This window comes from Pelmatolapia mariae, linkage group LG4, assembly GCF_036321145.2.
Source record: "Pelmatolapia mariae isolate MD_Pm_ZW linkage group LG4, Pm_UMD_F_2, whole genome shotgun sequence".
NCBI classification, from domain to species: domain Eukaryota; kingdom Metazoa; phylum Chordata; class Actinopteri; order Cichliformes; family Cichlidae; genus Pelmatolapia; species Pelmatolapia mariae.
Window position 1 is genome coordinate 20,051,853 of NC_086230.1, and position 280,821 is coordinate 20,332,673.

Below are 280,821 nucleotides of genomic sequence, written 5' to 3' on the forward strand. Positions count from 1 at the left end.
CTCATTTAGTGTCATTCCATAAATAGTCCCTCCACTTTTATTGTATTATTTGTTTTCACAAACTAAATTAAACATTAAACTTTAAATCTGTTATATTATAATACATTTCATTCAATCCTCTGAAATTCGGCTGCCTCCGGTTGATTTTTAGGACGAAAGTCTGTGTGGGCGTATGGACCAGTGCACCGGATGTGCCATCTACTGGTGGTGTTGTAGACTAACTTTTTTTTTTTTTTAACTCAGGGGTGGTGGCTGCTGTTTTGCTTCATAGCTTCCAGATCAGCCTACGAAAGCATGGGAATGTAGGAAGGGAAATTCACGAGTAAACTCGCGTTAAACTGCTCGATAAAGTTAGTGTAAGTTCCCCCTAAGTTGTTTCGCGTCCCAGGAGCTCGGTTGTAGCAGCACAGGTCGGCGTAAAGAGACGCTCGTTGGGACTTTTCACCAGCGAGCAATCCCGGACAAAGGAAAAGAGACTCGAGCTAACGTTAGCTGACTCCCAGGCTAACTTAGCATTCCTCTAGCCGCGGCGCAATGCAGGCCATAAAGTGTGTTGTGGTCGGAGACGGGTAAGTTCACCAAACCCAGCCGGGTATTAGTTTATATTAAAAACCTGTTTATTTTTTTACCTTTTAAAAATGTAATTGTAGCTAAAAGGCTGTCATCCGAGTAGCTGACGTTAAAACCCTTTGCAACAGATTTCCGAGCGGGTAAAGTTAGCTGCTAATCTTTTACTACCTGTTAATTTTGCCGACATGGGTACTCGCATTTGACTATTACATTTTATTGATTTATTTAGACTGCAGTTTTCATACATTAGGTTGGTGGTATGAGTAAGTATTGGTAATACAGGCTGGCCAGTGTGCAAGTGGTTGACTAATCTTTCACTCTTAGGTGAGTCAGACATCACAGGGCAGGTCGTACATCCACAGCTTAAATTCAAGTTTCGCTATTATTACTTAGGAATTTAGCTTTGGTGTGTGTCTGTGTGCCCATCATCTCGCTGCTGTATTTCAGCAAGTCACTGTTAAAGCTACAAACACAGCCCTTTTTCAGCTTCCCAAAATTTAGGGGCTTCCTCAGCAGCAGGGGATTAACACACAAGCTAAGACAGTGACATTAAGATGTGCTAACAATATGTGGGAGGTAAATGCACTCATAACCGCTTGCTCTGGGTGTGGTAGATACTGCAGCAACGAGACTCATTCAGAGCCCGTGGCTGTGTTGATTCTCTTTATTTTGCTTTGAGTGTAAGGGGAACTGTGCAGTAGACATGAGGGTAGCATGCTGAAGGGAACCAAGAAAGTTTCATATTTGGCAAATGTGCCTCTACCACTGCTCTCATGTGCTTTATCTTGCAAAAAGAAGAACTTAGAAAATCACACAATTCCATTTTCCCAGAGTATTACACCAGGGATTTTTTGTTGTTGTAAGCAGTGCCATTTACTGATCTTAACACCATTTGTAGAAATGAAATTGTAATGATTGTTGCTTATGTCAGTGTTTGTAAGATCTGAGCCCAGTCACACTTTTTTTTTTTTTTTGCCTTCTCTCAATAAATGCTGATCCAACATCTTCTCTCCTACAGAGCTGTGGGTAAGACCTGTCTGCTCATCAGCTACACCACCAATGCCTTTCCTGGAGAGTACATCCCCACAGTGTGAGTATCTGAGACTGCAGAGCAGTGAGTATTTATTTATTTATGTGAGAATAACAGTCAGTAATTGGTCTCCACCCTCCTTACACAATCAATGCATGAGCAAGCATGGCATCACGTTTTTTAAATATAGTCTTGCAGAGGAGGTTACAATCACAGCAGTTGACTGTAACTACACCAGGAATAAATGTTACAGGAAGTTAAGAAGAATCCCTGCACCTAATCTGATCCTAGACCAGCTGTGGAAAGTGTTGATCTTTATCGGCCTTAACTGTGGCACAAACTGGCTCTGCAGGCAGTTGACAAACAGGCTTTTGGTTCAGCCAGATTTTAAAAATGAGCAATCGTTTTTAAGAGAGAGCAGAAGTTGCAAAAGGGCACAATAAATCAGGGGATAGGTTGATCACCGCGTATTTCTTGTCCTTTTTTTTTTTTTTTTATCTTAGTAGTTATATTTCAACAATTTATATTAAGCCTGAAGGGCTTGGCTCATTTGCACTTCATCACTTCTGTCAGGTTCGACAACTACTCCGCCAATGTTATGGTGGATGGGAAGCCGGTGAACCTGGGCCTTTGGGATACAGCAGGACAAGAAGACTACGACAGACTCCGCCCACTTTCCTACCCACAGACGGTACAACAACCACAACAAAAACATAATCAGACAGTGTTGTGCTACAGTTCATGTATTATCCTCCATGCATAAACCAGAGTCTGATTTCTGAGAACGAATGAGGAAGTTAAAAGGAAAAAAGAAACAGAAAGAAACGCGCACACCTTTGTGAACACAGGATTCCCCTCCACCCCTTCCAGTGTTCTTAACAGGAAGTGATTGTTACAGGCTCTGATTGCTTTGTTTTCCTTGTCTTACCAGGATGTGTTTCTTATCTGCTTTTCGCTTGTGAGTCCTGCCTCGTTTGAAAACGTCCGTGCCAAGGTGAGTAATTGCTGTATGTCGGAACGAGTGAAGGCTGGAAAGGTGTCAGCTTATTTATGTTTCATTCATCCAGTTGGTGCTCTTGTAGTCTCTAAGTTTGCTTATTTTTTTTCCTGTGCTGCACAAGCCACTGTAGATTAAAAAAAAAAAAAAAAAATCAGCAAATTTAAATGAAAAATGAAGGCAAATATCTGGAAAGTAGAGATGAAACTAAGAGTTTCAGCTCAATAAAACTTTGTTCATTGTGAAACCTTTGTCCTTGCTTGCATTATACCCTTCAAGGACATATTTGGTTGTTTTTAACTCATTTAACTCATTTTGAACTGCTGGGGAAAAAAATGACACAATCCCCCATGTCTGGCAGTTATTTCATTTTGACACACTATATTAACATGATGGAGCCAAAACCACACAACAAACATAAAGTGGAGTAGGAAAAAGTTCAATTTGTTTTTGTTCTTTTACTGTAAAAATCACAAACAACACATTTCTAAAACTACAAACGTACAAATTTAGCAAACAACAGAGTAACATATCGCACACAAAATGCCACACAAATTATTCGTACTGCCCCCAAAAATAGTTCCTGTTCACCACAAGATGGAGGGGCACATCACAGGCATGACACTTGGAGAGTGTATCACTCCTCCTGTTGTCCAGCTGGAGATGGGGCTGAGTGATATTAGGAAAATCTAATATCACTATATTTTTTTGGGCTGTATCACGATACATGATATATGTCACAATATGTTTAAATAACCTTCAGAAACAGATGTTATTTTCAACCGTATATTGCCTAAAATTGCACAAGTATGCTCATTTAAATCAACAAATTCAATATTTTGTTTTCTTTTAATGCAAAAAATCTGAATGAATTGAAATGTTTTATTTTAACATATTTTTTTGTAAACATCAGTTGCACACAGACATTTTTCATAAATGACAATATTGCGACAGTAAGTCTCTGTTTGTCATCAACACTCGGCTTTTACAAACAAAAGATTATAGCTACAAAAAATACATCAAGCAATAGTTAAGAAAAAGTAAAACAATTGAAATTAAATAGGTGCTCTTTTGTGCTTGTAACGTATAGAAATTGTAAAATAAAAAATGTAGTCACCTCAAATTACAGAACAAATAGTGACTGTGAAAACAACTGACCAAGAACAGTCGCAGGTATCACAGCTGGTTTATTTAATGCTTTCTTTGGTGTGTGGAAAGATGTTGATATACCGAATTTAAAGCATTCTTAGTTTTGCAGTGGATGATTTGGAATAAATTCTTGGTCCGGTTACCTTTCATGGCAATAGTTTTACACCATGTTTTACAAATAACTGCATTTTGTTCGACATCCTCCTTGTGAAATCCAAACCCTCGCTTGTCTGAAACTTCTGCTGTCACCATATTTTTCCCTATCTGGTAGTATATGAAGTGCAGTGTGCCTGGTAGAATTTTTTCCTGTTGGAAGAGGGGGAATTAATGATGCATTCACAGCATGTGGGAGAATTAAAAACTCACACTGAATTACATGCAGATAGCTTAATTTTGCCTGGGCAATCTATACTCGATGGTTACGATAAAGCAATTTTAACCATTGTATGTGGAAAAACTTTCGATACATCCACCCCTTGGTGGAGTTAGCGTTTACTTTGCAATCTGCCTTTGGTGGCTTTTTAGCTAGCATCTGTGACATTTAGCAGTTGTTTCTGATGCACAAAACAAGAAAAAGGTGTAGACTACACACTAACTTTCAACTCCAAATGGAAACATTTCACAAACCTCTCAAATTTGCCCACTTCTTAATGCCACGTGTTGTCTTGTATTTTTTGTTGTGATTGATGTGATGCATTTTTCTGCCCATAGGAAGTGGGGCTCTTTCCTTTGAAAATCCTGTTTTACAGTTTCTTCTTGGATCAAATGTGCCGACAGCATTCAGGAAAAGCATGCCTTACATTATTTCTTATAAGTTTGCTTTTACTCGGCCTATCAACACAATTTAAAAACTGCTATATAGTTTCAAGTCCACATTTTGGAAAGGCTCAGTGAAGCTGCATCTTGTTGCTATGTTGCTTGTTGCTACACCCCCCCAACAAGGGTGTAGCAGTTCTTCAAAATCACAGCTGGGGCACTACCTCATATTTTTTTCCTTTGGATGAGCTGAATAACAAAAAACATTGGAAATCTTTTTTATTTTTTATTTTATTATTTTTTTTCTAAGGTCTTTTTTTTTTTTTTAATGATTCATTTCATATTTAGATGTTAATAATCACTGTATGTGGTGATGATTGTGCAGTTTTGTTCAGATTGGCCCATTCAGTTGAGGAGGAGAAAACAGTTATTTTGCTCCGTTTCCTGTTTACCTTTTACCCAGGTTATCTTTAAATTGTTCAGCCTTCACCAGGTTAGCGTGCCTTGGTTATTGGCATTACCCCCTTTGTGTCGCTGTACAGGAAGATGGAACGCGGTGCAATGTTCTCGGTTTCAGAAGTACATCCCTATTATTCATAAGAGACACACAAGGAAAGTTTGCTACACAGTTTGTCTACATTAGCTTAAAGTTAACACAGATAAACTAGACTCATTTCCTTTTGTGAGCAAATTAAACTAAATCATTTTATTTTCTGAGAAGAGCTTGATCTGAGCTTGAGCTTACCCTTTAGGGTAATGTGCAAGAACTTTGTGAATAAGAAGCTTTTTTTTTTCTTTTTTTAAATTTTTGATGAAGTCAGTGCAATGGCAAAGTATGTCAACTAAGCATAGCTGTCAATATGTTGTGCTATTTGTCCATCTTTAGGGTCTGTTTTTCAGCAGTGTGTTTATTGTGAGATGAAGGAGCAGATTGACGTTAATCTGTTGATTTTGATTAAAAGAATTTATAAATGTTATCCGTTAACCTTTACCTTTGAGAATTTGCTCCTTGCATTAAACGACTATATGAAAGTCAACGATCTTTGTACTCCTTGCTGGTCTAAAAATAGTTAACAGACCAATAACATGGAGGCTGGACTACAGATACATTTGCTCAACATTGTGGATATTTTTACACAAACGAGCTCAAGCAGTGTGACAAACCTCACTACATATGCCATGAGTCATATGATTACTTTTGTGCAAAGGGAATGATAAACCACAGGAAATTACTATCTGACTCTGCAGTTCCCCTCAGCTTCACACAGCAACATTGTGTTGCTTTTCTTGCCCACAGCTTTACTGTCTTGGTTCACTTTCACTTCTCTTACAGTATATGGTAAATGTGGATGCTGTGGGTAGCTGTAAACCCACTTTACACTGCCCGCTCCACACTAAACAACATAGACACGCTGGTAGCAACAAGCTGATGAAAATGACTGAGTATTTATGAGCTGAAGAGACAGTTTTTCAGGAGTTGGTGAAAAAAGAAAATGATACACTTAAATTAAAGAATTGGAAATAACCATAAGTCCACATAATGAATGTATTGCTGGTGATTTTACAACTTATTTATCTCTAGGCTTGTCATTGGATTAGGCCTTACTCTAAACACATTTATCAACTTGTCACCCTTTTTACCATCTTAAGTTCACACCAGGTCCACACTAACCGGTTTCCATTGGGAAGGGGTCTGAGCGACCAACACATTTGCTTTAATCCAAAGTCATTTTAGCTTAGCGATGCTAACCTACTGCTTTGTCCAGAGTTTTCAGAGTGGACGGGAGCGAAGTAAACCGTTTAGAATGCAAACATTAAGCCTCATTTGTGCTGATAAGAAGCAAGCCCTGGCTGTTTCACACTTCCTCTTGGTGACACACAGCTTGACAGTTGTGTTAATTCTGCCTTCCCCCTTAAATTGCACCTTTTTTTTGTGGTAATATATGTATTTGTTTATTCAAGATGTCATAAAGCCACTCTGAGTATTTTGTCATTATCTGTAGAGTGGGCTGAGTTTAACGTCTGGACACAGGCGCAGTGAGAGGGCTTAAAGTTCACTATTCAAACTCACATCATCTACAGACAGTTTGGAATCACCACTTAAGCCAATGGATGTGCCTTTTAAGTGTGGGAGGAAACCCTCGTAGGCATTATGACACCATGCAGATGCCACACAGAAATATATGAGTTTGAATGAGTAGAAAAAAAACTTTCACTTGATTAAAAATGGTAATAAGTCTGAGCTTTGATAACATAAAGTGTTAAAGATGACACTGACTGATCTGAAAATTTACACCACTAACTTGTAACTCCTGTGTCTGTGCAGTGGTATCCTGAGGTGAGACACCATTGTCCCAACACTCCAATAATCCTCGTGGGCACCAAACTGGATCTGAGAGATGACAAGGATACCATGGAGAAGCTGAAGGAGAAGAAACTCTCTCCCATTACCTATCCCCAAGGACTGGCCATGGCCAAAGAGATTGGTAATGGCTTCAGTTGTCACTGATCCTTTTCTTGTAAATGGTCATGGAAGACAGATTCAAATAATAAACCAATGCCTTTCTGTTTCCTGTCTTCAGGCTCTGTAAAGTACCTGGAGTGCTCAGCCCTGACTCAGCGTGGCCTTAAAACTGTGTTTGATGAGGCCATCCGGGCCGTCCTGTGCCCTCCACCTGTCAAAAAGAAGGGGAAGAAGTGCTCTCTGCTCTAAGACTTCCTTCACTGGAACAGTTACAGGGGAACATGACCGCTAGTGGTGAGGGTGGCTAACGACACAGGAGAAACACACCAGTATACACAAACACACACACAGACACACAAAAACAATGTATTTCAGATTCTGTCCTTCTATATGTGTAGCTGCAACAGTTATACCAACCGTTTCCATGAAAACTCCAACATAGGGTCAGGTTTAGGGTAAAAGGGTTTGGACTATTTTAGACCCTAGTTATTTCCTAACAATGTATACTGTATAGACGAGACTGAATTTCTTGAGGCCTTCTAAAATGGATTGGATGTTTTGTAGAACGGACCGTGGAATGTCTTCAACTTTTTCTTCCACTGGTTGTCCAGTTTTTTGGTTTGTTTTTTGTTTACAGTCTTGGTAGTTTGTTTGAAGTGGAAGAAATTTTGCCAAATACACTCTGCACACATGCTGTATTTTAGCCGAAAAGAAATCCTTTGTTCTGTCGTCTCAAACCTTTAAAACACAGCTGACAGTCTGCTGCTGTTTCCCTGCTGTTCATATCAACCATTTAAAAGTCAAAAACTTCACTTTCTCTTTATGAAGGCAGTCGTCACACCTTGCTATCAACAAAAACCTTGAAGTAACAATCTGTGAAATTTAATTGCCTCCATTTTTTATGTACCATAACCTCTTTGCCAGGAATTAGATTTTGGCCCAAACATGATTCATGTTCATTCATTCTTATGGATCGAATGAAGCCTGAAGCACAGAGAGAAAATTGAGACTGGGGAAAAAGGTCTGCTGACACCAACAGTGCTACGAATCCCTGAAAAATCTCCAGTATTTTATGCATTTGGCTCCAATTGGACCCGTTGTGTTTGTGGTATTTTTTTTTCTTTCCTCTTTGCAATATTCCCCCTAGAAGTGTCTCGACTGTATGGCTGCCCAGGAGTGCGAAGCTGAAAACTTGATTTTTGTATTTGGAAGAGAAATATTCAGGTGTTTTGGTGATGGGGAACAAGAGAGCCTTTAATGCTCTGTGGGCATTTATCCGAAACCTTTTTGTGCAGCACATTTGATTTATATGTTATTATTTTTATTTTTAGCATCACTACTGGCTAAGCAATGTCACTAAAAGAGCATTTATGCCTGCTAATAACAGTAACAAAGCTACTGTCGGTTATGGTGTAGTATACAGTGTACTCATCTTTTTGTTATAATCATGTGATTTGACTATTTTGTATCTTTCTTCACAGAAGTTAGACTCACTCACTGTATTGTTAAACTAACACTATGAATATCTTTTGTTTATTACCTCTGCAGTTAATGCTACTTTAATCTCCCCACAATCCTAGCTTTTTGTAATTAATGCTGATAGCATGTACATGCATCATATACTGAAAACTAAGATTAGAATTTGCTACAGTTATATTTTTTGCCTATTTACAAAATGTATTTGAACTACTAGATCAGGGGTTAAGTACATGTTGCTCATCGGTATTGTATTCAGACTCCAAGCTGTGCTTTAATTCAAGCCAATGTTGTGACTCTTTAGTTTTATGGACAAAAGCTATTGTCACTTTTTGAAAAAGCCAATAAATTCCTGTAAAACAGACTCTGCTCTGCTTGTTTTCCTTTGATCCAAAACAAAAGGGATCCAAGTGCAATTTACTCAATGGAAAATGTAGATGCGAAGATTATTGCCATACTCAGCTGGCAAAATACTTCAGTTAAAACAGCCCAGCATGTTTAATGTTTTTTTCTGTTTGTTTGTTTTTTTTAGTTCTTAGGGTTTCTATTGGGTTTTAAATATTTGCCTTTGGATATTTGCTTATTTTCACTCCAGTCCTTTCACCAGACCATTTTCACAGGACATTTTAGTAGACACTGGGATACTGGAGATTTTTAAATTTCAATTAAAATGTTGATGTGGTGTCTTTTAATGGGTTAAATCACATTTAATGCCAGGCCAGGACACTTTGTTGACTGCCTGTCTAGAAATTACAATAGTCGCAAACAGAATCACCATTCGTGAAGGTTTGATTGTATTAGATTGCTTTAGTTTTAGGTAGTTGTACGTATTAAGCTGTTAATTCCTTTAAACGGAGTTAAAATTCATCTTGTTTCTAACAGATAACAACAAATCTTTTAATATAAATAAATATCAATGCAAGTAAATAAAGAAATAACTAATTAATGTTGTAGTTGTTGTATTTTAGATCTTTCATTTGGAAAAGTTTCCCATCGGGAAAGTTTAGTTTTTAATTATTTGTTTATTAAATGATAAAAGATAAAAATTGCATAAAGTTGTAAATGTAGAGTACAGATGAGGAGCAAAGCCAGAAAACCCTATTAATAGACCTCCTGTATCAAAAGAATGATGACCAAAAATTACTTGGTTAAAACCAGGCAACAAGCGAACTGGCAAGGGATGCATGAGAAGGAAGCTCTGACTAAACATAGAGTAAACAAATACACTGTAAAATGTAATATTGTGTTTAATTAAAAATATTAAATAGGCTGAACTCAATTTTTATCAATTTGTTATTAGAACTCAATTTAAATAACTTACCAGTACTTTTTATGCAAAAACGCTGATAAACTCGATTAATTTGAGTTGTCCTAACTTAGAAAAACTAAGTAAGCTGGAAGTTTTGCTTCTCAGGGCGGAAGGATGAAAGATGTGTTTTGAAAATGCCACGTGACTACCGTCCTCCTCCCTCGCGGATCAGTCCGCATGTTCACGGTGCATTTGTTATGGAATATATTGATCAAACCTGGAGAGGCGTCAGTTCAAGATATTATTGTTGTCATTACTGTGGATCTTTACCTGATACACTGACTTGGTGAGTAAATGTTTGCTCTTATTCAAACTGATTTGTGGCATCTCTTAGTTTAGCACCAGGTTTATAATCTTGCTAGCTAGTTAGTGTTAGCCTAGCATTGCTGCTGCCGCTGGGCTCATGTTACTTAAAAATTAACACCACAGCCTTAAAAACCTTACATAAAACTATGTCGGTGAAATTTTCTGTTGATTGTTTGAAATAAATAAGTGAGATAAGAGCCCAGACAAAATTCTTTGGGAGGTGCAGCCGTTAGGGGTGGGGTAGGTGTGGGGGGTGGATAACAGAGCTCTCCGAAAACGTGGAAGCACTTTTGCAAATATGTGATATTTTGATAAATTAAGTAGATATTTGAGCATTACACAGCTACATTCTCGCCTGAAAATATCTTAAAAGGTTATTTTGTGACCCAGAAAGGGTAGTCTGGAAAAAATAGGATCGCATTTGTCGGCAGGTTGTCGGAGCCTGTGTGTACTTGTAAGCGCGGCAATGGCGGAGGAGCGCGGCTAAAAAACATTACTTTTTCTGGGTCACAAAATAAACTTTTAAGATATTTTCAGGCGAGAATGTCGCTGTGTAAATTTCAAATATCTGCTCGATTTATCAAGACATCACATATTTGCAAAAATGCTCCGACGTTTTCGGAGACGTCTATTTTTTCATGCTTTGTGGCAGCTTTAGAACATCTGTGGCATCTATTAATGTCAAATCTAGCCTTTATTTAACAACATAAGCAAACTCTATGTTACAATGATTGCACAGCCATTAAGGATCAAATCAGTTTCTGAAAAATGTTCTGTTTTTTCTCCCTCTGCTTGCTTCTTTCTGTCTTTGAGGCTCGGGACCAGCACTCCTGTTGTTGGACAGAAAGACATCAGTAAGTATTTTGGTTTTCCAATATATTAGCAACTGTCAGTGACATTTATATTAATCAGGCTGAACTTTAATCATACTTTAGATCAGCCTGTTTTACTTATTGTTTTGTTTGTGCTTTGGTTTGGGGAAGTTGTTTCTTTACTGATCTTTTCCTGTCTTCTGTTATTAGACTTGAGATATGACTGCACTATGCTGTTGCTGTGACTCCAGTTAATTCTACAAGACATGCTGTGTAAGTAAACAAACAACAACAGTTTGGTGTGCATTTCTTCAAACTTAGTTTAGAGGGTCTACACTGTATATAGTGAAGTCTGCAAGTTTTCTAACAGCAAAATTTGTTTTGTGCCCAAATCATTTTGCACATCATTAGAATGAAAGTTATTGCCCATGTTTGCATAGCCCTTTTTAAAATGATGCTTTCATGACATTATTGTGTGTTGCGTGGTGGTCATGGCTATCCAGACTGACAATTTGGGACATTGAATGTCACCTCTCCGGCGGGGAGGGAGCCTGAGATTGTCTAAATTGGAGTCTGTTTTATACCAAATGCAGAAAAAAATGTTTTAAGAAAGCAATTAAGTTCGTGTTCCAAAAAATATGATTGTTTGCTTGCAGGACAGCAGGAGAGATGAGTCCTCCATCACAGATGGTGTGGTCAGGGAAGATGGTCGCCTGCAGGTTCAAGCTCATTGCATCTCCAACCCACATCCACTGCCACTGTACTTAAGGGAAGTTAAAGACTTTCTTCTGCACCTACATTTGGATCACCTAAATCCATGACGGTCATTCAGGCAGTAACGCCTGGACTGGAAACAAGCCATCCTTAAAACATTATAACATTCCAGGTCCTGTGTTGGAATGAAAAACAAATGTGTTGTTTAAATTAGAGACTGCACTTGTGACAGAACAATAAATATTTTATTTTGATAATATAAGTAATGTAAGTACAAAACAAACTTGTGTTAGGCCTAAACTTATTTTCAGAATAATTACATCTGAGACTTTGTTTCATTGTAAGATTATAACAGTGATGGCAATATAATTGTTTGTTGTTCAGCAGAACAGTGTCCAGTATGTTGGCTGTTATACTTTGTTGTGTTTGAAAATAAAAGTTGGGCTGATTTTTACATCTTTACAAAAATTGTTGTTAATTATTTTTAATCATATTCATGGTACCACAAATTGTTTTTTCATTTAGTTGAACTTGAAATGTTTGTCAGTAGGTAAACAATTAGTATTGTCAGAAAGTCAGAAATATCAAGTTATTCTTAATACTGCAGACTTGCAATGTATAAGTTGTCCTAACAGTCATCCTAAGTAAGCTTTACTTAGTTTTTTTGAGGCAACGAGTTTCCATAATTTTTTTGAGTTCTGGGAACTATACAGCCTTGTACAGTGTACTCAAAATGAGTAAGTTGCCCTAACTTGGTCATCTTACGTAAACTTAATCCAATTTTTTTGAGTTCTGGGAACAAATGAGCTTGTACAGAGTACTCAAAATAAATAAGTTGTCCTAACTTAGTCATTTTTAGCTAAGCTTTACTCAATTTGTTTGAGGCAACGAGTTTCCATAATTTTTTTGAGTTCTGGGAACTAATTAGATTTTACAGTGTACAAGACACAAACATCAGGTCATAAAGTTAGAAATTAGCTATTTTGAACATTTCTAAAACCTTCACAGTCATACAGATTAAATTCAGCAACAACTGATGTAATTACTTTGCTTGGATGAGCCTGAATCTTTTGATTATTTGACCAAAATGCCACCTTTTAAGTTTATTATGTTGCGTGTGTAAAAACTCACATGGATTCAAACCGATTAAACCACAATATTGTTTTACTGCATCAATAAACGTATTAGAATTTTAGAGTAAATTACCAAGAAAAAGCCCGAGAGATCTTTCAAATCCTATTTTAACGCACAACCTGAAAGTCAGAGTTCAGGGGAAAATTCTCTGACGCGAAAGTCCAAAGAAATCGCACAAATTACGTCATTTCCTCATTCAGCGTGTTATTTCTTTTAAAGGACCAAGATAAACATGTATTACATTATAATACATTGTTTCAGCTGCATATATGGTTTGTTTTTAGGATGTTTCACATGCTCAGAGTTTGTCTGGGCGTCTGGCTCCAGGGCACCGGATGCACCATCTGCTGGTGGTGCAGGCTAACTTCATTTTTATTTTTTTATTTTCCCTTAGGAGTGGTGACAGCTGTTTTGCTTCATAGCTTCCAGAACAACCCACGAAGGCGTGGGAATGTAGGAAGGGATCTTCTGAATAACATCGGGTTAAACTGCTAAATAAAGTGATCCAGTTAAAGTTAAGAAATTATCCCGAATTGCGAGTCGGAATTTTAATCTGGAATTCTCCTTCAAGTCGGACTCCCCACTCGGAAAGTCGGAAAAGCAAAAAATTTGAACTGGTTTGGAGGGTTGGGTTGACAGAGGAAGATACAGAAGAGGTGCAGAGCGACGGCGACCCCTAAAGGGAAAGAAGAAAAAGAAAGTCGGACACTTCCCATCAATCCCGGCTTCAGAATCCACACCAGTGTTTTTAAGTTTTTTTGTTTTGTTCGTTTTTTGTTTTGTTCTTTTGTCGTCTAAGAAGTTGCCGTGAAGTTCGCGGTATATACGAATGCCGATTGATCCAGATACTCTGAGAAAGAACAGCACGAAGTCTTTATCCTGCAACTTTTAAATTGTTTTTTCATTTTATTTGTGGAAGTAACAGCTTCTGTTACATTAATACAATAAATTATACATACGCAATAAATTATGAAGCGATTTTAATGCTTTTTTTTTTAACTACTCCTATTTTTTCAGCCATGCGTTTGGAAATAATTTTATCTTTTTCTTTCTGTGCTCTATTTTGAATTAAAATACGTGTTTTTAAAAGCCTGCAGGTAATTGCATTCTTTTTTAACTGCATTTCAGAGCTTCTCATAGTTTTTGGAATTGAGGTTGTATTTGACGATATTGATAAAAACCCAATCAAAACAATAATTCCTGCAGTTCCTTACATTGTGACACAAAGCTTTCACTGGGTTCTCATGAAAGCTGACACTAACTCTAACCAGTACAGGTAACTATCTTCTCACACTGTATAACTTTTCATTTAATCAAAATTTTTTTATTTAAAGTAGTTTAAAATGAAAAATCATAGAGATTCATGGGAAAAAGAAAAAATCCAGTGAGGACGTCATGAGAATTAAAAAACAAAACAAAACAAAACAAAAAACCCTGCAAAATTATGAATGTGGAAAGGTAATTTTTTGCAGAATTGGTTCAGTGCATTATTATTATTATTATTATTATTATTATTATTATTATAGGTATCCACTGAAATTATTCTTTTATAAAGAAAACTACTGTAATTACAGTTCACAAATGGTAGTATTACACATATTACTATGTAATTTGAGTGGACTTTTCCGGTTTTTAGTTATTTATTTTATCAAGCCATATACAGTTCTATGAGATGCCATTAACCACATGTAGATTCAACTGGAATAGTGGATTTGTTAAATCATCTCTAAAAGTACTAAATTTGAGACTATTATACATATGATAATGTAATATGAGTGAACTTTGCTTTTATTTGTTTTTATTTTTTTCTAAAACTGTACCGATATGAGGCAAGACTCACCACATGTAGAGCCATGGTAAACCAATGACTGTACAGTACTCTACAGTCATTGGGGTAAACCTGAATAGCAGTCCAGTGAAACTAATACATCACCAGAACTATTCAATTCAATTCCATATATATAGATCCAATCCACAGCAACTGTTGTCTCAACGTGTAAGACCCTAGAATATAAATTACAAGTGTTTAATTAGAATTATTGATTATGGAAAATTATATGACATTATAACACATTATATGCAACACTACAATGTTTTTAAATGTACAGTATTATGGAAGCAATACGATAATACTGTATATAAATTGATTAGATGGAGTATTTACGGACTTTTATTTTTGTCTTGTTTTATTTTAGTTATATGCTATGACACTAACTGTGAGCTGACGTGAATGAAAATTTACTGAAATATTTCTTCATTGTCGCAATATTAAATATCCTGTTAAAACAACTTTATAATTTGTCATGTATGTCTAATACGTTATTATAATAACTTGTATTACTTATTAACCACAAGGTAAAGGTTTATTTTTGCAAATAAAATGAAAACTGATTCAAAGCTACAGGATAAAGACGTCTTTCATTGGGTTTCTGGATTTCTGGACGGCACCAGTACCGTAATATTAAGAATAGAGGAGCAGGAAAATTGAAGGTGCAGCTGGCTTGACCTCGACTTGATGAGTGCTCATCTCCAGCTCCGACCATCCGGTTAAAAGGAAAGCAGCATGATGAGCATTGATCTGGGATTAGCTGGCTCTCGGGCTAGCTGCGGCGCAATGCAGACCGTTAAATGCGTTGTCGTCGGAGACGGGTACGTTTATTTAATCGGTATTAGTTAATGTTTTAAACCTGTTTTTTACCTTTAAAGATAACATTAGCTAAAGGTTTGGGGTTTTCATGATATCGTCATTTCAAACTTGATAGTGGGGGGGATAGGCATTAATTTTCGATGCCATATCTTTTATTTATTTATTTATTTATTTTTAATTTATTTTGGAACAAAAAAAATCATAAATATGCTAAACAATTTCTGATCCTCGGCGGGGATATAAAGATACACCATTTTTATTTTCAGCATCCCAGCCTCTGATTTTTAGCACTGCATCTCCAAACAGTGTGCTCAAATGTTAAATCCACAAACTGACTTTCACTTTCAAAAGTGCTGCACTCAGTGCTGAAAGGGAAAGCGGTAGGCGACAGTGCTGGGAACACCTGATCCCGTTCCACCTCAGCTTTCATGAAGCCACTAAGCAGCGCTGTTTCAGAAGAAAAACTACAGTTTAACTTAATAAAGGAGGAGAAGCATCAGCAGAAAAATAATCAAAGCAGGAAATTTTCCTGAGAATATAGAGGAATATTTATTTATTTATTAGTTTTTAAATCGACAGCATTTTGTGCTGTTGTGGTTTTTACATTATTTTCTAGGTTGTCTCATGTAGTAACACTTTGTAGACACAAACACAGCAACGTGTAGTACTGTCTGAATGGTTCCTTTGTTTTGGTGATGGTGTTTTCAGAATGGAAAATTCTATTATGACACATTGTATGTTAGATTAAGATATTTGTAAATGTACAATATTATGTACAATACTATGGAAGCAATTTCGCACTACTTTTTGCTGGTATATCACATAAAATCCCTTTCATTTTGTCATTGTAACGTGGCAAATTGTGGAAAAGTTCAGGGTGTACAAATACTGTTTCAAGGCATTGTACATTCCAAATTATTAGATCGGTCAGGGATTTGGAAAAGTAACACAACTGGTACTGACCTGACCCCAGTCACGCAAAAGGTGCATCTCCTCAGTTCATACCTACGATTGTTGTTTTTTTTTCCTTTCCCCAATAAATGTAGCCTCTTCTCCCTTACAGAGGAGTGGGTAAGACCTGTCTGCTCACCAGCTACACCACCAATGCCTTTCCGGGAGAGGAAATCCCCTCGGTGTGAGTATCCAAAAGTGCAGTGCAGTGAACATTTATTTATTTATGCAAGACTAGCAGTCAGTAATCAGTCTCCATCCTCTTCACTTCATGATCAAGCTGGGATCATGTTGCAGAATCATGTAATGTGAGAGCTTGGCTTGTGGAAGAGGCTACAATCACAGCAGTTCACTGTAACTATCCATCCATCCATCCTCTTCTGTTTATCCTTATTAGGACTGGAGCCAATCCCAGCTGTCATAGGTCAAGAGGTGGGGTAAACCCTGGACAGGTCGAGACTGTAACTAGCCAAGAAAAATATGTGTTACAGAAAGTTATGAGGAAACTCCACCTAATCTGATTCTATTTCAGCTGTGGAAAGTGCTGAGCCTCATTACTGTAACTGTGGGATGATACACAGGCTTTTGGTTCAGTTAGATTTAAAAAATGAGTGAATATTTTTTTAGAGAGAGCAGAAGCCGCTAAAGGGCACAATAAATAAGAGCAAAGGTTGATTCCCATTTAGGTTCTGTGTCTCTTTTGTTTTTTTGTTTTTTAAATTTTAGTAGAGGTAATGTTTTAACAGTTTATATTAAACTAAGTTTAGCTCATTCACACTTCATCACTTCTGTCAGGTTCGACCACTACTCTTCCAGTGTTATGGTGGATGGGAAGCCGGTGACCCTGGCTCTCTGGGATACGGCAGGACAAGCAGTCTATGACAAACTTCGCCCACTTTCTTACTCACAGACGGTACAAAAAAAAGATCACAATGCTGTGTTAAAGTTCACTTGCAGCACTTGAGCCTTGCCTCATTTCTTTAGAGAAATGTTTCTTTTTTTGTGGTTTGGCTTTATCTTAAGCCATTTAACACTGACTCGTGAATCATTCAGGAATAAAAAAAGGCACCTAACTCAAGGGATGATCCATCGGCCATTCACCAAAGCCTCATCAGAAATTACCTCAGTTAAAGGGCGGTTGTCAAGAAACCATTCCTGACAGAACATTATTAAAGCAGTGTGGGATCCCCTTGATGGGGAATATAAGAAAAGACAGCCAATATCCAAAGACGTATGCCGTACAGTCATTCCACTTTGGAAAATAACAGTTCCAAGAAATACTAAAAGCCCCAAATTACCATGACAGTCATGTTCATAATCAGAGAATGTAAACTCCACAAGTGTATGCATGCACATTTAAATAAATTGCTGCACCAATTTTGTTGCAAAATACAAAGAGATTAGGTTCTGACTGCTTTGTTTCTTTGTCTTACCAGGACATTTTTCTTATCTGCTTTTCGCTTGTGTGTTGTACCTCGTATGAAAATGTCCGTCATAAGGTGAGTAGTGGCTGTATTATGGAAAGATTTTTGGATGGGGTTAGTCTGTTTAAGTTTTGCTAGTCCAGCTCTCAGTGTCAGTACCATGATGTTTACTCATTTTATGCCTGTTTTGTAGATGGAAACCTGATCAATAATAGAAAAATACAGTTATATTGCCTGAAGGATCCTGACATGTTAAAGAGTGGAAATTTTGGAAATGTCTCATAATGGGTGAAGTGTCTGCAGATATGGAACACTGTACCTGTCTGTTGTGGTGAAGAGAGCTGAGCATGAAAGCAAATCTGCTGATTTACTATTCTGTGTCCTTGCCTTCACCTATCGTCACAAGCTTGCGTAGTGACTGAAAGAATGAGATTGCAGATTTTAGCAGCAGAAATGAGCTTTCTTTGAAGGCTAGCCTCACCCTTAGAGATAGTGTGCAGAGTTTAGTAATTTGGGAGTGACTCAGAGTAAAGCTGCCACTCCTCTACATCGAAAGGAGTCAACTGAGGTAGTTAAGGCAATCTGACTAAGATGCCTCCAGGGTGCCTCGTGGACAAAGTCTTCCAGGGATGTACTGCCTTGGCGTAGATCCAAGACACACTGAAGAGATTGCATTTCTTGGCCGGCTTAGAAATGCCTAGGTGTTCCCCACAGATAAGCCTGAGGAGGTGGCTTTGGGGTGGGAGGTCTGGACAAGTGACAGAAAATATATGGAAGGAACTTTATCTAACTTGGAGGCAACCATTCAAATCCACACCAAGAGTCTAATTAGAATCACCAGTGTCTTTGAATGGTGGGGGGGAAGCCTCATAAGCCGAAGGAGAACATGCAGAAAGGTCCAAAATAATTAATTCATCCAAAAACAAAACAAAACAGTAGACTGGCATTGCAAACAATAATCACTTGAAGCTATTATAAAATAATGTGCTTAAGATAACAGACAGTTTTGAAAAAGGACACCCCTGTGTCTGTGCAGTGGCACCCTGAGGTGAGACATCATTGTCCCACCACTCCCATAATCCTTGTGGGCACTAAACTGGATCTGAGGGCTGAGAAGGAAACCCTGGAGGTGCTAAAGGAAAAGAAACTCTCCCCAATTTCCTATCTTCAAGGACTGGCTATGGCCAAAGAGATTGGTAATGATTCAGTTATCTCTGATAATTTAACGATTAAATGTAATTAATGGAAGATGACAGATTCCAATAATAAACTAGTGGCTTTCCATTTCCTGTCTTCAGGTTCTGTAAAGTACCTGGAGTGTTCAGCCCTGACTCAGCGTGGCCTTAAAACTGTGTTTGATGAGGCCATCCGGGCCGTCCTGTGCCCTCCACCTGTCAAAAAGAAGGGGAAGAGATGCTCTCTTCTCTAAGACTTCCTTCACTGGAACAGTTACAGGGGAACATGACTGCTAGTGGTGAGGGAGAAACACACCAGTATACACACACAAAACTTCAGTTATACCAACGCAGGGTCAGGTTTACGAGAAGAAGTTGGACTATTTTAGACCCTAATTCTTTCCTATCAATACGGTATAGAGGAGACCATGAATTTCTTGAGGCCTTCTAATATGTATTGGATGTTTTGTAAGACACACCACAGAATGCCTTCAGCTTTTTTTTTTCCACTGGTTGTCAACTGTGTGTGTGTGTGTGTGATTACAGTCAGTTGCTTAGTTTGTTTTAAGTGGAAGTAGGGCAGGGTTACAAAATGATAAATATAATTATTGCAAAATAACTTTTCCTCGTCCCCAACAGACATTCAACAGATATTTTGTCTATTTTAAGTCTAACAAAGCATCTATATGTGAGCCTCACTGCCCATTTCACTGAGAATACTGCACTTCTTGAGCCTGTCTTTTTATTTTTTATTTTTATTCAGATGTTAGATTGTTTCCCAACAATTTAAAATGGTTTATATACAAATATATGCAAAAGAAAGTATATGATACAATGTAGTTTGTTGAGATTTTCTTTAACATAAGTACATTCTTTTTTAAGTTGGAACTGACCAAAGAATCGTTTGTGTTGTTCTGAAAAAAACTTGAAAGTTTTGACTATATGTGTGTGTGTGTATCTCAAGCTTTTACAAGTAAAAAACTTCAAAACCTTTGCTCTGTCATCTCAAAGGTTTAAAACACAGCTGACCGCCTGCTGCTGTTTCCTGCTGTTCATTCAGCTCCACCATATTTAGCACCTAATAAACTTCAGTTTCCCTTTATGAAGGCAGTCGTGTCACCTTGCTGTCAACAAAGAGCTTGAAGTAACCATTTGTGAAGTTTTGTTGCCTCCACTTTTCATGTGCCATAACCTGTTTACACAGAAGTTAGACTCACTCACTGTATTGTTAATCTGACGCCAGGAATATCCGTTTTCAATTACCTCACTTTAAAAAAAAAGCCAATAAAACTTTGTATGAGCATATGACTTTAAGTGTGGAGTTAATCTTTTAGGTCCACCTTTCCTTCATGTTCTTCATTACATAAAGTTAAAAAAAAAACAATAAAAATAACTACATCACGGTTGAGGAAGAAAAACCCGAAAGGTTCATTGAGAGACTTGCCTTATCGGAGGAATAATAACACTGTTACACAGTTGAAACAAAAACAATACAAGCAAACAAAACAACAACAAAACAAATATGAGTGGAATAAACCTTGATATTGGATAGTAATTGCATTAGTAAAGTTGATAGACTTAGAGTATCTGCATTCGACCTGAGCCTGTCACTCACAGCAGAATTACAAATATTATAAATCTTATTTTAAAGCGTAGCCTGAAAGACAGAGTTCAGGGGAAATTCAAAGTTCATCGCTAAAATCACTATTCCGCGTGTTTACCTCCACTGGATGCTCTTCTTTCTCGCTGCATGTGTCCGCTCAGAGCAGCTGAGTCATGTGACCAAATGACAGCAAAACACAGACGTGCAAAGACGTTATCTGGAGCTCCTCCAAATGGGAATTTCAACTGGAATTCTCCTTAAATTCGGATTTTCCACTTGGAAAGTCCGAGAAGTCAATGCTGAATATGGAGCTGTCTGGCAGAAGGAAAAGAGGAAGACCACAGAGAAGATCCGTAGATGTAGCGAAGCAGGACATGCAGACGGTTGGGGTGACAGGAGAGGATGCAAGGTGTAGGGGCAGATGGAGACCTTTAAAGGAAACAGCCGAAAGACGAAAGTGGGAGAAGACCCACCAACCCCGACCTGTGACTCGAGGTGACAACAGTGCGTGCAAACAGTATATAACAAAACTGTAATACTTGAAGTCTCTAGTACCACCTGATGTGTACTTATGATCGAGCGGGCTCTATCCAGGAATATGTTACAACAGCAACAACAACGAAAAACATGCTTTGCGTTGTTGTTGCTCCTGATAGGCGGAGGCCTCCACCTCGCCATGGTGCAAAAAACCTGTTTTCCGAGCACTGGAACGCGGACGAGATTCCCAGCGCAGCACCAGCATCCGACTTTCAAGGTTAAAGCAAGGCAGCATGATGAGAATGAGCTGTTGTTGGCTGGCTCCCGGGCTGACAGCATTTCTCCAGCTGCTACAGCACAATGCAACCCATTAAGTGTGTTGTCGTTGGAGACGGGTGAGTTCATTTAATATAAGTAGTTAATATTGATATTTTACAGGTGGTTAGATGCTGCAATTTCAAACTCGATGCTGATACCTTATACCATGTTGATACTACGGGGGGAAATGAGTAACGAAGAGGTTTTATTATTATTATTTGTTTGTTTTGTTTTGTTTAACAAACAAATATCTGTACTTTCTACTCCGCATCTTTTCAAAACAGGCTCCTTATTTTTGGTTTGAGCCTAAACAGTAACACATTAAAGGCAATTAATCACCACGGGATGTCGCATAAAATGAGATGAATATAAGGCAAAACCGTGAAGTCAGGGGTTCAAGGTTTTTTCTAAGTTTTTTGTTTTTTGATGTCCATTAGTTACTTCAGCATCTAGCTAGCCCTACAGAAGACGAGAGAGCATAAAGGGAGTAATATTTTTTTAATTAGCAGATCATTTCAAATGCAACGTTTCTATCAGCTCAGCAAACATCAGCAAACACACAAACTTTTTATGTGCAGTTTGTCTCAAAGTGTGTTGCTAGTTAAAGGTCCGGCTGTTGTATTTCACAGGGAGAAAAGAAAGAGCTATTCACTCAGAGAAAGATTAGAAAGACATACATCAATAATATCGATACGTACTCTGTTATTGGTATTGGACTGATACTAGCGCAATAGGATCAATACTTCTTTCCTCTAAGTTCAGTGTGGAGCCCACTGGATTGTGGTTAATTATTTGTTTTATTTATGCGGTGAGACTTTTGTGTTGACTGTCATGTTTATTTTTTTGATAGCCTAAAAGACATTTAATCAACAGAAGCTGACCCAAAATGTTTTGGAGACACACGCATTTACATTCCAGGTCTAAAAAAGCAAACTGTTTCAAAATACACGAAAAACTGATTTGTTATGTTAACTAATTATTGTGGAAATAATTAGTTAACACATAATCTTAACTAATTACTTGATCATTGATCAGTGGCCGTTCACAGAGTGTTGGGGAAAACTTATAAAAGACTGAAGAAGTCACTTGGATGAGTGTCGAAACGTTTCTCCCACTGAAAACGCTACGTCCAGATGAACAGTAACAACTTTTGGTGAGTTTTTTGCCTTCTTTCAATAAATGCTAATCCAGCCTCTTCTTCATTCCAGAGCAGTGGGTAAGACCTGTCTGCTCATCAGCTACACCACCAATGCCTTTCCTGGAGAGGAAATTCCCTCTGTGTAAGTCAGTAACTGGTTTTTCATCCTCCTGCACAATCCTTATACACAATCATGCTTGGCATCGCTTGACATCGTAAGAATTATTTATATTAAAATTAGCCTTGCAGGAGTAGAATAATGAAACAATAAATCAATCAGTTTCTCTTGTTCTCCTGTTTTTTTATTTTAGTAGAGGTAATGTTTTAACAGTTTGTATTAAGCCTGAAGGTTTAGCTCCTACGCACTTCATTTTCTATCAGGTTCGACAACTACTCCACCAATGTTATGGTGGATGGGAAGTCAGTGAACCTGGGCCTTTGGGATACAGCAGGACAAGAAGACTACGACAGAATCCGCCCCCTTTCCTACCCAGAGACGGTACAACAACCACAACAAAAACACGATTACGTTCTGATGTTGTGCTATAGTTCACTTACATTATTGTGCAAAAGTCACCCCTCATTTTCTTCTATCTCACTTCTAAGTCTTCTTGAGCAATAGTTCTACAGTGTTTATTTATTTATTTAATTAAACCATTTAAGAATCGTGTATAAAAACGAACTTAAGCTGAGGGATGAACCACTGTTGTGTCGACAGATAACAGACAACGTGGCAAAGAACCGATTTTAAATTGTGTTTTCCAGCACTTTGTTACTATAAACCTGTTGCAAAAACATTATTTATTCCCATTTCTTTGGTTGAATTGACTAAAAATCTCAAACATAACAATTTAACAGACATTAAAAAAAGTATTTTTGCCCAAACAAGGTGATTTCCAAAGAGCTATTAGCTAAAGATTTGGCATAAAACTCAAAAACTCTTCTTAACAGGAAGTGGTTGTTTACAGACAGTGATTACTTGGATATTTCTGTCTTACCAGAATGTGTTTCTCATCTGCTTTTCACTCGTGATGCCTGCCTCGTATGAAAACATCCGTCATAAGGTGAGTAGTCGACATCATGTTGTTCATTCATTTCATGCCTGTGCTGCCAAACAAGCACAAGCAGCTGTAGATGGAAAACTAATCAATAAGCTCATTGGAAAAATGCAGCTATAGTTCCTGAAAGATCCTAATATGATGGAAGGTGCAAATTAGATATTGGCACCAGAAGTGAAAGAAGCATCAAGCTAAATAGCAGTGTACTGGAAAGGACATGAGCGTATGTGTGTATGTCAAACCTGGGATTCAGGAGAAACAATGCTGTTTTCATCCCTTTTGTAGAATGCTGGGCTAGCTTTTTGTGCTCTTAAGGATATGTGAGTGTGAATTTGTTCAACCAGTCAATTTCTTGTGTACCATAGCTGTCATAGCTGTCTCTGTTCATAATTTTTATGAACAGAATTTTTAGGCCGAGCCAAGTGGTAGAAGGCTTTCAATTGTAGATTTTATCTCTACTTTTTGCAGATTATGTGGTTCTGTTGGCTCCATCAGATGATGGCCTCCCGCTCGCATTGGAGTGCCTCACAGCTGAGTGTGAAGTGACAGGAATGAAAAATAGTTTCACAGACAGAAAAAGGTTGTGTGGCCATTCCGTGTCAAGGATGAGTTGTTGCCCCAGGTGGAGGAAAGTGAGAGACGGAGGGGCTTCATCTGTAGTAATATGGATGCTGTACTGGTCCGTTGTGTTGAAGAGATCCCCTCAGTGTCACGGCAACATTGTGTTGTTTTTCTTGCACACAACTTTACTTTCTCAGTTCATTTTGCAGACATAAGTTGGCAGCAACAAGCTGATGAATATAATAGAGTATTTATGAGCTACAGAGACTGAAAGTTTCTCAGTACTTAGCGGGAAAAGAAAACACTAGACTTAGACGGGAATAACCATGAGTCCAAACAAGACCAAAAAGAGGGGATTGTTGTCTACAAATCTACTGCTGGTGATTTCACAGCCTGTTTATCGCCATACTTATCATACCTTCTTAGACAACATATTATTTAGCCGGATATTAGACACATTTGTCAATGTGTCACACTTGTTTCCCACTTAGGTTTAACACCATATGCGGTATAACCACTTTCCATTGGAAAGGGTGTAAGAGACCAACATCAAACAAGACCAAGTTTTGTTTGTTTTCTATAAATTTTGAACTTGAAGATGTCAAACTTTGCCTATTCTTTAAATTATTGTAGCTTAGTAATGAACCAAATGGATAAATATTCACAAAAAAATAGGACCTCCACTAGGTTTACAAGAAACCGTCAGTTAGTCACAATCCAAAGAGCCTGTCACCGCAGGCTAAAGACAGAAAAGTCACTCGTATCACCAAGTGGGCAAATGTCACTGGCTGATGGCACAAGTCACACACCTACTCTAGGTGTGTTTGGCTGCGCAGAGGTTTCCCCCTTATAGCCAAGAGTTTTACTGGATCAGGATTTGGAGCAAAATAGTGCATTGTTTATTTGCAGTTCCATCAAAAAGTGTTTACTGAATTACATTTTCAGAGATAGTTTTGAGAGCTCTTTACAGAAGTTAGGATAACAAACACTGGAAATATGGGAAAATCTGGTTATTCTAGTTTTTGTGCACAGCATTCTTGGTTTGCATCTTTGGCAGGCTTCTCATGCAAATTGCAATTAGTTGCAGCACTGATAAAATAAAGTGTTCAAGATAACACTGAACGATCTAAAACATTATATCCCTAAATTGTAAATGTTATCTTTGTGTAGTGGTGCCATGAGGTGAAACACCATTGTCCCAACACTCCCATAATCCTCGTAGGCACCAAACTGGACCTGAGAGATGACAAGGGCACCCTGGAGAAGCTGAAGAAGAATAAAATCTCTCCAATTACTTATTCTCAAGGAGTGGCCCTGTCCAAAGAGATTGGTAATGGCTTCAGTTATGTCTGATACTTTTTTAAATGGTTAATTATAATTCATGGAAGACAGCAGATTCCAGTAATAAACCAGCTGCCTTCTTTTTCCCGTCCTTAGGTTCTGTCAAGTACCTGGAGTGCTCAGCCCTGACGCAACATGGCGTTAAAACTGTGTTTGATGAGGTCGTTCGGGCCGTCCTGTGCCCTTCACCCATCAAAAAGAAGGCAAATAAATGCTCTGTCCTCTAAGACTTCCTTCACTGGAACTGTTACAGGGGAACGTGACTGCTACTGGTGAGGGTGGCTGAAGAAATGCAAGAAAAACACCAGTACACATGCACAAAAACAATGTATTTCTGTCCTTCCATATGTGAAACTGTAACAGTTATACCAATACACTGTCACCAATACTTGCTTGCTTGATGGGACCACTTGTTGGCTGCCCCCACCCCACCAGTTACTCAGCTACCCAGTACTCACCCCTAGACTATGGTTGCCCTTCTAGTTATTTATATTAGATAACTATTATTCAAAAAGTTATTGGAATTCATCTTTTTTATGTCTTCCTCTTTACTTGTACAGTCAGTCTGAGCACTTCATTGTGTGTTATACTTCTATTACTGTGTATGTGACAAATAAAATTAAAATGTTCTTGGAGACCTGGAATTTAAACGTGCATACCTGGAAAGCGTGCTTGTGTTGATGAAACATCATTTTCACCACTCTTTGAGCTACCTGGATGTTCTTTGCCTTTCTGGAAAGACTCTGATAGTGACCTCTGACCTCTGTGCTGGGGGGTCCTGGGTGTGTATGAGGAATTTCCCTCCTCCAAAAGTTTCTTTTACTGCTTGCTCTGGGGGGAAATATCTCTTATTCCTGGTGTTTAAATAAACTGTTTCCTTTCTGTTTGTTTGTTTTGCCACAAAAGGGAATTTCTTTTCTACATGCTTCGCTGTTTGCAGTGTTTTCATTTATAGCCACAGAAAACCTCAATTTCTCATTCACTGCTGCTTGAGGCAGCTTAGTCATGTGACAACAACAAAACACAGCAGAGCAGGGAGGAGGATGAGGAGCAGTGTATGTGGGTGAGATGAGTATGTCTGTACAGACATGGCTACTGTTTGATGAAACAGCAGCAAAATGCCGAATTTAGAGTAGAAAAACAAACTTAAGTTTCAATCCTGTCACACTATCGACCCGTCCACTCATATTGGCTTTTTTAATACCTCAGAAGTGGTGGCTGCTGTTGTGCTTCGTAATTTATGAGTAAACTCATGTTAAATGCTAGATAATATTATCTAAAGTTGTAGTTTTGAAGATATCTGGAGCTCTGAGTTGGAGTTGCTACTCGGAAAGTCCGAGAAGTCAAAGGATGTCGAATATGGAGCTGTCTGGCAGGAAAAAAAGAGAAAGACCACAGAGAAGATCCACGGATGTAGCGAAGGAGGAAGTGGAGAGGATTGGGGTGACAGGTGAGCAATGTTCCCTCTAATTTTTCACGTGTCTGAGCGAACACACAAACTCCCTGAGCGATCCCTTGGACCACTGTGAGCGACATCAGACGTGTGCAATGTGGTCACGCCAGCATTGAATCCATCCAAGTTACATGGTTTATTAAGATAATCAAATTACAGCATTTACATTTATGTTAGACTACTTTTAATTAACTGCTTTAGCCCACTTACAATGAAAATGTAAAAAAAAAAATCTTGTTCATGACCTGTGTAGTATGTTAACACTATTGGAAGTAAAAATAACTTGAACTCCAATTTTGAAAACACAACTTTCTTTCTTTTTTAAAAAAAGCTCTGACTTGCATTATGAGTCTGTGGTCTGGGAGAGAGTCTGTAGCTCTCTGTCTGCAAAATACAGTATATAATGACCAATGCTGGGCAATTAATTATATAGTTACTTCTTTAAAAAAGTAACTCAGTTTGGCAAACAACAAAGTTTTTTTGCAGCTATTGTTTTTTAATGCAGCCAAGGCATTTTTAAATAAACATTTCAAACTATTTACAGAACAATCAGCTGTTCTGCATCAAATCTGATGCCACACAAATTATTTGTGCCACTCCAAAAAATAATTTCTGTCCACTATGAGATAAAGGAGAACATCAGCCTGATACCTGCAGGCCTGACAACAGCAGATGTATCACTCCTGTAACACCTGTAACATTCAGCAGTCGTCTCATTGTTCTGACACACACAACAAAACTATTGACTACACTACACACTAACTACACAAGATTTGCGCTAAACGTCTCAAATCACTCACATCTCAAAGCACCGCCGTCACTCCTAAAACTTCCCCCAGTTTCGTAACAACTAGATGTCATGTTGCCATATCATTTTTTGATTGGTCGACATGGTACTTTTTTGGACGAATAGGAAAGGTGGGAGGAGTTTGTTTTTGCTCACATGCGGAGAGCGCTTTCGAGCCTTTTTCCTTATAAAACGCCGTTTTTACCGTTTCTTCCCGCGGTAAATATAAACAACGATAGTATTCAGGAAGAAAACCAAACATTGCATATATTTTTAATCATAACTCTGGTTTTATGTGGCCTATCAACACAATTTAAAAACTGGTATAAAGTCCACACTTTTTCCGTAATTGTTCCGTCTGTCCTGCTCACATCTCCAATGGTTGTACACGTTTCATTAATGTGGCTTCACTCCACATCAGCCACGCCGCTTTGCTCGCTAAAACACCGGTGTCGGCACATAAGTACGCTGTCATAGCCTGTCAACCACGTTGATTAGCTGCGTATATACGAATGTAAATCGCATCATTGGCTGGACTATGGGATAAGGTGGAATCGTTCTAATCCCATACAGGAGCAGCCAGTCACTTACTGACTAACACTGCAAAACAGAATTGTTAAAGTATTAATTTTAATTTCAAATCAGGTTAGATTTTTTTTTGTGCGCAACACAGATTTTCTGTGCGCAGAGACGATGCCAGCAGTGCGCAATTGCGCACGTGCGCAGCTTAGAGGGAACATTGCAGGTGAGGATGCCAGCTGGAGAGGGAGATGGGTGCAGATGGTGACCTCTAAATAAAAAAAGAAAAAAGAAGAAAAGAAAATAGCCGAAGTCCCACTAACCCTGAGTTAAAAACTCAAGCTGACAACAGTGCGCGTAAAACTGTAATATGAGAAGTCTCTGCAGTAGCACAGTTGTGTATTTATGACAGTGTATTACTCATTGCCCCCCCGCCCGCGTTCCAGTGCTTTTCCGAGCACTGGAACGCGGACGACATTCCCAACCCCCAGCATCCGACTTTCGAGGTGAAAGCAAGACGGCATGATGAGAAATGAGGTCCCGGGCTGACAGCATTCCTGCAGCTCCTGCAGCGCAATGCAGGGCATTAAAAGTGTTGTTGTCGGAGACGGGTGAGTTCACTTAATGTTAGTTTATGTTTCACGCCTTTTTTTTCGTGACTCTAGCGAAATATCTAGGTCTCGATAACTAAGATAATTTAAAGTAGTGCAAATAAAATAAAATAAAAAATAAAACCTATAGTTTTAGGTTGCTGGGCTTTTGGTGAGTTGGGATTAGACATTTGATTATACTAGTCAAATGTATTGATTAAAGTACGCTGTCAGTATTTGTGTCTAGCTGCTCGCTGTACTGTACTATGGAAAAAAAGTCTTGTGACACCATTTTCATTTCTTTATATTTTGCTACCAAGACAACTTAGCAAAGAGCCCGTTTTAAGTTACATCTTAATTCACAGTTTGTTACAAAAAAAACTTGCTACATTTACGTTGATTACACTGTTTGAATGGCATAAAATAGTATTTGCCCTCAACATGGCATTTTCCAAATATTCTCAGCATGGTGTTCAGTGGGTCCTCATGTCCTTAAGAAATAGAAAAACATGAAGCAAAGATCTGACACAGGAGCTGAGAGATGCAGCTGTTTGCCAAAGCCTTACTGGAAATTATCTCATTCCAAGTGTGGCTGTAAGTCATTCTTAACAAAGTAAACTGAAAGGAAAAGCTGAGGTATGCCAAATTACCCAAGACTTTGACTGTAAATCAGTTGCAACAGGTCTTATGGAGTGACAAATGCAAGTTTTAAATTTCTGGTTCAAATAGTCATCAGTATGTACAGAAGAGGCCAAGAGAGATGTACAACAGTGAATGTCTACAGCCATCTATAAAAACATAATGGAGGCTCTGTCATGGTTTGGAGCTACGTTTTCAAGTAGTCCTGTCAAAACTGATGGAATTTTAAACACAGAAATGTACCATCAGATTTTTATCCGTCATGCAATACCACCTGGAAAACATCTGATTGGCAACAGCTGCATTTTTCAGCATGGCAATAATCCCAAGCACACTGTCAGTGCAGCTTTACCAGGATGTGATTCTTATTTGTTTTTCACTTGTTTCTCCCACCTCATATGAAAATGTCCATCACAAGGTGAGTAGTGGCTGTCATATGAAAAAATGTCATAAGGCAGCTTCTAGGTGAAAGGTCATCGCAATTAGGTTTCACTAGTCCAGCTGACTGTGTCAGTCAGACACAAATTTAATCATTAAACTCAATGAAAAAATGCAGTTATATTTCCTGATGGGTCATAACATGATCACAGGTGATTAATATGCAGATAAATCTCTAGTAAAATTTTAACTTGTCATAAAATCAAAGAAAGACAGCAAAGTGGAGAAGCTAATGTTTACCCTTTTTTTAACTTGGAAAATGTGTAATCAAAATGTTGTTCGACACAATTTTTCTTACCAGTAACCAGAAACACACACGTCTTTAGGTGTAAAATTCAAAAACTATAGTCAATTCAATTCAATTTTTTTTATACGGCACCAAATCACAACAACAACTATATGAGTATTGGTTTACACACATACACATTTGTATTAACTGCTAAAAAAATAAAAATAAAGGAACACTTTAAAAACAAATCAGATTTCAATGGGCAAAATCATTAAAGACTTTAAGTTATATATTAAGTTATCTGGACTCCAAATCAGAATTTCAACTGGAATTTCCCTCAAGCCAGAATTTCCACTTGGAAAGTCAGAGAAGTTAAAGGATTCTGAATGTGGAGCTGAGAGGCAGGAGGAAAAGAGGAAGACTGCAGAGAAGATCCACGGAAGGTGTAGAAGGAGCAACAAATGGAGACCGCTAAAAGGAGCTGCAGAAAGAAGAAGGTGGGAGAAGTCCTATCTCTCTCAACTTCAGAACCCAAGATGGACAACAGTGCATGCAAACAGTATTAAAATTTCAATACTCTCTGTAGTACCACTGCTGCTGAATATGGGCTTCAATGGTTATATTTTAAGCGCACAACTAGTGATGGATGGATGGAGGGCTCCACCTTACCATGGAGCAAAAAACCTGTTTTCCTAGCTTTGACTGTAACACTGACGACACGCCCAGCCCCAGACCCAGCATCCGACTTTCAAGGTAAAAGCAAAGAAGCATGATAAGAAATGAGCTCCTGGGCTGACAGCATTCCTCCAGCTGCAGCAGCGCAATGCAGACCATTAAGTGTGTTGTCGTCGGAGACGGGTGAGTTCACTTACTCAATATTACTTTATTTTATTTTTTACACCTGGTTTTTACCTGTAAAATGTGATGGCTGTGGCTCAGAGCAGGTAGAGCAGGTCACCGACTGATTGGGAGGTTGCTGGGTTAACCCCTGGTGCTCCAGTTTGTGTGCAAATACCCTTAGGCAAGATACAAAATCCAAGTTGCTCTCCGATGTGTCCACCTGAGTGTAAATGTTAAACTGAAAGCACAGAAAAAGGTGTTTGTATGAATGAGTGAACAAGGCTTTGAGTGCTCAGAGGCAGTGAAAAAGCGTTCTATAAGAGTCAGTCCATTTTCATTACATTAGCTAGATATTTAGGATTCTCATGCTACTACAAAAATTTTCCGTAGTAGTGCAAGAAAGACAAAAAAAACATCACTACTTTTTGGCTGCCATGCTTCTAGTGACAAGTTTTTATTTATATTCTTCATATCTGACTTTCAAGGCAATTCAGCAAAGAAAGATTTTTCTTATCCTAAGACAGGTGGGAAACTGGAAAAGGGGAGAACAAATAAAGGCGAAAAACCACACTGTCTACAACAGATGAAAAGTATCTGAAAGTCATGGCCTTAAGACAGAAAAAACAAATCCAGCAAGGAGATGGGTCTGGCCCTTCAGCTGATCAGTTACTGTTTGCCAAAGCCTCATCAGACATTATCTTTTTCGCACGGTGGCTGTCAGTAAGTCATTCTTAACAAAGGAAAACCAAAAGAAAAAGCTGAGGTACGCTAATTTACACAGGAACTGGACTGTAAATCAGTTGCAACAGGTTCAGGTCATCAAATATTGGTTTTGGGCTTGTACATTTGTGCACGTTTCAGTAAACTGTTGCTACATCCCATATTCATTTCAAACTATAAAGAAATGAGGGATTACTCAGGACTTTTGCACATTACTGTAACTGTGTTATGTTGTTAAATTAACACTGTCTATTAAAATGACTGTATAACACAACTGATAACATCTGCTCCCACATTAAAGTTACTGTGTTATGATTAGCTATAGCTGCTACTTTAATGCTAACATTTACTGATAGTTAAACAGCTAGCATTCACATGTGTACCAGACAGGGTGATACTTCTGATAACTGTTGTGTTGTGATAAGTGTTGTTCAGTGATGTGGATGTCAGCTACTGTTCATATGTTCAGCTGCCAGTGAGGGGAGGGGCTGTGTGCCTGCCTAAATAGTTTTGGCAACCTGAGTCCAGTGTAACAAAGTTGTAGGTCCATCAGTTCAGACACAGCATTGTTTGTTGTTGTTTTTTTTTGCCTTCTCTCAGTAAATGCTAATCCAGCTTCTTCTCCCCTACAGAGAAGTAGGTAAGACCTGTCTGCTCATCAGCTACACCACCAATGCCTTTCCTGGAGAGTACATCCCCACAGTGTGAGTATCTCACTTTGCAGTGCAGTGAGTATTTATTTATTTAAGCAAGATTAGCAAATAGTGATCGGTCTCCACCCTCCTTTAAAATTAGTGCATTATATGAAAATGTGGCTTGCAGAGGAGCTTACAATCACAGCAGTGGACTGTAACTAGACCAGAAATACATGTTACAGGATGTTATGAGGAAACCCTTCAGCCTATCTCATTCTGATCCTAGCTGTTACTGTAACTGTGGCATGAAGTCATTGATAAACAAGCTTCCGAGTGAGTCAAATTTAAGAGAGCAGAAGCCATAAAAGTCTACAATAAGGCAGATAAGATATCAACTTCCACTTCAGTTGTTTTTTCAGTAGTTATATTTTGACAGTCTATATAAAGCCAGAAGGGTTTGGTTTATTTGCGCTTCATCACTTCTGTCAGGTTCGACAACTACTCCGCCAATGTTTTGTTGGATGGGGAGCCGGTGGGCCTGAACCTTTGGGATACAGCAGGACAAGAAGACTATGACAGACTCCGCCCCCTTTCCTACCCAGAGACGGTACAACAACCACAAAAAGAAAGATCACACAATGTTGTGCTATACTTCACTTACATTACTGTGCAAAAGATTTGAGTCACTCCTAGGTTCTTTATATTTCACTTCCAATGAAGTAAGATGTTCCTATGATTTTTTTAAAAGTGGTTTTCAGCAGTAGTTCTCCATGCTTTCTGAAGGTCTTTAAGTTTTCCGTTGGACATTGGCAGCTTTTTCACTGATTTTCAAAATATAAAGAATTGAGGCTCTGACTGTTTTGCTTTCTTTGTCTTACCAGGATATTTTTTTCATCTGCTTTTCCCTTGTGTCTCCTGCGTCATTTGAAAATGTCCGTCATAAGGTGAGTAGTCGCTATATTATGGAAAGGTGGCTGCACAATGTCATCCTATTAAGGTTTTACTAATGAAGTACTGGACAGTGTCAGTACTGTCATATCAATATCATGACATTTACTTATATTGTGCCTGTGCTGCAAAGCAAGCACAAGCTGCTGTGGATCAAGACCTAACCATAAATTCAATGGAAAAATGTAACTATATTTCCCAAAGGATTCTAACATGATGGAAAGTAGACCCTCAACTACAAATTAATTTTATTAGTGAATAATGTGTGAATTAATTTCTATTAAGTAGTGAGTTTTCATAAAACCAGAAAAAGACAAGAAAGTGGAAAAGGGCGACAAAATATTTAGCATTTTTTTACTTTTAAAATGTGCCATCAAAATTATGTTAGGCATATTTTCTCTTAATAAACAAAGTTTTTTTTACTAAGTGTGATTACTCTGAAGTGTGACATATGCCAACTAAGCAACCCACTGCAAGCAGCCTACTAAGCAACCTTTCCAGGAGTAGCAGAATGGATCTCCACGGTGGAAATCACTGCTGAGAACACAAATGGTTGTCTCACATTTGCCAAAAAGCATCTGGATGATCCCCAAGACACACAGCATTTCATAAGAACACCATCATACCAACAGTCAAACATGGTGGTGCTAGTATTAGGGTCTGGGCTGCTTTGCTGCTTCAGGACCTGGACAACTTGTTGTAATTGATGGAACCATGAATTCCGCTTTCTACCAGAAAATCCTGAAGAATTTTTGGCCATCAGTTCATGCCCTGAGACTCAAGACGTCTTGGGTTATACAGAAGGGCGATGATCCAAAAAACACCAGTATGTCCACCTCTGTATGGCTCAAAGAAACAAAATGAAGATTTTGGAGTGACCTAGTCAAACTCCGGGTTTCAACCTGACTGAGATGCTTAGGTAACCTTAAACAGGGCTTTCATGCTTGCAAACCCTCCAGTGGGGCTGAATGAAAACAATTCGGCAGAGAAGAGTGGGTCAAAATTCCTGCTTGATTGCAGTTCTTGCTGCCAAGGATGGCACTACCAGTTATTAGGTTTAGGGGCAATTGCTTTATCACAGTTATTTTAGATAATCCAATGTGTACCAATGCCAACCTATTGCTCTGGCTTTGGATTTCAAAGGGGTCTTACTCCCTTCTTCCCCCTTTAAAACAAACTTCTTTTGTTTTTTATTTTTTAAATAATGTAGCAACTGTATGGCATTGTATGTTTGTAGCCAGGTAATAAGCATTATTTTGTAACATTTAGAGTTAAAGCCTTCAAACAACCAGTCGAACTCACATCCACACCTACAGCCAAATTAGATTCACCACTTAATCCAACATAAATGTCTTTGAATTGTAGGAGGAAACCCTCAAAAGTACAGGGAGAACATACAAACTCCATGTAGGAATGCTCCACATAATTCATTCACTAAAAATCAAAAGAATGACAATGCAAATAGGAATTAGCTGCAGCTCCAATAAAATAAAGTGTTCAAGGTGGTGCAGGCCGAGCTGGGAAGTTAAACTCATAAACATTGTCTCTTTGCAGTGGATTCGTGAGGTGAGACACCATTGCCAGAACACTCCCATAATCCTCGTGGGGACCAAAATGGATCTGAGAGATGACAAAGACGCTTTAGAGAAGCACAAGAAGGAGAAGAAGACTAATCTCTCTCCCATTAACTACCCTGATGGACTGGCCCTGTCCAAAGAGATTGGTAATGGCTTCAGTTATCTCTAATACTTTTTCTTTTAAATCATCACGGAAGACAGCAGATTCCAGTAATAAACCTGGAATCTGGCTCTCTGTTTCCTGTCTTCAGGTTCTGTCAAGTACCTGGAGTGCTCAGCTTTGACTCAACGTGGCGTTAAAACTCTGTTTGATGAGGCCATCCGGATTGCCGTGTCCCCTCCACCTATCACCAAGAAGACAAAGAAGTGCTCTCTCCTCTAAGACTTCACTGAAACAGTGTATTTCAGATTCTGTCCTTCAATGTGTGTAGCTGCATCAGTTATACAGTTGTAAGGTCAATTTTAGGAGACATTGCTTCCTAAAAGTGTATACTGATTTTTGGTAGTAGAAATTTTTCCAAATAGACTGTACACATGCTGTATTTTAGCCGAAAAGAAACTCTTTGATCTGTTGTCTCTTTAAAACACAGCTGACAGTCTGCTGCTGTTTCCTGCTCAACCACATCAAGCATTTACAAGTTAAAAACGTCACTTTCTCTCTATGAAAGCAAGCGTGTCAACAAAGAGCTTGAACTAACCATCTGTGAAGTTTCGAGTAACGTCTTTACTGGTAATTACTTTTTTGCCTTATTGGTTCATGTTAATTCACTCTCGTGGAGTAAATGAAGCCTGAAGCAGAGAGAAAATGAATGTTGTATAATCTTAGCTTTATGAAGAAAAGCTATTGTGCTTTTTTTGTTTTGTTTTTTAAAGCCAAGAAATTCCCCTAAAACAGGTTGTTTGTTTTCCTTTGAGCCAAAATGGCTGAAGTGTTGCTGACTCACTTATTCTTGTGAATCTTTCACTTATACCATACTGGAAAAATATAGATTCACCATTATTCAAGCATATTTTAATGTAAATAAAAATGTACGTTTTTCTTCCGATCACTGATATCATTAGTTAGAGCAATAAAATAAGATTAGATGTACGTTTTGGGCAACATATTAATCCACAAGAATAACACTTTAAAAAAAAATTTTGCATTATGCTTTTAGAAAAAAATCAATTAATGACACTCTCAGAATTCTCTTCATTAATATACACTCAACTGCTCATCAACACAAAATCTATCCAGACAGTCCTTACAGACAAATAAGCTCAAGACGACTTCCCTGAAGCTCAACCGGAGAATCAGAATAACCAAGAAAACTGATTTACGTTACTTTGAATGTGTGTGACATAGTTGTTTAAACCAGATTACTCTGCTTAAACTTCTTCCCTTGCAACCTGAAACCAGAAAAGCAGTACATATCAAATGGATGGACCCTGATGCTGCTGGTAGTGTGGGGGCAACTTTCTTGACACACCTGAGTACCAACACCACAGTCTACCTGAGAATTGTTGCTGACCAAGTCCACTTCTTTATGACCACAACATACCCATCTTCGATGACTGCTTCCAGCAGGATAACACAACTCGTCACAAAGCTCAAATCATCTCAAAGTGGTTTCTCAAACATGTCAGTGAGTTCACTGCACTTCAGTGCCCTCCACAGATCTCAGTCGAGTAGAGCACTTTTGGAATGTGGTAGAATGAGAGTCTCATCGTGGAGGTGCAGCCAACAGATCTGCAGCAACTGTGTGATAGTATCACATCAATATGGCTGAAATTCTCTGAGGAATGTTTGCAGTGCCTTAGTTCTACTCTGTAGATGGGCCAGTGATCATCAGTTTTATACCATCAGAGATATAAAGAAATTTTGTAAACCTTTTGACTGACCCTAATGTTTCTTTGAGGGTTAAAGTTTGAATTAGATTCGGGTTTAAGTAAGGGCTCGTCACCAATTTGTAACTGTTACAGTTGGGAATTAAAGTGGAGCACTAAATGTATTCAGCCCCACTCTTTAAAAAAAAACTCATAGGCTTGACACTTTCTGTAAAATTATATTTAAGTTTTGTTTTTTAATTTTTTTTAGAGCATGTTTTATGCCAACTTGTCCAAGTATAGAAAATGTTTGGTTGGTGCTAATAGACCATGTTTTTATCTAACTAGTCACAGAACTGGTAACTCTGAAGAAAAGAAGGATACTAAAACTACAAAAGCAGTTTAGGGGAGTTACCCTTGTACTTCATATGGCTGCAACAACTAGTTTTATCCATTGTTGGCTAGCTACACTGAAACAGGAGAATCCACCTGTCAGTGGGAGTTTTGTTAGGGTTTGTAGAACTATAAATGAGGACTGTGTTGGGGAAAGCCTCTTTGGTGCATTTGTGGCTCACTGGAGTCAGACACTGTCCCCTTTGTGTTTGATATTTCCTTGTGGGGATGGGTTGATAGACATAGCACCGCAATCAGCTGGTAGAGCAGAGCTCCACAAAATATGATCACAACTATTTTGTGCAATTTTACAGTGTAATTTAACCCCTAGTTATCACTGTTCAGTTATTCTTTTAACAAACACTTCCAAACTGTTTACAAAAGGTTACTACAAGGAAGTTTCTAAAAAATGTGGAATCAATGTATCTAGAATATCTATGACATCAATGTAGTCAAAAGATAGCAAATCTGCACGCGCACACGCATACACACAGAGTGGAGCAGTCACTTTGGGGAAAACCTAGAAGGAAAAAACAACTTTTAGCTTAAAAACAGAACTTCTAACCCAAATGATCTCAAGCTCAGTCCTGCACTGGTATTCCATACATACGCTGCGAGGTTTGAATTGGACGAGATGAATGGATGCGGAAATGAGTGAAAAACAATTCCTGAGAATTATTAGTGGGACATGAAAAATCCTGTCTGAAGCTCTCAGGAAAAGGGGCCTGTTCAAAACAATTGATAATGAGCTTGACCCTTCTAAGGGTTTGAAATACAGTTCAGTATGGGCAAAGGATGAATGCTGCACGCAAGTGATGCTGACTGACCACAAAAACAGAAGAGACAACATGAGAGAAACAGCAAACAATAAATAATGTAATCCGTTTTACTTAAAGGTGACACAGTTTCAAGCTTTGACAGGCAGGACATTCTTTGATTTTGGAAAAGTGACCTTCAAGTTTCAAACAGGATGTTGGGAAATCAAATTAATTTGTAACAAAGCATTTTGTTTCCTGAAAACACTCAGCACAGAGGCAATGATTGCCATTAGGTTGTGAACTCCATGTAGACAAGGAATCTCATATGTGATGCAAAGAAATTTAAATAAATCTTATTACAAGATAAACCAAAACTTGACAATGTCTCGTCATCATAGGTCATTAGTAGCACATTTGGCACAGAATCTGCACTTGAATACTTAAATTAGTCCATTCAGTCTTTTTATAAACACTTTTCATTCCGTTCATAAATTTCTCATCGTCCGTCAGCGCCTGACGTCAGCCTCACGAATCCACAAATCGCAACAGGGTCCCTGAAGTTGTTGGTATGCTGGAAAGAAAGAAAGCATTCATTAAAATCAGTTGAATGAATCAAGCTGAAAACTTGACTCGAGTTAGGCGGAAAACAAGTCAGACTGTTTTGGACGTTAAAGAAAAGGAACCACACTTCAAGACAGACGTAATTTTAAAGATCAAGAGTTGTTAAAACTGTTTGACAGTAACACGCACACATTAGTGACCATAAAGACTAATAATCTTATTCCATGTCAATAGACCAAATGGGGAAAAAGGAAACCTTTGGGAAAGTAAGGCAGAACATCATCATACAGTCTGTTACCACCAGACACCAAATTTTTCTAGAAAAGTAAGATTGGAAATGTCAGATGATGCCATTTGTTGGTACATCACAAAGAACTTCATCTGATTGGAGTAGTTTCGTGATAATAAAACTACACATTAAATTTAATATGAGGGGATACATTTATAAGAAGTTAACACATGAGAGTCTGTTATAAACTTAAACTCCTGTCTTTGAATTGTTTTTTCTACAGCCCTCTAAATTTGGCCTATATAAGCTATACTAGCAAATTTTTAAGCTAATTATCGCTCAACTGAATGTGACATTATTTTGAAATTCCACATTGCTGAAGTCATAGTACCAGATACTTGACCTAAAAAAAGTTTTGACAGACACAGGTCTAGTCTCCCTGGACTTTTTTTCAGAGAAATCAAAGATGGTGGGATTGGGAATTTTTCTTAAATTTAGTCCAGTTACTGAAATAAGATTGAGAGCAGCTGTATTTAATGCCTTAACAGGTGGCTAAACTGACCTACTAAGATAAAGGTAAGGAAAGGAGGTAAAAAAAAATAAATAAATAAAATCAAATGTTTGCCCATTTTCAGAAGTGATAGCATCCAGTCTTATTACCTCTCTACCAGCTCTGCGCCAACAATGTCATGAATGTGGTATTTCATATGGAATTTCACTTGTGAATTAGTCCGCCGCTCCTCGATTTCTGCCTTTAAGACTTCGCCGTATTTGGACTTCTTAACCATGCTGAGCACTGCTTTACGGCCTAACAGCAAAATGAGAACAAAGACATTAATGGGTGTCGTAACTAAAGGAAATCGCTGTTACAATTCAATCGTGTGAGATTCAACACCAACCTTTTATGAAGTACTTTGTGAATTTGCCAGAGTTGGGAATGGAAAGCCACCAGCTGCCTGCATCCCTCACAGTCAGGACCCCAGACTTAACCAGCTGCCTGTGTGTGGGGAGAAAACAGATTCTGAGTCGATCTTTATCTTTCAGAATGGCCAATTCAGAGGTTAAACATTCAATAATGCCAAGCACAAAGTTATGGAGATTGGTATAAACAGCTTTAATGCCACAGAAAATGTTATTCTCTGCTACCCCTTTAAATGAATTTCAAACTCTTTCAGCCATTGTCAGCAGTGTTGCTTTGCTTTTTATTTATCTAGGAAGTTAAATGTTAAACTATGTCTAAGATAGAAGGTTTGGGAATGATAAAGCTAAATAATAAACGCATGCAATATTTGGGTGTCTTTCATACGTTATCTCAGAGTCTGTGAAGAGAAACTCCTTCAGCATTTTGTCTTTCGTGAAGCTCAGATCTGTGCAAGCGGACACCACTTTCTCCAAGAACCTCTCCACGGTGGCTCTTGTGGTTTTGCCCTCCTCTCCCGCCAGCACTTTGGCCTTGTAGTCAGAAGTAAAAACCAACCCAAAGGCTTCTGCGTCGAACCCGAGCTGGAACATCAGCAGATCTCCTCGTTCACGCATCTTATTCTGTTACCGAGGACAGCAGCAAGTTGTATTTCACATCTGAATCTGCAGAAACGATTACATGTACATTTCTAACACTTAAAATCCACCTTACCACCTCCTTGTCCACCAAAGTCTTGTCACTGTGTATGCTGTAGAGCTGGTGCTTCAGCACAATTTGAGGCAGTGCATCATTGAAGAGCTTTCTGGGAAATAGGGTCATGAGGTACTCCAGACTGGATTTAATGTCAGCTGGTCCTTTTAAAGTGAAGAAATAACAGTGTGAACTTCAAATGAAGAGTTTTTTGATCATATTATTGTAGATTTTTCAGGAGTCACACACCCACCCTCTTCAGCAGCAGTAGCTCCAAATTGTTCTGTGCCATTTCTTCTCTTCTTCAGATTGAAAGCGTCTGAAATCAGAGCCCGTTTCCTGCTCATACCTGAAGGAGAAATTTGCACCTGTTCACTCCAAGATGCTGCTTTCCTCGCTACACAACGCAGAGCCTATTAAGAGAGCTTTAAATGGTCAATCATATCATTATTTCCTACTAATTAAGAACAATGTCCTACAGTCAAGCTCCAATCCTTTGCCAATTTCTGATGAATGAATTATAAGACATAATCTCGTATTTTCCATAAAAGTACCCTTCAGAAAACAGGTTTTGTTAGGTTAAAAACACTACACCGTTAGCCATGCTAACGCTAGCCCGTTTATCAACATTAGACCGAGCTATTTGAACTCGAAAATAATTTTCGTCCTTACCTGATGAATAAACTCAATAATAATGTGTATTTACATCACTTTATTCCCTACCAGAGCCACAAAACAGCCCAACAGCTCCAGGGAACTGCTCCAACTCTTCTTTTCACGGATATTTACAGTGTTTTTAGAGGAAGTGTCGCCGCTACCACCGAGCAGCGGATTGGATGGAAAACTGCACACGGAAGTGGCGTTAGCTTGTTGTTAGCGTGTGAGACTAGTTAGCTGTCCCGCTACAAAAACAAGGCAGCGTTTTTCTAACTCAGCTACTTCTTGGTTTTAATCGGTAAAGATGCAACAAACGTATGTTTGTTGTTCCTATGCCAAGTCTGTTATTTTATTTCCTCTGACATAATATAAACAGGGAACTTCTAACGTTAGCTTAGCAACCTTTGCTCGCTGTGCTGTAAAGAGGTAGGTTATCACTTACTTACGTCTTATTTACTAAAGTACTCTTTAGTTTTCGTAGTGGGGTCAGTAACAGCGGTATTAGGAAACCTCTGTTAATTTTAAACGTGCATTTAATTGAGAAACAGTGCAGACGCACGCCAGACATTACCTGCCTCTTTTCCATTCAACATTCAACACATAAACTGTTATAAGCACATCAGGCGGTTGTAGGTCCAGATATGCTGCATTTAAACTTAAACTAATTCATTGTTTGTGCACAATTTGTTACAGAGAGGAAATAACACATTTCTAATTTTAAATGCAGCACTGTGCAAAAGTCTTCAGCCACCCCATCATGTGTTCATATTTTGGTAGGAAAATGTGGAACCGGTGCAGCGATTTATCAAAACATGTTCAAGCATACAAGAATATAAAGTATATAAGGCAAAAACAACTTTGTACAGTTCTAACGATCTTGAAAGCCAATATTTGGTTTGACCACATTTATTCTTCAACACAGCCTGAACTCTGTTAGCAAAGCTTTCCTGTCATTTCCTTAAGCAGTCTTCAGGAATAGTTTTCCAGGCTTCTTGAAGGACATCCAAAGCTCTTCTTTGGATGTTGGATGCCTTCTTTATCAAGATGATCCCACACTGGTTCAATAATGTTGTAATAACCCTTCCACTGAAGCCATTTCTAAAGAGGTTTCAGTGAACAATAGATGGATCATCTCGCAGTTCCTCTGTCAGGTCTTTTAGGGGTTTTCTGCGAATTCTTAAGGACACTAATTTTTGCCTTAGAACATTTTTTAGGCCTGGCACTTCTTTTGAGACATGAGGAGTAGCTTAAGCCCTTGACACAATATTGTAGGTGGAATTAACTGATAGTGGGAAATGGGAATAGTATTTTTAAAAGTTAGCTAAAGAATATGCAATATATACATTAAACCTAACCTAACTTATCCCTGAAAAAAATTGCACTTAAAGAACAAAAATTCTTAGCAGTTCATTCTGACTCATAAATTCTTTCTGTCCAGCTATGGACCCCCACAGATCCAGCATCAGCTATCACAGCCATCGGTCCTCGTACAAAAGAGAAAGAGACGACAGTGGCAGAAATCCTCGTGAGAATAAACACTTCAGAACGAACACACAGCACCAGTATCGGTCTGAGTCGGCTCTGGGTCAAAACCCTTTGAGCTGCAGGACTTTAAGCACGAGAAGAGAGCTTTATGAAAGAGACTTTCCTGTTTACAAACAGCCTGTGGAAGTGGGATGTTTTTCCCTCGACTCTGAGCGTAGATTCTTCAACGACAGCAGGCAGATGAGGTACTACGTGGAGCCTGACAAGAATCCAAATTTCAACCTGAGGGACGGATACAGGGATCGCTTTATAAAAAGAGACGACAGTGTGAAGGAGAGGCTGGACCATATTCTCCGGTGGATTGTAGCCAATAAATCAAAGATTAACCCAACAGGGGCAGCAGCCTCACCTCGGTAAGTGTAGCTGTGAGGTTCCTGTTTTTATTGTATTTCTCTTCAGGTGATCAAGTAGGTCCCACAGAGAGAGAGAGAGCGATAAACATTATTGATCTCTAACCACAACAACAGTTCCAGGACACGTATTCTTTGATCAACCTCTGCTTTTTCTAGCGCTTTAGATGTCGACTTTGTGACATGGCGGGGCCACCTAACTAAGCTGCTGACCACTCCTTATGAGACAAGGGAAGGCTGGTTGTTAGCAGTCACCAGGTTCAGGGGCACATTTTACATCAGTGAGGTGGAAACGGAATCTGCTCGCAGGGAACGGGAGAACCGCACTGAGAGGCATGAAGAGATGATGTACTGGGGATACAAGTTTGAGCAATACACATGTGCAGGTAGGTGGGTTTATGTAGCAGTAAACAAGTACCTTATTTTTCCTTTTTTTGAAACTTTGGGTACTGATTAAAACTGCCTTACCCACAGCTGATGATTCACAGGCATACCTCATAATCAACTGGTTTTATATTCACAGTCCATTTGTGCCTGGAAAGCACAACATGTGAGATTTCCACTATGGGGAAAAATGCTAATGGTATAATAAAAACCCCCAAACAAAAACAGTACTGTTGCCTCACAAAAAGAAGGTCCAGGTTTGATTTCACCGGCTGTTTTTGTGTGAGCTTTGCATGCCTGTGTGGGTTCTCTCCAGGCACTCTTGTTGGGTAATTGGTGTGGAGTCTGTTTCTGTGTTAATGCTGCAATAGACTGGCAGCCTGTCCAGGTTGTACCTCACCTTTTACCATTTCACACTTGGGTTACGGTTTCTGAAACTGCTAATTTACTGGGATTTTCCCACATAACCATCTCTAGAGTTTACAGAGACTGGTCTGAAAAGAGGAAACATCCAGTCAGTGGCAGTTCTCAGGGTGAAAATTCCTCATTGGTACCAAAGATCAAAGAGAGACTGCTTGGAACTGATAGGAAGGCAAGAGTAACTCAAACAACCACTTAGTACAATCGAGGTAATCAGAAGACCACACCAGGTGCAACTCCTGTCAGCTAAGAAAAGGAAACTGAAGCTATAATTCATCCAAGCTCAACAAAACTGGACAATAGAAGACTAGAAAAATGTTGCCTGGCTGATGATTCTTGATTTGTGCTGCACTGGTAATGGCAGAATTGGGGATAAACAACAGGAAAACACAGATCCATGCTGCTTTGTGTCAGCAGTCCAGGCTGCTGGGTCCCTTACTACCAGTTGAGCAACATTTACATGACACAGCCTGAGTATTGTTGCTGATTATGTTCATCCCTTTATGACCACAGTGCCTATCTTTTGATGGCCGCTTCCAGCAGCTGTCCTTTTAAAAAGTTATCTTCATGTCTTCATGTTCGGGGCGATCGTGGCTCAAGAGTTGGGAGTTCACCTTGTAATCGGAAGGTTGCCGGTTCGAGCGCCGGCTTGGACAGTCTCGGTCGTTGTGACCTTGGGCAAGACACTTCACCCTACTGGTGGTGGTCAGAGGGCCCGGTGGCGCCAGTTTTCGGCAGCTTCGCCTCTGTCAGTGCGCCCCAGGGCGGCTGTGGCTACACTGTAGCTTGCCACCACCAGTGTGTGAATGTGTGTGTGAATGGGTGGATGTCTGGGTGTGTAAAGCGCTTTGGGTCCTTAGGGACTAGTAAAGCGCTATACAAATACAGGCCATTTACCATTTAATTGAAGAACTCGAGTAACAGCAAAGACTCGTAAATGCAGTATGATTGTTGATCTTACCATGATTAACTAAAATTACTACACTCTATAAAAATGTAACGTGATTATTATAATGCCCAACACTGACTTCAAATCATTATTTTTTCTGTACATATCTGTGTGTCCATTATATTAGATATGAAAACTAAACCTAGATCATATAGAGCACAGTGCTTTCAGTGGTAAAGTTTCACCTTTGTATGTCCTGTAGACAATACCCACAGTCTACCTGACCCTGGTGGAGTGGTTAACACCAACGAGGCCTTCTGCACTGTGGTGCAAACTCGGCTCGCTGATCACAGACTGCTGTTCTCCGGCGAGGTGGACTGTCGGGATAAAGATCCCAAAGCTCCAGCTGCTCCTGCCTGTTACGTGGAGCTGAAGACCTCTGCAGAGATCTGCACCCCCAAACAGCGCAGCAACTTCCACAGGTACAGGATAAAGTAAAGCCTCATAATTTTCATGTTATGTGGTTGGCTGGATGGTAACGCTTTTATTTTGGCGCTCCTCAGGTTCAAACTGCTTAAGTGGTGGGCCCAGTCTTTTCTCCCGGGAGTCCCTAGAGTGGTGGCAGGTTTCCGAGATCAGGAAGGTGTCGTTGTTTCCGTGGAGACCTTTCACATTTCTAAGATCTCCCATCTCATCAAGGTAAAGCAATAAATAACTCGTGATTTAAAAACATCTGGCAGCACACCATGAGCACACTTCATGAGCCTTCTGTACATCTTTTAAACAGAACGAGTACAACTGCTGGAAGCCGACAGTATGCATGAACTTTTGCTGCGATTTCCTGTCTTTTGTGAAGCGTGTAGTTACCGAAGACAATCCTAGGTGAGCTATAACAACACTTTTAAAATATTCTGGTTTGGGGTAAATAGATGTTAATCTCTTTCTGTTGTCATTTCAGAGTGGTGTACCTGTTCTCCTGGGATCCCTACAAAGATGTCACCTACTCTGCCCACAGAGACTCTCAGTATTGCTTCCTGCCACACTGGTATGTTGAGGAGATGACGAGAAGTGAAGACTCCCAATATGAGCCTAAAGCATAATTTATACTTCTGCACTGAAGTCTGAAAGCCTGGAGTTGATTCATTCCCTTCCAGTCAATTAGAAGAGGAGGAAACAGGCCAATCACAGTTGTTTTGAGGAAGGGAGGTGCACGTCAGCATAGGTTATTGTAACGTAAGATTTAACCCTACCTATGGCTCTGATAAACTGAATTGCAGAAGTATAAAATCCACCTGAGGCATGGTCACAAATGCATCATTATCCTGATCTGGACATTTAACGTGGCAAACATTTGCATGAGCTCACCAATCACTACTCATCAGTCTTCTGGGGGGATTCTTTTATTTTTTTAAAGCAGCGATGAACTACATTTTATCTGGCATGTAATGATCTAAACAAAACACAATTAAAGAAATCAATATTGTTTCTCAATCTTTTTTATTCCCTGGTTATAACAATAATTTAAAACCCACAAACAGTGTTATGTTTATTTAAACAAAATTAGAAAATCTGTGTTTTGTTTTGTTGTTGTTGTTGTAAATGAGTCAAGATGATATCAAATAAGAACTCGATGTAAACAAAGTTCATTTTGTAAAATATAAAAAGCAAAATTGTAAAGCTTTAATAAAAAAACAAACAGTTGGAGCTGTTTTTCCTAACTGGCAGAGGAGCTGAAATCTGGTAAATGTGTCACTTGGCTAGAGTATTGATAGAACAACAAAAGGTCTAAAGGCTGCGGTGTTAAAGGGAAGCGCCTCTCTTGGTTATAACCAAGACGTAAAGAGAGAAAAACCAGTTTAACAACAGCAGCAGGAGGAGTGGATCAACTGTCAACTGGCATCAAGTTGAAAGGCAGCATTAACTGTCATTTACCACATCAGAGAGAGAAAGTACTGTGACAAATACTGTGAATCACTGCGATCCCCTACTTGCAGGGAACTGATAGAAATAATGGAAGACACCTGTGTGAAAGAAAAAGAGCGCACGTCGAACACTGCGATATTGAAAACAGTAGAAAAAACTCAGTGCATCAAGTGTTTGTGTAGATCAACAGTCACTGAATAACTTACAAACGAGTGACAAAAAAAAGAATTAAACCATCGACAAGCATAAAAATGAAAAAGTGCCAAAACCTGCAGCTCTTTAGAGTGAGACTGGCTTCAAAAGAGTCAAAACCCTGTAACCTTTGATGTTAAAATGCCCAGCTTTACAACAAAAATAAACGTGTTTACAACCTGATACAGTTTCTTTTTGTCTTTATAACCTGTTAGCTCCAGTCATAACTCCACATGGTTGCTTTCTTATATAAACTTTACAAAAGCTCAAAAGTAAAAGATGTGGCTACGCTGACTTACAGGTACGTGCCGACACAGACGTCTGCTCAGCTTAACCAGCTTTTGTAGCATTGGTGTCTTTTGTCGTGTAATAATCTCACCAGTAGTAAACTATCAAAGAAGCTTGTGTTCCAGTCTTGCCACCAAGTCATCCATAAATAGTCACTTCTGGCTCATAAACCCTCCAAAACTTGATAACAACAACATTTTAGCAGCCAAAACCCTAAAATGCAGAGTACAAAGCTAATCAGTGGTTGATAGTGGCTCCATCCATCTTTTATATTCAGTCTATGGGGGAAACAAACCTCTAATTCCTGCAGTGAGGAAATATTATACTCTGAGTGGTTTCATGAACACACAACAGTAAGAATCAGAAGCTACAGCTTTTGCAGTCACAAGATCACAAAACAAGCTAATTTGAGAGAAATTTGTGTGTAGGTGTTAGTTGGTGTACTCCACCACCACCAACATAATGAGGGTGTGTCTTTTGGAAGAATACTGTTTATCCCTTTAAAGGTCCAAAGACTTGAAGAATACATGCTGAGATGCACTGAAGCTGTGGATGCACAACTAAGATTTTAGCTTGTTTTTTTCCTTTAATTTGTCACCCGTCTGTATGTCAGTTCATATAGTTTTTTTTCATAATGCATTACGTTCAGAGGCACTTGGTACCTACAACTACTGCAGCACATATTCACTGTGCTTTTCCCTCAATTTATATTAAATTAATTTCATGAGGTTTCCATCTTGCAGGATTTCACAACTGGATAAATTCACAGTTAAAAACTTAAGTGTATGTAAAGAATGGTCAGGTGGTTTAGATTAAGGCAGCAGTAAACTTATCATCACGTGCAATAAAGCTCAAATGTTAAGATAAAAGTCTTAAATTGAAATACACTTTTTCAAATTCATATGAAAATGTAAATGTAAAGACAAATATCATTCATCTCCTATAGTGAAATATGAAACAACAGCAGACTCATGACAAAAACTGGGACCAGGGGAAAGCAGCTAGTCTGGCCCATTGATTTGAACCAGTAATTTCTTAAAGAGCATGTATATTTCCATGAGAGCTGTATCAGTCTTTCAGTGCAGTCAACATCTCTCAGAAAGAGGCCAAACAGGTGTATTTGTGTGTTCTTTTGCCTAAACTGTTTTTGTTTTTTTTAAATCATCACCTAAGAGAGTTTTATTTTTTAACAGTAGAAAGTTCAGCTCTTTGAAAGGTGTTCTTTTCAAACAGTTACTCAATATAGGACCTGTTTAACTCACCTCACACTAGAAGATATTATACAGCAAACCGAACTAATAAATGATGTCTGTATGTTTTCCTTTGTCACATAAACTCAGTTAACTTTAGTCCCTGCAGGACCATGCTGAACCGAGAGAAATGCACCAGTGGAGAGGATGTGTTTGCACAGATGTTCGCAGTTAAAGGTTAACAATAGCAATAATTAAACCCCTCTCTGGTTATGTTATATAATTTGGGGATGGAATAGGAATGTGGGGCTCCCAAGGCACCATTGTGGGCTCATATTATCGTGCCTATGCGACGGAAACAATTCATAATGTTAGTAACAGCATCAGCAGGCTTTAAAACCTACTGAGGATGAGTGCACTGATGGTTTGCTGTGTTCAGGTAGCCGTCTTCAGTGCTTCAGTTTCTTGTTCATGCCCATGATTCTGAAGGTCACTGCAGCGATCTTCTCATACACAACAAACATGAGGGCAGCCGTCAGTACCGTCTGTAGCAGCTTGGCCTCCAGGCCTTTGTACAAACCGAGGGCGCCGTGCTTCCTGCGATAAACACGGGTATACAACTATGACCACTGCTACATATTCACACATGTGCTTGTTGTGAGTCGAGTGAGTAGATAGTGTAATTTTAGAGATGCTGCACTCACTTGATCCGGTCCATGAGCAGGAACAAAATGTTAGAAAGGCTCCCCATCACACCACCACCCTTGGCGTCACTTTTATACTGGCCAAACTGATAAAAAAGCATAAAACAAGTGATGCATGTGTAGTAAAGATTCAATATCATTTACCAGTCATGCATATTGGCTATGAGTGTTTGACGGTAATAACCATATAAAGACGGTCTGGTTTCTTTAAATTTTTCTATAAATACACACTCACCGGCCACTTTGTTAAACCGGTTCATCTGCTGATCAATAGAAATATCTAATCATCCAATCACATTGCAGCAACCCAGCTAATTTAGTGATATAGTGAAGTTGCTGCTGAGCATCAGAATGGGAAAGAAATGTGATTTAAATGAATGAAGCATGGATTTTAGTACCCGGCGTTCTTATCTACTGGGACCGGATCTGAAATGTTTCCCCTAATAAAGTTTCTGGGGAGTGTACACAAAATTAAGTCAAATTTACAGAATGTTGTGTCCCAGACTCAGCCAGGAGTTCCACTTTAGTTTTTAGTTTTTGAGGAAACATAATTTTGTCCCGTGTAAGACTGTTAAAAGGGAGTTTTTCCTTCCCACTGTCGCCAAAGTGCTTGCTCATAGGGGGTCATATGATATGATTGTTGGGTTTTTCTCTGTATTTAATATTGTGCTATCTACTGTACAATATAAAGCGCCTTGAGGCGACTTTTGTTGTGATTTGGCGCTATATAAATAAAATTGAATTGAATTGAATTGATAGATGGCTTTTGGCACACATAAAATTACAGATACAATTTGTAGTTGTTTTTGTCTGTTCACTGAATTTTCTGTCATTGCAAAAATGTTGAACTTCATCAGCCTAATCTTTGAAAAACAGAATACATGAATGACATTTTCTGTATTAGAGTATTTACCCTCAGTATGGCCTGAACTGTTTGCAGAGGATACGTGGCAGTGGTAGCGATGGCCTTGGCAATGGCGCCAATGAGAAAAATCTTTGCTGAGGATATCTGTGGTAAAAGATGAAATTTCACAGGTCAGATGACTGATCGCTAAACAGGGTCCCTCCTGATCACAGCCCTTCAGCTATGTAATGACAGGATGCTGACTGATTAGCTTCAATAATGCAATATTGTATACATAACTTGCTCTCTTCTTACCTTCCTCCCTCCTCTGCCTGCCTTCCTCTTCATGGCCTCATAAATCATGAACTGCACAGCAGGGTTGAGTACGAGGACGAGAGAGGGCAAAGTGCCGTTCCACAGAGTTCCCACCCCCTCGTTGGCTATGATCTGTGAGAAAGCATCTGAAAGAGAAGCAGTGAGGTTTGAAAATCACACAGACACAAGACAAGCACGTCAGAAGTTTTGACCTGTTTAACAGATATGAAGCACGCACCAAATATGCCTCTATAGTGAGTCTGGTGGAGGTCTTCGTTTCTGAACTTTACCCCCTGCATCTTCAGTCGAGTGTTGACCACCCACATGGGAGTGGTCAGGATCACATTCACCACTCCTACATGAACAAGAGATATTCAAGTTTCTTGAATCCACAAACCAGAGGATAATATCACCATCTTTTGCATACAGTCTGTGGGATACATACATGCAAACGTTTCACACACAAATCCAGGATTCATCCATTCAATCCAGACATCTGTCACACAGTCACTCCCTCCATTTTTGAAAAGTTTGCCTTTTGTGCTACAGGCTTCTCTATTAATTGGACACCTTGGATCCATTTAAGTCTGTCAGACAATTTCCATCAGGTCAGTACTTACCTGACACAATTCCAATGAGCAAGTCTTTCCCAGGACTGGACTGGCCTGGACCAGATGCAATCAGCTTCTTCAGCGAGTTAAACGTGTAGAAGTAGACAAAATTGGAGCAGCAAAGGCTGGAGATAACTGGGAACCAACCTCTGTACAGTGACAGACTGGGAGAGGTAGTGAAGAGGCATTTGAGTAGTGAGTTTTCAGTCATGTGGCCAAAACATCATCCTAAACCATGGATTAGATTACAGCTGCAGCTACCAATTATTTTCATTAACTGTTTATGTCTGTGATTACCTTGTTTTGGTTCATAACATTTGGTTAAATTATAAATGTGGTCAAATAAGAGTAAAACAAGGCTTAACTTGTGTAATTTCTAACCAGAAGCCTAAGTGATTTTAAATTCCCAAACTATACGTACAAGCCTTCTTCCTTTGCTATCTCAGCCAGAATGACTGGAGTTGAGTTCGACTTTCTCTTCTCATCCACTGAAAAACAAACACAAATATGCCAGAAATCATGTAATGAGTCTCTGGACAATGATTTGACACACAAAGATCAGTTTAACTGCGTTATCTCAGCTTGTGGAATGTAAAAGAGTGGAAGCAGAAAGGCATGACACCTTTTTATGTCTTATATAGAGCTGAACATGAGCGTGCTTTGCAATTAAAAAAAGACACGTGAAACAACATAAACAGAAATGGATTGTTTATGAGGTAAAATAAAAAACTACATTTATCAGTGCGCTACTCTTTGGGATGCAGTTACGGTTGCTCTATAATGACCCCAGCGTTAAACTCTTTCAACTCTGCAGCTTATCAGGTAACCTCTGTCCAAGATGATAAAGCCCCTCAGCTCACCCTGGAGTCTGCTTTTGGCCGTGTCCAGAGGAAAGAAGACGGTCATAGCTGTCACACTCCCCTAAAAAGACAACGCACTGCAACATTAACATCCATACTGACACCTGAAAACACAACATCTAACACCATTGTTCAGCTTAAAGTGGTTTCTTCAACACCATGCTATCCTGCTATTAGAAAGATAATACCCCAACCCCCATAAAAAAATAAATAAATAAGAAACAAAGCTACTCACCATTGCACCTGCCACAGCATGAACCAGCGTCTCATAGGATAGGAGGCCGACAGCCGAGCCACCGTTGTCGGACATCTCTGCAGGCTCTCCCCGGTCCAACCACACAAGCTAAACACCGGGAAGTAACTGCCGTGAACCCGATGGAAGATGTCCGGGTTTTCCGAACAGTGGAAACGTTTTAAACAATAATTATTCACAACTTCATGTTATAGGAAGCTGAAAAGCGACAAGAAACAGAAACCAAAGAAGAGAGAGGAAAACTGTCAGATTGGGTTCACTCTCTTCTGGTCGGGGGGATAGTTCCTCCCAAGATGCCGCTGATTGGACAGTTTCTTCTTCTTCTTTTGTTGACTCTTCTGCCGGTTCTGTTTCTTCTTCTTCTGTTTTTGGTAAACCATTAACTTTAGCATATAATTTATTAGCCACCTACTGGACTGGAAGGAGAAGTGGTGCAAAAACTATATGGGATTTTACAGCCCTTATTTGCGGCAGGTCACCACAGCATGTGTGATTTTCCAGATTTTTTCTGACACACCCCCAAAGGGACAGACTTAGATATCATAATCATCTAGATATGACAACACACGATCTAAGAGACTTACATTAATGCTTTTTTAGTACACTTATGTAAAATACATATACTCAAATGCTGGACTGTATCTGGGCTTGTACGCATACACTTCTGTTTCATGTTACTTCACATCAACAGTTTCTCCAATTCATTTCATGGAGACATTTCTCTTTTTAATGCTAAGCTCTAAGGATGAGCTCCCATGATGAATATAACATCTTGTAATAAAACTATCCTGCAATATTATTTTGAACCTAAACAAATAGCAAAATTAGAACATGTGACTAATCAGCCGTTTTTTAAAAAGTAAAGAAAACAATTGAATTGCATGTATAAAAAAAATGAACGTGTACCTTGATTAAATATATTCATCTTGCTAAAACAGTTTACAAACAAAACAATAAATGAATTTATCAAGAAAATAGATTAACACATGATTTAAATAATCACAAGCTGTTTGCAATAATTAATAATAAAAAATACTTTATTTTTCCTGTTTTTTTATTACATTTGATACTTTAAGTATAGTGTGTTATTTTTACTTTTGCTGTAATTAATGACCCAATCAAGCATGTCTGCCAAGATTTTAACAATATCTAATTAGATTAGATGGATAAATAGATATATAAATAGAATAGAGCAATACTTTGTTAATAATAGCTTTACTCATGTATTATACTTAACCTCCTAGGACCTGGCGTCCACATATGTGGACATCACATTTTGGGTTATATAGACCAAAATACTGAATTTTGCTCTGCAAAGGCCTGATATCCACTTCTGAGGACATTATACTGCTACTGTTCTATCAAAATTTTAAACGAATATCCTCATATGTGGCTCTTATTTTTCTTAAAGACAAAAATAAGGTAAAAAAAAAAATCTGGTAATTCTTTTTACATTCATCGGGCCCCAATATGCCCAAATATCAAAGAGAAATTAAAAATGCATGCTGAGGTTAAGACAGTTTTTAGGTATAAACGCTTTAAGTTAAAAAGTTGAATGTTCCAAGTTTTAAGTTGATTCAAGGTAACAGAGGGAGTTGATGTCGCTTTTTACTCTTTTAAATACTTTTCTACAAATTACAGAATAAAAATGTATCATAAAAAACATCAGCTTACAAATGTTGATGAAAAATTTAGAGTTCTAACAAGCTAAAACCTGAAACTAGAAACAACAGATAATGTTCCATTTTCATTTTACTGGTCATTCTAATCCACAACAATATATTATTCTTTCATAAAGATTGTTTTTGTCTTCAAACCTGTGAAGAAACAGTGATTACAGCAGAAACTCCTGCTGTGTGTGAACACACGTTTTCTGGGTGAAATCGCAGTAAGGGATTTTTTATAGTGTTGAGGAAATGGGGCGGCTCACAGCAGTGAAGCGAACTTTGCTTTTGTTTTATGGCCCCGAGCTGCTGGTGCGTTGACGCCCAGTCATTGCTTTGTTTGCTTGGGTCTGCAGTCGCTTCTGCTCATCTGACGTTAGCCAGGGGGGGCGCAGAGAAACCTAGATTTTTATTTTTCTCCAAGCTTTTCCCTTCTTACCAGAGATGTCTAGGTACCACAAAGCAGCGATTGATGGATACGTGGAACTCTTGAAGGAGGCCACGGTGAAGGACCTGAACACGCCGGATGAGGATGGCATGACTCCCACCATACTGGCTGCTTTTCATGGACATATCAGTGCTCTTCAGCTCATATGCAGCAGAAAGTAAGCTTTCCATCGCCTGTCCTTCATCTCACATCTTACACTGAGACAAAAACACAGAACTACCTGAGAATATGAGTTCTCTTCAAGTGTTTTCTTCAGGCTGTGTAATTTTTCTGTCATTTATAAAGAAAACATGCAGTTAGACATAAATCTTTACATTTAAATACATTATATTTTATAAAACCAAATAAGATTAAGATCTACAGTGGAACCAGGAACAGTGCTCACAGAGCAATGGTTGACCAGCATGAAATAAAGTGTGTTTTATGCTTTCTCATACGTACTTTGTTTGTTTTTGGCACTTCATCTGGATTTTTTCCACAGCTATTGTTCACTCCATTTTAATGAGCTAAGACTTGATTTCCCATTAGCTGAGCCAAAAGTTTAACCAGCCCAATCCCTCCCACAAAAACAAAAGAGCTGTTCATCCAGGCCGTGCCACCACCACCACCACTACTCCACATGTACCTCCGTCCCTCTTTCACTACAACCAAGACCATACAAAATCTGGCACAGTGCTCTTACAGACTTTTGAGATTCAGAGAATACATAAGATTTATTTAATTTTATTTATATTTCAATGGGCATAAAGCGTGTCTTGTCTACGTGGCCAGGATTATCTAAACCATTTCCTCTTTGGTCATTACGCAGCATGAACTGGGATTTATGACAAGGTGTAGCAGTCACACAGCAATCAAAACTTGACAGGGGGGCAGCAGTAAAAGGACTTTAATTCTTAATAGCTCACCAATTAACTTCACCCATCTTTAATTTGTCATATGCTAGATTTGGATGTGGATCTATTCTCTGTTTTAATTTTATTTCCTGGACTGATCCTGGACTGACATTTTTTAAATGTCATTTTTTATCATTTTATTATTTTCCTTAAATTCATGACAAACTACTATGCATGGAGTTTGGTATAAATCAGGAATACAGAATAGCCAAATAATGAAAATATCATCACTAATGATAAAAAATCTTGTGTGTGTTCGTGTTGTACAGAGGAGATCCCAACAGGAGTGACATCTGGGGAAACACACCCCTGCACCATGCAGCAGCTAACGGCCACATGCACATCCTCAGCTTCCTGGTCAACTTCGGCGCCAACCTTTTTGCTCTGGACAATGAATTCCACACGCCAATGGATGTCGCCGCTTCACGCGACCACATGGAGTGCGTGCGCTTCCTCGACGCTGCTGCAGCAAAGCAGACCAATCAAAATCCAAAAAAGGTTGCCAATCTGAAGAAAGAGGCCGAAAAAGAGGCAGAGAAACGCGTGAAACTCTGCGAGAAGGTGAAGAAAAAACACAAGAGCAAAATGGATAGAATGCAGCGTGGAAGCAACTCCGGCTCCTTTTCAGATGCAGGAACCGCATCGTCACTGTCAAACGATGGCACCATCACGGGCGTCAATGAACAGTTTTCCAAGCTCATCACTGACGATAAAGTTGGCTCTATTAAAGGCACACTCCTGAAGAAGTTTGGGAAGAAGGACAAAGGCACGCTGCAGAGGTCAGAAGGAAGTGGGAACGTTATTTTCCTCAAACCAGAGAGCGGATCTGAGAACCCAGAGTTTGTGGACGTCTTCAACGAGCAGGACGAGAACATGTTAGAAGAAATGGACAGCTTCGGAGATGACGACGATGATGGAGGCCAAGTGAAACAATCCATCTTCAATCGGCCCGGCCTTGGAGGCCTGATGTTCAGGAAGAAGATGGGGCTAGACTCTGACGACATCCCCAGCAGTGCCAATGAAAGCCTTGGTTACCTCGTTCAAAGCGAGCCGTTTGAGGCAGACGAAGACACCTCTGGCTTGATGACGGGTGACAACGCACTGCCGTGGGAACAGGAAGATCTGGGACTGGATGATGATGAAGATGAGGAAACCTCTCCTTTGGATGTGTTCCTGTCCTCTATCTCCTTGCCAGATTTTACGCCCGCATTCAACAGAGAGCACCTTGACTTGGAGGCACTCATGCTTTGCTCTGACGAAGACCTCAAAGGGATCCGCATCCAGCTCGGACCCAGGAAGAAGATCTTGGAAGCTGTTGCTCGCAGAAGAAAGGCCCTGGAAAATGCAGGCATCATGAAGGACAGCTCCTTGTGATCTGAAACAAAAACTGTTATTTATCCTCCAAATTTAAAATAAGCCTTTTGTCAGTTCGATTTCTGTATAAAACAAACACGATTCAGCAAACTAGTGTCCTAGAAAAATTCCAACATTTCTAATGGATTGAACTTTATTGATCATATTATGACAATATGTTCTGTGTATACCTGTTATATCAAGTTAAAAGTGGCATGGCAGCATCAACCAACACTATCAATAATATCTTATACGTCTGGTTTTAAAACAAGAGAAGAAAAGGATAATTATGGGGGGAAAAAAATAAAGAATAATAAATAATAAAGTGTTGGTATTGACCTGCTGGCTGACTTTCTCCACATATGAGGTGATATGCCACACACACAGATGATTTGCTTGTGCAGCTGTATGTTTTATTGTAATCATGTCGACCTCAGATAACACACCTGTTAAATAAACAAAAGGCGCATGCGCGATAGTCTCTCCAGTTTAATATTTCCAAATGGATTAAAAAATTTCCCTGACAGGAACAACAGCTGCTACGAACACAACAAAAAAGAGAGGAAAACAAGCACAGGAGCCACTAAATGACTCACAGCAAACACAAGCAGGCAGGCTAAAACTGGTGAACTAGTAAACACAATGGAGTGACCTGAATAGAATAGAATAGAATAGAATAGAATAGTCCTTTAATTGTCCCACAAGGGGAAATTTGGTTGTAACAGCAGCACAGAAAAAAACAAAAACAAAAAAACCCACATATACAAACAGACCAGGACACAGGACATTGAACAGAAACACACACAATTTTTTACATATTTACATCATGGATAATAGTTACCAAAACAGAGTACTGTACAGTTATCAAAGTTAAAGTACAGATAAGTGGCAAACCCAGGTTGTAGTGTGCAAACGGAGCAGGATACTGAAAGATGTTTAAATAGTTAAGAATATTTAAAATAATTAGAAAAGTACAGATTGTGTATTGTACCTGTGCATTAAAAAGTAGACATGTAACTTACAATAAGTTAGTATATATAAATTGAGAAAAAGTAATGTGCAAGTTATAAAAGTAGTATTTGTTCGGCTGATTAGTGCAAGTTACAGCGCTGATGTAAACATCTATGTTTGTTGGGAGCAGTTTTGATTGTACAGTCTGACAGCTGCAGGGAGGAAGGACCTCCGGAAACGCTCCTTCATGCATCTAAGATGCAGCAGTCTGTCACTGCTGACCAGTGAGTGTGTATACAAAGAGCACTGATTAAAGTACATGAAATATTTAGGAGGAGGTGAAAAAAGGGACACACACACACACACACACACACACACACGCACACACACACACACACACACACACACGAAAATGACGTGATATTATTCACGAGAGATGATTTTGACATGTTTCACAGATTGTAGGCCAGTAAGTCATTTGCAACAGTTTGCTTACACTTTTTTAGAAAATACCGGAAATCATCTTTTTTGGCAAACGATCAGATTTTGCTCTGCAATATCAAAACAAAAAAGTAGGGAAAAATTGTGTGTCACTCTTTGATGAACAAACAAAGCAGGAAGTACATGGGGGTGAACCCTCTTACGTTTGCCGGGGGTGTGTGGGCGTGGCTTGCAGCGAGAGGCGTTTAATGTTGCTCAGGACTGCCGGAAGCTGGTTTGGTTGGTATGTGGGAGAGCGAGTAGTCCTCCGCAGCAGTCACGACTATGTGTAACAGGTGAGTTGTTTTGGTCTCTCCGCTGCTGAGTGATTAATCTCACCTGTGTGTGGATCGCATATCTGTTCTTGAGCTGTCTGAGTAGTCTGGCTCGGCACAAAGCCGCTTCTTTTGGCCGCTGCCTCACAGCTAAGCCTCATTAGTGAGACAATCTCGGGTCCTCTCTCCCCGCCTTGCTTTGCAGCCTTCTGCGACTTTCACGCATTTCACTTTCAAATGAGTGCTTTGCGAGGCTGATTTGCGTTGACAGCTATGTCTCAACCCGTTTTCTGATTGTCTGAGTTTGCGTCCAAGAGTGCTAACTGTGATATTTTGCCTCCCAGGCTTGGGTTGCAATGGCAGACATGGCTGAAATAATCTCCGTCAGCGCCGGTTTGCTCCTGCCTTCCTCTATCAACGTCACCGTTAAGGTCCACGAGGAAGCCAGCCCGACTGCTGCCGTTGTCCCTGCTCCCCAGAGCAGCGAGGACTACCTGTTTGTGGAGACCAGGCACCCCAACACAGTCCTGCAGGGCCTCAACAGCCTGCGGCTCAACAACGCCTTCTGCGATGTGACTCTGTGCTGCGGAGGACAGGAGTTCCCCTGCCACCGCATAGTGCTGGCATCTTTCAGCTCCTACTTCCAGGTAAACGCACTTTTCCTCACAGGTATGTCCGTACTGAAAAGGACTCCACCTTTAGAATCATGTGTTTTCCTTCTCCATCCTTCTCTATCCTTAGGCAATGTTTTCCGCTGACCTCATAGAGTCCAAGCAGGAGCGTGTTGCCATCAATGGTGTTGAGCCTCAGATGATTGGCATGCTGGTGAGCTACGCCTACACATCAGAGGTTTACATTTCCAAAGCCAACGTGCAGGTAATGAATCTTCTCACGCCTCTTCAATGCCGTCATTCGTGAAGCGCGTGCGTGCTTAGAAAGTGATCTGTGTCCAGGCGCTGCTGGCAGCAGCCAACCTGCTGGATGTGATGGCGGTCCGAGAGGCCTGCTGTCGCTTCATGGAGCGTCAGATGGACGAGATGAACTGCGTGGGGATTCACTGCTTTGCTGAGGCGCATTCCTGTAAGGTGCTGGAGAAACGCAGCATGGACTACATCCTTGAGCACTTCAGCACAGTCTGTCAGCAGGTGAGGGTGTGATGGAAACCCAGAGTAGGGAGTCATGAAGGAGGTAATCTTGTATCACCTACTGTTAATGCAAAGCTGTGCCCTCACATAAATAATCAAACTCTTGGTGCTTCCTGTCTTCCTCCAGGAGGAGTTTCTGTCTCTGTGTGTGGACAAGCTGACGGAAATCCTTGCCAGCGACCTCCTCAACGTGCCCAAAGAGGAGACTGTGTTCGAGGCCGCCATGTTGTGGTTGAATAAATGTTCCTCTCGCAAACAGAGCTTTGAAAAGGTCAGGTTCACTCATGTTTACATGGGCTTATAGAGTACTCTGTGCCTTATTTTACCTGGGCAGGAGAGTTTTTAGCAGGTAATTTCAGGCTTATATTTAAAAATAAAAAGGGGGGGGTATGATACATTTTTGCTGTTTGGTGCTATCCTGTTATCAGGAGAGCCATACTCCATGAATGAAAATCCATGACCACAGCAGCTGCTCATGAGTACCACCCATCAGGTCCCTTTCCATTTTGGTTCCTCAAAGGTCCTGGAGCACATCCGCCTGCCTCTCATCAGCCCCTATTACCTCCATGATGTGATTGAGTCTCTGGATGTGGTGAAGGAGAGCCAGGTCTGCCAGAGGCTCATCTCTGAGGCCAAGGACTATCTGCTGCTTAAGGACCGGCGTGGAGAGCTCTACTGCCCAAGAGCGAGGCCTCGCAGGTCCACTGGTAAAAATAAAAAACACTCACGTCTGAATCAAAGAGCTAATTTTTAGCATTGCACTATTTTCTGTCAGCCTGGTGATTTGTTAGTGTGTATCTGTCTCCCCGTCCTCATACTCCGCAAGGTGTTAAGAATGCTCGGCTAATCAACGGACAGACGACTATTTTGGATTCCAGGTTTTTAGATGTTTGCTGGTTTTCCCGGTTTGTGTTATCAAACTGTGGACCAAACAGTTTTAGCCTAATCCAGATGTAAATCTAGAGAATAGTGGAAGTTGAACATTAAATGGCTCGCTGCTCCACGCACTCTTATGTTGTACCATACATGCTGCTTTTTTCTTTTACATTAACATATGTGGCTCACTCCTCTCTTCCTCTACTCCTGTTGCCACGGAAACAGGAACCGCTGAAGTGATAGTCACAGTTGGCGGGGAGGACGACAAGGTGGTGCTGCGCAGCGTCGAGAGCTTCGATCCTGTGACGAGCCAGTGGAAGAACCTGGCATGCCTGCCCTTCGCCGTGAGCAAACACGGGCTGGTGGTCTCAGGTGAGGGGGTCAGTAAAACTCAGCCTGGTGGGTTAAGACACTCTCCAAAATGCACAGATAAGCTTAAGTGCTGAAAATGTCTACTTCTGCTTATCCAATCACCTTTCTTCCCTGTCCTCGCCCGTAGATTCAACCCTGTATTTGGCAGGTGGAGAGTTTCCCGACGGCTCAGCCAGCAGAGAGATGTGGCGCTACGACCCCTGCTTTGACTCCTGGATGGAAATGGCACCCATGAATGTAGCTCGCTCGGAGTTAGGTGAGGAAGTCTTGGTAATTACAGCTTCTGTCTTTCAGCCACGTTACCCTATTTTGCTTCTCAAGAAATCTATAAACCATCCTAACTTTGTTTGATTCTAGTAGCTCCAAAAGGAGTCTTTTGATTGTTATAATCCTATTTTAAAAAAAGAGAATCCAGACATTTCCATAGCAGATAGTAGAAAAATGGGTCCCTTTCTGCCATTTAATTGTTTTTTTTGCTGTTTGGTGTTGAGAAGCAGGAAAGTGCTTTGATATAAGTGCCTTTGTGTAGTATGAATGGCAATAGTAGACGTGTTTATCAATAGAAAAGCTGTAAAACTTATGACAACACAGCTTTAAGTTCAAAATCGACACACTCATTCCCATTTTTTTTCAAAGCCTTCCAGTGGCCCCCATTGTAGTCTTTGCTGGGCCAATTCTGTCCTTTGGGCCTAATGTTTGGCACCACTACCTTACATGATGCACAGTTCAAAATCTTTATCTTAAACTGACCCTTAATGAGCTGTCTTACCTCCTTTCCTCTCCCTCTGACCCAGCTTTTATCTGATTGGCTGCCCCTCCCAAACATAAGGATTGAGGTGGTCATAGCTGTGCCCTTATGATCTATGCGCCTCCAAAAGTGGAAAATAAGTCTAAAACTAAGCATTAAATGTACTTTAATATCGCTAATAGTGATGTCTTCTACATATACTGACTTTATTAACTCAAATGTTGATCTACGTTAATGAGCATCTGTCATTGTAATGGTATATGAATAGGACAGAAAACATGAAAATTAGACCGGGGCATGAGATATCCAACTGTAAACTGAAGGACGGTTTTTAATAGCAACCATGTTTATTTATCCGCTGTGCCTTCTCCCCACAGGCCTGGTGATGCTTGATGGCTTTGTGTACGCAGTGGGAGGGTGGGAGGGACGCTCACGTCTGGACTCAGTGGAGTGCTACAACCCCCACACCAACTCCTGGCAGTTTACAGAGTCTGTGAAGATGGCAGTCACAAGTCCAGCAGTGGTGGCTCTGGACGGCCTGCTCTACGTTACTGGTAGGAAACGCAGGTTGTTACACATGCAGGGTTTTTTTTTTTTTCTTGTTCATTTTGATTCTATGTAGTGTATTTATTCACTCGGGATGTGTCACGGCAGGTGGTGCGGTCCTAGAGGATGGTGACGGCACAGATCTGGCACAGGTGTACAACCCTAAAACGGCAGTATGGACAGAGGTCGCCCCCATGCAGATCGCCCGCTCTGGATCAGCTGCTTGTACTCTTAAAGGAAAGATTTACGTCATAGGTAACAAACTTATCATCCAGCCCATTAAGTGTGCTTTGTTCTGGTTCCTAAAAGTGCAGTCATGTCTGTAAATCCTTTTTTTGTAGGCGGATGGCATGCCTCGACAGAGAACACAGATAAAGTGGAGTGTTACAATCCAAAGACCAACCAGTGGACAATGTGTGCCCCCATGAAGGAACGACGCTATCGGCCCGGCGCTGCTGTCGTGGATGGCAAAATCTACGTCTTGGGAGGAGAAGAGGGCTGGGACAGGTGAGGAGCTTTCTAGAAAAGACATTGCCTGTAAATTTCGTGTTTTCCAGGCGATTGCAGAGCTCACATTTATTTGAAATATTAGGAAAAGGGGGGTTAGATTCCTGTGGATTAAACACAGGAGAGGTCAATGAGGTTATCTAAAGCTGATCCCGCTCTGCGTGCAGATATCACGACACTATCGAGAGGTATTGTGACGAGACGGACACGTGGGAGATTGTTGGGGAGATGCCTACCAGCCGCAGCTGGCTCAGCTGCGTCTCTCTCCGGCTTAGAAAGGACATCCAAGTGAGCAGCAGTCCCGGGACGCCCAGTGAAAACTGAGGGAGGACGACAAATGGGAAATCTCCTGTGGTTTTGTTTGTTATTCTTTTTTTAAATTGCACTCTCCTTGGAGATTATGCGCTACAAGACTCAAAGCTGCGAAGACTGGCGTGCTGAGGAGTGATGCCTGGAACTGGCACTGAGCTGCTTGAGCTGTTTCTGGGACCTGTTTGGTGACAGCCTGTGGAATATTTCTTAATCACTTTGGGGTCCTTCCTTTTGTGGCTTGGCAGCAGAGGTGCAGTGATTTGACATAAATGATCTGATGTCCGTAGTCTAAACTCGCTCTGTATGATGTGAACATTTTTTTTGTTGTTGTTTTTATTGTCCGAGCACCACAATCTGGATGTTTTCCCAGCCAATGGGATTATTTTTGTATTATGTGACTGTATTTATTGGAGGTTGATAAGATGAGAATGGTCCTCTTAAAAAGCTCTGTGGGCCAAAGAGTCAGTTATGAATGTTTTTGAAGGTTACCTGTGTGGGCAGGGCAAAGGTGTATATGTGAGTGTTTTTTGTAATTACACATTGAACTTCTTAGTGATTGTCTTTACTACCTGTTATATGTTGAGTATATTTTTGTAATGTGCGTCATGCATACTGGTGAATTAAAGTGAAAATGACTTGTAATAAAGATATTTACTTCTTTACTGTGAATGCCGGTGGGTTAGTTTTTTCTTTTTACAAATAAAGCCTGAAAACACTCAAAAGTATTGATGAATGCACTCCTGCTACATTGACATTTTTAAAGAGTATTAAATACCCAAGATCAGAATCAGCTTTATTGATTAAGTACATGTAGACAGCAGATGATACTGTCAACATGATGCAGACAATAACATGTATTTCATATTTATGGCTTAGAGTGTGAAGATGTTGGAATAAATCATGGAATAAATAAGGAATGGATGACAATCTCATAGCAGCAGTAGATACAGTCAGCATGTTTAATGCTGTGTTTTGTTTTTAAAATTAAGATTTGTTTGTTTAATATTACAATCTTGAAATCTTTCAGTTGTACAGAGGACTTTGAGGCTCTTGATGTGTTTCTTGTCTATAGAATTGATTTTACCAGTCAAATTTCTTTTTGGTTTTCTTCTTTCTTTCCTTTCTGGTTCAGGCTTCTTGTCACCGCTTGCTCCGCTTCACCTGGACACAAACGTGTTTCCTTCTATAGAGAAATGGGGGCGTGGCTGCATGCAGATTGAACATTGTTGGTTCAAAATGAGTCTGACTTCCTAACATACGCACGGCGGTGTGTACGTTTTATAGTCATATAATTATAATTAATTTTACGCACATTTTGTTTTTTTGCGCACGGCGAAAAAAGTTTCCACGAACATTTAAAGACGGGCTCGTGCTGCCTACGTGCGATCTCCACACAGCCACACCCACATTTATCTATTTAAGGAAACACGTTCACCTCCAGGTGAAGCGGAGAAACACCGACCGCAAGAAAAAGAAGAAAATGGGTGGAGGACAAGAAGCGCATGATCTTTTAGAACGAGATGATAAAAACAACAACAACAAAATAATAAAAATCCAGATACCCCATAAAATCTGGGGATAATGCGAAGACATTTAGACTAAAAGTGTTTACAGGTAGCAACGATGGAAGTCAGCGTTAACGAAAGAATAATTTAAGACGAAATCGGGAATGTTTTTCTGTTGTAAGATGAAAGCCAAAACCATGGTGTAACTAAAACTGTAAATAATGACTAAATGGCAATAATAATATTAATAATAATATTATTATTATTAATAGTAACCTTTTAATTAACATTGTTTGGAGGGCTGATATCAAAGGCAAGATTTAGGAAAAGCAGCATTACAGTAAAAATGCACCAAAATGTACCAAGCTGGCAAAGACTAAGTATTTTTCCTCTGCATTTTAAATACATTTTCTTAGGTGGCCAAGTTCACAAAATCATTTCAGTTAGTTTAATAGCTTTTTAAATAGTCTATTTTTCTCTTTTCTTTGGTTGTTTTACATCGACGTTTAGTTTTTAGCTTAGTTTTAGTTTGCTGTAGTAGACTTTGTGACATCCACACCACCTTTTTGGTACATTAACTTTAGTACCATGTAAAATTGTATCTATGCTTTTCCAAGTTACAGGCTTTCCCTGATTTCCTGGGGCTGAGAAGTTTTTCCAGCATTTCTGAGCATCATAACTTCTGAAGTAGGAAGCAGGAATATTTTCCAGTCTAAAAAACCGACAGTCTCGTGTTTACATAAAAGACCAGCAACAATTTTATTGTGTGTGGTGAAACCGATGCTTCATTAGCTAAATTTATCTCATTAAAATGCCTGGAGGCTGTGTGCATCTGAAAAACATTTTAAAGAGGCAAATAAAGTTGAAATATGTGGGGTCCACTATCCAGAGTGATGGACAGTGCAAAAAAGAGAGGTAGGCAGGATGGAGTGGGACAGAAGGATAGCAGCAAACGTGAAAGGAAAGGTTTACAGGATGGTTAGTGAGACCTGCTATTATGTCACAAAAAGATAGAAGGTGAGTGACTGTAATTAACAGGTAGTCAGTACATCTGAGGGACAGCTCAGGTCGAGCACTTTGGAAATAAATCGTCCAGAGGAGGGTGTGTGGATATACTGGACAAAGGATGCTGAAGAACGAGCTGCCAAGCAGGATGAGAAAGGGGAGGAATGATGTTTATTATTATTTGCTGATGTTGTTAATGAGCCACAAGGCGAACAGTTTTCACTAGCTCAAGGAAACTTGAAACACGCTGTCATACTTTTATTTTGAAAGCTTTAGCGACTACACGGCGCAGTGAGTTGTGGGTAAGACGTCAGTCCGCCGCCATATCTGTCTTTCTGTACCGGCTGAAGGAGAGAGTGAGGAGTCATGAGAGGAATACAGTCTCTGAACACTATCTCCGTGAGTCCTGTGTTGTGTTGGTGCGATCTGAGCGGTGTCATCCACCGGATCTGCTCCCTGCTCGCCCCGGTCTAAAAAAACCGAACCTTCGCTGTAGCAGTTAGCCTGCTAGCCGGTTAGCTCTCCAAGTTTACCTACCGTAAAACGGTTTCTGTCTCGAGTTAGGGTCAACGTTCTCATTTCATCATTCACACGTACTGAAAACAATAAAATAAACATCAAGTGTGCAGTTAAAAATATAAATACAATTTGAAAAGCGTGTGGGCTCGCCTTAGCTTAGCTGTTTCATGTCGCCTTTTGCATTGCTGTGGTAAGCTGGATGTAACCTGAAGGTCATCCCTGAATTCCAGTCCACCAGCGTCTCTTTTGAGCGAACCAGGCCCCCTATTTGGTCATAAATTCGGTGTTATCCAGTTATGATGCTAGTGCATTCCCACATTAGTCCCAGACTTTGCTGCCGGGACATAAATGTGCACAGGTCACGTCAGGTCAAGCTGCTCTCAGTCTGCACACACAGGTGCTGTTTTGATTTTGTGGTCCTATTAAGACGCCTGGTTTTAGAGGGTCTAGATCATACTTTTGGGCATTTCTGCAAGCAAAATTACTCAAAAGTGTAAAAATAATATTAGATGATTGCAGTATTAGATTATATTAGGTTGTTGTCTAAAGACTTTCCTAAAGCAGCTCCATGTGAGATAGAAAGGGGGTGACTTCCCTAGCTGGTGATATTTGTGTAATCTGTGTGTCTCTTGTATGTGTTAGCAGCTATTATGTAACATTAGAGGTCATGTTACTCTTTGTTGGATTAAGATTCCGCCAATCTAGTGTTTACACACAGTTTAAAGCAGCACAATATATACAGGCTTGTGGCTATAATTCAGTAATAACTTCCTGTTCTTATTTTAGCTGCTAATGAAGTCATTGTCTTTAATTATGGTGTCATCTTCGTCCTGCAGAAACGTTGCTATGCAGCTGCCAGGAGGAGCGGTAGTCTGGCTGAACCCCTCTCAGGTCTGAAACCCTCCAAAGGCGCACCTCTTCCTCCCCAGGATGCCCAGGTAGGTGCTGCTCTCGAATCGAACAAAACACAATGGAAATCTAACTCACAGCTGGTTGTCGTGATCTTTTCTTCCGAAAAAACACTTCTGCTGTGTTTTGTGAGCTTTTGCAGTATTTTCCTAATTGCTGGTGTCATCTTAAGTTGCAGTGCCTTTGACCTCTGAGTCCACTGTAGCATTAGTTTTGTTTCTGTGTGAAAGTTTTGTGTTTTGTATAACATTTTTTCTTTCCTCCTTCAGGTGTCCAAGCTCCCAAACGGCCTGGTGATAGCTTCACTGGAAAACTACTCCCCCGTGTCAAGTGTTGGTGTGTTTGTGAAAGCTGGGAGTCGCTATGAGACTGTGGAGAACCAGGGTGTCTCCCATGTGTTACGACTGGCAGCGAACCTGGTAAACTGTGAATGAGCTTGTAAGCGTGTGATAGCTAAATTAATTATTCCTGAGGTTATTTTTACCATGATAAGAAGCAAATGACTGCACTTCTTTTTATCAGCACCTCTACTTTCAGCCTGACAGCCTATGCTGCTTACTTATCTTATTTTTGCTTTTGTAGACTACAAAGGGAGCGTCTGCCTTCAAGATCTGTCGCAGTGTGGAAGCAATCGGGGGCAGCCTGAGGTCAGTGAGCACACTTCATGCACATGCACACACTGACCGTCGCTGCTTTTGTTGCTCAAAATTATGCAGCGGATCACACTGAATCAGCTGTGTTGTCATCTCTATCCATGCAGCGTGACATCGTCAAGAGAGACAATGGTCTACACTGCCGACTGTTTGAGAGATGACATGTAAGTGCTCCCATATTAATGTCAAGTTATTTTTTTCTCTTCTCTATTTTTATTAAAACATCAAGCTGTGTTGACACTTCGCTGTCCTATTTGTGTCCAGAGATTCGTTAATGGAGTTTCTGGTCAATGTGACTACAGCTCAGGAGTTTCGGCCATGGGAGGTGGACGAACTGACGCCCAGAGTGAAAGTTGACAACGCTCTGGCTCAGCAGTGTCCTCAGATAGGTGTGTAACAGAAGCAATAGTTCATCTCCTGATTGCCTGTATTTTTACTGAGGAAATTGTATTATCAGATGTGAAAGTGATTTTTAATTTCTAAAGAAGATCCTTGGTGATATTATTTGGTTATAATTATGTAAAACATCAAAAATCTTCTCGCTAAGCTGCTGTAGACCTCAAGGCTACATAATGTTTTTGCTCTGAGTTTTGTGGCCAATACTTAACGTGAGCTGTTGGGATTGAGGTATTTTTGGGTTTTTTTGTGCCATTTCAGTCAGATCTGTAGCCTCATTGAGCAGTAAACATTCCAGTCCCTCTCATATTAATGTAGATATATTCTGCATGGTTTCTGACATACTTTAATACTTGTGCAAAAGTTGTTTAATTAACTTGATCTCTGAAAAAAGTCCTATGCATTATTGCTGTTTTTGTTTGTTTGTTTTTTAGATGCAGCAGTTTTTGATTATCCATATTTAAAGTTTTCATTGTGTCCTGTTTTATTTTCTCCTGCAGGTGTAATTGAGAAGTTGCATGAAGCAGCATACAAAAACACCCTGTCCAACTCTCTGTACTGCCCTGACTACATGGTTGGCCGTGTCTCCTCTCAACAGGTAAGGATATGCGTTACTTCTTTTTTTTATCTTAAGGGTCTTAAAGGGTCTATTCAGTTAGCAAAATAGTACTTTTTGTGATGCACTTAAACACCTGTCCTCCTCCTTATCCTTCCCTGTAGCTTAAGTCATTTGTTGAGGACCATTTCACCACTGGCAGAATGGCTCTAGTAGGACTAGGTGAGTGTTGTCCAGCCTTGATTGCTTCATCACAGCTGCCCCCCTTCTTCATTTGGCTTTCCTAATAGGTAGTTAGCAATCTCCAGCCTAAGCAGTCTTGCTTACGTGTGTGCTTACGCTTGTCTTAAATCTCAATGAGATAGTGAGTCACTGCTGACATGTCAAAACTCTGTTCCACCTCACTCATTTACGCATGTTAATCTCATTTACCCATTTAGGTGTAAACCACTCGGTCCTGAGGCAAGTGGGTGAGGGGCTCTTGAGTGCCCGCAGTGGGGTTGGGGCCCCTGTGGCTAAATCTGTGTACCGTGGAGGTAGCTTGTGTTTTAAAAATAGCAACATTAAATTGTTTTGCAATCCACCGCTGCCTTGTTCTCATGAGGAAATATTGTGTGTTAGGTGAGCTGCGAGTGCAGAACAAGGATGAGCTTGTCCACGCTCTGATTGCCAGTGAAGGTGCTGTGACAGGTAGTGCCGAGGCTAATGCTTTCAGTGTGCTGCAAAGGATCCTGGGAGCTGGTCCGCATGTAAAGAGGGGCTCCAGCATCACCAGCAAACTGAGCCAGGGGATCGCCAAAGCTACCACACAGCCCTTTGATGTGAGTTGAAACAGGACAGCGACATTGGTTTTTGTAGCCGTAACAGTTCAAGTCCATTTTTAGTGAATCTTTCTGAGATCTGTTCCCCCGATTTAACGCAGAAATCTGTCAAAAAAGCCAAAAACTGGCGCATGATGCTTTCTATCAGTCTGGAACTGACAGACAAAGAAAAGGCTTCAGTGGTCAAGTCTTTTCCTTTGATGGAGTCTCTCGGGGAAACTTCTCCAGAAATCTGCTGAAAGAATGATTTGCCTCAACTGGAGTATTTAGAATAGTTTTATTTTTTAGGATGCTTGGCTGTTCTTGTTATAAATGCACAGTTTCTCACTCTACATCAGATAACCTCTGGTTGTCTTTCAGGCCACTGCCTTCAACGTCTCGTACTCCGACTCCGGCCTGTTTGGGGTCTATACCATTGCACAAGCTGCCTCTGCAGGAGAGGTAGTTGCCAAGTTTTCTGTGTCTAAGTTGATTTAAAAAATTTGCAGAAATGCCAGAATCGCCACCGCTTATTCTCTCTGTGCAGGTGATCAAAGCCGCCATTGCACAGGTGAGGGGTGTGGCCGAGGGAGGCGTGTCTGAGGCTGACATCACCAGAGCAAAGTAAGATCATACAAAGATGACGCAGGTGGAGTTCTAACTGGTCTGTTGCTCACTCCTGTCTGTGTTTGACACCTCTGTGCAGGAACCAGCTGAAAGCGGAGTACTTGATGTCGATGGAGAGCTCAGAGGGCCTGCTTGAGGAGATTGGTGCTCAGGCTCTCACCGCTGGAGTGTACCAGGCCCCTGACGCTGTCCTCAAGGCTATAGATGCCGTCACCCAGAATGATGTGGTTAAGGTATGTGCTTTCAGTGAGATTTTAATAGCATGACTTAACAAACAGCTGCAGAAGAACAAGCAAACTCCTGTGTTAGAAGTGATTATTGCAGTCTAGAGTACAGTTGTGGTCAGACGTTTACATCAACTCATTAAGGGAATGAATGTCATGGTAATTTTGGGCTTTTAATGATTTCTTTGAACTGGGTGGAATGTTTGTAAAGCATACATCTTTGCATACATTACATCTATATATCATCCTAAAGACTTTAAAAATACTTACATATACAAATACTTGCATATACCCCTATTAATATTTGGTAAATGTCCCTTAGCAAGTTGCACCTCAACCAGTTGCTTTTCATCATTAACAAGCTTCTGGTATGATTCTGTGGGGATAGTTGACCACTCTTCCTTGGTTCCTTAGACTTTTCCATTATTCTGAGTATTGGTCAGTCCAGTGAGTGCTGTTAAACAAATCCTTTCTATGTTGGCAAAGAGAAACTACCAGCTGTAGTCAGTCTCTCTCATTAGTTCACTAACGAGAAGTTAATAGGCGTTATCAAATGAAAAGGCATTGTAGAACCTTCAGCACCACTTATTAAAAGTTATTTTAAGTAAGTATTTGAGGTTATATACATACTTTTGACCCTGTGTGGATTAGAGAAAATCCAGAATAAATTGAAATAGTCATTAAAGTACACTGTACAATCATTCCACCCTGAAAAAGTTTTAAAAAGTCATTAAAAATGACCATGACATCCATGGCCCTGTAAATTTCTGACCACACTTATATGCATGTGGTTTTTAGATTCAGCACATGTCAAATTTAAACCCATTTGCTGGATTTTATATCTGATGTTGTGTCATTGTTACATTACTGGGTTGCAGTGGAAGTGTGGAGTGGGCAGCAGTCTTACCTTTATGTACCCCATCTGTAGTATAGCGTGGGTTGGAGTCATAAATCATCCAGTAAAGGCTCTCTAGTTTGTTCTTGACCAAATAAAACAACAGTTCATTAAGAAGTGATGCGATAGATCATGTTGACGGTGCGTTTTACTAAAGGGCTTTTGGGATTATACAGATCATTACAGAGTAAATATTCTTTTAGTTTCACATTTGAACCTCATTTCAAATATAGTAAGAAACACTGTAGTTCCTCTGAGCACTGGTGGCAGTCTCAGTTTGAAAATATATCCCTGAAGACTATACTAACAAAAACAAAAAGTTATTAAATTATGCGTGCAGGCTATTTATTCATATGTTTAAACTTGCATTTGTGTTTAGTCGCTGCGTGGGGTTCTGTGTAGTGTCGGAGCTGCAGCAGGGCTTCAGTGGACTATAAATACTGGGATATATTTGGAAATATTGCCCGTCAGTGAATTTGCTCTCTGTTTTCTTTACAGGCTGCAAAGAAATTTGTGGATGGCAAGAAGACCATGTCAGCTAGTGGACACCTCATTAATACACCATTTGTGGATGAAGTATGAAAATGCACATAAGAATAATAAGAACAGTTGATTTTTCTTTCTGCTTGGGCATGCTGTGCCTGGATGTTGCCTCCTGCAGCAGTTCATTGGATGTCACCTGTCATTTGTAGTTTATCCTGCAGTATGTGTGAGCACCAACAGAGAGAGCTGCAGAATTATAACATCTGTTGGGGGGGAAGAGGATGGATTCATCAGTGTAACTGTATATCTGTGTAAATTAAAACAATTACAGTAAAACACTTGGGTTGTTGCTTGATTTTGCATTTTTGAATGACAAGTTTCTGGCATGTGTGCCGTGCACAAGTGCGGTCTTCTGCATGAGATTGATGAGTCCACACCATCATCTTGAAGAGTGCTTGGTTTTGGATGACGTTAGCACTATGTGCCAACACTGGCAGCAAAAAGCTGTTATTTTAGGTAATGAGCACTTTTAGCACCAAGAGGTTTTGTTTCATTCATCAGCCAGTGGGGGGACCCAAAAGCACACAAACATAAGTTGATGTTTGAGGGTTATCTTGTAGATCGTCAGTAAAAGAGCTAATACCATACTGGCAATAAACTGGGTTTCATTTAAAACATAGAAGCCCTCTACAGTAAAGGCCTAAGCCATCTCTACTTCCTGAGATGACTGAGGTTATTTAACATCTGCCAGCTCTCATCATGCATTTAACATTTTTCTGTAATTTAACAAATGCATTACTTTATGCCCCCCGTGTATTCTGTAAGGTGCCTATTAATGTGCAGACTGACTTGTATCTGTCAGATGACTAGTTGCACACAAGATGTGGAGTTTGTGCAAAAAAGTAGCAGAAAGTTGTAATTATTTAGTGGAATATGTGATATTTAAATGGGAAACTTCCTTCTGGGCATGTTGTCCCTGCACACTCTAAGATAACTTATACTTTCCATTCAGTAAATGACTATGAAATCAAAAAGGAAAAAGAAAAAGACGAATAATTTCTGCACTTAAATATTGAACATTTAGAAAAGTGAGTCTAAGTCTAACAGCAGTTATATAGTATTAATACCAATGCTGGTATTGGATTGATATTAGCATGACAGGATCGATACTCTTAAGTTCACAAGGTCTTTTAGGCCAATTAAAATGTGAAAAATTAGCAGATGTTGTGTGCAGTTATAACTATTAAAACACTGAAATTTCTCAAATGAAAACCAATGAGTAGTTTATTATGAAAGACCGTGTTTTTTCTCTTATTATTAGTCATTATTAAGACAAAAGTGTTTTATACGATTACTCGATTTGTGTTAAATATGTTATTTTTAGAAATGAAAAAAACAAAACAAAACCCTTATGTTCTTTTGTGTTGACTGTCAGGTATATTTTATTTATAGCCTTTGGGGCAATTAAGAGAAGTTGAGCCACTTTGGAGACCTGCACAATTACATTCCAGGTCTCAAAAAACAAAAAACAGTTTCAAAATAAATGAAAAGCTGAAAGGTGTTAACTAATTATTGTGGAAAATAAAAATCAGTGATTTAGTAATTACTAAAATATGTTCACAGTTTGCAAACAAATGATTCCTCTCATACATCATAAGCTGCCTATTGTAGGCTAAAAGTATCAGTATCGGTATCGGTAATACTCGCTCTGTGTTTACTTGGTATCGGGTCCATGCCAGCATTTGCAGGATCGCACAGCACTATTTTCAGGACAAAAGACCCCCAGTCTTCACTCAGTATCGCGAGATACCTCCCCACCGAACGTGAAGACACCGAGGTGTGTGTATGTGTGTGTGTTTGTGACGCTGCGTGGGGGTGTCCGCCTGATGTCATTAAGCAGGAGGGGAGGTTGAGCTAGCGGTGGGCATACGGGTGGAAAGCATAACAATAACGTCCAGGCTAGGACTCGCAGTGTTGCTTTTGGATTGAAATACGCAGCGTTTTAAACTCCGGGCTTCCCATCACCGTGGTCCGGAGCAGGAGAACACAGGAGTCGGGTAGAGGCTGGCAGGCTAACGGACCGAAAGCACCAGATGCTATTCCAGCGGAGAAGGAGAACGGGGTCCCAGCAGCAGCAGAGGGTGATGGGTTCTCGTTTCCCTGACGGGTAACAACAAACCTGAGCTAAAGACAGAAATAAACGCGGATATTGCCACGTGAGGGGAGCTTTCTTCTGTTCTCCGGCACCAACGTTTGTGTGACATTGTTCCTGAAATGCTAGCGCAGTTGCGGTTTCGGCCGTCGAGCAGCCTCTGGGCCGCAGCTCGGCACACCGAGCCCGAATCTGGGAAATAGCTAGCTAGCTGCCTGCTAGCCGCAGCTGTACCCCGATGCTGCTGCTGCTGCGGCTGCAGCTGTTAAAACGGATCCAAAAAACAACTCAAGCTGTTTGGGGGCTCGGTGCTGATTAAATTATCGTTTTACATTAGTGAGCTACAGCAAGCACTTGAGATGTGATGCTTTTGTGCCTCGTATTTGAGCCTTTTGTAGCTGGAGGCTTTCGCTTGGCTGACGCGAAGGAGCTAATGTTGCTGCAAAATGCACAGCAGAACCACAACAGCAGGCTCCTGTTGAAGGGGGCGAGGTTGGACTGATAACGGCCACGGTGTCTCTCAGCACCCCCGGAGTCACATTTTGGACATTTTCCCACGTCATTCACAGCTTTCTCGGCTGGCGACATGGATAAACTAACGATCATTTCAGGGTGTCTGTTTCTGGCAGCAGATATCTTTGCAATAGCCAGCATTGCAAACCCGGACTGGATCAACACCGGTGAATCAGCAGGTAAACAAGGCTGGCCATTTAAAGCACTTTTGTGGGAGTGTGTGCGTGTTCTGTCTTTACATTGCAGCAGTGAGTGCCATGAGGTGATCTAAAGAGAGAAATATCCCATTGTGTGTGCAAGGGTTTCATCTGCAGCAGCATCTTTTGTCTTTCACAGCAGCAGCAGCATTGTTTGTAAAGCTGATCGGTTTCACAATTGATTAATCAGCACTTTGGACCTCCGACATAGACTTGTCACTACTTGTTGTTTTCAATCAATAATTGAGCCTATATAGTGTCATAAACATGTCTATCATGAGACCTAGGGATGCTCCTGTGTACATCAATATCTACCTTGTTGACAGATGAGCTGATGTTTGCATAGCAGTGGCTTATATTTAGTCATTTTTGTAGTGAATGTTTCCTTTTTTATGACAAAAAGGAGAAATAAATAACAGAAAAACATTTTTTTAACAATAGTGTGTCACATTGATTTCCAAGCATAAACCCCCCCTGCAAACAATTACATGAAATTCACAAAGAAAGTGCAAGATCCTCATATTTGAAAAGCTAGAGCCGAGACTGTTTCTTTAGGAAAGCTGTAGAACAGCTGGCTGATGAAATGGTGAGCTGAGTGTGTTTTTAAAGTAATTTATCAAGGAAGAAAAGACAAATTATTGCTTGAACCACCTTCTAAAATCAGCCAAGGATTCCTTTTTTTGATCTCAGCATCTATAAACTCAGCATCTTTAGATTTAAAAAAAAAAAAAAAAATCCAATCATGTTATTGCTTACATATTACTTTCAGACATTAAGAAGATTCATGAAGCACTAAAAGTAATCCTGAGTTAATGCAGTTGACTTGACTTTTGAAGCGACCTCCGTGTGATCAGTCCCATAGCCAGCATGTTTATTTGTGGCGCTCCGGCTGATTTGGGATGGAAGCACGTGCTGTTCGGGCCGTTGACAGACAGCTGCTACTCTTTGTTCCCTCTGCAGGATGACAGCTTAGTAACTGGGTCACGGAGGGTTCATCACCCACCAGTACACATGCACACTGCTTGGTGGAATAACTAATCTGCAAAAAAAAAGTCTTAATAGGATGCTGATGAAATGAGGACGTTGTCTACAGTGACTTCAATTTGATCGAGCTGCGTAATTGGTCTCCAGTGCAGTTTAGTTCTGGACACTTTGTCTCAGTTCATCTAAACTTAGCACACTGCAGCCACAAGAAGTGTGCGTGGTGACTGCACGCTGAGATCTTCACTTCTGTACCTGCATGTGCTGAAAGTTGAGCCATTGCTATGTTTGAAGTGGGGAGATTGTGATGAGTGTGGGCATTGTTATTGGGGTGGATGTTGTACAGTGATCAGGTTCCCTGTTGCTGTCACTCTTCTCACTTCCTTTCACAGGTATCACATTTCTCTTTGATGACTGAGATGTGGCCACTCTTGGATGGTTTTATGTGGCATGTGGGTGATAAACCACTCGTGTTCATCTTTTTCACACCTTTTAATTGTTTTTTCTCTTGTCATTTTAATAATATATGAAGCATTTGAAATGCATAATAGGAGCTTGACGTAGGTTTACAATGAGTGTTAGTCAACGTTATGTAATGTCTTTTCAGTAGTTTCCAACAGATTTGAATTCTTTGTGAGGGTAGCACAGTTTTGTGAGTGTTTCAATGGAGGAGGGACAAGCACACTAAACAGTTCTGTTTATTAGGGCTCCTTGATTATGGTAAAGGTATGATAATCATAATCTGAAGTATTTTGTTCAATGTTGGGATTGCAGTTATTTACCATCATATAGGCATTGGAAAAATGTAGCTTTAATCTGTTTATCCACTTCAGGGTTGTGAGTGGGCTGGATTCTGTCTCAGCTGTCCATAGCGTGACAGGCAGGAATGCACCCTGGACAGGTCGCCAGTCTGTTGCAGGGCACTCATGCTCACATTTAATTCAGAATCATCAATTAACCTAACCCATGCATGTCTTTGGACTGTGGGAGGAAGTCAGAGTGGCTGGAGAGAACCGCCAACCAGACTGGATTCAATACCAGGAACTTCTGGCTGTGATGTAACCTTGCTGACTACTACACCGCTGTGCTGCCTGCAATTTCCTTAGTCTTTTAATTATATTTCAACGAAACTAAAAATTCTACTTAAAGGCAAAGTGAGCATGTGATTGCAAAACAGTGTCATTTTCCTTAGAATTTAATTTGATTAAATGCACAGCCTTACAGTGGATTTATGTCTCTGTTCCTAAATCTGTAATGCCCACTTGCATAGGCTATTTTGTAGGTTCTATATAGATTCATTTCAGATGTGTGTATTAAGCTTTACTTGGATTGGATTGGTTGGATTTAGCAGCTTTAGCAACTTAAGTTTAGAATTTGTTTATAACAAACCAAAATGTGGTTCTGTTAATATACTTTTCAACACCTTAAGGATGCTTATAACCAATATGTAGTTCAGTTTTAGTTTTATGCATACATATAATTGAAGGCACTTTATATGGTAAGGTACCCTTGTAAGATATTAGAGAGGGGACAATCAGGTGATCCCCTATGACTAGCAATTTGGCAACAGTGGGGAGGAAGAACCCCCTTTTAACAGGGAGACACATTCAGCAGAACCAGGCTCAGGAAGGGGGAACCATTTGCTGTTATCTATTGGGGTACAGAGAATAATACCAATAGAACCAATTGCTGTAGTCATGTAAATCCTGATATTATGATTTAGAATGAGACAGTTATTCATGACCACAATGGTATTAGAATTAACTGCACATCACTGTATCAAAGTGCATTATTCCAACTCTTTCACTATACCAACTACAAAAATGAACACCCATCCATGCCGGCACTTTCAGTGTATGTGGGAAAACTGAACATGCTTGTCATCATAGACACAAATCAAACCCCTTTTAGCCCAGTGGTTCTCAGACTTCTTCTGCAGGCCCTCCCCTCTCAAAGGTTAAAAAAAAAATTGTTCAAACTACTCTTTCCCATCCTTACAGTGAACCAATATAAACACACGCTTGCATTGCACATATAAAATTCCAGTGTGTGAAATTACTGAAAAAATGAATGCAGAACAAATTGTATTGTAAAAGTGGTGTTTTACCTAGTTTGGCTTCATTCTCGCCCACACAAACTAGGGATCATCATTTTTCATTGATTTTTCTCTGGGAACTATTTGACTATCCATCATTAACATCCTTCCAGGCACCAGTTAAAAAATATTTTAGGCAGAAAATGGTCTCATGAAATTTTTTTTATTTTTATATATAACTTGAGTGTTTGAAAAGCTCTGTGGTCTTTCAGCACGTATGAGATATGCAGCATTACTTTTTGTGGTTTTCCTATCATTTCCTATCACTTTTGGTGTTCATTAATTTGCCTTAGGGCTACTTGTCACGCCTTAAGCAAACTTGTCCATGCCTTGCTAGCAGTGCAGAGCTTTCTTTAACATCAGTGCCTCACACTGATCCCTATTTATAACTATGGGACCTCCCAGGAGTCTAAACCATTGCCTTCCTATTTTCAAAAAAAAAAAAAAACTGGACAAACTAAATATTTTTGGACAGCACTACTATGCAAATGAGACGAAAATGTAAGAGATCTTCTAGTAGCTTCACACAGCCATAACCTTTTATTTATGTATTTTAAAAAAAGGCATTAAGTAATTCCTGAGTTTATCAATGTATTGTGAGCTGTTGCCATTAATTGGTCAACCTCAAACAATACCTTGTGGTATTATTTGAATCTATTAAGGAGTGAGAGTCCCTGATAACTCCTCACATTCCAGCCAGCTGTGCCCTTCAGCTTTGTTGTTGTCTTATCGAAAAGCTCAGTGCTTCCCTTAAAGGACCTCGGCTCACCATCTTTGCACACGAGTGTATTTGTACTTGGAGCACTGAGAAACGGGCGCATTGACCTTTCTCAAGACATATGGATGTTTTGCCTCCTTCAGCCGTTTGAAGGCATGACGAATAAGCAACTTAGCATGTCCTCAGAAAATCATTTGGCACCGATTGCCTCTTCTTGTTATTGCAGTTGGGTTTGGTTCACGTAAAGACTAACCCCTGTAAAAGTGCCCAGTACGAGGGTGACCACTGTTCTCCCTCAGCACTGCAGACGGAGAGAGTGGATCCATGACTTTGTCCTCACCTCAGTGTGATATTCACAGGCCGTAACAGCTGAGGCTGATTTCCTGCAACGAGCATCAAGACAAAGCCATTGTTATAGCAGTGTCAGACACAAACTGTGACTCTCAAGAGCTCCGCCAACGGCTGCCCTCCTGCAGATACTCGTCACTACAGTGGATGTCTTTCTCTTGAGCCTGAGTAACCTCTGAAAGAGTGTGTGGAACTCGCACTTAAAAATGCATAACACCTCTGTGGTTCAGTATGCCAGATCCGAAGCCGTTGATGACATGCATACCATCGTTTTTAACTTTAATTTCAGTCTCAAACCTTAAAGGCAACCTCTTCACAAAATCAATTTTATACAAGTGCTCTTGTCAGTAGAGCCCACCAACACTTACCGTTCCAACAAAACTCTATCCTGAGATTACTTTGGATGTGTTTTATTGCATGCAGTGATCTACTGAATGAGCTGAAATAAACAAAAAGTCCTGTTGATGTGCTCAGAAGGCGGTAGTAATGACTTATCAAGACTCTTCAAGTAAGTTCCTGACACATGCATTTTACATTTTTATCATCTTCTCATCACTTATTGTAAATAACTTACCCACTACAGGAATTTTCCATTTAAGCATGAGATGTTTATATTACCCCTAAGTGCCTGCTAGTCAGTATCACTTATGTAATAATAAACAGACAAATTTATTTTCTACTGCATCAGCTCTAATATGCTTCTGTGGGTTTTGATTGCGCTCGAAAATCTAAATGGACTGTGTTTAGAGTAGTTGATGATGGTTTAAAGTGGACTGATTTCAGCAACTTGCAAAAAAAAAACCCATGAAAAAAAGATTGTAAAACCACAAACAATTACATAACACTGAAAGGCTACAGCAACGTTTGGCAAAATTACAGTATAGTGAGTCAAGTGCTGAAGAACTGCTGCTGTAGTTCTGACAATACCTAAAATAGATGAAATGGGAGACTATTAAATCGTGTTATTTTAGGTGTCTCTTTTCAAAGGACAAGGGCACACAGTGTCATTGATACAGAGCAACTGAAACCGGTCTGTCCCATTATCCAGTTACAGGGCTGCAGTGCCAGCAGATTTGACCTGCAGTTTACCTGAAATGTTGGAAGGACACAAACACAGCTGCAGAGGTGGGAGATCTGACCATGTTCACCACCTTCAGGCACCGAATGTGTAGTCTTGAGGCATATAACTGAAGGCGATACATTTTTTGCAAACAAGGATCTACATGGCTACTTATTCTTTTATAATTTAATGACCTGCTTCCTGGAGAAATTGACATGGTAACTTATTAACAATTAAAGTGTATATATAGGATGCGGCAGCTGCAGTTCTTGTTCAAGTGACTTGTTTCACAAAACTTTACATAAACTTTTTTTTGATGATGACAGCTGAGTTGTGCTGCAAAGCAGCAGCACCCTATAAATTACATCACAGCCCTGATCAGTTCACGGCCTTTAAGCTATGTCCATACAGGAAGTGATTCACAGTAACATGGAGGACCATTAAACATCTTTAAGAAACTACATGCAACTGCAAAAAACCCTCCCAAAACGCTAGCAATATGAAGTGAGCAATTAAAGTGACTACTAGTGACAGTGCAGAATACCGGTGATTTACATGTGACCTTGTACTAAATACGTTAGAGGGTTACCTTGGCGACCAGAGTCTGCAGTATCCAACTGTCACCTTGGCATCGCTCCCTTTGTGCACACAGCTTTTCTTTCTCCCCAAAGAAGAACTACGTTGTCTCTTACGCTATAACCTTCCACTTAATCTGACATGCACCTACCTAATCTAACTACACACTGGGTTGCCGCAGCCCACAACGACTGAATGATGTGGAAGGTAACTGCAGGAGGTTAAAAGGGGGTTTCCAGTTGAGTTGTAAGTCATGACGTACATTTCCTGCAGAAGTCTAAATCATGGAAAAATACGCCAAATTAAAAGTAAAAGGTGCGTCTTTTGATATGTGGTGGTTGCAGCAGTAAGACGCAACTTTTGCTTTTGCTTTTTTTAGGGCTGCCACGATTACGTCGACTATCAAAATCGTCGACGACTAATTTAATAGTCGACGCGTTGTTTGAAGCTTTGTAAGATCCCAAAAGACGCAGGAATAGTAGCAGGATTTAAGAGTGTAATAGCGGACCGAAACAGAAGATGGCAGCACTGCATGTACAAGGATGCCAGCTGCCGTTAAACCCCGAAGAAGAAGAAGCAGTGTCCGGTATCGTAGCTGTGTCCAAATTCAGGAACTGTATCCTCCTGTGCCCGCATTTGTAGGCCGATTACGTTACAGCGACACGACGAAGACTGTCCAAATTCGAAGACTCCGACAAATGCGGCCGACAAATGTGTCCTTCATTTCCCCAGATTTGAAGGATGGGTCGGGTGTATACTTCGTGGCCCAAACTATCCCAGAATTCATATCGCGGCCCAGCTCAGTTTCCAACAATGGCGGCAGCTAGTTAGTTTTGATATTACTCTTATTATTCTTTCTGGGTCACAAAATAAACGTTTAACATATTTTCAGGCGAGAATGTAGCTGTGTAAACTTCAAATATCTCCTCAGTTTATCAAGACATCACATATTTTCAAAAGTGCTCCAACGTTTTCGGAGACGTCTGTTACCCACCAGCTCGATAGCTAGCCGGGGTTCAAGGCTCACTAGAGCCGGTGAGAACACCGGACTCCTGGCAAATCGTTTTCAAACCCACCACCGTCTTTCGCTACTCAGGTTAAACATGATATATAAGTCACTTAGATAACTTAAAAATGTTATTGTTTGGCTTTTTTCAGTATTTTATTTGTTCTTGAGTAAATCGGTTTGTCTGATTTACTCACAAAAATAATTGGTGACTAGTCGACTATCAAAATAATTGTTTGTGGCAGCCCTAGCTTTTTTCAGCTTTGCTACAGCTTGGAGAGTGTCTGGGGACAAGTCACCGTAATTGCAAACTATGGGCGGCAGCGGCCAAAGCAATCCAAAGAGGTTTTTGGTGCAGCACTGTATACTTTCTTGCAACCAGTTTCACCTGCCGACGACAACAACCAGCAGGTGTTTTCCTAGCAACTGGTAGTTATCAGGGAGTCACTGATTGGTCTCTGGGGCCTTGGGTCCTTCTTGTTTTCTGGTTAAAAGCCAAAATGATTCCAAATAATAAAAACACACTAGCAGTCACTTATTGGTGGGCTGATGGTGTCCTTTTTATATTAGTGAGTGTTTAGTAAATGTTTTATTTTTTTTTTTTAATTATTTAAATTCTTTTAAATTTACTCTGGATGGTAAGGTTTGTGCATTTAGCATACAGTCATTGTTGACTGTGGTAGTGAGGAAGGTCTTCACGAAAACTCTGCTTTGTCAGGCTGGTGTTTAAGTTTTGGGGATTTATGTAATTTACTCTAATCTTTCTTTCTTTCTTTCTTTCCTTTTTTTTTTCTTCTTTTTTTTTTGCAGCTAGGAGCATCGTTTTATATTTTGAGAAGTGTTTTTCTCTTTGTTTACGCTTTCGGTCATACGTTTTCATTCATGTCGGTGTTTGTATCCCATTTGTCGTCGGTTTGCCTTGGTTTACATGTGCGTTTGGGCCGCACACAGCTGTGCTCCACTGCCCCTGCATGTAAGTGGGCACTGGAAAAGCCTCCAGCAGCAGAAGCAGCAGCTGTTGACTGCCTTGACTTGCCTATTTGACGCCCACCACAGTTCAGAGGCCTGTTTGACTCATCCCTCCAGAGCTTACAAACATCAGCTCCCCCTGTGCTCTACTAATGACAGCATCATCATGCTGAAGATGAGCAGACACGGCGCTCATTTCCTCTCATTTGGCCCGAGACATGGTGAGAGGAGTGTTTTGATCATAGCGAGCACAGAGCTGACTGCAGGGTAACAGGGCGTGATGGGAGCGTGAATGTGAGCAGGGGATCAAATGGAGAATTGGCCCATTATTTTCTGCTAATGAAAGAGGGCAAAAACCACGTGAGAATTGTTGGCGTTTTATTTATGCCTGTTTCTAGCAGGGCGAGGATGTGTTCACGTTACAGCTTGTGAATGTTTGCTCCATCTTGTATTCACTTTTAATTGAAGCATGTAGTGTGACTCATGAATTCAAGCCTCTGTTTCCTGTCTGGATGTAATCATCTTCTGGTTCCGGTGGGCTCTCAAGTCAGAGCCCACCGGACTGTCTTGCTGTGATGTGCTTAGTCAGCCGAAAGAAACGCACATGCACTCGCTATGTGGCACAAAAACTACAGCTGCTCAGGCTTCGTTCTTAGACTGCGATCTCTCTGCTCAGCATTATTTATTCCCTCCCAGCAGAACTGTGACTTTTTGGCACCGGTTTTAAAGAAAGTTTAATGTGACTTTACCTTCCTATAGCACCTTCAAGTTGTTTAATCCTCACTCTGACCTGTTCTTATCTTGCCATTGCAGGATTTTATACACATGGACTTACTTGGGTAGATAGCTGCTTCTTCTTCTTTTCTTTTTTTTTTTTGTTGTAATTATTACTATGTCATCTTTCAGTTTTAGTAGTGGACGATCCCCCTTTGCTCTTATTTTGAAAGTTTAGCCTCTGCTAGCCAGTCCTGGCCATTATAGTTAATATGTTCAGAATATGAGATGCACTCAGATCTCCTGTTCCACCATCTTGGACTCCATCTGTAGACAGTAGTCCTTGTTCTGTACAGGAGAATTATTGGGAACTAACAAGAACCTTGAGCAAGTGGAGAACAGTTCATGTGCTGCTCCACAGAGGAGAACAAGGACTCTTTTTTTTTTTTTTTTTTTTTTTTTAAATGCATTTATTTATTTTTTGACCTGCTGTCTAGGTCATGTGGGAAACATTGCTTTGGCTGAAAAGAGCCTTGGGTCTGATTAGTGGTTTCCACAGCTGCCAAAGCTGAACTGCTGTGTCACATTTCTTTTAACATCAAACACACACAAAAAAACACAAAACCTTCGAGGTGAAGTTGCAGATATGCTGACTGTAACAACCAAGAAACGTTGTTTGTAGAATTTCTTGATGCATGCTCAGTCAGGTAACTTCATCTGGACGTAGCATCCAGAAGATCAGAATCTGGATGCTATGTCCAGATGAACAGAATCAACCTTTTGGGGTTGTTTGTAGAACTTTTTGACATGGACTAAATCAACTAGTTTTACAACCACAAGATTGATTGAAGTTGATGTACTCAGCATCACAATATAGGGCACGTAGCCCCACGCTGCAGCAGGTTAGTTTTTCGCTGAACCCAGATCAGCTCTTGACTTCAAAAGGAGGCCTAGTGTACTTATTTCCAGCTCCATTTTCCATAAGCTCTGTTAGCAAAGCTTTGCATTGTTCACAACTCACAGCGATCCTTATTTGTCTTGGTGCCGCTCGTCAGTTGATCCACCTGAAATTTGCAGCGGTTTCTTGTTGGTGTGTTTGGACAAAGTTTGAGGTAGAACATCATGTGGTAGCTTCAGAAAAAAGCTGCGCAACACGTTGTTGTTGTTGCTTTATAACCGTTAAAGTTTAACTAGAACAGTTTGTGCGCCTGTTTTTTGAATTGTTTACCTGTGTCCATGTACCATAGCGTGCCTGGCTGCTGTAGGGCAGAAATTCCACAGAGAGCTTGTGAAACAGCAGGAGGCCAGAGGATCCAGGGGAAATGGTCGTAAACCGGTGCCATTAAGATGTGCTATCAAACGTTGGCCTAATGCTCTGCTGTTCCCAGCACCAGTCCTCACTCACCTTCTGTTCTTTAATTTGTTCAAGGTTACGCTATAATACTGGGCTGACTTGAGGAATAGACTGTTGAGTAAGCTGTGAGCCATTCAGGTGCCAGTTTTGTCATAAACCACGACCTCCTGCTTTTTTTTCTTCTTCTTCTTTTCGCTGTTATTACGTAAGTGTTCTGCACAGTGAGAACTAAATTGCCAAAGCAATAAGGCAGACTGCGGGGTAAAATTGAAGGCAGAAAACATCCTTTTTACTTTGGTGGAGTGAAGCATATGTTTCATCGGTGGTGTTCCAGTGTGGATATCTCTCTCTCTGGAGCTGTGAGTTTTATAATGCAACACTTAAAGACTCCAGAGGCGTTTCTTTTGAGCCACTGGCATTGTTTGTGTGGGCTGGGCTGTGTTTGGTTGTTGGCGTAAAAGCTATGCTTTCGTTTGCTGTTAAAAAGGGTACAGGATTTCCTTTGGACAGCCTGCAGAGCTTACTACGCCCCCAAGGTCAACAAGAGCACTTCTTTCACACAGGCTGTTTGGATTCAAGCACTTCATATATTTAATATGTACCAAGGTTATAAAATGTCTAGATTTGGGTGCCAGACGAACAAAGTGCCACACTTGACCTTCTGAAATTCCAGCTTGCATACTTGTCTCATGCTCGCATCCGCCCACCTGCCGAGCCACTGTTGAACTTTTATGATGTCGCCCACACAGCCTTGCCGTTTCACTGAATGGGGTTATTTTGTGGTCAGTGTTTACCACTGCTTTATTTTTCTTTTCTCAGATTATGTCCTAAAACAGCAGAGAAAATTATCGTAGTATTATTCTGAGCATACTTTTCACCACCAGAGCTTCAGCTAACAATTACTTAACTTTCTTTTAGCAGTTTTACATATACAAATGGTGTTTTTATTTACTCTTTTGAGATTTGGCCTACAGTGGTGATCTGAAGTTCACGGTCACTTTTTGGAGGAAGTTTTATAAAGACATGAACGAGAGACACGGCACACAAATAATCCTGAAGAAAAATCTGTGGCAGAACTCTGAGCCAGACAACCACCGAACTGGGAAACCCATACTGAGGCATTTGTATTTATTTTAGTAAAGATGTAGGGAACTGTGATTATTGTATTGTTGACTTACTGTAGCCACAATGAGCTAGGAACACTGATCGGGGCTTGGGAGGTAGAGTGTGTCATCTACTAATCGGAAGGCCAGTTGTTTGATTTCAGGCACCTCCAGTCCACACGTGAAAGTGTTCTTGGGCAACACTCTTAACCCAAAAAACATGAAGTGTGAGTGTGTGCATGATTGTTTTAAATCCCTTTAAGGCACTGATTAAAGTGCTTTATCAGTTCATTTGTTAAAAAGCCAAAAAAAGTAAACCACAGAATTATTTTGTCCATGTTGCATAAGGTTAAATCTCAGTGTTTGCTGTTTTTTGCGGGAAAAAATTGATTATTTTCACCAAAACAGTCATCTTTTCCAGAAACCCAACTCACAGAAAAACCCACCCAAAGCTGTTTGGGTGACTTAAATCTAAAGAAGTCTCAGTGTTGTCTGTTATTTGTAAAGGTGTTGGCGGACAAAGAGTGCTCACAGGGAAGAACAAATATTATTTCACTTCCTTTTGAAGTACTTTTTCCTGGCGCATAATTGGTCTTTAGGGGGGTGACTACACATGAAAGCATGGTTGGTCCACATAGCTGCAATAACTCTGGGCTACCTTATTTTGCAAAATTTCTGTTACTTCTGGCCATTTAATAAACAAATATGTATTTTATGCTTGAGTAAATGAAACCCTTCTGATTTTTTTTCTTCCTTAGGGCAAAGCCAAAACCTCTCTCGGAGGTTTCTTTGGGTATTTTTTTTTCTTTTTTGGTGGATGCTCGTAAAACCCTGCTTGTCTGATTTCTGATGAGCTGTCAGCTTTCTAAACACATCCCCGTTCAGCTATTTACACATGGAAGAAATTACATGACAGCTCATCACATTATGCCAGTGTGCACTATCCTCTGATGAAACCCCACCCTGAATCCCCTCCACCCCACAAGTCTTTCCAGATAGACACTACTTAGCCCTGCAGTCTGTCGTCTGCCCTGAACCTGTGATCAGCAAAGACCTGAGCAGTGTGACGCTGTTCTGCTTACTCAGGTAGAAAATCCCCTCGAGGATGTGCTTTTAATTGAATGGTGTCTCCAAAGTGGCTGTACTGCTGGAGCATGATCCCGCTCTGAGTACTGGCCTTCACACTCTGGCAGAGGTTTGCTAATGACTCAGCCTGAGGAGCTAATCCATTTGTCTCCCATGCCTGATCAAAGATGGATAGGTACTGTGGAACATTAGGCAATGTCATGTTTCTGATAGCAGATGTGCACTACTTAAAGTCTCTGGGCTCTAATTGCGTGTAGAAGATGAAAGATGGAGAGGGTGTATTTAAAGAGTAGGTATGTTTTCAGAGATATTAAGTCTTTAAAAAAACTTATTCATATTCGACACAGTGGGTAGCTCTGTATGTTTGATTTTTTTTTTCTCATATTTTTGCACTGAATGCCCTTCCAATGCAACCCCAAAGGGATTTCTGTCTCTTCCCAGGGAAAACTGGGGATCTTTTGCTTGTTTGCCGATTGTGTGATATTGAGTGTTTTAAAGCGGCTCAAAATCTGTCTGATATTATTGCAGTTTCTTACAGCGTGTCTGCGATTAGCAACAAACCTGTGTGGGATACATCCAGTAATTGGCTGGATTGATTTAGTCTTCACCCTCTCTGCTTGAGTGTGAAAATGCAAGAAAAAAAATGTTGGCCACTGAAATAATTGGGCCCACCAGTGTGAAGAAAGTTAGTCCTTGTTTCATTTTCGTGGGTGAATTAGTGACATTTTAAGGATTTATGGGTTTTTTTGTTTTGTTTTTTCCTCTCATCGTCCCTTGACCTGTTCCTTGTTCACTGTGTTCTCAGTTTACCTGCGTCACATTTTCCTCTGCAGTCTTAGTCAGTGATGGGGGCACTTACAGTATTTGTTACTGCTTTACTGAGTACTGTCTTTACTTTCTTTTTTCTCAACTTTTTCACCTGTGGTTTCGGTCCTTCTTCTTACTGGGACTTCTAGAGGCACAGTTACTGGAGATCTATGCTTCAGCATTAAATTTACACCCTAACTGCCAGTACTGTGCAATACTACAAATTTTGATGTTGATCCATTACCAGCACGGCCAACATTGCCGATACAGATACCAATACTGATACTCCTATATGTAGGGGGGAGCAGTGTGTCATGATTAATGAGATGAATTGTCATCAATTTGCAAATTCTGAGTATATTTTAATGATTACTACATCAAAAATAATTTTTACTTTCCACAATAATTAGTTAATACAACAAAACACCTTTCGGCTTTTCATGTATTTTGAAACAGTTGATCCTCTTGCACTAGTATCGATCCAATACCGATACCAGCATTGGCACTATCGATATTTGCATCAATCCACCCACCTCTACTAACCTCAAACCTCTCTGAAACCCTATGCTGTAAATGTAAATAAATGCCGGTTTGATGTATCATCCACTTCTATAGCTTATATCATAGCCTCTATGAAGATTCACCACAGAAGTCTGAATTAGGACTTAGTGGGTCTGTGAGGTCAGGTTTCCAGATCATTTATCATTTATTGCTGTATGTGAATGACAGTAGCTGTGATTTCCTGTTGGCTTATTTACAGATTACACCCTCTTTATGCTGGAAGTGGGAAATGAAGTCTCCAGTGTGTCTCTGTCTCCCTCGTAACTGCAGCTCTGCTGTGCGAGTGATTAGCTGTGCAGCCGAAACCTTTCCCCCTCCCATAGATTTGTAATATATTTTTGGATTCGTTAAGAGTCCTGATGCAGATCATCTGAAAACGGCAAATACTTTTGTTTCATTTTATTTATTTATTTGTGTGAGAAGGGCGACTTAAAATGTCTGCTTCACTGACCCTCGTCGTCTTTCTGCAGGAGCCCTCACAGTCGGACTGGTCCGGCAATGTCAAACGATTCACGGACGAGACCGGACTTGCATCCCACCAAGGCTGCCCCCAGAGTGGGTCACCACACTTTTCTTCATCATTATGGGCATCATCTCCCTTACAGTCACCTGCGGACTGCTGGTGGCATCACACTGGCGCAGAGAAGCCACCAAATATGCCCGCTGGATCGCCTTCACTGGCAGTAAGTGAACATTTTCCCTGAAACTGATGAGACGACCTTTAGAAATTCCTTCACCACACCACGTCAGTATATTTATGTATCTGTGCAGAGCAGTGAATAATAAAATAGGAAGAGGTTAGGTTGAATCGATGTGGAAATTTGGTTTTAGCCCAGTTTTGCACTTCCTCATTTACATGTGCGATAATGTGTGTGGCAGCAGAAACACCCGAGGCTACGCACAGGATATCAGTCAGTTTGTGTTTTTCAGAGTGATGCGAGGACGTTCGTGTGGGCGTGTGTGTGTTTTGTTGCATTTGCACATTTATGAGAATTATTATATTTTTTTATTTTGTTGCATTCTTGTCGATTATGCTTTCTCCCTGAAGCCGATATTGAGTAATGCAGTTTGTCTGGTACCTGAGTGGGTGGCTTATGTGCCATAGCAATTCTCTAGTGTATTTATTTATTTTTAAATCTCCCTCTTTGCCTTGAAATCGCGGCTCCTCTTTTTTCCCCCCCAGATATGATTTTTGTAAAGGTACGCTTCCACCACTCGATAAGAACTTCCATCTCGCGTACTGACTGTGGCTGGGCTGGTTTCGTAAGGCCGTGTAGGAGGGTGGCGTTTGATTGGTCAGACAAAGACAAACCTCAACGTACTCGTACAGATGCAGCAGTGGTATGTGAAGTCACAATGCCCTGCAAAAATTGTTTGAAAGCCTGTGTATTTTTCTCTCTCTCCATAAGCATTGAAGTTTCTTTTGCCTGCCTGGCCGATTGCAGATTCATATTTTTTATTTTTACTTTTTTTTCCTGATCATGTGATGAATCACCGCTTTTCAGAATCCCGATTTTTTTCCCCGCTGCACAAACTGCCTGTCCACTAATCACAAAACAGTGTTACATGCTAAAATGAAAGCAGTCGAGTCATTGTTTAACGACTGTACTCAAAGGAAAGTAAGAGCGTTGCCATGGCAATTGTGAGCAGTTGTTACCCCCCACCACCACCATCCTCCTCCCTTCCCATGTACAGCTTCTGCTGGGCATATTAGACAAGAGGTATATTTTTAGTTCAGCTTTAAAGCATGAAAACGATTACCAGCAAGGAAATAAATGAGGAAAAAAAGGTTGGAGGAGGAAAAGACTTGTGATCTATTTGAGAGATGAAGCTACGCCTGTGGCAACAGAGGGAGAAGTGATAGAAAAGCATCACTTTTTCTATTTTTAGTACCCCCATTAGTTGGCACTTTAGAGACTGATGGTCTACCTGGGATTCTCTTGTAACTCTTGAGCGGGTAAGGTGGATGAAAAGGAGAGAAAAGTGCCTGATGTTGCTGAATTTTTGCTGCGATGTCTAAAATATTTCATGTGGTTGAGAGAACGGGGGGGTTAAGTGAGAAAAAAACTGGTGTGATGGTAAAGATGGCAAGCTGAGCGAGTAATCTTGTTTTTAGACATAAAGTGAGAGGTTGTTGCCCATGTTTGGATGCAAATGGAAAGAGGGGAATAAAGTGAAGCTGGTAGCAAGAAGGCAGGGCTGGTTCATTTTGGGCAAAACAGGTGATGAAGGTTGAGAGGAGGTGGGCAGTGTGTAGTGTTACTGGCTCCAGGCCATCAGGACTTGAATGGACAGCTTTGTGTAACTGGCACAGGCCCGCCTCTGTGTATCGTTGTGTGCACACCAGCAGCGTTTTCCCCCAAAGTATGAAGGTCATCTGTGGGGGTGGAGTGGATGTAGAGTTATAGAAAATGTCATTGTGAAGATTCGTTAACAGTAACTGCAAACCATTCGCTAATTAATGAAGTTACAAAATGAACAAAGCAGCCTTTTCTCTCTCTTTAGATACTATTTACAGCTTCTTCTTTTTTTTTTACCACTTTAAACAGAATCATTCTTCTAGATTTAACACTGAACTGGTTTCCATGGATGTCAACTTTATTAAATAGCCTATTGATCCTTTTTTTATTGTGTTTGTTTTGCAAGAGAAGCCACCCAGATCCTGCAAATTTTGAGATAAAAATCTATGATCCATCCTGAGAAAAGTGAGTCAAGGCATCAATGTCGTGTTTCAAATATATGAGTTGAGGAAATCTTGTGTTCATTCTTAAAGGGGGTTAAACTGCTGCTTATGGTCCTTCTCTGGGTATTTGCACACTTATGTGATTCAGGTTTATGAGTTGCAATGTCAGAGCTGAATTGTGTTGTGTCTAACTGATTAAAACGTAATCTGTGACTACTGATGGTGCACAATAAGAGATACTGTTTAAAGACCTGAATGGAAAAAAAACAACAAAAAACATTAGCACTCAGGAGAGTCAGAGACTACCAGCAACATAAACCAGTGGTGCTCACACTGGTGGTATGCCTGCTGGTGGAGCACTGAACCATTTCTGATGTGGACGCATGTTTCCACGGGTAAACTGCAGAGCACAAGAAGTTATTAGAATCTGATTGCTGAAGGAAGAACCACCAAACAAGCTTAATGGAATCAAAATTCAGGTTTGATTTATTCAGACAGTCCTATCTGAAAAACTAGCATGTGCTTATACACCATATACAACAGTTCAACTGAAACATTTCACAGAAAGAGCTACCAAATGATCCTTTTAGAGCCCTAAAGATGCACTATATTGCCAAAATTATTCTCTCATCTGTCTTCACACACATATGAACTTGAGAGACCAAGTCTTGTTATGCCGAAACATTACGAGTTCCTTTCACTGGAAGTAAGGGGCTGAGCCCAACTCCTGGAAAGACAACCACACAACATAATCCCCCCTCCACCAAAGTTTACACTTGGCACAAAGCAGTGAGACTCATCCATCAGGCGGCGTCCTATCATGGTACCATGCTGGAATATAAGAGACACTCGTTCTCTCAGGAATGTTTGTTGAAGCAGTCTGTGTGCCTAGCTTCTTCATTTTATAGACATGTGGCCATGGAACTGATTTGAACACCTGAATTCAATGATTTTAATGAGTGAGTGAATGCTTATGGAAATATAGAGTATATGCTGTGCATGAAATCTTCGTTATCTGCTGTTTGGTTGGCTCAACTCATGCTGCCTGCTTCTAAATGACCTCTAACTTATCTTTGCAGTATCTTGTTATTTAAATCTGTCACATTTATGATGCAAAGAGTCATCTGAACAGTTAATGAGCAACATCGGTCTCTTTAGTGATGCACTAACAAGCAAGTGCAGCTCTCATAGTTGCTGTTAGTGGTTACTGCTGCAGATTAGACCTCTATATTAGATCGTCTGGATTTATTAAAAGTGCTACAGCACTGAAAACCGTGACACTTCTCCCCAGATGTAGGGAAAACGCTGCACCGGTGAATTCACAGAAATAATATAAATATGTTAAAATAATGTTCTGAATAGTATTTAAAAAAATCAAATCAGCATCCTATAGAAAAGAAAATGTATGCATAAGCAAGTTGAACAAGGGAGCAGAATAACTACTTGTAGCATGAGTAATGTGGTAACTGTTACTCTTTACAAGTATTTGTATTAATGATTAAACCATAAATTATTTTTCTAAAGCTCTGTTGCCATAAGAAAGAAAAACTGCATATTTTGTCATTTGAGCAGGTTTCTGCTAATTGGAAGCGTGGTGGTTCGATCTCTGTCTCTTCCTGTCTTATGTGTTAAAGTATCCTTGTGCAAGCTTCTAGGATGCATCCATTGACGTGTGTGTTTGTGTGACTGTTAAGTTAAAAGCATTTAGGCATAGAAAGGGGTTTATATATGAGTGAGTATGTGTAAATGGGCGAATGAGCCTTGTGGAAAGAAAGTGCTTTGAAAGCTCAAGTATTGTGCATTTACTATTTTAGAAAAGGTGTATAAATGATTAAGTAGCTGATGGATGTTTTTAGATGAATTTTCTGTCAATCAACTAAAGAATTAATCGGATAATTGCTGCAGCTCTCTTGTTTGAGTGCAAAGAATGACTGCTTCTGTGAAGGCTCCATATGTCACTGGTTGAAACACTTAAGAGAAGCGTCTGACCGTGAAGTGCACTTTGCTCAAGTTTTCAGGTATAATGCTGAGTCGTGTATTTTTGGCTGCCTTTTAGCTCGCCTCACGAATAAACACATGTCCGGAGTAATGAGCGGGCATGAATCTAAACTCGAATTGTGATGCAAGTTTACTCTGCTGGGATCTTTTGTGCTCGCTAACAGACGGGAGGCAAGCAAACCGGTAGGTTTATGAGTAAAACCTCATCAGATGATGCAGGAATTTTTATTTGTGAGGAAAAACGGCTAATAGGAGCACAACACTGTAAAACCGGTTTATTAGTTAGTAAAATAGCTGCGTGAATGTCACACTCGGTTAATCTTGTTTAGATTAAATGCAGGCGCAGTTACAGCTTGGTTGCCAACCCATAAATATTCCTAGTTTTATTATATTTTGGGGGTAATGTTGCAAACAGATAGCACGACTCACTTATTGGATTTGTATATCTTTGCCTTAAGGGAATAAAGCGTATAAAACTTTAAACTGTTTGAAATTTAAATTGCAGGAGAATCTAAAAACAGACTCTTTGCTTTATTTTAACAGTTTATAGTCAGTCTATGTTATTTTATGCATATTCTACATCCTAGTAAAACCTTTAATCTGTGAATTGCAGGAATTAAGTCTCAGATTTTTCTTTTTCAGGAAACTGTAGAGTGAAACATTAAACTTTGTTAGTAGGTTTGTCCAAAAAAATTTGAGACTCAGATACTAAAATTAACATTAAGAAACTCATTTGCAACAATATCGATACTAACTTTGCTGTCGTGCCTCCTCCACTTGACGCAAAGCACACAGCTCCCTCCCTTGCTAACAGCTGAAGTAGTTGACGTTCATAACACTGAACAATACTTCAGGAGGAATTTAAAGAGGCCAGTAAAGCTCATGCTAACATTAGCGATTTAACTATTAGCAGTTACCCGATAGCCACATTAGCCAATTGTTATTAACATTCGGCTAGTGGACTGCAGCTCATGGATGGAAGAGTCCTAGTGGTGTAGTCTTGGTGGTGTCACAGACACATGGGGAAGCGGCCGGGTTGCTGACTGTGCAGATCTGCGCCGAAGCCGTAGATGAACTGAGGAGAGAGTCCAGAGTGTGGAGAACAAAGCCGAGCAAATAGAGTGAAATCCAGAGCAGAGTGGTCACGCGGGTTTATAGCCCGAAAAGCAGAGCGGAGGATGTGACGAGCTGCAGACCGAGGTGGATCAGGGTGAACCGTGGATGAGAAAAAGGCTGCAGTCAGATGTGGACGGGATGATAAACTTTTCTACTTTTTCTACTTTAAAATAATTTATTAAAATGTGTTTCTTATTTTTGCTGTAGCGAAGTGTCAGGTCAGTTTTAACATGCATCCAGTGACTGATACAGTCTACCACCTCTTTATTTTAACATAACTAATACTATACTTTATCCAAAGATCCTTTTTAACTTTACCAAAATACGTCTTGTGCAATAATTTAATGATATAGATGCGTTAGGTATGTGTTTATTAGTAAGTTCTAAAATATATTTTACCTCCACCATCTGAAATGAAATTATCTAAATCATTTCTAAAATGAATAAAACCTCCAAACCTAATTTTAATTAGTTACTTTAAAACTAAATCTACTATACTTCTATACCCCGTGGTATAGAAAATGATACTGAATATTTTTCTGGGTATTTGTATCGAGTATGAAATTCTAGTTCTGTGACAACGCTGCTTGTAACCCAGTCATCTTTAAAAGGACTGACGATCAGTCCTTTTTAAAAGCAAACGTTGCTGGGCAGCTATCTTGGTGTTGCCTCCAGGCAGTTATTTTAAAGCCCTTCTAAACTTTAATTTTTAAAGCTCACAAGGATGAAACTGCATGTATTATTATTTGTAATTAAAGCATTATGTTTTGGGGCATTTTCCCCTTTTATTTATTTGGACAGTGAAGCTTTTTTAAATAGGAAAGTGCGGCTAGAGCTTTGGGGAAAACACACAGCAAAGATCCCTGGGTCAGAATTGAACCCAAACCGCTACATTGAGCCTCCGTGACACATGGTCACCTGCTTAACCAGGTGAGCGAAACTGCCACCACTTATCTACATCTTTGTGACAGTAATGAGTTGATACGCTTGTCACCACACAATTAATGCTGTCTTGAGCTTGTATTCACACATTAGTGCAAGAGCAGGACCGGCTCATATATTTCACAGTTCGGATTTCTTATTGGCTCTTCGGGGTAAACTGCCATCTTCGCCGTCTGGCATTGATTTCTATTCAGGGTGCTTTGAGCATTGCATTTCTCTCCTATAATGTCTGTCTAATCTGAAAATGGCTCTTTATGCTTTCACAACATTTCACTATGACATAACCTCAATAAGTCAACAGGGCTTCTAGAGTACGGACACACAACTTTTTCTAAACAACAAGGAAGTCACTCTGAACTGATGTAGGAAAGGACATCTAATGTAGTTTCCGTTTGCGGTGTTGCTGCTACAGGCGGTGCAGAAAGATGTGTTGATCTAAAGCAAAAAAATACACACAAATGGTGAAAAGCTCTTTGATAGATCAGTTATTTTTAATTACTTGAAGCTATTCCACAAATTCTGCACTGCCATTGATTTGGATTCAAAAGTCACAGTTTGCTTTGCTGCTTAACGTCACTGTGAGTTACATAAGTTGTCTCAACTGGACCTCGAGCTTCAGTTACAACACTTTTAAAGGAAGGAAGAGAAAAGGGAGCCTTTGCTATTGGCAACAGCTTTGTTATTCAATCATTCACCTACTTCCTGGACAGTTTAATAAAACCACACGATGGCTTCATCCCTGATCTCTGCTGTGCTTGCTCTGCAGCCGCTGACTTGCCCACTGTGTGTTGAGCAGAACATCACACTGTTTATTGAGAATGGTGCCTGTTGCAAATGCAGCGATTCCCAGCATGCGGTCAACGCGCTGAGCTAATTGATCCCACAGGGCTTGATGGTGATTGTCAGAGCTCACCAATCAGCGGAATTGGATTTGCACAAGGAAACCAGGTTAACACAGAAAAAAAACATGTCCCATGGTAGCTCAGTTCCTGTAGGGGCCTGACCTCTACATCGTGTACTCGGAAGACACACTGAGACATTAAATTCACAGAGTTCTCCGATATGTAGCTGTTTAATAATAAAAAAGGGAAAATTATCTGGTCCTTAGCAGGTCGTAGATGAAATACAATATATGTAATATTACACTCCCCCCATTTAACAAGAATTAAATGCAGTTGATTAACTGTTCATCAGCAAGTGAGAACTTTGGCTGTTTGCAGATCTGGAGCATTGAGGTGCCAACAGAAAGCCATCATTGCTGCTGATGCTGGGAGGAGTTATGAAGCCATTTTGAAACAATCTGAAGTTTATCATTGTGCACCGAGAGATAATTCACAAGTGAAAAATTTTCAAGACAGTCAACAATCTTCCCAGAAATCTCTGTCCCAGCAAGTGTCACCCCAAGGTCATACTGTGCTTCAAGTGGCTCTGTAATTATTATTATTTTTTAACCTTAGTGCTACAGCTCTACTTCATCATCATCATCCATTGGCATAGCTGCTCAGAGAAACTGCAAAAAAGAAAAAAAAAAAGGGGGGGACCCCCCAGGAGCTATATCTCGCTCTACAGGCCAGTTAGCATGCTAGATGTTAAAGTTCATGGCAGCACAATTGGGTTACCAGAAGAAATCCTTTTTCTCTAAAGAGAAGAGGGCAACACAGGTCATACAGCAGCACATTGATCCCAAATATTAAAGTAAATATACAACAGAATGGCTGAAAAAGGAAAGAAACAAGGTGTTGCAGTGACTCAGTCAAAATCCAGACCTCAACCTGATTGTTATGCTGCAGAGGGACCTGAAGAGAGCCATGCATCAACAAATGCCTGTAGAGTTCAATGAACTGAAGCATCATTGTAAAAGGAGTGGGCCAGAATTCCTCCACAATGATGTGAGATACTGATAAAGTCATTTAGAAAAGTTTTTTTTTTCTTTCTTTTTCTTTTTTTTTTCAAGCTATTGCTGCTGAAAGCGGTTTTACAAGCTCCTGAATGCTTTTAGTTTTTGTCAACTAAATGTCATCGGAAGTTGATGAAGGTGACTAAAATCTAAAGTGTAAACTTTGTCGTGTTTTACCAGGGAAATTTGCTCCACACAGTTTAGAAAGCATCTTATTTTCCTTGCCATCAAATGTGAAATGTATCTACTCATCTCTTCCTCCTAAACGTTGACATTTTGTCGCTTTTTCATTAGAAATTGGGAGGAAAGGAGTTAGCTGAACTAATTGGATCGCCTCCAAACTTGTCCCGCCTTTCTACACTTCTGATTGGATCTAGTCTCTCCAGAACATTTTCATCTCGGTTTTTATTCAGTGACGAAAGTGTCGATATTTGTGTGAAATCTAATTAATGTATTTGCTGTCTTTTGGGTCTATATTATGGTTGAGTTGCATTGTGGGTAAAGTAGTTGATGGGCTTTGATAAGAAAGAACACGTGGAGTGGAGTTTTGCTGTCCTATACCTCAGCCTCGGAAATCTTCTCTCTTTCTCAGAGAACTTTGTGTATTTGGTTTTGGTGCCTGACTAAAGGTTCAATCAGTAAATCACACCTCTCATGTAACATCTAGTGGCAGCCTCGGGAAACTACAACACCGGCAAACGTGTCATTTCCACCACAGCTTCTAACATTTGTAAATTTGGTAAATCCCTTTTCTGGATTTGACTTGACTTGCAGCGTATAAACAGAGCGGCAGTGTGCTTGTTTAGAAAGCTTAAAATGTGATTACTGATCTGCACCTTTAAGCTTGTAGAGAAATGTACTGTGTTAATCAGCCTGAGGTGGCATAAAGAGCTTGTTTATGGTTCTTGGAGGAGCATTTACTGAAACTAATGCCACATTCTGCTAGTCTGGGAAATGGTGTCAATTCATTTTGAGCTCGAGGGAAGAAGTTAATGATTTACCAACAAATAATTCACACACAAACTTTACAAACTTGAAAGCTTAAATCAAGCCCATTACTGCTGGGTGGCTTATTAGAGATTTGCTAAAACATTTAACTGTGGAAAAATGCTGCCTTCAAGTGCTGTAAGAAATATTATTTAAATATAAACGATGGCAGAATGCAAGCATAACTGGCAAAGAGGACAATTTCTGGGATATTTGAGACAAAGGTTTGGAAGAGGACGTTGGCATGGTTCTTTAGAAAATGTTGCACATTTATTATGAACATCACTTAAAGTTCAAACAAAGTTAATCAGTATTTTATCAAGATTTTGATGCTGAGCTGCACACCTGTGAACAACAAACCTCTACTGTGTGTGTGTGTGTGGCTACTAGTGCTGGGCGATATGACGATATATATCGTGTGGACGATAGAAAAGTGTCTATCGTGCCATTTGTCTTCTATCGTTTATATCGTACTAACCCAAATTTTATAAATTATTACATAAAATATATAATTATCCCTTTACAACCGGTCGGAGCAGGCACACTCCGTTTTACCTAACTATTTTTTAAATCCCTGTAGAACTGGAACCACGTAAGGTAGTGCAATATTTTTTTTTTTTTGCATGTGAAACCGGAGGAGTTGTACTTACATCTTATGCCATTAGCTTGTCCTAGGTCACGGTTTCCTTCCACATATAACTTTGCATAAGAAGCACTTGCAGCAACAAAAACATAATATTCCAAACTTGCAGCAACAAAAAGATAATATTCCAGAAACACGCTTTGCCGACATTCATAAGACTTCCTACGTTGACATATACGTCAGCGCGAACTATCGCATGTCCGCCATTTCCTGCCCGAAACCAGAAGTGACGTCATTTTCGCGAAAGGGCCTTATAAGCCTATGTTGGTGTTTTTAAAAGACATGTTTGACTTTATGCTTTTCTGTATCGTTTCTGGGATGCTTAGAACTCAAATTACACTGTTGGAAATAGTTTATTTTGATGCATTATAATATTTATTTTCATTTTTCCTGTAGTATATAAAAATTAGTGTATCTCAAAAATAAAACTATGAAGAACCTCAAAATAAATTTCTCGTGGTTGGAAACTTTTGTATTTACAGTTTTGAGGGATACACCGCTTAAATTTTTTTTAACTAGAAATATATGTAAAAAACAAAAAAACGATTTTCAATTTTTTTGTAGTTTATTGCACTACAAGTTTTTGCAATTTATGTAGTTACTATGGACTTAATGCATACATATTATTAAAATTTGGGCTATAATGGTTGTATTGATATATGGAAACTTGAAATACTCCCACAAGTGGCACTACAGCATGTAAAAACATAAAGATAAGCTCTGGCGGACTTGGTTCTATGGTAGGTCTTAAAGGGTTAAATAGCCTGTGGCAAATATATTAGTGTTGTCTTCTAACTATACATGCTCTTAACTTTATGCAAGAAAAAATAAAGTATAAAAAAAAAGATATTTTTCGCAAAGAAACTCCGTCTCGTGGTTTGCGAGCTGGTGCTGCTGTACGTGCACCCGGATTTGCGACATACTTTACGGTAACTCAAAACAAAGACTGCACCCTCGGCACTCGCTGTTTACAGACTGCGTACTTTCTAGATGACCACAGGTCAGGTCGTATATCGTGATATATATCGTTATCGTGATATAAAATAATTCATATCGTGATAAATATTTTTTCCATATCGCCCAGCACTAGTGGCTACTCTGTATAAATGCACAGCACATTAGTGGTTTCCAGCCTTTCCGTACTGTCAGTCCCCCAAGCGCTCTTCAGTAATCTCATGACCTCACAGGTTTATTGAAGACGAAGGAAAAAATATCCTTTTGTCACCTGAACTTATATTTTTTATATAAGTAAGCACTGAATCAGGGTCTGAATGTCACACCCACAAAGCAACATGCTGGTAGATTTTCCATTTAAGTAAATCTCACTGCTGCAGGTGAGCTTGCTAGCAGCAGTGAGAAGGACACTACCAAAAAAAGCAAAACTAGAGACAAATTAGTCAGGAGGGATCAGGAGAGAGCAATGGTCTGTGGCCACCACCTGCAAAACCATTCCCTCTGTGGGGGTTGTCTTGATGTTGCCTCTTCAGTGCACCTATTATTGTTACTGTGATTTGCACCAAAGAAGGCCAAGTTCAGTTTCAATTAAATTTTATATACAATGGTCCCTCGTTTATCGCGGGAGTTACGTTCTAAAAATAACCCGCAATAGATGAAATCTGCGAAGTAGTCAGGCTGTAAAACCCCTCACTACACACTTTATACACTTTTCTCCAACAGGCATGAACATTTTCACACTTTTCTCTCGTTTAAACTCTCAAAGTTCAATCCTTCGTAGAAAAATAAGTCCAGTATTATAAAATGAAACCAAAGGCACTCCCAGTTGCCTTTGACGGTGCAAAACATTTCATTGACATTGCCGTGTTTGTTGGGGAGAAAACTTACAAACATACAGCACAGCACTTCAGAGTCACACTGCTAACAATCGACGATTTATGTAAATTTAACAAGCTGAACGTATTCTGTACTGTACAGGACACACGGCACGGAGGAGATTGGCTGTAGACCACTGTCAATCAAATCAGGACGCAGAACACAATGCGCTGTAAAAAAAAATAAATAAAAAAAAAATAAGGATGCAAAATTAAACAAAACTAGAAAGCGAAAATTTCAGAAGAAATTTTAAGTGTGCCTATGCCGCTGCTAATCAGTGTAGTTTGCCATTCATACAGCTACAGAGAGCAAAACTCAGAAGAGCAGCCATTCTCCTCCATGAACTATGGTAAAAACAAACACCGCTTGCGCCTCACAGATGACAGCTTACAGTTTTGGGTAAAGATGAAGTGACTTTGTACAGCCGCGATTTGCAGACGCTGTGCACACAGGTTCATGAGCAGAAGTGCCATTGTACCACGGCAGACCCGACAATGTTTACCTGAACACGCTTTGAAGCATTACGTTATGGGCCACTTTTCACACATGGTTGCTGTACCCACACAGCCGGCTGTAGCTTTTCAACTCACAGCCCAATACACACCCAAAAAACAGCCGAGAGAGCACAGACTACGCCCGAGAGGCGTGATTGCAGGTGCCGCTCAGGTGGGTCCACCTCCCCTGCAGCGGCACTGCAGACCATGCCCCGCCACACACATCAAACACGTAAAATAAATATTTATGCACTTTTGCATTCACTTTTTGTTTTTTGTTATTTTTACACAGTGTTCTGAATGATTAACAATGGTCTACAGCCAATCTTGTGTATTGTTATACAAACTTTGGTTGTAAGATTCAGATAACTATTTAATAAAAAGAAAATATTTTATATGAGAGTAAGAAAGAAAAGTATATCTTTGTGTCTCCCTTTCCCTGTTAATGCCCTACCTGGCCCCCTGGCAAAAGCTTTGCTAGATCCGCCCCTGCACAGTTACCAGCTGTCAGCTACACAAAAACAGGAGCTTGGTGTTTATTTGTCTCTCAGAAACAGTTCATAACTTCCCTTCAACTCATTCATGTCACCTAAAGGATAAACCTGTTTCTCCATCACCAGTTCAGCTCTGATGATTCAGTAAGGACATCTCATGGTTTAGACCAGCCGCTTCTACAGCTGTGGCCCCAGCAAACATCAGCTGATACTAGAAATTAAAATCAAATGAATTCTAACAACAGCTGATCAAGCTTAAACGTGCTGCTGTTGTTTAGCGCGATAAACAAGAGCGAAAAGCCGATCGTTGATCAGTCTCACGATTGAAGTTGCAACGGGCCAGAGAATGACAGGGGAGGCTTCATAACGACAGAATAAATCGTAATATTTTCTCTGAATGTGGGACGATTCCGTTTGTACGGCAACTCTACGAACTAACCCTTATGAATAAAATAAAGTTCAACGTCAGTAACTTAGCGCGCACACAGCTATATATATATAGAAACTCCTGTGCAATTCATAACTTCTTACCTGAAATTCAGTTCACCTCACGTTCCCTGATCCACGATCTACCACCGGTCGATCGGCGGTCGCCTCGCCGCCTCGTATGTCTCGTTCCCCGCATGTTCTTTCTGACACACACCGGTGGATAGCTGCCCTCAGTTGTCGCTCCGCGTCAGTGACCACCAAACAACTCAGTTATTTTTTCCACATCGACCAGCATCTGGACAATCCACCGCCTTTCACTGTTTGCACCGTTACTAAAAAAAAAACCCTCATCGGCTCATAAAAACGAAAAATAAGTCCAGCTATGACCCTGAGTCAAAAAGACAGCCAGCTCGGGTTAGCTAGCTAGCTGTCTAGCTCTTTGCAGGCACCGAAACCATCAGAGCTAATATGGGATGTCTTGGTAACACGAGCAGATATTTGAAGTTTACATCTGGCCAATCCACCACCTTTCACTGTTTATACCATTACTAAAATGAATAAATAAATAAATCATCGGTCCATATAAACGAAAAATAAGTCCAGCTGTGACCACGAGACTTTACGAAGGACCGGGTGTGAAACGAGAGTAAGCCGCCCTCACTGTCATCCAGGCCGGCTGTAGCTTGTTAGCAAAGCCGCGCTAGCTAGCTAGCCACCTAGCCAGCTAGCCTCAGGCAGAAACGACATCGTCAGAACACTGTCGCTAATATGGGATGTTTTGACAAAACGAGCAGATATTTGAAGTTTACACACCTACATTCTCGCCTGAAAATATCTTAAAAGTTTATTTTGTGACCTAGAAACAGTATTAAGAGGAAAATAAAAACTAAGTGATGGCCGCCATTGTTTGACTCGGCAGAGGCCTGCTATGAATTGTGGGATATTGAGTTTTCCACCAAGCATTACCGTAACTTTTGAATGATTTGCGCAACCTTAAAAATTCCAATGGCTCCTGAAAGCAGCGACGCTGTGCGCACCATTGATATTGTCGTCATTACGGTAATCCAAATAAGGGTAGACAGGCCGTACTACTCCCGGCATACCACTAGAGAGAGCCAACACACCACAAATGAAGTTTGAAATTTGTTTCAGTGGGACCAAAAGATGGAGCCAACACACCACAAATGAAGTCTGTTTCTATGGCGCCAAAAGAAGAATCTTTCTAAATTTGCACTAAAATATTAATATTTAAAAAACTATAAAAGTCATGAACACAAAAAGTCATACCATACTAGTCCAGCTCCAGCCGCACAAAATGATCTAACATATGTAACCCTGTTGTCAAAACTGTTTGGCAGAGAAGTGCGGGAAAATTTTCACTAAAATATTAATATTTAAAAAACTATAATAGTCATAAACACCAAAAGTCATGGCATAGGCAGACTTAATAAATCCGACGAATAGTAATAAGTGTGCCTCTTGGCATAGGCACACTTAATAAATAAATCCCGCGAAACAGCGAGGCCGCAAAAGGTGAACCGCATTATAGCGAGGAACCACTTTAGTGCCAAATCATAGCAGCACTCGCCTCAAGGTGCTTTACATGGTAGGCTAGAGACCCTATTATAACACAAAGAAAATCCCAACAGTTAGAAGACCCCCTAAGAGCAAGCAGTCGGAGACAGTGGGAAGGAAAAACTCGCTTTTTACAGTAAGAAACCTGCAGCAGAACCAGGCTCAGAGAGGTGAGGTCATGACTGGTTGTGGATGAGGGGAGGGAGACGGGACAAAAGACACACAGTAATAGATTCACAGTGGTTTCTGATCAAGTATCTCCTTACATTTTTTTGAGCAGTGTATTAAAATGTGACAAAAGTTACAGCTCAGAATTGCCTCTCATTGCTTTTTCACTTTCTTAGTTCAGTTTCACTTTAATGATTGTAGCGTTGCGTTTACCTTGTAGTCATATATGGTGTGCTTTTAAGTGTTTTCAGTGCATGCTTCAATCTTCTGTCTATAGAAAGTTCCAGCTGCTGCTTTCATTAACACGTCTCTCTGAGTGTTTAATTTCTCAGATTTTCTGCAGTCGGCTGCTGATCATGAACTGAATGTTGAAGTTTTCGAGGTATTTTCAGCGATGTCTGCACAGTTGCCCTTTTTGTTTCCTCTTCGGAGGAAGATATAACTAAAAATAGAAATGTCTCATTTCTACAGGGGACGAAATTTGGTTTGGGCGAGCTTGGACTCAGGCTAGTGTATGCTTGTCAGACTAATGTATAATCTATGACGCACATTAACATTACATAATTGACTGCCTCTGCCTCTCATCTTTGTGAAAATGCGAGGCAGAATTATCTGCGTGCCATGGGTCTGTTTGCTTCTGAAGGGACAATTACACCATTTGAAAGGCGGTGTTGTATCTCACTAATGAACTCCCGAAAATTGAAGTCAGTTTGAGGCTATGCTTTCTGCTCAAGCTGATGAGGTTAGGCTTAATTTTCTGAATCCACTGTGGAGAACAAAGACTAGAATAAGAGCTGACACTCCTTTAGTGTCATTTATCAGTTCAGTCTGTCCCCAGAGCTTATTTTACACACAAGATTTCAGTGCATTGAGGAAAAGCTACAGATTAATTTGAGTCATCTTTTAAGGAACTAATATTTTTCCTCTCTCCCTCCCTTGCTTCCAGTGATCCTGTTCTGCATGGCGGCGCTCATCTTCCCAATAGGCTTCTATATCAACGAGGTGGGAGGCCAGCCGTACAAGCTTCCCAACAACACGGTGGTGGGCTCCTCATATGTGCTGTTTGTCCTCTCCATCTTCTTCACCATAGTGGGACTGCTGTTTGCAGGCAAAGTTTGCCTCCCGGGCTGAGGACTCCAACGCTGTCGCCTCTGGACTGACACGAGAGGCTCTGAAAATGTCATGGGATTTTAAAAAAACAAACACACATGCAAAAATGACTGAAAATCAAAAACGACTAACTCTGGCCAGAAGCCTGAAACGGGGGAAGTTTCTGCTTATGTGTCGAGGGACCGCAGCACCGTGGAGTACCCAGCGACTAAAAAGACGAATAAATGAACAAAACACTAAAAGGGGACATGGACGCAAAAGGTTGGAGGAGTGCGAGGGCAGCCGAGGCTGCTGCAGCACCCTGCCACTGTTGATTTAAAAGAAAAAAAAAAAAGAAGAAAAAAGAAAAAGAAAAATGGTGTCTCTCTGTTGTTGTTCTGTTGGAAAGGGTGCTTAATGTGCTGCTGTCATGGCAACCGCGACCACAACGCTGGCGCACATTTCTTGAGGACCACTAAAGTCACTCCTCGACTTGATTTCCGGCCACCCGCCCCACCTCGCCGCTCTCAGCACTCATCTGCGCCGTCACGACCGCTCCTGTTGCTGTTTTTGGCTTCTCTTAGCTATTTTTAGTTTTGTGTTTTTTCTGTTGTTGTACAATTTGTGTTCTTTTTTTCTACTTCTCCTTCTTCTTCCTCCCCCACCACCTTTGTCCACTGAAGTTGTTTGAGTGTTACTGAGGTTCACTGAGCTGAACCCTTGAAGGGAACCCTTCGTGGAGTGTGGGAGATTGCAAAAGCTTGGCTTTAGAGCGGGGTTTATTCTCTCCTGTCACATTTGCACAGCCCCAGGTGTGTGGGAGAGGTGAGCAGCTGCGGTCACAGCTGTCAGGGGGCCACACACGGGCTGCTGTGGATGAGAGGAAGATGCAGGTGTGCTTCCTCTTTTGTCTCCAGCCAGCTACTGCTCAGGAGCAGGTAGCCCCAAAGGGGAGGCTGACCTCCCTGGGCAGCAGAATACAAGGTCAAGCACCATTAAGGAGAATGCCACTTACTGTAAGACCTTGCATAGTGTTATTAATAGCAGCAAAGTATTAGTGAGTGTAGACAGCTCTGCTAAGCCATCAGCTAACGCCATCATGCTGATACACTCCCACAGCCAGTAACTAGAAGACTGTGAATTTACAGAATAATCATCATAAACGCACCTCGTATTTATAGTAATACACTTAATTGCGTTAAGCACAGCCACACGCCTAGTGGCCTTTTCAAAGTATTTTGTAGGGATCACTGCAGTGTTGCATTTTTTCTGCGGGTTGGGAGCTTCCCTGAGTGGAAGCCGGAAGTTATAAGTGGTGTGAAAATAACATGCGAATGCTAAAAAATCAGTGGTATTCTCCTTTAATGTTGGACAGGAAGTAAGTGAGCCAGGAGCAGTTTGTTCGCTCTTTCTTTCTTTGTGCATCAGTGAAGGGACTGCAGGTCAGGTCCATGCATAGGGGGGCTGTGCCTCGGTTTGCTGCTCGTGATGTCTGTGAATGCAACACACACATACATTAACGCACACAACTACAAAAATATATTTACCCTTCCAGGGTTTTTCCTGGCCTGCAGTGAACCTTCAGTGAGTTATTTTCCTGTAGGAAAAAAATTAAAATTAAACCTTTAATTAATAAAATAATTTGGTGATTCTGGCATAACGTCTTTTAAAGGAGCCCAAAAAGTCCTCTGTGAGGGGAAAAGCCCTGCACACAGTCTGCGCTGGTTTTATTGTAGTAATTACTTTATCAGTGTCCAGATTAATTTGCACCACTCTTTGCTCACTACAAGTTCTTAGCTGTCTTGCGGTTGTTTCTGGTCTCTTACTACAAATAGAAACTGCATAAAATACAACAAAAAGAATGCTCCTTTAACAAATATAATCAATTAGGAGGTTTGAACTATGTAAATGGGACAATATTGCAGCGCTCTGTACCATTTATACTAACAGTGAGGGTGCGACCACTCGCTACAGTAGTTGCCACTCAGACACATCCTCCTCATCAGCACTGGTATAAGAGTAAAGGTAATAATCTGTGAATTTCTGAACTTTTATACTGATACATCTTTAAAGGAAGTAAAAACCAACACAATTGTGTCTTCAGCCCTTAGGGGCAGTGGTAGCACCAGTGCAATGTTACAAAAACTGAGAAGTCCAGGACTGGAAATGTTAGCCTGCGCTAACAGATGTCACGTTATTTTTGTCGTACACGCTGGCAGAGGAAGGTTTAAAGTCACAATGATCCTCAGGCAAGTTTTGAATTTACTAGAAGGCTCTTAGTTAGGATTTAGAAGTGGACTTATCAAGATTGATTTGATATGGATAACATCCTCAGGACGTGCGAGTCTCTCTCGAAAGTTTAAAAATATATATATATATCAGCAAATGTTGAGATTGAACTGATAAGCCTGACTTCTGTCCCTCGACACAACCTCGTAGCTCACACACTTCTGGTTTAAACACGGCACCAAATTCATACAGATACAGTGTATCCATCCTATCTTCCATCGGCCTTCACAGAGCCTTTCCTTAACTAAACAAAAAAAAAAAAATGTCACAAGAGGCAGAAATTATTCGTTTTCCATCAGCACTGGGGTGTCGGCACAGGATCGTTGGAGCTACTGTTCTCACTGGGCACGTTTAGAGCTACTGCAAGAAATTCACCAGTGATTGGCAAATGCAGCCCACCGATTTGTCCAATGTGATTTTTATCTTCTTCCCACGGAAATTACCCCATCAAACCTGTCAAAATGTGAGCCAGTTCTTCAAAAATACACCAAGGCAGAGCTGGCCCCGCACCAGTGCTGTGCTGGTGGGAAAAGAGGTGTCACTGCTGAAGCTGGAACCAGCAGCCGATTAGCATTTCTGATTTATTATCGAAATAGCTGCTGATTCATTCTCCTTCAGTCATTGCAGCTCTTTCAGACATTCATAGCATACTGTAAATGTAGGGAGCATGCAAGCTGCTGACCCTAGGACCTCTCCTGGAAAGTGTGTGTGTGTGTGTGTGTGTGTGTGTGTGTGTTGAACCGATTGCAGTCGCTCACTCGCCAAGTCTTAGACTTTTTGTTTTGTATTTTCTGTTTCCTGCTCAACTTTTCTTACTCTGTCTGATGATGTATACTGCTATTCTGTACACTTTGCAGTGCCCTGTCTTGGTTGGTTCAGTATTGTGCCATGACCTACTTCTTTTTCTTTCTTTTTTTCTTTCTTTTTTTTTTTTTTTAAATAATGTACAGACACAAGAGGCAGGATTTCTGTATTAGAAAGCACTGTGCATTCAACAGTATAGGTAACAGACATAGAAGCACCACAAATGTATAAAAAAGAGAACTTCTTACCTCATTGTTTTTTGTTTTTTTGTTGGGTTTTTTTGTTTCTGCTATTATTTTCTAATGGTGGCAACATGTGTGCCCTCTAATTTGTCTCTTGCCTTGATCGGATGTCTACACGTAAAGCCTATGATCATAGGAAATTATTTATCACTGAATAAAAAGAGAAAAGTGGGTGTGTGTGACTCTGACACGGTCTCTGTGTTGTGCTTATTTAAAATGGGTGAATCTAATCGAGGAGGATGACGGGCGAAGCGGAGCAGAGCTTAATCTCATTATGTTTTTGTAGGATGTGGCCCAAATGTACTTCGCCTCTTCCTACTTCATTAAATCGAAAAAGAGCTTGTTCTCAGACACAAGTACCTGCTGTGATTTGAGAGCAGCTACCCATGATGCATCAATGAAGTGCTTTCTGAGTGCATTTTGTTAAATACTCAATGGTTTCTCGCTCTCACGCCGAGCCAGACCTCCAGCACCGCAGTGTCATAAACAAGAGGCGCACATTTCCTCTGGACCTGTGAAGATCGTGTCTCACTTTTTCTGCTCGCCCCTCAGTGACCTGGAAAGCTATTTTTATAATTATCTGAGCTTAGTCACTTTTACTCCTTCTAATTTATTAGTCCCCCCTCCTTAAAGTACTCGCACCCAGATCAAAGCAGTGGGATAAATTTCACTCAAACTGTGTCACATATTGACCTTTGTAGACTGCTCGACTGGATTATATTAGAAAAATAAATTATGGATCATAACTTTACTCCCTGCATCGTTTGATTGCAACATGACCTTAATGTCTTCACGATGCACAACTATTTAAATGCCAATGACATCACAGCAACTCGAGTACACATAGGCATGTGTACCTGGTCAAGATGATCTGCTGAAGTTCAACTTGACATAAAGTGACTCTGAATGTGGCATGGCTGTTGGTGCCAGACGTGTTTCAGGAATCTGTTGAGCTACTGATATTTTCCCTACAGAGCCACCTCAGGGTTTACAGAGACTACTCGGGCAAAGAAAAAATGTCTAGTGAGCAACGGTCCTCTGGATTGAAATGGCAGAGGTTCTGGGAGAATGGCCGGACTGGTTTGAGATGAAAGGCAATAGTTACAATACATTGAACCTTAATGCAGCAGAAGACCAAACTAAGTGCTACTCCCGTGAGCTAAGAAGAGGAAACAGGATATAACTGGCAGAGGCTCAGCAAGAATGGAAATGTTTGGTCTGATAAGTCTCGGATTTCTGGCAGAGTCGTTGGCATAAACAGCAGAAAGTATGCATCCATCCTGATCTGCTAATGTGGGAATATTTTCTCGGCACACTATGTGCACCACAGTATATCTAAGTATCATTACTGACCATGTCCAACTCTTTATGACCACAGTGTACCCATCAAACCCCAGTCCTCAAGGGTCGGTGTCCTGAAACTGGCAACTGGCAATTCAGCCATTTGATTTATGTTACTGCAGCTCATGAGGGCATGAACATGGTGCAATAAAAGTAAATTTTTCCAGATGCTTACATTTATTTAGATTTACTTGAGTAGGATTAGGGGTTGCCACCTCAGGGTAGAGTCTTGCTAATGACCTACTAATTTTATTCAGGTGTGTTGCAGCGGGGACACATTTAAAAGTTTCAGGCCTCGAGGTCTGGAGTTTGACACACCTGCTCTAATGGGTGCTTCTGAGAGGATACCACACCATGTCACAAGCTCTAATCCTCTGCAACGGATGTCTTGAAGATGTCAATTTCACTGTACACAGATCCATTGGAGCACCTTTGGGGCTTGATGGAACGGGAGAGTCACATCATGGATGTCCAGCTGACAAATCTGCATCAACTGTGTGATGCTATCATGTAAATATGGAGCAAAATCTCCATAGAGGAATGTTTCCAGCAGCTTGTTGAATCTATGTCATGAAGAATTAAAGCAGACCTGAAGGTTAAAGCAGTAGCAACCCAGTACTAGCAATAAGTAGCTAATAAAGTGGCCCTTGAGTGTATATACACAAGTAGCAGATAGATTTCTGGCTTTGATTTAGATATATCATTTTAAATGAATATCCAGCACCTGCTACAAAGGATTAAAGCTGATGGGAAAACACGAGCAGCATTGACATTCATTGGTTTTCCTAAATAGAATTTCCTTTTCATTCACTAATAATGGCACTTACTTGACAAATTCAATCTCAGGACTATTCACAATAATCTACAAATAAGCACACAACCCAGGCCCATTAAAGCAGGCTTTTCTATTCATGTTTCTCATCCATTCAGCAGGAAGAGTCTCCTTCATTTATTTCTCACTTTCTCCTTGTCGGTGCACAGCTGAAGATGAAACAGCACTGCTCCTCCCAGGACTGCACTCCCCATTAGCTTCTCTGTGACCTGCAGCGCCGAGTTCAGCTCGAGTGGTCTTTCCATTTAGGATTTCAGAAGGTCACAGCAATTCAGCTCAGTGCATGACATCAGGCCACTTTGCTCTGCTTTCTGATGACAGCTTAGGGATGTTTGTAGAAATACAAAAAATATATATTTTCTGGAAATTTGATCTCAAGTATCACGAAAATCAGTGGTGGGCAGCATTTTTGTTTTTTTTCCCCAGAGGGCCGTGCTGACTCCTATAAAGTAAGAAAAGGGCCGCAGTTTGGATAATGACATTGAAACCGAATTCAAAGGAAGGAAAATAAACAGATATTTAACAAAATTTTAATTAGCCTGCATTTTTCCACTTGTCTGATGGGACAGTTCACTGATGAAACACAGCACTGGAATCCAGTTAAATACCAGCATAGACTAACTGCAGTCATCTGCCATAAGATTAATTTAATGAATGAAGTTAATGAAGTCTGCGTGCCTTTCCCCACTTGTTTCACTTGCAAAGCTTCTCTAGTAAGGTGATCATAATGCTGGAAACCATTTAAGTCTTTCAGTGGCTGAAAGAACCAACTGCTGATGCTTTTTTGGAAATATTAAATTTATGTCAAGAACCAACAGCAGAAATCTATGAGTGCAGTCTGCTACTGTAGTGGTTTCCTACATGGCTTCAAGATCCTTTCAAATGTGTCCTGGAATGAATCTAAGCTAATTACAGATGCATAAACAATAAATAAAACTTGAGTGTTTACAGTCACGTTAGCAGGTCTGTGAGGTTGTTCTCGATCACAGCTGAGCCATGAGCTGAACGCGAACATCAGCAGAGCTAACATTGCTTAAATACTGATGTTTAGTTATGATTTTGATCATTTTAGGATGTTAGCATTCTGATTATGCTAATGATTTTGCTAATTCAGTTTACAGCTCAGTTTCTGAACTCAATTTTCTTCATTTCTTTCGTTTTATTGAATCGTTTCATATCATGTCATGTGAAATTGAACGCTTTCACTGAACCGTGTGGAGTCTTCAAATGTGAATAAACTAAGCACACGCTGTGATTTATTAGCTTGTAGGTCCACCTTTAGCAGCAACAGCTTGAATCATTTTCTGCCTGACTTTATCAGTCTCCCACATCATCGTGGAGGATTTTTGGCCCACTCATCATTAAAATGTTGCTTCAGTTCACTGAAGTTTGTCGGCATTGATTTATGCACAGATCTCTTAATGTCACAGCACAGCATTTCAATCAAGTTGGACTTTCTCTGGGTTGTTGCAACACCTTAATTCTTTTCTTTTTCACCCTTTCTGCTGGAGATTTGCCACTGTGCTTGGGATCATTAACCTTTCGTGTTACCAAATTTTAGGTAAGCTTTAGCTTTAGACAACTGAAGACTCTAGAATACTTTGATGCACAGAGGAGCTCCTGGTAGACTCAGTGACTGCAAAGTGCCCAGGTCGTGTGACTACAAAACAAATCCTAATCGTCTCCCATCCTCCACCATGCTGAACAGTCAGTATGTGTCGTTTTCCTTTCACCAGATGAGCTTATTTCCTCCTTGACATTGTGTTAAAGCACACTTGAATGCTTCAGACCAGCAAACTGCCCAAACTTCTGCTTTTATAGAGGTGCTCCCATTTGCTGATCATTAATCTGATGATCAGTTAATTAGCTGCATGTCAGTAGCAGCACCTGGCTTGGAAGCAGAAAGGGTGTATTCTTTTTTCACATCACCATATGTATAAAAAATGGAAAGAAAGAAAAGTTGGAAACCTATTATGGAAAAAGTAACGTGTATTTAAAAATGACTGAAGAAATATTCTCATTAATCTAATCTATACAAATGAAATAAACAAAGTCAGGCTATGCTTCATGTAGGTGCTTTTTTCTTTGTTTTTGCCTTCCCTCACTTCACGCATGGATAGATCACTCTGTATTTACAGAGCCAAAGTGAGGGGGGTGAGAGTAAAGCTAGCCAAGAGGACTCACAGATAAGGCTGCTTGACTCGATTTACTCTGGACCTCCTGATCGGCAGCAGATGCTTAATAGTGAGTTATTAGAGTAGAGATCAGCACTGACAGATCCAACGGCAGCACTCTCAGCCCAGATGGAGGTGAGTCGTCAGCGCTTCGTATAACTCACCAGCTAATCCACTGAAATACAATATGCACTGCTTCGCCTTTAAAGGTTAAGCACATCATTAGTTGTATCTATAAAGAATTTGTGAACAGAGCATCAGTACACGCAGTATGTGACCCAGGCTGGATTTCAACTCACTATCCAGACCTCGCTGAGGTTTAATTAAGAAAGTTTTCAGTTTCAGAGGATTGTTAAACAGCTCAGAAGAAGCCCTTAGCCCTGTAGCACATGGTGATGGATTGTTCCAATACAACTGATATGATTAGTTGATTAGTTTTTCCTGTGAAAATATTAAACTTCCTGTTGAGAGCTCAGTGTGTTTAATTGGACATTATGACGCACTTTGTAATTTTGTGTAAATGTGCATCATTTAACAAGCCAGCCATCTGCTGAACCGAGGCCACATGAGTGTCACATTTTGTGCTGTAGCTGTAGTTTTATTACATATGAAACGGCATTTTTATTGTAATGGCAGACTTTCTACTTACTGATTCAGTATTTGGAAATGAAAATCATCTATCAGGAAGCTTGAAATGCTCCAGTCTGCTTTCAAACATGGCTAACAAGAGCTTTTCAGCCCGTGAAGCAGGTTTACCTCACCGAATCCTTGAGTCCTGATTCCTGTTCACTGCAGCACACACAGTGATAAGTGCATTATCATGACATAAGTTGTGTGGGTGGAGGAAGCGGTGAGAAAAGTCTCAGCGGATATTTTGCTGCGGCACGTACTCCTTTATTTTATATCCCCTATTTGCAAATGTGTGCATGCATGCTCCTTTCATGGATGTCCGTGCGCTCATGGGTGTGTGTGACAGATTACAGTGACAGCACGATGCCAAGTGCACTTAGATGGAAATATGATCACCATCTGCTCACGAGAGACTGTTCCAGCTCCACCTGTGGAGAACAGTTGCCTTATGATGAAAATGTCATGTGTTTGTCTGGCTGCTGTGTTACGTAAGGTGCATTTTTGTTTTTTAAAAAAGCAGTAAAAACAAAAAAAAAGCTTTATGAAGCAACTACTTGAATATTACTGCTAAACGTATCCATCCCTTTATGATCGCAGTGCACCCACTCATTGGAGAAATTCCCTAAACCTTAATGGGGGTGACCCATTTGATTGTACAAAGAAGTTCAATCATTTAGTTTATGAAAAAGCTACTTTTAGGCGCCCTTGATCTATGACATCAGTAAACAGTGACATCTCAGTCACTAATTTTAGGTCTTACTGAATACACATTATGGCCATTTTCTAAATTACAGTCCTTATTAGAGTCACAAAAGCACAATAAAGCATGATGTGCTTTACGGCAGTCCTAAAGCACATGACTCGCTGCCTCATGGCGTCTGGTGTTCCTCTGTTTCTCAGTCAGATTCATATATTTTGTCTGTGAGAATGACAACTATCTACTTTATGAGTCTGCAGTGTCCCTGTTTTCTCAGTCAGATCCAGCACATGCTCGTAGTTGGTTGTTGGTTTGAGTGATATTTTCTCTGCACACTTTGCAACGATGTGCAGCCGACAAATCTCCAGCAACTGTGTGATGCTATCATGTCAATATGAATCAAAATCTTAAGACAAAAGGTGATCCAACCCAGTGTTATCGGCGTATACTTAATTAAGTGCCAGCTGAATCTACACAGGATGCTTCCTGCATATGAAAGTCTTGTGGGTGTAATGTAAACCTCAAGGTTTCAGGTTTCATACTGCACCCGGATCCCACCTACTGATGCTACAAAAAAAAAGAAGAAAAAAAAAAGGTTAAGCATAAATCTAAAACTGTAACGTCTAATGACTTCTGACAGCTATCTTGAAGACAACACCAGGCTCCCACAAACATGAATTTTACACTATAAAACGATCTCCCTGTCTCACACTATATCGTGAGTGAGAAATTCAATTTAGCGACTTTGTTAACGTTAATGTGCACATTTCCTAAAAGCCTATTTATAAGCAGTAACAGTGCAGCATACACATCGCTTTCACAGAGACATGCTTCTCTGAAGCCTCGGGGATGCTTTGCTGGTGCTAACCTTAGCTGCCTTCAGTACTGATTGATCTTTAAGTGGGCGATAGAGCCCAGCAGAGGATGCAGTGCTGTTTCCTCCCAGATGGATGTCTGCCTGCTGCTCGTCAGCATCCGTCATACAGCAGACCTGCTGCTGAGCCAAGAAAAACAAACAAGACAGGAAAGGCTGTGAGTGGAGGGCAGGAGAAGCATCACAGCATCGCAGCAATAGTACCTGTTCTACTGTAATGTGAACGATTGTGTTTTAACCTGTGTTATAATGAGGCAAAGAGGCTAATGAAGGCTAAAGTTAGAGTGAACTCTTAATTTGTGTGAGTGTATTTGAATGATACATTCTGATCGGCTTCTCACTTCAGTTTAGGAAACATCGGTTATGTGATGTTGGTTACAGATCCTGAAGATTTCCCATGATGCACTAAGCATTTATTTATCCACGACTCCTCTTTTCTCCCCATGCATTTGCACGCCAGTACTGCATGTCATTAACTTTTATCTTTTGTCTCCAGTGGGTTGTGTTTGTCCTTGATCACAGGAGATGTTCAGGTTCAGAGAGAGTAACATGTATTGGTGCTTCTTCACTCTGCAATACAAAACGCCTCGATGCAGCTGTTGTTAGTTGATCCAAATACCCATTTTTAACAAGTTTTCTAACCTCACAGTGATGATTTGTTTCCATCTTAATTATGAAGCCATTTTTGAAGCTTTTACTTTTACAATCGATCAAATAACTGTGTGTAATGTGAAACATCACTAACATGCTGGTAGTGATATCGTTCGTTTCAGCTCTTAGGGTTATTTGGCCTATTTCAGCTCAGCATTTAGTTTTTTTGGCCCATATTTTACAGTTTTTCTTCCCTTTCATTGTTCTCATAAGATCCATTCAAAGCCACACAGATACTTTATTAGGTACAACTTCATTCATTCATGCGTTCATATATTGTCTTCTGCATACATTGGTTGTTGAAAGTGTTCCTTTCCTGATTAGATATTTGTGTTAGTGAGCAGTTGAATAGGTGAATCTAACAAACAAAACTAAACCTTAGCCTAAAGGACAAAATTAATTCTAATTTTTTTCTGTGCAATCAAATCTAAGTATCCAGTGAGCAGCATAATCAGTTGTTGCTGCTTTAACTTCAATTTCAAATTCCCAGCCGTGCTCTAGAGCGCCAGATCGAAATCAACAGCTGCTAAGTTTAATCCCTGTGCTGTCTCTCTCTTATCTTTTTCTCTTTTTGGTCTCAGGCAGTCAGCTGGACTTTCATTGTCAGTCATTGTGAATTTGCAATGGTAAATGCAGAACAAATAAACCACCACACAATTGACACTAGGATGTAAAGGACATTTGTTGTCTTTGAACAAATCCTGCTCAGTGCATACAGACAAACACACACATATATGGAACTAAGGCAGCTGTCATAGTTCCCACAGTGCACCTGTGAGGACTTGAGTGCTGTGCGTACACCAGGATCCTTTTTCTTCTTCTTTTTTTAACACATCTTCACTGCTTACAGCACAGACAGTGTCGGGTTTTCGAAAGTTTGCAAACTGTGAGGCTTGTAGGTCTTTAGACGTTGTTCTGGGTTCTTTTGTGATCTGGATGAGTCTCTCAAACATGCTTGGAGTAATTTGGTAGGCCTGCCACTCCTCTGAAGTTCGGCATTTTCTAAGTTTTTTTTCCGTTTGTGGATAATGGCTCTTAATGGAGTCCCAAAGCCTAGAAATTGCTTTGTAACCATTTAAAATCTGATAAACAAACTCTTGGCAATACTCATCACTTCTGACACTGGTGTTCACAGTCACAGGCCAAACTCTGTTGGATATCTGTTTCACCTGCCTGCCTCCCTGCCACAATTAAAGGATTCACGGAAAACACTCCTTCTGGACTCCCGGCTTCTGGACACTCACCCGGACCGCTTCGACTTCCTTCCCCTCACGCCAGCCTCCACCTGCAAAACCTGTAAGACGCTCTAAGTTTGCTTACTCAGATTTACCTGACCGATCGCCGCCCTCACTGACATTTATCTCTCTGTGTTCCAGTACCACTGACCTTCACTGCCCAAGCCATGATCATAGTTCATAGTTCATGTTTTTGTTCTTTAGGTTTATAGCTCATGTTGCCATCTCATAGGTCACAGCTCATGTCTCAACCCTATTGTTCTCATCATAGTTCACTGTGTTAGTCTCTCACGTTTACATCATGTTCTGTAAATAAACCTCTGTTAACATTTAAACCAATGCTTCTGTTTTGTGTCTGCATTTGGGTCCATTCACCTGGTTCTGGCCACCTCTGCTGTAACAGAAACAGTAGGAGCTGAAGGAGAGTCTGCAGGTTCCACACTCGTATGGCACTGCAGACCGAACCTGCTGACCAGTTTATTGCTGCTGGGCCCCAGTGTTGATTTTCACGAGGGTATTAATGTCTTGTTTGATATGTCTCTTCGGTTATTTTAGATGAGCAAACTGTCTGTGCTTGTGGGAGAATGGTCTGTGCCACATAGGTGGGGGTTGCATTTGTGTGTATGCATGCACATCTGTTTGTCCCTCAGACTTTAAAAGCATCAAGCCTGGGTTAGAAGGAGGATGTCCCCAAAGGAGAAGGAACCTCTCTTGGCTTTCTGATAACCCTAAAGCTGGTCTGTTCTCATCATAATCTGTACACTTACCGAAAAGACCAAAAGACACAGGATTACCTGAGCAGCTGTTCCTCTGTTGGTGGAACCTGATGTTTGCCATGTGGAAGGTCAGTGGACCGATTCCTGACTCCTGCAGTGTGCCTGCCAAAGAAGCCTTGGGCAAAATGCAGGAGAATTAGAGAGGTAGATGATCAATCCAAATATTGATACTAGTGATACCAACGCTGGTATTGGTTTTGGATTGATACTAGCATGTTAGAACTGACTTTTTGTGTCTATCGTCTAAGTTCAGTGTGCAGCCCAAAGAATTGTGTTAAATAAATAATTATTTTGTAAATTAAAAAAAGGTATATCTCCAACACGCACTATGAAAATTGTCTAAAAATTCGTTTGGTCTGCCATGTCTATTTTATGTATAGCCTAGAGCATATTTAAGTAACAGAAGCTGGCCCAAAGTGCTTTAGAGATGAGCACATTTATATTCCAGCTCTCCCCAAAAAGTTTCAAACTAGATGAAAAGCTGAGGTTCAGGTTTGTGGCATTCATATATGCGCAGCTCTCTTAAGGTCCAGACGCAGCATTTCATTCTGGCTGGGGTCTGGAATTTGGGCAATGTAGGTCAAGTGTCTGGTGTTGGTCTCACATATGACTCCAGAGTACTCTGGAGTCATATGTGAGACCAACACCAGACACTTGACCTACGTTGGTCTCACATATGACTCCAGAGTACTCTGGCATACCAAGAATGTCATAGTAGACTCAGTGAGTGCAACATGCTCAGCTTCTGTGGATGCAAAACAAACATAAATCATCATCCCTCAATTATCATGCTTTTCAGCTGATATGAGGTGTGTGTGTGCGGACATGCTATGTTTGATTTTCACCAAACATTGTGCCGGGTATTATAGCCAACCATCTCCATTTTGGCCTCCTCTGTCTAAAGGACATTATTCCAGAAGTCTTGTGGTTTGTTCAGAAGCAATTTTGCAAAAGTAAATCAGATTGATGGGCAGTAACAATTGTTTCTCTGAAATCATTGTTGATGTCTTTAATCTTTGGCTCTGTGTTAATGCACAAGTGAACGCTCCCTGCTGATAATCAGTTAATCAGGTACATTTGATTAGCAGCTCCTAGCAGCTACTTAGCCTCTTAATTCCTATGAAAACAGTAAGGGTGGACTTAGTTTTTCACACTATTTTTGCATTTTGGCTTATATTTGTCATCTGAAGTTGTATTAACTAACTTTAAGACCTGCCAAGTACCAGATGATTTTTTATTAGGTCTGAAACCACCCTGTACACTTTCTGTGAACTTCTGTGTGGCATTTGAATGTTCTCCCCATGCCTGGGTGAGTTCTCTCGGGTACACTAAGTTCGAAGGTTGGTGAGATATTCACTAAAACCTAAATATGAATCTACAAGTGGCGCTGGGGAGATTACCCTGTCAGTGCATCATGGCTGAATTGCCATGATTATTGTCTGCTTCTATCCTCTCACTGTCCTTTGCCTGGAGCCATCAAGTGCATCAGGACAGCTGCTCGGCTGATTGGACTATGAAGCGGTGGACCGAAAGGTAACTTGCCAAATATCGATTCCCTTCAAGCTTCTGACCTCTAAAAGAACGGCCTTAGAGTAAAATCTGCTTGTCAGATTATGCTGTGATATGGTCTGTGCTGCTGTTCAGCCTTTCTGTGTGGGGGTTTAAAAGAAAATATGAACTCTGAATACTAGAAATAGGCTGGACTAGTCAGCTGAAGATACATTTATCCTTAAATACAGCATTTTTGTTTAACCTGTCCCAGTCATTATATTCTCTGTTTCAAAGCTGTTAGGAGATGATTTTTAGTATTTGCTCTTTTTGGTGTGAACTGAAGCGGTTCCTGGGAAAAAAAACACACAGATATTTGCTCCTCCCTCTCATTTTAGCTGTCCTTGAAGTAGAAGCACTGCCCTCATCTCTGTCCCGAGCCTCCAGCTTCATCCTCTAAAGAATTATGTGAGTGTCTATCACTTTCTCATTTTCCTTCTCCTTTATCTCTACGTCCAAAAGGCTCCGAAATCCATCAGCTATATAATTGTACCTACATTGTTGTTAACATTTTCGTTAGCTGTGATACACACTAAAAACCCCATATATATATAAATTCCAATACAAGTACTAAAAAAGTGAAATGAAGTAAAATGCATATGTTTATATAACAGTAAAAGCTTTTTTTTGTTCATAAACTTTAGTTTTTTGCAGTTTTACGGTTAAATCTGTTTTTTTTTTGTTTTTGTTTTGTTTTGTTTTGCTGGATTGCATTTCTAGCCACAATCTGCTTTATGCTCCATTTGCTTTATATTCAGCACACCTGTATTGGCCACTTTATTAAATACAGCTCCCAACTGCTTGTTAATGCAAATATCTGATGTAGACATATGCTACTGTGTGATCAATAGACCTTTCCAGAATTGAGGATTATTAGCATATTGACCCTGCCAAGCTGTTACAGAGTCTTCTGTCTTTGTGCAAAAAAAACTAAACAAAACAAAAACAGTCTGTGGAAAAGAGGAAATGAAGCACGGGCAACATCACGTGAAAGAAAATCTTTTTTAAAAAATTTAATAAAAAGAAGTATGCAGAAGATGCTAAACATAAGCCAGGCTCCACATTTCAGGATCCCATGCTATTAGAAGAATAGTAGAGTAATACAGTACTGTGCAAAAATCAAAGCCACCCCTCATTTCTTTATATTTTGCTTCCAAGGAGCCACACTTTCCTGTGAGCTTTCAAAGCGTTCTTGAGCAATATTTCTCCAGGTTTTCTGAAGGTCTTTCAGAGGTTTTCTCTGGACGTTGGCTACTTTTTCACTCATTTTTTAGTCCAGTCCTTGCACCTGAACATTTTCACAGGAATTTGTTTTTTTTTTTATTAACCCTGATCTATGAATCCCACGAGACTAAAAAAGGGACCCTGCTCTAAACTTACTCACCTTAGCAAAGCCAGGTGAGCCAGGTCGTAACAGAGTTGACTGTACTCAAATGTCCTCTACAGTTGCCAGATCTCAATCACCTTATATGGTGACACAAGAAATTCCCATCATGAATGTGCAGCTGACAAATCTACAGCAACTGCGTGATGCTGTCATGTTGATATGGACCAAAATCTCTAAAGAAGTGTCCAGTGAGCGTGTACACATGAAGTTTGATATCTGAGTTTGATTTGTTTGTCATTTTTAATGAATATACTAGACCTGCTTGGTGATTTAACCACCCAGGTGTCTTCTTAATAAGAACAAATGATTTCACTTGATTGTTTTCCTTCTGTTTTTGAGTCTCTGATGATTTACAAATAAGTACTAAATCCCTTAAAGTAACCTATTTAACTCAATGTTCCCCCAAAACCCAAACATCCTCATCATCATCATCCTCATGAAAAATTCCAGCTTTCTCAGGTTGAGTGGATTTTGACTCAGGTTTCACGTGATCACATGATCACATTATCGAAGTACAAACCCATGCAGCCCATCCAGGTAGAAGCAGTGAGTGCTCCTGGAAAAGCTCGCAATTAGACCTCAGGGGCATTTTTCTTCTCGAGAAGTATTTTAAAAGTCACAAATGAATTTTAGTCATCACAGTGAAAGAAAAAATAGCACACAGGTCTGAACAACCACTGGTACATGACTGCTCTCGCTCTCTTTTCATACAGTATAACTGCAGTGGTTTCAGTTAAATGCAGTTCTAAGAAAAACATTAAAACTATTCTTATATTCTGAGTATGCTTTAGAAAATGTGTTGTGATTTCTGACCCCACTGACAAGAATTTGTCTGGTGGTTGATGGTAATTTTCTTCCTATATGTTGAAGGCTGTGCGGGGGTCACCGAGGCACACTCCCCTCACCCTCTCTGTCATCTCTCTTCTCCTATGCCAGTGCAGTCAGCCATTACTCTGCACTCTTCCTCTCTTTATTAAACTTGGAGGTCACGTAAGGAAACTGCCAAAACTTTTTTTATTGATTGATTTTTATTAGTGACTTCTATAGCATTTCAGCATTCTGTCTCCTGGTGATCAGTGTTTGTGTGTGTGTGTGTGCGTGTGTGTGTTTAATAATGACCACAGTAGATAAAAATAACCAGACTCCCACAGTTTCTACCACTCTCCGGTGTTGGAATGCTAATTGCAGCAGAGAAACACAGATTTCCTCTTTTAGCCCAGCTTGCAGCTTGAATCTCGATCCGCCACTTTGATCCAGATTCAAATATTCCAACACCTATTGGACTCTTATGAGCGCCGGTACGCTAAAATGAGACACAGCCACTGTGAAGTCACCCACAACTCTTCTAAAGCCTGGGATGTGGCTTTTTTGGCCAGCATCATCTCAGTGCATCTATTAGCAACTGTGACATTAATTGGAGCATGTACTTTATGTGGTTATCAGAAAAAGGGAACTAGAAACTCAGATGAACGATAAACGAGCATGCGTCGCATCTGACTGAGAAAACAGGGACACTCATAAAGTAGATATTTGTCATTCTCACAGACAGCAGGCTGCCCTGAAGCACATCGTGCTTTATTGTGCTTTTGTGACTCTATTCATTTATAAAATGTCCATAATGTGTGTTCAGTAAGCCACTGACATCAGTGTTTAATGATGTCATAGATCAAGGGCGACTAAAGATAGCATTTTACATTAACTGTATGATTGGACTTCTTTGTACTTACCTAAAATATACAACTAAATATGATTTCCAAAATTTTTGCTTTACATAGTTTATCAGCGTCATTATTACATCAATAAATATCTAAAAAAAACTTATTTAAAGTAAGATGTGCCCACAATATAGAAAAAACAAGGATAGTTATTTTGTTGGCTTTGTTTTTAAGGTTTAGGTTAAACTGTCTATAAAATGAACACAATTCCACTGCTGTGATTAGAAAACTCTGCAGATGGTTGTGCAGGAAAATCCCAGTAGATCAGCAGTTTCTTAGATATTCAGACTACCAAGCACCCTTACGTGTAATTGGCTGATTATATAATTGTATTAACAAGCATTTGAACAGGTGTAGCTGATATAGGCTGGTGAGTGTGTATCCATCTTTTATATAGACTAACGACTCTTCATATTCTTTTCTCCATTACGTTTTTGGTCTTCACAGGATTATTGCTTAATAGGTCTAGCTGCAAAACTAATCTCATTGGTATTGACTGGAGTTGTACTTTGCTTAATGCAGATGTGTACATGTTACCAGCCTAACACTGAGCTGTAAACATGCTGAAGCAATGTGATAATGTTTGCATTTAGCTATAAAGTGCAGTGTCTTAGTTCAGCTCCACAGAGTGACCGCATGTGCCTAGACTCCTGCTTCCTTCTGCTTCCGTGATCCTCTGGTTCACGATCCCAAGCGCCCCTTCACGATAATCGCCCGACTCTCTAACCTCTCCACCCTGCGCAGCTTCCTTTCTCCCAGCGCCCCACTTTCCATCACACAAGTCATTGAGGGAGGTTACGCATAAAGTCACGCTAATTGATTTGGCTTAAAATCCTCTCGGTGCACTCTCTGTTCCAACAGCTTTTTCTCCCCTGTGACCTCACAGCTCCTGTTTTCTAAAATGAGCATGAAATGAAGGATTATAAAGGCTTTTTTGAAATAATAACCTTCACTTAAGGCTTTTAACAAGGATATTAAATCGCTGCTCTATTGTCTAGTAGATTGTGGGCATCATTATATGGTGGTGTGTTATTGTCTGTCACATTGTAAAAGTGCAAACGTTTTCTGCATTTCTTTGGAAAGAGAAAATGCTCTGATTTTGCCTTTGATACTTATCTCTTTAGTATTTTAGCTGTCACTCGCAAGCTCCTGCAATATATACTCCTGTGCAGCCTGACAGGTTGGGTTCCAGCATGTCGCTGAATAACAAAGGATGGCTCCTTTACCTCAGAAAACCTTCCACCCACATGACACAGTGGCTCCATCATCCAGCGGTCATATAGCTCTTCCTAAAGAGCTCATTCGGCTGCTGTCAGAGACCTGCTTCACGTGCTTCTTCCTCTAAATTCATCACTTCAGCTATTTGAATCTCATTCATTATAAATCACTGCTGATGTTTTCTCTGAAGTCCTGTTGAACAAGAACGTCATTGTGTTTTTTTGTTTTTTAAATCAATACCCAAGAAGTAAACACATCACCCATACACCGACCTCTGCCCACGTGGTCACTTCTTTTTCTACAGCAAACAGGAGAAGCTGGTTTGGGATCAGATCGTCTTCTCACAGAGTGACTTTAAGTAGTATCACTTAGTATCAAGTGGACTTAAAAAGAACAAAAACCTTTTTGGCCTTTAAGGCTCTGGGTGTATTTATAAGCTGTTGTCTGGCGCCCCCTGCTGTTTTAGAAAAACTATACGCCTGTTGATGATTTCTGGTGGATCGGTAGAGCCATCCTTTCCAAAACAAGTGCATTTGAATAATATGTGCAAGCACTTTAACTAACAGCTGTTTCAGCTTCCCCCAAACCACCTAGAGCACCACCAGCACACATTTACTTTTCATTCATTTTTATCTCTTCTTGGTGTCACAGGAGAACTCCGCACAGGCTTTGTTGCATAATTTCACTCATGTTGAATCCGGAGTTAAACCGGCAGCCTGCTTTTTAAATGGACAAACATCAAGTCACATCTGTAAAGAGTCACAGTCACACACTCTCCAGTGTGTTGTTGTGTGAGGAAAAGCAGAGATTAGCACGCTGCTGGTTATCTTTGCTCAGTTTCTAATCTAATTTATGCTGGCTAGCCTTTAGCTTTATTACATATTCATGAAGGTGTCTTGTTCACTTCTTACAAGGTGTCCAATCTACAAACATCCTAGCTTCACCAGTCATGATTTCACCTCATGACATAACTGGCATGCCACTCGTTTTTCTTTTACTGTTTTGATGTCATTAAAGTAGAGTTAGATATATACCAGAAAATATTTTTATTAGTAGCTGTCCAAGAGGGAATTTGTCTAATCTTTATGCACACACACACAAACACAGATGAACCTTTTGTCCATACATACACACTTCCTCAATAGAACTCTCATTTGAACTCGTAAATCTTAAGATTACAGTTGATTTACATTTGAATTATACTGTCACTTGCAGATTTGACACATCTCCTTCTACTTTACATCCTACCGCTGTCCCTCTGCGCGCTGCACTGGAACTTTAATGAGCTCCTCATCCTATTTCCAGTCCTCGCCGTGAACTTCACCTCAGCGGAGAGCTCGGCAAGGTTGCAGACGTGAGAGGTCTGTCTGTACCTCGGCGCTCCTTCCCCTCACTGCGGCAGCAGGTCAGACAAGGTGAAGGCTCCCTGCCGACTGTGATTCATGGCTGTGCTGGACAGACTTTAATGAGAGTAACTCAAGCCTTTTTATATCACAGAGAGTGCTGAAATAACAAATGAGCAGCTGGGGAAAGACGACATGGTCTTCGTGTTGTATGACTCGCTTTATGGTAGTGGTTAAATTTGTTTTGTTTTTGTTTTTTAATAGTAATTCTGAGCAAATGCACACCACCACAGACAATAAATCCAAGATTTATGTAACGGCAACAGGACTTCTTTGGTTCTCAGTTAAGAAGGTCACCGTGAATGGCCGTATGTAATGACTCAAACCTTTATTCACCCTTTGGCTCAGAGCGACAGGGCGCAACACCATCAGGGATAAAATATCTGGGACTCCTCATCAGATTTTATAACTTCATTTTTTTGGATGGAAGTTCAAAAACCCAAAACATAAAAAAAATAAAAATAAACGTGCTGATGACGATGAGGTAGTGCCTTAAAAATGTATTCCTCTTAACGGCCAGCAGGGGTGGAGGCTGCAGAAGTCCAGCTCTGTATAAGTCATGGGGAAAATGCCCCTCTGTGACCTCAGTAAAAACATTCCTGATGACTTTATGGTTTCAATCGATACTTTCAAGCTTTCTTGAATACAGCATGCTGTTTATTTAGGAAATTATAAAGCAGGGTAGGCGTTAGGACAGGTCTACCTCGGGATGTTCCTGAGCGTCACAATGCTGAGGTCAAGGTTTCGAAAACAGAACTTACATATTACTCAGTTTTTTTCATATGCAGCTTATTCACTAGTCTTTAATGGATGATATATGTATAATAAGAATAATAAAAGCCACAACAAACTCATTCACTCACTTCAACCACTAACAACTGTTACCCTCAGGCACAGGCCGCTGTAGGTGGTACCTCACCTACACCTGAGGGTAGCAGTCGCCTTCATTTGAACTGTTGTTGGATGACATGCATTGTGGAGGTGCTAAAAAAAGAATCATTACCAGGTCTAGTTTGCTGACGACACGACATTACTCACTGTTACCTGGATGTCAAACAAAAGGCATGGCCTCTGTCCAGCGGTCTTTTTTTAATGGCTTTTGTTACGCATCTATACCCTCATGTAAATAAATAAATAAGTTAATTTTAAAAATGGGTCCATGCTTTAACAAAATCATACAAAAAGTACCACAATCCTTTTAGTTTGTCTCCAAATTGCCCCGACACCAGACAGCTCCGGTCGTCTCGGCAGCTGCTTGAGACTTAAATAAATGAATAAATTAGTTAACTTTAGAAAATGTGTGCATGCTTCTACAAAAAGATACAAAAAGCACAGTCGAAACTCCAGTTGAACAAAATGAGGTCTGAATTAAATCAGCACATAATGCACTCTTCTTTAAAAGGCAAAGTAAGTGCACCACAATGCTCTTTACTGCAGAATTGCTCTGATATGAGACAGCTTCAGTCATTTGGCAGCTGCTTAAGACTCCTCCTCCCCACCTCTTTAATTACGTTCAGTGCATTCAACTTCCAGCTCAGGTTTGGCAGTCTGTCGGCTGTCTGCTAAATAAGAAATGAACCCTCTATTTCTGTCCTCTCCAAAAGCACAGGGCGAGGAGTGAGTGTTTTACCTGACCGGTTATCAAGTTAGAGATGTCATTCCCACATTTTCTCTTTCCCTTGTTTCAATGAAAATATTTTCTATTATTTTCTCGTAACGATCTGACTCACATAAGTAAACTCACAAAGTGTTTGAATGCTTTACTTTCACTGTAATTACATTTAATGGTTTTTGTGAGTTGCACCTGTTATTTTAAACAGTTAAAACACATTTATTCACTAACACTCAAAAATGTATTTGTTCAGACTTTATTGTGCAGCAGAAACTGAGGAACTAATGAACATTCGTCCACTGATGAATATTCATTCATAATAAAATTGCTGCCAAATGTCAGCTTGAGGAATTTCTTTTAAAAAACATAGGCATTTACTACTTTTATTTATTTATTGATTCATTTATTAATTTTCTTACCTTGTTCTAAATCCTTCCAAGTCTCTTTAATCTTGTGTGTCTTATGAAAAACCATAAGTTTATATCAGCCAGTGAGTCTAAAACATGTGCAAATAAATTCACAGTGCCTTTTATGCATCCTAGTCTTTATAATTAAGGAAATTTCTGATTGTGGGGATACAACACTAAATAATAGTTTAACCTTCCAAGTAAAGAATTGTTGGCAAAGGTCATTTGCTGATATGTAAAGCAGCTGCCCCTGCTCACCGTGTACTAGAAACAACTTCTTGCATTTATCAAGAGATAAGACTTTCCCTTTTCTTTTTGTCCTTGATATTTATGCAGACTGCTGACTTACTGCTGCAATGATGGCAGGATGAGCAAACACTCACCAGAAAATACACTTCCTGGCCACTTTCTTAGGTACACCTTGTTAGGATGGACCACTTCTGCCTTCCTTACTCTCTTAATTCTGCATGGCACAAATTAAAAGGTGCTGGAAACATCATCAAAGGTTTTGATCCTTGTTGACATGATAGCATCACAGAGTTGCTGCAGATTTATCCATGCTGTGAACTATCACATTCCAAATGTTATCCTGCTGGAAGCAGCCATCAGAAGATGGGCACAGTGAAATCTGATATAAATTACCCAAAGAATTTTCTGGCTTACTTTCTATGAGTGCCATCTCTCTCTTTTATAATGTCTCTTTTTTGGGAAAACACTATGTAGGATGTGTCAAGTCAACCAGGTAAAAAGATACAAATTAAAATTCCTTCTGTGGCACTGAGTTAAAAAGCCTGTGCAGCTTGACATCACCAGTCCACACCATTGTCACAGAAGGCAAAACAGGACAGCCTGGTTCATCTTGTGCTCTATCAGATGTTATTTCTTTTACTTTACTCGAGCTGCTCACAAATGCCTTGGAGCCTGTTTGCAAGTAGGCAAGCAAGAACACAGTTAGCAGTTACTTAGGTAGAACAGGGCATCTGCTAATTGGAAGCTTGGTAGTTCAATCTTTGGCTGCTGGAATCTGCATGTCAAATATCCTGGAACCCAAGTTGCTCTCCCATGTGCCCATTGGAGGGTGAATGTTAGATAGAAAGCACTTAGGCATAAAAAAGGTGCATGTGTGAATGGAACATGTTGTAGAAAGAGCTTTGTCTGGTCAAGTAGAGTAGAAAAGCACGATAGAAAGAACCAGTCTATTTACCACAAGACAGAAGGTGACCCTGTAGCTTTTAGATCATGAGGGGGGAATTAATTTTCCCAAGGGCCACATTAGAAACTACAAATGTTTTAGTTTTTGTTTTGGAGGACTTGCCAAGAAGACTAAATAATTTCAGCTCAACAGTAACATTTAATTTTATCTCTCTCTGACTGAAGACCTACTTATGGTTCATTTAAAAGTAGAGTGGGGGGCAGAGCCTTCAGCTCCCACTTTGGATTCGGGGGACAGACACCTCTCTAAAAGTATACTTTTATGACAAAGCTTTAAAGGGCTTCCCATGATTCACTTTGCATTTCTTCATCATTCACTTCATTTCACTCTCCTTGTGTATATAGCCACTCTGCGTTTAATCATTAGTTATTATTAAGCTCTGCATCCAAATTCCCACCAGAGGTGTTCCTCACAATTAATTATAATGTTTAAAAATAATAAGAATTATGTTTTTTGCAATCTATAATGAAAATGTTGGGTTATTATATTAAAACTTTCTATTTGTAACTAATTTAAATGTTACGGGTTTTTTTGCGTGTGTGTGTGGCAAAAAAACAAACAAAAAAAACTTCCGTGCATAAAAAACCTAAATGAGGTGCTTGCTCGTCCATCCAGTGCTTCTAGAAATGTGATCCTCGCTGCCGCGGGCCTGCGCACTGCCTGCAGACATTACGGTAGCAGATGTAAAGTGCAGGTGTGTGACAGGTGAGAAAGGTGACGCATCGAGAGGGCCCGACGGCGCGGTATAGACTGCATTATTGCATGAATCCACCAGCACGGGTACGGATGTGCGAGGAGGACAGGAGCAATCGGGTGAGTAGATGTGACATATAGAGATGACTATCAGGAAGGTATTTTTTTAAATTAAAGAGTGCACGTCATCGCTGTCGGACCTGTGTTTATTCATAGATTAGGCTCGTTTATTTTAGTGAAAAACACGTGATATTCTGCCTAATTTGGCGAAATATGATGGGTTTATTACTGACAGGCCAAAAACAAATAAAAAAAATACATATACACGCATACAGTAAAATTATGTATCATAAATTCTTCTTTCAGAATACCCCCCTCCCCACTCCCTTAAATATCCGTATGTTATATGCAGTCTATAAAACATAACGATATTATTTATGAGTGAAATGTTTGACCAGTTGTCATCTCTGACATCTTCTTTATCAAAACTCAACAAAGAGAAAAAAGTGGAGTTCAGGAGCACTGAGCTCTATTTTAAATAACCACTTGTGAAAGACTCTGAAGTGGTACAGCCATCCGAACTTGAATGATGTGAAAACAAAGGGATTATAAATGACAGGACACTTTCAGAAAGTTAAGATAAATACTCATTACCGGTCAGTTTTTAATGATTCTGAAACAATGAATATGCATTTTATTCCTCTTTAAAATCCCATCAGAGCATCCATGGAGCTGTGCAGTCCCAGCATGACTGAAAGCGGAGGCTCTCTGTGCCAGGTGAAGCAGTTTCCCTGCCAAAGCGTCCCCATTTGTCGCCTGCAGACCAACGGGCACCACGGGCACAACATCGCCCACCTCGCTCAGCAGCCGTGGGTCATCCATCCAGCCCCAGCGGTCGCCTCCGGCCCCTCTGTGGCTGTGAGAAACAGAGTAAACACCGCCACCGCTGCTACCTGCAGCAGCCCCGACTGTGTGGCCTCCAGACTGGGAGAAGAAAAGCACCGAGGTGTCCCAAAGGGGAAAGTGGTGGTGACGGGAGGAGGGGGATACTTTGGTTTCAGGCTTGGGAGACAACTGGCAAATGAAGGGTTTTCAGTGATCCTTCTGGACTTGAGTAAGCCTCCCTGTGATATTCCCAATGGAGCGACGTTCTATCAGGTATGGCTTTACTCTGTTTACCCCTCTTCTCCACACATTCCTCATAGCTTTGCCCTGAAGAACACTTAATACTATACTGCAGTGTAACAATACAGGACACCTATTGTTTGATAACATCTTATAACACATGTCAGGTCTCTACATGGTGATGAAAAGCCATTTGAAGTCCAGGTCTGAAGCCTGTTGTGTCACCCATAGCACAGGTTTGGGTTATAAAGGTATGGTTTGTTTCCACCTAACTGACACAACTTCGTGTGGAGACGGGGAAATGAATTCTAGTATTTCCTGGTGTCAGCGTGCCTCTTCGGTCCGTATGCGTCTTGGCTGGAAACAGACACGGGTGATTGATCTGTCTCGGCGCACCAGCTGCTGCCTGGGTCAAAGAGGGTGGAGGCATGATTCGGGTTTCACCTGCACTCCTCTTGGCACACTTACCTTAATTATAACTGTCCTTTCAGGGGTTAGATATTGACCATTTTACATGAAAAGCCTGAGCACTGGGTGTTAATGTTTTGCTGTTGTACATTTCAAGCAAATCAACAGTACAAGCCTACCTTCATCCTCCCAGAAGAATCTGATTAGGCATCTTTTGTGTCCTCAGAGTTATAACTAATTATCTGATTGTCTTGTTCTACTTTCTTACAGAGTGACATTCGAGATTATTCTTCCCTGTATAAAGTGTGTGAAGGGGTTGACTGCATGTTCCACACGGCGTCTTATGGCATGTCTGGCCCAGAGCAGGTGACTTCATGCCTTCCCCTGTTTTTTTTTCCAACAGCCAGTCATTCAAACAAAAGTCACGTTTCATTTATTAAACCTCCTGTGGAGGAACAGCCTTGTTTGGTATGTCACGCTTTCTGTTCAAACCATGAACACATGACAGGCTGACCTACACGACTGGTTGTTTTTCCATGCTCTCTTGATGCAAATCATAGGAGCTGCTTAAGGCTACTAGCAGCAGGAAAAATGGCACTTCAAGGTTGATCCTCAGACTAAATACAGAAAGTCAATATTTTAAAAACACATGTAACACCTGTTGTAAGTTTTAGCTGTGTAAGTCAAAAAGTGTTAAAAACTCACATGAAGTATGTACAAATAAATGTGTCCAGTGTTGCATATTAAACACAAGCTATATAATTTTTATTTTCTATTTTTCTTTTACATTATCTAATATCATACATCACTGTTTTGGTGTGTACCCCGCCTTTCAGGAGGGGGTGTCAGTGATAGGTTCCAGCCTACTGCTGCCCAAAAGCTGGACAAGTGCTTAAAAAATGTGTGGATATCCTCAATAGTTCATACGCTTATAAAGGATTCCAGCTGTGTGCTATAGCTATGAAATGAAGTGCCTGTTATACATAAGATAACTACCAAGTCCTCGAAAGAAATGAGACTATATTTTGATTTCCATAAGTTAAAATGTTGGTTTATTTTCTCAAATAATAATCTAATAACACAGAATTTCAAGGGTTTTTTTGTGCTAATCTTTAGTTATTTTCTTGGCATTTCAAGTCAGTAAGTAACCCTAATCCTAATTTATTCACTTGAAATTTTAATAACAACCCCAAATTTTGACTTGTGGATGTCTTTTTTTCAGTGGGGGAACCAACTTTCCATAAATAACAGCAAACCTCATAAACAAAGAACTTTTATAAATGAGTACTCTTCCCGTTTAGCCATTTGGCTTCTGCTTTAGAGCTCATAAACACAAAACAACATGTGACCATGAATTTCTTTTTTAAATACTGCATTGCCCACCAAACAGTTTGACTGCAAACAGTTCAGTCTGACAGCCGGATAGCTCAGCTCTTTAATGTCAGCTGATGTAGCTTCTGACTTTTTCTCTAGTTTTATTTCCAATTGCACCTGGATAAGGACAAGCATATTTAAATATGAGGCTGCTCTTGTTTTCCTTATCTAGTGGCTAGCATTGATGTATACAAATACGTAGTTCATCTTTAGTCTCCATAGCCTTGGATTACAAATCCAAATATAGAAAAGTCAGTGAGGAAAACAAAAAAATTGGACACATTTGTTTGCTGCAGACTTGTATACTTGCTCTTCTGTTGTACTTCACTCAAAATCAAATTTAATTTTTCCCATTTTTGTGTCTATTTTTTTTACTATATTTAATGCTATTTGGCTTCTATCTGCTCTCAAAGTTGATTTTCTTTTAAATCTAATATTTTGATAAGAGCCTAAGTGAGATGGATATAAAGTCATTACTGTGCAGAGGTGAAAACAAGGGCTGTATTATCTATAGAAGAGAAAAGATGTAGTCAGGAGTAACAGCCTTCCTCTTTGTCTCTGGCTTTTAGTTGAGGAAAGAGCAGGTGGAGTCCGTCAACATTGGTGGAACCAATAACGTCATAAATGGTAAGAAAATTGTCGCAGACAGAAAATAAAGCTGTCACCTCATATCTGTCGGATAGCACTCAGGTCATTCAAGTTAAATCTCACTCTTCAAGTTCATTTTCTGTTTCTGCTGGTGTACCCCAGGGTTCAGTACTGGGGCCTCTTTTATTCCTTATTTACATGCTTCCACTTGATCACATATATAAAAAATATAATATTAACCATCACTGTTACGCAGATGAGACTGAGCTGTATATTTCTTCCAAACCCAATTTCACTCTTCCATTCATCTCCCTTTGTGACTGCCTCATGAAGGTTAAATCTAGTTCACCTCCAATGTTTTCAAACTCAAGAGTAATAAAACTGAAGTTCTACTCACCGGCACAGCTTCCACATTAACCAAATCCCACAAGTTTTCCATTAATGTTGACAACTCCTCCATCCTTCCCTCCCCTCAGGTTAAGAGTCTGGGTGTCATCCCCGACAGCACTTTGCCGTTTCAGTCTCATATTAATCACATCACCCAGTTCGCCTGCTTCCACTTACGCAACATCAATCGTCTCCGTCCTTTCCTCACCTCCCATGCTGTTGCTATCCTTGTCCCTTCTTTGATTGATTATTGTAATTCTGTTCTCTTTGATCTTCCCAACAAGTCCCTTTACAAATTACAAATTCTTCAGAATTCTGCAGCCCAGATCATAACTCGCACACCCTCCAGAGAGCACATCACCTCTGTTCTTCAACAGTTTCACTGGCTGCCCATAGATTGTAGAATCACTTTCAAAATATTGCTTTTCACTTTCAAATGTATCCATATCCTGGCTCCTCCCTACTTGTATTATTTACTTAGGTTTTCATCCGCCACTCACCTTATTATTCCCTCTCCCCATGTCACTACTATGGAGAACAGAGGTTTCAGCTGCTCAGCTCCCCAACTTTGGAATTCACTTCCTCCTGATAGCAGTAATACTGGCCTGCTTCCCTTATTCAAGTCAAAATTCTAACCCCATTTTTTAATACTGCCTTAATCTCTTTAAACATTAAATCCAATTATTTTCTAATGCTGCTTTTTTATTATCCTTTTTATTGTTTGTCTTTTATACTTTGTTCGGTGACCTTGGGGTTTAGAAAGGTGCCTAGAGAGTGACATTTTATAAATGGATGCACATCTGCATAAAACATTGTGGCATATTGAGCATTATGTCAGCATTCATAGATTTGACTCTCTTTGCTGTGATCCTCTGCCTCATACAGTGTGTAAGGAGAGGAGCATCCCCAGACTGGTGTACACCAGCACCATCAACGTGGTGTTTGCAGGGAAACCGATTGTGGATGGTGATGAGGCTTCGGTGCCATATGTGCCTCTTGATGCTGTGAGTGCTACTTAAAATAACTGCATTCTCACCACCCTAACGGTAACAAACCACATCACTAATGTTCCAGCAAAACCTTTGTCACACCAATAATAGCTCTGCAATTCGACTAAATACATGTTTGCCAGCAATTTTCTGCACTTTAGAGGGAAATAATAAGGTTGTATTTATGTTTCTGTTGCAGCATATTGACCACTACTCCAGAACTAAAGCGATTGCGGAGCAGATGGTCATCGCAGCCAACGGGGGCTCCCTCAAAGGTTGTGAAATTGATAGCTGTGCCTAATCGCTGAATTACATGGAAAAGGCACATTGAGAGAAAATTGCAACCCGGCTTTTGCTTTCTGTGTTTAAAAAAAAAACAAAAAACAACAAAAATGTGTGTTTGAAAGAGTGAGAGAAAATAGACAGAGGCAACAGTTTCCATGGAGACTCAGTGTGCAATTCGATCATACAACAGTGATTGTGCTTTAAACTCGGCACTGGCCAGAACAGTCTCATTAGTGCAGCAGTCACTTGACATTGATGTCTTAAACACACATGTAAAGTATATATTTGAGTGTATATAATGGCTCATTTTCTCATACAGTATTGTTGCTTTTTACACTGTGATTTATAAAGCCTTTCCTACCCTGCTTTAGTGAAACCTGCACGCCAACAGTGAGCACCAACATGCAATTAAGCTTAAAAGCATGCATGTCTCATTATCTACTGCAGCTGGTCATGTGTTTGTGTACGTAATAATAATAATAATAATAATAATAATAATAATAATAATAATAATAATAATAGTAATAGTAATAATAACAGGATGCCTGTACCGATGTCAGGAACAACCTAAAAGTCACTGAGATGCTAAGACTGGGTCTGCAAACTTGAGACGCGTTCTCTAAAAATAATGATTCGTTGAGATTGGAAAATAAGTTTTGAATCCTTATTAATGAGAAGAGAGAGAGAAAAAACCCTTCTGCCCTCCAGCCTACTCCATTCCTAATACTGGCAATCAGGTCCAATCATGAGACCAACCACAAAAAATGAACGTAATCAAACACAAACACCATTTAAACATCTCAATGAACAGCATACACATCTTTGTCTTCTTAAATTCATACGTGACTCCTACAAAGCCATTTTTAAGTAAATCTGCTTCACTGCACCTGCTCCACCTGATTGAGTCTATATGTTAGACTTATTTAAGAACACTTCACAGGCTTATTTAATGTCCAGTCATAGTTGTTGTTTCTCCATGCTCTCCTTTTAATCGTTTTCTTTCCATTCACCTGCCACAGCTTCTCACTGGTTCTGCTGGAGGTTTATTCTTGTTAAATGGGAGTTTTTAATCCCACTCTTACCATGTCCTGGCTTAAATTCGAGGGAAAGTAGGTTCTTTATATTGCAAAATTCCTTTAATTGGCATGATATAAATAAAGTGAATGATATAAACATAAAAGAAATTCAAATTTATCTTGCAGAAGTTTTCTTCTTCTTTGCTTCTTCCTTATTATTGTTGTTGTTGTTGTTGTTATTGTTTGCCTTAAATCTGTGTCAGTTAATCATACAACATATAAAACTATCTTGATACATTATAAGGATCATATAAATAGATATAAATAAGCACAAGTCTTAATGCAGCCCTTTTCCTTGTTTCTGAGTATTTTAAGTACTTGTAACATTGGTATTTTAATGCATGTACTTAGTCCACTACTTCTAGAGGAGAAAAAAAATCCCAATTAGATTTCAATAAAGAAAAGCTTTAAAATATTTATGAAGTGACATTTTGATCTTCCTTTATGAAGGTGGAGGCCTGCTGCGCACTTGCATCCTGCGGCCCTGTGGCATCTACGGACCAGAGGAGAGAAGACACCTACACAGAGTGATGGTAGGGGACTAAAGCAATGATGTCTTATAGTGATGATGAATTACTTCTGTGCTGCTACTGGAAAAAAATGTTCATCTCGCGGCGTCTGAAGCCTCGCTGGCAGAATTATTCCTGTCTGAAGAGTTTGCATTATTGATGGAGCTCTTCTGGCATCCAGTTACAGATGCCTTTTCTTCCAGTGTCTCCTCTGCGAGGCGGCAGTCGGCACAGTCTGGTGAAGGGCTGCCAGGATTACATTATGTTCTGGGTTTACTACCGGCCAAGTGGCCATAAGGGTTGACTTTTAATGTTCTGTCGGGTGCTTTTCTCTGTAACCGCTAGTCTGGAATTGATGTGAAATAAAATGTATAATATTATTAATCTGTATACATGTGGACTTAAATATTAGCAAACCCAGAGTTAGTAAAACTGACAGTAAAACACTGGGTTGAACATAAGGTTTTTGCATCAGACCGGTTTTGAATTAGACCCATCGCCTTTGTTGCAACTCTTTTCCCAGCTTTTGTGCAGATATCACCATCCAAAATGTTATTTTGACACATTTTTGGGTTTAGTGTCCATGTTTAAATCAAGAACATGATGCAAGACGAGCTTTTTGTCCCCTGCTCAGATGAACGTGGAGCGTCGGTTGTTCAGTTTCCGGTTTGGTGACCCCCGGGCTCAGATGAACTGGGTGCACGTAGATAACCTGGTGCTGGCCCACAGGCAGGCAGCTGAGGCCCTCACGCTGAAGAGGAGCTGTGTCGCTGTGAGTCCACCTCAGAAAATTTAAAGAGTAAACATGATGAGTTCCACTGCTCCGGCCTCACAGCTGCTTTGGTCATTTTTATATGTTAACTGTTCTTTTTGCAGAGTGGACAGGCCTATTTTATTAACGATGGCGTTTCAGTCAATCTGTTTGAATGGTTGATGCCTTTGGTGAGTTGATGCCTCAGTCTGTCAGCAGACTTAATGAAAAAGCTAAAACCAGCGATGCCCGTTACCTGAAGAGTAACTCTGATTCTGATAGCTACTTTTACCTCTGTTTTGAATTCAACTTTCTGCTGCAGTTTGAGAAGCTGGGCTACAGCCAGCCGTTGATAAATCTGCCAGTTTCACTCGTCTATTCAGCAGGTAGCTCTTGTCTCTTTCACTTTCACCATAGTTGAGTGAAACTTTGGTGAGCTGCTGCTAACTCTCTCTCTCTCTCTCTGTGTGTCTGTGTGTGTGTGTGTTTTTCTTCCTATTTCAAGCCATCCTGGTGGAATATCTGCACGTGGTTCTGAGACCGGTGATAACGGTGCCGCTCCTTTTCACCAGAAGTGAGGTAATTATGCAGCTTTCTTCCTCTATAAAGGGTAACTCTGATTCTAAAAGCTATTTTTAACTCAGCAAACTCAAGATGTCACTCTATACTGCAGAACGTTACAGCACCGGTGAGCTCGGTGCATATATATCTACCTTGGAGATGAAGCTACCCGCTGTCTGATGAGAACATTCATGTTTAAGTCTCTCCAACGACAGAGACTGACTACATTAGTATTTTCCGATCAGCCCCCCAGTCCTCCCCCCTCCCTCATCTGATGCTATCTCTTGCACATGAGTTATGAAAAACTAAAGTGAGCCCTTTTTTAAATTCAGCAGATAAACAAACACTTAACTTTTAATTCTGTCTTTGTATCTGTGATGCTTTTGTGTACATTTACTTGACTCAAAAACTATAAAATTAAAGGAGCCGCTTGCAGTATGACGCGTCTTAAGGCGCCTCCGTCATGGCCTGTGAGGTCCTCATGAATGTGTGATGAGACAGAAACCAAAGCTGAGCACCATGGGCCTGCATGCGCAGCTCTCTCTCTCAGGCAGCTGCTGGCCGTGGGGATCAATGGTTGCCCTGTGAATAAAACATAAACTGCTGTGGGTCAGACCAGGAAGTTTGAGGTGAAGTTTACAGGAAGTGACATTACTGCAGAGGCGGTTGCTATGGCTGGGCCACCTCTCGGCCGGTCTCAAATGATCCCGGCAACCCTCAGGTTGTGGCACGGTGTGATGCGCAGAGGAGATTTTCCTCTTCCGGGTCCGTGAAAGGACATAGGAAGACAGAATCTCAAATGTTGAATCAATCTGTCGTAAGGAGCAACTAAGCATCTGGTTTCATTCTTATATCTTATGTAGAATTTCAAATGAAGTGCCTTGAAGTAAATATTTTAAATTGTTGCCAACAGAAATGAACCATTTGGTAGAGAGGAAAACAGACATTGCATGAGGCCGAGAAGTTTTAACTGCTCAAATAAGTAGATAAATAAATAAAATAAAAAGTCTAAAAAGTTACACAAATCCAAGGAGCACAAGAATCTGAGAGAAAAGCAGGCAGATGGGCAAAACAAGATTCTGGTGCAGGATGTGAGGGACAACTGAAATTTTAAATAAAACAGGAAATAATCAAAAGACGAAACATGGTGACACAAAAACTCACATTAAACATGTATGACGAATTTTAAACTAACACCACAGCAGGAAACTGTCTTAACAAGAATCCGAAACACGACAAAAACTAAACAGGAACCACAACCGAAATCACACTTTAAATCTAAAGCTCAAAATCACCACAGCTGTAAGAGATCAAAGCAGGAATCCAAAACTCAATCTGCAAAATGTTAAAATCAGAAATAGAATTGAAAAGATTAACTAAGAATTCAAAACCCTAAAACATCACAAAACTACAAAACCATGATGAAACAGTATAATTATTTTGGCATTAATGGTCTCCCTTTGCAAAAATGCACATTTTAATATTAAAGAGCAATTTTATAATTTCTCACGAGCTATGTTCTGGACCCACTGGCATCACAAAAAGTCATGAGTCATTTCTTTATATTCTGCTTCCAGGGCGTCAAACTTTCTTGTAATGCTTTGAAGTGGTCTTGAGCAGTAGCTCTTCAAAGCATTTCAAAGCACCTTTAAAGAAAAAAGAGTGACTTTTCATTTACCAAAAGGATATGTGTACTTTGTAAGATGTGTACTTTCGCCCAGAGAAAACAATTGCATTGGTCACTTTTCAACCACATTTGAATATAGTCTCTGTCCTGGAGTGGTGCCTGTACTCCCGGAAGACAAGATGTATTCCACGTGAGACAATCAAGGAAAATTTGAAGGCTTTTCAAAATGCATAGCTACCACAGGAAAAATACTGTATATAGTCAGGATAACTGTCAGGTATAACAGGATAATTGGGACTCAGCAGTTTGGTATTAATGCGTGGATACACCACAGCTTTGAATGAGTCATGCAGGAAAACTCCAAAGACCTAAAAGGTGTGTACCGACTGAAATCATTGAAGAAAATGTGACTCATGCTGGAGAATGTAAAAAAGAAAAGGGACAGTAGAAACTCTTTTTTGTCTCACCGGTGTCTGTTTGAACTCTTCTGTCAGTCTGTGTTCACATGCCGAAACCTTAGACCCAGAGGAAAGAAGACACAGTAACTGGAGGCATCCGTCAGTCACAGGTTATCACAATGTAAAACGAAGTTTGCCAAACTGAGGCTAATGTGAGCCGTTAACCTGACAGAATGACCTTTAACTTGGACGACTCTGAGCGTGTTTAAAAAAAACAAAAAAGAAAAAAAGGAAAAAAAAGTAGCCTCATCTCTTCCGTTGCAGGTCAGGAACATCGCAGTGAGCCACACCTTTAAAATTGACAAGGCCCGCCGAGATCTGGGTTACAACCCGAAGCCCTACTCCCTCGCAGACTCTGTGGAGCAATACCTGAAGTCTCGACCGCCTCGCTCCACCTCGTCGCTTTTCAGGTTGCCCCGGACCTCCCTTTTTCTGCTGCTTCTGATGGGTTTCAGCGTGGTGATACTCATGATATGTTGCGTAATTTGTCAGAACTAAACACATTCCTTCACTGATGCTCCGCTGCACTGCAAGTCATCTGAGGCATTGCAGTTTCAAATGAGAGATGCTGCTTTTACACAGCTTCTGTTAATTGATTACAGTGTGACAATGTAAGTGGTGACTGACTGATAATAATAATTCACCAGACCCAGCTGAACGTGCTCCAAAAATAAGTCTCCAAAATGTCAGGCTATGCAGTTTCTGTGGTTCCCTTTTTCAAAGCCAGCCACTGTTTTTATGTTTCGACCTCAGTGTGTGTCTGAGTTTAACGTGAGTCTAGCAGGCGGCTGAAAAGTATTAAACCTGGGTTATGTGAATGGTATTGACTTCTCCGGAGTTTGACTTTATTGTGGTTCATTTTAAAGCAAACATTTAACTTTATATCACAAAAAGAAAATTATCTGAACTGTAATTTAATTTAATAATAATTAATAAGTATTTAAAGCATGCTTCCAATTTGTATCATAAAGTAGAGTTCAGTTATTATTGTAACTGCAAATTTTGTACACTTTTAGAAATAAAAGCATCTAGAAAAAATGCAGACACCATATTTACATATATTGCATTTGTGCAAAAGTCTTGAGTCACGCTTAATTTCTTTGGTTCAAAGACATTGTTTTGCAGTAGTTATGAGCAATTTTTTTTTCAGGCTTTCTGAAGGTTCTTCAACTTTTTACTTGCATGTTGGCTGGTTTTGCACTTATTTTCCAGTCCTTGTACCTGACCACATTCACTGACTTATTCAAGCATAAAAAAGGCAGCTAGCTCAAGCTAACTCAAGAGACGAACGAGCGTTGTGTGAACAGTATTAAACAGTATTAAATTGTATTGTCAGCATTTTGTTACTAGTAGCCTGTCATACAAAAACACATCATTTGTTAACATATCTTTAGCTGAATCTATTTAAAATGGCCAGGATAACACTGTCTGACCGACAAAAAATATTATTTGTGGACAAACAAGTTGATTAGTGAAGAGCTATTAGGGAAAAATTGACATATGGCAGCATGGAGTGCGGTCAGTCTTTAAGGAAATATGAATAAACTGGTCAAGTGGAGGAAGAAGTGGGAGGCCTAAAAAAAAATAAGCACAGCAGATGAACTGTATCTGAAAGTCTGCAAAGATCTGAAACAGGACCCGAGAGATGCATTTAGTCTTCGCTGCTATTAACTGAAGCCTCATCGGGAATGATCTTAGTGGAAGGATGGCTGTCAAAAAGCTATTCTACAGAAACAGGATAAAAAAAGACTGAGGGACGGATATCCAATCTATCGGGATCAGTATTGGTTGAAAACGCAACATTGTCATGTTTGAAGCTGCCACGTGGGGGAGCACTTGCACTGCATAAGAATGCCAAAGGTTACCTGCGGCGTTAAATTTCACCTCATCGCTTTCGACATTTAATATGTTATTTATCACATCCGGTCCAATCTACCTGTGTTCGGCCGTCCACATGCTCAACTGAGTCATGGCTAATCCAGAAAATAATACATTCTTGGCAGCGGTGGGATTCGAACCCACGCCATCGAAATGACTGGAGCCTAAATCCAGCGCCTTAGACCACTCGGCCACGCTACCACACCTTTGTCTGTCGGATACTTAGATTTAAATAACACGTCGTAAGGCCGTGTAACTTGGAATTATGCGTTCGCGTCGTTTCGTCATGTCTTTCAGAAACGTCTGCCTTTATATGCCGCGGAGAAAAACAGAATGACAAAATAAAGGAAAATGCATAAACCCACGACACACTGAAGCCCTCTGGGGGCTCTGATATGCAGCATAGGTCATTTTGCTTTCGTGATTTATGTTCAGTTCATCACTGCAAATCATCACAGTGGTCTGATGGAAATTAAAATGATAAGAATCATATGATAGGGAAGTTGCAGTCAACAGATCATACAGACAACAGACCCCTGGGCCCACATGTTTGATGGGCTCCAGCCTCTGATATTGAACAGAAAATGCAGCAGCCAGAGATATTTCATTAGCTTGCCATATGAATGATACTGAGCTATCTACACCTGTAGTCCTTCTCTTATCTTTAGGGGGTTCTTGGTGTCTGCCTGATGAGCTCCTGTTCTTCTCCACCTACATATCCTCTCATAAATATCATCTACCAAATACACTTGGATGGGATGGGTCCCCATATGACACAGACTCCCTACCCATTCAATATCTGTCTTATTCCTTCACCAGATGAAGGAATAGTGTGAAGAGAGACCCAGATCCAGAGACTAATTACTGCCCTGATGGCTCTTTGGTAGCTCATGGTGGTCCATAAACCTTAACAATGCACTTTATGTTGCTTTCATCTGTCTGTATTTTATACACTGTTGGATGTTTCAATATTAATTTTGTCTTAATCTACTTTATCTTAATCGACCAGGTAATTGCAGCTGCAACTCCTTTCTTTTTTATTTTTAATATGGAAGTTTTCAAGTAAAGTGTGAATGTTATATGCACTGTGAAGTAAACCAACTAAAGTAACTGCAGAAGGTCAGTGCACTGTCATTATTATTCTGGATCTCAAGTGTTCAGTTGGTTTTTAAGTTTCACATTCGCTGGTGTTATTTTGAGCTGGCAGAGCTCTGGGACCTTTCAGAAAGTGAGAGAACTGGGGGACTATTCAGAGGTAATCTGTGTTTATTTATGACTCATTTTTAAATGGGGAAATCAATTATATCATCTGGTGCACATAAAATGAACTTTTTTTGTTGCCCAAAACAACACTGGATTATGTTCTTGTAAAACTGGCTGACCACCCCAAAAATGGTGGAAACTACTTTGCTAATGGTGTCAATACAGTAAAAGGTCATTGTTCAAACAGTATAAATCATTTCAGGAAAAAAAGATGATGCTTCCTCCACCCACAGAGTTCATTGTTACCTACAGCAATCCAGCCATTTTTCCTCTGTATCATTTCATTTTCACTTGGTCTAGTTTTTCCACACAGACGTCTGCTGCCTGCTTATCTGATGGCTTTGTGAGGTTACCACGTGCATGTCTTGCTAAGACCTGTCCCTTAGGGCGAGCATGGTATGCAAACTTCTTGTTTGGAGGCTTAGTGGATTTGGAACTAGTGGCAAGTAGGGTAATTATGAAGCGAGACAAAGGTTGTTTAATTGTTTGCTGGGCCAGCGTACACAAGGTCTCAGTGACCTTTAAGAATGAGGGCAACTCTGAGCTTTGCAGAAAATATGCTTCACTACTGTTGTGTGTGTTGATTAGATTTTCTCTCCCACAAAAACAGCAGCATTACAGATAACTGTGTTTATTTTTTACGGTTGCTTTTATAGCAGTGTTCACTTTATTAGGTAACAGAAGTTTAAGAGAGGCAAGAAATAAGAGTCCATATGGTACATACTCCTAAGATTGTTTTTCATCTGATGATAGCTCACAATTATGCACTGAAATGGAGAACAGGTTGAAACATATCTGCTCAAAAGCTATGCAGTGATGCCATCTCTCAGATGTATGAAAAAAAAAAAAGCATGCTGCAAAACAGTCTGCACCTTTTTAAAAAAGAAAGAAAAAAAAATATATAATTTTTTTTTCTGTGCACCTCCAAACAAGAAGTTTGCATACCATGCAAAGGGACAGGTCTTAGCAAGACATACACGTGGTAACCTCACAAAGCCATCAGATAAGCAGGCAGCAGACGTCTGTGTGGAAAACCTAGACCAAGTGAAAATGAAATGATACAGAGGAAAAATGGCTGGATTGCTGTAGGTAACAATGAACTCTGTGGGTGGAGGAAGCATCATCTTTTTTTCCTGAAATGATTTACACTGTTTGAACAATGACCTTTTACTGTATTGACACCATTAGCAAAGTAGTTTCTATATCCACACACACACACACACTTTCCTGATCAACACAACTTTGCTTTCATATCATAGTAAAAAGTAAAAACATCCACATAGGAAGAAATGGTCCAAAGGGAGAAAACAACAAAAACAACATTGATTTTTTTTTTATGCTTTGTTTAATTTTGTGTTTCCACCATAGAAGAAGCACCGCATTGTACATTAAGTTTCACTTTGATTAAATTTTCTCAGAAAAATAAAGAAACAAAAAAATAAATAAACATTTAATCATCTCTAATCTTTTGTTATTAAATAAATAAAACTGAACTCAGTCATGAAAAGTGCAGAGCCCTTCTGTGTCTTTCTGGTGTTAACACACTCGTTTTCCAGTGTCCACTTACTGTACTTTTTGCTCTTAGTGTGCCACCGAACTGCCACTTGTGAGCCAACTAATGCCAACTTACAAAAACCTACTTACACTAACAATTAAACTCCTTAGACTTCAAATATTACAACATTCCAACTTCTCAGTTTACACAACTCTGACTCAACCGCCATCTTATCAAACACTGTAACACAGCGTAACACCCCTACATGTGCCTCTCTCTTCCAAACACCAAACGGCACAGTGGTCACGGGGCAGCCATTACAAAAAAAACCCAAAACTCAATACTATTGCAGGCGGACGTAATACTTTTGGATTTTGAGGTGAGGCTGCATGTGAAAATGTGCTTTTTGTTCATTGATCCAACTATAAATATTTCTCACAACAAATATACATCTGGCTACTTTTTGCCACTTAATTTTTGATAAGGACGCAACAGGCATGTCTAAGACTTTGAGGGCCTGAAAGCATTTACAGCATCTGCACCCTCTGAACAGTGTAACAGAGAGCAAGTCATATTGAGATGAACAACATTCAGGTGGAGGATTCATCATCCCTGACCGGTTGTTTGTTTCCGCTGAGGTCCTCTTTGGTCTTTTGGATGCAGGTGAAGATCTCCTTGAAGAGAGCCTTGTACTCCGGCTGCTGGCCATCTTCAAGAACCACGGACAGATCAGACAGAGCTGCAGAGCTGGACAGGCGGCGGCGAGAGCGGCCGCTGGCAAAGGGACTGCTGGATGTTTGGACGGCTTTGTGGCTGAGCTCGTCTGAGGCTTGCTGGCATCGCTGTAACAGCTCTTCGTATTTCACCTGGAAAACAAACATATTTTAGGGAAATCTTTCTTCAGTTTTCAAACAGAACAAAAAACCCCCCAAAAACTTTTACATCAAACATTCTGACATAGAAGATATTTTTTTAGGAATGCTCTGTTCCACAGATACACCACCTGCAGTGCGCTGTACTGTGCATCCACCTCATTGAGCAGAGAGATGCCCCTCTTTTTCACAGCCTCGGCTCGACGTATACATAGCTGCTCGTGACTACGGAGAATTTCATCTGGGTTTGTTGCCTTCAACACGCTGTCACTGTTGCACCTCTGTCGGCCGTATCTGCTCTGCTCCTCGACAGTTTCAGTCTTCTCCTCTGGCTCGCTTTGCTCTGGGCAGGGCTTGTCCTCCGAGGCAAAGAATACAGTGTCAGGCACCAGCAGCTCGTCAGGTTTCCTGACAAGGGTGAGAGTGAAGGGGAACACACGCATTAAAAAAAATAAAAAATAAAATTACACACTTTGGCTGAATGTCAACAACAAGATCAGAAATAGAGCTAAAATAATTTCACAGTTTGAATCTTCTCCATACATAAAATAATCAACCTTTTGGTGCAGTCGGCGCGCCACAGAAGCCGCAGCTGTTCTACTTCGGCCTCCAGCTCCTTTTGTCTGGCCTGGTAGCCTGACAGCTGGGCCAGCCGCTGTTCCAGGGTGCTGTTTTCCCTTGCTGTCAACTCCATCTCCCGCTCTGCAGCCTCCCTGCGGCTCCGCTCAGCAGTTATCTGGCTTTGAAGCGTTTGGATGGAGCGCTGGAGAGCAGCGTTCTCCTCCTCTGGGTCTGGTTGCTTTTTTCGGTCTTGAAACGAGCCATAAGGTGACCAGAGTCCATCCACAAGGTGACTGCCATTGGCTAGATACCTTAGGCAGTGATTAAAGAGCTTATTAGAGCATCACTTTGAGAGAACAAATAACAACAGCGATACTGAGGTGAGTTGTTGAGGATATCCTGAAGTGATAATTGCTGCCAGCGTTACTGAAATATTCTTTGAACTGGATCTAACATGGTTGGACTCAGACACAAACAAACTCTCTTACAATGTGAGAATGAAATTAAACTGTTTATCATGGTGAAAGTGATTTTTCATTCTTCTTAAAAGGTCCACTTTGATAGTGTAGGAAATTATAAAATATTTAAAAGACAATAATAAAAAAAACCCTTCATAATGCAAACTAGATATTGTCATATTAATTTAATTAAACATTAGGACAGGTCTGAGTCATTTTTGCTTCTAAGGTTTTTAATTTAACATCCTTTTACAACAAAGACATTTTATGACCTTACATTTCTCAACAAAATTTAATACACAAAGACTAAGAATCTGCAGAACTCCCGTTACTATTTTGACTTTTTCAATAAAACTGTGTCCTCAAAATCTAGTTCAGAGAAGCTCTGACTTGAATTACTACCATACACTTCGAGCACTTAGGCTTTATTAGCAGCAGAGAGTAAATTTCCCTGTCCTCTTGGTAGAGGTTATTTGGGTCTCTAAGCAGTCTGAGAAGAATCTTTATTGTAATTTTTAATGCATTAATATTACATAATTCTTTTCAATGTCATTTAAAATCCACTACACCTAGACCATTAAATAAATTTCTAGACAGATCGTTCAAGATTTTTAAAGGCGACAGTTCTACAAAATACACCAAATAAGTGACATAAGATGCAGCAGCCACATTAGTAAACAGTGAGGAGGATTAGCTTCCCTCCCTCATGGATTATGTCTAAAGTAAGCTCTCTGGGTGACCTGAAGATGTCAAGTCAGCATACGTGACATGAGACAGCAGCGTACTGAAGGTACCACAGCATGAGAAAACGGACCCCAGCTCTCAGTGTTGAGATGCTTTCAGCTTCCCTTTTCTTCTTTGCTTTCATGTCAAGGAAGAAAGACACTCAATCATATTTTCTTTGGTGTTGCCAGATAATTTGAGGCCATGTTTCATTTGTCATTGATCAAAGTGATAAAGAGTACCGAGACAACAGGTTACCACACCATTTCCTCTGTGAAAACAGTTCCTCTAAACATCAGCTATTAGCATTGCGTTGCTAAATGTGGGTGATGAAAATAGTACCTGTCATGGTGCAAGTCATACAGCTCTTTAAGACAGGACACGCTCTGTGCTCCAAGGCTGCGCCTCTGCTCTGCCAGCTCTCTCTTATTTCGCTCTGCTTCTGCAGTCTTTAGTTCCCCGACTTGGGCCTGCAGGTCCTCCATGAGGGTCTGAAGCGCTTCGATAGTCTCAGTTAAACTGAAGGAAAACCAAAAAAAAAAAAAAAAAAAAAAAAAAAAAAACACAACAACAACATGTTAATGTGGTATATTTTTTATTGGAAGCTGACTGGGTGGATAATTATTTAAAACACGATTTGAAAGGGTAATTCACAAATAACTGGTAGACTGACCTTTGGATCTTGTGTTGGGCCATGCGGTTGTCCTGCACCAGCCTCTGATTGCCTTGCTCCAGATCCCTGGCGGCCGTGTCTAGCTGCTCATACACTTTGGCATGCTGGTCATTCATCTGACGCAGCAGCTCCACCTGCTTGGTTAAGTACTAGTATAGAAGAGAGGCAAAATAATAATAATAATAATAATAATAATAATTTCAAGTTGGAGTAGCACCACTCCTTAAATTGTCGCAACCTAAAATCAAGGGAGAATTTAATGTTCCAAGTTCCTACTCATACCACTCAACGGGTTTCTTTACATTCTACTAGGAAAATGGGAAATACAGCTAACTAAGACAGTTAAGACCTGTTGCCACTGATTTCCCATTCAGTTCTTCCTGTTTCTCTTCTGTATGAATGGCCTTTAGACAGCCACCTTTCCACTGAGACAATTTATAATAGAGCTTTATTAAACAGCACATGGATCAACTGAAGGGTCAGATGCATCTCTCGAGGTCTGTGTGAGGTTCTTGCTTTTTCCCCCCCTCTCATTTCTTAAGATTTTCAGATTCTGTTTATCTGCTGTTAGTGCTTCTTTTAAGGCTGCCACTTCTTTTGCTAAGTTTCCTCAATTTTTTTTAAGGACATATTGCACACCATGCTGAGATGTGCCATGTTTTTGGCTAACAGTACTAACAATAGCCTTTTTCCACATAGGATACCAAAACAGTAACACCAAACTTTCCTGAGAATAAATGTGCTTAAAAAGTACATTAAAAATTCATTATTTCTTATATTTACTTCATACTAAAAGATAACCTTTTATTTTAAAAGCTGGATGGGTACAATTGATCATAAATGAACTTCAGACACAGAGTTCTCAGTACTGTAGTGTAAATGACAACACAGGCCTGTAACCTGTATTTGTCTGCTGACCAGCTTCATCAGTAGGTCAACCGATGACATCAGCATCAGCGCTTGGCTTTTCAAAATGCTACACTGGACTCGTGATAGTTTTCTTTGGCAAGCATTTCTCCAGACCTTTTGTAGTTTCGTGAAACAAAAGCACACCTCTGAGACTGGAAAGGCGGGTAGCCAGTACAATGTGGGTCAAAGAGATGTATTGGGATTACCAAAACAACCTCTATAAATCCTTACACCGAAGACGTAAACAAATTAAGGCTCTTATGTGTGCTGACCTTCTAAGTGCTGTGTCCTCCAACTCAGATCATCAGCAGTTTACGCATGCGCCGTCTTAGAACTAAAATTTGAGTCTCTCTGCTATTGGATGTTTATTATTTTTAGAATACAAAAACAAAATTTTATTGACTCTAACACAAAATCAAAACCATGACCAGTGTCCAAGTAAAACAGTGGTATTCTGTTACTGGAAAACCAGTGAAAGTCTTCAAATAATTAGGTAGACAAATGTTCTGCTCCTTGCCAAAGGCTTATTAGATCAGACTGGGTGGGATTAGCTTTTACTCCAACCTATTTTCAGCTGTGCCAATTTCACAATGACTTTCCATTCAGACAGCTTTTCACATGTCTCAGCATGGACTTTTCTCAATGAGTGACCTCTAATCATGGACTCATTCACCTAAAAATCAACCAGAAACTGCATACACTGACAGACGAAATTCTGGAGCACATATTGAGCCTCAAAAACTCAGATTAGTTCCTTCCTAAAATTTATCACCTCGATTTCCTGCAGCTGCTCCTGGTTGGTGGAGTACATCTGCTGCAGGGCCTGCTCCAAGTCATGGTTTCTGTCGAGGAGGGTTTTCCCCAGCTCTGCTGCCAAATGAAGATCTGTACAAAAAGAGTCAAGTAAAACATGTAAACACAAGATTCGGGATGGCCTCAGTGCCCAAATACAGACAGCTGAAAGAATTAGGCAAGTGTGTAAACATAGCCTCGCGCCAGTGCCACTCACAACAACAACTCATTGTCCCACACCGAGGAATCTAAGGCATGCCTTGTGACCTCTTTCCCCTACTAAATTCTCATGAGTACTGGATCTTGGCCAGCCATGTGAAGCTGGTCTTTTGTGGGACTACTAAGAGCAGGGAATAAAAATGCAATTAAATCAAGCAAAGTCAAACTTTAAATGCCACTAACAGAGATGGCAAAATTAACACATTTTTCATTCAAGAAGGACAGGAAATTGTGTTTGAAAAGGGTCTGGCAGAAGCTGAAGTACTGATGCAACCTCTTTACTTAAGTAAAAGCAAAAAAGCACAGAGGCTGAAGTGTACTCAAAGTATAAATTTAATAAGTAGCTACTCAAAGGACATTTATACTTTCCATTTTTGTGCAAAGCTCATGTACTTTTGACACGTTTTTGTGTTCACTGCACACATTTTATATACATCCTTTTATTTCTACATCTTCTAGGTTAAGCGTGTGCAGTCAGCACCAACAGTGCGTACACCAGCAGGATTATAAAGTAGCATTTTGCGGGGAACAAACGTAAAATAAACAAGTGAACTACCTAATAATCTTAAATCCTACTCTGAAGCCCATAAAGTTGGTGGAGGAGATGAAGCGGCATACATTTCTTCCTAAATCTCTTCGTGTAAATGCTAAGCATTTTTGTTGTTATCCATGCCCACTGAGGAATGCTACAGGAAGTCATTCTTCCCGCCTGCTGCCAGTGAAGGCTGCAAATTTTCCTACAAGTTCATCTATTCAATCATGATACTAAACGATTAACAATTCTCAGTTAGCAGTTGTTGTTTGTTTTAGCCCTGGGATAGACTGGACACCTGTCCAGGGTGTGCCTCTGCCCTGTGCAACCCCTGAAATTGAACAAGCATAAGAGACTGGACAGATGGATGGATGGATGTGATAAAATATACTTGTAAGATGTGGAGCATGATTTTCCTCATCCCAAAAGGAAAATACACTTTATTTTAGGATATAAAATACAAATCAACTTTAATTGGTTGGTCAGTCATCTATTTTCAACTATCTGCCCATTTCACATCACTAAATTATAACCTAACTCTGGTTGCATTCATATAACAATACACTGTAAACAACACATTCACAAATCTGCCACACCACACACATAATTATGTTCAGTGTCACATCTTCCTCTTCCTTACTCCTTGTTATTCACAGTGATGTTGGTTAGATGATCTGTGTGGCTCGCTTAGAAGCACAGACAGGGGTCATGTTAGTCTGAAAACAATAAACACAGGGGGACCGGTGATAACCTCAGGAAATCCTGGCTCTGTAGGAGACCTCATGTGGATTGCATGACTTTTGTGGGTCTGTGCCACAAGGACTTCAACTTCAATTTAATCTGTGAGCTCTTATTTAGGGGCTTTTGTCACCGTTTTTCCTGAGGCTCTTACAACTAACATTAGTGATAAAAACACTTCAGCTAACTGTAAAATTATTTCAAGTATATTTTTGAACTAAAGCTAAAACTAGAAATAAAATGTACATAAAATGCCTTTAGTGTTAGTGTTGGTCAATTTGAAGTGATCAACAAGCATGAGGAGGCCCTGATGCAGAAGTTTATTGAGACATCCTCATGGCTGTGAGTCAGTTTTACAATGAGTTGTGTTTACATTACTAATACCTATTCTGGATGTGTTAAATATTACCTCTATCAACTATTTTAACACTTAACCTAGCATAAAAATAGCATAACTAAATAAAAACTTAACTTTAATAAGCAAACTCACTCTGGAGACTAACTGAAACTTAACTAAAAATATAGGTACAATAGGCAGACAGTAGCAGCAACGCTCATTATTTTACTCAGTTAAAATAAAACATAAAACGGGAGTAACACAACCTGCCCACACAGACACAGTCAGAGTTAGGGTGCGACCTCAGGGCTGAGCGGCTCTTACCGTGTTCGAGCTCTTGCTGGTTGTACCAAGACTCTCCATTCTTCTCAAATTCTTCCTCCAAAATCATGTCGGTTAGCATTTTCAAACCGAGGGGTGACCCAAAACTCCACCGGACAGAAGCCCCACACACTTGAGTTCAACGGCTAGAAGCTGACCGCAGTCCACCGCCTCGAGTGGTCAAACGTAACTCACATCCTCCCCGGTGTGTGACAGAGGCTTTAAAGTCTGTTGTCTACAGCAACGTGGCAAATCACCCCAGCATCCGGCAGGAGGCAGAAATAGCATATACGAAATTTAATCGATTAATTAAAAAACGCACTGAACACATTTTACTTGTTTTTTATCCTTATGCACAGTTAAATAAAGTTACAGTAAGGAATGACAGTTAAATATTTTAAAATCAGGTTTCACTGTCGTAACGTCCCACGTTGCCTGACGGAGATTTGTATTGACGAATTACGAAGCAGTAAATATAAGGAAGGAACTTTTTATGCCCAATCAGATCGTGTTTCTTATCCTGAAGTCCCGCCCGTCGGTGACTCTCAAAACAGCTTCGTTGGGGTAGATTTTCTGGTTTTTACAATGCTTGGGTAAATATTTAGCAAGTGTTACTTCCTAACAAGTGTACATTCATGGGAATTAGTGAACAGGAACAAAATCCGTCTCATCAGCAGACTCTTTTTTTTTTGCCCTGTGGAATTTTGCTATTCTTACAGCAGTATCATTAGCAATGCTAAACAGCAGTAGCGTAAAAAAGGTGCAGCAGGTGACAACAACTCCTCCTCGCTCCTTGCTCGTTTAAAGACACAGGTAACTTGGTTAAGCTCTCGTGGCCGTGAAGGTGAAACCTGTCTCGAGCGTTTCCAGACCGGAACAATGAATGTCTTCCGACACCTGATAAACTTTGGGGTGAACCCTGCAGCGCTGGCTTATGCCATGACCACTCTGGGGTCTAGCATGATAAACAATATTTTCAGCTTCTACTATGTGAAACTCTTCCTGAATAGGTACAAGATATCCGAAGGAGCGTTTCACCAATCACAAGTGAGTATGTTGATCTGTCCTTCTTGACCAATACCCTGTGAGTTGCACAGTTGTAGAGTACAATTTAAAGAGCCGGTTGCTTAAAATAAAAAACAACTGGCTTCTGAATTCTTCAAAGCATCAAAAAGAAAAGATTACCCATAAGAATTTCTTTGGGTTTCTATGGAATTTCTATTTTCATAAAATCACTTCAGTATCTGTGAAATTCTCAGCCAGTTGCAGTCAAGAGGGCTAATAATATAAGCCGATGTTGATGTCGATGTCTAGCATGCATGCCCAGGAATGACTTCTTTTAGTAACCTAACGATTACTGATTATGATTGAATAGTAATTGTAGTTTCTCTCTACCACTATTAAAATGATTTGCTTGATGGCACTCAGTGGCAGAACAATGAACCCAGAACAATGGGAAAGTCCAGAGAGCTCAGTGAATATTTAAGCAGGAAAACTGCTGATTTACACAGGATGGGAAGGTCCCTTGGAAACATTTCTAAACAAATGCAAATTTCAAGATCATCAGTTTAAACAAGTTATTCAAATGCAATTTGCAGAGGTCTAGAAGAACACCCCAACTGTCACTCTCAGATGATAGGAAATGGGTTATGATGTTCAGGAAAAACTCGAAAACCACCAAAGCTGAAGGCTACTGTGAACTGGAAACTGCTGGAGCACCAGCGTCACTGTCCAGAGTGAAGTGAGTTTTACATCGCCATGGACTGCGAGTGTGTCAACTGAGATAGAAAGCCCCTGCTCCAAAGTCTGCATCATCATGTTAGACTGAAATCTGCAGCTGCTCACATTGACAAGCCAAAAAAAGATTTAATCCTAACCTGGTCAAACAAGGCAAAAAAATTGAGTTATTTGGACACAGTAGCAAGGAATTTTTGGAGAAGTAAAGTTGAGATTTTCAATCTTAAGAATGCTCCATCAGCTTTGGACATGATGGTGGTAGCATTATGCTGTGAGGCAGTTTTGCGCCCAGTGGTACTGATATATTGCACAAAATGGGTGGAATAATGAAAAAGGAGGACTACCAGGAGTCACAAAGACAAGGATCGGCTTGACTTTGATATGGACCAAGGGATAGATGTGGAAAATGCAAGGGACGGCATAGGTTTTGGGCTTAACTCTATTTTCAAAAGTTTTACAGCTTTTCCTGATGATAAAAACCTCCAACATTGTCATTCATAATACAAGTTCATAAGTGATTAACCAATGGATAAACAATTAAATGGCAGTAAAGTTCCTGTGTTATTTATTTATTTTAAAGTTTACTTTTTTTTTTTAAATTTCTGACAGATTTCCTTGTTGTTTTTTTTATTAATACTTTTACATGCTTCCTATCCACAGGTGGTGTACATGGTGTGGAATGCAGTTAATGACCCTCTCTTTGGTTACCTGCAAGATAACTCCAGGGTACCCTGCTGCTCTCAGCGACGTCTCTCCATCCTGTACGGCGCTCCCCTCTACTCGCTAGCTTTTCTTTTAGCCTGGTTCCCGTGGCGTTCCTACGCCCCTGGCGACTGGTTGAGTGGTTTACACTTGACAGTAGCGCTGTGTGCTTTCGATGGCATGCTAACTTTTGTGCTGCTGGCACAATGTGCCTTGTTTGCAGAAATTTCCAGCCATCATCAGAACAGACTTAGACTCATAAAGTACAACCAGGTAGGCCCTTCATCCTGACGTCTATTCTCGCTATGTACCTAAGCACGTCATTCTTTTCATATCCCTTCTTATTTATTTCCCAGGTGGCTTCTCTCATTGGCTCATCCAGTGTCCTCTTCTGTGGTGTGGTTTCCAACAACATGGAAGACTTATTGGCCTTTCAGGCATTCACTGTGCTGATTGCTATCCTGAGCTGTGGCTGCATGCTCTACACAGGCCTCCACAGCGAGAGCCGCTTTGACAATAAAGCATCTCAATCAGATGCTCTCACGTCTGTTGATCAGACTTCGCATCCATCGGCATGCTCCTTCTCCACGTTGAAAACGTTGACATGGCAAATCCTGACCAACAGGGACTTTCAGCTATTTGTACTAATGAACTTCTTCCAGGTGTTCATGCTGGCCTTCTTTAATAATTTTACCATGATATTTACTGAGCACCTGATTCCTCCAGATGTGCTTCCATCATTGGCAAAGAGCATAATGTATGGAGCAGGATTCATCTGTCCACAGGTATCGTCCCACAGTGTTAGTGTTTTAGTTTTTTTCCCCATAAAGATTAGAATAAATGCTTTAAAATACCACACTGATTGCTTTAGTCCATTAAAGTCACATGTCCTGAACAGTGAGGTACAAAGATCATTTTCAGTTGATATTTACTGCTGCCTGCACTGATAAAGGAATTGGTAAGCTCCGACACATATGATTCTCATGCTTTGGAAAATTTGAAATCCGTTCTCAGGCGGTACCAGTTTTCAGTTCTCAATTTGGAACAAGGTTGAAATACGGGGAATATAGACAATGTTAAATGGACAGTTTTTGTAGTATTTTGGGCAGAAATATTTGTAATAACTATCACATAGTTCATAAATAGAGCTATTCGGCTGCCCACTCTCCACCTCGCTCAAATGTCAGAGGTCTAAATAAACACCTGAAAGCACCGAAAAGAAAAGGGTTTTAAAATACTTGCAGCTTTTTAATCATCTGCTTTGCCTAACCCAATGTTTTGTTCCTAACTGTCCTCGTTTTAGCTTTTAGTACTGAGCTCTCAGAGTCTGCTGCATAGGCTTGGCTACTACAGGATCATCCTCTTCATCTTCTATGTGGAGGCTGGAATGGCAGCTGTCATGCTAGCAATTGGTCCTCAGCACTACTATTTCATGGCATTTTTCCTCACCATTAACATGTAAGAAGTTACTGCTGGGCTTGTTTGTCTGGATATGTAATTTTTTATTTTTTTTTTACTATACTGCATTGATTTTATTTCTTTTCGGTTTCTATGTTTTATACAGGGTTATAATTCAGGCCTCCTTCAGTCTTTTTGGGTTGCCTTTGGCTGACATTATTGACACTGACCTGCAGAAATACAAGCGCAGGTAAGAAACACAGTCGGCAGTTTGGACACCACTGTCCTTTATGTCATACCGACAAAGCCAAAATTTTAATAAGGCGAGACATTTACCTTGTGCACTATTTCTGTCAGTTATATGTAACAAAGAACAGCTGAGTTTGATGGGAATATTATTAGTATTTATTTAGTATTTATTCAGAGATGGACCAAACTGGTGGGCCTGCAGACTAACCCTGCCATCCCCTTGACTTGTGTCACTATCGTGACTATAAATATGAACGTCAGCACAAATGACTAATTCAGTCATTACTCAGATTCAAATATAAACCACTTCATTAACTCTGGCTGCTACAGCATTGTTTTAAAACCTCGTGATTTTACTACATAAACTAGGAAAATATGCAATATTATTTCATTTAAGCACTAACATGCAATGAAACAAGTTTATGATTTAATGTGTGATGATGCGTTTTCTTCTCTTCCTCGCCTCCTGTAGTTCCCCTCTCTCTTCCATGGTGTTTGGAACAAATGCACTGTTCACAAAGCCAGCTCAGTCTCTTGCTCCTATGATAGTGTTAAATATCCTGAACCAGTTTGGGTATGAACAGCTGAAGGATGTCACAAAGGATTCAGATCCAAGGTACAGAGAGTTTCTTGCTACTTGTTGACTTAATGGATGCAAATGTTTTTGAAGCTGGTTTTAAGATTATACCCATAAATCTATGACATGTGTCCTAAGTCTGTCTGTTAATACTTTATGTCATAACTTGCTGTACAATAAACACTAAAAACCTGAGGAAAAAATAAGAGGGCCTTAGTTGCTGCAGCTGCTGATACCTATGCTTAATGTAGTACGTTTTCCAAAGCGTTCAGTTACTATTCAGCTTTAAGCCTGGGGCCGTTTATCCCATTATAGTATAAATAACCTGTTTTTCTATTGAAATGTAGATAATCCATCAGTAAACAGTTCCTGTATAAAACAATAGCACCATGTAACAACAATCTAACTTTGACCAATAAACTGTAATGACACTGATGGATTTAAAGTGTGTTTTAGATTTTAAACAAATGCAGAATAAGAAGCTAATCTAAAAAGTTAAAACTGTAAAGTAGTAAAATAAACCATCAAAAATCCACCACTGTGATCCCTTATAATTTCAGATAATCTAGATAGAGGCACATTTAAATTGAAGGAGAACAACATTTTTTTTCTATGGTTGCTATTTAGTTTTATTATGCAGAAAATCGAGTTTATAGTCAACTGAATAAACACCAGTTTCAAGAGACAGCCTCTCTGATTTGGCCTTTTTATTTCTAAGGTCACTGTTTATATAATTTTCTAAAATCTGAACAACTGAAACATTTGTTTTCCATCTACAATGTGTTTTTTCTTGGGCTCTCCTACAGTTGCTTTGTATGGGTCACAGTTTCAATTAATTGTTATATATCTTATCGCAGGCCCTCACTTGATCCACTGTGTGGAACTAAAAATAAGAGTCCCTTTAGACCACCTTTCTTCTAAGTGGCAACCCTCGTAAACATAACATTTAACCAGTGGGTGGTTAAATTGTGCTCATAGCCATGAGCACGATTGGCCATATTAGGGATAGTGTTTCTCATTGACATCGTTCAGAGCCAAGACCTTGTCATAAACTGTTTAGAGGAGTCTGAAGAGTGTTTTTGGCTCACAGCAATTCCTTGCACATAAACTGACTCTTGAAATATCTCAAATCTATTTGGTTTTGTACGTCCACTGATTCCTCTTTACACCATTTATAATCTTGTTTTTCATAGTGACATTAAAACGAGTCACAGTCAACATGCACAGGCATGCTTTTGCAGTTTCCGTAATTAGCATTGTGACAGTCAGGATGATTCAGCTGTAAATAAATGTAACTACACCAACACTTGTTTGTCCTTGTTTTTAGTGCCTTGGAGAGCCTCCACAGAGCCATGTTCTACTTGGTTTGCTTGGTGCCCATGTGTGTCGCTGCTCTGCAAGTCCTGGCTTGGAGGCCGTTTTCCATTCGCAACAGTCACACAGTTGACTCAAAGTATATTGATGGCTAATATCAGTATTCTCAGTATTAAAAGAACCTGGCTTAATTGCCTGTAGTTGGGATCTGGGGACACTTTTAATGACTAATCTGTAAATGGGTAATGTAAAATGAGTATTTTTGTATATTTAAATGAGTGAATATATTGATATATATTGAAATTTTAACAGGGAACAACTGTAAATCTTTAAGTACCTTAAAATCAAACAAATCAAGGGGCTTTAAATATTTGAAGTGGAAAGAAGTAATGTTTTAAATGCAGTTTTCATCTGGGTACAAATATATCTATATTTTATCCCACTTACTTTGATTTAAAAGTGGTATTTTACTTCCCATTCTTAAACATTTACTGGTTGTTGGGTTGGGCGGGGCACAAATTCAGCATTATAATAGTTTATTAGTTTATAATTAGTTTGTGAGATATATTTTAATGACAAAATCCCACCAACTGTTCAGCTACACTTATCAGCATCCTACATTATAAGGTGGATGTTCTGAAGGGCAAAAGGTTCTGAGTAAACAATGAACTTAACTAGAGTAACTTTACTCATGCAAACATTGAAGTTGGATGTTAGATCGCTGCTTTAGCAATGAGAACAAATAGTCGAGACATTCTGGATCCTCAAAGAGTCAACTGAAACACAAACTCAAGCATCTACTTGAAGAGAAGTATTTAGTTAACAGCTTCGCATCTCTGGAACAAAAAACTGGTCGTGTGGTTATTTCTTGAAGACTTCATCATTTAAGTGTCGACTTTGATTTTTTTTGATCATTTTGTGCACAAAAAATATTTTGTTTCATTTTTTTGTCTGTTTATGATGCTTTTATATATGATCTATATAATAGAGAGGGAGAAAAAGGTAAAAACACTCCATTTAGCTTTTCAAAGATGCAGACACATAAAGTGGCCACATAACATCAGAAATCATTGTCACTTAAAATCAAGTCTCACAAGCTCTGGCATCAACAGTGATGATCGATGAAAGGTATTCATCAAGAACAAATAATTACATTTTGTCTGTTAATGAAATGCCTTATTTTACCCTATGAAAAAGACAGTTAGTGTCCCAAACCTGACGGTTAATAACCTCTTTGCAGATTTACAAAAAAAACCAAAAAAACATGATTCAAGTGGCTCGCATCACCTGTATTTGATAGTTTACAGTAGAGAGAAGCCCAAATGGGGCAGTTTATGCAGACTTTGAATGAAGGATGTTTCGGTAAATGGTGAAAACTAATCTAAGGATTATATTCCAGTGTATGAATGGACATTCTAATGTAAAATGCATTGAGATTTAGGGGATAGGATATGCCTCACAGCTGGCTCAGAATGGTAAACACTGCCTTAATGTGAATTAATAAAAAAGTTTACTGTGATTTCTCTAAAGAGAAACAATGCCCTCTCTTTTCCATTGATAACATAAGCTGTATTTGACATACAGACGTGTTGTATTTTGTTCTATGTTTTGGTATCAGATTCTATAAATGTGTTGTTTCTAATTAAAAATGGTAAATAAAATCTATCCGTGGTACATTTATGTTTTTGATTAGATTTTAAGAATATTTTAAAGAAATTCTTGGTCAATAATGTAACAAACATTAACCCTTTATTGACCATGGGCCCACCGGCGGGCCCATTTTACAGGTAAATTTGAAGGGCCGGTCAATAAAGGGTTAAGCGCTATCAAAAAAGTGCCACGACTTCTTTAATGAGAAATGGCTTTATCATTTTATGTCAGTTCACTGTCAGTAATCGTCGTGATTAATGATTCGTGCAATAAAAGGTGTAACATTTTGCTTTTTGTAGAAGTGAAATTCAGATGTAATTCCTCTAATGTGGATCGTCTGATTATCCCCCTTTTGTGTTGCAGAAAGTCCTGAAAATAAAATCCTTGGAAAAAGTTGTTATGAGCAACAAGGAAGCTGTGGAAGCGCGGTGGAGACCAACAGAACATCGAATGCTTTGTGAGAGGCGGGCTGTGTAAGAGCCTTAACGTTTAGAGAGGAAATAGTCGCCTGGTCCACGCTGGTTTTGTAGTTTTCATGTCTCATTTCATGAGAAAAGATAAGCAACAAGCACAAATGACTTGCAGACTTGCTTGTTTCCTCAGACTCAACAGCATCATCCAGCTGGTGTTTAATGGCTTTACAATTTCCTTTCCGTCAAGATGATGGAGGTCTGAATTCATCAATTCCTTGAATGAAGCTTAGACATTTTGATAGATGTCATCAGAAGAATGCTGCAGGTCGTTGCTCGAGGCCTGAAACGATATTAAAACTTGGTCAAAAACAGTTAAATTGAATTTTCTACAGACATCCTGCGGCAGAAGTTACACAATCTGTCTGTTTGACTAAATCTAACCTCAATATGCTGCAACAACAACATTTACCTCAGCTTCAGAAGAGCTTCTGCTTGCTGTTTGGTTGTTTTTCTCCATGTTTCTCTTCTTGTGCATTTCTTTCAGCACGTCCTGGAACTGTACTTTTTTATTTGCGTTTTTCTATAAGGGAAAAGATGAGTAAAAATTTATTATAAAGCCCTTTTTTTGGAGGGGGGAGTTAGGATTTTTTTTTCTGCCTTGGTATTTACAGAGGGTTTAGTTCGTTCCTGTTCCTCTTTTTTTTTTTTTTTTGCATCTGTGGGCTTTTCCCTATTTAGAAAACAATGGACTCATCAAACATAAGTTAAACAGAAGAGAGAGACCTTGTCGTTTTTGGATGTCTTTCTGCAGATGTTCATATTGCAGCCATACTAGAACAGAAAGGGAAAGGTTAATTTCACGTCAGCACAAACTGACTTTCAGTCCGGCTTGCACAATAGATCACATTAAAATAAATGTGTCTGTGATTCACCTTCTTTAGAATGATGAGCGTCACTATAGCCAAGCTGTAGACGGCCAAAAGGACAAATGATACCGACAAGATTTTTCCCATCACTATTTTAGCATTTTCTAAAAAAAAAAGAAAGAAAGAAAGAAAGAAAGTGAAGGCGTCATCCTCATTTTAATGACTGTAAAATGAGTTTTCTCTCTAAACAGTCCTTACCTCTCACTACAAGAGTTGCTCCCTCCCCTACAAACGGTGTGCAGCACCCACTACGGTTTGCTGCAGCACAGAAGTACATCCCACTGTCACTCGCTTTAAGTGAATTAATTTGAAAAGACGCTTCTCCTTGGTACTTTTTACTCATATGAAGCGGTAGAGAGACGTTCTCTTTGAACAAGTAAAATTCTACTGAACAGCTGGAAATGACTGTACAACTGAAAACAGCTTCTTCCCCTATTTCCTTCCAGATTATATTGTTTGACTGTGATATGTAGACATGACATGTATCCTTGCCAGCTGCAATAAACAGGCAAAAGAGAATCAATATGAATCACACCCAGCCTTTTACATATATATCCTAGAGGAATTATTTACAGACGGCAAAGATATGAAAATGATCTTACCTGTGACCAACAGGTGGGCGAGCAGGAGAGAAAGCCAAAACAACCGGTCCATGTCTGCCGCTTGAAAGACTCTGAATGATCTCATGATTCCTTGTATCAGGCGTTTTTTTTTTTAAATGGCTGACAACATGGGAAGTGGTAGACTGAACTTCCTCAAGTCTACTAGTTCCTTCTTATTTTCCTGTATTGTGCAGCTCTACAGTACAATTAATGGATTTGTATAAATTCAAAGCGTTTATTGTGTTTATGGTAACATGATATTATGAACTATTGTACTACTAGTATTTACTGTTTAAAGTGTAAGTACATTTAACTCTTGATTTCACGCTCTTAAATGAAGGATTGCAAGGTTTGGTGTCACTGGCGATGGGAAATCACAAATAGCCCCGTCACCCGTTATTACACAACATGGGCAACATTTTTGCATGTAGACACAAATGTCAACTCATGCTGTGCACACGTGATGGCTCAATCTAGGAACGGTAGAACAATAGTTTGAATTATTGAGAATGTGTAGAGAAGTGGTGACAGGACTCCAGCAGTAATAATATCATGCAGGGTTATGCGGAAAGTAAATAACTCAGTGCAAGTCAATAAAGCTGAATGTGTAGTTTTGGTTTGGAGAAATATGTATGAAGCAATCGTGCTCACACAAGAGAGTAAATTCTATGAATTTTGTTTTCGCTTTTTCTCCACATTTTGTTATTTATGCATCTACACTGCCTTGAAAGAGGATTTACCACATTCCTGACTTCTTAGCTTTTTTGCATATTTGTCACATTTCACGTTTCATAATAATCAAACACAATCTGAGTAAAAACAGAATGAAGTTTTTAAATGATTCTTTTCATTTATCAAGGGAAAAAAGTTATCCAAACCTACTCAGCCCTGCCTAAAAAATTGCCCCACTAACCTAATTATGAGGTTGTGCCCACTTTGACAGCAAGTACTGCCAGACACTCATGCCACTTCCCTCGTAAATCATTACTTAACTGTGATTAACCATATTTTTGGCCTGACAACTGCCAGACCTGCTGACTCAAGAAATACGTATCTGGCACAGTAAAGTGGGGTAGAAAAATCCGAAAAAGTGAGCACATCATGCCACAATCTAAAGAAATTTAAGAACAGGTGAGGAACAGTCATAGACATGTATCAGTCTGGAAAGAGTTAAAAAACCGTTTCTGAGGCTTTGGGGCTCCAGTGAACCACCTGGTGAGAACTGTTATTAACAAATGGAGAAAACTTGGAACACTGGTGAGCTTACCAGGAGCCAAAATTACTCCAAAAGCGCATTGAGGATTAATTCATAAGGTCACAAAAGAATCCAGAATGACATCTAGGGAACTGAAGGCTTCATTTGGCTCAGTTAAGTCATGAACTCTGACGTTCATGATTCAACAATAGGAAAGAGACCGGGCAAAAATGGCCTCCATGGGAGGATTCCATGGAGAAAACCACTGATGACTAAAAAGATCACAAAGCCTGGTCTTACATATGCCAGAAAAAAACATTTTGATGAGAGCATTTCATAAAAAGAAAATCATATCAACAGCCAGTTCTTGCTGCCAAGGATGGCACAGCCAGTTATTAGGTTTATGGGGTTTACAAGTCTGTGATGACCCTCCTCATTCAACCAGGGCTCATGTTCTCAGCGTCGTGCTTGTTGTGGGCGGGTCCTCTCCTGCTGTCACTCATTCTGTGGTCCAATGCAAATCTGTCTATGTGTTTTGTCCCGCCCCCTTCCACGTCGACCTGCACTCTCGCCATATTTTCAAGCCCGTGAATCCCGGTGTGTTGTGCCTCCAAGTTGAGCAGAAGAATCCTTCGCACCAGGCAACATCAAGCGTGACCCGTTTCAAAGTCCACGTTAGTTTCTCAGCTGTGTCTCTGTTATTTTTCTTTTCGCAGCTATGAACATCTTCAGGCTCACAGGAGATCTTTCTCATCTGGCTGCTATCATCATCCTGCTACTCAAAATATGGAAAAGCAGGTCGTGTGCAGGTGAGCACCGGATATAGCTTTAATATAAATGCTACAGTGAGGTTTTCTAATGTCACTAGTTCCGTTTCACTTGTGTTAATCGATAAAAAATCTGATCTTTTAAGGCAGCAACCTCTAAGCTACCTACCTAGCAATGCTAACGTTTCCTCTTCATTCATTTGAAGCAGCGGCTAATAGCTGCTGAATGGGCTAACTGATGATAGCAGCTAAAACTGTTGCCTGCATCTCCATCACAAGCTACTACTGAATTTGCTGCAGTTCGACAGTGAAATATTAAAGTTGGTGGAAAATATAACGCAAACACATCAAAGTAACGGTTGACTTTGAAGGAATTCCTTTTGTACGTTAACCGTTCTCCGAGCTGTGGATTGAGTGCGGTCAGTTGGGTTCCTACTGCTTACTGGACAATTAAGCACATTAATGGAACCTTTAACAAATATATTTAGAACAACTTTTTGCAGTTTCTTCTTCTACGTTTCAGCACCACCCCCTCCACCTCACATCCATTTACTCCTGCTCGGATAGTTTGTATAAGTGTGAGGGACTCGATTTTTTTGGTCTGGCTTCTGACGTGGCGTTGTAGAAAGCGCTACGGAAGTAGCAAACCTGCTAAAAAGAGTTTGTACAAAGTTTTACTTATTTAAAAATGCATTTTATGCTTATAGACTCGCATACAAATTTAGGCATTAATAATAATAATAATAATAATAATAATAACTAACAACATGGGTAGCAGTGATGCAGTCTATGATTATCTAAAGTCACAACGGGAAGGGGGGCAGTTTTGTGTCCCACTTTCGATAAAGATTTGTGATTGATTAAAAGTTGACGCATGCGTTTTGGGTGAAAAGCTAAAACCTGAAGAATATGTAGCTTTGTGTTAAATCTGGAGGTACTGGAAGTTTTGTGTCGTTAAAGGAATAAATAAAATATTGATTGATTTATTAAAAGGTATAGGTCTTAACAGTCACTTACACTGCTCCTTATGGAGATTTCAAATGAAACGAAACCAAGAGAAAATCTAACTTGTGTTGAGGAAGAGATGACTCAAAGTGAATCTGAGAGGCTGTTAATTGAACTGGTCTGTCATTAAAATTGAAAGACAGTGAATATGCACTCAGCCTGACATCAACATACAGTGAACATACAAATAATTCGTTTTTTTTCTGAATATACATACTCTTAACATATAACATCCTCTGATCTGAGGTCATTGATTTTAATGACCAATAATTTTGAATATTGTCTACTTGGTGGAAACTGGTTGAAAAAACACGGCTGTTTATAAAGAGTGTCTCCTATTATTTATTTATTTATTTATTTATTTATTTATTTATTTTCCCACGTTGCCTGTCTCTTTCCACTGCCACCAGTAGATCAGGGCACACGATGACCGACCCAAAATACCCTTAAAAAGTGTGATATCAGTTAAGAATATAAAGAACATGGATCAAAGCATTTGACATTGTTCAGGAAAGATTGTTATAGATTCCAAAAAGACACTCCGAACAGGCCAAACTCAGACATGCCACAGAGAGTGAAGATGGCACTTGCTGAAAACCCCCGATGTTTATCAGGAAGAATGTTTGAGATTCTCCAGGAATCTCAAACAGTAGTTGAGATTCCTGGAGAATTAGGACCTGATTGTGGTTTTGAGGTGGTGCATCATGTTCTTGCATCATGTGTACCCTGTATCATGGCAAGATACAGGGTACACTTTGGACAGGACATGAAGTCTGATAACAGTTTTACTCATGCTCACAGATATGAACAATTCACAGCCACTTAAAAAAAAAAAAATCTAATCTCCATGTATTTGGAATACGTGGGAAAAACTGGAGTCCCATGGGCAAATCAGGACAGGCTGACATCACTCATTATTCCATTAACCCTTTAAAATCAATTCAAATGAAAAGAAATGGTCTTGTTTTTTGAACTCTTGAGACTTTGGAGTTTCATCTTATTTCCAGCAGATGTCACTGTTCAATAAAGAAAAAACATAATTTGTGTTTTGCCCAGGCTGTTTGCGAAGCTTTGTGTGAACTGCTGAGGTATATGTCAGCCTAAACTGTGTTTCTGCTTGATATTTTTCTTAAAGGCATCTCTGGAAAGAGCCAAATTCTGTTTGCTCTCGTGTTCACCACACGTTACTTGGATCTGTTCACCTCTTTCATCTCCCTGTATAACACATGCATGAAGGTAAGACACCGCCAACCACACAGCCCTGACTTTCACATAGGTTTCACTGTTTCTCCCAGAACACTTCGGTGACAGGCTGTTCTTTGTTGTTTACCAGGTGATCTACATCGGTTGCGCATATGCCACCGTATACCTAATCTACGCGAAGTTCAGGGCCACCTACGATGGAAACCACGACAGTTTCAGAGTGGAGTTCCTGGTGGTTCCTGTCGGGGGTCTTTCTGTTCTCATTAACCATGACTTCTCTCCCCTGGAGGTGAGTTCAAACTGCTGTATCGCAGTCAAAGTGTGAGGCACATGATCTATTCCAAACTAGACACTTTGGGAGTAAATGTAAAATTGTGTTCCTGAATATGTAAATATCTTCTTCAGATCCTGTGGACGTTCTCCATCTACCTGGAGTCGGTGGCAATTCTGCCTCAGCTCTTCATGATCAGCAAGACCGGGGAGGCTGAGACGATCACCACCCACTACCTGTTCTGCCTGGGGCTGTATCGGGCCCTTTACCTCTTCAACTGGATCTGGCGTTTCTACTTTGAGGGCTTCTTTGACATGATTGCCATAGTGGCTGGTGTGGTCCAGACTGTCCTCTACTGTGACTTCTTCTATCTTTATGTCACCAAAGGTGGGTTTAAGCATCGATGTTATTCAGATATTGGCTAATTTGTTATTATTTATATAGACGTGAAATATGTGGGGACACTTTAGTTGATGTAGTTGCTCCTTGTGCCCTCTCTGGCCCTGAAATCATTCCTTAAATTGATGAAAGTGATGAGTGTAAACATCCAGTGTCTTGTTCCCTGGAAAAACTTCATCCTAGAGTTCAGCCTACGCTAATCTGATGTTTCAGCAGCGCAAGTTTCCTGAAAGAAAATTCTCCAAAGTTATGGCTGTTTAAGACAAAATTCCCTCCTTATGTTACTGTAAATCAAGTGTCCCGGGAAAGGCATAAAGGAGATGTTGTGCAATGATTTGGAAATTCCCAGCTGGTTTGATGGTTGTTAGCATCAACTGAACTTTTATTTTATTATTATTTAATATTCTTTCTATTTTACAGAGCCAAATTATAGTGCTTTGAAAACCCACCCATGCATTTCCTTCGGCTTATCTAATTCAGGGTCATGGGGGTGACTGGAGCAAATCCCAGCTGGCACAAATCAAAAGGCAGGATACAGCCCAAGCAGCTCGCCAGTCTGTCGAAGGGCTTTCAGAGCCATTAACACCAATTCACTGTTTAAACAGCGTTATTAGAGAAAACTGCTGCATTTGTGGAGACACTCGTTTGTCACTACAGAGATCTTTGGAAACTCAAATTTGATGTTTTTTGTAAGTTTGTTAGATTTTAACTCAACTTAGTTGATATTTTTTAAGTTCCTTTTTTAAATGGATCTCATTTTGTTGGTTGTTAGTTGTTACTTGTAGCTTGTTGATTGCGGCAACTTGGATTATTTTTTTATCATCCTCATCTGGAACTTTCAGTTGCTCCCTTATTTTTGACCTTTTAAGAGGTCATCACAGCGGATGGATCCACATGTTTGATTTGGCACATTGGATGCCTTTCTTGACGCAATCCCAATCTCATTTAATCAGGCTTGTCCCATAGCTTGTGACCCCTGATGCTGGGTTTTGTGTCCTTTCCCAGAAATAAACCAGGGCTCTCATTTAAGGCAAATGTGTTAAGCATCCATATAAAAAATGATTAGCAAGTGGATTGAACATGAGAAATATGTGTTTTTTCATTCATCAACACGTCAAAGGAACTTTTATTCTCTGCTCGGGGGACATAGTTCTTGGAACAGTTTAACTCAAAAGAGCCCGAGGGTGTTCTTAACTGCTGTGAAAAAGCTTGACGTCACCCAGAAAATCTCTGGCTTTTCCTGAAAACTCACGCTTGTATTCATCAAATGTGACGGCTGCGCAAAAGTACACACTTGGATGTACTTGTCCTTTTGCTCCCACACACTGGGGGCTCACACATCTTTCTGTTTGCTGTTTAAAGGATTTTTCTAATCATCAATTAACCTTTTAACATGAAAGCTTGTATCAGGTAACGCCACACTGTTTGAATACAAAAGAGAGAGTTGCTAGAAATGAAAATGACTCCTTTTTAAAATTAATGTTTAATTTGTAGCATTAGTGATCAGTTCATCTTTAAAAGACAGCTTTCCCAAAGCCTTTAAGCCACAGAGAGGGAACACAGACTGAGGAATGGCCCACTTTTAAGTGATCCTACATGTGTAGTGTCAGTGCATAGTGGAATAAATAAAGTGTGGCTGCAGGAATAAAGATGGCTCTCACCTGATGACTGTCTAACTTTATATCCCTCAGTGTTGAAAGGCAAGAAGCTGAGCCTGCCAGCGTAAAAAAGCATGGAAGGAGACGGCGGCTCCGAGCAGACTCAGGGGGTGTGGAGAGGAAGTCATGGATTCTCATGACCTGTAGTAAAGGACGCCTGAGACAGAGAGCCAACTATCGGGGGAAAAAACACTAGTCTTCTTGATGATTACTGATGGAACTGGTAAATGCCAACAAACACCAGAGCTGAACAAAGATCAGTCCAGATCAACTATTGGATTTCTGTGTTCAGCATCTTGCCTTAAGCTTTTTTTCATTGCTGTTCAAATAGGAGAAAAGGATTTGGTTTATTTTGGGGTTTTTTGTTTGTTTTTTTTGCTACATGTGAGGTGTATGCGCTTCTTTTTTTTTTTTTTTTAAAGTTTTTTAAATTTTCTTTCTTTTTTTTTCCTTTTTTTTTTTTTTTTTTTTTTTTTTTAAACAAAAACATCATCCATGGTGGTCGACTTTGATAAGTACCTTGTTTGACTTGGTAATGAAATGCACAAAATGTACAGTCTTATTAAAGCGTGAGATAAAGAGTGATGTATCAGAGTGCCTGATAAAGTTCTCACAGTTTCTCACAGTATTTTTTTTTATTCTTTTTACTTTTGCATTTTTTTAAGGTATGCATATCCTCTAATACATGTATCCACTTTTTTTTCCTGTAATGTTTAAAGAGGTCAACATAATTTCACACCAGCATGCTCATTATTTTGTAAAACATTGCTTTCTAAATGAACATTTTAACAGAATTAATAGTTTGATCTTAAATTCAAGAAGTAACCCATGAAATGAATGACTTTAATGCCAGCGATCATTTTATCGCAGGTATCAGTATTTTCCCAATGGTGGCTGTCTCGAATAAGGATGCTTGGTAACGGTTTTTCTTCTGCTAACTGTTCTTTGTTATATAGCTTCACCCAGTCTTGAATAAATGCTGCATCACATTTATAGATGTCGACAGAGCACAAACTCTCACCGCACCCCGGCAACAAACTCATGAACGCCTTCCGGTGGCGACGCGCCAGTTACGTGGATCCTGAAATGTTGGGAATGGGGACAAAACTAACCGCCACTTTTCCCACACTGGGGATGCTTCCCTGTTTATCCTCCAGCACATTGTCACATCTCAGTTGTTACCTGTATGGCTCAGTTATTAAGAAGGTGCGATGGTCACCAACGGGTGCATTGCTAAAAAGGCCTCTCGTTTCTTTTTATAGTAGCGTTCCTAAATAATTGATTCATTTTATTCATTTTTTTTTTTTTTTGCATGTTATCACCTCCATTAAAGATTTTATGAGAATCATATCTAGTGTGTGTCTGTGTGTGAGTGATTTTTATTTTTCCTTTTTCCAATCAAAATTGTAATGTCTTTTGTTAAATATATAATCGGCAAAGGTACGAATGATGATAACCAGAGAAAGAAAAAATAGGTCCAGAAGGAGGCAAGAGGAAAGAAATGAAGGAAGAAAGGTAGATGAACTGCCCGAGATAAAAAATAAAGACTTAAGGTCCTCCACACCTTTGGCTTTGGACAGTTCAAGATGAGCAACAGAAGTTTCTGGCTTGTGACTGTCAACCATCAAGTGTTTCTGAGCCTCATGTAATTTTAATTTATTAAGTCATTTAAAATGAAACTGGGACACTCCAGGAATTTCCAATACAATGTGATAAAAGGTGCAAATTTTACCTAAGACGCAAAGGGTACCATTTGGGCCAGCCTTAAGTCTTTGTGGAGTCACATATGTCCTGTGTATAAAATGAAAAGGTTTTAGTTGATGATTGTTTAAGCATGTTCCAAACACCAACCCAGTCAAAATTAGGGCTATTGCACAAAGTAATTCATATACTTGCTACAGAGTGAATAGAATTGCTTAAAAAACAACCAAACAAAATACAGCATGTGAGGGAAAGTTAAGCAGCATTTACTTGCAATAAAATTCCAGCATATACAGTTTAAACAAAATGGGATTTGTCAGGATTTCCGTATCACTCACTCACTCTTACTTTTCATATATTTGAATTGAAGATACTGTCGATCACACGTGGTGTGTTCAGCCTCAGCCTGGACTTTCTCATCCTTGTCCCAGTAACTCTTCCAAGAACAACCCGGGAGCAGGTTTTCCAGGTTTTGGAGATGGTACTGGAAGCATGGTTGCAATGTACCAGAGCCCTTTCTATGCTGTTTGTACTGAAAGAAGGTTGGTGTGGGAGCTTGTTTCTGCCACTGGAAAAATATTTTTTTTGCCACCCATAATTCAAAATCTTCAGTTTATTGTTTTGAAAGGTTTTTTTTCAAAACAATAAACGGTGGTTGAAGCATCCATAGAGTTGGTGTAAACCATGCTGCTTCCCTCCGTTTAATTTCTACTTCTGTCTACAACATAGCCTTTGCAAGTAGCAGACACCATTTCCAGCAGTTATACCTGAGTGGCTGTATCCTCAAATGTGATACAGCCTAGGGAGGAATGGTCCAAAATGCCTCTCCATCACTTCAGCTTTCATAGAAAACACTGGAGGAACACTAACATAGTTTGAGCTACTCCCTTCCCCTGAGGGCAGACAAAATGAATCCACACTCGATTTGGCACAGATTTTACACAAGATGCCCTTCCTGACGCAAACCTCCCATTTACGCAGGCTCGTGACCCCTCCTGAGGCTGCATTTATGTCTTTTCCCAGAAACAAACCAGGGATCAAACAACTAATGAACATCATTATCGCTAAATTTGACAAGAGTTCACTTACTCCAGCTAAAGCCAGATAAACCCGAGATGTGACTTGGATGAAGCAAAGACCATATGGTTTTTGATAATAAGAGAAATAAAGTACAGAAATGTTGATAGAATAGTGAAACATACCATATAGTGTGCACTGGGTTCAATTTACCCCAACAATGTTTCATTTGTGTTCAGTCATCAGATGCACAATATGCAGTATGGATAAACATCTTCTCAGTACATGGAGTTCGGCCTCATTATGATTGATATCACACCAATAAACAGCTGTGTACAGTAAATAACTACAACTGCATGTTCTACACAACATTTGTCACCATTCTTTATTTTTTGGAGCGACCCATCAGAATATTTTCACCCCTGTTTGGACAGAAGATTCCTCTTCACACGTAACAGCAAACAAACACATGACAGTCATTTTGGTGCATTTCACTTAACATCAAGTAGCTGTACACTGCAGCCGAACACACAAACATATCGGCATTTCCATTCTAACAAAATGTTCATCTGTAATGAAGTAGTGCATGACCTTTTCTGGGGGGGATAAAGTAACACTGCAAGTGCATGAGTTCCTCCTTTTCTCTAGTTCTTGAAATGAGCCTCATATAAAGCCTCCCTCACTGGTCAATGAGCCCTCACACTGAATGTTTTTTGAGAGTTTTTAAAACTGGACGCTACAAATAAGGGATGGATAAATAACACAGGAACACTACTACACAGCTGTAAGTCTTCACACAATCAAAGGAGTGGCCATTAAAAGAGTGCACGTTTAAAACGCCTCGTCATCAGCTTCACTCTTCAGATCGGAAAGCTGCCTGCGTCTTTGGCATTTGATTAAAACAAGGCTACTTGACTTAGCAAATGAGGTAGGTTCAATATTAGCTATTCCATGGGTCTCTCTCTTTCTCCACTACAGTGAGACTATTGAAATAATAACAATATTAGGCTTAAGACATACAATAACAATTAGATCTGCTACAACAGCAGATTTCAAACAAAACACTATAGTGCACGTTCAGGAGTCTGTATCACTGCATCGCAAGCTCCCGGATTCAGCAGGGCTGACTTAAAACTTCAGGCAGGCAGAAGAAGAAAAACTAGTTGGCCTTCGAGTCCGTCTCTGTTGAAGTTTCCCACTCAGTCTTCTCTCCCTCGATTACACCTTTCTGTTATCGAAGAGAAAAACAGATTAATTCCACTAAGAAAATAAACATTTCCAATGCAAGCTACAAACTTTTTAACATTAACCGATGATATGAAAATATATGCCTGTTTATGTCTAAAAAGGACCTGCCATGTTCCTTATGCTCCTTATTTTCTGTTACATATTACTAGCGCAGGGTTGGACCCCCGCTTGCCTTCAGAGCTGCCTTAATTCTTCATGGCACAGATTCAACGAGGTGGTGGAAATATTCCTCAGATTTTGGTCCATTATCAAGAAGCTGAAGAAATGTACCTAATAAAGTGACGACTGAATGTATACAGTTCATATTTAATAAGTCAAAAGTTTCACATAATCTGCAAGTAACACCTGTGAGCCAGTAGCTCATCTCTCAGGCAGCCAATCAGAAGAGAGTTGTCTTTAAGGGAGCTAAAAGGTTGTTTCAGACAGTGAATGAAAGTGCAATGAATGTCAGAGCTACTCTAGTAGAGCTCATGAATAATAACATTGAACTTAAAATGAGTACAATAGATCCCCTTTAATTTACAACACAAACTTTGTTCCAAACAAGGCAACTAAACTCATGCTTAATTGTCAGTACGTTACCTTTGTCAGATGTGGGTAATAACGGTTCAACAGGCTGAAAGTGGTGACATACAAAACATTGACAACGGCCGAGGCCACGATGGCGAAGAGGGCGATACCAGAGAGCACCCAGAGCAGAGCCAACCCTCCGACAAACAACAGGAATGCTGAGAGAGCAAACACAGGTGACAGGTTTGTGACTACCAGGTGGTGTGGTGTCATAAAATACTACAGCGCAAGGGTGAGCGCACCTACCCTCACAGAAAACAAAACCCACTGCAGATATCATCATGGTCACAACAGCAAAAGTGACAAAGAGTCCAACAGGCACTGCAGACATAGCGCAGAACATCAGAGCTGTGAGAGCTACAAACGAGTGGCTGCTGAGGTACCGTCCAAGTCTCGTATTCAGCAACCGTGCTACCTGTAAGAGATCAGGTTTCAGTGCAGCTGCAAGACAAACCATCAGCTGATGCACACAAATTAGTGAAAACATAAAAGACTTTGACAAGTGAAGGTGTGAAGTTTTGGGTTACCCTGGGGTCATCTTTTAAGTGTTTCACCAAGGCCGTCCATCTTTTCTTCAGCTGCTCAAAGTCAGCCCCACTCTCACTGCTGCTGCTCTCCATCTCCACACAGGTCTGAAGTGACTGAGAAGGAGGAAAAACAGACACAGTCAATCTGGCTGCTTAAATCCCAACACTTAGCTTCCTATTTAAAAGTTACTCCAACAGCTCAACACATCCTCAGTTCAGCCCCAGTAACAATAAAAACTAGCTCAGAAACAAAATCTGTGATAAAGCTAACAACTGTTGTGAACTTCTGTTGCCGTTCACCGGACGAAAGTAACTTTCATTACACACTTTTTAAAACATATAACACAAGTTCTGCTGTGAGGTACAAACCTTAAACTGAGTCTCGGCAACTCACAACATGAGAGAGAAATCACGAATGTCCCGTGGCTGCTTAAAACACGTCCACGGAAACAACACACCCTTTTTAAAACACACATCTCCTTTCTTCTCGTCCCTCCTCCTCCTTCTTCCTCTTCACAGAAACAGAAAGGGTTCTCGAGGTTAACGCTGCTACCTAGTGGTGGCCTCAGGTATTGCAGCTCTAGGTGGCTAGCAAGAGCAACGGAGCAAAGAAAATTAAAAATACTATAATCTACAATAAAAGTAACCTAGTCCCTATGGGCTCAAAATATGGTCATAAATATTTTGTACTTGTAAATCAGTTTTGTACTTGTAAATCAGGATTTGTATGTGTAAAAAAGATTTGTGTGTGCGTAAAAAAGATTTGTATGTGTAAAAAAGATTTGTGTGTGCGTAAAAAAGATTTGTACGTGTAAAAAAGATTTGTATGTGTAAAAAAGATTTGTGTGTGCGTAAAAAAGATTTGTGTGTGGACTTAGCCAAAAAAACCCTGCAAGTTACACGTACGAATTTTGACCCTATTTTTCTTCCTTTCATCTGATTGGTCAATGTCATGTCAATCACAAATGTAATAATCCAATCAGAGAACAGATGGGTTTGGCTGTCGGAGGGGCACTTTTTTGAACTGCAGGTCCTTGAAGGGTAATACAGTTTGAAGCTGGAGGATCTCTATATAAATATCCGATAGCAGCTAGGTCCGCTAATTTTCAGCAGCTGTTGAAAGGATAAAGTTGTGGTATGTCAGTGGTTAGAAATACCATTATTACTTTAGGATTAGTTTAACACAAAGTCAGGGCTGACCCGGGACCATTGCTGTGAGTCACAGTGCGCAGCATAAAAGTCCTTTCACATCAGACGCAGGATGTGCTGCTAATGCTAACTGCTAACTAAAAGTAAAGGATCCAGAATTTGTTGCGCTGGCTGCTGAGCTCTGTGGGTTTTTGCAGCAGCTCTACCTGTACTAGATGCACCTGCTCCTTGTCATTTCTGTCTCTGATTTTATGTCCTCTACAAGAGTTTCGTTTTTTTTGCTAGTTCTTCAAATGTTCAATAAAAACATGTATGCTAATTCATAAGGAAGAAAGCTTTGTAATTAAGACTGTCATTTCCAAAACACTGCCCGCCCCCCGCGGTCCGCAGCGCTGTTGAAAAGGCTGTGGAAGTCCCTGTATTAAGCACGTAGACCTGTGACACAAAAATCACCAAACTCAGACGACCACAGACTGTTTTCCTTCGTGGTGATGAAGGAAAACGCTGGGTTGGCATGTAAAAGGGCATTTATTCCCTTCAAAGACCTGCAGTTCAAAAAAAGCGCCCCTCCGACAGCCAAACCCATCTGTTCTCTGATTGGATTGTTACATTTGTGATTGACATGACATTGACCAATCAGATGAAAGGAAGAAAAATAGGGTCAAAATTCATACGTGTAACTTGCAGGGTTTTTTTTGGCTAAGTCCACACACAAATCTTTTTTACACATACAAATCTTTTTTACGCACACACAAATCTTTTTTACACATACAAATCTTTTTTACGCACACACAAATCTTTTTTACACATACAAATCTTTTTTACACACACACAAATTCTTTTTACACATACAAATCCTGATTTACAAGTACAAAACTGATTTACAAGTACAAAATATTTATGACCACATTTTGAGCCCATACTAGTCCCATACTGAAGGCTTTGTCGTGTGAGGGAACAAAAAAAATAAAAATATGCAATTTTTATAGAGCAGTGACAAAATAATACAAAATGAATTTTAATTTTTTTTTCTTCCCCACCCTGCACTTTCATTTGTTTTGGAGAAAACAAATGACTGATGGCCACAAAAAGTTGATTCTGTTCATCGTTTTCAGTGGGAGAAACGTTGCAGCGTCACTCATCCAAGGGACTTCTTCACTTGGATTCCTTTTTGGGATTTCCTTACCTGAATAGTCATTCACACATAAATCAAGACACTTTGTGACTGATGATATCACTCTGTGACTCTACCGCAGAATAAAATCTGGATGCAAGGATGCAGGAATCAAACATCTGGAGTGACCAAATATTTGCACTGCCCTCTAAAACCTTTTATAAAAGATTGAAATCAATTTAAATAAATGAGAAAATAATAGATTTAACTTCCAAAATAATAAACCAGCAGCAACTCCAAAATAAGCATGGCTAGTCATGTGTATTTATTTATTTCCTAATATTAGGAAAATATTTTTTTTCCACAAGGAAACTTATACAGATAGATAACCATAAGGCAGTAGAATTAAGTATATAGTAATAAAATGTCTATAATGAAGACAAACTCATGTATATTTACTGTCCTCTAGTGGTAAAAATGATACCCTGCAACACCATAACATCACTGATCCAGTCATTTCTGTTTAAATGTAAAAACAAATAATAACTTGATAATAACATGTAATACTTTCATTGCTAATGCATTAATAATGATGTGGCGCTTACGATCACTGCTTCACGTTATATTGATGCTACCTCTTATTTTGCCATTAACTGATTATTGGAACACTGAAGTTTCTTCCCAGGTTGTTCTCCTGTTCCTTTTCAGCGGTGACATTTCCTTTACCCTCAAATGTATTTCCACCTGCACAGCTGCGTGTCTTCCCCTCCTCCTCAGACATATTATTCACTGTCATTAAATGAAGCAGTCAGTAATTATGATGGATGCCGGTGCCAGCCTTCTCTGCTTCGGCTTAATTGTGCCATAAAACACAAATGGACTTAATTGAGTTGGTCACGAGGTCACGAACGATCAAATGATTTGTTCTTGCCGTTTTGTTTTTATTGTCACGGGAGTAAAACGGAAATCAGAGAGGAATAAACGTGCATTTCTGGAAGTGTGCTTCAGTAGAAAGCAAACACAAGCAGGTGACATCATTATCAGAGGTTATCAGCACCTCTGATGTGGAGTAACCTCAGCAAACGGTACCTTTTGAACATGCCCTCATATTGACTGCCGAGGCTTTGCAGCAGGTGCTTTATTATCAGCAGTTCCCCTGAGATCCTGCAGGGGGGGTTCCTATTTCACTTCGAGTCTGTCGGGCTGAAATGGCCCTTTAAAAATAATGACCACACTGTTTAGCTCTCAGCTCTGTGCTGCTATTAGATGGCAACAGTAAGATTTCTCTGTGAAGACTGATCGGAATATCAAATGACTGAGCTTCACCTCCGCCGCTGATTACTTCCTCGGTAAAAGATAGCAGATATTACCACAGGTGCCCACAAATTACGTTAAGTCCCTCGAGTTTTGGACGGCATTAAATTTTTGTGAGCACATAACTGCCAGGCATGGGCGAGCGAAACGGCAGGGCGATCTGTTCTGAATTACACCAAAGAGAGACACCCCTGGGACCAGTGATGACAACTTATTTGGAGCCTTTATAGCTGCTGGCCATACTAATTAATCACGCTGTTTGGTATTGTGTACAGGGGGAAGGTTCGGTGGGAGAGAAAAAAACCCCAGCATCCACCTCTCCAGACTGCTAAACACCGTGAACTCAGTGAACCAAGGCTTTTCAGGAGGTACACAGGAGTTACACAAGAGGAGATTGTGTATGCAGTTTGTGCATCTGCACCCAAACAACAAGGGATTCCCAATAACTCAGCCCTGCACCCTTCACCCCCACCCTCTGCAATATCCTTGAGTTTCAGGCTTTCATTTTTATGGCTCTTTCCCATCAGATTACACATTTCATAGTGGGAAACTCTGCAGGCTGGCTGCTGCACTGCATTCCACATAACTTCTAACTGCCAACCACTGCATGCTTCATTAACAAGACCCTGCCTGTCTGCTGGTTGTTCATCAGGATGCCCCTGTTGAACTGCATTAAGCTTCATCTTCTGCCAAAGCTGTGAAACATCTCGCAGGGAGACCAACCTCAAATCTCAGTCATCTGTCAAACACTCAGTAATCAATACATCATTAAGAAACAAATGACACCTTTGAAGCAATTGACAGCCTATTTTTTGCAAATCTTTAATATTGTTTTGTAGTTGAAGTCAGTTTAAACAAAGCGCCCCCCTTAGATTACAATTATTCAGTAACAAGCAACAGGTGAGAACTCAAACAATATTATTCTATTTACTTTTCTCTTTGGATTATCTTTTGTCCCCGAGCCTGAAATTGTGCACTGCTGCGCTACATGCCATCATACAGTGTTTTGTAGTAATGCATTATTTAGGAGGAAACATGTTGAAATCAATCAAATCACCACGGCAGTGCAGCATTCATTTTTCATCACTTAGAGCTGCAGTGGGCAACAAACCTTCAAGCAGCTGCCACCTCTCTGTTTTATGTCCCCTTTCACCAGTACATTATGCTACTCACCTGACCTGCTCGGATCAGTCCTCACTTACCATCTAGATTAAAAAAAAATCTAGTCTTAAATCGGAGCCAGAGGATGTGTAGAGGTTTAATCACCTTCAAAGTACATGGTCATTACACAATGCTAGACGGTAATTATGGGCTTTCTTTGCTCATTAGGCCAAAAACACGTTGTCTAAGTCTGCAAAATTAAAGGCACTTTGTTCAGGAGTGCTTTTTTAAAAATATATTACACTTGGTTCAAGCAGTGTGTCTTTTCAGTTTCTTATAAAACCCGTGTACTGATTTTTTATAAGGCTGAAACTACCACTGATGCTGAAATAATAAATGCCAAGCAGAACTAATTAGGGGGTTTCCCTACTGTGACCAAAGTGACTGAAGTGAATTGCCATGCATTTCTAAAACGAACCCTCTTTCACATCTCATTTAAGATCTTTAAGTAAAATAAACCACTAAAATTTGATTTAAATTAAGCAAAATCATATTATCACTTTGGCTGTGCGCTAGCTTTAATTGATATATGCTCTGCGCTGGTCAAAATAAGACATCTAAATGCAACAGAGCTGTTCTGTGGCTCTGGAGAAACAGTGAATGACATGTGTGACGAGCAGCCTGCTCTCCCTTGAGCGTAGATGAAAACTGAATGTTGTTAATATGTCCCATATACATGTGGCTCGGAGATATATTTGGCTGTCTGAGAGCAAATTGACTGCACGATATGTCTACTGGCATGTGTCAGGCTGCTCAACAGATTGCAACCAAAATGTGATTGATGGGCTGTCAGCAAATTCCAATTTGCATTCACTGATTGTAAAAACTAATCACTGTTAGAGGAGGAGCGATGAAGAACCATGAAATAGTTGGAAATCTCCAGTGGTGTCCTGTTAACTGGTGCATGTCCAGCATTTTTTAAAAAAATATCATTTGTTTGCTGATGTCTGTCCCTTCGCTGACACACTGCAGTCAGTGCCTTCTGTGCATTATGAGAAAATGCGAGGGACCCGCTGCTTTTATTCGTCTCTGTTCGGCTTGTCCCATTCAATACCCACGCCGCTCTCTCACACTTCCTCACTTTGTTCGCCTCTCTTTGAAGTTGCACAGGAGTGTTCGTCCAACAGCTGGCCGCAGGAGAACAAAATGTCTTTGGAGTCTGCCCTGTGTCAAATAGGATAGCCCTCATTGTCAGTGGTTGTCATTTTGCCAGATGAAGGGGGTTGTTTGTGCTTCCTGTCCTCCGACTGGGCAGAGTGAGAGGCTCAAAGGGAGCTCCCTGGAGGGTGGTAAAGGGCGCTGCAGAGGATGAAGTCAGAGCCCTCATCAGCCTCTTAAAGCTGACCAACAGAAGTAGCAGCACCACTGCACCCTCCCTCAAGAGGGGACATGGGAGGAGATAATGACGTGTACTTGATTAAAGCTCTCCATTCGTGGCAATAAAGGTAGTATTTTTAAAAGAAAAATGACAGCAGCAGCCCCGAAGCTCACCAGATATGCTGAATCCATAGCCTGAATAATGGACTAAGATTTCCTAACCTACTGGTTTCTTGAATACCATTTTAAAGGCTAAACTGGTGCATTTTAGCTATTGCCATTGTGGGTTTTTCTGTAAGCTAGTTCTAGTAGGTTTGATTTGAGAGCTGAATCTGTCTGGATGTGCTGCACAGACGCATATACCTGGAGCGCAGATGTCTTGGACAAAATACTAGTGTTTTTTAGTCCCCACACCATGAATGTGCTGTCACGTCCTTGTCCCCATAATGCAGTAGACACACACACACACACGCACGCACACACACACACACACACACACACAAAGGTTTAGGTCAGTGACCTCTGTGATTTAGCTGGCTGGCCTGGTAGACGTCTACATCCTCCTGTGGTGAATACATGCACCAATAAAAGGCCGTGCAACACCAACACTGCAAAACTTTAAGGGTTAATACAATTTAAATGGATGTTTAACTTAAATAACAAACAGAACAAAAGAGAAAAAGGCATACATTCATAATGTTGTCATGAAGGGGGGAAGAAGATAAAGAGGCCAAAACAGCTTCTCATTTGTACCAAGTTGCATCATCTGTAAAACCTGAACTTTTTCTGTGAGACTTTAGAATTCTTTCTTCTACCAGTCTGTGGTAACACATGCCATCTACTTTGCTGTTGTCTGGTGTTGGTGGTGGCAGTGGGGAGATGCCAGAAGGATCAACAAACTGATTGACAATGGTGGAAGCATCACTGGCCAGAATCTGGAGGTGTTTCAGTCAGCGAGGGACAGGAGACCCCTCAGAACAGGAAACTGAGATAGCAGTTTGCACAGGCTCGCTAAAAATCGCCAGCTATCAATCCAGTAAGATACATTTGGATGTGATGGAATGGGAGCTTCACATCATGGATGAGCAGCTGAAAGATTTGCAGCAACTGTGTGATATTTAATGTCAATATGGAAAAGTTTTCATCATCGTGGTGAATCTATGCCACGAAGAATTAAGGCAGTTCTGAAGAAAAAAATAGGGCCTCCAACGTCGCACTAGCAAGGTGTACTTGATGAAGTGTACATATGAACATTTTTTCTGACCCCTGGAGGTGCTCTGTATCCAGAGAGACTTTATTGCATCCTTATAACAGAGAACTGTCTGATCCCCAGCTACTCATTTATTCAAGCATACGGTGGGAGAAGATTAATTTCATGCAGGCGAACTTTTCTCTGATCAAACCGTTGAGTTGCTTAGTACCCAGTTGCATCTGCAGTTAATCCTTACTGTGAGAAAATCAACCTAGAACAAAAACAGTGAGCTTCTTCAGAGCAGAAATTAATGAATGCCCTGACACGCATGTGGAATCAATCTTTTCATGTACCTTCTGGCAATTAAATGCCTTCCCAGACATACGAGTTAGATTTTAGGAGTCACATGTTGCCTGTTTTCTTCTGTCCTCACCATGTGCGTCTCTTTTGATAAACCCTAGCATCAGGCTTTTGATTTATCATCAAATACATCATAGACGGTAATTTAATTTGCGATACTTAATCAGTGTTTTCCCCACTTTCAATTACAATGAATCAACACTGTCACTGCAGTCTGTCACTAAACAAACTTTTCCATCAATTACATGCAAAATCTATGAGGCGTCACTGAATAACAAAGTAGAGTGAATATTATCCAAAGTCAGGTCAGTGGGTTTATGCAAGAAAAAAAACAAAAAAACAAAAAAAACCTGTGCTGCAAAATGTTGCAATGTGTTGTTTCTGCTCCTCATCACATATTCAGGTTCTTATTCAGTGTCAGTATTTTGATGGATGGCTCTCGGTGCCTTTTGCTCCTGCATTTTGATAAACTGTCTGAATTATGATTAAAGAGGGAGTTGGTTAAAAGCAGCAAGAGGATTAGTGACAGCTCGCGAGACAGGAGAGACTATATAAGAGAAGGAAGATGGGCTTGAGAGGTCACCATTAAAGAAAGGTGATGGTAGAGTAAATTACCCTCATGCATTATTTGCTTCACTTTTGTGCCAGTCCGACCTGTAGAAGAGAAGAGAAGCGGGAAGGGGAACAGTAAAGATGGGGGACAAATGAGGATGGCAACAAGGGACTGTTAAACTTCTAGACGTCCTTTTGTATTCCTCATCACTTCACAATGTCCCCCTCAGGAAGGCAGGGATAGTCTTCTGGCCATATATCAAAGCTTTACCGTCAGTGACTGGACTTGCTCATTAAACCTAACTTGATAGTTTTGAAGCAAAGGGAGGGATTTGTGCAGCACTGAAGGATTTGGACAGGAAAAAGAGATGATTTTCTCCTGTGTTTTTTTTGGAGGTTATAGCAGTGCTCCACATGGTAGAACATCCTATAATCAAACTGCAGGGCACTGGTCTGTCTGTGTTTAAACAGATCCTTTATGATGCAAACAAATTTGTCAGGTGCATGTGCATAATACCTCGCTTGCACAAATGCGCAAAGAAAAAAAAAACAAAACGCACGTCTGCTGTAAGTGTCAACTTCACAGGTGACCTTTTGTTTCTGTTAGCTGTTTGGACTTGCAGGTTGTTTGATGCTCTAAACCACCCTGAATTAAGCACTACTCCAACATCAAGGTGGCGTGGTTAGCTAGATGAAAGCAAAGGGCTTGCACGGCGGGTAATACATTCAACAGGCGCATATTCACAGCTAGAAGTGAAGCAGCTGGGGAGAAGGAGTAGGCACGATGAAAGTGGATTAGCATGGATTCATCATTCTCTATCACAGAAAAGGCATGAGTGCTTCATGAATCTACTCTGTGTTTCCTCGCAGAAGGGCTCAGCAGTTTATTGGTTGCTATAAACACAAAAGAGCATAAAAGTGTCCAATTACTTGTCTTAGCATTTAATGGTAAACATTTTTATACTGCCTTGTAATTTAAATGCATTAAATGCATTGGTTCAAATGCATTTAATTGATTATTTATTTTGACTCGCTTCATTAAAAAAAAGAAGCTGGTTGGCATGTGTGGAACTGATCTGTGAGTCTTTGGTGAACCCCACCTCCCATTTTTCTGGTTTAAGTAAGTAGATTAAAACCGCTGAGAGCTTTATGTGGCTTTAGGGCACATTTCTCTAAAGAATTAAATATTCATGACTAAATTAACAACAGTGAAAGTTAACTTCAGGGAAACAAAACTTCTTTAAAGGCCCCCTGTGGAGTTTTTTTAATAGTAGTAACTCTATAGACTGGTGCTGTTCTGCTGACTTGGTGACATTTACATGCAAAGAAAGAGGATTGCTCTCATTAAAAAAAGGCAGCATTTTAAAATTTCTAAATAGTGAAGAACTCCCACTGCCACTATTTCCTGATTCATAGGACACACAAAAAGAAATCACAACATTTTGCTGCAAAAGAGCGTCAAATTTGATTAACCCCCCCCCACTGAACTGGCTTTTAGATATGATTTTGAAAATAAAACATTTAATCCAGTGATGACTAACCACTTCACTGAAACCAAAGCGAACTAAACCTGAAAACCCCCCTGCATATTTAAAACAAAACATAACACATTTAGACATTTTTACATTTGAAGTCTTCCAGATGTTTAATAAAAAATATCTAAAAGTCTTTTTTCATAACTACAGGCATAACTGGCAATAACTTTGGAGAAGTCTTACTGTCCCACCTACAACTGTTTGTTACCGTGTCTTCTGAAGTCTCTCTCAACTGTGTCTGCACGCTCACGAGGTGTAAAGTATTGAAGCCACAATAGCATTACAACACTATACATCTATGGAGTCTATGTGAGCATCATGTTCTGTATGCCCGTGCAGAGATTAGCTGCCCACACACCCAGTGTTGTTGTGTGTTGCTAGGTTGTGTCATAGATGGTTCTAAATTATATAGTGTTGATTGCGCTTCATAGTCATAGTTCAAGCACAAAGAACATGGATTTATTTATATTTGTCAGGGTGCTGGAAACTTGACCCGGCATTTAGAGTTTAGTTTGCATTTATGATTCCTTTTGCTGCATTTTGAAGATGCTTAAAGTTCAAGTTTTTATAGTTAGTATTGACTTTATTCCTGTTTATGTCTCTGAGTTTATTTGTAATTTCTGGTTTATGTTCTCTTGTTTATTGGGTTCCCTTTGTGCCTTTGCCTTCATCTATCTGTCCCTCGCTCCCTCTCCGTTTGTGTGTCTCTCGCACCCTCGCTCTCTGGGTCCTAGTCACGTCCTTTTGTTTCATCTCCCTTTTCTGTTCCCCTCCTTGTCTTTCATTCCATGTCTCCCCTGTCTGTCATGTGCATCCATGTCGGTTTCTCCCCCAGACCCCAGTGTGAAGCCCGTTTGTCTCTGTCTACATCTCATTGTGTTTCCTGTTTTATTTTGACAATCTCTTGTCCTGTGTTCAGTTTCGCTTCCCCTGTCTCGTTATATCTATTCGTCCCAGCTGTGTCTCTATTTTGACCCTTGTGTATGTATATATTGTGTCAGTTATCCATTATCCCTTGTCAGGTCGTCTGTTAATCCTCCTTTGTGTCTTCAAGTTGTCCAAGTGCAAGTGTTCCAGGTTAGTGTTCAAGAGTTAGTTTTCCCAGTTTATGATTTATGATTAGTTTCTGGTCTAGTTGGTTTTCTCATTCGTTTACATTTTTGTAAAATTATTTGTCTTTGTCAGCTAATGGCAAATATTTGGATGATAATACTGATCATGATAACATTTAGAATTCTTCAACCAGGTGGGAGTAGAGAAAAGGATATAAAAGAATAAAAGCCAGCACACAATCATGAAAAGGTTTGTTTTAATTGGGTCCAGTTTGTCTTGTCTTGGCAAACCGTCAGGCGTCTCAGGAGGGGAAAGCGGTGCTCTACCTGCACTGTGTATAGTGCTGGCAGAGTGCTGCTGACTTCGACTGAGAAAATTGTCGGGCGGTGGAAGGAATACTTCGAGGACCTCCTTAATCCCACTGACACGTCTTCTGAGGACGAAGCAGAGTCTGGGGATGCAGAGTCTGGCCGCAGTGATGCGGCCGCAGCACCAATCAGTGATGAGCTTCCTCCGAAGGGTGGCTGGCCTCTCCCTTAGAGATAGGGTGAGAAGTTCAGCCATCCGGGAGGGGCTGAACTTCCACATCGAAAGGAGCCAGCTGAGGTGGTTCGGGCATCTGACAAGGATGACTCCTGGGTGCCTCCTGGGTGAGGTGTTCCGGGCATGTCCCACTGGGAGGAGGCCCCGGGGCAGACCCAGGACACGCTGGAGAGATTATATCTCTTGGCTGGCCTGGGAACGCCTTGGTGTTTCCCCGGATAAGCTAGAGGAGGTGGCTGGGGAGAGGGAGGTCTGGGCTTCTCTGCTTAGGCTGCTGCCCCCGCGACCCGATCCCGGATAAAGCAGAAGAAGATGGATGGATGGATGGATGGATGGACAGTTTGTCTTGTTAAACGCTCTTTTTCTTTTTGTTCCTTGTCTCTGCTTGCCTTTCTATAAAAGTTCCCACTAGTACAGACTACACCTTATCGTGACTGTGTGGGTGTGTTTTGATCAGATTTGTTTGACCTGAAAGTGTATTTGTCAAAACACTGAGATTCAAATGCTGCACAATCCAGATTACCAGATGAGCACAGCTGGATCGGCACAAACATGCATAAATCTCTCGCGTGAAACAGCTATAGCTGATAAGTTTTGCGTTCAGGTGTCTCATAAGATGACTGATACAAAAAAAATGTTTTTTAGGGCCTTTCAGGTTGGAAAAATGACCTTATTTCCTCCAGTCTGTACCATATATTCTGTACCACCTTATTCAATACATTTCCCGGAACAATTCAGCTGATTTGCTCCAGTCACTTTGTTCTCTGAATACAAACCTTTTTAAAGCTTCATCATCCCACTATATAATTTTACCACAATCAAGACATGATTTGCCACCTCCTGCAGTCAAAAAGACTCACAGGTGTGTGACACTCCTGTGACTGTAAACTGCTACTGATGTCCCTAATCGTGCTCATCTGTGTGACGAACCTCGTCAGATGAGTCACAAGACGGAGTGCTGTTGTTTGTCTTTGTGTTTCATTTAACTCTGTGCGAAGGCAGGTCCAAACACATACTTACAGCAGTTATTGCTCAGTAAGGAGGATGAGTAGAGTATTTTAGAGAGCGCCTGGAGCAGTGACAGACGCCTACATCACAGACAGATATAATAACAATATAATGCAATCCAATTTGATGTCTCTCTGAAGAAAATATCAGAAACACCCACGTTTGTGCTGTAACACCTGTGTGTTAGGAGGAAATGCAACGCAGCCCTGTACAACGTTATTAAAACCTTAAAACTGAATTTGTTTAGTACTGGTTTTTGCAAGGATGACTGTGCTGAACTGTTACTGCTGTTATGCAGACTCCTCCGCTGACCTCTCTCAATACACCTTATATTACCATAAAGGTTTGATTTAAACCTTTAAAAAGCTTTTCATGATGCGTACTGCCTAAGTGGTCATGCTTAGAGCGTTAATAGGCACTGAAAAGCTTATCTGAAGAAGCACAAACTGAAGAGGGCTTCATCAGGGTGATATGGAAAAGTACAATGCGGCACGAAATCAAAAATATTTTGCCCAGCAAATAAATGATATTCGCAAATTTTATTTGTATTATTAAATTAGGTTAGAGAGCTCCGTTATTAGTGATTGCCTTCTGCTCTGAATTCACGTTGTAAAAGTTCCCTTTAAATGTTGTAGTGTGTAGATTTTTCACTCTAATGTGAAATGATTTCTCTAACTCTGGAGGGTTTAAGGCCATTTAGAAAATTTAAGCAGGTAAAATGCTGACTACACTCACCGGCCAACTGCTTGTTAATGTAGATATTTAATGAGCGAATCAGAAGGCAGCAACTCACTGCATTTAGGCATGTAGACGCGGTCAAGATGACCAGCAAAAGGTCAAACTGAGCATTAGAATGGGGAAGAAAAGTGATTCAACTGACTTTGAATGTGCTGCCAGAAATTAATGCCAGAGGAGCTGGTCGAAGTATTTTTTGAAACTGCTGATCTACTGAGATTTTCTCACACAGCCACCTCTACGGTTTACAGAGAACGGTCCAGAAAAGAGAAGATATCCAGTGAGCAGCATTCTCTGGATGAAAATGCCTTGGTGATGCCAGAGGTCGGACTTTTTTGATAGGAAGGCAACAGTAACTCAAATAGCCACTTGTTACATCAAAGGTATGCAGAAGAACATCTCTGAATACACAGGACACCAGATCTTGAAGCAAATGAGCTTCAGCAGCAGAAGACCACATCGGGTGCTGCTCCTGTCACCTAAGAACAAGAAACCGAGACTAGAATTCACACAAGAGCAACAAAACTGGAAAATAGAAGATTGGGAAAACATTGTTTGGTTTGATAAATCTTGACTTTTGCTGCAACATTTGGATGGTAGCATCAGAATTTGGAGTCAGAGTGGTATGTAGCAGCTTTTCTGCGTCTTGCTTAGTACAAATTGAGCATTGCTGAAACACCACAGCCTACCTGAGTATTGTTGCTGACCATGTCACAGAGCTGATAACACCCCAAACTGCTTTCTTAAACATGACAGTGAGTTCACTGTACTTGAATGGCCTCCACAGTAACCACATCTGAATCTAGGAGAACCCCTTTGGGCTGTTTTGGAACAGGAGATTCACATCATGGATGTGCAGCTGACAAATCTGCAGCAACTGTGATGCTGTCATGTCATTGTGGAGCAAAATCTTAGAGGAATGTTTCCAGGACCTCCTTTAATCTGTGCAATGAAGAATTAAGGCAACCCTGAAAGCAAAAGGAGGGGTAACCCAGTGTACCTACTGTAGCACAGTGTAGCTGTTAACCAGATAGTTGTAATAAAGTATGGCACAGTGTGTAATGGACACAGTATACCAAATTAAAATAAATAAAAAAGGTAATTAATTACAAGTGAGATTTTATTCTAATAAAAAAACAAAACAAATCTATGACTATAAACACTTTTACTGCCATGACATTCATGGTCTATTTCCTTATACTGTTTAGAGGCATTTGCAATAGATTTTCCACATATGTAAAAAATACAGTAAAAGTAGAATTTCTGCCGACCTTCCAATTGGTAGATGACCCTACCAGTCACAGCCGCCCCAAAATTAAGCGAAAATATTCTATACAAAAGAAGTTTTCCCGAAAAGCAAGTTTCAAGTGAAATAATCATGAACACAGTTGAGGATTTGCCCACCATTACTCTGCTTTGAAGTACACTTGAGTACACTAAGATTTTAATATGAGATATATTTTCACTGGGTTAAAAGTCAAGCCTCTGAAGCATCAGTGCAGCATTTACTAAAACATAACCTATGATCAACAGCATATATGGTTTTCCATCAAACATTTGAACAGGTGCTTTAAATTATGTTTTTACAGCTGCCGGATTGGGTCTGCACTCCATCTTCATCCTCCTTGATCTCAGAGCTTCGTGTGGCACCATCAATCACATCAAATTACATTTAAAGTCTCACAGATTTTCAGGGAATTAGAAGCCTCACTCCTAAGTGGTTTGCATCCTGTCTCACACCTATGCCGTGAGCTTTACGTCAATGTGGGCGGCTCAAGAAAAACACTTGGATTTCTTGAAATCTCAAACCTCTGTAAATCAAAGTTCCCCCTAACTACAGCCCAGAAACTTCATCTCTCTGAGTCCCTCATTGGAGAAGAAAAAGCTTACACAGTGGAACATAAATACTGTTTTCAGGTGTAAAATCAAAACAGATCGACGAATTTTCATCATATATTTACAAGATATTTCTTTTAATGACTGAAATGTTTCTTTGAAGCCTGAACTTTTCATTGCTGATTTCATCATTAACACTGCTCTGCTCTGTTCACATGTCCCAGAGAGCCAGCACGCACAAAACCTGTTGACTGACTGAAACAGCTAAGTGGAATTCAGCCATCAAACTGTAAATGATAAAATTTGAAGTTTGACAACCCCTGATTAAAAGGATTTGCTGCTTGAAATGAGAAGAAATTGCATGAAAGTTTTCACAGTATTATGTGAACTTGAATGACAGACAGACAAGGAAATTGGATAAAATAATGTGCCAGGGTTTGATTTAATTTTTCTCAATTTGTCTTCACTCAGGCTGAAAGTTTGAATGAAATCCCTTCAATGTATGTGAGAAGCATTCTCTGAAACAACCATAGAAACTGTTGTAATGTTAAAATCATCCTTTCGTGTGTTTTTTGGATGATGCCTAATCTCTGTCTTGGATATATAGATGAACATATACACTTGATTAGATACAGCTTGCTAATTCTGGGTTGCACCAGTACTGCATTACTTTTAACAAAAGTAATGAGATTTCTTCTTTGACTGAGAATGTGTGCACAAATCCAAGCTTCAAATAAATAGGAACAAGATGTCGTTCATTTCTAATGATTGTTGCTTACAGCGTTCACAAAATGCGATTTGACGTACTGGTCATGATTATAATTCATTATCAAGGAAAATGAGAAAGAACAAAGATAGCAACTTCATAATTATTTATCATTCGATGGATATTAGCCTCATATTAATGTATTCTTTTTTAAAAGTTATTGTTATTGTTAATGCCAAGAATACAGCTGAATGCCCACGTGAGCACACGCAGCCACAATCGGCAGCATCCGACAGGCTCATCCATCTTTATTACTGCACCAACAGCCTGCTCACACTTGCCATGTGAATACACAGACTCTGTGTTGTTTCCTCGTCCTTCCATGTTTCCCTCCTTATTTCTTCATTTTTGAAGCATAAGCTTCACATGGGTATGGGTGGACAGCACATTTATCAGAAAGACAGGCTTTATCTTAGTGTACAGATGAAAAGCGCAGTCCCCTCAGATCGTAAAATTCAATCCCGTGTGGATTTATTGAGAGACCACTCGCAGGTTGTTTTCATGAAACAAACGCGCTGTTTCTTTTGTGCAGCTGCTGTTAATGTGACTGTTATGCAGGGAATGTGAAATGTGAGCATTATTTTTCTAATGAGAGAAGTGCTAATTGGCTTTTCGTGAGCTCTGTGAATTGATGATTGGTAGACTGTGAATATGAGCAAGTCAGAGATTGGTTTACTGCCTGTAGATGTAACCAGGGGGAGTTTGAAAGATGACACAATTGTGTTGCTTTGTCTTCAGTCAGAGGTGATTATGGTCTGATAAAATAACATCTTCTCCTGCTCCGTTTCTCACTTATACTGACGCTGACAGGAACAAAGTGTTGGATGACTCAGGGCGGCTGTCAGAAGACTTTAATTGGGCACGCACACACTCACTCACACACACAGCATCATCGTTTAATCACTCCAGAGGGCATGACACTGACTCACAATCACTTCCTAGAGGTTTACCTTAGCCCCCTTAGAATTTACTGATTTACATTATGAGGACTGGCTTTCCATTCTATCAATAACATATATCTACACACACACACACACACACACACACACACACACACACACACACACACACACACACACACACACACACGTGCGCGAATCCCTCCTCTCGCTGTATGAGCTTGTGAGCAACCCCCTGGACTGCTTCCGATGAGCTTCTGCTTTGTTAGTGCAGTGTAAGTAGCAACATGATAACATCTACCCAGCTCTGCAGTATTTTCTAAATGCTTTAAACCACACTGATTGTAGTTCCCATAATTTTAATGGTACACAGCTGGATTTGAAACTCTAGATTTATGCACCGTTGCACAAACCAGGGAGAAATGCTGTCCTGAATCAGTGTTACACGCTGGCTCTACCACCACAGTAAGTGATAAATGGGCTAAAATAATCAGTGCAAAGTGTTTCATATGGAAATGGGAAAAATGTGAACCGCTGTTTTAAAAGTCAGTAACTACTGTTCATCTGTTGCAGCAGAAATCGAGACTCATCAGCCCAGACAACTTTTTTGTAGCCTCAGTTTCTTCTCAGCTGATGGGAGCAGCACCATGGACCTCATCTGCTTCAAGGTTTGACATGTTGTGTGACCACCTCTGCCATCAACAAGGCATTTTCACCCATAGAACTGCCTCCGACCATTCTTTGTAAACCTTAGAGATGGTTCTGTGGGAAAATCCCATTAGAGCAGCAATTTCTGGTACTCAGAGCAGCCCACCTGGTACCAACCAATTGAACAGCTGTACCTAATAAAGTAATAAGTAAGTAATAAACCAATGGGTGTACATTCTAGCAATCATCTCAAAAGAATAGCTCTACTTAAAAGGTACTTATTATGCTTTCCTTATTTCCTCATATATTCTCTTACACTGGCCTCAGCAACCCAGTAGGCAAAAAAATGGCCAAAATCTGATATATTAACTTCAGAATTTTTACTGCTAGTTGCTGTACAGTAAGTCAGACTTTAGAGTGCTCTAAAGGCTTGAGGCAGTTTTTATAGTCTGGATCTTTATGATGCCTATTAGTTTAAAACATTTCCCCAGTTTTGCATGTTCAGCTAGAATGACTAAAAAGTCTCTGGGTTAGTGTAAGTTACACTGCAAGTAAAAGCAAATTAGAAATTTTGTTCCAATAAATCACTAAAAAGACTAAAAACACATATCCAGAAGTATTTTATTGACACAGTTTCTTAACTGTATTTATTTTGAGTATCTTAATTTAGAGTTTTAATTTGAATAGTAATGACAGTAATGGATCTGTTTTGTGTTTCAGCTTAAAACTAGTAAAAAATATGATTATGTGATTACCTAAAAAAATAATAATGTGCATTTATCAATAAAAAAACACATGATCTTTCAAGACGTATACATTTCCTGCATTAGTGCAGTTAAGCCTTTTGTGTTTCTGTTATGGATGTACATCTGTGTAGTAACGTCCTTGGTCTTGATTAATGTATGATTTTATCAGTAGACAAAAAAAAAGACACACTTCACCTTCAGCTCTGTGTCTCAACACTTAGACATACTGCTCTTTATTTATTTAATCAAAAATATGTGCCAATACTTTTCTGCATACTTTCTCACAGCACAGTAATACATAGTCCTTATACAGTCAATACATTCATTAAGAGGAGGAAAAAAGTGGATTATGCAAGCCTATAATCACTCCAATACAATCAAAAAACACAGATTTGAAATACTGCCATGGAGGAGGGTAAAAGACTGCTCGAAAAAGTCATTGTGTAGAAAATCGCTATCAGAAAAATACCAACAAAAAATGCCATAAGCGTCATGAGTACATTAATACATCATTAGAATAGTGTGCTGCATTTAATGACTGAGTATAAATACATATTCGATCTTATACATTACAGGTCCTATGGCACAAACACTTTTTAAAGCTCCTTTCTGTCTAATATAAACTTTATTTACACACACATTTGTGCACACACAATTGTGCAAACACACACACGCGCACACACACGCTGCAGAGCTGAGCAGGTAGAGAGAGACAGAGAGGAAATGGAGCAGAGAAAGATGCGTGAAAGAGAAAATACAATTTTCCCCTCTGATTGATTTATGTTTAGTTATCTTTTTAATATCTGGCTGCAGAAAATATAGATCCCGGGCACTTTCTTTTTTCTCCCCCTCATAATAGGGAATATTTCTTGGCACTGACCACCCTCACACACCAACACCTTCTCCCAGCAGCCTCACGTGGGGGAATATGGGACACCTGCATGTGACGCCCTCCCCCCCCAACAAACACACGCACACATCCATCCCTCCGTTTTGATTTCGCAGCATGTCTGCCTCTCTCCCTGGAGGCCGTGACAATGAGCCACTGGTTCTCGCATAAAATGTCACATTAACATTGGCGAAACACTGAATGGGGTTAACACGCCAAATGAATGTCATGGCAACACTGATCTGGGTTGAGCTCCGTACACTGATGCTGAGGCAAATTTTTTGAAATTGCACTTTCCTAGTGATCGCATGTTGGCCATTAGGCAACGCTGATTAGAACCGAGGCACATATTTCACGGCGTTTACATTCGATCAAGTCTGACATCCTGCTGCTGAGCGTGACTTTCAGTATCCACTGGTTTCGGCTCAAGGCCCCTAAATTTCCTAGTGAAAAAGATGGAGCGATACGCTGTGCACGAGGCATAAAAGACTCCAAGGTAATCAGTTAACAATTAATGAGGACACCTGAGAAATTAACTTTGAGCAAGTCCTTTTGCAAGCAAAGAGGGATGAGTAGGAGGAGTAAAGGAGGTGAGGAGCAGATGGCTACTCGCTCATTTGTTTGTTTTTCTGTTTGTTTGCATTCAGGAAAAAAAATCAATTTGTGTGGGAAAAAAAGAAATTGGAAACGAGAATGGACGGGCAATGTACTGAGAAGGCGGGAGGGTTGGAAGTTGGGAAATTGGGTTTACTCTGCTAAAAGAAATCTTTGATGGCAAAAGAAATTGGAAAGACTTGTATTGTATAAGCCCATAGCTGGAATTTGTACAACTGCAGCACTTGAAAATGTTTTTCAAGCAGTCCTAAGTCTTTTTAGCACAAAAGAAATGGAGGTTTTGTGCTAAAAAGACTTAGGACTTTTATCTCTCTGTGAGGAGTTCAGCCAGTTCACTGGTGGAATGAGCATTTCTTAATAAATGAGTTGGACTAAACTCATTATCTCTCATTTCCTCATCACCTATAGACACTCCAGGGCCCTATGATAGTTCAGAAATTTGATTTGGTTTATCTGTGACATCATCAATTCTTGTGAAAACATGCCCTCCCTTTCATGTAAAATGTAACCAAATGCACATCAAAGCCCAGTTTGGTGCCACCTGGGGTAAGTGGGCCCAGCAGATGTGCAAGTTAATATTCGTCAGCTATAAATGGGTGGATATGCTCAGTTTAACATAATATATACTGTTATATTGTGTTGGAAATGTGTAAGCTTATTTGACTATCAAAAAACAAACGTTACATTACTACAAAGTCTATTTGCCAGAATAATGGTAAATTTTATTTGATGCGAAAATATCTTCTTACGCCACTTTTATTGTCTCACCAAAGAAAGTTCAAGACTGATTTAATCATAAATGCACTAGAAATGCATATTTTTTAAAATAATTTTCAGAATGGGCATAGGAAAATTATATAAAAAACATTTATATTTTTTTAATGTTTACAAGTGCACTCCAACACCAGCTATAACACAACATTTAAAAACTATTTAATTCTCAACTCATTGCATAGTAATACTTGGCCATCATCCCTTCTTGTACATTTGCTTTTTTTAGTATCATTTCCAACATGCATGGAACAGCTAAGGAATACCGTGTTGTATTAGTGAAGATGGTAAATAGACTGGTTCGCATGTGGTGCCCTTATACTTCACAAGTAGAGTAGCTCTTCTTTTTTTCTATGTCTAAGTGCTTTTGTCTAACATTCACACTAAGATGAACACGTCAGGGACGACTTGGAGTTCAAGGATACATTGGCATGCAGACTGGAGCATGGCTTGCCCCACTAAATTTCTTGATTAGTAAATGACCTGCTCTGAATCTTGAGCTACCCAGATGAAAGAGTCTGTGTTAAGATTTACAATGGGTGGTAGGTGGCATAATTTAGTTAGGTGGTCCATAAGGCCTCAATGACACCTAGAGATCCTCTGGCAACCTCTGGCTGCTAGGAAAAAACATGCGTTCCCTGAATGGTTGGTAAGCGGTTGCTGGCCTTTGCAAGGTGAAATCGGTTATCAAAAGGATGATGCAACAAACACCTCTTTGTGATTCCTTTGGTCAATAGCAGGTTGCTGCAGCTGTCTGAAGTTTGCATGGAAGATGCAAAAACTTGCTAACTACTAGCCATACTTTAGTGAAACTTGGAAAAAATGCAAGTCAAACTGGATTTCACCACTGCTGGGATAGCAGCAGTTAGCCAGCGTTTGCAGACAAGTTGGTGTCATCCATAGCTAGCTAACTACAGGCAACTGTAGGGTGACCAACCGTCCTCTTTTCCCCAGACATGTCCACTTTTCACGTTCTGTCCGGGGCGTCCGGGGGGATTTTCGAGATGGATGAAAATGCCTGGGTTTTCTTAATGGCCTACAGAGGACCCATATGTGTGACGTCATCCCCGAGCTGCTGCTTTGTGAGTGGTTGTTCTGGGCTTACAGATGGGACAGATAGATGATGTTTAAAAGCTGTCAAAGCGCAAATGCATCTTTTCAGATGAATTGCAAAAGAAATTTCCCTCGTCCCGGTACTGGTAATTTTTCTCATACAGATGAGGCATCATTACTGTAGCATTATTTAATTCCAGAGGCTTTTAAGTTATTTTTTTGCACTTGTTGGCTTCTAAAAGCCTATATGACATTATTTATTTCACCATTTGTTAACACAGAGAAGGCATCGTTTAAATATGTTAAATATGTTTCTTTAAGCAAACAGTATTATTAAAGTTCTTCAGGACTGGGCCAAGTGTCCTCTTTTTTGGAAATCAAAATATGGTCACCCTAGGCAATTGAAACAATCTGTTAGCGACCAAAGGAATCTGATATACCTCTCTGTGACCAGTTTCACCTAGCGACTGCCAGCAACCACTGGTTAACTATGGAATACACATTTTTCCCCAATAACTCACTGATTCATCCCTAGGGCTGTGTGACAGGGGTTTAGCTATCGATTTCACAGACTTTTTTTTTCTGGCGACTAGTAGTTGCTGGGGGGAGGGGGTCACGGATTAGTCTCAAACTCTTCTTCTGCATCATGCAAAATACCAGCAGAGCAAATTTGCCTGCTGTCTCTCTGTGTCAGTTTCAGTCATTTAGGAGCCTATTGACGATCATAAGACACCTCAGCACGTATGCAAATCATGACACCTAGGAGTCTGGGCAAAACATTTGTATGTAATGAGTTGGGAATGAAAACAGGCTGTTTACACATTTGTCTTATTTATGTCAATTATCAGGGTACAAAGAAGAAGGGAAAGTGATCTGCAATACATATATGTATATATGTATATATATACATATATATATGTATACATATATATATATATATATATATATATATATATATATATATATATATATATATATATATATATATACATACATATATATATTAGGGGTGCAACGATACTCGTATCGATATTGAACCGTTCGATACAGTGCTTTCGGTTCGGTACGCATGTGTATCGAACAATACAAAATTTTTAATTTATTTTATCAACTTTTCTTCTGACGATGCTGTGGATCTGCGTTCGACTACTCCGCCTAGGCTGCACTGTCGAGCGCAGATCCACTGAGCGCAGCGCAAGCTAGCAAGACAGAAGCTTAGCTCATTGCAGCATGGCAAATTGAACCTCCCCCACCCTCATTCAGATCTGGCCTTTGGAACTATTTTGGTCTTCATGTGAAGTATGACCCTGAAGGTAAGCGCATCATGGACAAAAGTAAAACAGTATGTCGGATGTGCCACGCAATGCTCAATTACATGGGTGGGAACTACTGCGTTAGCGCAGTTTGCTCGTTAACGTGTTGACGCCGTCCAGCCCCACGCACGGGGCGATCCGCGGTAGCTCGTTAACGGAGATTTGCCTTGTTGTGGCGTTAATGTCATTTCAGATTAACGCTGACAGCACTAGTGGGAACACAACGAATATGACTGCACATTTACTCCGACATCATCCTAGTGCAAAGACAAGTGGAAGCAGACAAAAACAACAAGCACGCATGCTACAGACTTTACCCGTGTCATGTAGACAGCCGTTAGCACATGATTCTCCTTATGGGGACCTGATATGTTTAATATGCTGCTGAGAATATACCCCAGAAGAAGCGTATAGTATAGCTTTTATTTTGGAAAGAGCCATTTCTCTGTAATAAACTCTCTTTTCCAAAGATGAGGGATTTTTCCATGAGATATTTATTTTTTTATTACTTTGTCGTTTCAGCAACATTAAATTTAAAAACTGTACTTTTGAGTTAAAATATATATTTATAATTTTAATAAATGACAAATTAAAAAAGCATGAACATTTTTTTGTATCGAAAAAATATCGAACCGTGACACCAAAGTATCGAACCGAACCGAACCGTGAATTTTGTGTATCGTTGCACCCCTAATATATATATATATACACACACACACACACATATATATGTATATATATCTATATATCTATCTATATATATATAGATAGATATATATATATATAGATAGATAGATAGATACTTAATCACTGTGTTTTAGGATTGTTAGCAGTCAGTTTTTGCTCTAATGGCTTCTAAAGTGCAAGCAAAGAAACGACATGCAGGCAGTCACGCCCTGAAGTGTCTCAGACAGTGTCAAACAAGAGTTTGGAGGGCACGACTTTATCAGCTATGACAGACACACCTCACATTCATCAGATTTAAGGCCTTACAGAAAGAAAGACGTGAGGTGTGTCATCCCTTCCAGGCAGGTATTAACAGAAATCTGCCCTTTGGCACAGCTCCATTCTCACTAGATAGATGAACACTTCTAATGCCCCAAGGTGTCTGCAGAATGGATGTGCATTGATCTCAATGCGCTCCGTCTGTGGGCAATACAGTACAGGGTTTGTGTGTGTGTGTGTATATGTGTGTGTTCTCATTTATGGTTTGTTACCAGGCAATACTGAGACAGAGTTGATGTACGTGACTATATTTCTGTATAAATTGTTACAGAAGTGCCATTGCCCAGCAGCAGAAAGAGCAGAGCAGAGCTGTGTCACCTTGGGCTTGAGACCAAATTCACTGCTGCATCACGGGAGCAAAAAAACAAAAAAACTTTGGATGGAGGGCAAAAAAACCCCCAAACAAACAAATGGAGCAGCTTTTTCTGTCCTCTCTATCTTCCTCTCTTTCTCAGTCTCTTACAAAGATAAAGGGTTAAAGAGATGTTCAGCTACATTCATTATATTCTTCCGGTTAATGGCTAACAGTAAGTCACCGAGGACCATTAATAGTTAAAGAGGACTATCTACTTACAGCAGAAATTTCCTCATCCTAATACTGGAGAAGGGATTACTACATAAAATGACACCTTGGCACCACACCAACTCCAAGTCATATTTTTTTTTATCTTCTTTTTTTTTTTTTTGCAAAGCTACAATAACAGTCATATCTACCATCACATAAATAGTTTACCAACAATAAGCAGAGTGCCTATTCAGCCTACAACAGTCTGCGAGCTTGGACGTTGGATGACTCGATCTTCCACAGCGAGTGCCGACTTGGAGGTGACCTGCACTGCTAGGGTGAACTCAGCACACGCAAGGGAAAGTCAGGGGAGGGCTGCTCGTTTTATGAAAGCCCTACTTAACATGCCGTTGAGACTCTTCTGCGTGTTAAACTGGAAATGACAGCACTGTTTTACATTGCTTGAGAAAGAGCGTGAGGACCATGGGGCAGTGGGCACACTGTCAGTGGCTCTGCCTGAGTGAATCACCCCTCGAGGTGAGATGTTTAGTGCCCACACTCTTACTGGAACTTTGCCTTTTGGAAATGACTCCCAGCAGCAAAAGACACAGCTGTTCAAAGCTCTTCATCGGCAGCGTGCAGCAGGGCCCGCAGTAACTTTGACGCCCCACAGAGGACTTGTTTTTATAGTTTTGACAGTTTATATGTTACAAATGGTGGCTCATACTGAGTGCTAGATGGTGGTGATGTCTTTTTATCAGTCTACAGCCATCAGTTACTTACAGTAGATTTATTTTTTTTGCATGAAGGAAACCATCAACACCTATTCAGTGCTGGTCGCTGCTTTGTGAATACTTTTTTGAACATCAGAAGCCTTGCTGGTTGTTTTTCCACCTTGCTTTGCTCAAAGGTAGTTGAACCGTTTGCTCGCTAGGTGTTTTGACATTTTCAAGCCTTAAAAGATACAGGCAAAGCTGGTCACCATCGAGACAAGCCTGAATACACCCGCTGCCCCACCCCTCCAGTGATTGAGGGTAGGGGAAGCAACTCGTGGCTAAGAGCTCAAGAGGAAATGCAGATGGGCTTCCCATTTTTGTCATACTGGTACACCAGCATCTTGATGCAGTGGGAGTTGGCTGGTGAGATCCAGGGACTGCTTGTGATAGAGAAGTTGTGGCTGGCGTAGAATGGCGGCGGCTGCTTCCGGCAGTGGACCAAGGCTCGCAGCACATTGGCCGCCATGCTCCGGAAACGCTTGCTGATGAAGCAGTAGAGGAAGAAGTTGATCCCGGTGTTGAGCAGCGCTAGCATGTTTGCCAGATCCGTGAGTACGTGGAGCAGACGGCTGGCAGTTTGTGATGCCGGGGGAGACGAGTAGAAGTGGTAGAGGATCACGAGGGTGCGCGGTGCCCACAGAACAGCAAAAATGGAGGTGATCGCGAGGAGGATGGCGGTGGTCTTGCCGGTTGAATAACCACGCAGACGGAAACAGCTACGGCGTCTGCGCAGCTTACGCACAATGACGGCGTTAAGGGAGAAGAAGACCATGCAGGGTAAGAGGTACACGGTGGCACAGTGGGCCCACACAAGGACGTGCTGGGCCACCGTTCTTTTGTCGCCCTCTTCTCCTCCTCCTCCTTCTCTTCCGCCCCCTCCTCGATCACTACTACCCAGTCCAGGAAGGCTGTGCCAAAACTCAGGCCACCAGTAGTAGGGAGCTGCAGAGAGCAAGCATCCAACGTAGACGGCGAATATCACTCTGCGTGTGCGGGCTGGGTAGGAGACCGTGTGGTAGCGCAATGGGTGACAAACAGCGATGTAACGATCAATGGTAAGAGGCACGGTGATCCAGATGGAGGTGTGGATGGAGGAAAACTCCAGCACCTGAACTGCGTTATTTAATGACGGAGGCAGCGGCGCTGCCAAAATAAAATCCTCCAATATAAAGTCAACAAAAACAATGAGGAACAGAACGAGGATGTCGGCGGCGGCCAGAGCCAGGAGATAATTGTAGGAGGACTTCTGACGACGCAGCACCAGCTGGGACAGGATTACCACGGTCAGGATGTTAGCTAGGAGGAGGAGGAAGGGGGATGCGGACAGGTGATTGAAAGAAGATAGAGGAAACAGGGAAATGATGAGGAAGGAAAAAGTATGATGAGATCGGGAAAAGGTATGGGCATGGGTTAGGGCAGGGGAGGAAACAGAGAAATTGAGTGTTAGTGAGCAGATAATTGAAAGCGCTAGCAATAAACAAGACAGCAACAGAGAGGGAGCTGATAACAATAGAGAAACTGCAGACAGGTAGGTGCTAACACAAGCTCAACACAAAAAGCAGACACCAAAATTAGGAGGCTAGAAAATTTAAACTGAGCAAAAAAGAAAAAAAGTCTTTCAGCACATCAACAGCACCGCCTAAAAGCAGGTGTAAAAGCATGCTGAGTGAACTCTGTGCCCTGTGACATTTTCTTGCAGTTTCAGTCCACAGTATATGAAAATATTCAATTCTGTCATTATTCCCAGACAGTATTTTCCATGTTCAAACAGCTCCTATTCTATAAACCTTCTCTGGTTTATTGATCCCCTTCATCTACACCTGCTGTGTGATTCCAGCAGCACCTGCCTGTGCCTTTGGCCAAATTGTTATCTGCAATAAAGAGCGAAGCCACAACAAAAACAGGAGGGCAGCGTGCAGCATCGCAGCCTTGGCAATTTGCTGAGTTCACTACTATGTGCCATCCTGCTGCCGGCAATTTCGGTCCTAAAACAAAGCGCAAGGGCACCCCATCTCTCCATTTGCCTCTCTTTTCGATTTTTATTCCATGTGCCCAACAAGCTCCATAATAACTTCTCATCCAGCCTGCCAAGTTTCTCTCCCAACTGATTTATTACGCATTTGTTTTACAGGTAAATACCCAAGATGGAGTGTAAAAAGGCCTGAATGTGATTTAGCTCACAACTGCATTTAGTCTGACTGCTGTGCATCTGAGAGGCACCAGCACAGCTTTCTGGCTCTCACGTGGACCTGCACATCCCATTTCTCCAATCACTGCAAATTGCACATTGCTCCCAAGATAGTCCCATCACGTCAGCAAGGTTTATAGGCCTCACTCAAACCCTTCCCAAACTTAGAGGGCACAGCACACAAAATGCATGCTTGGCTTACACTGTAATATGAATGAAGGTAAAGACTGAGACAAAGACTAAAATCAGTGAAATGAATCATCACCGTTGCTGGTACGTTTTAAAATTGAAAACATTTCATCATGGTTGATAAAAACATGAGCCCCCGAGTGCGAGGAAGGAGGGTACTTAATTTGACAGTTCAGTACACATCGTTTAATTGATTAACTGCTCATTCCTGTTTGTCTAATAAAAACTAATTGGGGACCTATGCTTCCACTTATTTTTTGTTACTTCTGTGAGGCGGCCTCCATGTGCTGGTGTAGTGGGTGCAGTGCTTAGCCTCAAAGGTATTGATCAAAGCTGAATTTAAATGAGACCTTCTGGGATGCTACGTGTTTATCTGACATGGTCCCTGGGTCTTGGAGGAAGAATTTTGAGTGTTCTTGGATCCTTTTGTTTCGGGCATAATTCATACTCAGATTTTATCCTGTGTTAGGCTGTGTGTGTTGTTTATATCTGTATTTTATGTCTTACTAACAAAAAACCTGCCCTATGGATGGTTTTTGCCAGGCCTGTGGAACTTTTTCACGTCATTCATATATGAAAACACACATCATGTTGTTCTTTTTATCGTCACTATATCACTCTATATAGTCAGATGGAAAAATCAGCTATTTGTAAATACCAAAGAATGAATAATCTTTACAAGCTATATCTTCACTGTATAAGAAAAAGCAATTACAATGACAGGCTCTATTAGCATTACTGTTTGATAAACATTTATTTACAGATATGAATGAGAACACATGACACTTGACTAAAAATTGCTTAGCAAATTGTACAACATACATGTAATGTACAGTGGCTTGCAAAAGTATTCGGCCCCCTTGAACTTTTCCACATTTTGTCACATTACAGCCACAAACATGAATCAATTTTATTGGAATTCCACGTGAAAGACCAATACAAAGTGGTGTACACGTGAGAAGTGGAACGAAAATCATACATGATTCCAAACATTTTTTACAAACAAATAACTGAAAAGTGGGGTGTGCGTAATTATTCAGCCCCCTGAGTCAATACTTTGTAGAACCACCTTTTGCTGCAATTACAGCTACCAGTCTTTTAGGGTATGTCTCTACAAGCTTTGCACATCTAGAGACTGAAATTCTTGCCCATTCTTCTTTGCAAAACTGCTCCAGCTCAGTCAGATTAGATGGACAGCGTTTGTGAACAGCAGTTTTCAGATCTTGCCACAGATTCTCGATTGGATTTAGACACCAGACAGGTCAGGGATAAAGTTATTGAGAAATTTAAAGCAGGCTTAGGCTACAAAACGATTTCCCAAGCCTTGAACATCCCACGGAGCACTGTTCAAGCGATCATTCAGAAATGGAAGGAGTATGGCACAACTGTAAACCTACCAAGACAAGACCGTCCACCTAAACTCACAGGCCGAACAAGGAGAGCGCTGATCAGAAATGCAGCCAAGAGGCCCATGGTGACTCCGGACGAGCTGCAGAGACCTACAGCTCAGGTGGGGGAATCTGTCCATAGGACAACTATTAGTCGTGCACTGCACAAAGTTGGCCTTTATGGAAGAGTGGCAAGAAGAAAGCCATTGTTAACAGAAAACCATAAGAAGTCCCGTTTGCAGTTTGCCACAAGCCATGTGGGGGACACAGCAAACATGTGGAAGAAGGTGCTCTGGTCAGATGAGACCGAAATGGAACTTTTTGGCCAAAATGCAAAACGCTATGTGTGGCGGAAAACTAACATTGCATATCACTCTGAACACACCATCCCCACTGTCAAATATGGTGGTGGCAGCATCATGCTCTGGGGGTGCTTCTCTTCAGCAGGGACAGGGAAGCTGGCCAGAGTTGATGGGAAGATGGATGGAGCCAAATACAGGGCAATCTTGGAAGGAAACCTCTTGGAGTCTGCAAAAGACTTGAGACTGGGGCGGAGGTTCACCTTCCAGCAGGACAACGACCCTAAACATAAAGCCAGGGCAACAATGGAGTGTTTAAAACAAAACATATCGATGTGTTAGGATGGCCCAGTGAAAGTCCAGATCTAAATCCAATCGAGAATCTGTGGCAAGATCTGAAAACTGCTGTTCACAAACGCTGTCCATCTAATCTGACTGAGCTGGAGCTGTTTTGCAAAGAAGAATGGGCAAGAATTTCAGTCTCTAGATGTGCAAAGCTGGTAGAGACATACCCTAAAAGACTGGCAGCTGTAATTGTAGCAAAAGGTGATTCTACAAAGTATTGACTCAGGGGGGTGAATAATTACGCACACCCCACTTTTCAGTTATTTATTTGTAAAAAATGTTTGGAATCATGTATGATTTTCGTTCCACTTCTCACGTGTACACCACTTTGTATTGGTCTTTCACGTGGAATTCCAATAAAATTGATTCATGTTTGTGGCTGTAATGTGACAAAATGTGGAAAAGTTCAAGGGGGCCGAATACTTTTGCAAGCCACTGTAGATGTAATGGCACAGCTCATTTTGAGATCAGCTACTACACGTAATCATATGTCTATAATTAATCTCTTCATCCTGGTATTCTATGGCAAATGCCAATGGGGCAGTGAGTACAGGGCCCTCAGGCCACTCTCATGTAGTCGGTTTCTGATTGCTTGGTTAGCCTACTGGTGTGGTGGGAGACACAGCAAACCTTCTGGCAATGGCATGTATTGATGTGCCGTCCTGGTGGAGTTGGACTACCTGCATAAGCTCTGTAGGGACCAGGTATCGCCTCATGCTACCAGCAGTGACACTAACCTTAGCCAAATGCAAAACTATTGAAAAAACAGTCAGAAAAGATGACAAGGGGAAAAAATGGGAGTGGCCTCCGCTTGTAAGACTATTTGTGTTTTTTCATTCCTGTTGCTTCATTGTTGCCCCTCTACTGCACCTGTTGGTAATTTCATTAGCACCAACGCATCTGAAACTAATCCACTCTGCTAGTTGACTGACTAGGCAGATATTACAGAAGTGTACCTTAAATTTTTTTGAGCAGTGTATTTCACCATCGACAGCCTATTATGACACTGACGAATAGTGCCACAGATTAGATACAGGACTGGGAGGAGATCCCCCTAGGACCCAACCCATCATCACCTCAGAGACATGCCCAGATGTTGTGCATATACATAGATGGGTGGCTAATCTAACCCTCATAGGGATGAGGATTATGACTTTCACTGCTATGCCTGTGTTTTTAATAGACTACACAATGTATGTCAGTAAAACATTTTAGCTTGAATACTTTGTTCATCACGATACAATGTGAGCTTTAGGTTTTCTCTTGCTTTTTCTTTCAGGCACCAAATAGTGTAATTCCTTGTGATCTGTAAACTTGCTTCAACAAATCTGACTTAAACTCAATGCAAAACAAATTTGTGATATTCTTGAGGTCTTCTCAACCGGCTGAATGCATTTCTCTTGAAATATTTACTGTTTATTTCTAAGGCATTTTTCAGTATTAGTTTGCTAACAGTCATCTTCTGCTTGCTTAATTGGTGCATTGCTACCTGTGGATTTTGTTGTTGTTGTTTTTTTAAATACACCAGTGCCACCAATTACACACTAGAAGAATAGATTGCAACCATCAGTAGGGCTGCTTATCAACTAAATGGGTTTCTAAGTGAAAAATGGACTTTCTCCTAAAAACTGTGCTGCATAATGCTCAGGATACCTTTAATGGACTCTGGCTATCAACTTTCATAACCAAGGTTATTTATCTTCCTGAAACGCTGATGCTGACATTTTGAAAATAAACGTTATTTTTCCCTGAAAGCGATGATCCGTGAATTCTGTTTGCTACCACTTTATTTGAAGGGGTGTCACCCTGAGCCATGGGATGAGTCTTTTTTGATGTTTATGGTCGATGTCAGTGAGTGTTTTTAGGTCATTTATGTTATTTTAAACTAATACCAAAATGGTTTGAGACATCAGTGTTATGATAACATGACATTACCAAAGATTAGGTTACTGTACAACTGGGGTTTCATGCTTTGCTCAACCTGCACCGCTGTAGCTGAGGTCAAAGAAAACATTCAAGACACTTCAGATGAAGTCTTACCTTCTGTTCTGATAATATTCAGTGAAGGCAGCCATTTATTTAATGCATTTGAACCTTTTTTTTCCTCATAGGAACGTAAGTGCAGTGTGAAATTCAGAGACACGTTTTGAGTCACTTGTTTCCAGTTTATCCAGAGATTTCTATTTCATGCTCTATTAGTTCAATAACCTAACTAACGATAAAATACACAACACAACATTGCATTTGTGCTTTGCTGTTGCTGCATAACCCTCTTTAAGTCAAACCTGCCGGAGACGCATGAACATTACACTTTACACGACAGCTTCACAGACATCAAAGCACTCAGTGGCAGTCACTGTCCACACAGTGTGTGTGTGTGTGTGTGTTCTGTGATCCTTGTACCTCCCTCTGCAGTAATAGATCTGGGATTGGATTAAATATGGCAGCTTGAAGTCTGGTACATCACACTTCACAGCCTCTGCCACTGTCAACTGATTAGAAATTACAAAGCCAGCTCTGGATAACGACTAAAGATGTGCAGAGGATGTGCAGCAGACGACACAAACGTACATACAAATACATGTGCAGCTCCACAAATGTGCATAAAAAACACACAGATCATTAGGGAAGCACCAATTCATTAGCAATCTATCAATAACCACAAATGAGACGTCAAAGCTGCTCACAACACCCAACAACTTAACACATATCAGTCACATCACAATTGCACAGCTCACTAACCTCTCCACAGCTGAGTCGCTTTCATCTTAAATCTTGTCTGACTGTGTCATCGATTCTTTGGGTTTAAAGCTGCTTGTTGTTGTTTTTGATTTTAATATTGGTAGATCAGTCCAGATTACACAAGTCAAATCAAACAATAAGAGATGTGGTACTTAATCGTTTGCGCTATGAGGTTTATATTAACCCCAAATGAGAGACAGTATAGCGATTTTGTGTCATGTGAAGGTGTTTAAATCTTTTCCCTTTGATTTGACAAACCTTTAATAACAAAAAAAAAAACCCTTGATTTTCTTTTTATTTGACTGTTGGCAGTTGATTTGGGTAATGGAAGTCAAGTTTGGTTGGTTGCGCCCAGTTACTGAGCACAGTGTCGTTGCTGTTTGCAGGACATTAAGTCAAAGTCAGTGCACTGATTTTTAGACCAAAAAAACATTTGGATCTTGGTAATCGGCTAACTGAGTTACTGTCTGAAGGAAAAATGTCATGTCCTTCTTCTGGTTTCTTAAACGTATGGCTTTGTTATATTTTTTTGTCATTCATAGCATTTTGAATACATGTGGGTTGGGATCATTAATCAGATAAATTTTACTTTAGGTTAACAAGCCAACAATGCTCGGAGATGTCACTGGGGTCATACTGACATAAAAGTATACTTAGTGACGCCATGATTTTATTTATATGTAGGCTAATTGCTTTTTGTTTTGCTTCCTTACTCAGTGTAACATTGTCTTTTGTACTTGTCTAGTACATGACTCTTAAGTACTTTTACTTTATTATTACGGTCATCACATCATCTTTTTTCCAACTCAGAAATGGCTTTATTTGGATGAGAGGACATTAGTAATCTGCATCCATAACAGTATGAGGACTCAAAATTTCATTCACTGGTCTGTACTATACAGCAAGCTATATCACTGGTCAGATAATTTATTTAAAATGCTTCAGAAATCACTAAAATCACAAACATGGTCAACAGGTCCAGTTTAGTTACCCATACCTCAACTGACAACAGCTAACGGCTTAAGATGACCGCATTGGTAGCACTGTTAACCATCGCTGTGAGTCCATCGCTATTACAGTGGTGCTGAGGGCTTGCCAGACAGTATTTTCCTTAGCAATAGGCCTCATGACTCAGACAAAACCTCCATATCTGAGCTGATATAGGAATTGAAAAAATGGGAATTGGAAGCAAAGAAATCACTGAGTTGTTTTCAAAGTTTTTTTTTCAAGCTATATAATCTGGTAATTTCTGAGCTTTTGCGCTAATACAGTATCATTCAAATTACGAAAAAAAAATCCACTCCTGCCTTCAACCTACCACTACTGCGAGGTTACAAAAATTGAGAGGTGCATGACCTGGCAAAACAACACTGAAGTCTGGCTTGTGCTCTTGTGCTGCCATTCGTGAAGGTGACAACAGTGTGAATAATGAACTCTTTAGTCACAGCCCCCTGTCACTCCAAACAGCCACACCTGTAGTAATGTATAATGTTAATCCTGCAATTTAACCAGACAGCAGCTGGTGAGTGTTTTTAGACTAGTCAGTGTGTTCCATGCAAACTATGGGGAACAACAGGAATCTGCTACCGAGCAAAGCAATCACAAGGATGTTTTCATGAAGCAGTCAAGGAATGCACGTTTTTTTCCTTAGCGACTGGTGGTTGCCAGGGAGTCACTGACCAATCTGTAGACCTGTGTAACTGGGGCTTAAGCAATCCATTTCCTGGGGACTGTCATCAGTCACTGGGAAATGATTGGTCTTTTTTTCCCCCCTGATGCTACCAGACCTAGGGGGAATGTGGACTGGCAGCAAGCGGCACACAGGCAAGAGAGCACTGCGTAGCCAATTATAAAAAACTGTGGATTAATAGAAAGGACACCGAAGTTAGCGTCTTGCTCATTTATTTCTGGGCTACCATTCATTCACTCAACCTATACACACAGTACAAGTCACATTAAACCAAGCATTCTTCAAATAGTTACAGAATGCAAACTTTCAAAAGCAAAAAACGCAATAATTCAAAATAATTTTACTTATTCAAATACGCATAACTTAAAGAAAACACAAAACACGGCTAAAGGATAACTTAGAGCATAACTCAAATAGCTCATTTAATGTTCACACAACATTCCCACAACATTTGCGCCATATACGCCATTACTCTTGAACCTATTGTTACCAGAGCGTAAATACAACATGGCGGCAGACAACTGCGAATGCCATGCTCATCAAATCACAGGCTTTCCCCTTAACTCATGTACTCCCTACTGTCTGGTTAACATTAGAACAAACTCTACAACACATTTTCTGAATTTGCAGATTGCTTCTATCACTTGATGGGTATTTTAGGGTATTATACAGGTATTTTGGTAAACATAGTTTCTATTCTACATGTTTGGGGAACATGAACAGCGTTTTGGATCACTGAAAACTGAGTTTTCGAGAGAATTCCTGCCATGGTAATAATATACATGCGTTTATATGTGAATTGGGAAAACTGAGATTTTGTTCTGCAATGTCTAAAGTGTTCATCTCTTTTTCTGACGTCACACTGTGTGCCATGCTATTGTTTGCAGCTTTCGATTGGCAGATATTTCTTCGCAGTTTGGGTTCTATTTTTCTCTTGACAGTACTTGAGATTTTATTTTGGGGGTTTGTGTTGATGAAGATATTGTAAATAAACTCAAAAAGTCCCCATTTGAAAAAATATGTGCATTTCACTTTATTATTTTGATTTTGGATTTTCTTTTATTATTGTAGAGTCTCACAAAATAAATCCCTTAAGCCCCAAGCCTACCTGATCTCCTGCTTTTTGCCCCCGTATCAGGGGGCGTTGGGGCTTAAGAGGTTAAGGCAACTTTTGTGATTTGACCCTATATAAATAGACAGTGTTGGGGAGTAACAGAATACATGTACCAGTGTTACGTATTTAATATACAAAACATAACTAACGATACTCTGTTACATTTAAAATAATTAGAATACAGTTACTTTGTTGAAATAAATGGATTACACAGCGGTCTTTTCCTGTTTCATATGTCAGGCTATGCCCTCTCTAATTTTGGTAATTCCACACCGGTGGAAACTAATACGAGGCTTTAATGTAAGCGTCCTGTTGGTGGCATCAGTTACACAATGGACCCAGAGCCAGCACAAATTCCGACACCACTTCACATTTAAAGAAGAAAGGAATGGGCAAAATCTGACCGTGCAATGCAAACTCTGTTTGCCTGCAACTAAGCTGCTCTCAGCGTCAAAATACTCCACTTCAACCTAAAGAAACATCTGGAAGTAAGTTCTTTTTAAAAACTAATGTTAGCCTACTGCAGCTACCTTGTTTTAGTTGTGGTAGCTACCTGGGTTATGTGCCACTTCAGTATCTTCGATGTACTATTGCTGTGTGATTTATTACTATTACTGAAAGATACTCGTCACCGATCTAACATTGTTAGCTGGCGTTAGCTGGAGTTAATTCATAGACTGCAGACTGTTAGACTTGATGGATAGCATTAACAACCTGCTAGCTGCAGATAATCATGTGCACTTCTGAAAGCAGACAGAAAGAAAACATATTACTGATACAGAATTAGTTTTCTATACGAGATCGCTGCAAAAAGTGCAGCCTTACCTAATGTCCACCCTACTGTTACTCATTTTATATTGAGACTTAAAAATCTAGTTGGTATTGGTATGGCGAGTAAGCTTCAGTAATAGTAATAAATCACACAGCAATAGTACATTCATGTAGTTGTAAAAAGCGTGACAATATATTAAGTAATCCAAAGTATTCAGAATACTTTACTCACATTAAGTAACTTAACGGAATACGTTACAAGTATTCTGTAATCTGTAGTGGAATAGATTTTAAAAGTAACCTTCCCAACACTGTAAATAGATTTGAATAGAATAGAATAGTGGGGTTAGGTCAGTGGTTCCCAAACTTTTTTTGCTAGGCTCCCCTTTGTTTTACAAGGAAAATGTTCGCGCCCCCCGCCCCCTTCTCGCGCGTGCACGCGCACACGCACACGCACAAACACATCCTCCAACCACACACACCCATATTTTGCTCCATTGCGGTTTATTTCACACCTTAAACATTTAGTAAACAATTAAGCAAATACAAGTAATCTGCAATAAATTACAGGTAGTAATAAAATAAACTACTAACTCTGTTACGCTACGTCCGCACCTACACGGTACTTTTGAAAACGCAGCTGTTTCGTCCACACGTTAAAGGGCGTTTCGAATCACCGAAAACGGAGATTTTTTTAAACTCCTTTTTTGCGTTTACGTGTGGACGAGGAATACAGAGTTCGTCACGCAATGTCAAAGGTATGTGCCTTTTTTCACGTCATGCTGTGCGCCACGTTATTGTTTACATGAGATGAATTGCAGAATGGCAGATAGAGACAAAATACTGTTAATCTGACTATCTGCAGTTTTTACAGGCTTACATACACACGCAGTTACTGTCCCTCCATTTACAAAGGCAGAGGCATCACGGTGTGATTATTTTATGTGTAGTTGTTTTTTTTTCATGTGTAATAATATTCAACATTGCTATCAATACATTTTTCAAAAAATGCCTCTCTGAGCAAAATGGGTTTAAAAACATAAACAACTGTGGGATACTGTTTGTCCGTGATTTGAACAGCCCAGCGCATGCTCCCGACACACGGAAAACCAATTCTGCAGGGGAGACCTACCTTGGCACTTGTGCAGGTGAAACCAAAGGGAAGATATGCTTCACCATATTTTCTAGTCTTTGACTTAGAATGAAGTTGGTTTGGAAACATATTCAGCGATGCTTCATCTCCTGCTTTGCGTTTCTGTGGGCGCCCCGTGCTAGCAGTGTCCAAGCGTTTTGTTCCCCCCCATTTTCATTCCGCGCCCCCCCTGCAATGGCTCTGTGCCCCCCCTAGGGGGCGGGCCCCACACTTTGGGAAGGTCTGGGTTAGGTTAAGTGTGAATATGAGTGTCATTGGTTGTCTGTCTGTGATAAGGATAAGTGGAAGAGAATGGATGGATGAATTAGTTTGTCTTATTACTGCGTTTTTAGGGGAAAAGTTTATTGCTAACTTTGTGCTGTCTTCCAGATGGAGATCCATTACAAATTAAACACATAATGGACGTCACCTTCAATCCGTTGCCTCACGTTCTCTATTGTACCTCTGCCCATCCGTTTTCCTCTCTGTGTACATACTGCTGAACAGAGGGGGAGTGACATAAAATGGAAACAGTGAGATGTTGACTGTCACAGGCTGGGCATTATTCTGTTTGGGCTCCCCAGCGAGGCAGGGCACTCTACAAACAAACAAAGGGGATCTGTTGAGAGCTTGACATTTCCATTTAGCCTGAGCCACCCTGCACTGGGTTGCCTATTCATTTCAATTGACTCCTGCTCTTTCTGTCGTCTCTGGAGCGGGGGTAGATCTGCTCGGCATTCAGGTGGTATGGGGTGGCACATGCGGGGCTCGTCTCAGCAGGAACAGGGGAAGCCGAGGTGCAGAGAGGTACACCGTGCACGCACAGAAAGGCACATGCGACAGAAAAACATTCACCGTCCTTTCCTTTTTTTTTTTCTTTGTGGGAGAAAAAAATAAGCTTCTCCAGCCGAGAAGAGATTAGAATAACCTGTTGGACGGATAATCGGCTGTTCTGTGTCTGTCTACTTTTGATTGTGTGTGTTTGCACGGGTGACTACTTTGTTGATCTGTGTGCCTTTATGCATGTCTCAGCTCCCCCCGCTGCGCCCCTAATATAACGAGGGACAGGACCATTGACGTTATTTAGCAGGAAAAGGGAAGGCAGAGTGTGCTCCCTGAGGTGTGTAACGAGGCTGACTCATCCCACCACTAAAGGGACGTGTTCAGGCGGGCTGTCGACAAATGACACAGCACAGTTTAACCCCTCACAACAGCAAGTATAACATAGAGACATAGAGAGACTGACATGTTCTTGCACAACTGTCATCAAGTTTTCTCACGGGCCCCATGTAAAGCAGAAACAATATTGTAAAAAGGAAATTGTGATCTAAAAAAAGAGAAGCATTGCATCATTGCAATTAGGGATTTTTTCTCCCCTTTATAATCTTGGAGGAAATCGAGGTTAAGCTTTAGTGGCTTTTCCGAAGGCTAATAAGCATAGGGTAAAGTGTGATCTGAGGAAGGTGGCAGGTGAGTGAGCAGGGACAGAGACAAACAGACAGACAGAGAGGTATCGAGGACGGGCGGCAGGAGGAAAGGAAGCGAGGCGAGAGACGGAGAGTGGGTGAATATCAAAAGCTTGCTTCAAAGGTCACGGCACTTTGTTCCTGATGACCAGCATTTCCCTTTTGTCTATCTCTAAGTGTCAGACCGGACATGAAGGGTGGCGATTCCTTAATTTCTCCAAACCAAAAAACAGTGAAAAGCACTACAAAGCAATGAAAAGCACACAGGGAAGATAAAAAATGATGGTTTCGCAGAGGATTTTTTCTTTTTTTACAAAAGCATTCATTTGCATTCAGTATGGGATTTAAATGCAGTGACAGTCAACCTGATTCCTGACGTGTGAGGTGAGTGTTAACAGAGGATTTCAGAAGAAGCCCAAAGGAGAAATAAATTCAATAACATAAAGCTAAAAATGAGAAAAATCAGAGAAGGGGAGACGGAGATGTGTACTGAAACTGAATATTTAAGTTTAATGGGCATATTAAGAGAAAATAAGCCCTCTCCCTATGTGCTGCTAATGATATTGATGCGACTGCAGTGCTTTCCTGCCTTTTTACCTTAACAGCCATTCATTTTACAGACAGGCCACAGTGAGTCAAGGTTTGGGCACGACTGTCCTCACATCAAGGCTAAGGCTGCCGCCGGTGATGAGGTGCAGGTATTGTGCACTGCATGACAAAGACCTGCTATTAATGTTTTAAGGATTAGTAAACTAAATCAGCAATTGTAATGTACGCCTAAGGAAAATGTAGCACGTGTGATTGAGTGTGATGTGTGAAAAGAAAGAAAAGGAGCACATTTGATAATAGATGTGAGGAGGGAAGAAGGGGAAACAGATAGAAGATCAGGAGTGTTAAGCATTAAAAGTGATCTAATTAGCCATAGATTTATATGTTACTACTGTCCAAAGAATCCAAACGACTTACACACGACTTACACATATTGAGTTTGCTGTATTCTCTGCAGCCGTGACAGCATTTTGCTGCCTACTGGTCAAATAAAGTCAGTTCTGTCACTGCACATCTCTGATTTATTGCCTCAAGCAACACCTCCCTCCTCTCTAGCCTCCTCTGTTTTCCCGCGCCATCTCTGGCCCATCTCTCCCATGACAAGCTCTCTCTCTCTCTCTCTCTCTCCCCCTATCTTTCTCTGCTTTCTTAAATCAGTACTTGAAATCTGCTAATGCTTCAGGATATGCCCCACCCATTATCAAAAAACATCTTTAGAGTGATTGGATTTTTATCAACAAGTTACCAACCCACTACAGACGTCCCGTTGCTGGTGCAGATTGACAGATCAATAGCTCAAACTGAAAATCGATGGGGGTCCATCTCTTCATTATCCTAAACAGCGGCTGACACCGGCACCTTACACTGCAACATGGAGGCAGGGGTTGTTAGTGCTGAACCTTCCCAACCTTTCCCCCCCTGGGTAGATGCAAGAGTGTGAGTGGGAGGAGACACCTGAACACACTCACACTTGTGAGAGGCAGTATAACTGTGAGAAGCGGTGAGGTACCATGCAGAAATGTGAGCACACATATGTTTGTGCACAGGGGGTCAGGGAGGAATCCCATGGGAGCTTTACAGCAAGCGACTGAAAACAACACGTGATTCTCTTTTCCCACAATGTTGAAAGTAAAGCATCAAAAAGAGCATCATTTTCTGGTCTCCCACTGAAACGGCTGAAGTGCTTTTTCTTTTTACTGAGATAACAGTCTCAGTGTTCCCAAGGTCAAAAATGTGCTACATTCTTTGACAGTGTGCAGACTTGGAGTTGAATTGGTCTACCAGAACATTTATTCAGCTACTGAACATCACAACCATTTTAAGATGCTTTACTCAAGCGTGCAAAGGAGACCTGCTGTGCTAATTTCCAACTCTATATTTTTAAGTGGCATGGCACAAGTCGCAATTCAGAATAATCTTTACGTGTCTTGCGCAGACCCTTAGTTCTTATGCTGACTTTCTTCTAATTCCTTCTTACTGTAGGATTCATGCTTCAGCAGGAAATCTATGGCATAGCTCCATGGTAACTGCAAACCTCTCTGAAACCTTATACTGTAACCTATGGCATAACCTGATGAGCACCTTCCTAGAATTGTAACAGGCCAATCACAACCGCTGTTGTGATTGGCCTGTTCAGTACCGTTGACTCCTCCTGTGCATTTACTTCTTCACTGCAGTTTTTTTTTTAATGTATCCGTTAGAGAATAACAATCACCATCTCTATATAAGAATAATAATCTAATAACAATATAATATAATTAGTATATTAATAGTACTAATAGTACTACTATTACAGATACTGATATCAATAATGGTATCAGCAATACTGTCCCTGTATTTACTTGGTATCTGCTCGATACCAAAACTTGCACAGCACTGCCACTTACATAGGTTACATCGTAGGCTCTGCACCGATTCGTCGGAGAAGTCTAAATCAGGCCTAATTGGCTACCAAAATATTTGAAAACCAAGAACACTTACTGTTACATAGGTACGCAGATGCTGTGCTGTGTTGTAGACTGTCTTGTATGGAGTATAATGGGCCGATGTGTAGAATAGCTTTATCTCAACGGGGACAGTGTATCATGAGTTTACTGTATTGTGCGTTACCCCATCTTTCAAGCCCAAACACTGTGCTTGTTTTGGTAAAATTATCTTTTACGACTAATGAAATGAAGTTTTAATTGTTAATTATTGGAGGCAATAGAGTTTAATTTAATCTCCTTAGCGGCTTTGTGCCCTGCTGCATTATCTCGGGGTGCAGGCATTTCATTAACGGGTTTTGCGTGTTTAATTCGGATGCAAAAGTCTTCAGGCGAACGCAAAATGGCTTCTGTTTGCAGAAAGGGCTGATGAATCACCAGGGGAAGTAGGATTTAAAATGTGTAGGTACAGGTCAGTAAACAGCTCCATAAACAACAAATTGTGTTTGAGAAATGTTGGACTGTGCTGGCCCAGACATTAGGGGGACCCTCTCTCGAGGACCCACTTGTCACACAGCATTGTTCATTAGCTGATGGCTTCCCACTCCACAATTTGTGTCTCACCGGCGAACGCTCTGAGACATGCTGTACTTCACCTCTGTAATTCCATCATGTCAAAGGAAGAGCCAGAGAAACTACGCCTTCATTGTACTGCTTGCTATGCCACCACACGTCTGCTCTGTCTCAAGCAGTGTGCTGTAGTGAGTGGAGAACGAAAGAGAGCGGGTTAGCGATTAATTAAAAATGTGGCAATTCGTTTCAGCTCTGTCGTCTGTAGCACCCCGAGTCGGGGCTCAGAGGTGCTACTTCAGCCAGCTCGGCTGTTATTAATCTCTCCCTCTCTATTAGTGCTCTGATCTTTCTCTCCTAACTCCACTTTTCTTCTTCTTCTGGGTGTCCGCATCTTCCATTTTTTTGACTCGCTCCCAATTCATCTGCTTTTTGTTCCGCATTTTTAATTCATCATTTCACTATAGGTCACAGTAATCTTTTCCGGCCGCTCCACTTGCGTAATCCCTTTTCTTATCGCCTTCTTCCCGCCTTGCTGTGACCCCTGTCTGCCCGCCGCACTGCAGGTCAAAGTCTGTCTGCACGGATGCGATGCTGCCTCGCTAAAACCTCATTTCAGTTAACTAATGAATCACTGGCTGACGATCAAATTAACAGCCTCCTTTCCTTCCTATGTGTCTAATATGTGTGGTTCTGCGGGTCATGCTGCTACTACTCACACATGCTGCGCTCATGAAACATTCATGATTCAGCTTGAGTGGAACGAGCTGTGTCATAATGATTGAATAAGTCGAACCTGCTGCCGCAAAGTATCAGCCCGCTGCACTCAACTCAGCCATTAATTCAGACGACTATTGTAGGATTGCCTTACACTCTCAGGTTATTGTTACTCAGTGATTAAACAACCAGCTTCAATCCAATTTGTAAAGACGACTCAGCAGCAGAATCAAATACAATTTCGGGAGAAAACGACAGCTAAGTAAATTGCTTGCTCTGCCATCCAGGGGAAACAATTAAGCGAGGTTTGATCAGAAAGAACGACTTTTACTTTTACAAGACAGCAAATCTCTGGAGCGACTGCAGTCTTGGCACGCGAGAGCTTTTCACTTTGCAATGCAGATCTGTTTTGAACCAGCACAGCTTAGCTTGTTGATAACATCTCACTCCCAATCTTTATCAAGGAAAGAGGTTCGGCGTTAAAGAAGATGTGTTAATCGCGAAGATTAGCATGAATAAGGCATCAGAAGTCAGTGCTGCTGTTCACCAAAGTGAGTCCACGTCATGTCAGAACTCCCAATAAATCAGATCATAAAATTGAGGTTAATTAGTGTAACCTCTGAATTATGTTTTACGCTCTTTAATCACAGATTGAGTTCAGTTTTTGGGTAAAAGCAGACAGTCCACTGGGTCTTCACCTAATCTCTTATTAGGCTTCAGCACTTTTCCTCTTTCATCTGACCTCCAGGTTTTCTGTCTGTGTCTCTGGCTGTCTCTGTTACACACACACACACCTCACTTTGCCTCCCTGTGTGAGACTAGGTCAGTGCTCATAGATCACGCATTGGGATGGAGACAGTAAATGGGTCTGACAGTGTCTGTGAATGGACTAATCATTCAATGGTATAGACACGAGAAGGGAGTGTCATTAATTCAGGTCATAGAGAAGAGACATGTAACACACACATACAACCTCATCCCAGAGGTCAACCCATGAGTCCCACAATTTGTCATGCAAACATACATATGCCAGCTCCAGATTAATAAAGAAAGATGTCATCTCTTAGTTTGAGATCAAATGTCTGGGAAATATTGGAAGAGAGTAATTTCACTTATCAGTATGTCCCTCCCTATTATCCCTGAATCTTTCCAAGTAAGAGGCAAATACATAAGAAACTCCAAATGGACACAAGCACAGACACATACATACTTAGTGCATGTGCACACACAAGTGTTGGCCACAAGGTCAGGCTGATGAATCAACAGTATGTGAGCATTAAGTGACACTCGGGAGCAGCTGTGCACGACACACTCACTTAGTCCTGCAGGTAAGTGCACAACAAATCAAGATGCAACACTGCACGCCACCAAAGCCAGACTGTCATCAAAAAATGTGAGCAAATTAACACAGAATAAGGCATGCAGGTGTGCAGACACAAAGAATGCACTCATGTGCACGTCTCTTACCTGGTAGGCCAAGACAGAGCAGGACACTATAGTAGATGACGGGTAGTGGTCCGAGAGGGCATCCCTGGGCTGCCTCAGAGGGATTCTGCCCCGTGCTCCAGGTGCTCCCGTTTGGGGAAAAAACAGGGAAGTGGCTGTGCTCCATGGCCTCTTCCTGGTCCTCTTCCTCAGCTGAGCTCAGTGTCAAGAAGCGTGCTGGCCACAAGATCGAACCGCCTGGAAGCCGGTTTTGGGGAGAGGGTGCTCTGTCCTTGGGTGCCAATCAGCATGAGTGTGTGTACGCGTGCGTTTGGCAAGACCGCAAGGTTGAGTGAGTGAGTGAGTGAGAAGGAGGGAGGAATGGGAAGAGATGGAGGAGAGCGAGATAGGCAGCAGACGGGGGAGATGCGAGGGATGATATGTGTTAGTAGGTGACGGAAAAAGGAAGGTGGCGAGAGGAGCTGAGAGGGAGGCGTGAAGAGGTGAGTGTGAAGGTAGAAGTGGAGAGGGGAGGATGCTGCCTGAGTGTGTGAGCGAGGGGAATGAGAGCGAGTCGGGAGCGCAGCGGGGAGGAGGAGAGAGGGAGGGCAAAGAAGAGGGAAAGAGAAAGGGCAGAAAGAGAGGGAGGGAGAGACGGAGAGTGGAGGCAGCAAGCGGGATGAGGATGAGGGGAGGTGGAAGGATGCTTAAGGAGAGAAATAGGGGTTTGAGGGCAGAGAACATAAAGAGATCATAAAACTGATGGGGAGCCAGATGTGACAGACGAGAAAAGATAAATGGGGGGTTAAGTCAACTGTGGAAAAGGACATAGTGCATTTGCCCTTGTCATTGTGTTTGTTTTCTGTCAGTGTGTCTCTTCATTGCTTGGTGGCTTTCTGCAAACATTTGATTGCATATCGAGTTAGGGGACAGATCACAAGATGGGTCCATTAGTCTTTAAAATGTCTTTACATTCACAAGCCAATTTGCACATCCTGAATGTCACACAGAGTATAATTACATATGACCAGACTTGTGTGTGCATGTAGGTGTGTGTGTGTGTGTGGTGGGAAATGGGGGTTGGGATTGGCTGCACAGTCTAATTCTAATGCAGTGTGAACAGTTTGAATCTCCAGCTAAAATGTGCTAATGAACTCTAGGCTGACACTTAAAAACTCAAGTATTCCACCTTAAGACAGATTCCAATTTCTGGTTCATCAGTTGGTGTGACAGCAGGTCTGCAGCTGCCTGTTATTTTCATTTTCTATTAATCTGTCAGTTATTACAAATGATCCTCTGGTTGTTTGGTGTGTAAAATGATGTGTTTATTCCTCAGACTTCTCAGATATAGTAGACTGTTTTCTCCATCCCACTGATTGTGATGTAGCTGAAACTCTTTGCTACAGTATTAGAGATGTGTTGGACCATTTAATAAATTGCTCTTGAGTTTCAGAAAGAGAGCAGTAATGAGTAATTTCATGTAAGCTGTTCTAGGCTTAAAAAAAAGAAGAAAAAAAAAGAAACCACTGTAACGACCTGTAACTATTTTTCAAATGTTGCCATGCATGGTCACTAAAGAGGAGCCTTTGAAATACTGAGATTAAAAAGACATGGGGATTGTTGTGCTTTGTTTTCGACACATCAAATTTGTCAGAGTTGAGAATTTCAGGAGGTTAAAAAACTGGTTTGTTAGTTTAGCCTCTGATCTGCCACGCTGAAAAGGCAGAAGTAATTTTCTAAGTTATTATCAATAGTTGTTGGAGTTTTTCTAATTGCACCAGTACAAAAACCTTTTTTCTTTAAAGTGTCTCTCTTTTCCATTCAGTCTGCATTCTGCCGTTCTGCAACCGTTATTGATTACGTTTTATTCAGGTGGAAATTTTAAACAATAGCCTCGAGCTTAGGAACGCTAAAGTTCTTCGTTTAATAAAAGAAGAAGAAGAAAAAAAGACTCACAATGACCCATAATCATTCTAATGGAACAGAAAGGAGAAAACAAACAGCTCTTTAGATTCAGTGAACAATATCAGCAAATATATATTTAATTTTTTCTTCTATCAACACTTGTTAACAGAAAGCCCAGTGACTATTTTTTTTTTACTTTAATTTTAACATGTATTGTAGCCATTTACGGTACATTTTTATGATAGATTTATTTGCAGACTGAGATTTTGCATGCAAAATTCACTCATCAGTTGTGTCTTGCTAGTAGCAGCTTTGACCCTACTTTGCCTTTAGGACTGCTTTAAATCTTCATAACATCGATTCAGCAAGGTGCTGGAATCATTCCTCAGGGATTTTAGTCCATGTTCACATGATAGGTTCACACAGTTGCTGCAGATTTGTCAGGACCACATCCACCACATCCCAAAAGGTGCTTTGTTGGATTGAGATCTTGTGACTGTGGAGCTCATTTGAATACAGTGTCGTCATCATTGTGTTCAAGAAACGTGAAATTTGAGATCATTGGGGCTTATTACATGGTATGCTCTGTTGGTGGGAGTAGCCATAAGAAGATGGGTGTAGTGTGGTCATAAAGGGATGGACATGGTCAGCAACAATACTCAGGTAGGCTGTGGGGTTTAAATGATTCCCATTTGGTACTAAGAGGCCCAAAGTGCACCAAGAAAACATCCCCAACACCATTACACCACCAGCAAAATGAACTGTTGATAAACAGCAGGATGGGTCCATTATTTCATGCTGTTTCTGCCACATACAGCAGAAATGAAGACTAATCAGACCAGGCAACATTTTCCAATCTTCTGTTGTCCAGTTTTGTTCAGCCCGTGCGATCTGTAGCCTCAGTTTCCTGTTCTTAGCTGACAGGAGTGACACCCTGTGTGGTCATCTGCTGCTGTAGCTGATCAGCTAAGGTGTGCTCTTCTGCACACCTTAGTTAAAATGAGTGGTTATTTGAGCCGCTGTTGGGTTCCTTGAACGGTATAATCATTCTCCTCTGACCTGTGACATAAACAAAGCATTTTTTACCCTGAGAACTGCGGCTCACCAGATATGTTCTCTTTCGCTGACTATTCTCTGTAAACCCAAGAGATGGCTGTGTGAGAAAATCCCAGTAGATCAGCAGTTTCTGTCTGGCAACAACAAGCGTGCTACATTCAAAGTCATTTAAATCACCTTTTTCCACCTTTGTGATGCTCACTTTGAACTTCAGCAGAACATGATTGAGAGAATATGATTAGCTTTCAAGTAAAGCAGCCTAACACTTTATTCCAATATCACAACAAAGTGCTCCTCCAAAATGAGGATGCATTTGAATTAACACCTCTGTAAAGCAGCTTGAACAAAAACTAAACATTCTAACTTTTATTAGACTGGGTTGTGACTCCTTATGAATAAGGGAACAGCTGAGAGAAGTCGCTTTTTTATTAGTTTTATCCAGATGTTCCTAATAAACTGCCAACTGAGTGCAAGCAGAAGATTTACAATTACACCTGAGGGTCTTTTTTTCCCTCAGATCTCACCACCCACTGCTATATCTATAATTTCTGTGTCATTTGCCACGTTATTTCTCAGTGCATGAACCATACAAAACGTGAGCTATGAGATGGTGTCAGTGTAGCGATTACATAGCATACAGATGCATACGTATTATGATTACACTACAGGCTTTTTTAGGCTTTCAAGAGAACCTACACGTGCAGAAAGCAGGCATCAAAAAGGTTTTGGCATGATTACAGTGAAACATCAAGTCCATTTAGGGAGCTGTCAGTTGTGCCTCTGCTCTTTCTGCCCATCTTCAGCTCAATCTGGGCCTACGCTGCCTCTTTCTCAGTTCTGAAGCCAGAGAGCCACATCCTGCTCATCTCTGCTGTCTGAGCAATATACTTTAGATCATTTATAAAGTAGGACATGCGTCTGTGATAAGAAGGTGAGGGCAGATTAGATTACACAGTCTCACACAAAGAAAGAGAAGAAGAGAGAGATTTTTGTGGCAGAAAATGAACCACTTGTCGAAGGGAAGGAATCATAGCATCATCTTTATACCCGCTTGGAGCTTCATTTATGGCATTATGAGCATTTTCTACCCAGATGGGCACTAGTGTAAAGAAAAGCAAGAATTGAGCGCTAAACTGTCCAGTAATGGCTCACTCGTATTTGCTGAAAGCCACTTGAAAAGTGGAACAAAGGTGAGCGAGAGTAGAAGAGAAAGGAAAGGAATAATCATGTGCTTTTAATTATTTTCTGCAACACGTGAACAAATGAGCTGCAGGGGATGCAGGGAGGGGAGCTCCACGATTGAGTGTTAAATAAAATATAGCCAGATGACGTGAATTAATCACAGAGAGATGTGGGGGGAAACGGAAGATATCCTTCAAGAGTAGGTAGCATAGCTGTGAAAAACCCCCACAGGGTTAGAGCTGGCCTGCTTTCCAGTACTTAATACAACATCATCATTGGTCCTTGTCACACAAACTCGATTACATGTAATCTTGTGGTGCTTTGATCCAGGCGGGATTGTGTTGTGCATGTGGGTTGTTGTTTGCAGTTAGATTTAATATAGGACATCAGATACTGTCCTGTGTGCGTGTGAGGGTATTTTTTGATGTGTAATGCAGTGATATTTTTCAAAACCAAACCAGGACAGACGACGGCTGTTATACATGTTAGTTATGGAACGCGGTTGAACTTCAGCCCGACCCCATTATGCCCTGCGCTGATGCACGTGGATGAGTTCAGTGGTAGGATAGGTTTGTGCAGGTCGTTACAGGGCACGTGTGTTATTAACTCATTACATCATCATTACACGCAGTGTTTCAGGACCCCATGCTGCCAGGTCATCACTGAAACGAGCACCGGATGCACAAAAAAACAAACGAAGGTTGTTGCTAAAAAAAATGGTTGGTGATTTGTGTTCAGTGCAAACACCACAGAAATAAAAATGCTAATTCAAGTGCTGTGGTGATGTTAACAGCTATCTTATTTGTTTTATTCTTTGCAACAAGCCGAAATTTTCAGAAAAGGTGCCAATGAGTGCTTAAAGAGTGTCTACTGGTTTATAAATAGCGTGAGGCCAGGCCAGTTCAGGTGTGCCTTTTGGTTTTCTGTTAACAATACATGAAATACCAGATACTTAAATGTGCAAATGCAAAGAAAGTATTGTGCAGCATTATTGGCATTTGATCGCTTTTTCTGTGGAGCATCTGTCATCTGCTGTGAGAAGCTGGCTAATGTTAAGTACAGTGCCAAACAAGCTAAGAAAGCATCCCTACAGAGACAGTTTTGTCCTACTTCAAAAGAGCACCAGCTCTGAACCAGAAGCTCTAAGACTGTTTGTACTGTGTGTCTCATAGTGATATGCTGACATACACTATATGGTGTATAAATGGTGAATAAGACCAGTCATCTAGCCATAGGAACAAGCTTCCATACCATTGCAAATATTTAAGGAAGAATATGTAATTTGTTGTGCTCATCTCAGGTTGCATTTATCTAATTTTAAGATCTAGATATTTTTCATTATGTCCTGATATGTAAACACTTAGAAATGACAGAGGGTGTACTTTCCTTTTACCATGACTGTACATTATACAGACAAAAGTATTGGGCCACGCCATTTAATATTTGAATTCAGGTGTTTTCAGTCCCGTTATGTGTGTAAAATCATGCACCTAGCCGTGCAGTCTGCTTTTATAAACGTGTGTGAAAGAAGGGGTCGTTCTAAGACCTCACTGAATTTGAAGGTGATACTGAAATGAGATGCTACCTTTTCATCAAGTCAGTTTGTTTAATTTCTTCCCTGCAGGTATTCCACCATCAGTGGTAAGTGGTATTATTGCAAAGTGGAAATGTTTAAGAGTCCCAGCAACTCCGCCACAAAGTGCCTGATCACATAAAGTTACAGAGCGGGGTCGTGCAGTTCGTATACGTCACAAGCCATCGACTGACTCTATAACAGAGCTCCAAACCTCCTCTGACATTAACATCAGCACAAAATCTGAGCATGAGGAGCTTCATGGCATTGGTTCCTATGGCTGAGCAGCTCCTGTAGCTGTAATGTGTAGGTGTCCCAATGCTTTTTTCTGAATATCACCCATCTACAGCTGTTTGTATAATACGTATGTATAAATGACATTAAAAATAATAATTTGCCATCTTGGGCTAAATGGATATATTCAAGGCTACATGCAGACTTTGTGAGGCTAAACTTTAATTTATCCAGTGCTAAATCTGCATGCTATTGTACCCCATGCTTATTAGCAGGCACTGCTTAAGGTTAAAATCTGACATGTATGGTTGGACAGACTGAAAGAAAAGTCTGAGGATCGATAAATTCAGAAGCATCCCTTCTCTGGTCTAATGAAGTGACGAGGGAGGAGATCCAGGTTTTAGTGTTACTTTTTTAATATTGTAAACAACCATGCTTTGTAACCAGGTTTGAGCAGCAGGTGTAAACATGTCTGGGGAAGCCTATTTAGAATAATATGTTAAGTCATTTGAGTCTGGATCAAAGTGGTGGAACAGCAGGCAAATCGACATGTTGCTAGCAAGGCTTTAAAGTAAAGAAGGGAAGCCAGAAAGTGAGAGAGGAAGAGACTCCAAACAGGGAGTCCGGTGGATTTAACAACCAGGCTGTTAAATTCATCACAAAGTTGTCAAGTATCAGGTGACATTAATTATAGATGCCTTGTGCGATGAGCCGTTTGTTTAGTGTGCCTGTAAAATTGGGCCATAGACGTGAAGAGGAGTGGGTCAGCGAGGTTACACGTGAGCGCTGTGCCACCTTTTCTTTCCTGCTACCCTCCAATTTAGAGTCAGCACTCAAAAATAATAAGAGGAGTGGGAAAGAATTGGGAGCAAGAGTGAAAGAGAGTGGGAGGGTGAGAGACAACACAAGAGTGGGGATGTTGAATAAAACATAACAGAAGGAAAGAGATGGATGGATGATTGAGCAAGTTTTCCTCTACTCCTCTTTCTAAGCCAGCGCATACAGCACTGAGCACACCTGCATGCTCGCACGTATACACACCAGTAACACATCTGGTGTATGCTGCACATCCCACGTGCGCTCATACAGTATGTATACTATGCATGCGTGTCTTTAGCAATTTCACCTGACACCAGACACGCCAGGGAAATTATCAGAATCATTTGCACATCTAGCTGCAGCTCGGCACGCCCGAGCAGGCTCTCCGTTCGCTCTCGCCACCCCTGGGTGAGTCTCCCTGGTCTAAGTGGTCCAGCTTCTGCCCCTGCCCAGCACCAGGGACCAGCTGGTCTGAGCAGGCTCTTATAATACTTCTGTTATTAGACTTGGGAAATGGAGACATTTAACACTGCTGCAGCTGAGACTAAAGCCCCACGGCCCTGTCTGTAAATTACATTGCTCTCACAAACAATCGCATTGAAATAAGGCCACTGAGGAGGGACTGGCTCTGTAAAATGTAGCCTTGATGACCTAGTTTCAGCAACTACCACCACTGCCTGTGTGCGTGAGTGTGTTTGATCATCTTCACCAAGTATCGCTGATCACCAAGTTTACCATTAAATATGCAACAGCTCTAAACGCAGGCTCATAACTCTTCGTGAATTAAAGGAATGCCTTTCAAGTCCTTCTGCCGTTGTAATTTGCTGCAGCTATCAAGCATATAAGATTGGGTTTTATTGTGTACTTTACCTAAAAAAATATTCTCAGCCTCTTTGAAATCGCCTCCTCAACAGTTTCTGTCTGATCCTCCTGATCAGACACTTCTGTAGCGCCCCAATCTCGACCAGGGCTGTTTGATGTTGTCTGAGCTGATGTGTGTTTGTTTGCAGTTGGACTTCTCCTATTGATCACAGCAGATTGGACCCAGTTTTGTTTGCTCAAGCGTGCAGACATTAGAGAACCTCCTCATTCTGATCACACCGCTGAGAGAAATATGGGCCGTAACAGCAGTAATGATGGGAAAACTTTCCCTTTTGTTTTTAGTCAGTATCAAAGGGATTATGCAATAGGTCTCGGGTTTCCTTTATACTTTCCGTTTAGCATGGATATAAGCTGACAGCAGTTCAATCAAAGAAACATCACAGAACAAAGATTTACATATCTACAAATTCCTATAAATAATTCAGTAACACGTATGCTTTAATTAGTTCTATGTATTAGAAATACTAAACTCCTCTAATCTATCACTTTGGTTTGGTTTGAAGCAGGTGATTTACTTTTTTGCTTCACATCCTGCTGAGGAGTCAATCAGGAAAAGGCATGCACAAGGCATCCTTTTCAGATGTCTGAAAGACCTCAACTTGCTGCTTTCAATATGGAGGAGGAGCGGCTGTACCCCGAGTCCCTCTCGAATGGCTGACCTCCTCCTATCTCTAAGGGAGAACCCAGCCACCCTTCAAAGGAAACTCATTTTGGCCACATGTATCCACAACCTCATTCTATCGGTCACTACCCAGAGCTCGTGACTATAGAAGAGGGTCACAGGAATGTAGCTTGACCACAACAGATCTGCCCCAATCCACCTGTCAGTCATCCCCCCCTTTCTCACTTATTAAATAATATTCCCAAAATATCAACTAAGCACAAAAAAGAAAGAGCAAATCTGTCTTGTTATTTAGCTTCTGGTATCAGTCACTCAAAAACCAAACAAACCAAACAAAAAAAAGAAAAACATCCATTGTGTGGTTGTTTTGATTGACAGATGGCCCGACACAGGCAGCTGGAGCCTGCTAGGCTTCAGCTCCACTACTTTGAGTCATTCAAAATGGACCTCATCAGAGTGCGTATGTGTGCTGCTGTTGGTGTCTTCTCAAGATCCTTTGATTACTATCATTGCCTGATGTCAGGTGGAGACTGTCTAAGACACAGACGCTCCACTTCACTTTTGCAGTTCTGTGTTGTCTTAACTTCACCCCTCGACTTTGCTGTTTAGGTAGTCGAGCCCCAAAGGTTATGTCACTCATAATATCTTGATGGCAGTGAAACGTGTCTGAAATAAAGCCTTTAAAGAAATATTAACAGGCATGTGTTTTAAGTTCATCGGCACTATTCACTCTCACTTTGTCTTTTTCTCCTTTATTTTATTTTATTTTTTAAACTTGAGGCCTGTATTGTCATCTTAGTCGCCTGTGCTTCTGGTGTAGTTTTTGATGGTTTTATTCTTCAACTTCATTGCTATCGATCAGCACACCCAGGCTCTGTCTTGTCTCACAGCGCCCTCTGGTGGTTGTTTTCGGTCATCAGACTCGGTGCAAGCTGTAAACAGTGAGGGAGTGAGGGAAGGAGTGGGCAGGCGCGGATGTAATCAGAACTCGTTATTTTGGATCGACAGGCCCGATCCGTCTGCGAGGCCGCTGTGTGTCTCAGAACAACAGAGGCGAAGGAGCATCAGCCGTGCCGGCTCCTCCATTCAGTCCGGGACGGTAAGTACGGAACAGCATTGCTGCTGTGGTTGTTGTTATTGTTCGTTGAATTTCTCCTTCAGGGCTGCTGAGACACCCCGCCATGAAAACAGTGACTCTGCTACAGTGTAGCATCATGTAGGCGCCCAGCATCCTGTTTAAAAGGCGTGGATGCTGCTTTATGTCCGTATTTGTTGCAATACCAACCATGTACCTCTAGAATGAAGCATGAAAAGCCAAGACTGTACTAATAGAGTCATTAACTTGCTACCGAAAGCATATTGTTGTTTATGTTTGGCAGAGGCAGATGTTTGTTTATAAGTGCATTTTATGGGTTGGGCCCACGTTTGTCTTCAGAGCTGGTTTGATTCTTCGTGTCATAGATTCAACAAGGTGCTGGAAACATTCCTCAGATATTTTGGTCCATGTTGACATGATAGCATCACGCATTTGCTGCACATTTGTCAAATGCACATACATGATGTGAGTCGCCTCTTCCACCACATCCCAAAGGCGCTCTATTGGATTGAGATCCGGTTATTGTGGAGGCCATCAGAGTACAGTGAGTACTCATTGTCATGTTCAAGAAACCAGTTTGAGGTGATCAGAGCTTCGTGACGTGGTTTGTTATCCTGCTGGAAGCAGCCATCAGTAGATGGGTACCCCGTGGACATAAAGGGATGAGAATGGTCAGCAACAATACTTAAGTAGACTGTGGTGTTTAAATGATGCTGGGTTTGTACTTGTGGGCCCAAAGTGTGCCTATAAAATATTCCTAACACCATTACACGACCAGCAGTAGCTGTAAGCTTTGATACAAAGCAGGAGGGATCCATGCTTTCATGTTGTTTCTGGCAAATTCTCACACTACCGTCTGAATGTCGCAGAAGAATCCAGACTCAAACAACCAGGCAATGTTTGTAATGGACAAACTGTAGCCTCAGCTTCCTGTTCTTAGCCAACAGGAGTGACAAACCGCATAGTCTTCTGCAGATGTACCCAATCAGATACTTCAGAGATACTTTTCTGCATACCTTGATAACAAGTAGTTATGAGTCGCTGCGGCATTCCTATCAGCTTGCAGCAGGCTGACCATTCTCCTCTGACCTCTGGCATCAACGAGGCATTTTCTCCCAGAGACCTGCTCACCGGATGTTTTCTCTTTCTTGGACTATACTCTATAAACCCTGGAGATGGTTGTGCCTGGCTGTGAGATGTTACAAAATAAGATATGTATTTATTTTTTATTAATGCATCATCACCCAACTGTTTTCCCAATTGTAAAGATCAGACCCTAAATAAAAAGGTTTTTATTCATCCATTTCTTTAATTGTACAACACATATACTTTATATAGCATCTGGTGAGATAGATGCTAGCCATATGTGGTCCATGCTCAGAGCTCTGAGCCTCTTTTTTTTTTTTTTTTTTATAAATAACAATAATAAAAAAGCACATACAAAATAAAATATCTAACAGGAAACAAAAGAACAGAACAAAAAAGCAGAAACATTTTCATTATTAATGAAAATGAATGAAGTCCAACCAGATAGTTAGTACCACACACAGCTCCGTGACTGCAGATGTAAATATCCTTTAACCAGATTTGAAATACATTGTCATATAATGGATATCCAATCAATAATAATTAATATGATGACTCAATAATAATAGTAGCTGAATAAGGTAACTATATGCAATAGCTTCTCTGTCACAGTGAAAGGAAGGAGAAGCAGAGGTACACTGGTTCTTACATGTTTTATCTCTAATCAGTTTCTCTAGCAGGTTGGTAGTGCTGTTGTTTGCTCGCTTCAGAGAGCTCCCCAAATGAAGTGCTTAACTTTATAAAGAACCAGTGAGCCAGCTGCGGCCACTACTGCGCAATAACTGAGTGAACTACAGCTTCATAACACCCAGGCAGCGATTTTCATTCTTTCTGACTGCAGCCTTCTAAAACATTAAACAGTGCCTACTTCTTTCTCTGCTGCATGTCCTTCTACTGCTTAATGTCTTTTCCCAGAAATCCTCATGCATCAAAAACTCTGCTTGTCTCTGTGTCTTACTGTACAGCGGTCCCTGCATCACTGACACATTGCCTCAGAGCTGGGATACACTTCAGTGGCACCATGCACTTCGTGACCACATCTGCTGCGGTGCTGTGTCTGCTGGCTGGGGCATCGGTGGCCATTCACGCCCCTGAGACAGGTAAGGAGGGCAGCATGGAGTGCTAAGAAAGTCAGGTCAGTCGTTTTATGGAGCAGACGTCTTGGCGCTGGGTCAGTGAGATGCAGCTTATTTGGCTTATATTAAGTTAATGGTTAATGGTCTGTTTAGTACTTCTAAGCTATACTGAGTCTTTGATGCTATGATATCTGAGACTTTATGTGTCCCCTCAGTTTTTTTGGACAAGGAGCAGGCAACCTCCTTAATCTCCCGTCAGAAGAGAAATACACCTTCCACTCTGGAGCAGGCTTGCATGGAGAAGGTGTGCAGCTACGAGGAGGCCAGAAAGTTCTTCCAAGACACATACCGCACGGTGAGCCCACTGTTAATCCCCTCCTCATTTCCTCAAACCTCCTTTGCGCCTCTGTTTGTAAAGAGAAAGCCACTGTGCAGCTCCAGCTGTTTACTTATGCCGTGTTATTTCTTCTCCAGGATATCTTCTGGTCAGTCTACGTTGGTAAGTGCATTATTAAAAGGATTGTCCATTACTGCCTATGCATTAGCACTGCATTACAGCTTATTAACTTCTCCGTGTTCAGATGGAGATCAGTGCGCAGAGAAGCCCTGCAAGAATGGAGCCATGTGTTCAGACAGCGTTGGAGGCTTCGACTGTGTCTGTAAGTCGGGTTTCACTGGAGCCCTCTGCGAGAAAGGTGAGAAGGAGACATCAGGATTCCGTACGTGAACATCATTTTTGATTTGCTTTGCAACTTCTGCAAGCTTTCCACTTTGTTTTCGCAATGCAGACGAGACTCTGTGCACTCTGGAAAAGGACCAGGGCTGCTCTCAGTTCTGTAAACCAGGCTACATATCCTACGAATGCTCCTGCGCCCGCGGGTGGAAGCTCAACACAGACAAGAAACAGTGTGTGCCTCAAGGTACATCTGTCATGTATCGAAATTACTTTTTTCTGCATGTTCTTTGTTCAAGTTTGAAAAAAAAAAATCTGTGTTTTATGCCTGTGTCTATTATTTACTGAATAACATGGCAGATTACTAGTTGCCAGTGATTGTGGGTGGTGGAAAACCTTTGGCAGTACATCAAAAAAATACATAAAGGTTATCCATCCATCTTCTACCACTTATGCGGGTCTGCAACAAAAGCAGTCTAAGCATAAATGCACAGACCCACTCAGTGAGACACCTCCTCCAGCTCTTCCAGGATCACTAAGGCCAGCTGAGATATATATAATAAATAATCTCTCCATTGTGTTCCTCTTTGTAGGAAATAACAGAAATACTTCCCCTAGGAAGCACCACAGTAGATATACTAAGGACTTCTCGATGTGGAGTGGTAGTGGCTCCACTCTGTGGCCCTCCTGAATGACAGAGCTCCTCTTGCTGTCTCTAAGGGAGAACCCAGCCACCCTGCCGAGGAATCTCTTTTCCATTCTTTGTATCCAAAATCTCATTCTTTCTGTGACTACAAAGATTTTGTGGTCGTGTGTTCGGGCGAGAATGTAAATCAATCAACACTTAACTGTGACACTTAGCTCTCTCTTCAGATATACTCATTTTACTTTCACTGCTGAAACTGCACCAATGCATCTGTCAGTCTCCCCGCTCCACCCTTATGAACAAGACCCTGACATATTTGAACTCCCTCTCTCAGGTACCAGTTTTTCCCTGACCTGAAGTGGGAATCATGGACTAGGAGGTGCTATCTGTCATTTTTGCTGCTTCACACTTGGCTGCAAACTGCCCCAATTCAATTCAATTTTATTTATATAGCGCCAAATCACAACAAAAGTCGCCTCAAGGCGCTTTATATTGTACAGTAGATAGCACAATATTAAATACAGAGAAAAACCCAACAATCATATCATATGACCCCCTATGAGCAAGCACTTTGGCGACAGTGGGAAGGAAAAACTCCCTTTTAACAGGAAGAAACCTCCGGCAGAACCAGGCTCAGGGAGGGGCGGCCATCTGCTGCGACCGGTTGGGGTGAAAGAAGGAAAACAGGATAAAGACATGCTGTGGAAGAGAGACAGAGATTGATAACAGATATGATTCGATGCAGAGAGGTCTATTAACACATAGTGAGTGAGAAGGTGACTGGAAAGGAAAAACTCGATGCATCATGGGAATCCCCGGCAGCCTATGTCTATTGCAGCATAACTAAGGGAGGATTCAGGGTCACCTGGTCCAGCCCTAACTATATGCTTTAGCAAAAAGGAAAGTTTTAAGCCTAATCTTGAAAGTAGAGATAGTGTCTGTCTCCCGAATCCAAACTGGAAGCTGGTTCCACAGAAGAGGGGCCTGAAAACTGAAGGCTCTCCCTCCCATTCTACTTTTAAATACCCTAGGGACAACAAGTAGGCCTGCAGAGCGAGAGCGAAGTGCTCTAATAGGGTGATATGGTACTACAAGGTCATTAAGATAAGATGGGGCCTGATTATTTAAGACCTTGTAAGTGAGGAGCAGGATTTTGAATTCAATTCTGGATTTAACAGGAAGCCAATGAAGGGAAGCCAAAACAGGAGAAATATGCTCTCTCTTCCTAGTCCCTGTCAGGACTCTTGCTGCAGCATTTTGGATTAGCTGAAGACTTTTCAGCGAGTTTTTAGGACATCCTGATAATAAAGAATTACAGTAGTCCAGCCTGGAAGTAATGAAGGCATGAACTAGTTTTTCAGCATCACTCTGAGACAGGATATTTCTAATTTTAGAGATGTTGCGCAAATGGAAGAAAGCAGTCTTACATATTTGTTTAATATGTGCCTTGAAGGACATGTCCTGGTCAAAAATGACTCCAAGGTTCCTCACAGCATTACTGGAGGCCAAGGTAATGCCATCCAGAGTAAGAATCTGGTTAGATACCATATTTCTAAGATTTTCAGGGCCGAGTACAATAACCTCAGTTTTATCTGAATTAAGAAGCAGAAAGTTAGCGGCCATCCAGGTCTTTATGTCTTTAAGACATTCCTGCAGTTTAACTAATTGGTGTGTGTTACCTGGCTTCATGGATAGATAGAGCTGCGTGTCATCTGCATAGCAGTGAAAATTTATGCTATGTCTTCTAATGATGCTGCCTAGGGGAAGCATGTATAATGTAAATAGAATTGGTCCTAGCACTGAACCCTGAGGAACACCATAATAGACCTTAGTGTGTAAAGAGGACTCTTCATTTACTTGAACAAATTGGAGTCTATTAGATAGATATGATACAAACCACTGCAGCGCAGTACCTGTAATACCTACAGCATGTTCCAATCGCTCTAATAGGATATTATGATCCCAGTGCGAGATGCATGTCACCTACTAATGAAGCCAGAAGAGAGGTGATGCTGAGGCCACCAAAGGGCAAGTGGTGGAGGCCACCCTCCACCACTTGGCTGTGTTTAGAAATTCTGTGACCATTTTTACACTGCATAAAAATGAGGTCACACCAGGGTACCGCAGTCGATTTAGCATCTCTGCTTAATCCGACAATCTGTCTTTGGGTTGTGGGAAGAGGCTGGAATACTGGGGGAAAACCCACAGGGACAGTGAAAATATGCCACCTTCACACAGCCTCCAACCAACCAGGAGATCTGAACGAAGAACTTTCTTGCTGTAAGGCAAAACAATGCTGACCCATGCACCTCCATAGTACCTCATGAAGAGCTGAATTTATTACAGCACGAGGGTTAGAAGTGAAAATGGCGTTTAGAGCAGGAAAAAACAGTTTTCTCTTAGAGGGCATAGACAAGAGACCCATCTGCCCATGTTTGTTTACTTTTTCAGTCATTTTTCTAACATTGTGCTGCTTACATGATGCTGTCAAAGATATAATCAAGACACCCATCCAGCCAGCTCAGATGAAAAGAGGATTTGTGATATTTCCCCACAGACTGCTTTGTTGACTACAAAAGCTATTGCTAGATATGCCCGTCGTACTTCAAAAATAATGTAGTCAAAAAAATAATCATAATCATCTCCTTCTGTCAGTCGAGTATCCCTGCGGTAAGGTGTTCCGTCTACAACAGTTGCAAGGCAAATTGCCCAGAATCAGCACCAGTAACCCTGAAGGAATTGCCTGTCTGTCTTCAGAATGTCCGTGGCAGGTAGGAGGACACTCGTTAACAAAAAGACACAATGCTATCAGTGTATGAGTGTGCGTTTCTCAAAGGTATCAAAAGAGATGCAGGGTCTTAACTGTCGTGCTGTTTGCAGGCTGTTCTGGTGAGTTCAGAGTCAGCAGGTTTCTGTAGCGGAGTCATACTGAAGGAGAACTTTGTCCTGACTACAGCTCAGTGTGCCAACAAATACCCATCCTTCCAGGTGGTTGTTGGTGAGTAAACAAAGAGTATACAAACACTGCAAGTAGGTAGTAAATGATATGTATTGTACATTTTATAATACATAAATTAGTTTTCCATTGCCCCCCAAAAATGTAATCTAAAATAATAAAAAAATTGTACATAATATGTATACAAAATGTTTAAGTATAGATTCAAAAGGGGGGTGTTTGCATTTGTAATGATTTCCATCCTGTATGAAGGAAATCAGTAACATATCCTCCTGAGAACCAGCCAATTAGTTTATGTCCTCTGTAATGGACATTTGGTTTCGGTCTTTATATCTTTAGACTCATTTAAGCTATCCTACTAAGTCCTGATGTGTTAAATAGAGGACATCTTGGGCTTTCCATTGATATCTCATGTGTTTGGATGACCTCTTTCAGCTCCAAAGAGGAAGGACATCACAAAAAACTTAAATCCGAAGATTAATTTTCCCCTCGGTTCTCAGGAGGATAAATAATAACAGTACCATAGATGTTACTGTGTGTGGAGGGACCTATCCAAGCTTTCCTTTCAGATTCAGAAAAAATTTGTCTCTTTCTTGGTTTATGTTACATTTCCACCTGTGATGATATATTATCATTTTTTAATGGCATGAAAAAACACAGACATGGCAGCACACTGTATAGAAGCCAGCATGTGCCTTAAAATATAAATATTTAAGTGAAAAGTCTTTTCAGTCATCAGACTCAGTACAAGCTGTAAATGGTGAGGGAAAGATTGGACAGGCATGGATGTAAAAGTTTTTAGAGAAGAGTCACCACAAATTAACGATGCAAGCAGTTTTTAATGAGTACAGAAATAATGTAACATTTTAAGAAAATAGTCCAGTGAAAAAGAGTTTTCACTGGACTCTGCAGCACTAGGCTGTACTATAGGAATTGAAGGGTCTTTAGTGGCCAGATGCTACTAATAAAATGCATTTGATTAAATTTTCATCAGTGAGTGCGAGCACCTCTATAAAAGCAGAGGTTTTGGCAGTTTGCTGGTCTGGAGCACTTAGGTATTGTATGTGTTAACACAATCTGACCAGGAGCGGACGTCCCAGCAAATTTGAAGAATGCTCAGAGAAACTGCAAAAGACCCAAGAGCTACATATGAGACTCTACAGGCCTAAGTTAGTATTTTAAATATTATATTTCCAGAATAAGACTGAACATGTTAGAAGGGTTGTCAGGAGAAAGCCTGTTCTCTCTAAAAACACAATGACAGCACAGCTTAGGTTTATATCTGAAGAAAGCACAAGACTTCTGGAAACAGACTAATAAGATAAAGGTGGAGATAACTGGCCAGAATGCACAGCATTGTGTTTGGTGAAAACCAAACACAACATATCAGCACAAACACTCACAGTAAAAACAGTAAAAACTGTTTTATTATCAAAGACCGACATTTATTTAGCTTACATTGTCTGCTCAGAAGAAATAGCATTTACCTAATTAAACACAAATCCACAAATTGAAAAATTCTACCATTTTCTAATCGTTGTTAAATAAAATTACAGAATAAATCCCATCAAAAAAAGAAGTTTCCAAAATTGTCACTTTATAAATCATGAATATTACATCAGCAGATTAGTGTGTTTATTTAAATATGGTTTCTTTTTGAGGTGCTGTTTTAAAATGTAATAAAATAATTATAATCTAATAATAATAATAATAATAATAATAAAGCTATAATATAATTATTGCAACAGCTCTGCACAAGTCTAAAACTGAACTCGAGCACAGAAGTGCAGTAAATCTTGTGCTGCATGCCGGTTTTTAGATTTTTAGAACTAACATCATCGCCCTTCCTTATCTTCTGCACAGGTAAAGACAGCTCTAGCAGCAGTAATACTGAACAACAGACGCTGTATGTTAAAGTGATTCATGTCCACCCACGCTATGTGGAAGGTCGCCCTGAAAACGACCTGGCTGTGATTGAGCTCCGCGACCGCATCATCTTTAAAAGACAAATCATTGCTGCCTGTCTGCCAGAACGAGACTTTGCTGAGAGCGTTTTGATGGCAGGTGACTACACAACAGTGGTCACTGGCTGGAAGGAACCACAGCAGGGGTCTGCTTTCCAGGGCTCGCTCACTCTTAACACCCTGGTGTACAACAAGCTACCCATGTGTCTGGAAACTCACGGAAACTTGATGACCAACAAGATGGGCTGCACTGCACCTCGTGAGAACGCCGACTGCACCATGAGCTCCGGCAGCCCCCTGCTCACCCTGTACAGGGACGTGTTCTTCCTCACTGGTGTGGTGAGTCAGCCAACAGGGGCCGACTGCAGCAAAGGATACATCTTCCAGAAGGTGTCGCGCCACCTCGGCTGGCTGCGGCAAAGAATAGGTTCACGTTAGGAGCGGTAGTCAGAGAGCACACTGAGGTTATTGATCATGGAATAGGATAATACAGGTTAATAAATAATAAAACAGGGAAACTGAATATTTTCCTCCTTCTAACTTAGTCTCTTCTTTATCCTTGTCCTTGTGTACTTTAAAAATTTAAATAACTAACATAACATATATGCTGTCATCTCCGTTCCTCTTTGGTGTGTCTCGTTTATCCACAAGGTGGCTCTCTGGTTACATAAAGACAGAAGCGTTCATTACATGTATCCTACAGCTACAGCAGAAACGGTGAGAGATGTGTGAATTATTCAGCATGTGTTTTGTGATGTGGACGTACCGTTTTAATAACCTCTGAGCGCTGTACTCGTTGACATGCACCTTATAAGACTATTACTCATCACTGTTGTATGAATGTAATAAAGTGTAACACCACACCTACTGTCAGCTCTGTCATTGCGGTTATAAGAGGTTATAATTATTTCAGAACTTTACATATAATGGTAAGCTTAAGATGTGCCATAGTTTGTGGGAGATCATCAAACACAAGAACGTGGGCATTACTATTAATGACAATGTCAAATGAATATACAGGACTGTGCAAAAGTCTTGGGCTGATCCCTGTTTCTTTATTATTCTTCAGCACAGTCTGAACTCTCTTACGCATTGTTTCTTCTAATTTCTTTAAGGAGTGTTCAGGAATAGGTCTCCAGGTTTCTCGAAGAACATTCAAAGCTCTTCTTTGGATGTTGGATGCCTTTTGTTCCTCTATCTGTCAAGAAGATAGCAGTAATGTTGAGGTCCAGGTTCTGTGGAAGCCAATCCATGACTGATAGTGTTTCAGTGTATGTTTTTTCCATCCAGTTATGCTTTTTACAGCATTGGCAGTGTATTTGGGGTCATTGTCATGTTGAAAAATGAAGTTGTTCCCAATCAGATACTTTCCAGATGAATGCATGATCGTACTTTTCTGTGTTCATAATTCCATCAATTTTGACAAAATCTCCAACAAATGCAGTTCCAAACCATGACAAGAGTCTCCCATGTTTTACAGATGGCTGTAGACACTCACTGTTCTATCTCTGTCCTGACTTCCTCTGTACAAATTGACCAAAAATGTCTAATTTGGATTAATCACACCATAAGACTTGTTGCCACTCATTTACAGTCCAGTTCTCCCCACTTCCCTTTCCTAAGTATCGCTGCTGGAGAGCCATCCTTGCATTAAGACCAACTGAAGGGCCAGATCCATCTCTCAGGTCCTGTTCATGCTTGGACAACTCCTAGGTCAGTGTTAAGAAACACTCCTCTGAAAATTATCAGGTACAACATGTGTACTGAAAATCAGTGAAAAAGCAGCTAATGTCCAAAGAAAAACTTTGGAAGACCTTCAGAAAGCCTGCAGGACTGTTGCTCTGGCTCCTTGGAAGTAAAATATAAAGAAATGACGGGTGGCTCAATTGCCCATTACTCTGTAATACATCAACAACAGCAAAGAATCTAAAATTACGAGCTAATACTTAAAGTATAATTCTTCCACACCAACCACATTTCCACCACGTTTCATATTGAAGCTCTGTGATGCTGTGCTTTGAACACATCTTTACATCAGCATGCTAACACGGTAACAGCATGCTGTTTATCATGTAGAACCATGACTGACATGTTAATTCAGCATATTAGCATACTATTTGCTCATTAGCACTACCCACTCTGGCTGATGGGGGTATCATTAGTTTTGTGGCCATTTGGTTAGAAGCCAAAGTGTCATCAGGGTCATCGTCTTCATGGTCTGATGAAGAGCAGGTGTGCTCGAAGCATCACACCTTTCATGATGCAGAGAACCGGTAAAAGTGGCTTCTTGCGGTATGCGAGCTTTCAGCCCAACACCTTTTCTGTTTTTTAAACATTAAAGTTGGCAATACAGAAACGCTCAAAATAACAACCACTGCAGCCTGAATTACTTTACTTTGATCAGTGATCAGCACACTATCTCAGAAAACTACTTGACTACATTTATGAAGTCAGATCAAGACTTCTAGTTTCGTTATGAGGGATGATTTACACATTCGCTCGACAACCGAAAGGTCTCTGGATCGACTCCAGCTGGAGATGCAAATCTCTGTTGGGGTTGCATCATGAAGGGGATCTGGCGTAAAAACTCATGTCGACCTACGAGACAAGAGGAGAGCTGAAAGTATCTCATTGTTATAAAGAGGAATCATTACCTGTCTGTGTTTGTAGCGGGGAAAACAAGGCGCACACGTGGCCAGGTTGCTTGTCCATCACAGGCTGACAGACAACCACAGAGTTGTGTGTATGGTTGTCTGTCAGCCTGTGATGGACTAGTATTGCTGGCTGGTGGACCACGGCCCGTTTAGAATCACCAAATGGCCTAATGAGCTTGCCTTTGGACTTTAGTTAGGAAGCTAAAGTCCCTGGAGAGAAACCAAGCATGGGAAGGGCACAAAAACATGCATGCTCTGCAAACAACATGCAAACAACCAGATTAGCTATTTAATGCACTACTGTGCCATCCTCAGGGTAGAAGCTCCTCGGGAAGGGAGGAGTGAAGTGCAACATATTATACTGCTAAAACAGCTCCCAGTCCACACACAGAGTCACCATCTTCCACCATCCGCCATCTGCAAATAAATAAAAAATGCATAAGTCACATTAACTGTATGAAAAACAACCTGACAAGTAAAACCAAAATCAAAAGCTCAGAAAGTAGTGAGATTTCAAGACGTGATCTTCCCACAAAATAGCAGGATGTTTAGAAACTTAATTTCTCTAAGGTAAAATATATAATGGGACCGTGGGGCAAAATTAAAAGTATGTTTGAGAACAAGTACAAAGTCTTGAAGCTGACACACTTGAGGGAATCAGGGCAGTTATTTTACACGTAAACTAATTTACAGGCATGTTGGTTTGTGTTTAAATATGACGCTCTGGGGTGTGAGTTAAAGCGTTAAATTTGCAGTTTGCATAATTTACATACCACAGTAGCGGACTATTGACAATCTGACAATCTAAATGTCTAATATACCCCTTTCCCCCCACTTAGACAATATTAGCTTACCCTCGCTGTCACATACCCCTGTGTTGTCTGGCAACATTTTCCCACAGAGCCTCTCCCTCTGCAGTCTTCTCACAGCCTCCCTGGTGAACAAGGCCAGGCCCATGTCACAGAGGCAGAGAAAAGGAGAGGCAGAAGAATGGCCAAGAGAGAGGGTAGGAGACGCCACATAACAACAAAAACCTGGCCTGCCACTTTTGATTGGAAGCTTGAAAAGGACAGCTCGGAAAGCTGGGGCCCACGTTGGCTGTTGCTATGGCACTCACCTAGGAGATGGCTCCTTGCTCCCAAAAATGGCAGCGCTCCTTTTGCTGGGCCGTCCAGCGGAGATTCATGTGAGCGGAGCTCCTTCCTTCCTGAGTCTGGTCCCGCTCTCTCGTTCTGACAGTTCCGTTTATGTGATCGAGCTCACAGAGCCATTCAAAAACACACACCGAGCAAGGTGTAGGCTAAGGAGTGCAGCTCTCCTCTGAGCTGCAGAACTGTGAAATGTATCAGTTACATATTAAACAGTCACTGCATCTTACCCCGAGAATAAAACCTGAAATCTGAGCAAATGGCGAGACGAGGACGTGATGGGAATGCTGAGAGGGAGGAAGATGTTTGAGAAGTAAAGTGCTGAGGTGCAGAAATGGAGAAGGACTCAAAGATGAAGAGCAGCAGATGAAGAGATTTGCTGTGTTGATACAGAAGCGATGACTGCCATTGTGCTGATGGATTGATGGACTTAAAGTATATTAGATATGAATGAAACATTAACAGGGTTGTTATTACTTAGGGAAGCTTTCACTCTACACAAATCAAATGTTACTTTTATTGGACAGGATTGCTGTGATTATTCAGACTACACTGTGTCAGTGGTGTGTGTTTGCATCTGGCCAGGGTACTAAATCAGTAACACCCCCAAACCCAAAGAGCATTTGCATGCTGTGACCCCAAATCCTTGCTAGTGTGTGCAAGAACATGCATGTAAGTATGCATAACACATGGATGCTTTTTTGGGGTTGGGGGGTGGACATCAAATGACAGACTTTAGGAAGGATTATCTGTCTGTGTGGTGTCTGATCCACACATGGGGGGTTAGCATTATGTCTGCACACTGAAGGCAGATTGACTGTGTTAAAATCTGATGGGCTATGCATGCAATCTGTAAAGGCATCCCTGTGATCTCGTCCAATAATCCCCCACCCCAAAATCCATGTCCCCAATCTTTTCTCACTTCAGGACTTCACACATACGGAGAGCTCTCCAGTCAGATTGGGTGAAAAAAAGGAAAAGAAAAACAAAAGCTTTCCCCCTCCACCCAACCCCGCCCCTAACCTACCCCTATGCAAACTCATCCGCACGCCAAACACAGTAGCTTCTACTTCATTGGGTAATTGTGCAGAAGAGTGGAGGTAACGTGAGACCTCGAGAGGTTACAGCTAGGGCTGAAAGAAGTGTTTGAAAGAGAAAATATGAGACAGGCTGTAGACTTTTATATAACTCTGCAGCAGTCTCCCTGATATCAGCTCAGCTGTTTGTCTACAGCCACGCTAGTGCTTCTGTGAGGCTGTTTGTGCTAAATACATCAGCGTGCTCACAGTGACTATAATGAGGGTATAATGCTTATTATGTTTACCATCATGCTCGCATGCTAACCGATGCTGAACAGAAGAAATGCTACAATTATATAGTTACATATACTGGATCTCCCAAATACAAGCAGTTGAATAGGAAAAGCACTCAAAGCTGTAGATATGTGTAAGGAACCTTCGACAGTTCATACTTAGTGAAAAACTACAGAGCTGTCAACAAATTGCTGAAATATTCCTCAAAATCTAATTTAACTAACAGTCACAGTGAGCCAAAACAAGCAGTGTTATTGGGATTAAAGGGAAAGTGCCAAAAACTGGAATTCCTGCAATGGCCACATGAAGCTGGATCCAAAACTAAAAAATCATGTTAAAAATGGCCATATTTACAATAGAAATTAACATACATCCAGTTATCCAGGCATCCATCCATTTGGTTAACTTCTTATCCAATCCATGTTTATCGGTTTAACTTCAGCGGCACACTAAATGATTTTGGTCACTAGAACTAATTTTCCCAGTCACAACATTTGAATTATGGTTACATTTTAACATTTTGGAGCTGCTACAAGTTTATCTAGGCTTGTAGATATGCCTAATTAAGGATGTGATTGCCTTGATTGACAAGTGGGTGTGATTTAATTTTGTTGACAATGTTCGGTTGTACTAAAAAACATTCAAGAGGTCTGCTGTTCATTTTTTTCCAGTAAGTGTTTTGGGTTTTTTTCTTTTTTGTTCTTTTTTTCTCAGCTGTCTGAAGTAGGGCTGGGTATCGTCACTGATTTCTAGAATCGATTCGTTTCCGATTCACAAGGTCCCGAATCGATTTGATCCACGATTCGATTCAATTCGATTCGATTCGATTCAATTCGATTCAATTCGATTTGAATCTGGGAAATTTTGACAGTCAGAAATATTATGATTCAGATCAGTACATTTACATATTTTTGTATCTATAAAAAGGAAGCTGACACACGCAAGACTTTATCAAAGGTGTAAGCGTCACAGCAGATGCCTCTGTGTCAAAGTAGCTGAAGATAAAACACAGAAAAACATGAAGGTGGTTTTCCTGGCCTGGGATTTTATAAAAATATTCTGCAGTACATCAAAAACGAAAGAAAACCATTAATCAACATATGAACGTTACCTCTGAAGTTACAGAGGTTTTATTAGAGACACGGCTAAGCGTTTTGCATTTTGCATAATTTTAAAAAGTTTAAATTTGTTCAGTATTGAATGGCAGAAATTAGGTTTTCTTTTCGGAAGTATGTAAAAGGGAAAAAAAAACAGCGGCCGACAGCGCTGTAAACAACAGTAGACTTGTGCGTAACAAGCAAGCGAATAATGCAGAAAACAGATTTTTAGACGGGAAACTGTTCTTGAAGTACAGAGAGAGAGAGAGAGAGAGAGAGAGAGAGAGCTGTGCATGAAGTGTGATTTTATCGTGATGGAAGCAAAACATCAAAAGTCAGAGTGATTTCATGACGATGTTTATGTGAAGCGTAGTTTGGATCTTCTTTTGCTGCTGGTTCGGTCAGTATTGTTTGGAGAGAGATAAAACTAACAGCTTTAGAATCAGCGCAAAAAGGGCGTAAACACAAAGCGCAGACACACCGATAGATCAGAATCAGCGAGCTGTGGCTTTCAGCCCCGACCGTGTCCGTGCTGTCAGGTGAGAAAGGCGACATCACACTGATTCTGATCCGCGGGTCGCGCTGTGTGTTTACGTCTTTATGCAGAATCCGTGTACCTGCTCTCATTTACTGTCTTAGCTGTTTGGTGGTTGTTGAAATTTTTGTGAGGTTTCACCGGAGATTCTGGCATTTCGGGCAAAATAAATTTATATTAAAAAATCGATTCAGGATTTTAATGAATCGATTTCACGTTATCCAAGCCAGAATCGATTTTAATCGATAAATCGATTATAAAAACCCATCCCTAGTCTGAAGGCTTCAACATAGGGTAATGCCATAATGACAATATCCATCATTTATATACAGTCTCTAGATAAACTGTAAACTATCATAAACTAAATAGAAACACTAAGGGTCAATTAATAAACTTTTCAGTTCTTATCATTTTGCTAACATTGTCAGATATGTGGGATAAACATGGAGCACAGCTGGGGAGGATGGCAGCGTTGCAAGTTTTGTATTGTTTTCATTGTTTTCAGACTGCATGGGTCAACATGCCAAACAAGCACACTCATTTATAGAATACCTCATTCAGCAGTCATTTCCATTGTACCACATATCACACACACACACACACATTACAATATGAATTATTTTTAACATATAAGAGGTAAAATTTTTCAATCCTTTAAACTACTCACACCATCAGACCACCATCCTTTAGTCCCTGTGCTCAGCAAATTCATTGACAGCACTGATCAAAGTCCTGGCAGTTTTCTCCTCCTGCTATATTCTCTCCTTCCTCTTTTGAGCACTACTTTATTTTTTTCTACTTTTTTACTACTCTGTGTTATTTCTGATAATAAAAGATCATTAAGACACTGCAACTTTAGAACACACCTACAAAAAACCAAACAAATTAAGACAAGATCTTAATGAATTTGACAGCACTGGCAACGTTTCTATATTTGCTTTTCTTTTGTCTACTCCCATGTGCTTCCTGTAGTTGCAGGTCTTCTGAAACCAGACCCAGTCCTTGAAACAGGCTTTAAAAACAATATGTCACTTTCAGCATGTGGGCGCAGTGAGTGTGGATGATAGAGGAGGAAAGGTAAATCCTGGAGCTGCCTTTATTCCCCTGAACTCACCCTGACCTTGCAAAGGTTAAACCGTAAAGCCACTGAGAAACCCGAGGAGCTGAAAGATCTCCAAAGCTCACTGGGTGAAAACGAGCACACAAAAGTCCCTGTTGTGGTCTTTGAAGAGGTCAGATAAGAAGAGGTGTGTGTGTGTCTTTGTGCAGAGTATCCTGATATACTGTATTGTTTTAAGATGACATGACTAGTTGACATTTAGATGATCTTTGCCATTAATCCTCTTTCTTTGGGGCACGGCTACCTCAGAAGGCCATGACCTCTCAGGTTTAAGGAGGGTTTATGTCAGTGTGGTGGACAGATAGGTCTGGATTATGTGCAGAATGTACAACCTTTGGTGATGTAGTTTGCAATTTGCATAAAGTTAAGGCTATGATGAGAGCAGTATTTAAAAAATAAATAAATAAAGGAGGGGCTGAGATATCTTAATATTTATTCCAGAGTATTGGTTGAATATGAGTGATGTAATCCAACCGTTAAAAACCTGTCTTTACAAGGTGCAAAACCACGCTTCTACAGCAGGCATTCTCTTGAACGTACACATTACAGGAACACTTTTTAATCAGAGTATAGCATCAAGTCAGCTAATCTTCTGGGATATTGATCTGGTTAGTTAAGAAGCAGAGGGGGTTAGTAATCAGTTTCAGCTGCTTTGGTGTTAATGAAATTAGCAACAGGTGCACTAGAGGAGCAACAATGACACGACGCCCAAACCAAGAATGGTTTTACAGGTGGAGGCCACTGATATTTTCTCACTGCTCACGTTTTCTGGCTGTTTCTTCACTAGTATTGCATTTGGAGGTTGCACAGATAGTCCAACTCTTCCACCATGCTGCACTGATTAAGTGCCATTGTCAGAAGGTTTGCTGTGTTTCCCGGCACAGTCTCAAGAGCATGGAGCTAGGAAACATTATGTTGCCTGTAACATCGGTTTGGTGGTTGGTCGGTGATGGTCTGGGGAGGTTTATTCAGGTCGTGATGCACAGACCGCAACAGGCATTTGAAGGATGAAATCCTTGGACCCGGTGTGCAGTGGGTCCTGGGTTCCTCCTGGTGCATAATAATACCCGGTCTCATGCTGCAATAAAAGTTTGGCAAAACAGACTAGCCTGCCTCATCCTTTTTTCACTTATATTTTCATTGTTGTCTTTAAATTCAGCCCTCTGTAGGTTGATAACTTTTATATCTGTCAAACTATGTGACATCCTTTCATTCCATATCAGTACAGATATCCAGCAAGGTTTTTTATTTCCTACTGAGGTCCGATGTGTTTTCAGGGTGTTCCTGTAATGTTTTTGAGTATATTTTTTGTTAGAAGCATTCAATGTCAACTCCAAGGATTGGGTGTAGTTATACAGGTAAACCAGAGGAGCAAAACTGTAACAAAAGGACACAATATAGATCAACTTCAACATTTCACCTTCTGTTTGTTTAGAAATGATTGAATAAAACCTCACAGATATTTGTAAATATACACAATGTAAGAGTTCAGCCAAGGTTTTTTCCTCACCAGACAGCCCGCCTATCACACTTCACATCCTTTGTCCCTGTTTGATATTTTTCAGCCAGTTTAAAATAGGAAGTGAGGCTGGAAACAAAGTGTTCTTTAAAATTAGACTCTTCCCGCTAATTTTGGACACCTGCATCCTGCCATAGTTAATACATCCTGTGTGGTCATGGACTCTCATTCGGACGCTCGTCACTGGAAACAGATGCAACATATGTTCTGTATGTCAGCCACCCTGCTGTCACTGTGAGGCTTATTGTGTGCAACCCAGCGGGGCCTTGACAAGGCAAAGCAATCTCTGACCAGCATGGAGGCACTGTATCATACTGTATATGCGATATAATGAACAAACCAATAGGAATTATGACCGACACAAGGAGGATTATAACTCAGAGTCAGAGCCAAAGTTAGTCTAACTGCCTGTCAGTAATGTTATATCAGAGCACGATTGAGACTCACACTGATCCAGAGTTGCCTTGTCACCCTCTATGAATACTAAAGCAGGAATTTTCCACTGGGTGCTTTCATCTGAGCCTCACTGTAGATGTAACTGCACCTATTCTGTTACAGTCTTTGCTTAATTTATTCAGCAAGTTGTAGATCGAGATTGTGTTTGAAAAAGAGCGACTGCACAACATAACGTCAAGACAAATTACTCACACAAAGCACTCACTGTACAACATCAATCACAAACTCAAAGAGTTTCAAGGACCTACATACATAACGCAAAAGAATTAACCTAAACTCTTATAATTAGGTGCTATGGTTATTAGCTCAACTGAAAAAAAGATGATAAATAAGTAAATCAGCAATATATAAACCACAACAATTTGAGTTTATTGCATATGTGTATAACAAATATAATAAATAGACCAAAATCAGGAAATTTAGTTTTTGGTTTGAATTTCTTTGAAATGTCATGTCACATTTGACCTCTGACCTCTCCTTCAAGGTCAACATTTGGATCTGAAGGGGAATGTGACAATAATGCTATATAGAGCTATTTAAAACTATGTTTCTTACTGCTATTGTTTGTATTGTGAATATATGAGCATGCAGGGAATGATATATGGGGATTCTAAATACCACGTTACTTATGACCTCTGACCTCTTCTTCAAGGTCAAATTAGGTCAAACTTTCATAAAATGCATTTTATCTTTAAAATTTGGCGGGGATTCTAAATATTATATCATAGTTTGCATCCATATCATGTGACATTTGACCTCTGACTTCACTTTTACATTTCATATCTGCCTTTCCTTCAAACTGACCCCAAAATGTGTTATATCTTTAAAAAAGTATTGTCAAGAGAAACTACTACTTAGGACTTACTAATATTATATAATAAGCTCAAGTTATTAATGTATTCATGTTCTTATTTATCTACTTATCATACAAGTCAATTCCTATTATCTGTTACCCTTTCAGCTGCAATGCCCTAACGCAATCAGCTATCATCTAACGATAATCTTAGTGCACACAACAGGAGGTGCCTCCCTACGCTCCTTATAGTCTTCCTGTTGCTCCCAAAGACTCTCAGCAGTTCCCATATTATCTTACAGTACTCTAATGAAACTATGTTTAATTTTAGAGTGACAGACAGGTTTATCCCTTGGACTTTTTAGCCTACCACAATTAACGAATTCCTTGGGATCTCTGGTTTTGGCTTGGCAACAAGTTGCCAGAAGATTAGTCACGTACATAATTAGTCCCTGTGAGAATAAATCTAAATAGCTGCCTTTTGTGTTGAATAAATAAAAGACTTCTAGCGTGTTAATTACTTAATTTCGGAGTTGATGATAAGTTGATTTCATTCCACATATTTCTGAGGCTGACACGACAGAGGTATCAGTCTTCTCAGCACTCTCTTTTGTGTTTATGAACTCTGCGGCACAAAATGGTGGCCTAATTACCCATCCCAGCTCCACACTCAGGAATTACATGGTAATAAACCTCTTAATTGGACTATTACTCTAACCAGATAAGGTATTCACATCGGGATGTTCTTTAAAATCCATTTCTTGTGATTAACTAGGTGTGATTATATAACGATTTCCCTGCCTGTTCGCAGTTGTCCATAAAGACGATTAGAATAAATATGAAATTGATGACATGCTCGTTGTCTGCGGATACCGGAGTGAGAGGACCGTTAATCTTCTCAGTCCTTCTGTTTTGAGCTGTGACCCCCCTCCTCTTCCTCCACCCCCTCTTCCCATGCTGTCACTCTCCCAGACTGCACCTGTCAGATTAGTCTCATATCCTCAGCTGCTACTCCATATGATACGCCTCCTTACTGCCCAGAGCCTGCATGTCATTTTACTTTGCATGTATTTATGAGTCGGAGTGCATGTGAAAGGAAAAGCGAGGGGGAGAGAGACCAGCTAGAGGCCAGTCCCATGGAAAATGTACAAAATGTGAGTGTTGCTGGTTGTTGCTTCCCAGTTTCTCCCTCATGGTGCAGCAGGATTTGGCTTAGTACCATTAACATGCAGAAGCCAAAATTTAGATGAACACCGCCCCCTAAATCGCTGGATTACCTGCAATCTAATAAAACTAAACCTTTCTCTGTGAACGGATTTTGCACCAGCTCCACACTGCAAGCATTACAGTCACCTGGTCAGACGTGTTAGGCTGCATGGGGGGGGGGAGTGTTTGTAAAATGGAAATCCTTCCCCATGACTCGCATCTTGCAACACTAATAAAACAGGGAATCCAAGAGGAGGATGAGATGGTGGGAGCCAGTGGGGGTGTTCCACCAGTCCAAGCCTCCCTGGAAGATGGACTGGAGCAGCTGAGACAACAAGCATGTGATGTGAGCGAGAAATAATAATCACCACAATTTGTTACCGTCAAGATCCCCTAGATAACAAAAGGAATCCCGGAAAGTGGATCGTGTAACTGTAAAAATAAGAGTCACAAAAAAACGGTCCACGAGAACAGAAGTCGGAGAGATTTAAAAGTAGTTATTATATAGGGCTTTTCTACTCTACAAGGATCACTCGGAGCACTTCGTAAAGCATGCCTCATTCGAATTCACACTTTTTTTTTACATTTCAATCTGCTTTGATGAATAAATTGAAGAGCAACTTAGGGTTCAAATATCTTTCCCAAGGATACTTTAAGGCATGCAATCCCCCAACCTCCCAATTGGTAGATAACCCGGGATACCTAACGAGCTATAGCCATCAACCTAAATGCCATTTCATTCGTCATCCACGTTATTAAGCGTGTTTATTACTACTATTTATTACTTCTATTGGAAGACATAGAGGACATTAGCTTGAGAACTTTATTCTGAAAGGCACAGTCGGAAACGCACTGGATAAGTTGACGTTGCATTGGTGTGTTTTCTGTGAGCGCGGAACAGTGCCGCACCAGCTGGATGTGACAGAGTTGCATGTAGAGGGTCCAATCTGTGCTCACAGGCTGAAACAGTGACAGAGATCTTAGGTGGAGTGGAGTGTGCGCGTGCATGCGCTCGAGTCTCGTTGTGCAGCGAGCTAATAAAGCGTGCACGTGTCAGTGATCAATTAATCTGTCACGGTTACAGTGAACGAGGACAGAGAGGAGACGGCGGGGACTGTGGCGGCTGTGGAGAGCTGTCACTTTCTCTGTGCGCGTAGAAGGATTATCATTACGCACGTTATGCGGAGCGCAGCTTCGGTGATGCGCTGAGTCGGGAGAGGTGCAGCGGAGAGCAGCGAGAGTCAGCCCGGACATTCAGCGGCATAATCAGCGCAGTAACTGGAAGAGGGGGGATCCGTGTTGTTATGGGCATCGCAGAATTCCGACCGGCCGTCTGTTTTATTTATTCCGGTGAACACTCCGACGTTGGTGCCGAATCAAAGTCAAATATGCGCACTGCTAAACAAAGGATTTAAAGGGAAAACGATAAAGAATCTCTTAAATATTTCAACCCTTAAACCCGGTTTGTCTCATCCTCTCTCTTGTTTTTGGACTTCCATTCATGCACATTCTGCCGCTGAGGAAAACAGACACGGGCTGAATAACCGGGTACCTCTGGTGTGGAACCAGGAGCAAGAGGAATCCTCTGGTCTTATCTCATAAGGGTCCATGTGGATGGAGAGAGAATACGCAAACCCAGCGAGCGGAGCTCATTACGAAATGTGACATTTTTATTGTGTTTCCCATCAAACCTGACAACTGTGCACCCGTCTTCATCCTCGAACACCTTTAATTTACGTCGTTCAAGGTACGTGCTGCTCACCATGTCGCCTACAGATACTGATTTTTTAAGGGAAAATGGGGGGGGGGGGTTTGCACGGGGGAGTCATCCTTGTGGAAATGTGTACGCACGACATTTACTGAGGGCTGTTTGGCTGAATACCCTACAGGGAATCACTGTTTATTTGAATGCACCTGCGTCTGTACTGTATTAAGGCTGTTTTTTTTAAAGGGGGGTTTATCAGCTGAGAAGGAAGTTGCATCACTGACAGCCGTAGAAAAAAAAGGCGATGCACCAAATGCAGGTGTGGGGAGCAGAGGGCAAACATGGGTTGAGCATTTTTGCAGAAATGTATATTCATGCACGATGCTCAGCTCATACTGTCTCGAGCTTAAGGCAAATTAGGTAAAAACTAAAGAAAATGACTGTGAAGCAGTTCGACTGGTGAGACATTTGAGCTTTTTTTCTCACGAGGATAGAAACGCTGCTCTCTTTTAGTGGCAGCGACTCCATTTTCATCCCACAACACACTGGGATATTTTGGGAGTGTCAATCACTCCGCTGTGCTTTAGTTCGGAGGTTAGATGTCATTCTTTTATTTTTGGAATCACACACACATTCCCCCCACCCCCCAGGATAACAATGGCCTTACTTCTGGTCCCTCAAACAAACACACTCTTCTGGAAGCCCCCAGGGATCCTCCCATGTGGTCGTATTGTTAAGAGAGAGGGGGATGCTGAAAAAAGGAAAGGAAGAAAAGGGCATTCTCTGAATTTGTGTTTGCATTAAGCTGCTTCTTTGGCCAGCTAAAACACAGGGGTGTCCCTTTTAGTAGACTTGAACCTCTCATGCTGGCCTTGCAGACAGGACACAGTGCCCAGGATGTCTAACTTGACAAGAAATCGCACTTAAATGACCTCTTGAGCCCAATTAGAAAAAGGATCTTTGCATGGAAACTGATGCCAGTTTATGGATTACCCTCCTTATTGATCAGTAGATAGATGATACGCGAGCTCTGAGCGCAGGATCGTGTACCGAGTAAGCTCACTGGCCTGTTTTGGAGTGCTTTGTTTTCTATCATTAATCAATATTCAGCAGGGTGAAGCTGTTTATTGTCAGACTGTGAATTCATGAGTTACTTAGCATCCTCTTGGGGAAAAATAAAGCTACAGTTTGTCCTCCGGGAGGACGCCATATGTGCCGTGTTCAGATGATTGTATACGTGTATGTGTGCTTGTGTGTGTAGCTTCTCTATGTACACATGAAGCAGCTGACTGTATAAGATGGGGTATTTTTGTCACTTACATGGGAACTCCTTGCTTCTCCTTTTATATGTGCATTTGTGATCATGCACCTCCCACCCTTTCCAACATACACACACACACACACACACCCACACATGCTCCAGGCAAGAGCCTCGCTCCAATTCTTCCTCCGCATATCCGGCTGTTCCTTCTTCCTCTTGCCACTCTGATCACTATCACGCTCTCTAACCAAATCTGATCTCCCTGGGCCCCTGTGACCACCCCCACCCTCCAACCCCAGCCTCCTTCATCTCCACCCCGGGTCCCATCAAGTTATCTATAATGGATGCCGCTCATTTGTGTCACACAGAAGCAGAACACGTGACACCAGATGTCCGTGGCTCTAGTTTCAGGGTACACTTTGGGGTCTGGCATGCCTTCACATCTGACCCGTCACCTCACGCTTGTTATTATTGTCGGAGGGAGAGAGACAAGATAGTCAAGGGAGGGGAGTAAGGGTTGAGAATAAACACTGGCACTCTTAATTGCCAAGTCAATTAGCATATGGTCTCGCTGCGAGTCCAGTCACATGGTAATGAGGCCTAATTAGGGTGGCCAGGGATGTCTGAAGAGTCTTGGGAGAATACTTACACTGTCAGATTCTTCAGTATGGCACCCAGGAGCTTGGTGTGGCAAATGTATCACGTCTTTTCAGGCTCTTCTTTCAGGTTTTTTTTTATTCCTAAACCTGTTTATATATGTTGTCTTTGAGTTTTTTTCCCTAAACTTTGCATTTCCAACTTCTTCCCACTGTTTTAGCACCAACATGTACATCACAGTGCAATAACACATCACTTCCCTCATTTTTCTCTTTAAATTTCCATTGTTTTGTCTGTTGCTACCAGCTGGATTATGATCGAGCTCACAAATGTCACAAGACTATTGACAAACACAGTCAGATCAGATGATGGAATTCACTTTTGGCTATTTTATGTGAAGTAGGAGGTTGGATGCTTTCCAGCAAATCCATTCCCTCGCATTTGTTTATGATAAACCTTCATCAAAAAAATGGCGTCATGAATGGGTAACAGTTGACCGGCTACGACAAAAATCTTGTCGGAATAATGAAGAAAGCGTGCTGTACTTGCAGGATCAAAGCTGCTGTAGATGTCTCCAATCCATGCACAGGAAACTAACTCTAGGATGTCTGCTGCTGCTGCATCGCTGTGATCTCAGGTCTGTTTATTTCAGCAGCCTTGCAGGAAGTACAAAAGTTGGAAGTATAGAAATATATATTCATGCACGAGACTCAGCATATAAATTGGCCACATATTGACAGTTTTCATCATTGAATGTCTGTGACTCTGGTTAAATGCACTGCTAGAGAGGTTGTCTCTGGTCATCTTGTCAAAGTGTTCTCAAGAGAGAAAGAAGACTCTTCACTATAGGAAATAAAACCAAGTCCAGCCAAGCCAAGTTTAATTTAAAACCCTCTCAGATCCTCTAAAACTGGTTGATGAAAACAGAAAACTGGAAGGAAGAAGATGTGCGAGCCAGCCCTCTCACTCAGAACGTCTTCATCAGTAGACCATGTACAGTCTTAATATACTTTTACACTATAGCACTAGGTCCTTAGAAAGAATAGAATAAAACTAACTCTTATATTAACTGATTATAATGTACTTCATTTAATAACTGAAAAGGTTACAGGAATAAACACCTGTTATTCAAATGGTCAGTATTTTAAGTAATTTATAGATTTTTGTCAATGCACTATCCTGACTTTATTTGGTTAATTTTTTTTGCTTGTCAGCTAGTTATCATGTAGCAAAGATTTTTATATAAACAACATTATCATTATTTTAAAAAAGGCCCTGAAAGGATCTAATTGCAACCTTCATAATATTCTATAAGGATGAATCAGTGGAGAGGGACAAACACGAGTTGCTCTTTCAGACCAGGCTTTCATTCCTGAAGCCACTGCAGGCCTGGGTTCATATTATATATATATATGTATAATCCCAGCTAATAATGTAAACGTATGCAGTGTTATAAGAAAAGGTGGATAATGCTGGAGTCATTGAGCGGTGTCACCAGCAAGCAGATGCCAGGACAAGACCTGCAATTGACCCACTCACCTCAACAGCTGGATCCGTGCGTTTCCACATGTATACCTATGCATTTAAGCACTCGTACAGACGCAGATTCATCCCCATTCAGATTCAAATTCTCGGCATAAGACTCAAAAAATGACAATTACTGCAGGTTGTCAAATCGTAATAATCCCCCCAATTATCACAAGGGTAATTAGTAAGCATCTGCTCGTGAGCTACGTCTGATAATTGTTGGAGCTTGTAATTGTACAGGACAGCTTGTTTCTACCCCCCCAACCCCTATCCCCCTCCCACCCCCATCCCTGCCTATCCAGCCTGGGGCAGATCTGAATGACTGCAGTGCTGCACATTTGCACTCTCATGCTTGTATTCCTGTTGTGTTTTAACAGCAGCGCTGTAAGGAATTGCATGCTGCATTCTTTCCACAATCAGTGTTGTGTCACAATGTGTTGCCTTCTCTCACACACACACACACACACACACACACACACACACACACACACACACACACACACACACACACACACACACACACACACACACACATCCATAGTAAATGCCACCAAGCTGTATGTTACGTGAACATAATGCCTGTATGTTTATGCGAAAGCAACACATGTAACACTTCTAGATGGGAAATGAAGGGGACTAAGATGGACCTCGGGTTGCCAGCAGGCTGCTTGGCACTGAGGAAGATGAAGCCTGAGAAACAGCAGCCATGCAGCAGAACTGGCAGGAGCTGGATCCTTCCCTCAGTTACATAAGATACACAGTGAAAATAAAAGGAAAGGAAAGCAGGGGGGATGAGGAGGAGGAGGTGGAGTAGGAAGGCGCGGGGGGGCACAAGCAGAAAAGGGGAATTGATGCCAAAATGGAAGCAAGACGGTGCATTTGGGATTAGACACTGGGTAGCAAAAGAGGGGGACTAGTCGAGGTGTGTGAGGCGCATCTTTCACAGCACATCTTCAAATACAGCAAGCCGAGGCCGCTCTGGCTGCTCTGGAGGAGCGGTGGCATTGAAAATCCAACAGAATAGAGGATTTTTTTTAATGGAGGGGCAGGGCAGAGATGGCTGCGTGATGAGTGACAGAAAGAGAAACACGTCTAGAGAGAGCGAGGGGAGGGTGAGACGGCAGCTACATCCTCTGTGCTGCACAAACCAAAAGGCCAGACAGTTTCGCTTCTAAAACCACTCATGTAAAGCTGAAGTAAAAAAGGTGTCTGTAGGTGTGCGGCATATTCTGCGTAGCATTTTGCACATGCACGTCTCGCTGCTTGTGCATGTGTGCAGCCATTCTCTCTGCGCATCCTTCAGCTTTGCAGCTTAACGGTCTGCCAAGCCACTCAAAAAGCAGCCAGAGCAACCATCTGTGCGAGAGGGGGGTGACGAGATGGCGAGCGAGTCAAAAAGTCACGAGTGTGCAGGCCACAAGCTCCAGTCCCTCCGTGTCCTGTTGTGATGTGCACTTGTCTCGAGTGCAAAGCGTTAATGTCCCAGTAATTACAATGTGACAAAGGATGTGTGGAAGAAAGACAAAAAGAAGGAGGAGGAGCAGGCTGCTTGGCTTTTTGAGGATGAGCGAGTGAGGTTTTAACTCCTTGGCTGCTCTCCCTTTTGTTCCTGTAGTTTAGTGACAGAGCATAAAAAGCGGGGTGATGTTAGGAGGAAACATGAGTGTTTTTGTGCGTTAAGGCGTGCATGATAATGTCAGGTGTTTGTGTATGCACAAAAAGATCCAGCTCTGTATTTTTATGTGTGTGTGTTTTGGTGAGTCATTCCTCTGTAAGCACTGATTGATGTTAATATAGACCAATAATAACCAGCGGCTACGAGCTGCAGCAGCAAGGAAGGAAGGAAGGGATGAGACAACAGGAAATAACAAGCAGGAAATGAGGGAGCAAAGAATTTTATTAATGAGGAGGCATGAAGAAGAATTTTGGAGGGTGTAAATCTCTGAAGGATACATGAAAGGGCTCGAAACACATGAATATGCACAGCGCACATATATATGCACACATCTTTCACTGTTATGCCCTCAGGGGAGGGGAGGGGGGGGTGAGAAATAAATAATGCTATTTTGCAAACTTGTAAACAACTGCTCTCTTAAAAAATCCGTCTTAAATGTATATGAGGAAAGAAACATCAAAAGCTTGTAAATAAATGGATGGTCCAGCTATGCAGGCAGGGCGAGAAGGAAGGTCTGGAGAAGAATTATAAAGCAGTACATATTGTGTTTTTCAGTTTCTTATAGAACATTAATAATGCTTTTTTACATCTTTATGAACTTTTTTTGTGGCAAAATAGGTTTGAACATGGGTGTTATTGGTCTTTTTTAAATTATGTGTAAGGAATCTTAGCTACAGTTTATAATATCATTCAAAGATGTAGAAAATCTGGAGAAATCTCTTTCTGCAAAGGACAAGACAGAAAACTAAAACAGTGGTGACCTTTAGGGCCTCAGCCTGTACTTCATTAAATTTAAACTGCAGTACTAAAAATCACTGCATGGGCAGTAAATATATTTTCTATGTGATGTAAAACTGTACCATTAAAAAAAAAAGACCTTGACTAGTGGGTGCTGGTACAGCTCACCAGGCAAACCATATGCCATAGGGCTACTGCTCTTTTTCTCTCTGTCTGAGCTTTAGAGACAGAGAGTGTCTGTCTGTCCCCCCACGCCCACCCCCATCAAGACCTTGATTAACCACTGGCTTCTCACTGAAGAGAGACCACTTGGCTTGTTATCAGCACACAGTTCAAAAGTCAGCATCCTTGATGGTATGGAGGTGCATTAGTGCACATGTCACGGGTGACCTGCACACCTAGGAAGGCACCATTAAGACTAAGTGACATATACGTCCACCCATCCATGTCAAACCACATTCTGCATGTGTTAGAACAACACGGCTGCATGGGAGAAAAAAGAGCGCGGGCGGTTAACCTGACGCATCCTACAGTCCAGATCTGTAATGCATTGAATTCATTTGGAGCAACACAAGAACTGTTAAGCCTCAGATGATTTATTTGTATTAATACAGCATTTAAATTATTTCAAATCTCCTTGTTTTTATTGAGATTTTACAGCGTGTCCAATGTTGCGGTCTAAGCTGTGACAAACACGTGAGCGGTCAATTTGAGCTTATTTACACATCCAGCCATTATAAAGCAACTTAATCATTAGTTTAGAGTCAACCTGCTATATTTAAATCTACTGTTGAGTGTCCTTTTGTAAAGGAGAGTTAGAATGAGCTCTTGTTAGAAGTGTAAAAGTAAATGGCACCGGTAAAGTGGCAGTCAGACATCTGAACAATGAGCTGAAAGTCACTATAGAGCAGCAGAGAGCTGCAGGACTCCATGGGAATATGAGCGATGGTTTTTATTTAATGCAATGTTGTTAAAAAATATTGATTGTAGCTGGTTTCCTCTTTACTGTCATACCTTACAGGAAAGTCAGAAATGTCACAAAGACAATACGGCCCAAAGCGGGGCTACACTGCTACTGATTGACTAGACTTCCTCGTATTTTCCAAATGTCTTGAGTCTATTTCTCTCTTCTTCCAGTCTGCTCTATTTAATAACTGGTGTGTTTAAACCTAGTACTCTCCTCTATCGCCCCAACCATATGACTCATCCCAACTTACTTGATATAGAGAGACAGAGGACGTGAAGCTGGAAATATCCAGTGTTCACCATGTGGTATGCAAACACTGTCTATTCGTGGACACAGCGAGACGTTCATGGCGGACTCACACTGTGACTAAAGTTCTCTGAAATAAACAATCCAACGTGCAGCTGTAAGCATGGAGAGGACAGAAAAGAGCAGCGTGCATGAGCCAGCCTGGAAAGAATGCCCGAAAGCTTAGTGACAACAGCCTGGCAGGAAGATATGTTTGTGCGCGCGGTGTTGTGGCGCCTTTAAATACAGATCAACCTCCTATAAAACACACAGCTTGTCAGGTGAAATGACAGCGCTGATCATCCCAGCAAAGCCCACAATGAAATGAAAGATTGTGTATTTTTATGTGTGTTTGTGTGGCTGACAGTTGTGATGAATAAAGGAAAAGGGAGACTGAGACGGCATTGATTTTGCAGAGTGCTTATGTGGGTTTTTTTGTTTTTTGTTTTTCCCCTCACTGGGACACTTTTCTCAAAAGTACACAAATGTTTGTACTTGTGCTCGAGGTTCTGTTGCTGTTGTCTACAATAGATTGTCACTAGGTGCCCTTAGATGCCTGATAGTGAGCCAAACTGAGTGTACACAGTAGTTCCTTTCTCTGTTTCTCTTGTTTTTTCATAAAAATATGCATGATGCTGCAGCTCCCCTGTCAGCACTCCAAAGGCTAGTGCGCTAGATAAGACTAGACAAATCACACCCCTAAAACTCTGTTGTTGTGTAGGTAGGTTGTGTAGGGCTCTTTTTTATTTTTCATTGCATGGGAGGGTTGCTGTTTTTATTTGAAGCCATTTGCCTCAGAAATGAACCCTTTAACCCTTTAGAGCCGAGCGTAGCGCCCCCGCTACAATTTGCGTATCTATTTTTAAATCCCTGTATCACTGCAACCACGTAAGCTAGCGCAATAATTTTTTTTGCATATGAAACCGGAGAAGTTGTACTTACATCTTATGCCATCAGCTTGTCCTAGGTCACGGTTTTCTTCCACATATAGCTTTGCAAAAACTGCATAAAAAGCGCTTGCAGCAACAAAAACATAATATTCCAGAAACACGCTTTGCCGATCCGATCAGCTGTTCATAACACTTCCTACTTGGAATAGACGTCAGCGCGAACTTTCGCATGTCCGCCATTACCTGCCCGAAACCGGAAGTGACGTCATTTTCGCGGAAATGTAGTTTTTTTTACTGTCAGGGCCTCAGAGCCTATACTGGTGTTTTTAAAAGTTATCTTTGACTTTATGACTTTCTGTGTCGTTTCTGGGATGCTTAGAACTCAAATTGCACTGCTGGAAATAGTTTATTTTGATGCATATGCTGCTTTTTTGCAAATTTGCACTATAATATTTATTTTCGTTTTTCCTGCAGTATATAAAAATTGGTGTATTTCAAAAGTAAAACTATGAAGACACTTCAAATAAATTTCCTGTGGTGGGAAACTAGTTTGTGCAACTTTTTTGTATTTACAGTTTTGAGGGATAAGCCTCTTAAATTTCTCTAACTAGAAATATATGTTAAAAAAACAAAAACGATTTTCAATTTTTTTGTAGTTTATTGCACTTTTTTGCAATTTATGTAATTACTATGCACTTAATGCATACATATTATTAAAATTTGGGCTGTAATGGTTGTATTGATGTATATCATCTTGAAATGCTCCCATAATTGGCACTACAGCATGTAAAAATATAATATAAGCTCTGGCGGACTTGGTTCTATGGTAGGTCTTAAAGGGTTAAAAAACTTCTAAAAGGTTCAAAAAAGGTTTGGCTATAGGCTATTATTGGTGAAACAGGACGTGTGTGTTAGAAAGGCTTCAGTCATTCACCCTGCATGAACTACTGTCTTTTGTTCCCTCTCTAAAACACAGCAGTGGGCGATTGTCTTTATTGTCACACAAAGGAATGATTGCTGTGGGAGTGACTGCGCAGCTCTACAGCTTTGCAAATGTTATTGACCAGAATGACTTACTGACTTTCTCTCCCCTACTTTTCTCCACTCTCCCTCATTGCCCCTTACCTCTGCATCGTCTCGCTATCTGTCTTCTCTCAGAGATGGCGTTCCCACCAGTTCTCCTCCTGCTGCTGCTGACTGTTGCTCACCGTGCCAACAGCGAGCCAGAGCCGCTCCCTAGAGGCTGTGGCTGGGGCCTTGTGCGTCCATACACCCTCCTCTGTGACCTGGACTCCATATGGGGGGTGGCCGTTGAATCTGTGGCTGCCGGTGGGGTGCTGGCTGCCATCTTACTCGCCCTAGTCCTGCTGTGCCGTTTACGCCACATCAGTGAGGGCGAGAAGCGGAGCGGCGTGGGACCTATCCTCCTTCTGCTTCTCGGTATCCTTGGCTTGTTCGGCCTGAGCTTTGCTTACCTGATTGAGCGGGATGAGTCACTGTGTCTTCTCCGCAGGGCCCTATGGGGTCTCCTTTTTGCTGTTTGCTTCTCCTGCTTGCTGGTTCAGGGCGTCCGCCTGCGCAGGCTGGGCAGGGAGCGTCGCAGCCCTGGTGGCTGTGCCCTAACCGGTCTGGCACTGGGTTTGAGTGCCGTACAGGGCATCATTGCAGCAGAGTGGCTGCTTCTGACCGTGCTGAGGGAAGGAAAAGCTGCCTGTCAGTACCTTCCTCTGGACTTCGCACTGGCATGCAGCTATGTGCTAGCCCTCCTACTAGCTGCGCTGACCGCAGCCTCCTTGGCCCTGTGTGGCAAGACACGTCAGTGGCGCTGCAATGCCATCTGGCTGCTGGTCACCTGCCTGATGTCACTGCTGCTGTGGGTAGCCTGGGTGGGCTTCTATCTGTATGGAAACGACTGGCTCGGCAGGTCTCCAGAGTGGGATGACCCAGCGCTGGCTATTGCTTTGGTTGCTCAGGGCTGGCTGCTGCTGATCTTCCATGCCATTCCCGAATCTCACGTCTGCCTGAGACCCCCACCCCAACCCACTGCCCCGGATTATTTCGACACATCCCAGAACTCAACGCGGATGAGGGAGACGAGCTTCGACGATGACACCCCTCTATCTCACAGGCAGTTTGTGGAGAACCAGGGCTACGGATATAATGACGAGAACACTGCAGGTACAGCACAATCTGATACTTTTGAGCAAACAGGTGTAATTTAGCTTTGTAGGAGGAATGTAGGCCAAAGTGACTAATGCAACTCTTGGAAACATTTGTATGCTTGGCTAGTAATAACTGCAGGAGGACATTTCTGCAAGTGTTTCTTTGGTTCCTCCAGACAGTAAGCCGAGTGGTGAGTCAGGATGAGTAATCTCTGTCCGTCTCTTCCACGCCAGGCTTGAGGAGCGGTGGCGGTGCCGGGCAGCACAGCAGCAACACCGCTGCCAGGCCAAGCGCTCCTTTCCGCAGCAACGTCTACCAGCCCACCGAGATGACCATGATCCTGAACGGGGGAGCGGTGAGTACATCCTCCCAGTCACAGGTACACGCCGCTTACACGCCGCTCTCTCATTCGACCACGCCGACAAGACTGCATGCACATTTGTGCGTTCTGGACCATACGTCATTGCACAAGAATGAGGGAGAGGTGTGAGAGTGTGTGCGTGCGTACTCAGTTTGTGTTTGGAAACTCTCAAGCGACTGTGTTTGTTCCACGTGCATGGACGGATTTGTCACAAATGGTCACTCATCTGACATTGATCTGTGTAAGGGTGATTGTGAGGAAGCTTCTGCTTCTTATTCTGCTGTCTGTGTAAAAATATAATACCATTTGTCCACTGAATGATGCCACTGTCAGGTGACCCAGCAAGATTCATTGTGCAGGATGAATGGTCACCATGGCTGGTGGCTGGTGCAGGTGAACCGCTTTCCAGCCACTGTGCTATGAATTAAGCCCACCCAACAACACCTCGCATATTACAGAAGTCTAAAAAGCTGAAATGACACTCTGCTGACAGAGATAATTTGTAGTCACTATTCCTAGAAATTGCAGCTGGGTGTGCTGATCGAGCTGACAAAGGGAACGAAGAGGCGTCTCCTTAAGCTGCTTTGCATAAAATATCACTAGTCTGCATGAACGGTGTTGTTGTGCACCCACGTTAAAGGCAGGCAGCGTTTATTTGTACAGCCGGCTCAGGGCGCTCTGAGGGAACCGATTTGCCGAAAGCATGAAATAAAGAACCTTTAACAGCAATTTTAAAGGATACTAAAACAAATACGAGCACAAAGAATTAAATAGAAAACTGCAGGATTGTATTGCAAGGTTGATAATGGTCTAAGTACAGTTTGACATTTTAGGAGACTGGCACATTCCCCATCTAACAGCAAGTAAAACAGGAAAATCAATACCCCTCCATTCTTTACAGTAAATATCAATCATCTGACAGGCTGAAAGTGGAAACATGGAAACATTTAGCCTTTTTTAATACATTAAATCAGTCTTTGTACTAAATGAATAAGCTCCTGCTTAAACCCACATATTTACACTTAAAATAAGTGTAACTTTAGCTAAAGTGCAAGCTAAGTTGCACTGGCTAAACGTGAAGGTGGCCTGTACTGGAGGTAAAGCTTTATTTCTAATTCTCTCTGTGTGATGAGTCATGTTTGCCCATTTGTCACTGCAGCACTATTTTTGTATAAAGCCTCGCTTTCAGATCCACTTCACTTTCTCTGTTAAGTTACTCCGATGATAAAAACACAGCACTTTCCAAAACCCTTTATTCCTAAATAGGAGTTTTATTGTGAACCATCTGAAGGAGTAGGCAACCATATGTGACGACATCTGGCTGGTATTAATGGATGACAAACCGAAATGGATCAGAATCAACAAATTAAACACAACAAAAAGCAACAATATGATTGTACTGTTGGATTTTTTTTTTTTTTTTAAATTGGAATGCACATTTTATGACAGGCACTTTGTTTTTTCCCAGAGGCTGGTCATTATTGGAGACCAGGCTATTAACTGACCACAGTGCATTTGGGGAAATATAATAGCTGCTATAATTGGATTCGTGTGGCTTTAAAATTTAATAGCAATACAATAATATGAGCCATTATTTTCCATCAATAAAAACATTATACTTTTTGACAGATAAATATTGCATTTGTTCCCTTACTACAGAGAGCAGTATCATTTGCTGCAGTACCTTTGTTAACACTTTCCACAACGACGTCCCCTGTATCCTTAATGACTAGTTTTGACACCTCAGGATAGATCACTAAAGATATGGTTTCACAACCATTAGAACAGTTTCTGGGGGGGTTTAAGGGTAGCTGTACAGGCTAACTTCTTCTGATGTACACCTAGTCATTTTGTACTACAAGCAGGCCTGAAAGATGTTCATAAAAGAGCTTCAAAAGTTACTCTTAGTAGGTTTTCAAAAGGGTGAAGAGTTAAATAGCATTTTTATAGAGAATATTAACTATGTATTTACAAGGAAAAAAATGTAGTTTTTAGTTTTTCTGGAGCCCTGAATACAGCCTGCAGGTTTTCCACTCAGGTTTCAGGGTACAGCTAGTCTCTGGCTACGTCCACACTAATGCGTTTTTGTTTGAAAATGCATCGTTTTCTCTCCGTTTTGGCCTCCCGTCCACACTGAGACGGCGTTTTCCCCAAGGAAAAACGCAGCGTTTTCAAAACCCTCTCGAAAACGCATACATTTCAAAGCTGAGCTGTCCCATCTCAGTGTGGACACTCGAAAACGCAGACTTTCAAAAACGATGACCCATTTTAGTCATGTGATGCAGTCATGTGACCAATTAAACCAAGATAGTGGAGGGCAATATACAGCAGTTGTTTTGTTTGCTCTCAATTTTGACAGCCCTAAAACAGATTAATAACAGTTTGTACATGCTCCAGATAGCTTTTCTTCAAATTCTTTAATTTTCACTCGCTTTGGCAACTTTGTACTTTTGTGTTACTCGCAGCAACAACTCCACCTCATTGTTAGTCCATTTAAAAAACTCGGTTCTTTTCCTCGACATTTTGCCGCGACGTTTCAACGAGCCGGAAAGTAAATAAACGGCAGACAGAAACGAGGCAGGCCGAATCTTCTTGCGCTTCACGCATGCGCAGTACTGGAACGTAAGCGTTTTCGGCCGTTTTCGATGCACAACTCTGTGAAAACGACTGAAAACGCTAGTGTGGACGTGTAGACTGGTTTTAGTGTGTAAATACATCTGCAATGGCAAAACACAGGCATTTTGTTTTAAAACACAGAGAGATATGCACATAAAGTGTGAATGGATTGTATGCAGACCCTGTAACCATGTGAATTAAAATGCATGTCTAAAAATGAGATGCTTTCTCGACTGCTGACGGTTAACAAACTTAACTTTTTCACCTACAGGTGCCCTCTGCCCCTCCTACCTACACGGGGAGGCAGCTGTGGTGAGCGAGAGGTTTGGAAAGAGGGTGTGTGATTTAAAAAGGAAAAAAAAGGACGAGATGAAGAGGGTGAGGAGGGAGAATGAGGGGGGTCCAGGACGAAGGGCCCACCTCCCTGTCTGGCTGGACTGGACTAAAAGCACGGATGCCTACATCGACCTTTCACTCTGTGTACAGACTTTAACACTGACTGTGTGCCAATCAACTACTGTTTGAGTGTGTGTGAGATTCAGAGAGAGTAGGATATGGAGGACAGAGCTGAAGGTTTTCTAGAAGAGTGGAAATGTGAAAGTAAGTAGCAAAAAAAAAGAAAAGAAAAAGAGACTCTGATCTGAAAATGCCGACATGCAGTATTCCTTTTTTGGTATCATTTGGTATCCTGTGACACTACAACATTGTAGGCATCCCTGAAAACTGTGAAATGGATTGCTTTTTCCTGCTCTCTCTCTCTTTCTGTCAGGCAGGATGTCTTTTCTGCAGCTCCACACAATGAAGGCGTTCGAGTGGAAACATTTGGCTCTGTCCTCCATCCCTCCACACCGTAGGTGTAGACAGAGCACATGGGCAAACTGTACAAGTTGAGCAGGGCCCTCCTAAAATAACCCTGCCTCTGTAGGTGTGAATGTACAGCATATAAGAGGAAAGAGTGTGTGTGTGTATGTGTGTGGTCCCTATAACACTCCAGCAAACCTTTCCTCTCCAGACTGTTACCCCCCCACCCGACAACCCCCAACACCCCAGACCTGTCTCCTCCCTCTCTCTCACCTCTGTTAGGGTTAGGGTTGCGATCAGAACCATCTGTGAATAAAACACATAACTCTTCTCACCTTCCGCCATCCTCCCACCTGCATGGACACTTTGCAAACACAAACTCTGAAGCCTGAACTGTGACTGGAAAGGAAGTTTCCCCAATGACCACAGCTGCACCTGAAGCACCTGAACGGAGCTGCCCACAAATTGCTTTTAGATGTACAATAAAGCAGAGCGGATCATGATTGGACAAAGGGAACATCAGTCATGACCGGGCGAGGGGGGGGGGGAGAGGCGCCGCTTAATGAATCGAGGTCAGACTGCTGTGCGCACCCACATCTCCAGAGCCACTGGCGTTTTGAAGCAGCCAGGAGAAACTGTCACTTTATATCAGCAAGAAACGGAGCGAGGAAATGAAATGGTCTCCCGTTCCCGGTTCCTGTATTTGTGTTTGTGTGTACGTATGTGAGTGTTGTGATTTCACGAGTGTCGACGGGGGAGAAAAAAGAAAAAAAAAATCAAAGTCCAGGTACATTTCTGGTGCTAAATATTCCTCCACACGACCCTCCAGTGAGGCACGGAACTACAAAAACAACACTTATATTGATACAGTAGTCAAGCTGTGAGTGACAAGACTATATTTAGAGCTGTGGCTGGTGTTCGGAGATATCCTAGAGCCTCAGAAAGATCAGATTAACAGTGCAAGGTAGAAAGAGGGGGATCAAATGGAAAAGGCGGAGGAGAAGGAGGGTGGCGGTGGGTAGGAATGAGATAGCACGAGACGGCCCCAAAGGGAAGTCTGTGTGACAGTGAAATCTCTGAGACTTCCTTCACTCAGCTTCCAATCTGTATGAGAAAATGGCTCCCGCGTCTGTCCATCTGTATCCATGTTCCTCTTCTCTATGTCGTTGTCTTCATTTCTGTATTCTTTTTTTCTGGTGGAGCGTCTCTTCCTCCTCCTCCTCCTCCTTCCTCTCCTCCTCCGGACTCTTTCTGTGGTCAGCTATAGCTCAAGTCTCTGTGCCAAGAAGGACTCTTGTTTCACTGGAGTCTCTGTTTCACGCCCTTTCCCTTCATCATGGCACCGGCTCTTTCTTTCACCCGAGGAGCTGTGTACATAGTAGTGCTGTAAAGCTTTGCTTGCTTGTTTACCTTTTTTTTCTTTTCTTTTGTTTTTTAACTGTAGGCTGAGTTTAGATATCAGTGATTCATTGGAGAACTGACTGACCACTGCAAACTGATTTTATCTTCTTTTTTTTTTAACTGGTTTGCTTTGTGTTTATACATTTGCCTGTTTGTTACATTACGCTTTTATTTTTTAAACTATAGCATTTTGGAAATGTTTCGCCAACACTAGATGTGCTTTTATTTTATTTTATTTTGAATTTTTTTTGTTTGTTTGTTTGATTAAGGAAAAATTGTGAGTTGTCAATTATCAGGATTTATGTTGGTTGTACCTCCCACACTTTGCTGTTACGGGGATGCAAACATGATTATGTTCAAATTTTCAAAAAGACAACAATGCCTATTGATAATTTTGCCACTTCATGCAGTAAATCATGACAGTCTGTGATATATTAGGGATAGCTATAAAAAAAAAAAGAAAATGCAAAGCAGGCAGGGCTCAAGCCCACCAATAGTCAGTGTGCTGGCCCCTGATCTTACTAAGAAAAGACAAGGGGTCAATCCTTGACTACTGCTGTATGTTTATGTCTTACACACTGGCTATTCTAAAATAGGACTGCTACTTGCAGGCCAGCTTCATGCCCAAAGACAGCTTGTCCTGTTATACCAGGCTCTGTTTGGGCAGGCCTGGTCTGAAACAGGCTACAAGCCTCATATCCATGCAAGAAGAACTGTCCTCAGGGTTTTAGATGGTCAGCAGCAAAGAAACAAAGCTCCTGAGTATCAGCACTCAGAGCTGAGGGGGAGGGAGGTTTCAATTCTTGTGATGTTTTCACTCTATGTGGAGTACATAAAAAAAAAGAATAACATGATGTGACTTTGTAGACTTTGCACTCGTCAACTACCTATCTGTGCATGCTTATCACCATTTCTACATATATGACCTTTCTCAGACGTACTTTTGAATACTAACTATTTATGTAAAAGGTCATGTGGCAACAATCATACTTTCAGTGTATATCAGATGACACACTTAATGTCTGTGCGAGCTGGTTCTTGAGAAACAAAGGGAAATGGTCCAAAGCAGTACGATTCCCCAAAAGGAACAAAATGCCATCATCACTGGACCTAATAATAACTTCCTCTGTTAGTTTGAAGAGTTGAGGGTAAAAAAAAGAACAAAAAAAAAAGGAGAATCTTCCGACTGATATTGTCTGTGTTTAAAATCAAATAGACTGTGGTGAGATTTTGCACACAACTTCTATGTTAAGTTTGTCGTCCCTGGATAGCCCATTTGAAAACCCTTACTCCCTGGGGTTGACATGTCCTTGCCTGTCCTCTCCTGATTTGTCTTGCCTTCAGACTGCTCCAGTGGGGCAGCTGACAGGGGTAATATTGGTTTTCACAGCTATGACTGTGCAGTGACGCAGCATGCCTATGTATAGAACTTGATTCCCCTGATTAGAAAAAGACAAAAAAAACAACAACAGTTAACTCTCTTGTTTCTGTAACCAATTCAGGACAAAAAAAGTTAAATAAAGGTGTCATATTTGTAGTTAACTTTTAATTGGATGTTGTGTTTTTTTCCTGATGACACATGGTAAAAATAACAGCCAGGTATTATGGAAGAATAAAAAACTGCATGTGCTTTTCCCATTTTTGTCAAACCTTCGCAACGTTTCTGTCCATACAGATGAAACCGGGTCATTGAATGTTTTCACTTCTCATTCTGTAACCTAAAGCAGTTGGTTAGCCTAGCTTAGCTTAGCACAAACATGCGCAAAAAGGATAAAACCATTAGCCTGTACAAAAACATATTCATGTGAAGTAATTTAATGAGATGCAACATGTTCAATTGTAAGCTTTAAGCATGTTTTTGTTACCTTTGAACATGGACAGGCTAGCATAAAGAATTGGCATAGTCTTTATGCTAATTAAGCTAATAAGCATACAGATTCTATTCCCCATCAGACTCTTGACAAAAAATGTTCACTAATGTTCACTAATATCTGCAGCAAATTCTTGAATCACCCCTTGAATTCTTTACATTTTGCTTCCAGGAAGCTACTTTCTTGTAATATCTTAAAATTGCCTTGAGCAATAATTCTCCAAGTTCTTCTTTGGACACTGGTTGCTTTTTCACTCATTTAGTCCAGTCCTTGTACCTAACCATTTTCAGAGGAATGTTTTTTGTTTTTGTTTGTTAAGCTACTTAACTCAACCTACAAGTAATTAAGCATTACAAAAGGCACCTAACTCAAGGGATGAACCAGAGGTTTGTCTATACATAACAGACAACTTCACAAACAATAATTTTACAATTTCGTTAGGCATCTTTAGGCACTTTGTTACTATTGAAAAAAATATATATAATTGGTTTAAATTTCTTTACTTGAATCTAGAAAAAATTGCAAAGACAACACAGTTTGACTGGCATAAAATGTTATTTTTCAACCAACGAGGTGACTTACAAAGAGCTGTTAGCTGAACATTTGGCATATCCCAGTAGTTTGCAGTGTGTCCTCAAAAAAAATGAGAAAACTGGAATGGATAGGAAAAAATCCAGCAAAGACCTCACATGTGAGCGATGCATCTGGCCCTTGATCCATCTACCATTCACCAAAGCCTCATCAGAAAAATAAAGTTCCATCAGATTTTGAGCTACAATGCAATGCTATGTGGAAAGCATCTGATTGGTAGCAGCTTCATTTTTTAGCATGACAATGATCCCAAACACAATGCCAGTGCAGTAAAACCATACAAATAGAAAAGCATTGTGGAACACAGTCAGTCATGTATTAGCCTCCCCAGAACAACTTTGTTGAAGCAGTGTGGGATCATCTTCACAGAGATGATTCTTCAATGTGTTGAGGAATAAAGGAGGTTTTATAAAACACTGACTTTCATGCTCACCCCTATCCTGCACAGATTTCAATAAAATCATAGAATCTACTCCCCATTTTCCCAGCAAAATATAAAGAAATGAGGGGTGGCTCAAGTCTTTTGCACAGTATTGCATTTTCATAAATGCCTACTTTGTCCTTTGATGATAAAGATGGAAATATTAGTCTGTAGTTTAACTTTGGGCTACATGTTCTGGGTATTTGTCTGTCTGACATAGGCTTCTTTAATACATTCAGTACATTCAGATCTAAGATATTTTAGTTTTTACATTTTAAATGTGTAAACAAAGTTTTAACTAACACATCAGCCTGGAATCACAACCCAGAACCAGTTGTTATCTGTCTATGCTCTGACAGCTTGATGCCGACACTACCTTCTGCTGCTGTGTGATCGGGTTTCAGTCGGGCACAGTTCTGCCAGACTTTGTGGAGCTGGCTCCTCTATCAGATGTCCCCAGAATTAAATGGGCCGTTTTATCTCCTCACCCAGTGGCAGCTGTCTTCCAGGCAACCACATACCTGCAAAGGGAGATACATGACCCTCCCCATGCCTCACTCTGAGGTGGTATGCTTCACTTGGTCAAGGAGCAGTTCATCATGAAACAGAAGATCAACCATCAGTACCCTCTCAGGTACGCTGGGTTTGTGGCGAGATGGAAAAATGCCAGGAGTGCACTTTATTCTTTCACTTTAATTGACACCCACAGTCAAGAGAAAACAGCTATAACCTGGACAGTCTTACATGAAGAAGAACTGCAGAGTCACTTGAGCAGCAGACTTTTAATTTTTGCAAATCAAATTTCATGATTTCCAAGCCTGATTCAAGATAAATGTTTGAATGCCAACAGTTAGAAAAACAAACAGCTGAAGGTGGCAGACTCAGCGGGGATGATGCAAAATGTGCGCCTATTCGACACATTAGGCAAAAGACCAAAACAGCAGTAGGAAAATACTCCTATTAAGTAAGAATAAACAAAAGTTAAATACACCTCGTACATCTACTTTTATGGCGTTATTTCGTGTCGTGTGTGTAATGAGTAGCCAAGCCATCCCATGTTTCTGTGGCAGAAATGTTAAGTGACTTACTGATTAACAGGGTTTTATTTTTTAATCTCCTCAGCTGTGTTATTATATACCTATACTTATATATATATATATATATATATATATACACATATTCCCATATGTATTGTTATACAGGGCAAACTTACTTTAACCCTTTAATGTAATAAAATAGATAGTCCGATAGTTGCCAAATACAAACCAGTGATCTAAGTGATGTTTTTCCAATTCTCTTTTATTCTCAGCTTCTCTGACATGTCATTTCCTTTCCTGATAAACAGGATATAAAGCGGTGCGCCGTGTGCCGAGCCACCTTTGACTCTGGCCTCAATTTCTGGCTTGAATGGAAATGCTATGACCTCTTTTGTGGAGTGATGTCTATTGCTAAGGAAAGAGGAAAAGACAGATCAAGGAAATATGGTTATCTTCCACTGAGCTGTCATCCAGAGGTGCGGAGAGAGAAATTATGACACCCGTTACAAGAGGTTTCACTCCTGACAGTATAATATGTGAACCGTGCTATATGGTGTTCATTGGCTGGGTGAGACTCGTGAAGGGAAGTGATCCATCAAAAAGGCAATGAAAGCAATAAACTAATTAGACACGGATCTCAGACCATAAATCCTGGCCTGGCCATATCAAATTGGTTACAGGCATCTTTTTTATTCTTTTCTTTTTTTTCTTTAAACAGGGCTTGTTTGACTGATCACTTTAGGTCAATTTGACATCAGCCTAACAGAGTTTAATAGTCTTTAAACAGCAGAAAAAAAGCTTTTACACAAGGCTAATGATTCCAGTTACCAAGTCCCACCAGGGTAGCTCAGGTTGTGAGTTCCTAGTAGCGATGGAGACCCTGCGATCAGTTTGTTGGACACAGACAGGAAATTAGTCAGAGATGTAGAGGCTACTTCTTCCTTGACGTGCAGGCTGGGTGTGAGCCACTCACCAGGCTGTGGGCTCATATGGGTGGTGGGTGTGTGGACCGCGGTGCTCTGGGGAGTGGGGGAAACCACCTGGATGGACACATTGTTTCCAGGCTGGGGGCTTTCTGGAAGATCTGTCATAGCTGAACCCACTGGAGACAAACAAGAGATGTTCGGATATGTTTTCCAGGCAAAGTATTTAAAAAAGATCCTTACAGTCTTTTAGGAATTTGACAGATTAGCTCATTTAAATAACAGGTTAAAAAATCTTGAATATGTTAGCCTTTAAAGAATTTAGCAGAATTATCTGTTCCTTGCATAAAGGTTTTAATGATATCAAGCGAGTTCTTTTCAAGTGTAGTTTTTTTAAGCAGAATAAGTTGAAAAATTATGAACAGAACACGACTGAGACAAGTGCTGACACTTTCTCACTTTCACAGCTACAACACTACTCTGGTTGCCTCTACTGTTGTTGTTGTTATCAGTCAGTAAAGAGTAACAGCTTTGACACTGTTAAAGTAAGTATATCTATGAAAAACAAAAGCCGGTATCACTTTATAGCAAATAATGCTATAAAGCATTATTAACGTATTAGTAAGGTATGTGTAGTTGCTTAATTTATCATTTATATAGCATTACTACTCTTCAGTATGCCATTTATAAACATAGATATATCATTATGACTAAAATTATGATAATTACTAGCAGTGATAGCTGTACACAGTGTAACAGTAACAGATGGATAAACACATCTGTATTTATAAATGTCAAACTAAGGAGGACTAATGATATATAAATGATGAATTAAGCACTTGCTAAAACCTTACTAATGCCTAATAGTATGACATTATTATAAAGTGCTACCCAAGAGGCTGTCATGGATTGCAAGTTACGGTATCGTTTGCCCCTCACTCCAACCGGTCGTGGCAGATGGCCGCCCCTCCCTGAGCCTGGTTCTGCTGGAGGTTTCTTCCTGTTAAAAGGGAATTTTTCCTTCCCACTGTCACCAAAGAGCTTGCACATAGAGGATCATATGATTGTTGGGGTTTTCTCTGTAGTATTATTGTAGGGTCTACCTTACAATATAAAGTGCTTTGAGGTGACACTGTGATTCGGTGCTGTATAAATAAAATGGAATTGAATTGAACTGCTTTATTTACAAGCTAATTATTGAAAAAGTGTGATGGAATTGTGGTTTTGGGAAACAAAAAATATGTTTGCTTTTTTTTAAGATTTCAAAGTGCATCCAAATATGCAGTGATGGAGCCCTTCAGTATTTTTTTTTTTTGTTTTGTTTTATCATCTGAGAATCATTTCCCTGATTCAGATCCCATGACTTATCTTTTAAAAAGCTGTAGTTTGGCGTGGCGGGTGAAGAAAATCTAAAACAACAAAACAAAACAAAACAAAACAAGGGAGAATGCCAAAGCAATTAACAGATTTCTGTTGCTACTTCATTTCATGTTGATCTATTCAAAACAATGTCGCTAACCACGTGATGTCACAAGCTGTTTTAACAGGGCTTAAAATGACGGTAAACAAGCACCAGTCAAGGACAGTCGAGGTGATTCATGAACTGCTGAGAGCTGCACCTGTCTAGTGCGATGTGACCTTTTGACATATCAGTGTGCGCCTGCTCTTTGCTCTTTGCCTCATTGTTTTTCTCTCCATCTCTGACTAATTCTGATTTCAGACTATGAAGCGGCAGAGGAGGTATTGTACGCCAGCTTTCTCGGGTCAAATGAGATGAGCGCAGCTGTTGTGGGACTTAAAGAATGAGCGTACAGTTGGGAGGGGAGCTTCCCTAAATAATTTCTCGCTCTCTTTTTAACTCTGCCAGTGCACCAAGCATGGGTCATTTATGTGTCACAGTGCAGGAAGGCGACTTCTATAACATCCAAAAAACAAAAACAGAAGAAGCCGGCAAACAAACTGCAACTTCTGTCTCTTTCTCTTTCTTGTTCTCTCCTATTTTCATCCATTGTAGACTCAGTTGAAGAGGTTGGAAAATGGTTTCCATGCAGGGCGACAGTCTGGACAGACGCTCATGCACTCTCTTACGCATGCACACCCATCCCCAGGCCCCCAGCTAGAATGTCAGGTCAGCAGTAGCAGCAGCGGCGGCGGTTAGCAGTGGCAGTGTGGCATGGCTGTCACACGCCTGTGGAAGAATGTTCGTCGGCCGCAGAGAGCGCCTTTGTTGTGTGGAATGCGTCTGTGGAAACAACCTGTGCTCATGATGCCACCGTTCTTTGTTTCTGAGCGTCAAAAACTGAAACTCTACCACGACTAGCGTTATCAGAGGGTGCGTGTGTTTATCATGACACACCGCCACACCCCCGTCAGATGGGCTGAAGCACGCCTCAGTGTATGAATGCTCCTGTATCTGGGTTAAATGCAAAGAGCAGAATAGATTAAATATAGATGTAATTGCTTCTTGAGGGTTTCTTTTTTTAAAGCTATTTTCATATATTATTATCATTACTATCATATATTATTATTTTACAAAGCTGTCGTCTGGCGGCTATTTTTATCCTCCCATCTATAAAAAGTTCACCACAAAGCGCAGTAAATTATCAGGCAATTACACAGATTAGAGCACCAAACACAGTAAAATGTAGAGATTGTAATTATTTATGGATTCATTCAAGAAGACAATTCCCAGTATTGCTCCAAACAGTGTGATGTTGACACACATCCATCCCTATTTATTTGTGGGTAGAAGATGAGTGTTGCCTCGTTGAATATATCAGTTCCCTAAGGGGGAGACAATGCGACAATATTACTGTTGAGCTGTCTGTTGTAAGCACGGTGTAATCAGATTTCTTTCCCTCTGTGTCATTAGTCCTATTGTGCATGTAGGAGTTGCACCTTCTGTATCCTTATTATCAAAATGTTTGAAATCATTTATGTGGACCCGCTGGAAAAGTAGACAGCTGCAACAATGCAAAGTAGAGAGAAGCTTCATTTAGTCATCTTTTGTTCTTTGCCATGTGTTTTGATTTTTCTGTCCACTTGCTAACTCGTTGTGATGCACCATGACGGTACAGCGTTCCAACAGCCGTGTGGAAAAATAAATACAATGTCCCTAAAAAAGACCAAGAATCTACCCCCGCTAGCTGCACAAAGACAGGCAACCATTCGCACACTTTCAATCAGGAAGCACCAATTAACCTAACTGCACTAAGTGTGTATGTCTTTGAGTGCGGGAAGAAGCTGGAGTACCCAGAGATAACCCACAAAGACACAGGCAGAACATGCAACTCTGCATGCAACACCCCAGCCAGATTGTAGATTCAAACCAAGAACCTTTTTGCTGTGAGGCTAGAATTCTGATCATTGTGCCACCATTGCTGCTCTACTGTTTGATGCCTATATTCAAAAAAATGTGACTTGATTTGCATTTCTAGTAACTTCTGGAATCAGCAGGGGCAGGATGCACCTAAAGGTGTTTTTAGCTATGCTCACATGCTGAAGAAGATGAAGCGAGGACAGCAAAAGCTACACATGGATGATGGTGCATTTAGTGGTCTGCCCCCAGTTGTTTGTAAGAAAGGTCTGGGTCTGCACTGCAGGCAGGCCGTGTTTCTTCTACTACAGTGCTGACACAGTGCTGTAATAGAGGCAGTATGTGGTTTGGCATTGTTTTTTCTGAAATATGCAATGGGAGAATGTGTTGCTCTAAAGCCTGTATATACCTTTTAGTATTGATGGTGCCTTTCCAAATGTGCCAGCTGCCAATTCCATACACACTGATGGACCCCCATGCCATCAGAGATGCAGGTTTTTGAACTTAGCACTGGTCTTAAGCCAGGTGGTCCCTCTCATCTTTAGTTCACGGGATGCGCTGTCCATGTTCCAAAATAAATGTCCAATTTCAGTTTGTCTGACCACAGAGAAGTTTTCCATTTTTTCTCAGTCCATTTTAAATGAGCTTTGGTCCAAAGAAGACAGCAGCATTGCTGGGTCATGTTCATATATGGCTTCTTTTTTCGATGATGGAGCTTTAACATTTCTTTCATGTCCATCACAGAATCATGCCTGTTTTTAATGCCTGGGTGACCTGAAGATCACAGGCATCCAATGCTGGTTTTCAGTCTTGTCCCTTGTACACAGGGACAAGACAAGATTCAGAGATTTCTCTAGATTCTCTGAATCTTGTCATGATTATATGTACTATATATCATAGATATTCAAAATCTTTACAATTTTACATTTTGGAACATTATTCAAAAATTTGTCCACAATTTGTAGAAGCAGTTTTCTGCAGACTGGTGAACCTCTGCCCATCTTTACTTCTGAGAACCTCTGCCTCTCTAATATGTTCTTTTTAGACCCACTCCTGTTACTGACCTGCTGCCAGTTAACCTAATTAGTTGCAAAATGTTCCTCCAGCTGTTTTTGTTTAGCACCGCTTACTTTTCCAGTCTTTTTTCCCCAACATCGCCAGTTTTTTAAGATGTGTTGCTGTCATGAAATTCAAAATGAGCTAAGATTTTTCTTAAAATGGTACATGTTATACCTCATAGGAATGTTAGTAGGTTACTCTGCGACCATCCTGACATTTCAGTCTATGTCCTGTCAAAAAAATACAGCATTAAAATTTGAAATAAACACTCGACCATATCATCTATTTAAAATTACTTTTTGATAAAGGAGTTGTTGTTTGAGTCCACTGTATACTCAGTTTGTTTTGGTATCAAATTGGGTATCTGTATTGGTATTGTGGCAGCCTCATTGGTGACTTTATCAGTGAATTCAGCTCAGTATGCTAATTTGTACAGAGCACAAAGATGATAAGAATTTCATTACATTAGTCAACGGTATCAAGGGTATGGTGATGTCAGAAGAACAAAGTTGGAGGTTCTCCAAAGTTCTTTGGCTTCTTATGAAGCCCCCACATAAAATCCTGTATGTGTGCTTTTTTTATGTTCTTTATTAAAAATAAATAAAAATTTAGCTGAACTTTGCAACAGTCTTGTTTTTTTTTCCTCTGCAAGCCTACTTGGATTTAAGAAAGTGCTTGTACAGTGTACCACTCTGTTTTTATGCAAGCTTCCAAAGATAACGTATAGTCATCATCCTTTAACTCTAATGCTTGTCAGTCACAGTGGACATGGGTCTGCATTCTCAGCTGCTCTTCCCTGTCCTTCATATGTGCACAGTGCACACACAGACACACACACTCGCCACAGGCAAAGACGTACACATCACTTTACCCTCGTCTCAGACTTCATCCCCTTCATCTCTACACTCTGTTACTCCACTCTTTCCACACATGAACACCCCCCCCCCCCCGCCCCCCCCCAATCCTCTGCCGTCGCTGTCACACAAGCGTAGCCTGAGCCCTCAAGACATTTTCTTTCTCTTTTTCATTTGCAATCTTCTCTCTCACTTACTTACTTTCTCCCCATGTCTGCTTCTCTTTCTCCGTCACTGCCCTCATTCTCTCTGTGTGTCACCGCTCCCAGAATCCTCATCTTTCAGCTTTAAAAATCAAAGCCCCGTTGGCGTGAATATCTCTGCAGCCGTTTATATGTGTGAAACTCTATTTGTGCACAGGCTGACACACCGCACTGTATGCGTATTTATTTCTGTAAACCTGAATATTGTATGGACTGATTTCTATGCAGTCTAGTACCTTTGTATGAATATCAGCAGCTTTTGTCAGGCACTGAAGAGAATTTGATAGTAGTAGATATAATGCTACTAGCAAGCCTGAGGGCTGGCATTCAGTGATATCATGTGAGTGTGTGTGTAAGTGTATGTGGGCTTACCTCGTCTCTCTTGTTTCGCCCAGAACTGCTTGACAGTTTTGCCAATGTCACGGGTCTCTCTCAGTTTTTTCTGCCACTGGCGCATCTCCTGAACATCTGGCTGTGCCCTGATCTATAACAATCACAGGACATGTGCAAAGGGAGCACATGCATAAATTCACATGAGCAAACATCATCAATAACTTAATTGAGCCACAAGCTAATCAGTGTTAGTAAGCTGTTAGGACTGTTGAAAGAAGGTTATTTAGAAAGTCTGTTACAGTATATGCTTTAGTTACTAACATTCAGAACATTTCCAGGGAGGGTTAAGTAAATAAATGTTCTTTTTAAATGATTATTTCATTTATTATTGGAAAAAAATATACAAACCTACCTGAACTTTTGTGAAAAGGTCACTCCTTAAACTAGTTGTGCCACACTTGGCAGCAAGAACTACAGTCACACTTTTGCGATAACTGGCAAAGAGTCTTTTTCACTGTGGAGGAATTTTGGCCCACTTTTCTTTACGGAATTGTTTTAATTCAGCCAAATTGGAGGGTTTTCGAGCATGAACGGCCTGTTTAAGGTCATGCCAAAGCATCTCAATCAGATTCAACTCTGGACGTTGACTAGGCCACTCCGGACAGTCTACTTCAGGATTTTCTGGTACAGAGCAGAATTCATGGCTCCATCAATTGTGCCAAGACCTGCTTATGTAAGCCATTTGGTCAGATCTCCATGCAAATATGTGGTCCAGTAATACTGATTGCACTGTGGTTGAAACACATACTGCAACTTATACTCTTGCCTACACCATGCTGCAAAAATAAGTGAAAACAATAAGCCAAGCAAGTGATAAAATCCTATTTCCTATTTTAAATTAAATTAATTCATTTTAATGCATTTTAAAACATTAGGCCTTACTATGAGATTAATGAAGAGCTTCTAAGGATTCACAGGAACCCTGATTCAGCCTAATCCAGGCTGTATGAATTATGCTTCTGTTCTTGGATGAAACTACTGCAGCTGTTGTGTTTGGTTTTGTGTGTGTGTGTGTGTGTGTGTGTGTGTGTGTGTGTGTGTGTGTGTGTGTGTGTGTGTGTGGGCTGCAGGACTTCCTGAAAGATTACCGTGCAAGTTTGATGTTGCAAATGTGAATAAAATATCTGTAAAGGGCTTCACCTCCTGTTCCCATTTATTCCTCCTCCTTTCTTCTATTCTTCTCCCACTAACTAGTCCTCCTACTCCTCCTTTTTCTTTCCTCTATGCTCTTTGTACTCAACTATCTCTGACAGGCTTCTTTCTTCCCTGGGTGGTAGATCTCTCCTCAGATACTGTCTTTCATACTAACACATTACTCTCCCTTGATTCCCCAACACATCAGTATTTCTTCCCTCTCCATCCACTTCTCTTCACTCTGAATTCTCTCCCACCTCTCTTCTCACCAGTCTCCTTTCACCCGGCTCCATTCAACCCCAACTTTCTCCTAAGTGCCTGGTTATGTGGCAACAAAAGTGTTGCTATTGTACAAAAGTGGGTCTGTTATATAAGCCTGGTGATAGGTTTAGGAATGGGTAAGACTAGAGCGCTCCAATAGTTCATTCACGGGGTGTCACAGTGCTGCAGCAGCCTCTCTGCTGATGGGAGCAAACCATAGAAATGGAAATGAGGGGTGAGGGTCAGAGGGAGGCGAGGGGGTGGGGGTGGGGGGTGGTTAAGTCTGTTGTGTTTGCTCACCATCGCTTGTGTGCTTTATTTGTGTCTGTGTGCCATTTCTTCTCTGTCACTCTTCACTGATGTCCTCCATAAATCTTGTATTCTCCCTTTCTGCTTCTGATGCTGTCAGCTTCTCCGAAATGATGGAAATGGAGCAAAAATCAAAGTCAGTTCTTGGAAAGCTGACTTTATGAATACACAAGCTTTCTGCAGGATGCTGACAGCTTGTGTATGACAGCAGGAGACAAAGGGCTGAGTTGTGCGTGTGTGTGTGTGCCTGAGTTTTCTGAAGCCTGTCTGTGTGCATCAGCACAGCTGATTTGCAGGGCTAAGTTATTTTGACCCTGGGCACGAAGCCTGGTTAAGAATTTTGACGTTTTATTTGTACTGCGTGTTAGAATATATGCATCTCAACTTCATCATTTTTCACAGTTATTTATACTCATTTGAATTCTTAGTGAAACTTTGCTAACGCATTATCTTCTTGATATAATCATACGTGCTGATGCACTGCTCACGTGGCAGAGTCTGGTTTTGTGTGCACGTGACTCAGTCCTCTCATGCTGTATGTTTGCATGAAGGCTGGGATTAGAGTGATTAGAAAAATTACCGAGACACTGCAAGGGCCACTGTTATCACACACCACATTATCCACAATTGCATACAACATTATGGTGTGCACTCACACGTTGCAGTCTCGCAACTCAGCCTTTCAAGCTGCATTCCTTTTCAGTGTAAAGCTGACTGTGAGACTGAGCTCCTCACCCGGTCTCACACCAAACAGCAGCAACACAATGGCTTCTGTTCGGAGGAAGTAGCTGCAAGTGCATAAAGACACAGCCACAGTCTGCTTTATCTGCCCTTCACACTCCACCCATCCATCATCTTTGTGTTCACCACAGCTTCCTTCAAGGCTTAACCAGCCCAGTGACCTGCGGCCTGTATTCATGCCCCTGTAGACTGAGTCACAATAAGCAGTTGCACTGCCACCCTACTGTCCTAAAGGTAAAAAATATTTACATTTAAATAAGAACTAAGACAAATGTAGGCACAGATAAATGCACAAGTGAAAATATGGTCCTCATATTGAGACATCAGCCCATTTACAGGAGGGTAAGCAAGGACCAAGCCTGAGACATATCTTCTGCATGAGTGTCACTGCACGTGGCACATCAAATTGACTTAACAGGGAACCACATTTAAAACCATTCATCTATCGCTGCCCTTGGACCATTGAACTGGAATCATAGACCTACTTCTACTGTTGACTATGCAGTACTCTGGGGAGGGGCAAATGTGTGTGTGTGTGTGTGTGTGTGTGTGTGTGTGTGTGTGTGTGTGTGTGTGTGTGTGTGTGTGCGTGCGTGTGTGCGCATATATGTGTGTGTTTCTTTCAACCAGCTCTATTCGTTTATGTCAGGAGGAATACAACTCAGCACTTGCAGTGCCCCATTTCTTAATAATATCTGGACCTGCAGTACAAGAAGGAAGGAAACGTCTATTAAAAGGCCTATGAGAAAGAAAGCCGATGAAACCCAAGATTTTTGCTATTCTATTGAATTAATTCTACTTATGTGGTGCCAATTTACAACAACAGTCACCTCAAAGCACTTTGCATAGAAATGTCAAGACCCAAGAGAGAAAGAGAGAGAAAACACTTTTGAAAAGTAGCACTCCATTTTCACAAGCAGAGACCTCAGGCAGAACCAGGCTCAGGAAGTGGCAGCCATCGACCGCGACCAGCTGCCGGCTGGGGATAGAGGTGACAGATAGGAGAGGAAAAGTAGAATAGGAAAAATGACACATTCTGGGAGCAGACAAAAATCAATGCACGAGGAATGTAAAAAAGGGAGTATCAGTGAGAAAAAAGATGTACGAGCCTTTTAAAAAAGTTTTTAAGATGACAACCACCCATGCTGCATGTGTTCACACTCTGCATACGGAGTTAGCATCGGCTAAAACAGTGTTGACACATGCACAAGAAAGAAAGTTTTTCACTGTTTGGTTGCAAAGTTGTATAAAGCCTACTATATGTCATATATGTGGTACAGTGTACACACTGCATAATGACACCAACGCTGTCTTGGACCGGACAAAGCTAGAAGTATTCTGGCTGGTTGCAGCTAGCTAACTAACTGCCTTACATCACCCTTGACTAGAAAACATCAAGTTTACTTTTTACATTTTAGGCATTCTAAGTGTCACGAAACCAGATTTATCCAGGAGGTGCTCATTGGGTAACAGGATAAGACTGACAATTGAATGCCAATGAATGCCGAATTTCACGGTCAGCTCTGGTCAACGCTTGTCACATCTGGTTTCACAACAAAAAAAATCATGACAGTGAAAACACTTAGAAGTTTCAAAATAGGACAGGTGATGTCACGGTAGCTACATCCTTGTTTTATACTGTGTGTGGTTGTATCAGACTTTTCATCTACCAAACTCTCCAGTGGAAATCAACTGATGGTATTTGTTTCAAGTTTTCACTACAGAAAAAGGACCCTCCCCCAAAAAACTGACTTAGGTTTGATTTTTTTTTTTTTTTACAGTCAGATAAAAGGTGCGCTGCAGCTGAGATAAGGCCAGCCACATAAATAAATCTGCAACTGGAGCCAGTGGAAATGGCAATGATGATGATAAAGGGCAAAGCTACCAGACCACAACCCACTAATATTGACAGTCTAATTGCAATGGGAATTTATTACACAACAGCCACACTACTCTAGCTCAGCTGACTTGAATAATCCTGAGAAGTCTTAGTGATCAGAGGAGACTGTGTGTGTGTGTGTGTGTGTGTCCATGCTTGCACATCAGTGTGCATTAGAGTAGCAGGCATGGATGAATGGATTATAGTTAGGTTAAGGTACACGGTGTAAAGAAGATTATATAATATGTTTAGACCTAGGAGCTCTTAACAGTTATACGTGAGTGAAACAAAAGACAAACGCACTGTCTGGGTCATGAGTTTGCATCTGTGTCTATGTGTGTTTGTGTGTGTGTGTCTGTGTGCACTCCAGCACTGCTCTGCTTCAGCCCTCAGCGTTTTGATGAAAGAGATTAATAATGGAGGGATAAAATTCCACTCTACAAAAATACTCTCATGCCCCTTCCTAGTCTTCAGTCTGTCTGTCTTTCTTACCAGAACACACACTCACTCACTCACGCACACACGCACACACACACACACACACACCCTCTGCAGTCAGCCAGTCAGTGCTGCGTCAAGCTGGTTATATAACAGCCGAGGGTGTAAGTGTGAGGGGGGGAATGGGGTGCGTGTGGAGGCAGATGGGGGTGAAGTGAACAGAGTGCACTGATCTTATACTGACTATATATTACAGGAAAATCCCACAATCCTATTATACTCTAATAAACTATCCTCAAGCACATAAAATCAGACAGAGAGGCAGATTTGAGTGAAACACTCCTTGGAATTCTTTACTTAGAAATGAGATTTGTGAACTACGACATCTTGATTGCACGCTGGTGTAAGAATAATTCTGTAATAGTTATGTTTAATGATCCCAGTAGAAGTTTAACAAGACACTGGTGCTTTACAGTTCACTCGGTTTGTGCTGATGTGCTCGTCCCTCCTCTGCTGCCCACTCCGCTGTTAACTGCAGTTTTTCTCAAGTAAAGGTGAGAGCAGTCGAAACACACTACAGTGCCTGTCAGGACCAAACAAAAATTCTGCTCCGCTCCATGTAGCCTAAATAAGTCATGATCCTAGAGGCGTCTTCCAAGAGGCCAACGCTCAGCTGCAGACCCTGATTGTGCTACATCTCTCTCCCTTTTCCCACCCCCTAGAAGAACTGCATCTTCCTACTCTGACACCACTTTGCAACATCAGCTCGCCTCTTTCCTCCCGTTTGCCATCCATGCGAAAGTGTTCCAAACATAGACCAACCATCATCCTTCCTCATAATCCTCCCATTCCCTCTCTCTGTCTCTACCCACTGTCTCTCTCTCTCTTTCCCTGAATCCCTTGGGGTGTTCAGCTGCAGTCCTATCAGTGGCCCTGCTGAACCTCTTATTTCAGGGTAAACATACAGCGAGGAGTGACAGACAGCTGGCTCACTGCTGCCACCACATGTGGGCAGAGATCAATTATATTTTGTTGTTCATGGAGAAAAAAAAGGCAAATAAGAGGGAATGCTGCCCTCTGCTGGTGCCCCAGCAGTCCACGACACACATTCCATCCATCTTTTTTATGCCCGCATCCACACTTTTATCTTCAGGCCCACATGTGCAAGCACATTTTCAAATCATTCAAATGTAATGCAATTGTGCACGTCGGTGCAGCTGGCCTCTTTTCCTCTCAGTGGTTTGTGCAGCCACACTAAGGCTGAATCCTCCCACAAGCACTTTGGATAAGAAATGCACAAAAGAAGAGGTTCTGTTGAGACAAACAAAACATGACCCTTGCTCATCCTTACACCACAGGAGCTGGTGTTTATCTGTGTGTGTGTGTGTGTGTGTGTGTGTGTGTGTGTGTGTGTGTGTGTGTGTGTGTGTGTGTGTGTGTGTGTGTGTGTGTGTGTGTGTGAGGGAGAAAGAGCGACAGAGAGAGATGCTGCTGTTTGCCTCTGGAAGTGTCTGTGCATATCTATTTATATCACAGCACACAGTGCTTCAGACCACAACACCCACACAGGAGGGAATTAAAGCCTGGCATCACTGATGACATAATCAAGCTGCTGAATGAAACTGCAGCCCCTGTGGAAGAGGGGGCTCTTTAAGGGGATGGGATTATACAACAAGACTGACAACAACAAGACTGTTGGCCGATGCACGCTTAGCGGGCGCCTATTGTAGCCTAACAGACACGCACACACACAGGGTCGCTGTGTTCTTGTGGGATGATTGCCGGACTCCTACACACTTTCTTCTTCAAAATGTTATCTTATGTCCACACTGTGAATTCTTTGATGAGTTTGTGAAGTTGGTCAAGCAGGCAAAGCTAAAGTTGTGTGTCAGTGAAATGTAAAATGCATCCAAGACTATGCAACGCAACCTCTTCATTCCATTAAACGTCCCTCGTTTCTTAAAGTTTAGGTTTCCTGTTTATTTTATCACACTTTTGGTGCTTTTCAGACCTGTCATTCTGCAAACCCCAGCCCTTTTGTAAATGGTGGGACAGAAAGCCTGTAAACAGCATTCAGCTTCCAGTCATGTCCAACATACCTTGTATCCTCTCCAGAAAGCCTGGATGAGCAGAGCAGCCTCGCACTCAGTGAGCCGCAGAAACAGAGGAGTGGGAGGCCTGGGACTGGAGGATGGAAGGAAATGGAAAAGAAAGAGTGATGAGACAAGGAAGGAGAGTGTGCATGGAGTTTGTGTGTGTGTGTGTGTGTGTGTGTGTGTGTGTGTGTGTGTGTGTGTGTGTGTGTGTGTGTGTGTGTGTGTGTGTGGTCATAGCTTATAGTTGCTTTGTGCTATAAACCAGAGATGTCAAACACATTTTACATCGTGGGCCAATTACATCCCACTTTGATTTTAAAGTGGGCCAAACCAGTGAAACGTGGTGTAGTAAGATTGGCCATGGGGGAGCTCTTTATCATGCTGCAAAACTTTGGAAGATAGAATTAAAAGTCCTAAATTTATGCTCACCTTTACATTTTCTAGAATTGCCCATTGGGCCAGATTGGAGTCTTTGGAGGGCTGATTCTGGCCTTCGGGCCTTATGTTGGACACCTCTGCTACAGACACTGGATTAAAAACTGTACACTGTATGTTTTTGTACAATAACTTCAGTACATGTTATGAAAATTTTACGTTCATATCAGACTAACATTTTCAATTATAGGCCATCGAAGTACCAGGAGGTGGGTTAATAATAATTAATAAACACATCCATCATTCAACATCTAACTAACAAATACTAAAACTAAGAATATTCCCTTGAAATTTTTATTCTATTTTAGTTAGTTTTTCAACTTCTAGCATTTTTATTTTATTCTCGTTTACTAAAATGTTTTTTCACACCCAGTTTTAGTTTCGTTTTTGTTAGCTATAATAACCATGATGTGCAAACTGAAGAGATACTCACTGCATCCCAAGCCAGTCCTTGACAAAGGGGATGTCATGAAAGCTCACTGGTTCCTGTCCACTCCTGCGAGGGTTATGGCTGAGGAAGGATGAAAAACGTGAAACATGCAGTGTTTCACATACACAGCACTTTCAATGTGACATCAGAGAGAATCTATGTAGTGAGGTGAGGGTAGTACTACAGAGTGCAGAGTGAGGTGTGTGTAGGAGGACTCTTACTTGTAGAGCCACTCAGTCAGAAAGTCACATGGGTTAAACGATGTTATTTTCCTCTGAAATAAAAAAGAGACTGCCCTACATTTAGCATCTCCCTTGACTATAAAGCACAACTATTTCAGCAGCAAAATGTACAAGAGTTAAAACAACAAAGCTCCCATTCTGGTGTCTGTCAGCACTGAATTGTTTTTTTAGAGCCCTCTACTGGTTAATTATTCCTGTACAGCATTTAAATTTATCAGACTACCACCCAAGGTTCATGGCACAGATGCACTAAAGTAATTACTGTTAAATATTAAAATATTATTGTTGTTATCCGTGAACTTTCAAATTTACCATTTTCCTAAAGAAAAGCAGAAAAAACAATAAAATGAATTATTAGCTTTTGATTAAGATGTCAAATTATGGTTATTTACTTCCTGAACAGAAAAAAAAATATTTTAGTGGTTGATTTTTATCCTTGATTAATTTCTGATTTCTCAGAGAAGTCTAATTTTAGGATTACAATTGATTTTTATTAAAGACACTTAGACCTTAAAGCAGCCATTTTTCTGGGCTTCTCTTAGCAAAGCCTCCAGTCCAGGTACCAACACTGGAAACACTTTCTTCTCCAAGAAACGCGTGACAGGATCTGACACAAGCACAACATTTTAAAGACAGAGAATTATAATGATGGCAAATATGTATTAATACTTACAGTTTCACATTACAGGGAGAGCAGCTATGTATCTTACTTTCAGGGACTTGGGGGAAAAGTGTAGTTTCAGCAGTTGGGGGGCGATTCTGCCGTGAAGGATGAGGTCCTTCTAATGCAGAGTATCCAGGGAGAGCACAGCAAACATCGGGCTCAAAGTCTCTGAGAAGATCATCATCCACAAGTACCTAACCAAAGCAATCATTCAACTTTCATGAACAATTTAGACTTCAAAAATAGTTTAAAAAAAATAATGTATTTTATAGTTTTCTGTTATAAGCCATATAAAAATGGAGGAGCTATTTTGCACTTCAAGTAATATTTTGGAACCCCCCCGCCCAACAGTTAGGTTCACATTTTGTCTCAGGGCAGCTGTAATTTACACATCACATGTATGTGTTAGTGTTTTGTGCATGACGGAGAATGCATTTGAAGACCCAGCTGGCCCAGTTATCTCAAACAAGGCTGACACAGGATCCAGATTAAATCCCACAGATTTGTATTTGCACACATCACCTCGTCTGTGTGTACTTACGCTGTGCCGGGAGAGCTGGGTGCTCACAGAGCTGGCCTCTGTCCACGCAGGGCTGGGACCGCTGTGATGTTCGGCCTCAAACTCTACAAAGACACAGTGAACACGTGAACTTTTGTTTTTCTGTTTCACCACAGGGTCAAACAGATAACGCAGTACCTTCACACATTTTCTGCAAAAATGATTTCTTAGTAGACATGATCTCTTCCATTATGTGTGTTAACTCAAGCGGTTGCCATGGAGGCACCGGTAGGTGTGCTCACGTGACTTCCGGTGTAAACAAGTCCGAAATAGCGCTTCAGTAATCGATGAAAATATACTGAAACGATGCAATGCATATAAAATAAACCGAGTCGGGGAGGGGGGTTCGCCCTAAAAATGCTACTGCTACTTTTGTGGTCCTTATATCTTTGTTTTAAACTTTAAGCTGTTGCAAAATTAGGAAAAGGACTTCTAGGTTTCATGTAACCACTGGAGGGCAGCAGATAACTACCCACTTGTATCGATCATATAACTCTTAGACAGATTAATGATAGGAGTTAAGGAGAAATAATCCTATAAAGGCGTATTTACCTAACAATACTGCGAGACTCAGAAAGAAATAGCTCAGCAAAGACACACTGAATAATGGCAGTCACTAAAGAGTATGCCGTGTTTTTGAGTTTGTTGTTTCCTAACAATAATAAATGAGTCAGAGTGTGTAAAAAAGACTGTTTTATCAATAATAAAGTACTATCCAAGTTTTGAGAGACCACTCATTTCTATAAATTTTGCTTCCAAGGAGACAGACTTTCTTGTACTTCAAAACTGGTCATGAGTTAAAGTTCTCCAGGTTATCAGAAAGTCTTTCAAAGCTTTTCTTTAGACACTGGCTGCTTTTTCACTAAACACAGACCTATGATTCATTCACAAACCTAACTCCAGGGATGAACCAGAGTTGTGCCTACAGTT

General features: G+C 40.7%; 21 protein-coding genes, 1 long non-coding RNA gene and 1 other non-coding gene across 31 annotated transcripts; 15 read left to right on the plus strand and 8 right to left on the minus strand.

The window, feature by feature from the left end:
* Nucleotides 1–244: 244 nt before the first annotated feature.
* On the plus strand, nucleotides 245–8,806 carry LOC134626206 (ras-related C3 botulinum toxin substrate 1-like). Its single transcript, XM_063471793.1, has 6 exons — nucleotides 245–569; nucleotides 1,589–1,660; nucleotides 2,174–2,291; nucleotides 2,532–2,594; nucleotides 6,829–6,988; nucleotides 7,085–8,806. Exons 1-6 carry the CDS (start codon nucleotides 535–537, stop codon nucleotides 7,213–7,215), a joined length of 579 nt encoding a protein of 192 aa, XP_063327863.1. The 5' UTR covers nucleotides 245–534; the 3' UTR covers nucleotides 7,216–8,806.
* A 1,852-nt stretch (nucleotides 8,807–10,658) lies between these two features.
* LOC134625410 (uncharacterized) lies at nucleotides 10,659–12,020 on the plus strand. Its single transcript, XR_010093723.1, has 3 exons — nucleotides 10,659–10,911; nucleotides 11,080–11,142; nucleotides 11,526–12,020. It is a non-coding gene; the product is annotated as an uncharacterized LOC134625410 (long non-coding RNA).
* A 3,311-nt stretch (nucleotides 12,021–15,331) lies between these two features.
* On the plus strand, nucleotides 15,332–19,168 carry LOC134626207 (ras-related C3 botulinum toxin substrate 1-like). 2 transcript variants are annotated; one of them, XM_063471794.1, is made up of 6 exons: nucleotides 15,332–15,366; nucleotides 16,428–16,499; nucleotides 17,111–17,260; nucleotides 17,715–17,814; nucleotides 18,776–18,935; nucleotides 19,038–19,168. In XM_063471794.1, exons 1-6 carry the CDS (start codon nucleotides 15,332–15,334, stop codon nucleotides 19,166–19,168), a joined length of 648 nt encoding a protein of 215 aa, XP_063327864.1. The 2 variants fall into 2 exon arrangements, with proteins under 2 accessions (XP_063327864.1, XP_063327865.1); XM_063471795.1 differs by having other exon boundaries at nucleotides 17,111–17,228; nucleotides 17,752–17,814.
* A 2,186-nt stretch (nucleotides 19,169–21,354) lies between these two features.
* Nucleotides 21,355–25,637, plus strand: LOC134626210 (ras-related C3 botulinum toxin substrate 1-like). Its single transcript, XM_063471799.1, has 6 exons — nucleotides 21,355–21,389; nucleotides 22,521–22,592; nucleotides 22,832–22,949; nucleotides 23,452–23,514; nucleotides 25,240–25,399; nucleotides 25,507–25,637. The coding sequence occupies exons 1-6, from the start codon at nucleotides 21,355–21,357 to the stop codon at nucleotides 25,635–25,637; spliced, it is 579 nt and encodes a 192-aa protein (XP_063327869.1).
* Nucleotides 25,638–30,888: 5,251 nt separating this feature from the next.
* LOC134626209 (ras-related C3 botulinum toxin substrate 1-like) lies at nucleotides 30,889–35,167 on the plus strand. Of its 2 annotated transcripts, none has more exons than XM_063471797.1 (6): nucleotides 30,889–30,923; nucleotides 32,258–32,329; nucleotides 32,750–32,900; nucleotides 33,142–33,204; nucleotides 34,763–34,931; nucleotides 35,037–35,167. In XM_063471797.1, the coding sequence occupies exons 1-6, from the start codon at nucleotides 30,889–30,891 to the stop codon at nucleotides 35,165–35,167; spliced, it is 621 nt and encodes a 206-aa protein (XP_063327867.1). The 2 variants fall into 2 exon arrangements, with proteins under 2 accessions (XP_063327867.1, XP_063327868.1); XM_063471798.1 differs by having other exon boundaries at nucleotides 32,750–32,867.
* Nucleotides 35,168–37,866: 2,699 nt separating this feature from the next.
* On the minus strand, nucleotides 37,867–40,946 carry LOC134626213 (inactive serine/threonine-protein kinase 19-like). 3 transcript variants are annotated; one of them, XM_063471804.1, is made up of 7 exons: nucleotides 40,868–40,946; nucleotides 40,398–40,493; nucleotides 40,166–40,308; nucleotides 39,839–40,074; nucleotides 39,432–39,529; nucleotides 39,193–39,340; nucleotides 37,867–38,313 (listed from the first exon to the last, which is right to left on the minus strand). In XM_063471804.1, exons 2-7 carry the CDS (start codon nucleotides 40,489–40,491, stop codon nucleotides 38,268–38,270), a joined length of 765 nt encoding a protein of 254 aa, XP_063327874.1. In that variant the 5' UTR covers nucleotides 40,492–40,493; nucleotides 40,868–40,946; the 3' UTR covers nucleotides 37,867–38,267. The 3 variants fall into 3 exon arrangements, with proteins under 3 accessions (XP_063327874.1, XP_063327872.1, XP_063327873.1); XM_063471802.1 differs by having other exon boundaries at nucleotides 40,817–40,938; XM_063471803.1 differs by having other exon boundaries at nucleotides 40,398–40,557; nucleotides 40,817–40,938.
* Nucleotides 40,947–40,981: 35 nt separating this feature from the next.
* dxo (decapping exoribonuclease) lies at nucleotides 40,982–45,489 on the plus strand. The gene is made up of 7 exons (XM_063471800.1): nucleotides 40,982–41,227; nucleotides 42,240–42,699; nucleotides 42,856–43,082; nucleotides 44,652–44,871; nucleotides 44,953–45,088; nucleotides 45,177–45,271; nucleotides 45,348–45,489. Exons 2-7 carry the CDS (start codon nucleotides 42,242–42,244, stop codon nucleotides 45,487–45,489), a joined length of 1,278 nt encoding a protein of 425 aa, XP_063327870.1. The 5' UTR covers nucleotides 40,982–41,227; nucleotides 42,240–42,241.
* A 2,941-nt stretch (nucleotides 45,490–48,430) lies between these two features.
* slc25a17l (solute carrier family 25 member 17-like) lies at nucleotides 48,431–51,845 on the minus strand. The gene is made up of 9 exons (XM_063471801.1): nucleotides 51,552–51,845; nucleotides 51,317–51,377; nucleotides 50,878–50,944; nucleotides 50,466–50,620; nucleotides 50,084–50,200; nucleotides 49,846–49,991; nucleotides 49,600–49,695; nucleotides 48,687–48,772; nucleotides 48,431–48,579 (listed from the first exon to the last, which is right to left on the minus strand). Exons 1-9 carry the CDS (start codon nucleotides 51,624–51,626, stop codon nucleotides 48,432–48,434), a joined length of 951 nt encoding a protein of 316 aa, XP_063327871.1. The 5' UTR covers nucleotides 51,627–51,845; the 3' UTR covers nucleotide 48,431.
* Nucleotides 51,846–53,536: 1,691 nt separating this feature from the next.
* On the plus strand, nucleotides 53,537–56,857 carry anks4b (ankyrin repeat and sterile alpha motif domain containing 4B). The gene is made up of 2 exons (XM_063471808.1): nucleotides 53,537–53,838; nucleotides 54,844–56,857. Exons 1-2 carry the CDS (start codon nucleotides 53,678–53,680, stop codon nucleotides 55,946–55,948), a joined length of 1,266 nt encoding a protein of 421 aa, XP_063327878.1. The 5' UTR covers nucleotides 53,537–53,677; the 3' UTR covers nucleotides 55,949–56,857.
* Nucleotides 56,858–57,544: 687 nt separating this feature from the next.
* si:ch211-256e16.3 (kelch-like protein 20) lies at nucleotides 57,545–62,807 on the plus strand. 2 transcript variants are annotated; one of them, XM_063471806.1, is made up of 12 exons: nucleotides 57,545–57,654; nucleotides 57,978–58,280; nucleotides 58,375–58,509; nucleotides 58,587–58,778; nucleotides 58,906–59,049; nucleotides 59,299–59,485; nucleotides 59,880–60,026; nucleotides 60,154–60,282; nucleotides 61,152–61,328; nucleotides 61,429–61,575; nucleotides 61,662–61,827; nucleotides 61,995–62,806. In XM_063471806.1, exons 2-12 carry the CDS (start codon nucleotides 57,990–57,992, stop codon nucleotides 62,149–62,151), a joined length of 1,872 nt encoding a protein of 623 aa, XP_063327876.1. In that variant the 5' UTR covers nucleotides 57,545–57,654; nucleotides 57,978–57,989; the 3' UTR covers nucleotides 62,152–62,806. The 2 variants fall into 2 exon arrangements, with proteins under 2 accessions (XP_063327876.1, XP_063327877.1); XM_063471807.1 differs by lacking the exon at nucleotides 57,545–57,654 and having other exon boundaries at nucleotides 57,672–58,280; nucleotides 61,995–62,807.
* Nucleotides 62,808–64,935: 2,128 nt separating this feature from the next.
* LOC134625411 (cytochrome b-c1 complex subunit 2, mitochondrial) lies at nucleotides 64,936–71,031 on the plus strand. The gene is made up of 14 exons (XM_063470633.1): nucleotides 64,936–65,048; nucleotides 66,005–66,106; nucleotides 66,347–66,496; nucleotides 66,660–66,724; nucleotides 66,838–66,894; nucleotides 66,995–67,119; nucleotides 67,627–67,724; nucleotides 67,847–67,904; nucleotides 68,123–68,218; nucleotides 68,304–68,503; nucleotides 68,864–68,944; nucleotides 69,030–69,106; nucleotides 69,189–69,342; nucleotides 70,727–71,031. Exons 1-14 carry the CDS (start codon nucleotides 65,016–65,018, stop codon nucleotides 70,808–70,810), a joined length of 1,380 nt encoding a protein of 459 aa, XP_063326703.1. The 5' UTR covers nucleotides 64,936–65,015; the 3' UTR covers nucleotides 70,811–71,031.
* Nucleotides 71,032–72,586: 1,555 nt separating this feature from the next.
* mosmoa (modulator of smoothened a) lies at nucleotides 72,587–106,530 on the plus strand. Its single transcript, XM_063471809.1, has 3 exons — nucleotides 72,587–73,555; nucleotides 87,422–87,634; nucleotides 103,154–106,530. The coding sequence occupies exons 1-3, from the start codon at nucleotides 73,450–73,452 to the stop codon at nucleotides 103,336–103,338; spliced, it is 504 nt and encodes a 167-aa protein (XP_063327879.1). The 5' UTR covers nucleotides 72,587–73,449; the 3' UTR covers nucleotides 103,339–106,530.
* Nucleotides 106,531–127,763: 21,233 nt separating this feature from the next.
* Nucleotides 127,764–137,673, plus strand: sdr42e2 (short chain dehydrogenase/reductase family 42E, member 2). The gene is made up of 11 exons (XM_063472674.1): nucleotides 127,764–128,195; nucleotides 128,841–128,936; nucleotides 130,514–130,571; nucleotides 131,805–131,923; nucleotides 132,108–132,183; nucleotides 133,720–133,802; nucleotides 134,413–134,550; nucleotides 134,655–134,720; nucleotides 134,852–134,915; nucleotides 135,035–135,108; nucleotides 137,440–137,673. Exons 1-11 carry the CDS (start codon nucleotides 127,764–127,766, stop codon nucleotides 137,671–137,673), a joined length of 1,440 nt encoding a protein of 479 aa, XP_063328744.1.
* A 1,499-nt stretch (nucleotides 137,674–139,172) lies between these two features.
* trnal-uag (transfer RNA leucine (anticodon UAG)) lies at nucleotides 139,173–139,254 on the minus strand. The gene has a single exon. It is a non-coding gene; the product is annotated as a tRNA-Leu (tRNA).
* Nucleotides 139,255–141,630: 2,376 nt separating this feature from the next.
* cdr2a (cerebellar degeneration-related protein 2a) lies at nucleotides 141,631–149,166 on the minus strand. The gene is made up of 7 exons (XM_063471812.1): nucleotides 148,950–149,166; nucleotides 146,780–146,892; nucleotides 145,099–145,247; nucleotides 144,768–144,944; nucleotides 143,241–143,555; nucleotides 142,815–143,091; nucleotides 141,631–142,677 (listed from the first exon to the last, which is right to left on the minus strand). Exons 1-7 carry the CDS (start codon nucleotides 149,026–149,028, stop codon nucleotides 142,402–142,404), a joined length of 1,386 nt encoding a protein of 461 aa, XP_063327882.1. The 5' UTR covers nucleotides 149,029–149,166; the 3' UTR covers nucleotides 141,631–142,401.
* A 219-nt stretch (nucleotides 149,167–149,385) lies between these two features.
* On the plus strand, nucleotides 149,386–157,001 carry mfsd13al (major facilitator superfamily domain containing 13a-like). 2 transcript variants are annotated; one of them, XM_063471811.1, is made up of 8 exons: nucleotides 149,386–149,993; nucleotides 151,344–151,658; nucleotides 151,742–152,170; nucleotides 152,689–152,843; nucleotides 152,950–153,033; nucleotides 153,505–153,648; nucleotides 154,937–155,062; nucleotides 156,937–157,001. In XM_063471811.1, exons 1-8 carry the CDS (start codon nucleotides 149,826–149,828, stop codon nucleotides 156,944–156,946), a joined length of 1,431 nt encoding a protein of 476 aa, XP_063327881.1. In that variant the 5' UTR covers nucleotides 149,386–149,825; the 3' UTR covers nucleotides 156,947–157,001. The 2 variants fall into 2 exon arrangements, with proteins under 2 accessions (XP_063327881.1, XP_063327880.1); XM_063471810.1 differs by lacking the exon at nucleotides 156,937–157,001 and having other exon boundaries at nucleotides 154,937–155,078.
* Nucleotides 157,002–157,219: 218 nt separating this feature from the next.
* Nucleotides 157,220–158,657, minus strand: LOC134626219 (uncharacterized). The gene is made up of 6 exons (XM_063471814.1): nucleotides 158,515–158,657; nucleotides 158,111–158,407; nucleotides 157,919–158,016; nucleotides 157,770–157,817; nucleotides 157,456–157,566; nucleotides 157,220–157,326 (listed from the first exon to the last, which is right to left on the minus strand). The coding sequence occupies exons 1-6, from the start codon at nucleotides 158,597–158,599 to the stop codon at nucleotides 157,273–157,275; spliced, it is 693 nt and encodes a 230-aa protein (XP_063327884.1). The 5' UTR covers nucleotides 158,600–158,657; the 3' UTR covers nucleotides 157,220–157,272.
* A 1,617-nt stretch (nucleotides 158,658–160,274) lies between these two features.
* LOC134625413 (ER lumen protein-retaining receptor 2) lies at nucleotides 160,275–165,398 on the plus strand. Its single transcript, XM_063470634.1, has 5 exons — nucleotides 160,275–160,518; nucleotides 162,617–162,717; nucleotides 162,815–162,973; nucleotides 163,090–163,342; nucleotides 165,046–165,398. The coding sequence occupies exons 1-5, from the start codon at nucleotides 160,428–160,430 to the stop codon at nucleotides 165,078–165,080; spliced, it is 639 nt and encodes a 212-aa protein (XP_063326704.1). The 5' UTR covers nucleotides 160,275–160,427; the 3' UTR covers nucleotides 165,081–165,398.
* Nucleotides 165,399–168,057: 2,659 nt separating this feature from the next.
* LOC134625414 (lipid droplet assembly factor 1-like) lies at nucleotides 168,058–170,554 on the minus strand. The gene is made up of 5 exons (XM_063470635.1): nucleotides 170,445–170,554; nucleotides 170,076–170,189; nucleotides 169,795–169,963; nucleotides 169,561–169,706; nucleotides 168,058–168,958 (listed from the first exon to the last, which is right to left on the minus strand). The coding sequence occupies exons 2-5, from the start codon at nucleotides 170,166–170,168 to the stop codon at nucleotides 168,890–168,892; spliced, it is 477 nt and encodes a 158-aa protein (XP_063326705.1). The 5' UTR covers nucleotides 170,169–170,189; nucleotides 170,445–170,554; the 3' UTR covers nucleotides 168,058–168,889.
* A 24,662-nt stretch (nucleotides 170,555–195,216) lies between these two features.
* On the minus strand, nucleotides 195,217–213,681 carry gpr139 (G protein-coupled receptor 139). The gene is made up of 2 exons (XM_063470636.1): nucleotides 213,480–213,681; nucleotides 195,217–196,226 (listed from the first exon to the last, which is right to left on the minus strand). Exons 1-2 carry the CDS (start codon nucleotides 213,622–213,624, stop codon nucleotides 195,217–195,219), a joined length of 1,155 nt encoding a protein of 384 aa, XP_063326706.1. The 5' UTR covers nucleotides 213,625–213,681.
* Nucleotides 213,682–222,653: 8,972 nt separating this feature from the next.
* Nucleotides 222,654–232,070, plus strand: proza (protein Z, vitamin K-dependent plasma glycoprotein a). Its single transcript, XM_063471815.1, has 9 exons — nucleotides 222,654–222,809; nucleotides 224,858–224,992; nucleotides 225,184–225,323; nucleotides 225,443–225,467; nucleotides 225,550–225,663; nucleotides 225,757–225,888; nucleotides 228,943–229,058; nucleotides 229,168–229,285; nucleotides 231,107–232,070. Exons 2-9 carry the CDS (start codon nucleotides 224,914–224,916, stop codon nucleotides 231,643–231,645), a joined length of 1,263 nt encoding a protein of 420 aa, XP_063327885.1. The 5' UTR covers nucleotides 222,654–222,809; nucleotides 224,858–224,913; the 3' UTR covers nucleotides 231,646–232,070.
* An 11,857-nt stretch (nucleotides 232,071–243,927) lies between these two features.
* On the plus strand, nucleotides 243,928–261,584 carry gprc5ba (G protein-coupled receptor, class C, group 5, member Ba). Of its 2 annotated transcripts, none has more exons than XM_063471816.1 (4): nucleotides 243,928–244,795; nucleotides 253,852–254,871; nucleotides 255,090–255,235; nucleotides 258,105–261,584. In XM_063471816.1, the coding sequence occupies exons 2-4, from the start codon at nucleotides 253,854–253,856 to the stop codon at nucleotides 258,147–258,149; spliced, it is 1,209 nt and encodes a 402-aa protein (XP_063327886.1). In that variant the 5' UTR covers nucleotides 243,928–244,795; nucleotides 253,852–253,853; the 3' UTR covers nucleotides 258,150–261,584. The 2 variants fall into 2 exon arrangements, with proteins under 2 accessions (XP_063327886.1, XP_063327887.1); XM_063471817.1 differs by having other exon boundaries at nucleotides 243,930–244,795; nucleotides 255,090–255,211.
* Nucleotides 261,585–263,211: 1,627 nt separating this feature from the next.
* On the minus strand, nucleotides 263,212–280,107 carry iqck (IQ motif containing K). 2 transcript variants are annotated; one of them, XM_063471819.1, is made up of 10 exons: nucleotides 280,030–280,107; nucleotides 279,874–279,956; nucleotides 279,379–279,526; nucleotides 279,178–279,275; nucleotides 278,648–278,700; nucleotides 278,430–278,507; nucleotides 277,565–277,649; nucleotides 270,683–270,794; nucleotides 264,929–265,057; nucleotides 263,212–264,835 (listed from the first exon to the last, which is right to left on the minus strand). In XM_063471819.1, the coding sequence occupies exons 1-10, from the start codon at nucleotides 280,079–280,081 to the stop codon at nucleotides 264,780–264,782; spliced, it is 894 nt and encodes a 297-aa protein (XP_063327889.1). In that variant the 5' UTR covers nucleotides 280,082–280,107; the 3' UTR covers nucleotides 263,212–264,779. The 2 variants fall into 2 exon arrangements, with proteins under 2 accessions (XP_063327889.1, XP_063327888.1); XM_063471818.1 differs by having other exon boundaries at nucleotides 263,212–265,057.
* Between the last annotated feature and the right edge of the window lie 714 nt (nucleotides 280,108–280,821).

Excerpts from the sequence above, each read along its gene's own strand:
- LOC134626209 (XM_063471797.1), top strand. The coding sequence starts at position 30,889 with ATGCAGACCATTAAGTGTGTTGTCGTCGGAGACGG. Across the intron at positions 32,330-32,749 it reads GGAGAGTACATCCCCACAGT|GTTCGACAACTACTCCGCCA; the intron begins GTGAGTATCTCA and ends CACTTCTGTCAG. Across the intron at positions 34,932-35,036 it reads GGCCCTGTCCAAAGAGATTG|GTTCTGTCAAGTACCTGGAG; the intron begins GTAATGGCTTCA and ends TCCTGTCTTCAG.
- proza (XM_063471815.1), top strand. The coding sequence starts at position 224,914 with ATGCACTTCGTGACCACATCTGCTGCGGTGCTGTGTCTGCTGGCTGGG. Across the intron at positions 224,993-225,183 it reads CATTCACGCCCCTGAGACAG|TTTTTTTGGACAAGGAGCAG; the intron begins GTAAGGAGGGCA and ends GTGTCCCCTCAG. Across the intron at positions 225,664-225,756 it reads TGGAGCCCTCTGCGAGAAAG|ACGAGACTCTGTGCACTCTG; the intron begins GTGAGAAGGAGA and ends TTCGCAATGCAG.
- dxo (XM_063471800.1), top strand. The coding sequence starts at position 42,242 with ATGGACCCCCACAGATCCAGCATCAGCTATCACAGCCATCGGTCCTCG. Across the intron at positions 44,872-44,952 it reads CAGCGCAGCAACTTCCACAG|GTTCAAACTGCTTAAGTGGT; the intron begins GTACAGGATAAA and ends GGCGCTCCTCAG. Across the intron at positions 45,272-45,347 it reads GTTACCGAAGACAATCCTAG|AGTGGTGTACCTGTTCTCCT; the intron begins GTGAGCTATAAC and ends TTGTCATTTCAG.
- LOC134626213 (XM_063471804.1), bottom strand. The coding sequence starts at position 40,491 with ATGAGCAGGAAACGGGCTCTGATTTCAGACGCTTTCAATCTGAAGAAG. Across the intron at positions 40,309-40,397 it reads AGCTACTGCTGCTGAAGAGG|GACCAGCTGACATTAAATCC; the intron begins GTGGGTGTGTGA and ends TCACTTTAAAAG. Across the intron at positions 39,530-39,838 it reads TTCACAGACTCTGAGATAAC|GCAGCTGGTTAAGTCTGGGG; the intron begins GTATGAAAGACA and ends CCCCACACACAG.
- anks4b (XM_063471808.1), top strand. The coding sequence starts at position 53,678 with ATGTCTAGGTACCACAAAGCAGCGATTGATGGATACGTGGAACTCTTG. Across the intron at positions 53,839-54,843 it reads CAGCTCATATGCAGCAGAAA|AGGAGATCCCAACAGGAGTG; the intron begins GTAAGCTTTCCA and ends CGTGTTGTACAG.
- mosmoa (XM_063471809.1), top strand. The coding sequence starts at position 73,450 with ATGGATAAACTAACGATCATTTCAGGGTGTCTGTTTCTGGCAGCAGAT. Across the intron at positions 73,556-87,421 it reads CAACACCGGTGAATCAGCAG|GAGCCCTCACAGTCGGACTG; the intron begins GTAAACAAGGCT and ends GTCTTTCTGCAG. Across the intron at positions 87,635-103,153 it reads CTGGATCGCCTTCACTGGCA|TGATCCTGTTCTGCATGGCG; the intron begins GTAAGTGAACAT and ends CCTTGCTTCCAG.
- LOC134625413 (XM_063470634.1), top strand. The coding sequence starts at position 160,428 with ATGAACATCTTCAGGCTCACAGGAGATCTTTCTCATCTGGCTGCTATC. Across the intron at positions 160,519-162,616 it reads GAAAAGCAGGTCGTGTGCAG|GCATCTCTGGAAAGAGCCAA; the intron begins GTGAGCACCGGA and ends TTTTTCTTAAAG. Across the intron at positions 163,343-165,045 it reads CTATCTTTATGTCACCAAAG|TGTTGAAAGGCAAGAAGCTG; the intron begins GTGGGTTTAAGC and ends TATATCCCTCAG.
- cdr2a (XM_063471812.1), bottom strand. The coding sequence starts at position 149,028 with ATGCTAACCGACATGATTTTGGAGGAAGAATTTGAGAAGAATGGAGAG. Across the intron at positions 146,893-148,949 it reads CCAGCAAGAGCTCGAACACG|ATCTTCATTTGGCAGCAGAG; the intron begins GTAAGAGCCGCT and ends CTTTTTGTACAG. Across the intron at positions 142,678-142,814 it reads CACAGTACAGCGCACTGCAG|GTGAAATACGAAGAGCTGTT; the intron begins GTGGTGTATCTG and ends TTTGTTTTCCAG.
- LOC134625411 (XM_063470633.1), top strand. The coding sequence starts at position 65,016 with ATGAGAGGAATACAGTCTCTGAACACTATCTCC. Across the intron at positions 67,725-67,846 it reads GCCGTGTCTCCTCTCAACAG|CTTAAGTCATTTGTTGAGGA; the intron begins GTAAGGATATGC and ends CCTTCCCTGTAG. Across the intron at positions 68,219-68,303 it reads TAAATCTGTGTACCGTGGAG|GTGAGCTGCGAGTGCAGAAC; the intron begins GTAGCTTGTGTT and ends ATTGTGTGTTAG.
- sdr42e2 (XM_063472674.1), top strand. The coding sequence starts at position 127,764 with ATGGAGCTGTGCAGTCCCAGCATGACTGAAAGCGGAGGCTCTCTGTGC. Across the intron at positions 131,924-132,107 it reads CATATGTGCCTCTTGATGCT|CATATTGACCACTACTCCAG; the intron begins GTGAGTGCTACT and ends TTTCTGTTGCAG. Across the intron at positions 134,551-134,654 it reads TGAAGAGGAGCTGTGTCGCT|AGTGGACAGGCCTATTTTAT; the intron begins GTGAGTCCACCT and ends TTCTTTTTGCAG.
- gprc5ba (XM_063471816.1), top strand. The coding sequence starts at position 253,854 with ATGGCGTTCCCACCAGTTCTCCTCCTGCTGCTGCTGACTGTTGCTCAC. Across the intron at positions 254,872-255,089 it reads TAATGACGAGAACACTGCAG|GCTTGAGGAGCGGTGGCGGT; the intron begins GTACAGCACAAT and ends CTTCCACGCCAG. Across the intron at positions 255,236-258,104 it reads GTACATCCTCCCAGTCACAG|GTGCCCTCTGCCCCTCCTAC; the intron begins GTACACGCCGCT and ends TTTCACCTACAG.
- mfsd13al (XM_063471810.1), top strand. The coding sequence starts at position 149,826 with ATGAATGTCTTCCGACACCTGATAAACTTTGGGGTGAACCCTGCAGCG. Across the intron at positions 149,994-151,343 it reads GAGCGTTTCACCAATCACAA|GTGGTGTACATGGTGTGGAA; the intron begins GTGAGTATGTTG and ends TCCTATCCACAG. Across the intron at positions 153,649-154,936 it reads ACAAAGGATTCAGATCCAAG|TGCCTTGGAGAGCCTCCACA; the intron begins GTACAGAGAGTT and ends CCTTGTTTTTAG.
- LOC134625414 (XM_063470635.1), bottom strand. The coding sequence starts at position 170,168 with ATGGAGAGCAGCAGCAGTGAGAGTGGGGCTGACTTTGAGCAGCTGAAG. Across the intron at positions 169,964-170,075 it reads ACTTAAAAGATGACCCCAGG|GTAGCACGGTTGCTGAATAC; the intron begins GTAACCCAAAAC and ends GATCTCTTACAG. Across the intron at positions 168,959-169,560 it reads ATTACCCACATCTGACAAAG|AAAGGTGTAATCGAGGGAGA; the intron begins GTAACGTACTGA and ends CTTCGATAACAG.
- iqck (XM_063471818.1), bottom strand. The coding sequence starts at position 280,081 with ATGGAAGAGATCATGTCTACTAAGAAATCATTTTTGCAGAAAATGTGT. Across the intron at positions 279,276-279,378 it reads TTTCCCCCAAGTCCCTGAAA|ATCCTGTCACGCGTTTCTTG; the intron begins GTAAGATACATA and ends TGCTTGTGTCAG. Across the intron at positions 278,508-278,647 it reads CTGACTGAGTGGCTCTACAA|CCATAACCCTCGCAGGAGTG; the intron begins GTAAGAGTCCTC and ends ATCCTTCCTCAG.
- LOC134626210 (XM_063471799.1), top strand. The coding sequence starts at position 21,355 with ATGCAACCCATTAAGTGTGTTGTCGTTGGAGACGG. Across the intron at positions 22,950-23,451 it reads CCCTTTCCTACCCAGAGACG|AATGTGTTTCTCATCTGCTT; the intron begins GTACAACAACCA and ends CTGTCTTACCAG. Across the intron at positions 23,515-25,239 it reads ATGAAAACATCCGTCATAAG|TGGTGCCATGAGGTGAAACA; the intron begins GTGAGTAGTCGA and ends ATCTTTGTGTAG.
- LOC134626207 (XM_063471794.1), top strand. The coding sequence starts at position 15,332 with ATGCAGACCGTTAAATGCGTTGTCGTCGGAGACGG. Across the intron at positions 16,500-17,110 it reads GGAGAGGAAATCCCCTCGGT|GTTCGACCACTACTCTTCCA; the intron begins GTGAGTATCCAA and ends CACTTCTGTCAG. Across the intron at positions 18,936-19,037 it reads GGCTATGGCCAAAGAGATTG|GTTCTGTAAAGTACCTGGAG; the intron begins GTAATGATTCAG and ends TCCTGTCTTCAG.
- si:ch211-256e16.3 (XM_063471806.1), top strand. The coding sequence starts at position 57,990 with ATGGCAGACATGGCTGAAATAATCTCCGTCAGCGCCGGTTTGCTCCTG. Across the intron at positions 59,486-59,879 it reads GAGGCCTCGCAGGTCCACTG|GAACCGCTGAAGTGATAGTC; the intron begins GTAAAAATAAAA and ends CCACGGAAACAG. Across the intron at positions 60,283-61,151 it reads TGTAGCTCGCTCGGAGTTAG|GCCTGGTGATGCTTGATGGC; the intron begins GTGAGGAAGTCT and ends TTCTCCCCACAG.
- LOC134626219 (XM_063471814.1), bottom strand. The coding sequence starts at position 158,599 with ATGAGATCATTCAGAGTCTTTCAAGCGGCAGACATGGACCGGTTGTTT. Across the intron at positions 158,408-158,514 it reads CGCCCACCTGTTGGTCACAG|CTGGCAAGGATACATGTCAT; the intron begins GTAAGATCATTT and ends TGTTTATTGCAG. Across the intron at positions 157,818-157,918 it reads CGCTCATCATTCTAAAGAAG|TATGGCTGCAATATGAACAT; the intron begins GTGAATCACAGA and ends TTTCTGTTCTAG.
- slc25a17l (XM_063471801.1), bottom strand. The coding sequence starts at position 51,626 with ATGTCCGACAACGGTGGCTCGGCTGTCGGCCTCCTATCCTATGAGACG. Across the intron at positions 50,945-51,316 it reads GGCCAAAAGCAGACTCCAGG|TGGATGAGAAGAGAAAGTCG; the intron begins GTGAGCTGAGGG and ends TTTGTTTTTCAG. Across the intron at positions 49,992-50,083 it reads TCACTATAGAGGCATATTTG|ATGCTTTCTCACAGATCATA; the intron begins GTGCGTGCTTCA and ends CTTCTCTTTCAG.
- LOC134626206 (XM_063471793.1), top strand. The coding sequence starts at position 535 with ATGCAGGCCATAAAGTGTGTTGTGGTCGGAGACGG. Across the intron at positions 1,661-2,173 it reads GGAGAGTACATCCCCACAGT|GTTCGACAACTACTCCGCCA; the intron begins GTGAGTATCTGA and ends CACTTCTGTCAG. Across the intron at positions 2,595-6,828 it reads TTGAAAACGTCCGTGCCAAG|TGGTATCCTGAGGTGAGACA; the intron begins GTGAGTAATTGC and ends GTGTCTGTGCAG.
- gpr139 (XM_063470636.1), bottom strand. The coding sequence starts at position 213,624 with ATGGAGCACAGCCACTTCCCTGTTTTTTCCCCAAACGGGAGCACCTGG. Across the intron at positions 196,227-213,479 it reads GCTCTGTCTTGGCCTACCAG|CTAACATCCTGACCGTGGTA; the intron begins GTAAGAGACGTG and ends TCCTCCTCCTAG.